Source organism: Seriola dumerili, unplaced genomic scaffold (genome assembly GCF_002260705.1).
Source record: "Seriola dumerili isolate Sdu_G_001 unplaced genomic scaffold, Sdu_1.0 BDQW01000161.1, whole genome shotgun sequence".
NCBI classification, from domain to species: Eukaryota; Metazoa; Chordata; class Actinopteri; order Carangiformes; family Carangidae; genus Seriola; species Seriola dumerili.
This window is the reverse complement of record NW_019174416.1, coordinates 1,832,170-2,105,849: the sequence shown is the minus strand read 5'-3', so window position 1 is coordinate 2,105,849 and position 273,680 is coordinate 1,832,170. Positions and strand designations below refer to the sequence as shown.

The window sequence follows — 273,680 nt, the reverse complement described above, 5'->3', positions numbered from 1 at the left end:
TTTAATCGGTGCACAGCAACGACACACCAATCAACAAACAAACAATAGTGATGTCACACCTGTTCAATATGACTCCATGTTTATGTTCATACAAAATAAACTTCTACCCAAACCGCCTCTTTACAACTTCCTCTTTTGAAATGGCCACTGGAATGCAATGCTTAGCTATTCAGTTTATTGTCATGATCCTTTATTGTCACAACCTGGATAACGATTTCAAGACGCACCTTAGAAACACACAGTAATCTGTATAAACCTCCTGGCACACCTACTACAACATCGTTTCCAGACAAGCACACGTGCTTCCACACACCTTGGATCAGCTCCAAAAAAGCTGCTTGACTGAGTAATTTAACTTTTCAGAATATGACCCAACTTCTCTGCTCATGTCTGATGTTCTGTGGTGGGTTTTAGATAATCCAGCAAACCCGCTTCTTCAGCCTCCATTTGCAAAGAGAGCATGTGACGGTGATAATAGGTTGACTTACCTGTGTCATAACAAGTGTTTTTGATTGAAATTAACATCAATTTAACTTTAATAATGTAGCTTCTTCTTAATAATCATTAATCAACATTTTCCAGACACATCCTCCCCATGGTGTGTGACTACAGTGAATTCCAATCGTACATACACACAAAACAGACATCATGACATCATTAGGAGAGCTCAGGGCTCTTTCCAGCGTGTCTGTTATTGTTATGGTTCTGTGACCACTTTTCTAACCCACAATGTGACCACACACAAACACACACACACACACTGTAGGAGTCCCATCATCCCTGCCGCACCCAGGAGTGAGTGGGTGAGCCACATTTGATGTGGACCCACTGGAGTGCTGATTGGTCACTGGAAAAGTTCTCTCTACATTGTCTTTCTGGTATCAGGAATATAGAGAGGAGTGGGTGGCATGGGCCAGGCAGCCAGATAACAAGCAGAGTGATAAGTATGTTTGGAATAAAATGTGCTTCCCAACATTTTCCATGTGAGTGCTCTCTGATTGTGGGACCAGAGATTAGATGTCAATTGTTTATAAAAGTGAAATTGTAACTAATGGTGACTGTATCGCTGACTCAAGCAGCTAACCTTAAACATAAGTAGCACTTTGTGTGTCAGTCAGTCTGTCCACAATTGTCTGTGTGTATGTCTGATGTATCGATGAATGGGAGGAAATCAGATCATGAGGTGAATGTCTGGTCCCCGTCAGACTTTGATATTAGTAACCTCTGTCTGGCTGGAAACCTTTATTGTGGACACAGTGTCCTGAGAGAGGTCAATCTTAGCAAAGAAAGGCTACCAGCAATGATAAGTCCACATTGTCGGTTTGTAACCTGTGAACCTGTCATTTAAAAAGATGTTAGGAACCAGAAAAGATAAAAACTTTCCAGTATTTCACAATAATAATTAGGCCGAATGAATATAAATTATGTGATAGAACATTTTTCATCACCCACTGAGCATCTTGCAGCCCCTCACATTTAACTTGTGACCCACTGGAGGGGGCTTGACCCCCAGGTTACTGCTATACACTGCTGTGTGCAACCAAATGATCAGTGACTTTTATGCTGAACAAGACAAGATGTGCCAAAACACTGATCTGTTCATCTGAGTTATGAGCTCACTGCTTTCTTCTCCTTTGTATTGGGAACCTTTATTGCCTGATACTTTCATGTCACCGAGACAAACTTCGTCTTTACTGACTATGACAGAGGTCTGAGAGGAGTGAGTTTTCTTCACTCTTCAAAGAAAGAGTGAAGAAAACTTACCCCATCTTAAGGGCTGCTTTACCTGTAAGTTCAAGTTTATGCCCAAAGAAGGCTTTCCTCCAGGAGGAAGTGGGCGGGGTTACAGGCAGTGTGAGTGTGTTTGTGTGTGTGTGTGTGTGTGTGTGTGTGTGTGTGTGTGTGTGTGTGTGTGTGTGTGTGTGTGTGTGTGTGTGTGTGTGTGTGTGTGTGCTGATTGTGACAGCTGGTGAGTGAAGCAACAGGAGGGCAGATAAGGGAAAGGGCTACGTGAAACACCTGAATCCGTGTCTTCCGGCATTCACCTTGTTGCTAGCAACCACAGAGCATAATAATGACTCTGTGCGGCAAGTCGTGCACTTGCGTGTGTGCCGCTGTGTGTCACACAGACCTCCCTCTATCCACCAGGTGGTGTGCCTACCTGTCTGACTGAGCAATCGTCATCTCCTGTGATTGCTTCAAACTCCTGTAACAATATTCATCAGATAGAAACGATCAAGCTTCACGTGGCTCATCTGTACACTAACCACATTTGTTTCTAATTATTGGTATTGGCCAAGTGCTTAATGACACAGAGAGGCTCTACACTCAGATTACTGTTATATGAAGTGCTATGTTATAATGGACTAAAAAAAGACCTCTGAAGAGAGATGTTTTCATTTATAGTGGAAATCATTAGTCTAGACTAGTCTAGTCCCTTTAGTGTTCCAGGACCCCTCATGTCTAGGAAGGAAGTATGAGTCTGTCGCTGTCTCCAAGACTCGGACACACATGCACACACACCTACACACACACACATCATACACATAAACACACTCGCATTATCCAGTGTTGAGGTAGCCAAAAAATGATGTCATGGCCTGATCACTTTACCCGTCCTCCTCTTCGTCTTCTTTCTCCTCCCGTGGCCTGGATTGCAGATCAATGAGGAATGGAGAGAATGAGAAGAGAGAGAGAGAGACTGTGTGTGTGTGTGTGTGTGTGTGTGTGTGTGTGTGTGTGTGTGTGTGTGTAAGTGGCTGGTGAGAGAGACAGGGATGAGTTATTGACAGGAGCAAGCTCTTTGCTGCCTCCATCCTGAATCACTCAGAGCTGATGACACGTCTAAATTCTTATTGATACCATGCCATGTCGGCTATTTGCTACACTGCTTCTTGAAGCTCTTCATATTGAGTTAGACAGTGATGTTAACACACATGGGTTGCAGCCAACTGCAGTGAGGTCTGGCAGATTTTAATGTGGGGGAATCTCCTGGGAATCAGCCTTTGGTCTCGTTCAGTGGCCAGGTTTGTTACGGGGTGGTGTGTATGGGTCACTGGATTCCTCCAGCATGAGGTAAAAGTAATGAGTCATGCAAGAGTGGCCTCACAGACCGTCGACATTTAATAATACAGTTATTAGACATTAGAGCAGAAGCCAGTAACAGGAATGCACCAGTCTCCCAATTTTTGGAGGAAACAATAATATTTATGTTTCCTTCATGTCACTTAAGAATCTCTGTCACTGGCTTTATCATCAAGTAGAGTGTGTGGAATCTCAAACATGGTCCAGACAATCCACAGCATACCGGAGAGGACTTAAGAACCTGCAGCAAAACAATACACAGGCAACTATGCAGCCTTAAACCAGGTCAACGCCAGGGCCATGGCTGCAGTTTGTACTGTTCATCAAGGTTATTACTCAATGATTAAGTGAGTCAAAGTTAACAGTACTTCATAAATCCCATATAGTGAAATGTTTCAGTTCCAAAAATAAACAGGACAAACACAAGTATAACTGAAGAGGTCAGGAACAAATTCATAATCATGATCCTTAAAGCTTTACCAGAGAAATGTTAGAGGTCTGGCCTTTAAGCTACTAGATGCTGCCATTTGGTGCTGTGCAGGAAGTGTAAAGTATTACAGCTTTTTCGCTGAAAACAGCTGCCTAGAAGACTGAACAAGAACAGTAAAGTTTCAGGGTGTAAAAACCAAAATAATGAGCTGAAAGACGCAAAAACTCTACATACAGCTTACAGAGTGATAATTGTCTCTGAGTTTGATCCGTTTGATCCATTGTTATTAATAATAGCAGCTTTAAAGAAATAGAAAATTGATATAAAAAGACGAATGATACAAATTCTATTTGTGGTAACACGTGTGATATATCATTACCTTCATCTCAATCTCATAAATCTTATCATGATTTTCTACATTCCAATTTAAAGTGACTACTCCGCATAAATTACAGGAGTGAGCCCTGTAGATTAGATCTAATAACTGGTCTGATCCCGGTGATCACAGTAACCATGTAACCATGGCATTAACAAGACAAGACAAGCAGAAAGAGTGGCAGACAAACAATACGTGTAGGAAACTCAATTTAATAGTTTTGTTGACTGGGTAATTTGTCATGCAGGTCTTTGCCCCCGGATTGTTTGTGGTAACTTCCAGATAGGTGTTACTGTATGTGTGATTTTCCAAGTGTTTTTTTTTTTCCGTCCCTGAGCCAGGGTGATGTTTTTTCAGGCTGCAAACAACACATTAGCAGAGTGTTATGAAAACCAGAAACACAATTTGTTACAGTTTCTCACAGTTGGTTTGTTTTCATTCAAAGGAAATCACCCATAATCTCCCGTATAAAATTAAAGGTAATTTTCCCACAGAAATGGTCACACGCAGAATTCAAAACATCTCATATCAGGGTTTGAAGTCAGACTCCTCAGCTTGTTATTGTGCTGATGGGTGGAGGTACAGTGTGATAACAGATTAATGAGCCTACTGTCATACCTTCTCTTAGGAAGGACTCAGCGGCACTGTCGAGGCTTAGCATTTTTGTGGTATGACAGAGACAGGACATCCAGTACCAACCAAGGAAAAATAAACAACATCAGAAGTCAAAAAGGTATGTTTTGGAAAATGTTATGCCGTTTGGTCTGAATCCCAGTATAGGACTAAATATAGCGTGATGGCTTGGTGATAAACAATAGATCTTTATCACAGACAACATGTAACAGAAGGAAAAACAAAATGTGTGTAAAAGTATGATGACTTCCATTTCATTGAGTCATCCTTGTGTCATGACTTACTGGGATGCTTGGATACAATAGAGCCATCATTGAAAAACTGTTGTCTATTTGTGGAGTGTGTGTTTTTTCCCCCTTGGTTATATGGAGTTCCTCCTATGGGTCAGACATACATGTGGTGAATAAGCTCCTCACTGAACTATTTTGTCAATAGTAAATGAATCTATGTTTTGACCTGGCAGGAAGGATACTTACTGTGCACTAATGAAAGTCAATTTTGCTGCCAAATTATCCAGAGGTAATTTCAGGATTCATTGGGTATTTTTGTTGTTGTTTTGAGCAGTCGTCATATTCCTGAAAAGCTCCGTTTCTGTTGCACATTGCACAGCAGAGACCATCAAAAACCACTCTGAAACATTAGGTGGCAGTAGTGTACGTTTTGAAAATTTAGAGAATACTTAAAGCTACCCTATGGAGTTTTTGACCACAAGTAGTGCTGTGGAGCAATGTTTTTATGAGTGGGTCCCTGTTTTGTTTGTATCATGCTCACCTGGGTGATTGTGTGACACCTTGCACTTTCCTCCTGCCAGTTTCTATTACACTGATTGACAGTTGGCAGCAGTGACGCATTTAGAAATGCAGCAATGTGCCAACAGAAAAAGAAAATGACTACCAAGCAAGTAAATACTGAGGTAAACACTGTAAGATTTCAGATGGGCACCTTTAAAATACCAACTTTTCAGTGTGCCATGCTCAAAGCATGGATAGAATTATGATGAGCAATTGGGACACAAGAGAATGACTGCAGCCAGGTGAGGTCAGGTGTGCATACAATCAGTGTTTAAGACAAGCTAATATGAGTTTTGTAAATGCTGGAATGTCCAAACTTTCTCATGCATTTGTCACAATAGGTGATAAGTCAAAACATCAGCATAGGGGAAGAAGCGGAGACATGTTTGGGTGACTGTCGATGTGCGAGTCAGCAGGGTGGAAGCAGGCAGAGAAGGCCTTCTATTGTTGTGTAGAGAATGGAAACTCTCACAGAGCCAGATTCCATCCTACCAGCGCGGTCACGGTGGCAGCACTCTGATAAGCTTCTTCTGAACCAATTTCAAAGAGTCTGTTGTCCCTTTCTGCCAGATTAAAATTATTTCCCCCTTTTGAATACCTCCATGGCCTATTTTCAGACAACAGCTCACTGATCTGATGGTGGCACAGTGTTTCAGGCTTTGTGAATGTGTACATTGATGGCTGTCTGATCTGATAAAGCATCTGTGTTGACAGGTCACTTGTGGGAAGTGCCATTGTTCTTCTGCCTGTACCAGCAGCGTGAAGCAGGTGTGGTTGTTTAAGGCTCTGTAGTACATTCACATCTGAATGAACTCTTGAGTACCACTCTAACATCATAGCCTCTCTACTTGCGTCACTGGCTGTGGTCACCGCTGGCTGGCTGTCTCCCTTTCTCCACCCACAGCATCCATTCCACAGTATCAGTGCATTTGAAACAAAATCTGAGTTTGGATGGAAACCATGGCAATGACTTGTTACCACAGCAGTGACTTGCCACCACAGGCACCACAGCACTGGGCAAATCTTCTGTAGACAGTTGCAGAACCACAGTGTTTTCCTCCACTGGTCTCTAAAAAATGTATCACTCTATGGTTTCTACGCTTTTTGGTTCTGCAAAGTTTAAACCACGCTCTTTGCTTCATTACAAAATGGCTTTCTAACTCTTTTTCTCTGCGAGATTTATGCTACAGCCTGTCTAAACAACAGTTGAGAATTGAATCTGGAAGTATTTATTTTGGATATATATTTAGCTTATGACCACCAGCCTGGATCATGCCAACCATGCTAACTAGCTGGGGCAGGGCTATATTTACAGAGGGCTGGGCATCCATCATCACAGCGCAAAAGCACAGACAGCCAGAGAGCGAGGAAGGGAAAGTGTGGCCCATCAGTCACCACAGAGCAATCTCAGAGCTTGCCTATTTAAAACACCTCACAATTTGACCACAACAGTGCCACTGGTCACGCTGTACTACTGGACCTACAGCACAGCATCAAACATCTGCATCCATATACTTTGCCACCTAATGTGCACGTGTGCATACCTGTACTCATGCTCACACTGCATGTTTTTTAGAATGCATACGTGCATGCATCACCAGAAAGCCCAGACTGAAAGGTGTCTGGTGACAGAAGAAAGGGCAGGGAGAAAAAAAAAGCTGGTGAGACCTGGCACAGTGCACCTTAATGACATCACTCAGACACACAGACAAAATAACACATCAACTGTCAAATACAAACGGGATAGACTGTCTGATACTGCAAATAGACAACCAGACACATAAGCAGGCACACAGCCTGCAATGACAGATAGTGTTAAAGCAGACAGACAGACAGACGGACAAGGTCAGAGAATGGCTGACAGACAGACATGCAGTGTCACTGCTCGAGACACACCACTACTTACACCAACTCTCCTGCATTATGTTGTTGTGTTTGACTGATTCTGTGGCGCAGGTGTAACTATGTGGAGAAATTCCAAGGGTGCATGACTGTGTGATAACGTGCGGAAAATGTGTTCTTGCAGACAAACATTGCCACTATTTGTTATTTGAATGCATGTTGCGACAAGGATAGAACATGACACTTGAGCATGTAAAATGCGTGTTCCCACTAAAAAAGAAGAAACATAATTTTTTTTTAAATATGAAAAAAGGAAGAGGAGTATAAAGACACAACTGAGGCAAATTTTACATTATTCAACTCAAGTGTAGTTTTTGTGCCTATATTTTTGTTGCTGGTGTGGTTGTTTTGTCTTTATTTAGTTGAGGAAAGCTGACTGTGCATTCATGCTCTTTGTTTAAGTTCATTTGTGGAAGCTGCCAAGTGCGACCACAGTCTTCTGCTCTGACCACTGAACAGTCCCAGCGGAGCAGATCCATGTTTACCAACAATAACAATAACCATCGCTGAGGTAGATGCCCATCCATCCCACACAGATTTTCCCAGGCTTCTTGGGAGATTTAAATCACTTTCAAAGCAAATTTGTGACCCTCCAGTCACAAGATTGCTTCGTTTGCAGCAGCGTCCAGTTTGCATCCAACTTCTGTTCTGAACAACTGCTGCCCTGTGTGTGGACGTGCATGCGTGCTTGCTCAGGCAGCAGATCGTATAGGTTGCACCAATGCCCTGCAGGCTGGGGTCTGATGGGTTGGCATCTTCTGTGCGCGGGCCAAGTCGTTAGCACTTTGGAGTGGAGAAGAAACCCGCCATGTAGGGACATTTGTCTGTGAGATCAGAAACACTGAAACCCAAGAAGCCTCTCAAATCCCCCAACTGAGTGCCTCAGGGGTATTAATAACACACATACACACTCCTATCCACCTTCTTATTAACAATGACCCCAAGTGAAGTGTTTATTTTTATTTGTTATTCAGACAATCCAAAAGTGATGATAAAAAATTGTAAAAAAAAAAAAAAAAAAGTGTCGTTCCCCAAAACGCTGGATCGTGAAAATCAGAAAAGCACTTTCTTACCTTTTCCCAGCTGCAGACATACTTCTAGGTAAAAAGACACTTTGGATGCGGAGCATGGGGTTCATAGTGATGTTGGGGTCAAGTCTGGGCTGTGACAAGGGTGTGTGTATGTGTCCAGTTAATGACATCATGTTAACTTGTAAATGAACACCCTCAGCTACCCGCCGTCCCCTGACCATGTGAATGCACAAGCCTCCTGGATGGTGAGGTCATGATGGTCTGTAGATCCTTGTCATAGAGGGGGGGTCAGCTGCTAAATACAGAGTAAGGGTGGGGGGAATGCTGGCTATGTGCACCCAGTATACTCTAAACTAAGATTGGTTCCCCCACCTTCACCTTTTTACTCGGTGCACCCGTTTACAACGTCTACAGTGCTTGCATTATTCATAAGCTGTTGGTTGCTAAACTGCATGTTGTGTATTTTTTAGATGCACTGGGGTAAAAAATGTGAATGTAATATAAAAAGCCAAGATTGTCTTGGCATTAAACTTGAGCCACAGCTGCTCCAGTCTGTGATTGCTGTTTTATGGCCTCTGGGCTATGAACAGAGACTACACATACGGTGGCTCAGATACAGCGGTGCTATAAATCTTGCCTGTGTTGATAGCCGTAATCTGTGATGGGCGTGTTTGCGTGGAAGTGGTGGTGTCACAGGCTCAAGAAACAAGAAAATGAAACACAAGAGGCGAAGAGTAAAAGTTGAAGAAACAGAAGAGTAAAAGTGAATGTTGTTCTCACTGAGCAAAGTGTTGCATAAAAAGTTTATTGTTATTATTCCTTTTGTGCTGTTTTGGAAAAGTACTCCAGATGTGCTTTGGAAAAGTACCACAGACATGCTCCTGGAAGACGGGGAAGCCTGCGCCGCATTCCTGAGTCGTGAGTGGGGTAATCACTCAGTGTGATGTCATAACAGGTTCATAGGTTGTGCTCACATACAGGTCGAGACATAACACCGATGTCAACACCTCACCACACACCTTTACCGGGCAGGAGCTCTTTATTTCCTCTACATGAGTGGTCTGACAAGACCATTGTTTCTCAATGCATGACAGCAACAGATGTGATGAATTAAGATAAATTACTATATTACTACTGCATTGTTTCTGTCGGTCAGTGACACTAACTCACATGATTTGACCACAGTAGTTTTTCAGTCACATTAACATAAGATATTCTGATTCTCCGGAGGATAAACCCGACTGATTCTGAAGGTCTCCTGACTTTTCCAGTGGCGACACTGTGAGGTTAAGGTTTGTGGTTTAGAGTTAAATATTTTGACAGCTATTGGCTGGATTGCCATTAAACCTGGCACAGATACTCATGTTCCCCTCAGGATGAATTATAATAACTGGTGATTTCGCCTATTTCCAGCCACTTGCTTTTATGTATATTTCCAATTTGCACATAAAAAATTCCATGAGTTTGAAAGAATTTTAAACATTGAGATGTGTAAAAAATGTTTTTACACTTGATTGAGGTGGAAAAGTTGGTGATGATGTCAAACATACCTGCTACACGTCATCATGTTGTCCACGTGAGCATGTTAGCATCATGACATTAGCATTTAGCTCAGAGCGCAGTGCACAACAGCCTCACATTGTTGCCGGGTTTGCTGTGGTCTTGTTAAAACCAGTTTGGCTGGAGAGCTGCTGGTCTATATAGAGAGCTGCTGCAGGTGTCATCAAATGTGTAAAACTGGCTGTGATGAGTGTGGACTTGTAATAACACGGTGACAAGTGCACAGTATAATATTGCTATGGTGAATCAAAACAGTATCCCAACATCTAAAATGTCAAACTCATAAAGTTTACACTCGTGTCTGGAGTGACAAATGCAAACGCAGCTATTGTCTGTGTAATGCGGGTGAACTCACCTTCGTTCATCACAGTGGTCAGCTCCTGTGTGTCAGCGAAGTCATCAGACTGTCTGTCTGCTTGGATTGGTTTTATTTCCAGTATCATTCACGTCAAACAGAATATGTCTGTCTCCCACACATCCTCTGCATATTTCACATAATCCATGAGGCGCAGATGAGACTGTCTGCATATTCCCTCCCTGCAGGATGTGAGTGTGGTCCACGCTAGAAAAATAAACAGGGCTTTTCATCATGGGAGGCATCACTCAGTCAAAGAAACCCAGGCAGACAGACTTGTCTTACTCGTGACAAATGGTTTTTCTCTCCCTTTTTTTTTTTGTCCAAATCAACACACTTCTGTTCCATGTATCCATTTTATGCTGGCTTGTGAAACAGTAAAAGAAACCACATTGTCCAAAAAAGAGTCTGTAGACCCTGGAAAGCTCGCTTGTGTTGGCAAAATGCACCATTTAATTGCTGGGCTTGTAAAGAACACTATTTGTCTCAGGGATTCCCCCTCTCATACTATGTACACCACACACACACAGACACACATACAGACACACGCACACACTGACACACACAGTAACTGCCTAGCTTGTGTGGAGAGACATTTAGTCTTTCAAAAGCAGCATTGTGTGAAGGTCAGGAGAGTCTGTGGAATGGAGATCTATCGTTGTGACATTCTCCATTCTGTGAGAAAGGCCGGACAGCCAGCTCCTGTTACATAGGCACCAGAGGAGAGCTGGATAAAAGGCAAGGAGTGTATCAGTGTTGTTGCATGTGTTGGTGCATTTGTGTGTGTGTGCATGCTTGAGCCAGAGAGCATTAGATAGACGGTAACTACTGAGATACTGATCTTATTATGACTGTTTTCCTTTCAGACACATCAGAGATGAGTGAGTAAGACACCGGGGTATCAGTAATTTATTCACAAAAAAACAAAAAAAAACACACATTCACACAAACTCTATCAACACACACTAGTATCTATCCTGACACTAGTTCTGATAAATATTAACTGAATGTGGGGCAGGTTACTGTTTCTCTGTCTTGTAACTGAACCTTCAGGTGCAGAAACTTCCGTATGAGCTAATCCTGATGATGCCATCAGTTCTGTGAATTTATACAACACAGCATCAGATTGCTGCAAGGTCATAAGTCCAGTCCCGAGACTGTTGCCAAGACACAATGTTACATAGGTCAGTGTTTGAGATATGTTTGTGGTTGCTAGGTTTATTTTATAATGAGTGGACTTACCTTTAACAAGGTAAGGGGGGGGGGGGGGGGGGGGGTGTACATGAGAAAATGGGTAATTTGGGTAAAAAAAAAAATCTCCCAGTGTTTATGGGTGAGAGAAAGGTGTTTCATCCCTTTTCAAGAAATGAAACCACAGGGAGGGCAATGCCTTGCAAATATGCTGTAAATCAATACAAAAGAGAACCACGGTTTCTTTTCCCTGTACTCTATATTTCCTGGCTGGCAGAGGAAGAACTGTTCATATTTGCAGAGGACTGCCTCAGGAGCGAGTTACAGGAATGGCATGCATAAGAAAAACCTTACAAGCAACAGTATCGATCTATGTCACTTGGCTGCAGTTACACTTTCTTTTTCAGTGTGACCACTGAGATCTGTTATCACCATTAGTACACCATTACATATTTTCAGTTGAATGAGAAAAGACTGATATTTATCACACCACAGACAACAGAATTTTGAAGCTGATGTTCAATATCCTATTTAAAACAGCCATAAGAGCCGTGAGGAGTTTGGAGTTGGAGTTTTGCAACCCAGGAATACTGTTGGTGACACAGACAGGGCCAGATGTGCTTCCTGTAGGTGTGTCTGAATCCATTCAAACTACCTGAATCACTGGGTCATCCTGCTCTGCTTAACCCAACCCTAAACTGTCTGAGTGTGGAGAGAAGACAATTTATCTGCTCATCCACCGACCGTTAGAGCCCGGACCAGTTTTGTAGTAGTCCATTCACATTTTTGTCGAAATGTGTAATACAGCTACACATGTACCAGATTATGTTGGATTTTTTCTTTCATTTGGCCTCCACTCACTCAAGGCAACAAAAAGGCTAGGAATCAGCAGTGTCTTAACATTCATCAGGCTTCTGCAGGAAAAGCCTGGCACATTGTTGAGTGATTGGTAATTGGAGCATTTACAAACCATTCATGAAACTCTCCCTGCTGAATCATCATTACAAAAGATGAGGAACTGCATTGCAAAATGTCTTTTTTTTTATTATTTGGTAAAAACGTGTATATAAAAATGTAGAAATCGACTAAGAGTGCTGCAACTTTCTCTTAAGAAAGATCCAAGCTTAAAATGACCTTAAATACTGCTGTTGTTTGCCTTATATGACAAATGGAAGTTTTCAATTATTCCTTAGATTAAGCTTTTAAAAACCTGTTTTAGAGTTTAAATCAGTTATTATGGGTTCATCTTAAAAAAACACAGTAACTGTTGTATAGTGTCTTGACCCCAATGGCAACAATGAACTGTTCTCAATTTGCTTTTATGACTTTTATGTTTCTATGTTGAGGAACACTGATGATATCATTTTAAATAAACTTTTAAAATGGAGATTTACACTCATAAAAATACTACCGAAACCAGCAGCCTTTGCTGGTCCTCTATACATGCAACAAGCCCAACCTCACAAGCAACAGACCAGCATTTATTAGTGTTCTCCTCATCGTGCCACGTAGAAGTGGGTGAAAGGCAAAAACATAGATGGGAGTGAAAACAGGAACATCCTGAGTGTTTGTACTACCAGTTACCTTTGAATATTATATGCACATCTTTCTTAGTTTCTTTGCCATACTTCTTACCCTTTACTGATCTCTGCTTCTATCTACGTATATCTTTACACATCCGGTGTAATATCTCTATGTTTGAACTGTGTCATGTCACTTTCTCAAGTGTCACTGCGTTGCATCACATCCTTCTCCTGATGTGATGCAATGACAGTGAGTCACTAGCTGTTTTTCAGCGCCACCCTGGTCCCTGGTCCACGTTTACCAGGTGGCCCATCATAGCTTCAGTGATGTGGTTGTTGCAAATCTCAAACATACCTGACATACATTTGCAAGGCCTGACTCAAACAAGGTATAGAAACAATTTAGACAATCCATGGACTGTATTCAGAGGAATGCTGCACAGCCTCAAAAATATTCCACGCTCTTGAAAGACATTCACGAGTAGTGCTCTGCTCTTTGTCATAGTAAACACATTGAAACATCGTGCTCATGCTTCATTGTTCTTTGCCAGGTGCCTCAGTGTGAGATCAAACTTCAATAAAGCTTTACATGACCACCACAGGTTCTTCACCTGGTCTTTGCCTGCTGGAGAGTCAGAGGGTGTGCTAACAGTGATCAAAGGATTCACCGCCGAGTCTCTTTCATGTTAAACAAAAGCGACCAAACACGGCCTCTGACTGAAAGATGCCACGAATGAAACGCGATATGTTTGTTGGGCGAGGAGCTTTGAAGTTACCCGGGTGCTAACTCGTCACTCGTTTACTCGGGTCACTGCAGCTGGATCAGAAGGTCTGCATGTACAAGAGACAGGCAGAGGATAAGAAAGCATCTGTGTGAAACAGTGTAATCTCTGTGAGTCAGGCCTTCTTGTGTAAATCACGTTCCATTTAGGTCTTACCAGTGCAGAGGTAGAAGAAGGACGCCTCAGGCTACACTTAGCACACTTCCCCTCCTGCCCCTCCTTCCACCTCTAGCCTCCACGCCTCGTTTATTGCATTCTTGTGTTTTCCTGTCACAGCCTGCATTTGAGCTGAAACACTGTGTCGGCGTGTGTGTGTGTGTGTCCCAAAGGTGAGCTATCATTCCTCTGTAAATATAAACCATTGCCTATAAATCTTTGGACTATTTCAAAACTATTTGACTAAACCATATTTTATTACAACCTGGGTTTTATTTTTCTGGCTCTGATTGTCAGTTCTATGACTTGTAATGACATTGCACTCACCAAATTAATTGCTTATATTTCAGAACTTTGCACATTGATAAAAAGTAAATCTGATGGGGTAAGAGACACAGGCATTCAGATGATCAGACTGGTTGTATTTGGAAGAGAAAACTAAGGCAAACAGTAAAGTTATTACCCGAACTGTTTGTTGTAAACATCCATCACTTTACAGACAGATTCTCTCGTGTGCAATGATGGTTTATTACTGGCATTACAGGTGTGCACACTTTCAAGGAAACCTAAAATAAAGCGGTTTAGATAATTTGGCAAAAATGTCAGTTTTCTTTACAAGCTGTGTGATTGTCTGGGCACGTGTTTGTTTTCTTTGTTGAATCCACAATATTTTAGCAATGTTGCCACTTACATACAGGAGGTCTCTGCAATTTCTTTGGGAAGCAGAATGTTAACTGAAAGAGGACAAAAACAAAACCCAATTTGTCAACCAGTGCCTAATCCCAACCTTAAAGCGGTCAAGATCATCTTCATCCGTACACTCAACTGTAAGACCAAATATGAGTGAAGTTCCAAAACCACTGGATTCTACATAATATGTCAATTATATCCCTCCCTGATACCCTCATTCATAACACAGGTTTTCTGTTACAATTTGCAGTCGCCAAACCCAAGCACAGATAACCCTGACATCACGAGGGTTGTTTTCATCAGGGTTATTTTTCTGAAACGTCTCGGACAAAGTTCGTCCACAAATATTTTCATTTATGTTTCTTTAAACCTTAATGAAACCTTAACCTTTACAGTATCTTTGACAGTGTGCAGAAGATGACATGAATCACATAAAGTTTGATCAGCTAAAAAGCAGAGTTTGTTCACTCTCTCTTATAAACTGTTGAGTGTCAGCAGTGAACTATAAAAAGAGTCATTAACTGAAGTCGTGAAACAATAAGCAACATGATTTCAGTACTGACTGTGTGTAATGGGCTCTATAGGGTTTTTTTCCACTCGTCGGTCTGTGAGATGATCTTATCTCCAGCATGTAAATGCACAACACATTTACCATTACTGCATAATATATCCAGGTTTAAAAGCCCTGGTGCCTGGCCGTCTCCTAACATAACAATGTTTCATAGTAATATTGCGTAGTAATGTTTGGCATGTCGGCAGTGTGATGGCTTAAGTGGGAGCATACTTTATCTTCACAGGATTTTACACACATTCCATGGAAACAAAGCAAAAACCCATAAAGCAAAGTCTTGAGCGAGAAGCTCGGCTCTTGAACCCTTTCTATGTAAGATGCCTTTCTGCTTCAGGGGGCCAAGAATGCCAGAAAACAACGGGCAAGCGTGTTTTTGACTTTCTACAGTACAGTATGTGTAAAAATACTGACATAAAACTGAAATAGCAACTTCCCATTGGCTGTGCCCATACCCAAGGGGATTATGGGAAAGTGCTGCCAATGGCTTCCCATTGTGGCATTGTGTGTATGTCTGTGTGTATTTTGCCTGCCTTCAAATACCCAGGCAGCACTTATTTTTTCCATTTATTTATTTGAAGGTCAGAAGCACTGCAGTAAAACACACAAAGATTTCTTCGATGAGGGCCGCAGACAAAAAGCTGGTTGAAAACCCCCCACCCTCTAATCCTCACAACAATCACACTTCCTCACTTCAAACACTTTGTTATTTCAGCTTCTCTGTGTTTGTAGACTGAACATCTACTGCTGTATGGGGAGCTAATGAGGCCATATCCTCCTCTTAAATTGTACTGTGCTCTTAGCTCAAACAATGTTCAGACCATGTTATGTTTATAAGTTTTTAGCTCAAAATTATTGTGCAGCGCCTGTGTCGAGGCCACCAGCATTTCCATGGCATCACAGGAGCAGTGATCTCACTGGGCCACCCTCTCTTGACGTCTCTCTGTTTGTCATCGCTGCCAGTTCGGGCCCTCCGCTCTCTTCTTCTTCCTTTCCTTCCCCCGTGTCGGTACTGTTTTGAGGCGGCACAGGAATTGGTCAGGGAGGCACAGCGGCATGACACAGCCGGAGCACCCACACGGACACAACAGAGTTAGAAAGAGAAAGAGGGGGAGAGAACAACAAAAAAGGTGTTGTGGAGGGAGACGTGTCAATGATGCTTGGATTTTATGACTAATGCATTTTAGTGTATTAAGCAGGAAACCACACAAGCGGTGGGTGCTGTTATTGTACTAAGGAAGTAAAGACGTTAATGTAACCGCAGTGGTTCAAATAAAGTAAGGAAGTGGTTTGTGTGTGGCCTCCTACATTTTCAGCTGTCATTTTTCTGAAGAATAACAAGTCAGTCTGTGACACATTCAATCAATGAACTATGGAGACTTTTCATTGCCTTTTATGCAGGTGTGTGAGCATGCGTGTTTGTGCTGTTGTTTTGTATCTTTACAGTGACTCACAATCCCTTTTCTGGTTTGAGGGTGGATGAAGTGACCGAAAAGAGAAACAATTAGTGTGAGATTTGTTACTGTGTGTGTGATTGATTTTGCTTCTGTTTTTTTCCCGCAGGTTCAAATTGGTGCACAGGAGCGGTGATGTCCCGTGTATGTGTGATACAGCGACTGGTCATGCGGTAAGAATGTACTGACTGTACTGACCACCACGTGTCTTTCAGTTCATCATCTCATCACACCAGGATGCATAATCCGTGGATGTCTGAATATTTACAAAGTGAATTTTGGTCACATTGGGATCTTATGACCCTGAGGGGGAAATATGTAAAAGCGGTACATCAGGACGACACTGGACCTTCTGCCGTTTCTGTGAACTAGGCGAAACCATAAACTGCAACACATCAAATGCTTTTAAATGCCATTACTAGCAAATGATTAACCAGAAGCCAGCAATAATGACCTTTCCTCTACATCTACTTTGTCTAGGGGGCATGGAAACCAACAACAACAGCAATAAATGGTTGAACCAATCACTTTTTCCCAGTCTCCAACCACACTATAAGCCTGTGTCCCACCTGCCATCTCCTCTGCGGCTGTGTGTGCACTGATATTGTGCACATACACTACAGGAGTGGTACTCCTGTCTGAGCGGGAGTTGCCATTGATCTCTGAGCTGCAGTAGGTGCTGAGGACACATCTACAGTAAGCAGTAGAAAGTCTTTGTTGAAACTTTAGCAGCAGCTCAATAAATATAGGGGGTTGTTTGACTGGCAGTCAAACATGTGTTTTTGAAGGAGGCGGAAAAGGAGGTGATTGAGTCAGGGGGTTTATGATTGGACCAATGAGCCAATCATCATTAACAGGGAGCCACACACAGTTAGCGCAGCCACAGACCACAATGTTTCAGATTTTCAGAGGCACGTACCAGCCCCGATTACGTAATGGCTGAGGTTTGTGGGTGAGCGTGTGCGAAGAAGCATGTAACAGGCCCTGCTGGCAGTGTGTATGAGAGATCATTCATCTTTAAACTTTGGGACAAACTAAATGTTTAACAACACCAAAAGTGTTCAAAAGCCAGGCCAAACATTATCCCGCTTGAAGTGGGAATTAATTAACAATTAAGATTTTGTGCTTTGGAGCCCAAAATGGTAGAAGTGAAAACCTAGACACAGGTTCGTACAACAATGCAGAGATGAATGTAAAAAACAGACTGCGCTGACTTTCATCATAATTGTGTCATTCTTTTAAAAAGAAAAACATACGGTGTCAGAATGATTTGGAAGATGCTGCAACCGCATCCAGCACGTTCTCGTTTTAAAGTAAGTCCTTATTGATTGAATGAGTTCTTGTCATGTAAACATTAATGTGTTGGACAATGATGAAGAGCCTTGCAATTACTGCAGTTCAAGTTTTTCAACAACAATCAGAAGTAATGGTGCGATGTGACGCAAGTGATTCAGATCAAGGGGATCTGAAAGCAGCTGAATCAGCAAGACATCAGCAAACTTATTTACTGTCGATCAACCCTTAACAGCAGTGACGACACTGACTGCCAGAGAAAAGTGACAGATTATAATAAAAAGTTAAATGAGCACCAACACAACTAAACAACGTAAACTCACTCCAGATATAATCAGTTTTTATTCTTTTGTAAATTCACCAACAAACAGCTACTAACTTACCAACTTGTATGCAGCATTTAGCCATTCATAGCATATTGTGTGTGTCTGTGTGTATGCGCATGTGTGTCTCTGCACATAGAGTGTAAGGGCAGATGACAGCTGTGACACTGAGCATTAACACAAAAGTTTCTGTGCCTCCAGATCCTCTTCTTCCCTCTTTTGTTTATTTTTAGGTCATTTTAAATTTTGTATTTTTAGTGTGTTCGCCGTTACTTTAGGCTACAATCACCCACTTCCAAAGAAAGCCTCTGAAAATAGTACTACTGACAGACATATGGAAGAAAACTTAGCTATGTTGGTAAGGCTCAGAGCACTGGAAAAAAAAAGGAAAACAAAGAACAATCTTCGTGTTTATGCAAGACGGGCCTTTTTTTGGGTGTGTGGGGTCAGCAGTGTGTCGTCAGTGTGCGTGTGTGTGTCTGTGTGTGTGTGTGTGTGTGTGTGTGTGTGTGTGGGTGTGTGTGTGTGTGTGTGTGTGTGTGAGTGTGTGTATGTGTTTGGTGGATGTGTGCCCATGTGCCTGTCTGTGTTTCCGTTTGTGGTACTTATGACTGTGCAGTAATCAGCCAGGAGGAAGAGCCTGTCCAAGTGCAGACAGCGTATCTCCTCTAGCTGGAGGATCCACCCGTTTTCACACGCAATAAACACGCACACATGCACACAAACATACACACACACACACATGCATGGCTCTATTTGACAGACTACAGACAACAATGTGTAGGGGTTTAGATTACAAAAGCCTACAAAAACTACCAGGAAGAAGCCATTTTTAAGCAAAAGGACTGGGCAAGTGACACAACAGTGTGGCACTGTTTACTAAGGCATAAATAGACACAATGCTCCTGACAGATGGGTTATTTTTACCCGCTGCGATGAAACTCGATATCGAGATAAGAGAATGGAAAACTGTGTCTGAGAGGACAAAATGGAGAAATGTGCAGGGCGAGTGTTAGGGAGGGGTGAGGTAAATGTCAGCAAAACAAAAACCCAAATGACATTCCTGCTTAGGGTTTAATGCCAAGTTGTGTCAAGGGTTGTGTGTTGAAAATAATTCCTTGGTGTTTTCTGTAAAAAAAAAAAAAACAAAAAAAACAAACACACCATATATAAACCACATATATTTTCTATGTATGCTCAATTTAATAAATAATGAATTAGCGTTATAGATTGCTGCCGTGATTTACAAACATGATTGGTTTTAACAAATGTATTTAGTTTTATCGTTGTCTAGTACTAATCCTTATCTGCATTTGTCAATCAGTTGTAAAGAAAAAGCAGACCCCAACCCTGTGTTTTGAGTTTTGGGAACTCCTCGTTTCTTTACTTTTGGATCATGAATATTACCTTCAAGACATCAAGAAAAATATGGTTAAAATCTGGTGCTGCCATTTACAGAAAATGACAACTTAAAGCTGCATTCATCAGTCACTTGAAGTGAGAACATGTTTGACATATTTTTGCTGTTTGAAGTTGATATGGAACGTGTTAGTAAACAATCGCACCTCACGCACCGGAGTATTCTAGTCCATTGGATGACGACTGACCCATTGTTCATATAAAGATAATTGATTAGTGGTGCTTTATATACACTGCTGCTCAGTACATTTTTACTCCGACATTGACTCATACACAGTGATCATGACAAAGCCAAATGATGACTGCAAAAAGAGGAGGACAAAGAAAAGATTATCTTCTAACTTCTAACAAATAGAGAGTGATAAGAGACAGACACTTTTGGAAATAGGGTGTGGGAGCTCCTCTAGATGACTGACTAACCTAGACCCGGAAAACTGTAACCTCATCTTCACTGTCTGCTGTAATCCTACGGTGACACACAGGCACAAAACATTTCTTTCAGTCTCACAAAGAGAGAAACATCTGCAATCACTTACTCCCACCCACCCAGCTATAGAATCCAATAATGACTGTAAAACGCAACAGCAATTTTCTTTTATGGTGTTGTTTTCCCTGCTTGGCATTGCTCTCAGTTACTATAGAGATGGACGGCAAAGGCTGGCACTGACTCTACAGACTGATGTTTGATTTAGTGGTCATAGTAGGAGTAAAAAAAAAAAAAAAAAACTAAATCCACGGGATGTACTACGGTTGGATTACCCTCCCTGTTTTCTCTATATAAGGTACTATAATGAGGTCCTACACACACTCACACACACAGGAGTGACAGGAATGTCAATCCTGGACAGTGGCCAGTACCTACTCACTCTGCAGAAACCTCTCTTCAGACCTGGGACCCAGCATGGTTTGAAGTGAGTCCATGGTGAATCAAGCCTCTTAAACAAAGACTTGTGATGTGGTGATGTCACTTCCTGGCAGGCTGTAACTCTGTTTGATGTGGGATCTTTGTTGGTGGATGAGGGGGTGAGGCGATACCCCACCGGGATGGACGTAGGCTGGAGGAGAGCAGAGAGGAAGAGGAGTGTTGTTAATGAGCACAGGAGCAGGAGGATGTTGTGGTCGGTCACAGCGCGGCTGCGTGGTTCAGCAGACTCATTTCCTTCTCTGGCTTCTGTGGAGCTGAGATGTGATCTCTCTGCAGCTCCTGGCCTGAAAACATAGCTGCAGTACAGAGATATGGAAGGAGTGTTTGAGGAATTCAGTGACAATAAAGATGTCATTGAAGAGTCTGTAACCAGTGTGAGGGAACTCCCAGAGTTTCAAACACACCTGCAGTCTCAAACAATCACACCACTGTCTTAGAAAAGAGAACTGAAGCCTTATGGAGAGGCAGCTTGTGTGTGCACGGGTGTGTGTGTGTGTGTGTGTGTGTGTGTGTGTTTGCGAGAGTGAGAGAGAGAGAGGTAAAGAGAAAATGAAAACAGGTGGTAAAGAACTGTGATTGAATTCCAGAGGTGACAGTTCTGAAAATTAGATACAAAAATAGCATTAACCCCCCCCCCACACACACACACACACACACACATACACACACACACACACACACATACACACACACACACACACACACACACACACACACATATACACACACACACACACACACACACACACATATACACACTCAATCTGTGTGGTTTCAAGGGCAACCTGAAAGTCCAGCTCTGTTTTTAGTAATCTCAATCAGCCCTGTAGACACTAATTACAGTGTTTGTAAAGGAACTAAGTGCAGTTCACAGACCCTCAACCTTGTTGATCCACTGACACGTCATCCAAGTTTACAATGAGGTTTCAAGGGTTAAATTTCACTTAGAGCCCTGACACATAATCCAGCCTCAAAGTCATAATACAACAAAAGGTTGACCTATCAAATGCTTTGTGTTGCCCTCTTTCGCTCATATTTTTGATTTAAAAAAAAGAAGCCTTGTTTTATGCTTGGAAAACCTGTCTAATAAAAATGTCTGATAAAAAAGTTGTAGCTGGTATTGCTTTGTATTGGTGTCGGACAGTGCTCTTTTAGTAGAAGCGCTAGAGGCGAAAAATAAAGACAAACTGTATTAAATGGGTGAAATCACTAATCTGCCAGAGTGAAGACTCAAATAAAGATTCCACAAAACCCCCTTTTTCACTTCCTGCTTTATGCTGTGAGTGTTTCGACACATCTACAGTAAGTGTTACCATGTTCTGTGAAAAACTCTCTCCAACAATATGTGACTTTGTGACAAGCAGCATTTAATTTTTGGTCAGACAACGGTTGTAAAAAAGAGTAATCCCACAAACTAATGATCTCTATCTCTACAGAACTTTTTTAAAAGCTGGTAAAGACAAAACTACCTGACCAACCAGCTATTATTCACCTTTTCTTTATTTTTTTGGTATTGTTTTTTTTTTTTTTTTTTCTCACTGCTGTGAAATTGCTAAACTTTTAAAAAATTCAATCCTTCCCTTTTTCTTGGATCACAGGCCACAATTCCCTCAGTCACATTGCAAGTCATGTACCATAGAAAATGATCACCGTGGCTCCTGAATCCTCACCTGGAGAGCTCTGTCAGCCACCTGTACCGCCAATTAATTATGCTTACTCGGGTAAGCAGGTATGGAAGCCAATAATAGGTTACTGAACAGTGATAGACACAATGGAAAACTGTGGGCGATGGTCAGCCACAGAGTCTCAACAACTGCCGAACATCGCCTGATAGTCAGCTGTTAGCTTGATGTTTGAGGGCTGTTAGATTTCTGACACTGGTGTCAAAGGTAGTGCTCAGTGATACTGTAGTCAAAGTTCACCTAGTCTGTGACAGTTGGGTTGTAATAGCAACTCCAATTACTCCAGGTCATAAGGAGGGGATCCGAGGAAAAAACCAACAAGGAAAAACAACAAGTGGTCCCACAGGGGATGTGTCACATTCGGATGGGGGGCCCTATTGTCCCCCGACAAAGCTTTGGTGGTATGTCACATTCCCGCAATCCACGCCGGGGAAGGGGGCTCGGGGAAGGAGAGATATTTTTCACACCGAGGCACAAAGCCACAGCGTGTCAGTCTCTGTGACTCACACGTGGGGAGGAAAAGAGGCTGAGTAATCATAATAATAACCACCATCATCCTGCCGTCTCGACAGTTGCTACTAACCTGGAACTCTCACCCAATCAGAACACTAATACAGAGTCAGATCACTCCTCAAGATGAGCCAATATTGCTGTTGAATCAGCTGTGTCGGTGCATATGTGTGTGCTGAGCACTCTAATTGTAGTGTGTTACTAATCACTTCCATCTCTCAGCTAGTAATGGGGCAGATTTTAGCAGGGCTTTTCACATGGCTGGGCCAACTAAAGTGGCCCACTGGGGCTTGACTTTACTGGCTTGTGCAAAGCTTGCTGTCGTGTGTGGTGTGTTGATAACGAAAGAGCAATCTGGACTGGGAGATTAGCTCTGGTGTAATGGGTAGAGATGAAAACTGGTTGTCATATCACTGCCAACCATGAAGTGCTTCCACAGGCTCAGCCCTTTCTCCCTCTGAGTGTGTGTGTGTGTGTGTGTGTGTGTGTGTGTGTGTGTGTGTGTGCTGGCAGAGGGAGGTCAGGGGCGCGTCTGCCACGAGCTCAGCTCTCGCTCTGAGAGAAGCCATCATCCATGACCTCATCCAAGGAAAAATCCCCCTCTCCTGCCTTCCTCTCCTCCCTCTTCTCTCCTCAAGCAGCTGAGCTGTGAGCGCTCCCTCTGCATTCCTGCTCTCTGAACAGCTCCCACACTGTCTCGAGGCTGCGGCAGGAGAGAGGGAACACACAGAGTGACAGTGGGTGGACAGATAGACGGAGAGCAGCAGCGGGGAAAGTCTTGCTGAGGTCACGGACCCCACTAATAGCCTGTGGGCTGCTTAGGCGGCCTCACAGGGGAGAATGTAAATTTGTTGGGGAGACTGAGAGATGAATACAGATGAATGAAGAAATTCAAAAGATGGAAAATCATTCCTTCTTTTGCTTTAATTTTCCAGGTCTTGGTAATGGGTGTTCCATCATACATTGAGCAGAAGGCAAAGTAAAACCCTCGACACCTTGCCACTCTATCAAAGTGCTATAGATATAGACAGTCCAGGACATTCGAGGGTGGCTCAGTTAGTTGACTGGTCCAACACTTTGGTCTAGACTGAAATATCTCAAACAACTACTGAATGGATTGACATACATTTTGGTTCAGACAGTCATGGTTCCCAGTCCTGATGACCTTGGTGATTCTTGACTACACACTTTTTCTACACTACAAGCAGGTTGTTATTTGAGGTTTTTAGCTATCTGTCCCAACAACTATTGGATGGGTTTGCTATGACATTTGGTACAGACATTTATGCCACCCTCAAGGCAAATTGTAATTGTAATTGTAATTGTATTTTTGGTGATCCCCTTTTCATCTAGCACCGCCAGCAGGTCAAAATAAAAAGATTTCCAATACTTTACGACTTGTGACATTCCCGTCAGCATCATCTGTATTTTCTTTTTTAGTGCTAATTGACAAATGTTAAACCAAGTTAACTTAACTAAGACGGTGAAAATGATGCTAATGTTAGCATTTAGCTTAAAATATTGCTTAGCCTATAAGTACAGCCTCTCAGAGCTGTCAGCATTGCTCTAGACTCTTAGGGTTTTTTTTTTTTTTTTGCTTTTTTTAAATATCTATTAGCTGGCCTTAGCTTCATGTCTTTGAACCATAAAATGAAACTGAAGCAGCCAGTGGTAACCCATACACAGGGACAACCACACTCCACTCAGAAAGCACAAGGGTCAGATATCAGACGGTTGTGATAACCACTAAGCTCCTGTCACCATTACAAAGTCTGCCTACTGTATAACAGCATTCTTGATTTGTCTGCTTGTCTGGGATTGTATCATTGAACGGTCAAATCAGACTTCAGTGATCATAGTTACCACACCGCATGAGCAATAGAGAGGACCATTTTTCTCTTTTAATGATTCTTAGTCGTGACAGGCAGATTCCTCCCCTGCCTGTGTCAAACACAAATATTTTAGGTATGAAGTATTTCTCCTCGAGGGGAATCCCTTCACTCTTTCCAAGTAATCCTGTTAAGATCAAACTGGAACAATAAAGATTGCTTAAAATGTTTGCCTTGCGGGATGAGGGTGCGTGGTGCGTTTTGGTGAGGGTGGGCGGTGGGGGGGGGGGTTGCTGAGGTGTTTTTTTAAGTTTCAACAGCAGCCAACCACAAAGTGAAACACAGTGAAGAAGAATGCCTTGAGCCCACTCCTTGCAGTAACCAGAGCCTGCTGCCGTCTGCTCTGACATCCGTCCGCCTCTGCTTTGTCATAAGCTCAACTGGCCAGCACGCGTTGGGCTGATCCTCTAAAACCACCATTAGGCTCCTGCTTCTGCACATACACACACACACACACACACACACACACACACACACACACACACACACACACATGCACACTCACACATGTTGGGTTTTTTTTTTTTCTCCAGATCCGCAGGGCATACTGTAAGGGGCAGAGAAAACAAATGAGTCAAGCATGGAGTCATCCAGTCTTCCTGTCTGTTTGCCGGCATGCTGTTGTCTGTGTGAGTTATTTTGTTGTTCAATGTGTGTGTGTGTGTGTGTGTGTGTGTGTGTGTGTGTGTATGTGTGGTAGTGATTAGGGGAATGGTCAATTACATCCAGTTTCTTCCCCTTGCTTTCTCTTCACTCCCCTCTTCTCCACTTCCTTCCTTTCTTCCTGACTTCTTCCCTCGTCCCCCCTTAACCCAGCCCCTCTCCCTCTCTGTCTCTCCCTCTCTCTTCTCCTCTTACCCAGTAAGTAATGCGATGCCACCATCAGCCTCCTTGGGGTCTAAATAGACCTCAGTGAGAATTTAATAGTGTGACCATGATACATAACAAGTGTCTGTCCAGCAGGGTGACATCAGCAGAGGGGAATCTACTGGTATCCCTGCCCAACTCCTGCTGGCATCAAGAGCAAGTGGAGAGGGGCAGGACTCAGCTGAGCTGCTTTTTCAACACTACCAACATGGACAGCACCAGTGTCGAGCAGGGGCAGACTTGGTCATTTGGGGGTCTTGAGCAAACTGTGAACCAGACCATTTTCAATCTACTTTACTTTGAAGATATAATCCTTAAGCCTTTATAAGCCTTTTTTTTCAGCAGCAGCTACTGGATGTATTTACATTCTGTAATGCAAATGTAATTCTTGTTACTAGTGGAGTCCGCCTTTCCCGCACAGGATTCATACTGTGCACCAACACAAAAGACAATTTTGGAGACATTCAGTCTGACTGTTCACAGTCAGGTGTAACCACAGTGGTAGCCACCACTGAAATCTTATAATAAATATGTTTGTTTCCTGTTTTGCTTTTTTGAGTTGCAATGATCAATAACACTCTATCAATCGGCAACCAATTAGTTTAGCTTAGCATAAAGACTGGAAACATTACGACAAAGCTAGCCTAGGTCATTCTGAAGTTATACAAACAACATATAACATGTCGTATAAGCTTTAGAAGTGTTTCTAAGGGCATATATTGGAGTGAGCAAAATTATTACGCTACACTAAACTAACTGACTGCCGGCTCTAGCTCCATAGTTAATGCACAATCATGAGTGTGGTATCATTCTTTTCATGAAAGTCTTGTTAAATAAGAATATATTTCCTAAAACATCAAGCTATTATTTTTATATTGCTCATCAAAGTCATGGTATAGAAGTAAAGTCTGACTGATGAAAACACTGCAGCTAATGTCCTTGACTGAGAAAAGTTTAATACTCATGCAGTATGGTGTTGCATACATACAAAAGCAGTGGTGATTTTGTTAGGGACAACATTTTCTTATTTCTCTTGTAGCTGTTGGTACAGTGGTAAGAAAAATATGTTTGCGGTTAAGAGAAGTAGTTGAGCTAGATGAAGTAGTGGAGCGAGTAGGCATGAGTCACGAGAGACCAGCTTTTCATCTAACAAATGAGGGGTGTTGGTCAGGGAGTAAATATTCTCTAAATTAATGAAAAATTAGCTTTCCTTACTAAGTATTTCTGATTTTGTGGGCTGCTCTGGCTGCAGGGCATTGAGGCAGTCGTGTGCCTTTGCCACATGGTAAGACTACCTCTGAGCACATGTGTCCATTTATAAGTCAAAGGAAAAGGAAGAAAAAGGACAAGAAAAGGATGAGGAAATGGAGGAGGGGATAAGGATGTCCGAGGGACAGGAATATAGAATAAACACGCTAGCTCACAGGAACTTAAGGGCAAATCAAAGTAAAAGGCCAGAGAGGGAAGAGTGAGAGCTATGATAGGCAGTGACAGAGTGATGCCGCTCCTCTAACGCCATAATCTGTTTTATCCACACACAGGCGAAGACAGGTCAGCACCCTCCTAAGTAGAACTTCTCACCTTGACCCATTGTCCATCCTCTCTTCATCTCTCTCTCCCCCTCTCATGTTACCGTGTCGACCTTATCTCGCACTCCTCTTCATTCCTGTCATCCTCCTCCCCCTCCTCCTCTTTGACTGTCCACACCGTGTAAACAGGGCAACACAGGCCGTGTACAACTCACTGATCCATCGCAGCCTCTTTTTGTCATGCGACAATGGCTGCGTCGCTGTCATCACCTCATCAATCAGGCCTGAGTGGCACACTGAGTCTCTGCTTGCGCTCCATTTCAACTTACAAGGGGCAGTTGGGGACATTAACTTTGACCTGGCCTCATGCAAACACACGCATGCATACACATTTTATTTTGACGGAACAGCAAAATGTACATTTTAACAACTAAAGCAGACCCTGACTTACACAACCTCATTAATTTCAGGTAATAATGTGTTCCTGTTGATGATATCCGGTCAGAGAATGATTATATTACCAACTGTTGGCGTGCGCACTTCCATGTCAGTGTGGAAACTACCCATTGTTGCTCCTCAGCAGGGCAGGAAGCACCTTTCACAACAAACTCACCTTCCTCACACTGATTCAATCTAATGTAACCGCTAGACCATTTGATTACTCAAGTCTATTAGGCAATGTATTAAGACAGAGTGGTTTACTTTGCTAATGGATTTAGATCTTTACATAGAGGCTTTAGAGAATAATATTAAATGGTTAAACTATGCACCGGTGCACCCATATGCTGCACAGATACTGTATCTGTAATCAATAAAGTATGTTATTCTACGGTATAGACTTTATCTAGTGATCAACATGAGGCAAAAACCCTTCAAAATATGGTGGGTTCCTGAAAATTATATCTTTAAAATATCACCACTATAGATTAAAATAAAACTGACCTTATAAATGTACCACAAAATAAAAGTCTGTTATGTAACAAAGACACCTAAAATTAATTTATGTGAGCACACCCTAACATCAACAACCGTTGACAAAAAAAAGTCTCAAAAACAATAGTAATGTTGGTACACTGGCAATTCTCACGACAGTGCAGCACACAATGAATTCTGCTACTTCCAAATCATTTTGGCCAACTTGCAAGGAAATTCCTTGTGAGGTGTGGAAATATCCTTTTTGAGTCTCTCCAGGAAACACTCAAGAAAACTCAGAAGGGGAGGACGAGAGACATCTAGAGATACTGTGGAGCCGTTACTGTGACCCTACAAGGTAAATTCAGGAGTAGTGCAACACTGGTGCCTGATGATGGGCCACCATACCGGACATTATGTCCTGGCTGTGGTCCACCAGGCCACTGAGAAACAGAACGTAGCGAACTCCCTTCTCTCTCAGCATTCTGGCTCTTTGGTGGCCATCAGCCCCGGGAATAGCAGCTATGTGAGCATGACTGCACAGCACTATTTCTGTGTGCTCTGCTACTTGACATTGAGAGGCCAGGATTAGGTGGCTCCACTACTGTAAATGACTAACCCCTGTCACACACACAAACACACGCATGTGTGTGCTTTTGAAAATACACATACATGTTTGTATGTGTTGCATATTAAAGAGGGAAACTAGCTACATTTATTTGTAATTGAGAAACTATAGTCATCAGCGTATTGTCGCTGTTCCCTGAGCGCCATATATCCCCAAAGCAAAAACGGGTGAACAGGTTTGCGTTCAGCTTTGTGACAATGTATTTTTCAGATAACCCAATGGATTTTTTAATGGCTAATATAGCTCAAAGGGGAACTGGGACAATTTCACGCATCAAAGTCTGCTCACAGGTAGGGAGTACTGCTGTTCAGTATATGGACTTAATTTGCTTGAAGTGACGCAACATGAGTCAGAGTCAATTGGGGCTGAAGGCTGTAAGTTTGAAAATTAAAAAATCTGGACAGTGAAATCTGAAGCCTCTGCTTTGAAGCTACCTTCTCGAAGTTACATTAGCTACTGCTACCATAATACACCGAAAACTCCTGGTGCGTTCCATTTGAACTGGGAACTCGAAATTTCTGATTTCCCAGTCAAACAGTAGTAAAACCACCTTTTTGGAGTTGGAATTTTGACTCAAAAAGTCAGCGCAACCTCATCAAGATGGTGACTCTGTGTATCAACAGAAGTGAGAGCTGCAGTAATACTAACTGTGTCACAATTCAGGGACTGCACTCTTCAAAGTCTGCATTTGAAGACCAATTGCTGTCCCATTTTGAGGGCTCCTTCAAATGCAGCCAAGAAATGCATCCTTCGTTTCCTGGGCAAAAAAGGATCTAACGTGGCTCCTTTATGGCCCAACCTATTCCATGATTCATATCATGATGACTCACTTTTCAAAAAAAGATAAGGCTGACTCCAAAAAAGTTAAACAGCAGGTGAGGATAAATCTACGAATAACAGACTGTCTAGTTTTGGTTCGGCCTTTGTCCCCAGATGCCACACCTTTGTGGATTGCATCCCCCGAGGGATGGACATGATGTCCCTAAATTGGGACACACTGTCTGTTTATTAGAAATTATGCAACAATAAATAAGTTGTACACACAGTACTATCCAACTTCTATCTGTGGACATGTTGCTACTGTTTTTGTACGCACATAATACAACATAATGCATTGTTATGAGCTGGTATTACTACCAGCACTGCACTTGAAGGTGGTTAACTTGTTTGAGACGTCATTCTCAGCTCCGACTTCCAACATAAATGGAACATAGCCTTAAATTGCCTGAAGTGACGTATGTGAGTCAGCGTGGTTGAGGCTGAAGACTAGTTAAAAAAAATCAGGGAGGGTGGATTTAGAAAGAAGTGATGTAATCAAACCTCTGTAACCCTCTCCTCTGCTCCTCATCTCAGTTTGAAGCTAACTTCTAAAGGTTACATTAGCCAGCAAAATACACCCAAACCCTGTTTGAACTGCCAGTGGTCAAGTTATGTTGTGGGTAATGTAGGTGGCAGGTTTCAACAAGGAAGAAAAAAAAAAACAGCCTGACAGAGGTGTCATGTTATAAAGGTACAATTCAAGTACCATTTTAAGAAGAATGAAAAGTTCATTAATCCTTCAGCTCATCTGAGAAAATTCAAAATCACCAAATTGTGAGATATATAGTTTATATATTCTATAATATTCTGTATTTTTAGAATGTGTTCAAGCATGTGATTAGATTCATTGTAGTTTTGTGTTTTTATGTTTTCAAACCTGCTTTCCTCACATGGCCCCTTGATAGACAAAGTAATGTAATTTGAATTTCATTGAACATGTCTGCCAGAGAAAGATTGATCCACTAAAAGTACAAACTGAGCAAATACAAATATGTGTGTGTATGCGCATTGATTGCTCTTTCCTGAGAAAAATTAAATGCGCCACTACAATTTTTCAGTTACTCAACATATGGTATGAGTCCTGAATCAGGTACCACACCCTTATGGTTCAGCTGAACATCTGTCTTTAACTACCATCCCCCAGTGTGAACATATGAGTCTGACAGTATCTTGTTTATTCAGTATATACAGAAATATGGGAATGCAACCCACAAACAGTGTTGAAAAGGATCACATAGCAAACATGCAAACACTACTGTTTTGCTGTGGAGTTTTGCTTGTAATGGTTCGGTTAACCCCTTTAACCCACACAGACACAGCACCAAGGCATTACATTCCCACTCACACACACACACACACACACAGTGCTGGTGTAACAACATCCGTGTAGGAGGTGACTTCAAGGGGTGACTAACATTTGGCTGGGTCTCAGCCTGCCTTTGAGCCCAGCTGGGTCTTTTGACTATCCATATCCCTATTAAACCTGCGTGCGGCATACATGACAGCATTGTTGCATCCTGCTAGTATTTGCCGTATGTGGTCTCTCTGAACTCTGCGGCATTCAGGGCTGGTCGAGGGCTCAGATGTTAGAGTTGGTGGTGTGTCTTTGAACATGACATCTGTTGGCTGTGTGAGTAATGGTGTGTGGTGCGGTGGCATGATGTGTTGTGGCTGAACATCAGGTGTTCTCTTACCTATACACCGCACATCTGTTCCCTCTGGTTCAGTGCGTACACACAGCAGTAAGAAAGTCCTGACCACACTCAGTATGATTGATCTGTCAGTGACACCAATGATACTGTTGTCAACACATGGAACTGATAATGACTTTGTTTATGAGAAATGAGAAATGCCCCGGAGAAACATTAATTTAGCAAGAACGTTTGTTAAACTATATAATGAGAAAAAAAATTGTCATTAAATGCTGTTATTAAGATCACAGAGCCTGTGCAGATAACTAGATTTAAACATAACAACTAGGAAAGCTTTCTCCCTCCATATCTACGCAACACTGACTAAAAATATTTGCCTTTTGAGCACTGACCATAACAGCAACGATGGCCAGGATACAGGTGCTTTGGTTAAAAGTGGTTGCTCTCATGTCAGAGACAGGAAATAAAAATATTATGTTAACTATAATTGGCCAAAAGAACACATGGGTGTTATCATTATCCAGACTGGCCACTTTAAAATAACACATTAATGTGTGGTGTGAATCAGGAAGTGAACCAAAGAGCGAAAATAAACCTGACCTTACTTAACTGATCTACCAGTACAAGATCTGAGACTCCTATTAATGCCAAGAACAGGGTGTGATAATCAAGTATTCATTTCAAGAGAGAGATGTAATGAAGCATATGAGTCAAAAAAAATTCAGATTATCTTTTTTTTTATTTTGCTCTGAAAAAAAATCACATAAATAAAAATCACTTCAAAACTGCAGGACAGGATTTGAAAGGGTGGAACACTTTAATTCACATTTTTTTTTTGCTTGACAGCTTAACTCTGATCTGAGGGAGTTTCTCCTCTAATGATGGTAAGACAACATGACAGTACAACATATTTATACCAGATTCTTGCTACAGTGCATTTTATATTTGACTCCCTTTTAAAAGTTTCTTAGCAATGCAGACACTGAGTGCATAGTTTTTATGTTGCCTATAATCAATACATCGCCAGTGAACTGTATCATAATGTCATTACTACACTGACTCATAACACTAAGCCTAACACGGCCTTAAGATACCCGAACCTGCAGGGTAAACTTGGGTGGGGAAAGTGAAAGAGCAGGGCTCGCCCTTCACTCGCCACCATCACTAATGTGCCTTTGAACAAGGCACTGAACCCCCCACCTGCTGCAGTGGAGCTGCATAGAGGCTGACAGAGCCAACTGGTTGTACTGGGCAGTTTCCAGGTGTGAATGTGTCTAACTGTGTAAGTGTGAGCAGGGCGTTCCTGAAAAGTATTGCTTTCATTGAAACCACCCTGGACAATAATAATAGTACTAATAATAAAAAAATCATCTCTATTCAATGATCAATTTTATTAATCACAGTGCAATTGATCATCTACTGAGTGACAAAATTAAAGCCAAAAATCAGATATTAATGCGTCATATCTCTTCTTATGAAATACTTAATATCTTAAGGAGCTTCTGCATTGTTTGTTTTCTTTTTCATAAATAAATATCGTCCAATAAGAAATATAAAAACAAATGTAACATCATTATTTTAAAAACTGCTGAAGGTGGTTAAAAATCTCTATAAATACAGTTAGCTTAAATAAATAAATTAGAATTATAAATATACCGTTTACTGTACACAAAAAAAAAAAAAAATGGACTTGTGCAGGAAAAAAAACCCAGGTTGAGCTCTTTTTTTTTTTAAAAAAAAAAAAAAAAACTTTTCTTGTTCAGTTCAGTCTGAGACGACTTTTCTTTTCACACAGTCAAGAAGCAGCACAGAGTCTAGACTTGTCCCTTCTTCTTCTCGTTCCTTCGTGTTCATCACCTCATGCTCGTCATGTCTCCACTCCATCACCTGGGCCATTTAGTATTCCAGTATCAGACGGCCCCTTTACTTCTGAGGTCCGCAGGAGTACGTTCATCTGAACGTCCAGCAGAGGATCACGCAGACAACACCCTCTGTTCCTTTCTTCATGTACGTTCCTTTTTCCTGTAGGACCTCCTTTCCTGGTTCACTTCTCTTTTTCTATTTTGAGGTAGAATTTCTGCATCTTTGCCTAACATAAAAAAGAAACAGAGACAATGAGTAAAAAACCCCATTTCATTCAAGCAATAAGAAGAAATAAAAATGCTTGTGAGTGTTTGTTTGTAGCCCTGTCTCCTCTCTACTCACCCCTCTTTGTCTCTTCAGTGGTTGGACGCTAACCCTAGTTTGACCTTCTCTTCATTCTCTACATCATACGCTCCCCGCTTGTGAAACCTGTAATAAACAAAAGAAAAGGAGCTTGTTGAGACTGTGTCTACCTTATTATTAACCAAGTCTCTAGAAAAGCCCTTTATCTGTATGTGTATTGCGAGGGTGTGTTTGTGTGTGTCTTACTCACCTGAGCATTAATAAAAGGCCTATGATGGTGAGGCAGACGGACGACAGCACCACCGCCACCACGGCCAGAGCTGTGGTCCGGTTGTAGCCCTCGGGGGACTGCACAGGCAGGGTGATGAACTCACACCTCTCACCAGAGTAGTTTGGGTGGCACCTGCACACAGCACAGAGAGGGAATCGGATGAGAGGTTAATAATTCAAGGGATAGTTAGATTCTTGAATAGAGGGAGTGGTGCAGGGCTAATACTTACACACAGGAAGGGGCGCGGATGTCCCTCAGGTACTGGCAGGTGCCGTGAATGCAGAAATTCTTATACTTCTTCAGGCATGGATTCCTCTTCTTTCCCTTGCCCTTTGCCCTCTTTCTTCCCTTTCCTCTCCTCCTCTTTCCTTCAGTGCTTTCAGTCTCCAGGATGGCAGAAGGGTCTTTGGGTTTACTTGACATAGCAACTAAAACCAAAAACAGAGCACAAAAGACTTACATTTCCATTTTCTTTGTTAAGGAAGTGTGTAAAAACTGAACTACAACAGTGGTTCGAAATTTGAGGAAATAACACAAGTGATGCCTCACCTCGTGGCTGTTCCATTTCATAGTCTCCAGACATGCCATCTTCATACTCGTCCTCATAGTAGTATTCATCATCGTACTCCTCTTCCTCGCCTTCCTGACCATACTCCACTGTTGTGGCGTCCACGCTTCTGCTCTCATCATCTGCCCTCCTGTCTTTGGTTGTGTCCAAAAAGTTGATAACGGCCGTGTGCCGCTGCCTGTCGCTCTCATACCTGTCAACTGCAGCACCACTGGCCGGCCTGGACACCACTGGAAGCAAGAGAGAATGAAATTGTTTAAAATGTTATAATTTGCATGTATGTTTGGTTTGATGCAATCTTTAGCAGAGTAGACCACGAGAACACCTCAGAGACTCTTCCTCTAGGGGATACTCAGTGAACACAGGTTAGTGTGCCAAGGTGGGCGGACCTCAACGGGCAAGTTGAAACATGTTGTGCACAAGAAAGCTCCAGGCAGATTTTTGGCTTTTTTGTGTAATCCCACTGATCTCTGTAAAGGACTGCTCAGGCGTCACAGATTGCACACCGTGGTCTTTAGGGTATGGTATGGTTAGTAGGCATTTACTGGATTCCTCAGGAGCACTTCAGTAAAGTGGAAACTTGCCAGCAGGTCCTCCCTCAGTGGGACAGTTTAGATTAGTAGAAATGGTAGTGGGGGGGGGCAAATAAAAGTTGGCATATACCCTCTCTGTCTCATACACACACACAAAATGCATGGACAGACAGTTAGCTAATGTCAGGCAAGAATATGAGTTAAAAATAAATGTATCCAGTTACATAAAGCATGCTCTAAAATAGAGAGATGACCCCGTTAGCTCCTGAATAGCCTGGCATCATGAAAACCGTTGCCTTAAAGGTTATGAAGTTTACAAGACATGTTATAGCTCCATCGCTCATGCTTGAGGGGTTTACAATAACAGCCGAGAGGAGACAGAGTCACACAGGTATTCACTGAAAGCAAATATCACACATAATAATCCGACTCAACAAAGAAACACACGTTTTCTTACATGAGCGCACATGAAACTTACCCAAGGCGTGAACCAGCAGGAGCACAACACTGAAAATCCTCATGATGTCAAAACTTCCAGTGACTTTTACTTTTTTTTTTTGTTTAAATCAATTGAAAAAAATATGATCTAAAAGTCGTATTCCTTCCACTTGTTCCGGTTCTAAATATTCCTTCTTTTTTTTCGCTTCTTTTTTTCGATGTGTTTGTATGAATGAATTCCGCCTGTTTGCGACCTCAGAGAGCGGGTGCGTCTCTGATGTTCGAGCCTGAGAGGAGCGGAGGAAAAGAGCGTCCGGACAGAGGCACCGCGGTATTTATGGCCCCTTCACTTCACCACGCCTACAGCCTGCTCAGTGCTGAATTGCTGCGTGGTAAGATGTGAGAGGGGATACCTACTTGTAGCCTACATATATAAAGTTGTAAAGATATTGGTACATTACAGACACTCATTACGACATTAATTGTTGGATTTTCCATTATCACTGATTGGAGCTTAAGTCAGGGGCAATTTGAAATGAATCAAAACACTGATGGTTATGACAGTGGTAGCCTAGGTGTCACTGAGATACTGATAATGTAGGATGATTGATTTTTCCGGTTATCAAATATGCTGTTGTTTATATAGTCGTTTGTATTGACTTATCATATTGTACAGCCTAGTACAATCAATGTGGAAGTTGTTGGTTGTTGATCTGTTATCCTATGTCATCCTATTGTTTAAGCTTTGACCCAAACACTGGTTCTCATTATTTGCTTCCATATCATATTAGTGGTCCTATTTAATTTATGAGGATTTAAGAGAGTTTTAAAAGCATTTAATTGTCAGTAACATACTGACTTTCTATAGACAGACAGACAGACATATAGACATATAGACATATAGATAGATAGATAGATGGATGGATAGAACACTTAATTGATCCCAATGGAAAATTGTTATGTGTGTTACAGCTCCCAAGTCACAAAAAACAGATAACATAGTTAAGAATCAAAATACAATAAGATAACGAATAATATACAACAAAAAATAGAATAAATAAATTTGTTCCCAGAATTTTGAAATGTGTGCATTTTTCCCTTTATTTGATTTCTACTATTAACAAATAATTGTTTTTTTTTTTTGTTGTTGCTTTTTTGTTTGTTTTTTTTTTACATTCAGCCATGCTGGCAGACTAGCAGACTCTGGCTAGCAGGTAACAGACTCCATAGATAGTGTATATGGCTCTATGGAGTCTGTATTGTTTAAACCGGATCTATACATCTATACACGCACATAGAGCATGCCAGTGCAATGGTTCTGGTAGCCCTCACACAATTTAAAGTAACCATTTAAAACTGAAAAATGGTTGGCTAACTCAACTCAGAAAAATAAGTCTAAACTGGATTGATGAATGTTTTTAAGCCTATATGATGAAAGCACCTTGTGAGTGGTTTGACAGGTGAAAATCATGCAAAGCTTGTCTGCGCCACCATGTGGTGAAAGTGGGAACTACAATCACAGGTGGATTCCTATAGTCACCAGGCTCATGGCAGACAATGAGAAACTGCCAAAGTCAGATTTTGAAAGACTGAATTTAAATTATTAAAATGATACCAAATTTAACAATGACCATATTATTTATATCAAACAATCAGACTATTTGAACAAATCCAACTAATAAAGCGTTATTGAAAGAGCCTACTATCATTACCCTAATTGAATAGCACATGTACTTTAACTTGACTCTGGCCTGTTCAGACCTGGTAATAACATACGTCTCAAGTTATCCGATCACAAGCGGACAGCTCAAAGTTCAGGTTTGAACACACACAAGACGCATTTGAGATACAATCACTTGGACCACATTCAGAGGTGGTCTGGGCCACATGTGGCAATATGTGGCCACATTCTTTAGTAGGTCTGAACAGGGTCTGTGATATACTGATGTTCTTAATATGTGTAGTTAAATAATAAAATAATATAAATCCTAATTGAATCTTAAATCACATCACATAAAATAATGGTTCTGGTTTTTGGACATTATGGTTTAATGTCTGAACAGTCTGCTCTTCACACTGAGGCCTACAGGAGAAACTGAGCTGCTGTGACCTGCATAGAGAGGAGTGCAAAGTTATATCGACCCACACTTTGTGAATATGGTATTCATTTTTACAAGTGATTCAAGGATTCAGAGTCTGAACGTAGAGATACTTCAGTTTTCATCCCTCAGTGTAATGTAGCTGTTACAAAGACATTTACTGTATCAGTATGTGTTAATTATTGGCAGCACGTCTTTTTTAGTAGGAGGCATGAATGGCTCTCTTCCATTCAAGTGTCCCAGCACACTGTGACAGTAAGCCAGCATGCACAATACCTGAACCCTGAAATTGAAGAAGCAAAAAGACATTCAGTCTTCATTAATTGTATTATTTACACCTGTAGATTTCTACTGTCAAAATGTCATCTGTGAAAAAAACCTTTATTACTGGATTTAGAGTGGCTGAGGGAGAACAATAAAGATAGTGTAGTATTGGCTCTGATAGTGTGTCAACAGGGTTGGATTCACCCACTTGTGGGCCTTGGGATATAAACTGAGCAGTGGGCACAAGTAAGGTAAAGATGCAGGATTTGCATGCTCTTTCCATTTCAGTTTATATCAATCAGTTTATCAGTCAAACGTATTGCTCACAGTGAACCTGGGGCCCGAGGTGGCCCTGAGGGTCTGGGGCGTTGAGCAGCTCCTGGCTTTGCATAATAATTCAGTCTTCACCATCAAGTACCATTTCCAGAAAATAGTCATGTAGAAAAGACATCCCATTAGACATCTGCATTGTAAGGGTTTGAAAAAAGTGTGTTGTTAAGAAATAGAAGAAAGGGCAACATCCACATTATCTGTCTGAGGTGAGGACATATAGGGTTAAATTAAAAAAATGGACTATACACAGGTATCATAGAGATTGAGCATGTGCAACCAGATGAAAAGAAACCGAGGAGACTAAAAGAAACAAAACATAAAACTAGAACATGCAGACTTCTGCCAAGACCAATGTGAAACAATATACACCAGACTTCAGAGAAAAAAATTCAAATCCATTGTAAATGATTCGCATCTGCCTCAAATTCTAATGGGTTCTTCCATGGCCCATACCCCATCCCTCCACCAATTTCGGTCCAAATCGATTGTGTTTATTTATGCTGACAAATAAACAGGCACGGACATAAACCATTGACTATATATAGGTGACGACATAACCTCACTGGCGGAGGAGCTCGGTAGGTGGCGGTAAGGCACTTATAAACTAAGTTACTAAAAGCCAAAGAAGAAGAATAAAGTTCTCATTGCTCTGGTCTGGTCACGTGAACACACGGGGCGAGGGGAGGGGGGACAAAAATGGCCGACGAGGTGGGGGAAGTAAACACAGCTGTTGGAGATAGTGAAGCAAAACAACAGCTAGATGAGTACGAAGTGTCAGGAGCCGAGACGGACGGCGAGTCCGGCGACAGCGACGGGCAGGGCCGGACAGAGAAGCGGGTCCCGGCAGCGGCAGAGAACAGCTGGTCGGCTCCCATCATGTCTCTGGCTCGGAAGGCCACTGAGACGATTAGCAGCGGGGTGAGCTACGCCGCTGCCCCGAGAAAGACCACACAGGGATCGGTTGCGAGCTCCCCAACGGAGAAGGAGCCCGAAAATGATCTCAGTAGCTCTTCTAAAAAGCTTCCAGGTATGCTGTCACTGTCATTAAGCGTTGACACTCAAACTAACACTTTCCTTTTAATCAAAGTAAAGTTAAAACACTGCAGACAGGGTCCATCCCTGTGACTTCCTCTTCGACTTAGGTTAGCTGTCAGCTGTCAGGACACATGACTTCATGGGCAAAGCCTTGATTTTATGGGATGCTGACCGTGCAGAAAGTCACGCTGTTCTTGTGTTTACCACCATATATGGTTTTAATTCTGCACTCTGTGAACATGCTTCTTTTTGACTGATCCCAATTTGAGTGCTTTTTCCTTACATGCTTTACAGTTGTGCTCCCCAAAGACCCCATGGCAATAGAAAGGTCCAACCTCCTCAGTATGATGAAGCTGAGCATCAAAGTATTAATTCAGTCCTCCTTGAGTCTGGGCAGGACGCTGGACTCGGAGTACCCTCCTCTGCAGCAGTTCTTTGTTGTCCTGGAGCATTGCCTCAAACATGGCCTGAAAGGTGAGACAGTCCATGAGGCTGACCTTGTTAATGTAATTCATTTTTATTGAAAGTGGTGTCACAATAAGAGCATACAGAAATTAAGTTTTCATTTTTTTTCAGCCAAGAAATCCTTCATTGGTCAGAACAAATCTATATGGGGACCTCTGGAACTGGTTGAGAAGTTGTGTCCAGAGTCCATTAACATTGCCACAAGTGCCAGAGACCTGCCGAGCATCAAGTATGCTACCGCTCACCATTTTCCAGTAAACTTACAATGTGAGGTATGCCTAACACCTTCCTGATTATTGACTGTTTTATTTTTCTTTTATTCTTTGTCAGGACCGGTTTGGGTAGAGCGAGGGCTTGGCTGCATTTGGCGCTCATGCAGAAGAAAGTAGCCGACTATATGAAAGCTTTGCTGGACCGCAAGGACCTCCTGAGGTTAGTTTGACTGATCAGTAATGTGGGTTCAGCACCAGGCATTTTATACTGCAACATGTTTACATGTCAGGCAACTGCTTATTTACCACATTTAACAGTTTATTCTGTCTCCTTCCACATTTTCTTTTCAATCTCCTAGTGAGTTTTATGACTCTGGAGCATTGATGATGGAGGAGGAGGGGGCAGTGATGGGGGGACTGTTGGTGGGCCTCAACGTAATTGATGCAAACCTCTGTATTAAAGGGGAGGATCTTGATTCTCAGGTGAGTACTGGCAGGATTTGCTACATATTCCAGCAGTCACACACCTCAGCCTTCGATAACAAAAGTTGATCAGGATACACAGTGATCAGTTTGTCTTTCTTGTTTAGGTAGGAGTCATTGACTTCTCCCTTTACCTGAAAGATCCTGTGAACAGCGAGACTCCAAAAGAGTGAGTGTCTCACCTACACTGCTTTTCTTTATGTTTGGAACTTATTTTAGTTTTAGCCCCTGGCATGATTGTCATTCAATTCCAAACTAACCTCATGCTCACTCAGCCCCTCAACTGATTTATTCTTATTCTTAGTGATGCCAAGATGACAGCCATATTAGATCAGAAGCACTACATTGAGGAGTTAAACCGTCACCTCAGTGGCACCGTCACTGACCTTCAGGCCAAGATGGACTCTCTAGAGAAGACCAACAGCAAACTTGTGGAGGAGGTCAGAAGAACCGTGCGTGAACCCTTGTGTGATTGTTGTAAATACACCTCACTGACGAATGCGTGTTTTTCTTTTCCTCAGCTGACGGCAGCGACAGACAGAATCAACTCTCTGCGGGAAGAACAGGAACAGCTAAGAAAAGAGAATGAGTCAATCTTGCAGTCCAACCAGAAAAAGGAAGAGGTCAGAAAAGTAACTGCAACTAAACCACTCCACAGCCGCAAAATACACAAACTGCAGGGTGTGTGTTGTTTTTTCAGGCAGCCCTTCAGGACAGCCAGGTGGAGTTGGAGACGTACAAACAGACTCGACAGGGCCTGGATGAGATGTACAATGTGGTGTGGAAGCAGTACAAGGAGGAAAAGCACATTCGCCAGGTCAGCTATCAACAAGCTAGAGGACTGGAGTATAACAAGCATGTGGCAGCAAAAGGTGACTCAGCTGGTCTGTGTTGTTTCTTGGGAGGATGTGGTAAAGGCTGAAGGTCTTTGTTGGGTGTGAGGCATTGTCTGGGCTGAAGTACAAATTAGTCTTCATGCTCTATTGTCAGTGCATAATTAGACAGAAGGCAGCCAGTGTGAGTTCTGGGTGAATGTTGATCAGTCACTCAGCTTCTTGTTACCCAGAGGCTTCATCATGTCTAGTGTCTGATGTACTGACTCGGCTCTAGAACTGAATTTGACTCCTGTCTTCTGTGATGTTAGGAGCTGGAACGTGAGTTGGAGCTGCAGATGGGGTTAAAGCAGGAGATGGAGGTGGCCATGAAGTTGCTGGAGAAGGACACGCATGAGAAACAGGACACACTGGCAGCCCTGCGGCTCCAGCTCGACCAAGTCAAGACTCTTAACCTGCAAATGTTCCACAAAGCTCAGGTAGACATACTTGAGTACACCTTTTTCTTTCTCTTGCACGCCCACGCAGACAGAATGCTATATTTATACAGCTTATGTGGCTCTTAAGGACTCAGAACGAGAGGCAGAAAAGAAGCAGGCGGAGGCTTTGCAGCTTGAGCAGAAGATGGATGAAATGGAGAAAGCTATGATGGAACTAGAGCAGAGGTATGTGTGATGCATGCATGAGTTTCTGCATGTTTAAAAATTATAAAACTATATTTTCTGTATTTTTGTGTGTTTATAACAATGTAAAACTGGGTGAAAAGTCCTGTCTTGAATGTATGTTATGTATAGACAACCCAATAAAGATACAAAAAAAGATATTTTCTTAAGTTGATATTCTTCTGTTTGGTCTTTTGTGTGTCACAGACTACAGAACTCGGAGCGGGAGCGCAAACAGAGCGACCAGTCAGACAAAGACATGAGGGTGGAGCTGGAAGGGAAAGTGGATGCTTTGCAGAAACAACTGACTGATCTGGATACACTAAGGTTAAGAACACAGTGAAATGACTATAAATATGTACTGTACATGGAATAAAAGGCAAAATTAAAAGAACACAGAAAAGCCAGTCCATGAAAGTAAGGCTCAAGAAAAGGTTTTAAACATTGTACTATTTTTGGCCAGCGTGAGATAATGTCAGACTGAGAAGCAAGCAGTTCTTCTTGGAAGTATCTGAGCTCACACTGGGGTTGATCTAAAGATCGGTTAGTCTAAAATAAATGTGTTTTTCACATCAAGCACGTTCAAATCATTGTGCCCCCATCTCTGATTTTTATAAACCGTGCTTATTTTGTTAAAGCCTTTCAATTTGTAGTCCTCCAGGCCTACAGACGTATGAACTATGTGCTTTTCTGTGCACAGACTGGGTTTGGAGAATGAGCTGCGCACTGAGAGGGAACACAGACAAAGTCTGCAAAAAGCTCTCCAGAGGGAACAGGACAACAGCATTGAGCTACGCACACAGCTACAGCAACTCCAGGGCCTGCACACGGTCAGCGTGACACACACACACACACACACAGACACACAGACACACAGACACACACAACACCAACACAAACAACACACACACACACACACACACACACACACACACACACACACACACACACACACACACACACACACACACACACACACACACACACAGCAGAGTTAGTCAGTTAACTCTGGAAGTGTATTCTCTTGAAATGATGAAAAACATGTTGCACTGTAGTAACCAGCAGGTTCAAGTTCAAATTCAGCTAAATTATATCCCTAAATTATTCCCAAATATTAATACAAAATAGCTGCTTAAAAAAAGATGAGATTGTTTCCTGTGAATTGGTGGTGCAGGAGCTGCAGGATTTGAAGGAGGAGAAGCAGCAGCTGCAGCAGACGTGCGAGCAGCAGGAACAGGCTCTACAGGAGATGGGACAGCATCTAAGCCAGTCAGTACTTTTGATTTTTTCATTTGGTTTGTTATTTGTCAATAGCATTTCATATCATGAGGTTTTTCTTATGTTGCATTTAAAGGTCTAAACTCAAGATGGAGGACTTCAAGGAGGTTAACAAAGCCCTGAAGGTAAGACATTAAGGAGTTCAGAATGGTTTACGTCTATTATTAATGCTGTAAAAATGGAAAACATGAGAAACCTCATCTTGTATGTCCATTGCTCCTATTAGGGCCACGCTTGGCTGAAAGACGATGAAGCTACTCAATGCAAGCAATGCCAGAAGGAGTTCTCCATCTCACGCAGAAAGGTAGGCTTCTTTTTCATCCTGTGTCGTTTAGACATATTCTGTAATACTGATCACCACAGTCATTTAAATGAGTGCTGTATTTCTGTGTTCGCAGCACCACTGCAGAAACTGTGGCGACATCTACTGCAATAGCTGCTCCAGCAATGAGCTGGCCTTACCTTCCTACCCTCGGCCTGTGCGGGTGTGCGACATGTGCCACTCGCTCCTGCTGCAGAGAAGCTCCTCCACAGCCTCCTGACAAAACACCTACAAGCTTTATGCATCTACAAGAGCTTTCTACTAAACACACTGCACATGCTCATCCACTATGATTTTTTAACTACGTATGTTTAAAAATTGTCATCAAATCTTAGGGAAATGTGATTTGGTGTCCCATTTCCACTGTTACCTGAAATTCAGGAACATTAGTCTGTATCTGTATTAAATGAGGGGCCACCTTTTAACACTGATGGGATGAGCTAATGTAATTTATGCAGACTATATGTTAAAGAGACTTGATTCTGCTCAGAGGATGATATAGTTTTTGGATATTTATGTGATTCATGTTTCTTTGGGCTGGAATAACATCAGTTTGACAATTTGGTACTCACTTGATAAACTGACCATTTTAATGTGTGTAGTCTTTCAAACAGTGGATTTGGCTTATGTTGAGTTCTCATCAAGGTTACCGTTGGTTTTCAGCTTTTGTTGGGAATCATTTGTGTAGCCAGTTTAGAGAACATGTGTACTTCACTTTGATATTGTTCAACTTGTCATGCAGCGTCTAACAATTTTTACAGCTATAGCCCCAATGCTGGATACATGCAAAATTGTGTAAATGACTTTAGAATGTTAACAAAAATTTAACTTTTAGAATGTACTATCACAACAGGGTTTTGTGGATTGTGCCGACCGCTACAAAGCCATTTTCTTAATTAATTTGGGAATGGCGACCAAAAGTTTTCTATCTAGGTATTTGATAAACAAATAAAGCCTCCTGTTTTGCAACACTTGTTTCAATTCGATATTCCAGACTAGTTTATTCACTTTGTGCACAGGAAATACAAATAGCATTTGAAGCAGTAGAAACCTTCATGTAAGCAGATTTGAAATTCACTTGCCGTTGATATAGCCCACATCCAGAAAAACTGCTCTATCAACAGTCGCACCTTAAGAAAACAAAACATGCTCTGACCATGTGAAGTCTCGAATTCAGATTAACATTTTAACTGGAAATAAAAAAAAAGGCTGAACACATGTAGAAGATGAAACAAGGTCTAAACATCAGAAGATACCAGACACTTTCTGATTTTTTTGTTCATGCACTCAGACATTGAAAATTATGTTAAAGCCACCAGCAAAAGAAGAGTTAATCTTGAGGAACAGCCAGGTGTTTGGAGAATAACACAAAAATGGCACACTTCCTGTATCAAAAACTTAAAGCACATTTTCTGTGATGTGTGAAATCTGTGAGGAATGGGGAAGACAAACAAACAGAGCTTCTGACACACTTCTTGTGATACCAAGTGATCTCATTTCTTTCTGAAGATCATCCACTTAAAAAAAAAATACAAACCCTACCACTCAGTATTTTCAAAACAACCTCACCTGACCCTAACCTATGTTTAATAGGTGAGACTTACGTTTCCAGTCCTTCCAGCAAAATGCTGAATTTAAAAAAACATCAAATTAAGGGGGAAAAAAAAATCTACATTCCCCATCCCCCACCCAGTCCATTCATAGAGCCTCTGCTTCCTCCTCCGCCGCCGCCGCCGTAGTAACTGCTTCCCATTCCGCCCTGGTTACCTAACAAGAGAGAGAGAATACACACTATAGGACCGGGGAGTTCATCCAGGAGTCATACACAGAAAAACAACCATGCTGCATTTCTGCCCTTCAAGATAAAAACCTGTATAAGTTTTGTTGAAAAACTACAAAATGATCCTGGTGTGGAGCACAGCTGTGTTGCATATTAATACTTCTGTGCATCAATCAAGAGTCTAGGGAGGAGGGAAGGTTGAAGTTTAGGGTAGATGTTGAAGAAACCTATTACAACAGAGCTGACACTCACTATAGTCACTGTAGCCGCCCATGTTTCCTTGGCTGCTGTATCCACCAGAGTACCCTGAGCTCAACTGGCCACCGCTGTAAGACGACTGGTTCCCTGTAGAGAGGACAAATCACATCAGGTGTAAGGGGACATTAAGGTAGCATCAAATTTACTTATGATCTTATATTCTGTTGTGTGCTGCTGCTCTTTTTTTCCCCCCAGCCCTTGATTGTCTGAGCAAATGCCCACGCACCAACAACACAAGCATTTTGTGTTTGTTGCTGCAAGCATTTTCATCCGAACAACAGAGGCCACTTGTCCTCATTTACCAATACTCACCCATGCCACCCATCATCTGGCTGCCATAGGCTCCATTACTGCCACCTGCTGTTGAGTTCAAAAACAGCTCCACATAGCGGTGCTCTGAGGGACGGTAGCGAAATCGAGAGAGAGACCATGATCATCATTATGAACGTGTCTGTGCAGTGTGAAAGAGGTTAAGTCACTTATTTTAAACTCACGCATGTTTGCTTTGTCTTTGGACATGGCTGCCACGGCGTCCTCATGCGTTGCAAACTCTACATCTGCCTCCCCAGTTACCCTCCCATCTGGGCCGATCTCAATATGGACCCGCACTGGATTCAATGGTGAGAAGAACTAAGAAATACAAAGGACAGATTAACTCATGCCACAACATCATGTATACCTCTGCAATATGCACAAGTAAAATGGTATTCAGCAGTTCAGCTGTTTTGCTGCGATTCCTGTCTTACATTGTAGATGTCTGTCTCTGTGGCTCTGTATGGCAGGCCCCTCATGTGGACACAGTGGCCTGTTGTGCTCTGGAAGGAAGAGCCGCCATCTCCATACCGTCCATCCGATACTCCTGAATATACATAATGAAGATTAACACATGGTCTTATGGGGACTTTACATCCTAATCTTATTTCTGTTGTGCAGTGTTAGCATGAAGGGGCATAAGGCAAGTGATTATCTAAAACTGCACAGGTTAATATCACCAAATCTGATTTCAGTTCTTCCGTCTACGTCACACCCACCTCCTCCATAGCCTCCGCGACGCATTCTGTCATACGATCCCCCACGGCCCATCATGTTGTAGCCACGACCACCAGAGGGCCGGTCATAGGGGCCAGGTCTCTGCATGCCCATTGGCTTCCGCTGGGGTTCATAATGGGTCCGCACCTCAGCGCGGCTACTCTTGAAGATCTCAATGTACCTAAGAGCATAGAGATACCACAGTGAGGGCATAGGGAATGGATCAAGACTGCATTTGCTCAATACTGATGAAACTGGGCTATGCAGATGCTGTCATGGTGTAGTCCATAGGTAGTAATATCTTTTGAGTACTTAATGCTAGTTGTTAATGAAACAGATTCAAAGAGCAACGTATTAACTGAGTTGAAAAAAGGAAGCTGTCCAAATTCATTAGGGCCTTAATGACTTTTACACTTTTCTTATGGTTACCTGAGGTCATTTACAGATCTGATTCAGTGTGTTGTAATAGAGCGTCCTGTGTCCTTGCCATGACAGCCATTGTCCTGATTTTAGGAGGGACAGAGAGGGCTCCAGCCCTTCTGCAACCCATGCTAAGCATTACCTGTGACAGTGGGCTCCAGATCCTTGTGTACAGTGGCCCTCTGATTTTACCACCAGGGAGACTCCTTACCATTTATCAGCCTGGACTCGTGTTTAGTGCTGAGACATCATTTATTCTCAAAATTAAGCATGTGCTCCAATTCATGATGCGTCTCTTATTTTTGAAAGGTGCCCAAGCACTAATCTTCCCATTGAACATTGTGAATGTGTGGCATTGTTGGATCTAATATGACAATTGATGTAAGTGTTTGTGATAAATATAACAAATATATGTGAACAGGCCAAGATTTATGCTGTATCAGTTTTGTATTTGGTTCAGATGTTGAGGGTGCACACCATAAGAAAAGCAACTTATCCAGCCAACCAACCAACCATCCCCACCTGTGCCCTATTCTTTCCTTGTGTTTCTTTAGAGCCTTTTCAGCTATATCCTGTGAAGCAAACTGCACGAAGGCCTCCCCCGTACTCCTCCCCTGGATGTCCACCGGCAATGTTATCCCATTTGGCACGATTTCCAACCCTTCAACCCAAGGACAGATAACCCCAGCAGGGGACATATTAAATCACATGCCCAATCACAGAGATAACTTTCTCTAAAGAGAGAGATAGAAAACTTATGGAAAACTCTATACATCATCACACATACCAGTTCAATTTTAACCAGTGACTGGCCAGTTGAACGACTTACATTTACTGTGTTTGGGGGATAAAATAGAAATGAGAGGATAGAGGAAGAATATGGAAAAGGGCACTGTGTGGGACATCAGGCTAGTATTGGTGTGTTGATGAAGAGAGAACAAGATCCTGGTGAGTGACATGAGTTAAATTACTGCTCGCCCATTAGGTACCTAACATTTGGCATTTACTCTATATAAAGAAAAATGTATTAAAAAGACAAGAGTGTGAGAAAATGAGAAAAAGAAACAATGACACTGGGGTAAGAGACTTTCATATCAGTGATGAGTGGGACCCATTCCATCATTAGTAAATCATCATTAGGCATAAACAACTTAAAAATGTAACAAAGCTGTTTTAGAACATCACACCCAATTTAAGAAAAAAAAAAGTGATGAAACGTGGGCTCAAGATGGATATAATGGGCAAAGGTAGGAAAGGGTGTTTGCATAACAGATTCCTGCCCTTGAACAAAACAAGTATTCAAATAACTTCTCCATTTAAATTTTAACTGGCTTCCTTTTCCAGCGTCATTTCCTAACTGATCACCAATCCCAGAACATAAATCATTTTATTCCTCTATTCCGTAGAAATACACAGTAGGTAACAAATTGACTTCTCTGTAAATCAGATGCAAGAATTAGTCAGTGTCCATAAGAGAAAGGAAACAACAAAAGGAAGATGAAAAAAACAAAAAAAAAAAAACAAAAAACAAACAAACAAACAAAAAAAAAGTTTAAATTACCAACATTACTTCAAGGAGGTTTACAAGTAACCGCTAAACGAGACCTATTCTTACCTGAGAAAAACTGTACTATCTCCTCTTTGCTGCAGCCAAAGGGAAGGCCTCGGAGCCGGACGAGCCCATCTCCTGCTGTTTCTGGACAGTTTGGACCGGTGTGCTTCATGACCCAGTCCATCTCGACGTTGTTTGATTTAAAAACTACATCACAGGAAACAACACAATCAGTTATCACAGCTTAAAGCTGAGAAAATTATATATATTCTCACAAAGGTGTTTTTATCTGGAAGCAGTGGTACACACCCTCCACATATCTGTGACCCATAGTTTCTCTGTCTTTCTTCACTGCAATCTTCAGGTCCTCCTCCGTCTCCAACTCCACAAATGCCTCTCCGCTGGGACGCCCCTCTCTTGTGTAGGTGAAGTGGATGCCGCCTCCATTGTTGACAATTTTGCAATCTGCATTTGAAAGGTATTGTTATGAAATATTTTCTGATTGCTTCAGTTGCTTAAGTATTCCCTTAAAGACTTAAACTTATAAATATAGATATTGTTTTCACACCTACCTGAGAAAAACCTTTGTACTTCATCCACTGAACAGGACCAAGGGAGACCCCTGATGCGTACTACATATCCCTCATCGGCCATGACTGGTCACAATCCCTGAGGGAAAACACAACACCATCATCATTTAGTCTTTACATTTAAGAAATTAACACATACTACTATATAGATCATGCATTCAAATAAGAGATGATTAATATCATTAGGGATGGGCAAAACGGGTATAACCTCTTGTTATGGTATTTATTCCAATATTATTATTCCAAAACAAGTTTAGGCAGTTTATTTAGTCTTCAAACATTCATCTCTCTACCATTTCACAAGCACTCTCTGTGTGCCATTGAAGGCCTGTGCAGCTTTACATGGATAGTCACAAGTAAATTCTGATATACAGGATCATCATCCAAGTGTCTCCCATCCAAGTGCAAGTAAATCCCAAAAACACTAACATTCATCACTAATCACTAACCTACATTTGAGGAATTTACTGATGCTTTAGTTCTCTCCTGCACAGCTGCGGCTGAGCCCCAAGGGTGAATTTGGCTGATTGTATTCTAAAATACTGATTCATCCCTACAGTATAAGATAAACTTGTATTTTAGACGCCACTTTAATTGCTATTTGCTTTCTACAAGGTAGAAATAGGTCAGATGTCTTTGGTGTCTGTAGCATGGCTAAAACGTTAGGCGAATAGTTAGCAGCGCCACCATGAGGCCGTTTAATAGTGCCAACCGGTAAGTGCCTAATCAAAGATCTCGTTGTTGTGGCTAGTCTCTGCAACAAAGAAAGTTGTTGTCTGAAAACATGAATCGCAAGTAATTGTCCCAACTAACTTATTCCCAGTTCTTCCCAACAAAAGTCTAAGGCGACCACTTCACAAAAAGCGCGAACCGGGAGTCGTCCCAAGCTAGCGACACAACAATGTGGAGCGTAAACGATTCCTACTTTCATTCGACATTTCTGGTTCTGAGGCGTTTCGGTAAATTTTTAAGAGTTCGCATAAGAGACATTATGAATTAGTAACGAATTGCCTCGTTTATTTTAAACAGGGTGGGTGGCCTCCAGCGCGCTAACTACCGCACCCAGACACAAGAACAAAAGCGGCCCTCTCAGCCTGCGCCATGTTATTAGCTGTTAGCTCTTAAGCTAGCATTTACAAAGTAACGGCTACGTTAATATGATAGAATCGGATATACATACCGGTAGCTATATTATGCTATTAGTCTGAGTAGATTTTGCGTTGTGTTTTGGCTATACTGGCTAAACGACAGCTGCGATTCTCAATTTACCTGATTCGAGCGTAGATACAACACGCCGGAGTATGTATGACCAGACCTGCGTGATGCAGCTGAAACCTTGCGTCGAGTTGCCAGCACCCCCTAACCATCCCCCTTTCAGGAACAACATAATGACGCACTGAATAATACTCTCTGTCGTGAAGCTGTTACACAATCACGTTTTTCAACACGGCTAGACAGTTTGATTCAAATACATTTGTAACTACTATTTCTTGTTGTGTTTTTAATTGTATCGAAATCCAAACATTTCAAGTTTGCTAAATCTCCTGCAATATCTTACAATTGACAGAAAGTGTGGGTTTTTGAACACACCTGGCAATCCCGGTTGAATGGCCAAGCGCCTCCGGCAGGTCTGCGTCCCAGTCCCAGCCCAAAGATGATGACGTTGCTGCCCGAGGCCCAGGGCGGCCCGGCGGCATCTCCTGGCCTACAAACCTAAGTAACCGTGTTTACTGTGGTCAGTAACTTGTAAAGCTTTTCAGCTTCTCCTGAGGTAGAGTAGGCTACATGTACTTCATAGGACACGTTTCATGAGCAGACTAAACAAAGCTCATGTTTATCAAAGCAAACTAAAAACATCACGACAAACACTATTTGACATTAAAGCCCATTTAATAAGATACATCCACCATCCTGTCGTGATGGCGGTGTTTAACAGTCACCTAGTTGCTATAAACTTATTTAGGTATATCGTTAAAACCAGAGTGATCCACAAACCCCGGTTGCTGGTTTTGATGACTACTGTGGCTGAAAGATAAATGAACAAAAAACATTTTCCAACCAGCTAATCCAAGATGTTGTTTTTTTCGCAGCCCAAAAGTAAAAGAACGCAAGATACAGGCCACTTGTTGAAATCGGTGAACCCTCCGTATGGATTTGGGCAGAAAAAGTCCTTCAGCAACTTCACACATGCCCTTTAGCAAGACACTTCATATCACCCTGCTTCAATGAAGCTGTTAAGTAGCCAATAGCAGGACACTATAAATAATGACCAGGTCCAGGAATTAATTTGTGTATCTCTAAGAGGCAGAGAATAACAAATCACATGAACACAGGTAATGTAATTAAGTATACATTTGAAGTGCTGGTACTTTACATGATTTTTTATTTTGTGCTTCTTACATATACTCCTAAACACATACATTTTGTGGGAAACATAACACGTTTTACTCTGCCACCATTTTCTGATGGCTTCAAGATTCAAGATTCAATTTAAATCATCATGCAACACAAGATTGTATAACGAAATTACAGATAGCCCTTCTATGCTACTCACAAAAAACAAAAGTTATATAAATGAATGATCATAATAATAAGTAAATAATTACAATTACTTTTTATTCTAAGATACATTTTAGGTAATGCATGTGTACTTTCATATGAAAAAACTTTTAAGTGCAGGAGTTCTAATTGAATATTTTTATTCTTAGGTTATCCAAATTAATCTTCCAATACTGGTGCATGTGTGAATATGAATATGAAGCACACAGTGATGAAAAAAAGAACACGGATGGTCACACACATCATAATTACAAAGATAGCCAAACTGTGGATCAGTTTGCTATACATTTGAATGCAAAAAAAACAGGAGCCATCTTTTTTGTGTAGTTATCTTGTGTTTTAATTCTCACTGAATTAAGTTGGCAATTATCTTATTAAATACCCAATTTATGAAATACACCTGCATCAAGAAATACACCTCTTTTAACACAGATATTCTTTCCTTGCCTGATAAATAGATATAAGCAGTAATGATATGTGAAGAGTAAAGGCATTCTAGGAACTTTGTTGAATGAGGCAGTTTTTACTCAGGACCAATTTGTTATCTTGGTTCATGGTGGACAGGTGCCTGAAGTTAGTAGTGATTCAGCAAAGTTCAAACCTAAGATTCACTGGGCTCCAGTTAAAGTCCTGTTATAAAAAAAAATGTTTTTGTATCACAGGGCCACTTCAAGTAAGTGTGTATGCTTCATTGGTGTGAAAATTAAGTTTTGGATTTTTGTGGGTGAAGTCACTGGTGTGTGAAATCATGTGTGTTTTGTCTCACTACCTAAATTGCCTTAGCACACAAAATGGGTGAAGGATGTCATGGGATTTTGTGTTATCTATTTGCAATAAAAGTCTATGTATATATGAAAGCAGTTAATTTTAAATGAGAAGTATTATAATAATCTCGTGATCATCTTTTTATTGTTTTTCTCTCTCTTTTTCTGTTTTGTCTTATGTCACTGAGTCTATAAAACATTATCTTCCTTTATTTCTTCTAATTCTAATATAATTTATGCTCCCTGACACATTAAAACAATAATAACATATTAAAGCAATAAGTTGTAGCATATGTAATTTGTAAGGTTCAGTTATCATTGTCATTTAAAATCATATTAAATGAGTGATTAACATGCACAGCAGGTACCAATAGACTCTAACTCTAGTCCTTCTGACTGTGTGATCTCACAGTAAGAGTTTACATGAACTAGTAGAGCTAGCTACCAGTTAAGTTGGCCTACCATGTCATGTCTTGACGTTCGTTCTACAGCCTCGTGATATTGGTAAACCTAACATGACGTTGCGGTCTCATATTTGACAAGCATTAACGTTGGCCAATTGAAAACAGAGCTTTTACCCGCTACACCAATAGGATTATCAAAATTCCTCACATGGGCGGTCTTTCTGAGAAACAGTGCGTATCGGGTTAGGTTGTTAGAAAGTTAATGGCTGGGGGAAAGAGATCCTCCTCAACCCTCGCTTCGGGAGAGTTTCTGGATTCCCTGAAGTAAAATCACGCAAATATCCTAAAAGAAAGAGCCTGGACGGACGTTTAAGTCAACAGCTAGCTCGTTAACACACGTATCGTGAACATAAGTATGCAGGATGCAGTAGCCGGGACGGCAATGCTGACGGACGGCTTCGAGGACGAGATTGACTCGGTGACTCCTCGCTCCCCAGTGGCAGGGATGGGGGTAGGAGCGACACCAGGAGGAGTCGGACTAGGGGGCATTGGAATTGGTGTAGGTGGAAAGAAAGTACGTTTGTACGGCGAACCAGGCGGGCCTGCTGCAGAAAGACTGGATTTCAAACTAGCGGCCGCGGCCGTCCTCTCCTCGGGTCCAGGATCCGGCAGCGACGAAGACGAGGTTTCAGAGGTAGCTACGCTAAGCTAAGCTAGTTAGCGAAGCCTAACCAGAGAGCTAGGCAACATTCCTCTCCTAGCGCGAGCTGGCTGCTAGCTAGCGAATTAGCTCGCAGTTGGCAACCACCCCCTCCCAGGCCGCTGAAATTACGTAAAATAAACCAGCACTTTAATGGAATAACGCCTCTTGTCAGCTCAGGTGCTCATGGGGCGTTTGATGTCGATAATGTTTGGTGAGACACAAGCAGTTGTTGACGCTAACCGGCTGAAATGTTTTATTTATGCAGCGCAGGCTGTGACCACGGCCTAGTTCGGGTGGAAGCGACGACGGCCTCGTTCGGTGCTGTCGTCTCGCAACACCCATCACAAGTTTGCAGCTCTCCCAACAGCTTTCTAGCCACAGCAAATGGAAGATGCCCGTAAACCCACGGACGTACACGACCGGCTAACTATCTGCCATTTCGTAGTTATGGTGCAATTACGTCACTTTTCCAAATCATGTAAATTAACTCCGATCGTCCCTCAGCTAACTTTTCTATACATGCAGATTATGCTTTTCCTCGCGGAACTACTCGAATTTTCGACAGTCTGTGTTGACAAATAACCCAGTTGTGTTTTTTTCATCTTTCGCCTCTGTCGGTTAGATAGCCACACCACTGTGTCAACTTGATTTGCGTTGTCAGAATTGAAAGCAGCTAGAGTTCATGTTGAGAGGTGTCCAACTTTCCATGTGCTGGCAGTCACACACGGGGACAGGTGTGATGGCATCAGCTGAACATACTGTAGACATGTTTTATATCGGCTCCGATGGATACACAGATTAAACCAATTATTTGTCTCCACAGCACAAATTTTACAGGCCACCTTCTTAGATGACTGTGTGACAGAACCACCTCTTGGGAGATTTTGTCAAAATAGTCTAAAGGTTACTAATCAGACTCACGAAATGCCATGAGTCCAACCAAACCATCTTTACTGCACATCTTGTCTAATGTGAGCTGTCAGTTAAAAGATGTTAAGATTTGTAAGCCATACTATTGTCATGTAATTGAGTTTACACCATCATATGACGGCAGCAGGCACAGAAATTGAACTTCTCAGACTGCTGGATGGCAAATATTTGATTTGCACACATCTGTCAAAGGTGTCAGTTCAATGGCGTTTTCATGGCAGGTAATGTTATTTATCATCCCAAAGGTGATGCAGGATTTAGTCTTAGAAACACTGTTATCAATGAGTTATGGGTGTGGAAAGCAATGCACATTACCTGTTGAGCCATCTCTGTTATACTTCACTAATATCTGACTTAAGAGGTATTTGTATGCTACATACTACCTACATGACAGCTAGACAAGTAATGATGCCAGTTGATACTAATGTCAATATAGCTTTGCAATTTCTGTCTAGGCATCAGCTGTGTAGTAGTAGAAGAAGAAAATTATCAAGTTTGACAATTACATCTCGGGCAGTTTAATTGAGTCGTGTTTCAAGTATATGACCTCGTGTCATGTTTCTTCACTCACCCAGCCTACTAAATAAGTCTGAAAGGGAGCATTTGTTGTGGTGTTTTACTCCAGTGGAGAACTCGCTGCTCTGGGCAGTAGCTAAAATCTGAGCCCCAGGATTAAGCAGATGCCATTCTAGGCCTTTCCAGCTCTCTGGATACCAACACTCTGGGAACTGTAGTTCATTAATAGTGAAGACTGATGTCCGTTGTTGATTATAAAAGCCTTCATAGAACTACATCCCCCATGGGTTGTTGTGCTCTGTGTTACTATCATATAGCTGAATTCCTCCACATTGCTGAATGCTGACTCTCTCTCAACATTTGCTCTCTCTAGGCCAGGCCCTAAAAACCTGCTGCAGCTTATGGATGGACATACACAAAGATTGTTACTTTATCAGTTTCGATCAGTGCGTGTTTTGCAAACTGTTGACACTGCTTACATTAACTTGTAATTTATTCTAAATCATGCCATTATTTAAAAGTTTCACCTTCCAGGTAGGCTGTTGCCCGAGTTAAATATATTGTATGTCTAATTTGTCATACTCAGTACGGTAAATGAATATACCTGGTCTACTCAACATGATAAATGATATACGTAGAAATTTGTTAAGACAGTACATAGTGGGGTACAATTTAATCAAGCTACTCGCTTGGAATTGTGTAAATTGATATTTGGTTTATGTAATTATCTTTTTTTCCCTCATCAACACTGTAAATAGATGTCGGATGCACTCAGGTGCCAGTAGGACTGGCCTCTAGATGAAAACCAAAACACTTCACCTATAACAAAATTTTATTTGAGGACAGGGGAGTTAAAACTGTCACTAGTTTACTGACAATTGATAGAATGTGCAATTCAAATATAAACAAGTCCCACTCCTAAAATTTGAAACAAAATAGGTTGAACCAGCTGTTACTCTGAAATAGATTAATGTAAACAAGTCGTGTGTGTTTGTTGACATTTATAATTTTGTTTTCTGTACTCATATTGTTTACATGGGTAATGTGTATAAAGAGCAGAGTAAAATGGGCCTCTATTATGTGTAATTAGACGAAAACACATAATTCTTATGTTTCATGTGTAAGTTCCCGTCTTCATTTACATGTAAATATAGCTTTAATATGGTTAACAATATTGATTGGGGCTTTAGTAACATTTACAAAAATATTAATTGACCAGCTGCACTTAGAACTAAATAAAACATTGTTTGTTGTGCCAGTAAAGTTTATATTTATTATGTTGACTCATTTGGAAGAATAAAATGTTTGTAATACAGACCGTAATACATGATAGCCAACAGGAGAAAAGCACAGGTATGAGGCTGTGGTGCTGTACTTGGGCAGCTGACTCTCAGCTGAATCTCTCCATGTGTGCAGGGGTTGTAATTCCTGGCCGTGGTACTTCCTGTGCTTTGACTCTTATCCCTGTGCTCCTTTTTGCTTCCCTTCTGTTGAAAGAAACTGTAAATAAACAAAGGCAGCATGCCTGGTCTTTTTATAGGTGGTGTATTTGTGTGTGGGGCCACTTCTATACAGAGTAATAGAAATAATATGTGATGTATTAAGCCGCACAATTCTAATGTTTTCACTCTGTTTCACACTTTCTCATGAGTTATTCTATTTTGTAAGTACAGGCCAATGTCAAGACTTTACATAAATTACAGTTGTTGATCAGAAACTAACATGAAAATAGCTGTCAAAGGGCTAATGATTTTTATTTTACCCTCCTCCCTCTATCTATCTCAGGTGGAGTCATTCATTTTGGACCAGGAAGACCTGGATAACCCCATCATGAAGACAGCGTCAGAGTTGCTTTTGTCCAGCGCCACAGATGGAGTAGATTTAAGGACTGTTGATCCAGAGACACAGGCTCGACTTGAAGCTCTACTGGAAGCTGCAGGTATGACTGCTTTGTCTGAACTTACTTTAGCTTTACAAGACTTGACACGTTAATTCGTAATTGACCAGTACGTCACTGGCCACACCTATTTTTCTCCAACTAATCTTAATTTATAGCCTTTAACATACAGTAATTTTGAATAAATAAAACCACATCTTTCTGCCTCAGCTCTTTCTGCCCTATCCCTTTTCCACTCCTAACAACAGTTGTAAAGGTCTTGATTTGTATAAAGCCTAAAGCTCAAATATCAATAGAGAGAACCTGCAGGTTCTGCAAGTGTCATATCAGCACATAGTTTGAAAGTGATTTGGGTAAATTAGTTTGATTAGAAATTGTAATCTAGGTGTAAGAAGGCCTGTGTAGATTAATCCATTAGGGCTGGGTGTCCTGGCCTCGTTTGGGCTTATGAACATTACCGGGCAGATTAACGCTGCAACACGCTTGAGCCTCCCCAGCTTGCAGAGAGCCTGTGTTGAACGGCTAATGGCTAATCTCATTCTATTCCCCTTTCTCCCTGAGTAGTCAGAACAGAAGAGGTGGAACCGTACATTATTGGTTTGTTTAAGGTCTTCAGACTGCATAATAATAATAACAACAGTAATGATGGTGATAATGATGATAATAATCATAATAACTTTAATGTTTTCTTATATTGATTTGTGAGGTGTCCTGTAGTGCTGTAAAATATCAGCAGAGAGAGAGAGAGGAGTATCTGTCTATAACAATTGTGGCAGGAAGATTTGGACAGCCGCTGTTCATTCTCAGCATGACCAAAGTAGCCAAATACCAGGCCTGTCAAGACATCACCGGGGAAGATGAAAGCGTCCGGTGATGTCTGTTGGTTGTACACTTCAGGCAGTTGTTTCAAACCACCAAAAGAAGTTTAAAATGATGATGATGTGTCAGATTATTTTTAATTTTTCCAATACATTCTAGGTACCTAAATGTGGGAGACTATGCATGGGAGAGGGTTACAGTTCTCACAGTGTTTATTTGTTGAGGATATAAACACCTGCAAATTAAAGAAGAAGAATGTCTCTTTAACTTCATAGTTTTTGTGTCCTTGTTTCATTTCCAGTCCATTGTACTGGAGTGCAGAGCCAAAAGAACAAAAATGTGACTCTGCCCTGCTACTTACGGTTGTTGAACCTTGAGCATTTTGTTCATGTGGGGGATGAAGAGAGGCTGTCCAAACCCTCTGGCACAAAAAATTATAGACACCCTTCAAAGATGTATTAGAACATTCTGTAACAGGTCACTATATTAACTACGGTTTTGGGAAGGATGTGATTATATTTTTTGATTATTACCCGTCAGACATAAGGTGCATTTTAACCGCAGGAACTCTACTCCTGGAACTAGGAACCTTTGGAGGAACTACGTGTGTTTCCACTGCAAGGACCAGGGTCGAAATTACGTTCCCGGGATTTTTTTTTTACCCCCCAAAAAAGTCCCTGCTCCTCGGGTAGTACTTTCTGAAAGTATAGGAACCTCCGGGGTGGGGCTTGCAGCGCTGAACATAGTCGCATGAATACCGCTCCTCTCTTTTGCAGCTTTGACTCAACAATCCCGTTTCCAAAGCAGTAATTCCTGATCAATAGCAGCATAATTTGAATCTCCTCTATGTTTTCTGTTTTTGCAGTATCGCACAAATGCTGCCTGTCTCTCGCTTTATATGGCGCCATCGTTGTTGTATAGTGTTTTGCATTATCGCCACCTGCTGTGCTGGAGTGTAACAGCCTGTCATAACTGTCATACGTCTGCAGGCCAATTTGCCTAATCTTCCTGGGTTTTCAGAACGCAGTGGAAACACAGGCAATCAAAAACCTGTAGGAACCGTTTTAGTTAATTGAAAAACGATATATTTAATCTGAACTGACTTTAGTTTTAATATAAGCCTTGTAAGTGTGGATGACGCAGCTCTATAACTTATATAGGAAAATATCATATCGTATACAATAAATATCAGATCAGTCTTTGTGATCAGGTTGTGAATTGTATTTAGGTAAAAAATCTTGGTAGCAACCTGGTCTGTCTCACCCAATTTTTGTAACTCGTCCAGTGCTCATGTTGCTTTCTGCAGCGATTAAGCAGGTGGGCATTTATGTGATGGGCCGTTTTTTTCTCTGAAATCCTCACAGTCCTACTTCCATCACTGTCTCTGTTCTCTGCTGAACTCCACCATTCACTGCACAGTGATGACTATCTTTTTGCCCCTTCTTTAAAGACACTTTTTATTATAGATGTGTTATACATTACAACTCCCTGTGAAGACTTTGAACTAGTGGTACTGTAGAGCAATGTTGTTATTCACATGTCCCTAAATTGTTGGTGTATATAGTGCTCTACCAGCACTTGCATAAGGATGCACATAGAACACGCCACAAGCATACGGGTGACATGTTACACATTTCTGCTGACTGTAGAAAGCATTAGAACATATCAACAGTTGTTGTTTGTGCCGTAAAAGGTAGTAGGGTGTCTGTGAAAAGGGGCCATGAAAAACAATCCAGGTTTGAAAACATTACAATGAAGAAATACAAAAGTTAAAAAATAGATTGGAAATGTTTGTTAGGCCTTAAGGGTACTAACAGTGTGCTTTAGGGAGAATCATTGAATGTAAACAAAACAGTTTACAGTGATTACTCCACAGTATACTTTTAGAGCAGAAACCCTCACATTTTCTGTTTGGAGATCCCTTGTTGCTCTGTACTGTGTACGTGTGTGCATGTTGTCACGATGCAGCCACTAGTAGAAAGGCCAGTTTATTACAATATCAGCCTAAGATGAATAAGATGTATATTCCTACCTGTTCTCATCTAGCCAGTTGCAGTGTTTGTCTATTGCAAATATTGCTCCTCTGTCAAACCAGAATTTTGCACACTAATCTAGCTTAGATGAATTCTCTCCAAACACTGTCAAACTTCGGTATTAAATGGCTCTCCTCAGGCTACATTGACCAGACACCTTGCAGCAGAGACACTTGACTTTACAAGGCAAGGCAGGTTTATTTGTATAGCACCATGCAAACTCAGACAATTACTGTATTACTGTACTTAATGTATACAAATGCTTAAACAATATTTAAAAAGAAAGAACCATTAAATGGTAAAGCAAATATAGTAAAAAAAACAACATGAAATGTATTAAGTAAGGCATTTAAAAGTGTATAAAGGGAAGAAAAACTAAACGGTTTAGTTTTTATTGTATTTAGTCTTTGTTGCAAAGGGAGACCAGGTTAATACAGCAGTACAAACATTTGAAAGAGGGCACATAAAGTACAAAGCAACCAGACACACAAAAAATCTTGAAAAAGATTCAGTGCAGTTATCATCTCAAAATTAATTAACAAGAAAAGTCAAATACACAAAAATGGTAAATCAAAAGCAAAGGAAGATTAGAGCTCTCATGTAGATGAATGCACATTTCATATGACGCTGGCTAGTATTTTTTAGAATTTGTGGCTCTGAACTGTAGTTGAACCGTAAACTGTACTGTACGTTATTTGGCTGTCAACATTCATCAGCTGATATGTTAATTTCAACAGTAAAGCAGTTGAGAGGCATTTCTCATCTTTAATGAAGCTTTTAGGCTAATTCCTGTTAACATGTTATACATCATTTTTAAAAAACAGTCTGATGTTTATTATAATCTGCTGAATATAATAAACATCAGAAACTCCAGTAACTCATTAGCTAAGGCTGACCAACTTTAACATTACTGCATCTTACCCAGAATGCAACAACTTTTCCCTGAAATTATGTTTTTAGACAATTACACTGGAGCATGTGAACACATTGTATGCGACCTGTGATACCAGCCAATGTTAGAAGTTTACATACGGCTCTTTATCTCAAAGTTAAAGATTTAGGTTGGAAATAGAATCATCTAGGTCAAGGAGCAACCAAGTGAGGATTGCTCTGATTTTAGAAGCTCTCAGGTAAATTAATGAAAAGGTTTCTGACACATAACAAAGTTAATATATTAGAGTAATCATAACCCACTTTACAGGTGTGAGTTTACCTTTGAATTATTTCGGTATGTGTCTGAGTCTGCTTTAATTAACTGTTTTAATGTTGCACATATATCAGAAAAGTCATGGTGCGATTTCGATCCAATGTGGCGTTTGTATATACAAACAGCAGCTAGATGCTACATAAAAGGCAACAAACACACATACACACACCCACCCCCCATTTTATGTCTTTTGTGGATAATACAATGTTTCCTTTAGGCTACTTCACATGCTGAACATTAACCTCAACATAAAGCAAATAATTTTACTCCATTAGATGTCAAGTTAATGTGACTCAGGTCAACACAACTGCTGCTTTGATGTAGTTGTTATTGCAGTACAAGATGCATATAAATGTCCTAGTGTCAGTGCTGCCATGTTAGTGGGAATGCCAGTTGTGTGTTCTAAATAAGCATTTGTTGTTTGTGCGTGTATGTATATACTGTTCATGCAATGACAGATTTTATTTGATAAAAGATTATGTTGTTTGTATAAACATGTCAAACAGAGTATTCGTGGAGCTCTGCTGAAGCAGGTGCTTATGGGTAAACACACTGTATATCCCTTTCATCCTGGATCTAAATACCTTGTATCTATACACCTTTGTGGTTTACTGTAATTGGCTAAGGCAGGTCTCAACCAGGAGCTAAGGACACTGGCCATTTGAAAAGGATATCATCAAAACCTGGTGGTAGTCTGCCATTGAGAATTTGATTTTAAAAAAAAAAAAAAAAAAAAAAAAAAAAAAAAAAAAGATGCAAGTCATCTTTATTTCTACATAGTGAATGAATGATTTAATGTTGAATAATTGATTATGTTAAAGTGTTAAAATAACAAATGAAAGTCAATGAGCTTTAACTTTGACATGCTTGCAGTTTTGCGTTGGCTGAAATTTAAATTAGCAACTTGGATAAAAATGTTTATTCAGATTGCATAGTGTGTTGGTGGTACAGTGGGTGTAGGCAGCTTAGTGGCTAGCCAGTAACTAGTCTCAGTTGAAATACTATAAAAACATCTACTTGTATTTTAATGCAGTCTTGACCTCAATAACACTTAGAGTCAAACCTAAATAGGTGAAGGTCAGTTATTTTTGTTTAAAGTGTGATTCAAAGTTGTAGAGACAAGTTATTGTCTCATAAATTTACAAATAGGTTAGAAAAAAATATCACCGTCATTTATAGCCCTTCACCCCCCATATTCAGTCTGTTTTGGTTCAGTGAACTTCTCTGAGATAAACATGATACAGTAAAACATTAATGATCAACTTCCTCAACCTCTTGTTTCCCTCTGCCTTGGGGACCATTGCGAAATCCCCGTCTGAGAGCCGTACTAAGTTTAGCTCTAGTCGCAGGCCTAGTGGTGAAAACACAGGAGGACCACAAGGACTGGAGCTCACTTCTGCCTGGCTAATGGATGGGTTGAGGCTGAGGCCGAAAAGTTCAAAGCCAACACTTTTTTTCTTCTCTCTTGGCTCTTCTCACTTTATTTTTCCACACACATGCTCTTAAAACGAAAGCACACACACACACACACACACACACACACACACACACACACACACACACACACAAACACTTGAATGGTTTCATTGGTTGGGAAATGGTCCTTGTTCTGTCGTCTGAAAGAGATCTTTCACTGTAGGTCATTAGCGAAAGTTGTTGTTTTTTCCTCTTGCTTGCTCTTCACTCTTGTTCTCCTCTTTGCCGTTCTCTTTTCTTCCAAATACATACACAAACATGTTTTTTCCTCATAAAGCATTTTGTTTTCTTCCCAGTTGTGCTTTTCTCCCTTGCTTCTATAATTCACACAGGATGAGAACCTTTTCTTCTCTAACATTAACAGCCTGAACCTCTGTCTACTAGTACATACAACTAACATTACCTCCCTCACTGTATTCATTCTAGTTCTGGTCACAGATCTGATCTTACCTGGACAGTCCCAGAGTAGCCCAGTGGATATTGTTTTGTATCTTACCATTTGACCCAGTCACTGGCAAAATATTATGAATCATAGATGGTGTATTCAAAGTAGTGAAAAAAAGATATTAAGCCATATTAACAAATGCTTGTGTGTGTTTTCTGTGTCTGTGTGTGACTTTTTTTTTCTTTTTCCTCTTTGTGTATGCTACTACTAACCCTGGACTGGATTGGCTGGACTGGACTTGCTTCTTCATCTGGTCTGGTGTGGTTGTGCTCCCCTGTGGTTTGCCTTGCCCTATGCACCTCTTCCCTTTTGGTGTTCGGCAGGCATCGGTAAACTGTCCACTGCCGATGGTAAAGCTTTTGCAGACCCCGAGGTGCTACGGCGACTGACGTCATCTGTGAGCTGTGCCCTGGATGAGGCTGCAGCAGCCCTGACACGTATGAGAGCTGAAAACACACTCAACGCCGGCCAAGCCGACAAGTATGTATCTCGCCCATACTGACACTGGCATATGCCAGTTTATCTTGTACACAGGTTAATAGACCGATACAGTTGCTCTTAATAGACTGATAGAATTGCATATACAGTATGTCTGTGTGTTTGCTCCTTTAAAGTGATTGCGTAATTGTGAGGCGTATGTGTGTTCACCTGTCACAGTGGCAGTAATTGTAGCAGTCTGGTTATTTTCAGCCGTAGTTTAGCAGAGGCGTGCTCAGATGGGGATGTCAACGCTGTGCGCAAATTGTTGGATGAGGGACGGAGCGTCAACGAACACACAGAGGAAGGGGAGAGCCTGCTGTGCCTCGCCTGCTCAGCTGGCTACTATGAACTTGCACAGGTATGTGAAGGGAGGGTGGGAGCGGGATGTAATTTTAGCATAATTGTGATTTACATGCATGCAATGTGTATTATCTGTACACTGAAGCAACCTGTATGCAAAGCAAAGATAAAATCATGATGATATCACTGGCTTATTGTTATGGGGAAATTTGCCATTGGTGACAAGCCCCATGGATGCTCCTTAATCTTATCATTTCATCTTTCATCTTTAGGTTTTGTTGGCCATGCATGCCAATGTAGAGGACAGGGGCATCAAGGGGGATATAACGCCACTCATGGCTGCTGCCAGTGGAGGTTATGTGGACATTGTAAAACTACTCCTGGTCCACGGGGCAGATGTTAATGCACAGTCCTCTACAGGTGAAAGCCCTTTTCATTTCTCTATAATTAGGATTATGTCCTTTACTCTGTTTTGCAGTCAGATTAATGTCTCTGCTTTCTTCCAGGCAACACAGCTCTGACGTACGCATGTGCTGGTGGCTTTGTGGATGTGGTGAAGGTGCTGCTGAAAGAGGGTGCTAACATTGAGGACCACAACGAGAACGGACACACACCTCTTATGGAGGCGGCCAGCGCTGGCCACGTGGAGGTGGCCAGGGTACTCTTGGAGTATGGCGCCGGCATCAACACACACTCCAATGAGTTCAAGGAGAGTGCTCTCACACTCGCCTGCTATAAAGGTCTGAATGCGAATATAGTGTCTGTCCTTTTGATTACCTCGATTAGTTTCTCTGACTTTTACATGTTCTTTACTAATACTCTATTAAGATTGATAAAAGTTTTAGAAAATGGATTTTTGTTTGTCTGTTGCAGGTCACTTGGATATGGTGCGTTTTCTGTTGGAGGCTGGAGCAGACCAGGAACATAAGACAGATGAAATGCACACAGCACTGATGGAGGCTTGCATGGTGAGCATCTGACCCAAACCAAATGATTACCTAAATATTCACTTGCTTCAAAGTTGTATTGATTGTATTTGCTTGTACTTTTGTTTCAGACAAATAATCCATTACTTTTGTGGCGAATGTAGATGACGGACAACAATTTCTCCCCAGAATTTTATTCTTTCCCCATGACTCAGTCTTTGTCATCAACATGGTCAAAATTGTCATATTTTTAAATTCAAATTGTGTATCTATAGATTACCTTTTGTATCACTGTCAGGTTACAGATCCAAAATTAACACCATTTTAAAATAAGAGTGTCTGTAGGTTTGTACGCCGTCAGTATCCACACTCTGAAGCATTTTGACAGAGCTCTCAGCACAGTACACACTCATATTTGGCCATCTGAGTGGGAAAGTAGACTTGATTCAGTAAATATGTTAAGCACGAGCTGTTAACACCTGTGTGTACCATGATCATCTTGATATTGATTTCAACTGCCTCACCCAGCGCTAGTTAGAGTTTCATGCTGTGCTCAGCCTCATGTAGTGTGATTGTATTTAAGCTTAGCTGAAAATTGATCCCATGTAATGTATTCAGGTGCTTATCTCTACATTCTTTGTGTCTCGCTGTCCCAGGACGGCCATGTGGAGGTAGCACGGCTGCTGTTGGACAGCGGTGCTCAGGTCAACATGCCAGCTGATTCCTTCGAGTCGCCCCTTACTCTTGCAGCCTGTGGAGGACATGTGGAGCTGGCAGCCTTGCTAATAGAGAGAGGAGCCAACTTGGAGGAGGTGTGTAAAGAGACAGACAGCAGACCATAAAATACAGGAGGGGATGAAATTCCCTGTTGTCTTTCCAAAGCTGTATCTATAAATAAATAGATTATGTAGCCGTCGACCAAGAATAGCCTTCAACTTTTTGACATTCATACTGCCCTGCTACTATTGGGGTGCATTGTGTTGAGTACTATACTAGCCAGAGTTTAGACGAGAGTTTAAGTTTTTCTAAAATTGAAAATGGGAATTTCATTTGTTATTGACATTTAAATGACATTTATGAAGCCAACTGCATGGGTAATCTTTAAAAAAGAAAAGAAAATAAGAGAGCAATAGAGCAAGCACGAAAAACTGAAAATTATTCAGGAATTTTTCATTGCCGTTATTTAAAGGTTAATAAAGAAAAAACACACTTAGCTGGTAGTGAGTTCACAAAATGCCGAATGAAATAACATAGCTTCGGGTTTTAGTGGGCTGTTTTTCATCCACTTCACATTTTATGTAAAGATATCCTCTTGGATGCCAGCATCAAACGACAAGCCAGGTGAAAATTTCCATCCTCAGTGAGAGAACACAGACACAAAAGATGAGGGCAGAGTTCTACACCACAGAGTAATCTTGCAGTGAGTCATACTCACCCATATGCTTTCTTATCTGCTGACGCTTTGGTTTGTGTCCAGGTTAATGATGAGGGCTACACCCCCCTGATGGAGGCAGCTAGAGAAGGCCATGAAGAGATGGTAGCACTGCTGCTGGCTCAAGGTAAACAAGCTTTGCTCCTACATCTGGGAAATGGAAACTTGATTTCAAATGCCATTCCAGTAAATAGTTTACTCTTGGTTTGGATTTGTTTGCCTGTGATCAGTTTTCTCTTAGTATTTTTCTGCCTAAGAATCAAGACATCTCTAAATAATGATGATTTACCCTTTTTGGAACCAAACCAGTCACCAATCACTAACTGTTCTTGCTGTGTTGTCCAGGTGCTAACATCAACGCCCAGACAGAAGAGACCCAGGAGACGGCTTTGACTCTAGCATGCTGTGGAGGCTTCTTGGAAGTGGCCGACTTCCTCATCAAGGCAGGGGCTGACATTGAGTTGGGCTGCTCTACTCCTCTAATGGAGGCTGCACAGGAGGGCCATCTGGAGTTGGTCAAATACCTACTGGCTGCAGGTGAGCTAGAAAAATAGAGGCAAGGAGCTGCAGATCAGGGACAACAAAGAGACAAAGAGTGTGCTTAGCTATAATTAAAAATGTTTTAGTCTTGCCTCTGTGCTTATAATCCTAAGCTTTTGGTTTTCTCATTCAGGGGCAAACGTTCATGCCACCACGGCAACAGGTGACACGGCGTTGACGTATGCATGTGAGAATGGACACACTGATGTCGCAGATGTGCTGCTGCAGGCTGGAGCCAACTTGGTATGCTATACTCTTAAATCCTCTTGGTCACTCCTGATTTGTTTGCCTTTTGTTTTACATATTTTAGATAGCACCAGAATCAGAACAGATGTAATAGCATCTGGATCTTCACTGTGGAAATTTGAATTGATTGAACTGAACACAGTCTGTTGTGAGAAGCCAGCCTTATAGATTGCAGAACTACAACAGCTGTTTTCTGTTTTTTGGATGAATTTAACTCATAACTCTTGTTTAACTTCTGGTCTCACCTAAGCTTTTACTAACCCATCATCACCTTTGTCATCAAGGAACACGAGTCTGAAGGGGGGCGGACGCCCTTAATGAAGGCAGCAAGGGCGGGACATCTCTGTACAGTGCAGTTCCTTATCAGCAAAGGTGCGTTATTGATTAGCTGTTCAGCAGAACCAATTTAAATGTACTTTTTCTGGGAATCAGTGGTTTTAACCTAAATCCTCTTAAGAGTTACTTGAGTGTCTTTTTTGAAAAGTCGAGCTGTGGTCATTTAAGCAGATTTCTGACTTCAGTTCAGGGAATTTTAATATGTACAAGACTACTGTAACTAGATCATACTTTGTAAATATTGGTTACTACATTATCTGTCTCTACTTTGATGACTAAAACCCAAACCTGGATTTCAGGGAGATCTGGACTTAGTCTTTGTGTTTTTATACAGAGTAGCTGCTTCATCAGATTTCTTTGGTTGTCTTTGTTGTACTTTCAGTGCAGCTGTTCTTTGTGTCTTGGTCACTGCAATTTCTAGTTAACCTTGATTATATTATTTCTGTTTTCCATTGTGCGGGGATAATATTTGAAGCAGGTCTCAAATTCAGGGACATAATAGGTAATTTAGTACAAGTACATAAGTAATGGTGGCATAATCATATAATGAGTTCAAAAAAATCAACAACCCACTCATGGGTGGATCAATATGAAAATGCAAAAAAAAAAATTAGGGAAAGAGGATTTTGCACTGATGCACTTACCTCTGTGATAAGACAACAGCAATAAATTAATTAGTAATTGTTACTTAGTGCAGTACTTGAATTGGTGAATTTACTTACTTAAATTTTCTTAGAAAATATTTATATTGACTCTGTATATATAATTACCACTAATTAATTTGGGTTATAGGCCTAAGCAGTTTGCCTTTGTGAATAGAATAATTAGTGATATCTCATACACAGTGAGTTAATTTGTTTACCTTCCTCCTTCTCCTGTCCAGGTGCTAATGTGAACAGAGCTACTGCCAATAATGATCACACAGTTGTGTCTCTGGCCTGTGCTGGAGGACATCTGGCTGTGGTGGAGTTGCTGCTGGCGCATGGGGCGGATCCTACACACAGACTCAAAGTAATGCACACACACTGGATATACATCAGACCAGATAGAATATTTAAGCTTTTCCATTTGTGTGTAACAATAACACATTGAAATGATTTATGTTTGCTCTTTATAGGATGGTTCGACCATGTTGATAGAAGCTGCTAAGGGTGGCCACACCAATGTGGTGTCCTACTTGTTGGACTACCCCAACAACATCTTGTCTGTCCCAGCCCCTGACCTCTCCCAGCTCACTCCCCCCTCGCAAGATGCCTCTCAGGTAAACACAGAAAATAATTTGACTTTTTTTGATGTTCTTCTGGGAAATCCATCGTTTTTTAGCAAGAGAAAAGTCTAATATTTGTTTTTGATTGCTTTAACGTAACACATCCTCTGCCATAACAGGTTCCTCGTGTCCCAATCCAAGCTCTTGCCATGGTAGTGCCCCCCCAGGAGCCTGACCGAGCCCCATCAAACATCGCCACACCCCCACCCATCTCCAGTAAAGGTAAACAGTGCTACAAGTCCTCTAACCCTGGTCATTGCACTCAAGAAATAAAGTCGCAGACTTCACTAAGCTATTTAGCTGTTGTCTCGCTAGCTTTAATGCATTTTATTGTTAACCCAGCCTAATCCTCAACCTCTTCGATCTCTTTTGTTCAAATCCAGGCGTGTCCAAACAGAGACAGGCAGCCCTTCAGCCCGGTGTCCCCACCTCAGTTGGCCGGGGGCCTGAAGCAGAACCTCTGCCACCCTTCCACTTATGCCAACCTCTAGAGTGCATTGTGGAGGAGACGGAGGGCAAACTGAACGAGCTGGGCCAGAGAATCAGCGCTATTGAGAAGGCCCAGCTTCAGTCACTAGAGCTCATTCAGGGGGAGCCGCTCACCAAAGACAAGATTGAGGAGCTGAAGAAGAGCCGGGAGGAGCAGGTATGATCCATCATCCACTTAAGCACTACTCTCGTTTTGAATCGTCTTTTAAGTGTTTTAAGTAAGATGGATGGATATAAATTTACAAGAAAATTCACACTTAATGTTATTGTGCATGTAGAACAGAGTATCAGAAATTAAGTTGGTCAAACAACGATGTGGCTGTTGCCTATTTAGGTGCAGAAGAAGAAGAAAATCTTGAAGGAGTTGCAGAAGGTGGAGCGCCAGCTGCAGCTGAAAACACAGCAACAGTTCACCAAAGAGTACATGGAGGCGAAGGGCTTAAAAGAGGAGCAGGAGGCTGGACTGAGCCAGGGCCCGGGGCCTGGAAGTACGACGTCTGCTCCGGGGCCCCTTCCCACCTCACCAGGTGCCCAGGTACACACCAGCTCCGACACGGATGAAGAGGCCAACAAAGATGGGGAGCAAGAGGAGCAGCCAGGAGAGGAAGGGGAAGAGGTGAAACTCTTGTAATTCTTTTTTTTTAATGTATTTATTTTTATAATGTTAGTGCTGACTTTGTTAACTCTTTTGGTGTTTGTGTGTTTTCAGGATGAGGAAGACGACGACGAAGAGGAGGGTTCGGAGGAAGAGGCAGATGGCGAAGAGGAAGACTACCCTAAGCTTCCTCAGGTGGGTACAATCCTCTACAGGGATGGGCCACAGCTACCACAGCAGCCTCCTCTGCCCCCTTCGCCACAAGCTCAACCCCAGCCTCCTCCGCCGCCTCCTCAGGCTGCCTTCGTCCCTATTCAGCCCCTGCCAGACTACAACCCTACAGACTACCCGGGAAGTACCAGCCCAGAGCTGCAGAGGGTACTGGTGGGACAGCAGATGCTGGGCCAACAGCAGCAGGGCCAGGGTCAGCAGTTGGCTGGGTTAGGCCCGGGAATGATACCTCAGCAGGCCCCAGATGGGCTCATGGTAGCTACACCTGCACAGACGCTCACAGACACGCTGGATGACATCATGGCAGGTAAGTGCACTTCTTTTTGCTGTCCATTTGAGATTGTTGAATCTCATTAGATGTAAGTGCCTGCTAAATCCTTAACCTGTATGTGTATGTGTATGTGTATGTGTATGTATGTATAACTGTTTTCATTTTTTTTCCCCCTATTGCAGCTGTGAGCAACCGCGTACCCATGCTGAACACTACAACCTCACCCACACCCTTGTCCCAGCCACCCACACAGACGCCCGCAAACATCGCCTCGCCCCCTTCAGTCCTGCCCCTCTATCCCTCTGTTGACATAGATGCACATGTAAGACACATTACCATTTTTACACAACAGAGATCTTAAAATTGACAATACACTTAAGGACATGTATGCACAAAGTCCTCTACCCTGCTGAGAGATGTTGCTTTCCCCACAGACGGAGAGTAACCATGACACAGCGCTGACGCTGGCATGCGCAGGAGGACACGAGGAGCTCGTGTCTGTCCTCATTGCACGGGGAGCCAACATTGAGCACCGGGACAAAAAAGGTAATAAAGTGCGATAATAAAAGACTATCAATGGTATCATGAACAACAGTGTGGTGTGAAACAGAATTGATATATAGTAGGTGATTTTATAATTTAGCTGATCAATTTTCTCTGCTTTCCACAGGTTTTACTCCTCTGATCCTGGCTGCCACTGCTGGCCATGTAGGAGTGGTGGAGGTGCTCCTGGACAAAGGGGGTGACATTGAGGCTCAGTCAGAGAGAACCAAAGACACACCCCTCTCCCTTGCTTGCTCTGGGGGACGCCAGGAGGTAAACACATTGTCTTCGTTTACTTTCACAATAGTGACAATAATAGAGTCACGATAGTCCTGTTTGTTTTCCTGGCTTGAAATATGTTGTGTAACTGTGTTGGACAGGTTGTTGAGTTGCTGCTGCTTCGGGGAGCCAATAAGGAACACCGCAACGTTTCAGACTACACGCCTCTTAGCTTGGCTGCTTCTGGGGGTTACGTCAACATCATCAAGATACTCCTCAATGCTGGAGCTGAGATTAACTCCAGGTCAGTGACAAGAACCTTGGTATTCTTTTTGAACCCTTGGTATGATGAAACGTCTCCATCCATATGAAGTTCATTAACTGGATAATCTGAATGTGATGATATTGTTTCAGTTCCTGAAAGTGAATGAGGTTGGACTTTGGATTTCTTCTTTAGACACATAAGGTTTTTAAATCACATGGTGCCAAACAAATACAACATCTCTGTGAAATGTGCCTTTGGGTTTCAGCCACACCCTAAAGTAATTGCATAGTGATGACCTGTTATAAATGAGGAGTGAGGAAACAGTAAGGCAATAACTCCAAAACAAAGGTTTTATAGCAGCTGCTACTTTGATAAATACTGCTCTGCAGAAGTTAAAGTACATGTTAAGTAGCTACATTGCAGTAAAATGGTATTGTTTACTGAAACCAAGACAAATACTCAATGATCAGTCTCATCAGCATAAGTGCACATTAAAGAGTTAAGTGTTTTAGTTAGATTTTGGTCACTTAACAGTTTATTTGTTTACTTTCTTACCAGGACTGGCAGTAAGCTGGGAATCTCTCCTTTGATGCTGGCAGCTATGAACGGTCATGTACCAGCAGTGAAGCTGTTGCTAGATATGGGCTCGGACATCAATGCCCAGATTGAGACCAACAGAAACACAGCTCTGACCCTAGCCTGCTTCCAGGGACGGGCTGAGGTCGTCAGTCTGCTGCTAGATCGCAAGGCCAACGTAGAGCATCGTGCTAAAGTGAGGACACTCCCACTTAACCAGAATTAACCTTAAATGTGCTCTCTGCCACATAATACATGCAATTAATGTTTTGGTCCCTTTTTTTGGTTTGGCTTGGTTTGGTTTTTTGGTTCTGCACCTGCTGGCCATCTTGCTAATTGATTCCTCACTTCATGCAGACCGGTCTTACTCCTCTGATGGAGGCAGCCTCAGGAGGTTATGCAGAGGTGGGCCGAGTGCTGCTGGATAAAGGCGCTGATGTCAATGCTCCCCCTGTTCCCTCATCCCGAGACACTGCCCTCACCATTGCTGCCGACAAGGGCCACTACAAGTTTTGTGAGCTGCTCATCAACAGGTGAGTCCTCTTTATAGGTGGTGTTTCTGTGCAAAACTGTATTCTAGTTTTTTTTTCCATAATGGGATGATCCTCAGTTGCTTCTGATGTTGAGTGAATCAGATTTTAGAATTGGCAAAGACCTTGTGTTACTGGCTTTATTGCAGCTACTGATTGCACACAAATTGTCTTTTTTTCCGTTCACATTATGTTCGACATCTTGAATAGAGCTGAAGCAGATATATAAAAGCACTCTTACTTTGGTGATTTTAATCAGACGTTGGCCTGTCCCCACCCTGTCAGCTGCATTCCTAAAGTCAACCCTTCTTCCTGTCTTTGCAGGGGTGCCCATATCGACGTACGAAACAAGAAAGGGAACACTCCTCTATGGCTGGCGGCAAACGGCGGCCATTTTGACGTGGTCCAGCTCTTGGTGCATGCCAGTGCTGATGTGGATGCAGCTGACAACCGCAAGATTACCCCTCTCATGGCTGCTTTTCGCAAGGTGCAGTGTTTACTAAAACCATGGTTGTCACTGTGTCATGCTACAATTTGACAAGCCTCCGGTCACTAAACATTTAACTTAACATTTCAGGGTCATGTGAAGGTGGTGCAGTATCTTGTAAAGGAAGTCAACCAATTCCCATCAGATATCGAGTGCATGAGATATATCGCCACGATCGCTGACAAGGTAGGCATTGATTTCCTTTTCCGTCATTAGTGTGCTACATCTATTGGAATTGACAAATGTGATCAAGATGCTCTAACGCCATCTGTTCCCTTTTTTGTTGCAGGAGCTGTTGAAGAAGTGCCACCAGTGCATGGAAACCATCGTCAAAGCCAAAGACCAGCAAGCAGCCGAGGCCAACAAGAACGCTAGCATTCTCCTCAAGGAGCTAGACTTGGAGAAGGTAATGTCCGATACTATGGCTGTACTTTTGGAGGTCAAAACATTCTGAATACACTGCAAGGATGAGTAGAACCATGTTTTTTTTTAGTTTTTTTTTTTTTTTTTTTTTTTTACACTGACTCTGTTTTGTGTGCGTCAGTCCCGAGAGGAGAGCAAGAAGCAGGCTCTGGCTGCCAAGCGAGAGAAGCGTAAGGAGAAACGCAAGAAGAAGAAGGAGGAGCAGAAGAGGAAGCAGGAGGAAGAGGAGGGGCAGAAAGTCAAGGAAGAGTCCTCTGAGATGCAGGAGCAGAAGGAGGATTCAGCTGAAGGTATGTTTTTATGGATTTTTTTCTAGAGAAAGCGAGAGAGACTGAGAGAGAGACTGCAGAATTTGAGCTTTCTAATACCTGCAGTTATGTTGCACTAGAATTAAGTGGTTTGTAACCTTTCCTGTCTCCATTTCCCCCCCCTTTAGAAACGGAGGTTCCCATCGAGCCTCCCAGTGCAACCACCACCACCACCATTGGTATATCTGCCACCTCCACCACTTTCACTACAGCTTTTGGTAAGAAGCGAGCTAGTGTGGCCACTACCCCAAGCACCAATCGCAAGAACAAAAAGAACAAGACAAAGGACTCTTCGCCCAATGAACCCATCATATTACAGGATCCGCAGGTGAGCACTACAACTATGCGTGTGCCTGTTGCTGAATCATTCTTTGTAGATTTGATGATCCTGATTTTATGTATTAGGCTAGAGTACCGTGATGAACAAAAAAGAACATAACAATGACATCTTTGCTTTTTCTTTTTAGGTTGCACTAGCACAGCACAAGGCTGACAAGAACAAGATCCACGGTGAGCCACGGGGTGGGGGTGGGGGAGTGACGGGTGGCAACAGCGATTCTGACCCCTTGGATAGCACCGACTGTGCCAGTGAGAGCAGCAGCAGCGGGGGCAAGAGTCAGGAGCTCAACTACCTCCCTGACCTCACCTCCTCCGCCTCCTCCTCCTCCTCTTCCTCCTCCTCCTCCTCCTCCTCAGCCCCATCCTCAGGAGCAGCCCAGGCCCTCCTGCCTGGCCCAGAGAAGAGACACTGTCCTCAGCCGCAGACTGACGGCAAGGTGGACAACAAGGTCACAGTCTCCATCTCAAAACCAACGCAAAAGTGAGTCCCTGATGGAGCAGAGCAGATTTATCATCTGTCATAGAGTGTGTGTGTGGCTGTGTGTGGCTGTGTGTGGCTGTGTGTGGCTGTGTGTGGCTGTTCATCTAGGGAGAAGAAGCTGAGCTTTAAAGTGCTATTTTTGTGTGTGAAGTTTTGTTAAATTGCAGACATTCTCAATTTATCTTCTATCCTATTATAACAGAGTATACCTTTATTATTATCTTCAAACTCAACCTGATCTTTGCATGTTTTGTCACAGAGCTCCAGACATGAGCGATTCCACCTCCAACTCCCTGCCCTCTCCATTCAAGACCATGGCTCTTCCCATCACCTCACCCAACAGTAAGCTCAGCCTCACAAGCCCCAAGAGAGGCCAGAAGAGAGAAGAAGGTTGGAAGGAGGTGGTCAGAAGGTCAGTTTATTTAAATATAACCTTTTACATTGTACACATTTCCTTGCTTCTAGTACTCAAGTTTTACTCCATGTGCACACATTTGTAAGGGAGATTATTTTTTGGTGTATTATATCATTCCAAGCATATACATTACTGACATGGAGATAATAAATTTGCATTTATCTTTTTATGAGTTTTGTATATGTAAATGTAAATTACAATCATCGGAGTTACTATAGGCCAGTACACACAAATGCATAAAAGACTGACCTTTGACTGCTTTTTTTTTGAAGATCAAAGAAGCTGTCTGTGCCGGCCTCCGTTGTGTCTCGGATCATGGGTCGAGGGGGCTGCAACATCACCGCCATCCAGGACGTGACAGGAGCTCACATTGACGTGGACAAGCAGAAGGACAAGAATGGGGAGAGGATGATAACCATAAGGTAAGAATAATGCCCTCTGGTGGACTGTAAACACCACTGCATGTGAAGTATAACAGTTGGTTAGATGCATAAAGCACGCAAAGCTATTAGATGATGTCATTCATTTGTAGTGGCCAGACCTACAATGCAGCAGTCCAGCACTTGTTTTAAAATGTGTGGGGACACTGCATTTAATGTAAGTAGGCTTCAGGGAAATTTAATTGCTATCCTATTTCATCTCAATATTATGAGGTACTGTAACTCTACTGTCCTCACCATATCAGTGCCATAAACACTAACTGCTGAAGGCAAGCACTGCATAGACACAATATAACCAAATTGCCTGCATGCATACCATGTTCAGCACACTTACGTCTGCAAGGTCTTGTACACATTTTCACTACAAAGGTGTTAGGGGAGGTCCCACTGCTGCGGCCAAGGAAAATGTTTAGGGTAGATGTGGTGCCTGCATGTTGGTAATTTTTATGATGAGAACAGTAAACAAATACCGTTGCTACTGCTATTACATAGCAATAGTAAGTAGTTTACTTTGCTCCAAGACACTAGAGTTAGATAAGAAGGCTGATTACATGATAACAATGAGGCAGCAGCAATAGTACACACCAGCAGTCAATTTAATAACTGCATGTGCTGCACCCACTGGAGAAACTCAACACTGAATAGCAATTTCAAATATCAACCATGAGGCTCTGAGGGGCGGCTTAGTCTGTCACAAGACTTTATCAGACTTAATTATATCATCACTTTAGATTTGTTACTAGGGATGGGTACCAAAACCCAGTATTAAATGGGCCCATGGGCTAAAGTTTTAAAACCGTAGTATTGATAAGCTCTGACATTATCAGTTCTGCTCTGGGTACTGGAGATATTAAGAAAATAGATCTCCTATTTATTATTGCTACATAAAAGTTATCTTGCAAATTTTATCTCACCATAGCTATTTCTAAATATGACATTTGTCTATGATGCATATTCGTTACTCTTAACTCAGAGGAGAGATCTCTGTCTCTGTGACTGTGTGCAAGAGCGGGGGCAGCGCTCTGTCTCACGCTGCAGCACCACGCAGCACACACACAAACACACAGAGACCCTGCTACTAGTGACAAAGTTGAAAAAACTATACGTTCGAAAGTGTGGTTACATTTCAGTTGGGTCGGTGCTGACGATGCTCGTTGCCACAAGTGCAAGTCTGTTTTGCATGCAAGGGCAGAAGCATCTACTGAAAGTCCATCACATACAAGCAGAGAAATGCACAGTTTTTGACTCCCCAGCACGTATTCATCTGTTGTTGCCCCAGTTATTTTAAGAATGCTAGCAGCCTGGAGCCCACACACAGAGTTACATTATGTGAGCATGGGTAATGATGAAAACTAAACATTAGCCAGCAGATTGTTTTGGGTGCATTCATAAATTCAGTCTGAAATGGACAGAGCATCATCTGAACTGTTGTACTGCACAGTAAAAATATGTCAAAGAAAAGGTCCTGGTTCTAAGTAATTGTTTATTACATTTGTTTTAAATTACAAAATACATCATCACAAAATTGAGTAATACTGTATTCATTGTTCAGAACATTGCTGTTTCTTATGCTGTAAAAAATTGTTTATTTTTTTACATTTCAATAATCACTTTATAGTCTATAGTAGTGATTTATTCAAAACAATGCTGTTGTAGTTTGCTGCCGTACGTATGAGAAAATAAACCAGAATAAATTCTGTTCTTAAATCGTTCCTTTTTTTCTCTTAAAAAAATAACAAAAATAACCGATGAGAGTACAGTTAAAACACTGTATCAATAAGCAATATCGGTAAAAGTAGTTCTACTATAAAAATCTTAACAATAACCATCCTTATTTGTTACACATTTCAACAGAAAAACATAGTCTGAATAAAGCCTGCTTTTTTGTTTCAGAGGAGGGACGGAGTCTACAAGGTATGCAGTCCAGCTGATCAATGCTCTAATCCAAGACCCAGCCAAAGAGCTTGAGGATCTTATCCCGAGGAATCACATCAGAGCCCCAGGCTCTAAAACGACCTCCGCTTCCTTCCCCAGTACCACAGGGGCTACCAGCGGTTCAACCACTGGACCAAAGGCCCTGAGCTCGTTAGTGACCTCAACAGGCGTGTCGTTCCAGCCCTCCTCATCCTCATCTTCATCCTCCTCTCAGGCCGGGGGAAAGATTGGGAAGGGGCTGTCATCAAATGTCAGACAGCCTTTCCCTGTGTCTTTGCCCTTGGCGTACGCCCACCCTCAGCTGGCTCTACTGGCTGCTCAGACCATGCACCAGATCAGACACCCTCGTCTACCCATGGCCCAGTTTGGTGGTACCTTCTCGCCCGCCGCCAGCACCTGGGGACCCTTCCCCGTGCGTCCTGTAAGTCCAGGCAGTGCTAACAGCTCCCCCAAGCACAATGGAGGAACCAACAGCACTGGAGGCCAGGCCAGACCCAACTCAACTCACAGTGAGCACAGCAACACAGCCAGCTCAGGAGCCCCAGTCACGACCACCAACACCACCACCACCAGTGCTCCTAACACATCTACAGCTGCAGCCTCACCTCACACCCCTAATCCTACCCCATACAATCCCCAGCCGAGCATCCCCACCCCTTCTTCTGTCAGAAAACAGCTCTTCGCCCCCGACCCAAAGCCTGCTGGTGTCACCCCTGTGTCTGCTGCTGCCACTGCAACTAGTGGCACTAATGCAGTACGAGGCACAGGTTCTCCTGCACATCATAGTTCCACTACAACTACCGCTAACACCCCTCAGCCAGTCGGACCTATCTCGCAGCCCCCTATCCAGCCAACTAAAACAGAGCCCAGTGCTGTTGTGCCTCCTGGAAAAGACAAGCCCTCTCTACCTGTAGAGAACCAGCTTGTTTCTGTCAGTGAGAGCATTAACTCTGTGGGTTTCACTGCACCTGCCATGGCTTTACCTCCCAAGCCAGAGCCTCGACAGCAGTTACCTCCCCCTCCCTCCTCTGTACCGTCCACAGAGGCTCCACCACCCCTCCTCAACCCACAGCCCAGCTCCCACCTCCCCTCAGCACCTCCTCCTGTCCTGTCGCACAATGTTGCACACCCCAACAACACTGTACCCCATTTCTCAGCCCCCGCGCCCAGAGTCTCCCATCGTATGCAGCCACCAGGGCCTTACTATTCCCTTCCTGAACAGCAGCAGCAGCAACAACAGCAGCAGACACAACAACAACAGCAGCAGCAACAACAATCTGTGTTCGTGCCCTTCAACGCTCAGCAAGAACTCCCGAAACAGAGCCAAAACCAGACGTCCCAGCCCACGAGTTTGCCTCCACAGGCTCAGACCCAAGCTCAAGCCCAGGCTCAAGGCTCCCTTCAGGTCTCTGCTAACCTGGGCATGATGAACGGTTCACAGATGCAGCATGTGGCCAGTGCAGGCAAGCCTCAGCAGATACCTCCCAACTTTGGTCCTGCAGGCCTCTTCAACTTCAGCAGCATCTTTGATAACAACAGCCAGGTAAGTTAAAGTAACATTTATATAATAAACATTAGCCATCCAGCTTGTTATGACTTTTGGCTGTTCGTATGCAATCACTTAAAATGACACAGAACGAGGTTAAATAGTTATTTAAAATTTAAATTGAAAAAGTAAACGGTACATGGTTCTCTTTTTTTTTGCTGTTACATAAGATCAATCAGGCACTCAGTGATTATAATGCTGTTATAATCAATTGTGTGTGCCGTGCAGGTTGGAAACAATCAGGTGTGGGGTGCATGCCATCTGCCTGCTCGCTCACCTCCAGAGCAGTCGTACTCAGCCCCACCAGCCTACATGAGCATGGGCCAAATGGAGAACATGATGCCCCCACCGCCTCCAGACAGCTCCAAAGCCCCCGGCTACCGCTCTGCCTCCCAGAGGATGGTCAACAGCCCCATCGGTATGACCGTTTTTTCTTTTACTTCATGCATGATCGTTTTGTTGATATTTATTTATCTGTGACTCCCTTTGAGTTTTTAAGAGGAAGGTAACTAAAATAACTGCACCAAAATGGGACCAGCAAGAGAATATAATTATTACTGAATATAATTAAATCATATACATGTGAGAAAAAGTGAAAAGGTAGAAACATCTGTTCACAAGTATTTATTAATATGGTGACTTTTTGAGGTAGTTTTTACTCTATATTGAGCTGTCTCTTTAATTGTCTGCACACACAGCTTTGACCAGCTATGCTACCAGTATCTCTGGCAGCCCTGTGTATCTGCACGGTCATACAGCAGTTGGCACGCCCTCCTTCAGCAGACAGCACTTTTCCCCCCACCCATGGAGTGCATCCACATCAGGTACTAGGCTCACGCTCTTCTTTTATCATTTTCTTATAACTGTTCAGCCTCAAATGATCTATTTGCACATTTAGAAAAAACGTTTTATAACTGAGCTTTTTATAAATGACATTTTATCGGCTTATTTTCTCTTTACTTTGTAAAGTAGTACACATTTATCTTTTATCAATACTTTCAAATATGTAAATGTGACCTGCTCCTTACTATTTCTTCTTACACTGTCTCTTCTCCACCAGGTGAATCCCCTGTCCCACCTCCCTCTACGGTGTCATCCTCTGCCCTTTCCACCTCAGCCGTGGCGCCTCCTCCCCAGCCTAAGCCAGGCAGCTCCTCGCAGCAGGACCGGAAGGTTCCCCCACCCATTGGCACAGAGCGGCTGGCCAGGATCAGGCAGACGGGTTCAGTCAACCCACCTCTCCTCACCACCAGCTACACGGCATCTGTAGGACAGGGAGGCATTTGGTCGTTTGGGGTTGGCAGTGCTTCAGGTAAGAGCAAATTTAGGTGTTTAATGTTCCTTTTTTCTGTCTTATTGCAAGACCATGGGGGAAATGGTGAATAAATTAAGTGTAGATGAGTGACTTAAAAACAACCAAACCACATAACTTTAACTGTGTTCATTAATTAAGTGATTAACCCCTTGTGTGTCTTGTTACAGAGGCTATGTCCGGATGGTCCCAGCCTCTGATGAGCAGCCACATGATGCATCCTCAGCTTCAGGCAGAACAGTCAGCCTTCTCTCAGCACCAGCCCATGGAGCAGGACGACACAGGCATCGCAAACCCTGCTAACAACTACCACCAGCCTCAGCATTTGCCCAACAGTTACATGGACTTCCCAAAGGTAACACAAAGCCATGGCTCTGTAGATGATTTAACCTCTGTTCCTCTTATGTACACATGTTTTACCAGTGACCTGTTATTGTCTGTTCAGGGAATGCCTATGTCAATGTATGGAGGAACCATGCTGCCTCCTCATCCTCCTATGGCAGAGGGGCCAGGGGGACCGATGTACAATGGTTTGCACGCTGGCGACCCCGCATGGAGCCCCATCATCAAAGTGGTCCCAAACAATGCAGATAACTCTGACCCACAACAGCAGGTAACACACCCATGCTGTCTAATCAGGTTTAACTGGCTTACAGGCTTGTATTTCTGCCTTCAGTCAGATATAATATTTGACTACTTTCATTCTAACATGTTCCCTTTATTGATCCTTTTCTACTTTAGGTGTGGCCTGGTACCTGGGCACCTCACGTGGGCAATGTGCACCTGAACCACGTCAACTAGACGGCGTCCACAGCAATCAAAACGCACACAGCATGACCCACAACGCAAACATGAAATACCAACTGACGAATATGACCGAATGAGACTACAAAGAAAAAAAAAAAAACGTACAACATTGTTAACTTTAGTAGACCTGAGAGTGCAGAGCAGAGGTTGAAGAATTGGAAGTTCTCTTGACGCCATTCTTTGATGTGCCTATCTCAGACAATGAAAGAGGAAACTGGGCGAGAGCTGTTATCAGTGTCCCGATGATGCAAACAAACATGCGCGATCACCTGTTCAACAGGATCCATTCTCTGCGTAGTTTAGCGATTTTGACTTAAACCCACATACACCGTTCTTGGGCTGCAGGGGGCTCAACATGAAGTAGCTATTTAAACTTGGCCCAGAACTAGATGATGATTACCTAAAGAGAAAGAGAAATCAGAACCTTTTAGAGTGGTAAATACATGTATAATTGTTTACATACTAAAAAGGGTTAAAATGAGAGTAAATTTCATGTCGTATAGTGGCTCTACTTTATGTAGCCTGTATTAATGTGAAATATTTACCTTAATATTCAATAAAAAGATTGAAAAGTAATTGTGTGCTGTTTTATGAAACATTGTCTTTATTTTCATGTTTTGATTAAACATTTAACTCCTGGGTGTTCAACAGACAACAAAACTTGGAACTTGGACATTTCATCTAATGAAAATATGTAATTTTGGCTCCTTTTTCTGCCTCATCTCTTTGTCTGTCCTCCTTACAGTTGGAGTCCTTGTGTAATCTTGAGACCTATTTTTATGGTCACAGATTGGCCTTTAAGTACAATCAGGTCTTTATTAGATAAGTATTTATGTTTCTAGATTAAAATATCTATATGTATCTATCTACCTAGGTTAGCTTTCGATGTTGGAATCTCACCTTGGAACAAATTGAAAAGCTAGTATAGTCTTTTCTCGTGCCATTGGAGGCAAGGCTTTATTTTGAATCAAAAATATATACGACATCACTTTTTATCTTTCTGAAGTTCAATAATGGTAGGAACACATAATTTTGCACAATACTGCCACTCAGTGGGAAGAGTGGGGATCGCTGGGGAAACATTTTCACCAGTAATACCACTACAATACTATCTTGTCTTCCTACTTAGCAAATATTCCATGATCAAATTAAATGTGGTCCTAGAATAGGGTAGAATGCAGTGCTATAGACTGATGAATTTCTTACATTTTTTTTTAGATTTAATTTGTAAAGTTGTACAGGGCTTAGCTGAGCTTGTAGCCCCCATTATATTCTAAATTTTACTACTACTTTCACTGAGGGTACCAAAAAGTAAATGCCAGTTGGAGAGACGATAGTAGAACTGTGTTCTATTCATTCTGATATTTGGAACAATTACTACAAAAGCATAAGCACAATGTCTTACACTATTTTTAAGTCTTTATATTTTAGGTTTCTTGTGTGGAGCCATATTGTTTGTTTATAGAGCAGTGCACTTTAATGCCTTGCACTAAAACATTTAATTTCTCTTTTTCAAGCTTTGAGCAGAGTTTGATATCATTGTCTGTTGTGTGCACAACACATACATAGCAGGCAGCAGATGCCAGAAGGAGATTCGCACTACTGCCAAGGACACTCCTTGGTGCAGTTTAAATTATCAGGACTTTTATTGTGAAATGTAAGCGGAAGTGTCGCATTTCGGTTCCTCCGGTCAGTGTGTTTGCAATTAGAAGTACTAAGCATGGCGGCAGCTACAACACCAGCGGTCCCAGAACAAGCACCTAAAACACCGTTGTCAGAAATTCCAAATGGGCCTCCGATTATAGAAGGCTTCAACGTTTACCCGAAGTTTCAAGATGAGACCTTCAAAGAAAAGCTGATGAGAAAAACCAAGCAGAACCCCTTCGTCCCAATAGGTGAGTTATACAAGCTACAGAGCAGAGTGTTGTTATACAAGCGCAGCACCGAGGTACAGTTTGCCCTTCACTTTGGTCAAATCAAAGATATCTCAATCTACGTTAGCATTGTAAGATTTACCACACTCAGCTGAGGTTGGCAACTTGTTAGCTAACAGCAGAGGAGAAGCAGCCAACCTGCTGTGTATTTATCAGGTTGTGTACGTCTCGGCCAATGACAGTATGTTGTTATATAATGACTTGCTTTAATTTTAGTTTAGTTAGTTTTAGACGAGTCAACACTATGTCGATGACCCTGTCTTAACTTGAAACACCGAGGAATAGCGATGCCCTCGGTTAAATATTTTAAAACTAAAAAGTTGTCAATCCAAATATCAAAAAAAGATTTGCTTACAACCTTTGATTTATTATTCACTTGCCGTTTCAAATTAGGGGACCTTCAGATATATCTCTGAAAGTTGTGCTGCAACCCACTATAGAGTGGAGGTGGAATTTGCCTCTATGCTGTGATGTAAAGATTCAAAACTGTGGATTGACACATTGTTTTTTATTTTTTCCGTCTGATTTGTACGAAATTACCCTTAAATATTAATACTCGACTGCTAATGCTACAATCTTAGTGGTGTCTTTCATTTTAATAAGTGTGACCCTGATACATAAGTATTTGACTAGACCTTTGTTGGACAATGCAGTAGGACTGACCTATTAGACCTTCATCTCCCCATTGTATGTGCTCATCACTTTTACCTTTTGTGGTCGCATTTGACCTGTCCAGTATCTGAGCATTGTTCTGTCAGATCCTGTCGATAAGATGTGATTTGCTGTTTGTTCTCCAGGTTGTTTGGCAACAGCTGGAGCGCTGATATATGGTCTCCGTGCCTTCCAACAAGGGAAAACCCATCAGTCCCAGCTGTTGATGAGGGGACGTATTGCTGCTCAAGGCTTCACTATAGTTGCCCTACTTGTTGGTGTCTTTGCCACAGCTCTGAAACCCAAGGAATGAAGATGTGACCAATCCCACACCTCTGCTGTTATCCAGTTAAATTACCACCATACCACTTGGAAGCAGACCAGAGCCAAATATTAACTGGACTGATCTTACTATCCGAATGATTGAGTAACGTTTTCAACATTGTCCAGATACCTGGGGGTTAAGGCCAACGCTATTTATTATTGTTTGAAAACTGGGAATTGCTCATGGTGGTGAAATATTTTACTTCAGGCTGGCACCAAGGAACAACAAAGTATAATCTGCTTGTTACCATACCAAGAGGGCAACCTGGATTTTTCTTTACTTGTGCTAAAATAGTACTGAGGCAAAAAGCTGATAAATATGAATCATGTGTCTTGCTCTTCCGTGTTAGAGTTCGAATGTTCCACATATTGCCACTGAAATTATCTATATAACACCTCACTATGTCTGGTGATATAAATTTTAATTTGAACCTGGTGTCCTGTGTGTATTTGAGATAAAACATCACACTCACAACGGTATTCAGGGGACATCTATTTCTTATACAACCTTTATTAAACAAGTTATTTAAAAAAATCACCGGGGAAGTTTATTGTGAACACACTTTGTATATTAATGGCTGGGGTGAGTAGATTGAAATGGGAGGAGGATTTTAGACAAAGACTGACCCAGTCTCAATGTCCACCTTAAGCTCTGACTTTTATGTCACCTCAAAATCATTGAGTAGGGAGGGCTTCCAATGTTGGTTTAGGATTGGAACAGCACTTTGTGAAACCACTTTGCCTATGCAGAGGCATTTTGTTGGCCCATTGAGGGTGACACTTGTAAAACAACAAATCCGAATTGTGCATTCATAGAATAAGAAGTAGACACTATTTGCTACTGTGTACCTGCAAACATATTCTTCATGGACTTCCAATGTCATCTGTTTTTTTAACATTTGAATGATAAAAATTGTGGGCAAGATCCTCTAACAGTAGCATTAAAAGTGTGCAATGATGGATGCTGGCACTGGGTCAGACATAATTTTAGCTCCTCATACATCAGCTGGACAAACTGGGATTCAAGTGATTATCTCCAGAGTATTTTGATGGCAACAGTCTTACCTGGTAAATATTTAAGGACAAATTAATTTAGGTGATCATACTCCATTGTTTTTATTTTCCAGTTCCCTTTTAACATTCACTTTTGCAGTATTCGTAATGTCCAAATAGGCAACATGTGAAACAATGTGCAGACATTAATGCTGAAACTGACACCTTATTGATTGCCATTTTAAAAATATAAAACACATTTAGTGTGACACAAAATGGTGCATAAAACATTTGCTGAGAGAACCAGTGAAATGAGAAATCGCACAAGCCGTTAATCATATGAACTCAGAAAATTTAGATGATAGCAGAAATCTTTGGTTGTGATTTTCTTTTTGTTGTTGCTGAAATCATGCCTAATTGAAGAGGAAATCCATCTGGCTAAATACTCAAAGTGGAGTAAGAGCGAGATTAACAAGGCCACAAGCTTATGTGCGCGAAAGAGAAAAATATGCTAGCTACCTTAAATACGGTCATTAGGGATATAATACAACAAATGTGAACAAAGAATTTGTGTTTAGAATTTTACATTGAGAGGCATAAGTGGTTACAATCTAATCCTTAACAGTGCTCATAACATATGTGAAGTGTTTGACATTGACCAAAATGCTAATTTATAAAACAACTAAAAATTGTGCATCCAAAATATTGGCAGAGGCATGCAATAAAGTTGACCAAATAACAATTTATAAGTTAAGGGGGAAGGAAAATGTTTAACTTACAGTAACAATATTTTCTTATGTATAGCAGTCAGTTTGACCAGCTAAAGGATGTCGTAACAATAGAGCAGTCCTTCATCTTCTCACAAGAAAGTGAGGTTAAGTGTATTATTTAATTGTAACAGGCATCAAGAAAGGCGGGAAGTTTTCAAAGGTTATGAACATACCAGGAATATTATGGAAAAGGGCATACAAACTCATCTGATGTGACGTGAGGTTAAAACTGAAAAGGCAATGTTTCTAGAACAAGAATTCTCCCTGCGACCTCCTTTAGCGGACTAGAGGCGTCTGTTTGAGAGAGATGAGGACAGAACGCATTCGAGAAACATCCTTTGCCTGTTTGTTGGTTTTGGGATTGAAGTCACACAGACGGGCAACTCTCTCCCATTCAGATCCTGGGCTGTCGCCATCACTCTCTGCCAGGAAAGCCTCCTCTGATGCTCTACAGGTGGGAGGGAAGACCAGGAAAAGACATGAATGAGATGCAGTTTTACAGGAACTTCGGAACAATTTCCACAACAGCAAACCCTGTCTGAGCCAAACATGGTGCTCAACACAAAGTTCAATCACACGAATAGCACCTGTACAAAAGATCCACAATAACTTCATGCATTTGTTCATACCAATCATATACTTTGTTGCAGACATGTTAAATATTTATCATAACCTCTGGCCTATGTGACAATCAAATAAAAATGCAAGAAATACCAAATTAGGCCTTCAAGGACAGACTGGAAATTTTAGTTTTAGGGCATGCATAAGGTGAAAATCAACTAATTGTAATTCATTGGGTAGCGCATACAACAAAAAGCATAAGAATTCTAAACCTACACAAAGCCTATAACATCAGAGTTGGGCTGTTTGTAGAAAGCCTTGTCAGCAATCCTAGTACGCAGGCAAAGCCAAGAAAGCAGGAAAAAGAAAGAGAAAGGAAAACAGGTTCAGTGTCAAACAACAGGCAGAGATAAGTTAGGATCTGCATTAAAAGAATTATGTAAGCGACTGAGAAACAGTTCCAATGAGGTGGAAATGAAAATGGTACGAGTTCAAACTGGTTTAAGACTAATTACAATTCAGTTTGTACAACTGTAATACACTGTTGCTAGTAAACAAGCTTGGAATTGAGGAGCATTTCAGTCACATACTTTGGTTCTAGCGTGGATGAGAACTGTAACATTCGCTTACTGCTGTTTGCATTCCTTCTAACTAGCAAACTTCCTGTTTTGTTTTCCAGCCATTTTAACTGGACACAGAGTTCTAGACTAATATCTCATCAGAGGATTGTCTCTCGGTGCTTTCATAGACACAGAGGAAGAAACTAGCCAAAACTAGAGTCATAGATGCAGAGTGATACCGTGCCAGACTTGGACAGAGTCTGTTGGAAAGTGTGAGAGAAGAATGGGTTAGCTTGGTCAAGAAAAGGAAAAGGCTGCAATATTTTTGTGAGAATAATGTACAACATTAACTGCAACCACAGTAAAATAACATGCTTTAAGTAGAGGACAGACTGTCTCTAAAAAATAAATACATTTCATCAGCAGTTCTTTCAATGCTTATAAATAGGAAGTAGTTACAATAAACAAATAACTCTGACATTTGATCCCTTGGTGCAGTAGGTCCAAGACAGGTGCTTCAATTGTCCACATCACTCTTTAGATATTCAGTTTACAAAATATCTACAAGTCCACCTAATACAGAGTATAGTGTTTCTGTAGCCGCACAGTACATCTGACTTGACAAGTACAGTAAAAACAAAAGTTTGAATGATTTCTACTGTGTAAAATTACAATGTATCAATACAACGCTGGAGCTATTAAGCTGAATAGAATTTGTCCGTGTAGCGATTACAGCCTCACCACATCATAATGATAAACCAACTGTTACTTCTCTGCGTGTTAACAGGAGACATGTCAGACACTAACCTGTTGTTGGCCTTGTTCTTTTCCATCTGCTCATTCTGGTGCACATGCCAGTCCTCCAGCTCCTTTTTGGCTTTCTCTCTCCACTCTGCCTCTGCCGCCTTGGATGCCGAATCTTGTTAGGGTGCAAGAGCAGAGAACAGCACTGTCAGAAAGTCCTCAATAGAGGAAAAAATTAGGAAAAGAACTGACATATTATTAGATTTAAGTGTGACATAATTAGATATGCTGCATCATTGGTCTTAAAAGGTAAACTAAAAAAAGATACTAAACAACAAAATCAGTGACTCATTCCAGCTGCAAAGTAGGAAGTGCATTATATGCTACGAATAATGCGTCAATGAGAACATCTTCGCTCACCTAATGCTTCAAGGCGTGCCTTCTGCTCCTCCCTCCACTTGCGTAAACTCTCTGGCTCTTGTCTCTGAATATCCACCTGGGCTATGGCTGCATAGTTGTCTGTTGGGCCATTGGACTCCTTTAGGAGAACATGAAACATTAACTTCATTATAAATACATTTTGAAAAAATACAAGGGAGATTGTAAATCCATCACATCATAAAATACAAGGAGAAAGTAAGTGAAATGATTTGATGGAGCTCAAAATAGAACTGAACCTCACACACCCCTCTCACACACATGCACACACATCCTTGTTTTATTCTAATGCATTTCCTAGCCCCTTACCATGATCTTGACCATCACAACCATAACAACTAACTTTAAAAGCAAGTCTTAACCCTCAGCCATTTAAACTCTTAGGGTCCAGCATTTTGGTCCTTATTCTTTTCACTCACACTCACTTATTTAAAAGACTGGTTACAGATATGTGTTAAGCTCACCTGAAACATATCCCCATTCACTGTGGCAGACTCGTCCTCGAAACCATCTAACATTGTGACAACAGAAAAAAAAACAAGTTTATTGTTAAGTTGGACTTCTTGAGGTTTTCCAGTTAGCCACCTTTCCTTATCTTCTGGCCAACTTACTCCTAACACTAACCTTTATTTGTGTCGCTTTATCTCTGAGAAATGTAGCTACACCTGTTTGGGCACTGATGTTGTCTGTGTAGATGTCAGTTCACAAGACAGGATTTTCCGGAAAAGTGTAAACAGCTATCTTATATTATTTAGTTTAGCTCAGTTACAACTATCGTTGTAGTCATTGTTGTTAAGATAGTGGTAACAATGTTTAATATCTCGAAGGTTACAACGTCAGGATGATGTGCTTTACTAACGTTTACTAACGTACGCTGTCGGTGTGCAAACAAACGCACTGCCGTCCGTTCCGCTAGCTAAGCCAAGCCAGGCTAACGCTGCATTAGTTTAACTGTAAATGAGTTATTAGACAATGTGAACTGACTGGACTACCTGCCTATATCAACTACTGATGTTGTTCTAAACATATAGGGATGGGGACATTGTTCGCTAACTGCTACTAGTCCAGTTAAAGTACCGGTAGGCATATTAGCCAGCTCTAGTTAGCTTGTTTGCTTGATAGCCGAAGCTGACGCTAGCTCAGTCACAAACTTGCCATAGTTGGCCGACTGCGGTTGAGCCGGCTGTTGGCCGTCCGCTCCTTCCAGCGCCCCAAATCCTTCGCCGTCGTTCTCTATCCCTGCTATCTCACTCTCTTGTTGAGCCAGGAAAGCTGCAGCTGGATCCTCTTCAGCCGGGTGTGCTCCGTTGTCAGCCATCTTTCACAAAAGTGTTAACAAGTTTAACTGAGCTTGGTAGGTTTAGCTAGCTAATGTCAAAGCCCAAGAAAAAGGCCAACAGCTTTGCAACGTTAATTCAAACAACTTAAATATTTTACTACAATATAGCTATTCCAAGGAAATTACTGTGGGCAACAACACTAACAATTCAATCGTCTGTTATAAACAATCTAAGCTTCGACTTAAGGCCCTCACTGATGATTCATGATTTCTTCACTTGTTCAGCCACCGTGGTGATGATGAAGCAGGGCAGCACCCCGAGGGTACCATTTCCCTTTTGTTGCAGTGTGTCTCCATCTGCTGGTCTTCTGCTGCATATCTTTTGTCAGGAGGCCTTGAGCTGTGTTTGATCAGAAGTCAAACTACAGCTGCATCTCAAAGTGATGTATTAAACTTTACCTTGTACTTAGCTCTACTGCTACTACTACTAATATAATCTATGTAGCACATTTCATTCGTGTAATACAGCTCACTAAACAATTTAAGAACTGGTATGTTCTGGTAATATGTTTTAAAGATCATAAATACTTGCCTAAAATAAATAAATAAATAAATAAATAAATAAATAAATAAATAAATATTGTTGTGCTATTTTCCTGAGAGAAGAAAGTAAGAATCGGTTTTACTTGTTAGAATACCACATATTGTATATCAACACCATAAGGTTTTCTTCCTAACTCCTACTCATTTTAGGATTACTATATTAGGATTGGGCATGTTGTTGTCTCTGGTCCAACATAATGTGTGCCAATTTTGTCAGTGACATTAGGGTATAGTTCCAATATGATAGAGACATAGAGAAGGGCAGAACATCAGTATCTATAACCTATATACCAACAGTACTCAGACCTTTAGACCTTTATCTAAAGGTAAAGTAGCAATAAGACACAGTAAAAATACCCAAGTACAAATAAAAGTCTTGCAGATAGGCAGGGGTCTACCACAGCAGACCCAAGGTGAAGGCCAAGATGCTCCTGGGAGCACACTGAGTGGTTGAGATAGTGTACAGCAATATGCTGCTGGAGCCCTATTGTTTTGCCTTTGCTCTCATTACCATATTGGATTGTTTACCCCTAGTGTACAGGTAAAGTTAGAAAATGTGTCTTATCTCTGATTTCCCTGATCACTCGCCTAACACACACCTGTGTCCACTTAATAATCAGTATTAGGACATGAGTTATCTTAAAAAGCCCATTTATTGTTGTACAATATTTATTATTTTATTTTGTGCCGTTGTGTGTTGCCGACTTGTTCAAAAGTAAGAAAACATCATTTTTTGTTGTTGCTATTTGTTTTTAAACGGCATTAGAGTAATTTTGACTGACACGGATGAACACTAGAGCTCGGCCTCCTCTGGTTTACAGCCGGAGTATGAAATGAAGCAGCGGCCCATGTGACTTCTGACGTTTCAGCCGAGTCCTGCTAAAAAGAATGTGAGGGAATGATCCCGCTGCTCACCAAGGGGATCCACGGTGGCTTCCTGACGTTCACTTTAAGGAAGTCCGAAAGTTAGCCTGCTTACCGAGTGACTTTTTTATCCGGTAGACTGACTCGTGATGTCTGGCGAAAACATGGAGGAACAAGAGGTAAGCTAATTCATCCGTTCAAACATCTGAATGCACTCCTTTGTGTGTGGTGTAACTTTTTTTTTTTTTTTTTTTTTTTTAAAGCCGACTTCTTTTCCACAGTGTGAGTTATTGAATGGGCTGTGTTGTGCTCCAAACTGTGCAGATTATGGTTTTGGCTGGCTGCTCTGAACCACTATCGGTCTGAAGCGTTGCAAACTACTTTGTTAAAGCCGAGAGTTTCTTTTCTTGTCCCATTCTGCTGCTTCCTCCTCTATTGTGAGTGTAAAAAATTTCAAGGTCTGCGCTGCAGTGGTATTACCAGTCTTAAGTGTTCACAGTGCAGCCTTTAATTACTTGTTGCAAATTATTGTCTTGGTCTCATTGAAATTATTTAAAACTAAGCTATATAAACTCATAATCGTGTGGCCAGTTTGCCAAAAAAAACAAACAAGCATGTAATTCCGTGCATTTTAGGATAGTATTCAGCACTCACAAGTTTCTATAGAAACACTTTAGTGACACCAGATGAGATTATAAATAGCAAGACCATAAACAGGGGTAACGTCACTTGAACGAGTACAAACATAACTATCATATTTGTTGGCTTAATCTAATGGTTTCCCCGCCGAGGTAATTTAGATGGTGGTATTTTTAATTAACTGAAATGCGTCCAGATTCATGCTGTTACTTCCACTGTCTTATTATAATCTGTTTAAAACAACTAATATTACCACGAAGTATTATCACAAGTGAAATCTAACCTAATCCATTACCTGTTGCTTCTATGGGTTTTTCCATTTACTGTCTCAGCCAGTCTGTCTAATAATTGATTTTCTTGTCTCCTGGGCTTCTCTACAGGAGGTATAATGCCAGAAAAGTGACAGTAAATTAAAGTTTGGGTAATTAAGACTGTTGTTTATATAATCAAGAAAGTATGACAAAAGTGCATTGACAATACAAAATGAAAAGAAGTGAATATATTTTGACAGAATTCCATTAAATGATCAGATTTGCAGGTTTTATGGATGAGAATAATTGGGTTGCTGGGCAGGTTGCTTTATAGCATTTTAGACAAGAACCATTGTGGTATTAAAATATATATATAGTTATAACTACACCCCTGTTTCACTTTACATTTTCCCTGTAAGTGAGCGCCTCTGTTGCTCTGAGGACTTGATGTTAATATAATATAATTGCTGGTTTGGTTGTCCTATGTTTCATGCCCTCCAAAAGGAATGTAGAGTTCCATAAGCTTTACTTAAGTTGTGGCTGTCTGCTGCTTCTCAAGTGCCCTTTTTAAAAAAAAAAAAAAAAAAAAAAAATCCATTGACTTTTACGTAGAAGGCTTTTGCCAGAATATAGGGGTAGTTGATATTACCTCTCCGTTCTCCTCAAACCCCCCCCCCCCCCCCTTCTCTCTCTCTGTGACTCATGTGGGTGTTGGGCTGAAATAGTTTGGTGTAGTTTTACATTCCTTATATAGCCTCTGAGGAGTGAGGAGAGGCTAGGGCTTGCCTGTGTCGCAGACAGCGTTGAGGGGGAGGGGGGTGGGTGGGGGGGGGAGTAGGGTTTGCCAACAGAGAGAGAATCTGCTTGCCCTAGCTTACTGACTCTCTAGCTTTCTCCCAGGTTTGGGCTAGAGGCTGGCCCTTGAGGACAAGGTAGGTTTGCGTGGTGGCATCCTCGATAGCTAGCTGTGTGTCATGAAGAGCAAAGACACCTGGTAGGGTTGAGGGGGGAGGAGCGAGGGCCAGAACTAGAGGTGCAGGTACAGAGGTCAGTGGTACAGCTGTAACTCGCAAGTAAGAGCAACATAGCCCTGTGTCTCAAATTGCCTTTGGTTCTTAAAATTACCCGGTCATTTAGTGCCATGTCTTCACGGTCAATAAGAAGTTCTGATGAAATTGTATCACACTGTTTTCGTGGTTTGACAGCTGCAGTAATTATGTAAAATATTAAAAAATATCGAGGCAAGTTTGTATGTTGTTGGAAAGTGGGCCTGTGTTTGATTATAATTCAGTTTAATGATTTAATTATGAATTGAATACAATAAATTGCTTACTCCCACTCACTGAAGGAGAGAAGATCATTTCTGAAAGCCCCTGCTGTTCTTATCCTCCTGGTGATTTATGTTGCTGATGTTTTCAGTGGTCCTCATTTGCATGGTAGTATACTTTGGTAAACTCTGAACTCGGTCTCTGTATAGATACTCTCCTCAGCGTATGATGCAAGGGATGACAACCTATTAGTTTGTGTGTTGATAAATGCTGGAACGTTGTGTCCCACTGGTATTTTATTGTCTTGAAAGTTATGCAATTTAAAGAGTGCAATTGGTTAATTGTAACAAAAACACATTTGATGTATTCCTATTAACAGAATTGTTTCAAGATTTAATCCATACAGAAACTGAACGTGTGTGTTTGTGCTGGAGACAGATGCAGACATCCGGCAGCTAGGGTGCTGGGATGAAAAAATGATGTTTGCCCTCAGAAACCTTTTCCAGGCTTTTTGCCCAATTAATACTTTGTTTCCTCCTTTCTCTTCCTCAAGGCTATGAACATATACTCTGTAACCCTCAGTGGCCCAGCGCCTTGGGGCTTCAGGCTGCAGGGTGGCAAAGACTTCAGCATGCCCCTCACCGTGTCAAGGGTAAGAAACTGTTTGTTATTGGGCTCGACTTTTGTACTTCTCTGCTTCTGTGATCACTGTGGTTTTTGCACTCTTATTATAGATTTCCATTAAAGATCACTCTGTAACATCATTTATGTCCTTACAAGCTTCAATATAAAAGCCTTGGTTTATTCACAAGAGGCTGTGTTCAGTAAAAGCTTGGTCACCACATAATGGCCCTACCTGAGCATGTGTGTGTCATCATTTGTTAGGCATGCATAGTAAAGGATTTTGTCTGCACACTGTGGTGTTCATTTTCATATCACTCACATTTCATGGTGTATATACCAACCCGTATCCAGTCAGTCTTTACATGCAGCACCTTTGCATTAATTGTATTCAACGATCACAAGGACTTGCTGTCGTTTGTTTCGTAGTGCTGTGTACTCTCCATGTTAGGTCATTACCTCTTTACTGATTGAATTTTGAAATACTCTATAAACTAATGTTGCTGTTGAAGAGCTGCTCTCTTCAACAGCAACATTAGTTTATATAACCATTTTCCAGGCCTTATAAGTGCAATGCTGCTTTGCCTGACAAACACACGTTCTCACACTTGCAGTCACACACGCATGCGCTCACATAAAATCATTCCAACATTGCTGCCAGCTATTGCGCACACAGATCTGGCATTTTATTATGCACTCATTCTCCGTTGGCATTGTTATATAGCTACCTTAGAGGCTGGTGTGATCTATAAATGTTAGACTGATTTACATTTATTAATTCATCAATTCTGTTCAATATTTTCAGTTTCCTATTTCAGAGATAATTGGGTATTAAAAGGTAATTTATATATGGGTCAATCTTGGTTTTAGCCCCAGAAGATTACTCCACATAGTCTCAATCATTCAAAACACTTGATTAGCACTGCATTATTAGCCTTGTGCTTTACATGCTTTATTATTCTTTGTTTCTTAGTTGTTACCAAAAAGTCACATAGTTATATTAGAAGATTAAGATGAAAAGCAGCAAACAAATTATGCACTATTATACGTTGCTTTGGTTAGTTTGGTTCTCAGCGTCTTTAGTGTGTTGTAAGTAGCATCGCACTGAGGTGTGTGTGTGTAATCCTGTGGTGAGGGCAGCAGTTATCACTAGCCTTGTCAGTACATGTCTTGTATCTGCTCTACTCTCCTGCAGGAACCACAGTCAGAAACACAATGTTCCCCTTGGATTCATGACAAGAAACGTTTTCTTCAACCCATAAAAAAAAAAAAAACAAACAGATGTTAAAACCTCATTGGACGCTCGGCCCAAAAGAAAAAAGGGATTTTTGGTGGGATATAGTGTAGGTGTTGACTTACAGGAATTTCAGTCTAGATGGGCAAGGCGTGCTGTAGGTTGAAAGTCAGTGGGTGAGTCAGTAGTTGTAGTTGAATTGTCTTGGCTAATCAACCAGTGCAGGAGGCCAGTTTTTCTGCAATCCAGGTACATTACGTACGCTGATTATTTTCCTCACTGAGAGAAATATGGCTTACATATGCTGCAGTGCAAAGCCTTTCTCCACCCGCCTCTGTATAAATTTTGTTAGACCCAGGTTAGTCCAAGCAGTTTGGTGTAAGATTAATAATTTATCCCAATCTGAAAAAAACAAAACAACAATTTGGTTATGATTGGAGCCTTAACAACTGGTCAGTGACTAATATGTTTGTGGCTTGTTCCCACAGTCTGTGGAACAGGAGTTATAAAGATGTGTCAGGTTTTCTCTTTTTACCTTTCAGGGACTGTTGGCTCTCCTCGCAATTGTCATAAAAGACTGGGCAGTGAATCACACAGTCACAGAGGATGAAAACAGCCCAACAAGGGGATGTAAACCTCAAAGATATACAGTATCCCTTAGTAACAGGGAGAAAAGTCAGGCCTGCACTCACTGGCCTTCCGTTGGATGAATTTAGTGGGCAGTCTTTCTTTACTGGCTTGTAGCTGATGAGATAAGTATCTCAACCCAGACAGTCAGCTAAAAGCAATTACACAATCAAGAACATGTGGAGTGACAGGACAAAAGCCTCAGTAAAACGCTGTAAGGCAGAGAGATTGCAAGTGATAACTCCTGAAAGATCAATGCATTTAAGTGTTTTTGTAAAGATTAGATGACAATTAGTGCTGTTTGAGACTGGATCTACTTAATGCTCATTGTTATTTAGTTAATTTGAGTTTGGTTTTACTGTGGCTGATTGTGACATCATCAATAACTTCATATTTAATCATTTACCTTGTATTTGATATACTGTAAATGGGGACTGATATTGATTTGGAAAGTTGTGGGTCTATGACTTGTTACCTCCTGTGTGTGTGTGTGTGTGTGTGTGTGTGTGTGTGTGTGTGTGTGTGTGTGTGTGTGTGTGTGTGTGTGTGTGTGTGCGCATGTTAGTAAATGGGTTTCCATGGTCTATGAATGCTCATGTTTCCTTCCTCCTCTGTCTGTGAGCCTGGAAAGCTATGCTTTCTCAGCATTCCTGAGATTTTTCTTGTATCCACCCTGTCGCTGCCAACAGACAATCCTCTTGTCTCCTTTCAGTGTCTAATATGTCTTCCACACTCACTTTTCTCATCCATATGATGGACTCCCCCAGTCTCACTGGAATACTTTTCCAGTGAGATCAGAGGAACAGAGTCCATGCCAAGACAAACTGTTAAGTCACTGTGAAAGGAAAAATAACTTTTTGACCTAGCATAACATGGATACACCCATTTATCAACTGAAAAAATATGTTGATAACTTTTATTTGACACTTTTTTGTATCAATATCCCACTCCTTGGGAAACAGCTAATTCTTTTAGATGTTAGTGCACTTGACCCTTCACCATAAAAAGAAAAAGTAAAGAAAAAGCAGAACCTTTCTCTGTTTAACTTGGATGTCATTTTACCCTTGTCAAACTGAGACAGTGATACAGGTCATAGCCAAGCATGTCAATAGACTTTGGTTCCTAAGCACTATCTCTATCTCATTTGAATAGCCTATGGGTTGGATGCTGCTTTGCTTTGGTGAACAGATATTTCTATCAGGATTATTAGTTTATTGTTATTGGCATTTAAATTGTATTTAAAGGGGTACTCCTGCAGCTCAGCATTGCACTTCCATAAAGTTGCAGAGTTTGCAAGATAAAAGGAGAAAAAAAGGTAAGAATTAAAACAGCAAAGGCTGAGATATCCTCACTTTTAGCCCCTAGTAAATGTTGAGCTCTAAAACACTAGATCCCTGGAAAATAACCCCCGATGACATCATCAAGGTTATTTTCTCAGAGTTGACAAAGCTCCTCAAAAGTAACATTATACAAATGTTTTTGTAGACTGAGTAGGACTAACCATGACTAGTAAACAGATCTTCATGTGTAAAAATACCAAAAAAAACAAAAAAGTAATTGAATAGGAGTAGTTGTAGTTTAGAGACTTGCAGTGTCTGTGAGAGGATCATCCTCTGAAAAGCCATCTCACTTGAGTGGGTCAAACACACGTTAAACACGCTTCTAGTAAGCCCTCGTCATATGACCATCTCCTCTTCTGAAAACTGACCTTTGAAAATCCTGAGGCAGCCAGTTGAGTTGATGTGAGTTTGATCCCTTTCTAACTCGTCTTTGTACCAACTTTTTGTCTTGCTTTTATTTTTTGAGAGGATGAAGGTTTTCTTAAGTAAAATGATATCTCTCTCCACATGTTTGCACCAAGATCCTGTTTCAACAGGAAAGGCATAACATTTAGGAAGCAAGATGTTGTCATGAGGCTGTTTCCTTGCTGTTTCAGTTGAGTGTGCCACAGTCTGGGGTAGACCTACAACTCTTCAGAGGAATTTCTGCAAATATCTGCCCCAGATCTCATGCCACTGCGATTCCATAAACATTATGATACTATAACTGAGCCTCCTGAGCACCATCTGGTTTCTATCGACAAACACATGCCACGCCACTGAAATCAAATGTTCGGAGGAAATTACAGATGATGTCATGTCAATAAGCGAGTGAGGACATTTTTGAACGTCTCTCCACCAGCATAGCTGGATGTGTCATCATGTCTTGTATTTGTGTACGTGTACTTTGTCTGACTCGAAGGCCATCTGCTGCTTTACCACTGGTATACTCTTAAACATTCCCTCTCTCACTCAAACGAACTCTGGGAAGAGAGGCCTTCTTAGAGGGGTGAATTAATAATTCAGGACTTTACTGATAGATTGGCCGCAGGGGGCATTTCTTCTGTGTCTAGTTTGATGTGAATGTCTTATGTTGTGATCAGTGCAGCAGTGTTTTAAGGTGAGTTAGTGCTAGGTGTTTCACTGCAGTCATTCCCGGGCAACCACATACTTGCAGGTTTGGTTTTCCATTTCTCAGAGGGATATTTATGGCTTTGCATCAGCTGTGCTGCGTGAGTGATGTAAGGACAGACTGTCTCTCGGCCCCCAAATAGCCATGGAAAGAATAAAAGTGAGCTGGTGCAGAGTTACATGGCCAGTATATCTACAGCTGTAGATAAACTTTAGTGCACTATTAGTTTAACCAAACTCAAGAGTAGCCAGCTGAGAGCAAGTGTGAGGCCCCAGCTCACCTGTAGGGTCAGTCAAGGGGAGCACTTCAAAAGTGAATTCAAGATGCTGCATTTTGAAAGGTTGGCTAATTCTTTGAAATACGATAGCTTACCAGAACAGCTCTCTGACTGCGCTCTGCCAAAAAGACTTGAAACAGGCAGCGAAGCTAATCACGTAGTTGTGAATACCTTCAGCTGTACAAACGTCATGCCATTGGTGTGAGGGGAGCTCTGATCACATTTGCACAAAATAATTTATGAGAGAATGAGCCTGCTTCTCGTTAGGTACGTGCATCAGAGGAGCTGACCGTATCAAGAAGTCATCTTTGTGGTATCGCTGCTACATGATGTTATCATACATCACGACTGCACCATCATGTCAGAACCCTGGTTGTTGTGAGTGTACGGTGCAGTGCGTTGCATTCAAGAACATGTTTTCCACTGTCCTTTGCCGTATTGACAAACTGCTGGGGGGGTGTAGGGTTTCCGTCTGCCCCCTTCCAACCAAAGGTCTGAGCACAGCAACTTTAACTGCTGCCTTCTCAAGTGAGGGAGCAGCTGCACTCTGAACCTGAGCCAGGAGCACAGGTGTCTGTGTCCATCAGTGGCTCAACTCACACAGACACACATGTACGTACATATACAATCTACGGTCTTTATGGCTTCTTAACCTCTCTTCTTTTCTCTTTTTCTCACCTTACATTCACCTGACAGGTAAAAACATTTACAGGTGTTCAATGGGTTTAGATATGATGACTGCATACAAACTGATTTTCAGCATTTTCATAGTCAGGAAACTATTCAGTGCCCTCTTGTACTCTGTATGGAAACCTTTATATCACTTTTCTCCCATTCATTTATTTATATTTTTCCTTTAATTCTTATTATCAAAAATAGAATAACAAAGTCAACCCCTGCCACTTCAAGATTAGTTTGCACCAGCTTTTACTTCTAATTGTAAATCTCATAAATGGCTTCTTTAATAATTCTCTCTTCAGTTTTTTTCTGCCCACATTCTATGTTGCATTTCTATCTATTACTTTACTGGCTAGAAGTATTTGATCTCCTTAGTTTTTACAGAAATTAAAGACCATTTATTGTGTTAGCATTTAACAACTACAGCTCTCTTGAGGCTTTTGCAGTGCTTCTGTGGCTAAAAGGGATATGTTGTTGTTTAAAGCTAACAAAATAATTGTTGTATTTTCGTAAAATGACGAGGTGCTCAAGTTTTATTAGCCAATCTAGTAGTAAAAATGGGGGCAGGACTGCAGCTCTCTGTAGTGAAGCTCAGTGACATTATTCCGGGCTGTACCCCTTTTCAGAATATGTCACATGTGTCCATGTCATAGTTGTTTTTTTCCAGTGTAAGCTGTTAAAACTCTTTTGAAGTTCTTTCGAAACTGGAGAAATTATTTCTTTCTTAACCCCTCTAATTGCTTCCAGTGAGCACAAATCAAAGGCAATTAAAGTGATGTTTGAACTTGGCTGTAAAATAAGTGTAGCCTGGATTGCCTCTGAGGAATGCATTTCCTCCTATTTTTAGCTTTGCCATGTTTTGAATCAAGGCAGGCTCTAACTTTGTTGTCTTTGTGGGGTGCCGAGCAGTTTTTCAGCCTGAACTGTCATCATTTTACAGAGCATATTACCTCCCTGCTCGCACAAGTGTTTATGTTTAATGTGCAGAATCAAAGCGGCAAGTGTGATAGTTTAGCTGAACATGGCAGAAAACTATTGATTGAACCGCTGAGTCCTCTGAGCTTTTGATGAGCTAACATTTGCAGGGATCCATGACATCAGAGAGTAATCCTAATAGGTTTTTTGCCAGAAATCCTGGCACTCACTCCCTTATCTGATGCTGAACACTTTGTACTCCAGTTATCTTAGAATTTGACACGAGTCTCAAGTTTCATTAAGCCACATGGACAAGCTGACTAAGCCCTTACTAAACACGATTTGGCATCGGCACAGGGTATATTAGTGGTTTTAGAGGACATGGACAAGCAGCGCAGTATATGCTCATGTACAAAACCATTACTACCCTTACAGACTATGGCAAGTTCTTCCTGTTTGTAACAAGACTCCAGCCTCCTTTGCTCTGACTCAATATGTCTGCAGTCTGCGTGTCACCACGAGAGGATGATGTCATGCTTTTATCAGTGAAACCGGTCAATGACTTACCTGTCTGGATGGAGGAAAAGTGTATTGGTTGTTCCAGTAAATGATATGACTATTTGTAACATATGGTCCCTGTCTGCAGCTTTCAGGAGTTCCTCTCATAGTCTTAAGTCACATCTGCAGTAAATTATATGTTGATGACTGATGACATCATGGTGACCTATAATGCCTGTTCCTGGTAGTGTTGAGTGAAATATCTGGACTGGCTCATCAGACCCAGACACACAGACTCCCTGAGTTGATTATTAGGTGCTGTCAACAGACAGTGCAGAAAAGTCAAGCGAACAAGACATTTTGTGTGTTTTGCTTTGAACTACTGACATGTGTGAGATAAAGGTAATGGTAGAGTCATTTTTAAGCTCTTGTTTTGAAAATATTTTCTTTTTGAAACATGACATCGAACCACCCCTGAGAGACGAAGATACTAGATGACTACAAATACTGCAGCATTGTTGTGTTCAGAATATTTATGTATTAAACCAATTAAATGATCATCAGCTGTGTGAGTTTTATAGTTATTGAAGTTGCACTTTGGCCCTCAAAGCTGCCCCCTTTACAAGACCTTTTCTTCCACTGTGTTCACTGTTGTCTCCTATGAAAACCTCTCCACGTACTCCTCTAACTTCTGTCTGGTCTCTGTCCCTGTGTTTTTTTTTCCTCCAGCTGACCCCGGGCGGGAAGGCAGCTCAGGCTGGTGTCGGGGTGGGAGACTGGGTGGTGTCTATTGGTGACACCAATGCAGAGGACATGACCCATGTGGAAGCACAAAACAAGATCAGAGCAGCAACAGACTCCCTCACCCTCACCCTCAGCAAGTAAGTCCCCTGGCAGTGCGTGATGCAACAAACTGCTCCGTGATCACTCACCCTACATTTTTATCTTGCTCAGCAGCATAAATCACCATGAAACATATATCCTCCTTTATTCTTACTGAAAAATGAGATAGCAAAATGTCCTTGAGTTTTGTCTCAGTATGACAGATGGTTGCAAAATAAATTTAAGTTATCATCACATACACAAGAATTATTTTACCTCCCTGAGGCTTGAATTAGTTTTAGATTTGGACCTGGCTGAAATTTAATTTTACTAATTTTAAGTCACCACCCCACTAGCAAATGCTGTCAAAAAAGTAATAATTTCTGGCGGGGAGGATATTTTTTTGAACCTGTTTGCCTCTTTGTCGAATACAGTAGTTTGCAGGGTGTTTCAAAAAGTACTGAACAGATTTTAGTGGAATCTGGAGTTAGTCCATGAGCCAAAAAAGAATTAATTAGGTTTTGGTACAGATAGTGCTGCCATATGGTCATTTATAAAGAAAAAATCTTTCTTGGATTCTTGGTCTGATCTTGCCCAAAGTTCTTGCACAGTTTCTCCCATGTAGATTTCAATTTTTTACAAACTGCATTTTTTTTATTTCTCCTTATACAAATTTGATCCAGTCTTCACTGAGTTGTTGAAGTGCAAAACATATTTAGGTCTATTTTTTTTTTTTTTAGGTTTTTCTATTTATAACATGCTGTTTTTGCACAAGTGTTTGCCAGGGTCTTGCTGGCAGTGTCGAGCTGAAACAAACTGCAGTGCATTTTGCAATTGGAACCACATTCATGAGACAGGTGCACATATCAACCCAGAGTGATCCTGAAAAATATGATGGCAATTTTTAATGAGTTAAATGCCTAAAACCGGGTGGTCATGAGTCTGACCCACATGAAATTTTGCCCAATTAAACCTTGTACAAAGGTATTCTCCAAAATTCAGCATTATCCTCTATCATTATGTATTTTGATGCCAGTTCAAATATAGAAGCAGGTTAAAAGCCTCTCTTTAAAACATTATTGTTTATTAAAGTAAAAAGAGGATTGTGAGGTATTGGCAGAGCTACATGTTCTCTGAATTCTTTCTAGATTAGTATTACTGTAATATTATGTCCTTTTCATCCTCAAGAAGCAAAGAGCAGCAGTGAATAGTCTGCAAGCCAACTACTGTCAGGTAGATACACTGGCCATTGTTCAGATGAAATACCATTTTCATAGCAGCCTTATATTATGCCTCAGCTTTATAATGACATTAGAGAAATGCTTTCTTTAGATTAAAACATTTCCTTGTTAGGTGTGAGCCAGGAAATCTATTTTTCTTAGTTTAATTTGCACTGGATAACCTTCATACAGGTGGCACTGATACCTGCTCACGCATTTGCTGCCAGAAATTCCTGACTGGTAAAGTATCTCTGTAGACTATAAGCCAAAATGTTTCACCAGGAGCCTAATTATGGAAAAAGATTTCCCTCCCAGAGAAAGATGGAATGTCATCATTCAAGAGTCTAAAGCCTTCAGAAAATGAGACGGTATTGACTTGCTAAGTAATAGAGGTGAAGCCTTCTGCTGTTGTGGGACTCATTTTGATTCTGTGATACTCATAAGTGTAGAGGTTGTGATCACAGCTGTAGCACAGCTATTGTCACATCTAGTTCATTTTGTTGTTGCCTGCCGAGATATTCAGCTGTGAAGTTCTGACAAATCTCCTTTGTTCACTCGAGTCAGAACAGCCGCAGGTCATTTATATTAATTTCCTGATCAAAACAGAGCTAGAGCTTAAATGTAATAGTCTTAGATTTGAGAGATCTGGTTGGATGTTTGCTGCATATTGTTCATGATACACCAGTCTCCTCCATCATTCACTCAGCATGGACCTCTCTGCTCGCATCACTAAATCCAGCGGGTCTATCAGTTCATGTTTTCCTTTTTTAAAATATTTTTATTGGATATGAGACAGGATGTCCACAAGGTTATAACTCAATAATAGTTTTAGTCATATTTGAAGAAAAAAAAAAAACCCACCAAACATTAGCCGGCTGCTCAAATGTGAGCAGTGGATGATTTTCTTTCTCATACATGAAAATAAACTGAATATCTTTGAGGTTTGGACTGTTAGTTTGACAAAACACAACCTTTGGCTTTCTGGCAGTTAAAATGATTAATCAATTAATCGACAAAAAAGGATTGGCAGATAACTCTCTAATAAAAATATTTATTATTATTATATTATTTACAGCTCTAACATTAAATCAATGTTGAAGACGACAGATAGTTATTGGTATAGACATCAATATTGAGACATAATGTGTTCCGCTGAAGGAGTAATGATTAAGCTACTTTATTAGTTTTGTTTGAGTTAAATAGCTTGAGAAAGGTGAGAATAGAGAGAGAACAATGGAGGAAAGATGAGTAAGAATAGAGGGAAGGGTGGGTGGAGTACAGAGAATATTGAACTTAGCAGGATAAACAGCTTTGTAAAGTAGAACTTCCTCTATAATCTTGTGTGTAATATATAGTTTAATGTTACTAAATATTGCAGCAGGTTATTATAACACGAGTTACTGGATCTGGTTGAGATATTGTAAAATGATCCGTCTCTCTTTGCTAGCAAAGAGCAGCAATTCCTTTTTTCCATACAAGACACACTGCTAATATTGCGTTTATTTTTTTCCCCTGCAGATAGGGCACGTACTATATTTTGACTTACTAAATGCCTTAAAAGGAGTGTGAGGGAGAGAGAGCAGTCGACTCATGGGTCGGAGAGTGAGAGTGAGGAGGAAAAGGAAAGGAGAAGAATTAAAAAGGAGACAGTGAGAGTCTTGTTGGCTTTGTGGTGAACGGATAAAGATCAAGCAAGGTGACGTCATGCAGAGGGAAAGATGAGGGTTAGTCAGTTGTCACACATGATCCAGATGTGTCCTCTGTCTGTCCGGCAGGGTCTGTTCAGGAGAATGGCAGAAATTATTGTTACTGTGCATTTAAAAAACATAAGTCATGACTGTTTTTAATGAAAGAATGGTTTTCTACTTTCACCATTAACCCGTAGGGAGTGGTGTAATACTTTGATAGACCGGTAATAAGCCAGCGTGTTTACTTAACAGCAGCCATACTTTTCCTGCTCTCTGCGGTTTGCCTCCTCTTTTTCTCATCTCCTTGTGGAGTCCAGCTATGGTAAACATTTCACATTCTTCCACTCTGTTTTTACCCATGACTCCCTTCCCATGAGTCCCCAGTCTCCTCTCTTCATCTCTCCCTCTCCTATTGTTATTATATTGTAAGACAAGCAAATATTGTTTTCCAGAAACACTTCTCAGAGAGGAGGTATTGTCAGTTTTATTTATTCGTATCTTGGCTGCCATCCACAGTTTCTTTCATGTCAAGAGAGGGGGACAGCTGCACAGTGATGAGATATGGCCTATTGTTTGGTTTAGTGCCTCATTTTGTTCAACACCAATGATCATCTCGTGTCTTCTTATGTGGAAGATTTTGGGTTCATTCAGAGCCTTTTATAAGGAGTGGAATCAGAAAGAGACGAGCAGTAGATTTTCAGCTTCAAAGAAAGAAGATAATGTAGCATCTACAGGGACACACTAGGTCCATATTTCAGTGTTTCGCTGCCAGTGACTTGCCTGGAGGCTTGTGGTTGGAGAATGTTGGAGATGTGTGCAAGTTTGATAACGGTATCATGGGAGTTTTCTTTTTTTCTGTGGTGAAACTTCACATTTTATCTGACATTAGCTTGAAAGCCAAGCATGCATCATCGAGCATAAGTGACCCATGAAACGAGGCAGGAAATGATCTCATACAGCTTGCATATTCAGTTTCAGCACAGGTCAATCTCAGCCCAAGCAACTTATTCCATGAAGCAGTGACTTAATCATTTCCATATTTGTTCATGTAAACTCAGTTTGCCAGAAGAAATACAGTAACAGAACAGCCGTCATACTCACTCCTTATGTCCCTGATTTCAAGTGTGACTCATCAAATTGTGGGTTAAGGCGAGCTGAAGCATTGTGAACGTCACATTGATTTGTCTTCCCAGAAATGTGACACGCACAGACATGTCAGTATGCCTTGCCCTCGCTCCTCTCTCTCTGTATCTCTTCAGCCATGTTGTCATCCTGTCTTTAACATAGCTCTGTGAGTGGGTGACAAGGCGGTGGCATGAGCAGTTATTCATTTCTCATTGACACAGGAAGCAGTCCATTGTTTTGTGCGTGATTGTACTCTGAAACAATAGGGGTGACTGCAGGGTTGGTTCATTCTTCCTTAACCTCATTGTGGCTTTGTGTAGCATGCAAACAGTGGTTAGGGGATGGTAGGGGTTTATGTTTAGCTGCCTTAGCGTTCGCTGGCATTGTAAATCCATGTTTAATGTGTGAAGATATTTTCATGAACTATCTGCTGTGTTGCTCAAGTCAGTGAAGGCACCACAATAACATGAATCCTGGGATTAGAGTTAAGAAGTGTACAACACTGTGCCACTCTTAGCTGGGGGGTGAATCTGGGGACAGTATAAGACTGTGGAAAGTAGTGAGGTTTTTGGGTGTCACTGCCAACAACCAACAACCTCGTTCTTTCCTCCTTTTATCTCTGTCGCTTGTACCATCTTGCTGATTAGCTTAATTGCTGAGATGTGAGCAGGCAGGGACTTTGCTTGAGACAGTGGAGTCCATGTGGCATTAAAATACAAGCAGTTTCAGTAGACATGCCCAGCTTAACCCTATTATCTTAACCACATGTTTGGATATGAAAACAAAGGTGAAATTATGACCCAAATGTCAGTAAAGATCAGTCCAACAGTACATTTTGCAGGGCTACTTCTTGGTCGTACATGAGTCGTAGTTATGCAGTTTTATGATGCGATTAATGATTATAATGGACATTTTCAGTGCATTTTCTTCCATTCTGGCATCTGAGTGGTTTAGATAAGTGGGTTAAACTGGACTTGTTTAAAACCCATCTGATCACTTGTTTACAACACCCCTCATAAAACTGTCTCTAACAAAGTTCCTGTCTCTGTCCCTGTAATTAAATTATGTAAGTAGAATGTTGTTTTAACCAATGGGAAAAAACTACAACAATAAGACCTATATTATTCATGTGAGGTCTAACTGAAGTCACTCTATTATTTAGTCTTTGTGAAATATGAGGCTGATATTTCACCTTGAGTAACATTAATATCAGTATCAGTGTATCACACTTGTTTATGATAGATTTTGTCATTGTAATTTAAATTGAGTAGAATGCATAATACAAGCAAAACATTATTGTTTAAAATTATTTCAGGAATCGTATTGCAGTATTATACATAATAAATTGTAACAAAAAAATAATATACTCAAAACAACTTTTAACTGAAACATTGCAAACGTTTGTGATTTGGAAATTGGAAATATTCACACTGTCATGCACACTGATTTTGATGAAACAATGTTTTAATTACTGTCCCCATCTTTTGTTTCCACAGAGCTTTCAAAACAGGTGGAGACCAGAAGGTAAGACTTTATTTGTCTGAAACACTGAGCTCACGTCTGTATGAACACTTGGATGCTTTGGCATGGTCTGCTAATGGATTACAGTGACATTAATTGAATCTGAAACTCCCTTTTATCATTGTTCACAAATGGCCTGAACAGTGTGTTATGTCACTTTGTGTTTAAATTCATCTGATTCACCTGAGTCACCTGTCAAGCTCTCACCGAGTCCTTGCACTGTGCATTAGCAAAGCATCAGTGAGCTGCTAAATGAGATGTTTGCTGGATGAGTGTGGCGAATCTTCCTTTGAAATTCCTTGTAGTCTGTTTTTGTAATGCCTTGCACAATCCCTGATGCCAGAAAAATACTGATACATTTGCTTTCATTGTGAAGCCCCTCGAGAGCTACTTGCCCAGCTGATTACAGTGTGAATAGCACAGTGGTGTCATGAACTGCTTTGTGCTGCACGCTGTTTTAGGGAAGCAGCTGGAACATAATACTCACACAGAGTCAATGTTCCATTTTAGTAGGTGTTCTTTTGCAGTCCATGCATAATGCTTAGTGAGGAATCTCATTAGTGAGACATGTCAGTCAAATATGACAATTTCTCACTTTGAGCATTTTCATTTTAGCGACAGTAGCAGATTACTTTGGCCAGTCCTTGGCTGACTGCCAACACAAATAAAATGGCTGTGTTCACACTTCTTAAGCACTTCTTCCGTGCGCAGAGAAAAGCCCGGAGGCTTTGACAGAGCTGCTCCTGCAGCATTGAGTAATCATTTGCTATGAGAAAATATTGGGCTGCACGGGAAGCTTTCTTCACACAAAGCTTGGGATTGTGCAACAGCAGAAGGAACTTTTACTGTGTGTCAGAAATTTCTAAATGCATGTTGTGCACTGTGCTGCATTTTCTCCCTCTTCCACACCCTCATAGGACTCACTTGCTCCGGCTTCTGTTCAGCCAAAGTACTCCTTTGCCCCCAGCACAACCATTAACAAGATGGCGAGGCCATTTACAGCAGGTGGTGGTAGTGCCAACTCAGGACCTGCTATAAAACCTGTTGCCTACTCGCCTAAACTTAACACTCCGCGCTCACAGGGCCGTGCCAGTATGCAGCAGCCACAGAATGGGTAGGTGGATAAATAAACACGATTACCTTTGGTACCACAATGTGACTGATGTGGTTTTAATGGTATTTTTGACGTTTCATTATTCTGGGTTTACACTTCAGAGAAAAAAACTCCTTTGGGATTTCTAGACTGCATTACTTCAATCACTACTGCAGTATGTTGTCATTGTAACTATGTCACCGGTTTTAAGAAACATTACAGAAAAGAATAAAGAATAAACATCATAAATGTTTGCTGACTCACTGCTGAGATCAACTTAATGATTCCACTGTCTGACAGTAATTTAATACACAAGATGGCAAGAATATGATGACTTTTGTATAAACGTATGCTATTGTTAAACACACCAGCAGTAATAGTAACCTGCCATTATGGATGGTGTGATGATAGACTCATGGCCATAGAATAGTTTAGACAAGAAGGAGGAGGTTGTCAAACCTTTTGGAATAACAGACCCAAATGATCTTGTTGACCTTCATCACATTTTGGCTCAGACAGGTGAAAGCAAACACTTTGTTAGGAGAAGAGCGAATATTTAGCTGACATATGCAATTCACGCTGGCTTCCTCCAGCTGAGAGACGTCTACAGTGGAATTTATCGGATGAAAAACAGTTTTTACAGAGATTAGTGAGGGATGTGTCAATAATCACTCACAGTTTTATGGTCTTGTAAAATCCATTTTATTTTTTCACTGGGTGTGTTGGGGTTTTTTGTTTTGACCGCTGCAGATGTTATGATTTATTTTAGTAAATATAGATTTATTTTACGTGTGTGTGTGTGTGTGTGTGTGTGTGAGAGAGAGAGACAGAGAAACAAACTAAAAAGTAGAACAGTCTTTATCATTTCCTGCAAAACAGTCCACCTTTTTTATAAGTGACTTGCTGTTTCAACAGATTTGTTACTTACAGGTTGTGATTATTCGTTGTATCTTGTATAAATGGCAGAATTTTCAAATCCATTAAAATACCTTCAAACTCTCTGCACCAAACTTTGGACTAAAAGTATTCTCAGCTTTCAAAGACTGTGTTGCTTGTCATGGAGCTCACGTTGTGACTTGAGTTTTTCTTTATATAAAGCATCACTACATAAGTCAAGTCAGACCTCCAATAATGCATTTAATTATATCTCTCTTTTTACATTATGCTTAAAAATAATTAACCTCAATGATGATCTCACTAGAAACAAATTTATTTTAGAATTGAACTGTTTTAGACTGATGCCATGAATCTGTCGGCAGTTACCGCTGCAGAAATTACAGGGCTGCGCAGATAGTTACAGACTAATAATGATGGAAAAGCTTGATCATGGTTCATATTTTTACTGTTTAACCAGGGTAGGAACTAAATCATCAATTAAATAGATTTTATGAGCCAAAAGGTGAAATTATGTTTTACCAGCTCTAAGAGATAGAGCCCTTCTCATGTGTAGTCCCTCAAGTAAATATTTGATCTGTTGTGTTGGAAAAGTGAATCTCTGATGCAGTTGCTAAAAGTTATTCTTTAAAACTAAAAATTTGGATTCTCACCTTTGGTTGTAAATTATTAAAAAACAGTAACTTGGTGTCAAAGCTGATTGTTTTGCCTCAGCACCAGCGACAGCTGTGGCCTGAGGCATTATGTTTTTGGTTAGTCCGTCTGTCTGTCCATCCCATTCTTGTGGACGTGATATGTGAGAAATGCCTTCAGGAAACTTCTTCAAATATGGTTCAAAATCACTTGGACTCGAAGATGAACTTATTCGATTTTATTTGGTCAAAGGTCACTGTAACCGCACAAGACACATTTCTGGCCATAACCACAAACATGCAGGTAAACTGGACTGGTTGGCGGTGGCAGTTTTAAAGCTTTAATCATTTCTGCTGTGTATTAAAATGAAGTTAATGTTCCCATGACCTCTTGCAGCTATAATTACAAAAAAGATAAATGGCAGTATTCTCCCGTTTTTATTTTTCCACTAGGTTTTCAAATTTTACAAGGACTCCAGGAACGGATCCAGATATAATTTAAGTGATCCTGAAATTGACAGTATGGCATGAAATGGTCTTGAAGGATAGGCCAGTCTGGGTCCTGTAATTTGGGTCATGGCAGTGGTCTGACTGCAGCCATTGGTGAGATGCGGTCTGTTGCTGTATTTAGCCTCACTCATAAATTCTGCTGACTTCTCACACACCCTTTACTGCCCTGGTGCTGGATTATTTAAGCAGCCTTACTTGCTTACTCCAGAGAGGCTTCACATGCTTGAGAAGTTTCTCTGCCAACAGCCCAAACTCATTCGTCCGGCCATTTTTGAAAAGAATAGAGCCTAATTAAAGTGTGAGCCCAGTTTGATGAAGACATTGTTGGATTTCTTCAGACAGTAAATGGTTTTGATGCAAACAACGTATGTGTAATGTGTCCAGGCCTGTTGTCTTGAAACAGGTTTTGTGTGATGTTGTTTTTACAGAGCTTACACTGACATCATAATAGGTCACTGCTGTGGCATTTGTGGTTGTAGGCGGTGTATGAGAGTACAATGAAAAATTAGACTAACTGCAGGGACCCAGAAATTAGACAAGGCTGTTTTTTTTGGCAAATGCGCAGGCATTTACATAATACTGAAAAGCATTTGTGCACATGGGTGAGAGGAGCGGAACGGCAAAGGTTTTGTGCCAAATCTAGGGAGTCATTTTAGGTCAGGGTGACAATAGATGATTTGACAAGCAAACAATGCCATCTTTCTCTCACAGAGCCTGTTGACAATAACAGCATGTCTCGTGCCACCTCTTGCATGTTTTTTGCATCCTGCAGTATTTTTGGTTTTCCGTTGTATAAAACCTCTGTCATACATTGACATGTTCTGTCTCTCCTTTAACCCAAAGCTGAACTCTGACTTCTTCCTCTCTCTTTTGTTTTCCTCTTTTGTTTTAACTCCGCAGATGGAAACTCTTGACAAGTTAGTATATTTCTTTTTTTTTCCATTTACAATCCAGTACAATATAATAATTGCTTGTTTGCCTTTTAAGTTGTTATTTACACTCACATACAATAATTCCCATCCTTTAACAGTGTTTCACAACTTTTTTGTCTTGTGACCTCTTCAAACAAAGCAGCGTGTAGCTTTGTTGCAGAGCTTTGTGGGCCGACCCTCGGGTTGGGAACCACTGCTCTGTTAGAATCCATTAAATCACCAGTTAGCATCTCGTTATATAGGACAGGTTTAATTGACACATAGGCCAGAATTACACATAAATTAGTATTATGTCTAATAAAATCTCTCCCTAATTATTTAGTCCCCCTCTATCCTTTGTCTTTGTCTTTCCTCTGTTAACTTCATAAATCTGTCTTTGTTGATCTTTGGTCTGTTCTACAGGGGTGAAGCTACTTACTATGATGATATGTACCTAGAGGCCAAGTAAGGGGCAGCTGCATGCAGGCTGGTTTGTTGGCTTATAGGTTATAAGGGTTATTATGGCCAGGCTAATAATGATGAGAGAAAAGTGCTGATGGTCTCGTGTAGATTCAGATTGGGTTTACAGAACAAAGATGCCAGGTCATTAATAACCATTCATCTTTCATCCTCTACTCGCTTTTTGATGAATGCATGCTGTGTTGAAAAAAACGATGTTTGAATGAAAAGCATTTTTTTGTGCTGCTTCTTGAGTTGTGTAGCAGAATCAAAGCTTGTTGTAAAATTCTTCTACAAACAAGGCTGGGCTCTGTAGTCTGACAGCTTTTCTCCTGTTGATTCTAATGACAGTTATAAATACAATTTCTAATGTGGTAATGTCCATTTATGAGTCTGCAGTGTGCCCATGAGAAATCTCAGTAATGGGTACCTATTAGCTCGCTTAGTGCGTGACTGTGATACTGATCATTCCTCCTAAGTATTGCATGATCTGTTCAGGATGTTCTTTATTTTTAAGGTCACCTGATTAGCTGGGTTGGTGTTAGTAGGTAGTCCCTTGATGGGATTGTGTTAACTGTGCCTGCTGTGTGCTGCTGCTGGGTGTGTGTGCGTGCAGGCACGGCCTCAGGGTGGAGAACGTGCCCTGTTTTATCCCCAACGACCGCAGCAAGAAGAGGCTGATCCAGGACACTGAGGACTGGCAGCCCCGCACCGGCACCACACAGTCCCGCTCCTTCCGCATCCTGGCCCAGCTCACAGGCACCGACTTCAGTAAGTCAGGACTCAGGCCTGAAGAGTGAGACAATAGAGAGGGTGGTGTAGGAGGACTGAACAGTTGATCTGATGTGATCATAGTGACTATCAGTGAGAATGACAGCAGAGTGAGTGACACAGGGAAGGTGGATGACAAGGGTGTCCATTTTTCAGCTGTGGTGAGTCGGGAACTGTCAGGTGGCTGCTGTCTTCAGTGACAGCGATGCATTTTTTTTTTTACATGACTGTAACCAGTCTGACAAATCAACTGCACATCTACAATATAATGTATATTATTACTTATGATGCCGGGGTCGGCATGTGCTCAACTGGCTATTTGTCTGTCAAAAGGCAACAGTAGGTGTGTGTCAACTCTATCAGTCAGGCATGCTGATTTGTGTGTGTCTCTCCTGGATCTCTCAGTGCAGGACCCAGATGATGAAAACATGAAGAGGGCCAGGTAAAAACCTGAGTGTCGTTGGTTTGAACACAAGTGTTTGTGTTTGTGCACTTGTGTGTGAAGGCTTCAGTTTGGCAATCATTTTGAATAATATCTCGACTTCTAAATCTGTCTTTGATATTTTGCTATTGACATTTTTGCTTGTTCAGACACTGGCATTTGTTGTGTGATTTGTACATGCTTTGTATCATTAGTACAAGGATCTGCTCCATGGTATAATTTACTAATTGCTTTCAACTGAAATTTGACATTTTTGCTCATTGGCTTTCTTGCATATTAGCTTAGCATTACGACATAAAACAGGGGGAAACAGCTAGCCTGGCTCTGTCTATAACAAAATCCACTGACCTGCATCTGTCTGAGTCACACTTCTTGGCTGAGCACATTAAATTCCTGGAAAGGACTGTGCACCCCCCACCAAGAAATAATCTGGCATTTAATCCCCTGTAAAACCACATTGTGTCATTTTTACACTGGTTTTTCTACGGATTAAACAAACAAGATATAATGTGTTAATTAGTTTAATTTAAGAGGTGCTGGTAGGTGGATTTGTTACCTTTGGACAGAGCCAGGCTAGCTGTTTCCAGTCTTTGTTAAACATGAAGCTACAGCAACAGCTACCTAGTTGATCTTAGTGCAAACAGATATGTGAATCAATCTTCTCATGTAACTCTTGGCAAGAAAGTGGATAAGTGTATCTCACAAACTGTCAAACTATTCCTTAAATTCAGTTTCTAATTTACCTTCCAAACCTGTCATGTCTTTTTTCTGTCTATGCTGTTTCACCTGTTTTATTCCTCTGCTACTTATTCACCTTTTTCTGCACTTTGCTCCACTTTCTGCTCTCTCACGCTCTTTCTTTTAATTTATTCTCTCCCCAACAATCTATTTCCTTCCTGTTTATCTCTGTCTCATATCTCTGTTGCCTGTGGTCAGGGAAAAGTTCCTCACTGAGATTCAGAGTCCCCGCTATGCCCGTCTGAGGGATTGGCACCACGACAGGTCTGCTCGCGCTCTCAATATCAAATCCTGAGCGACATCCCAGACGCCATGGGATGCAGAGCCCAGCCAGAGCCTGCTAGCGATAGCCACACCGCAACGACTACGTGACACAGACGACGAAGATAGCCGACCGTCCAATGGCAGTTAACAAATTCACCTCTCAGATACAGATGGGGTGAAAAAGGGGAAATAAAGAAAAGCAAAAATAGAAGAAACGTAGCCTAGATGACAAAGCCCAAAGTGGAACCTTGCATACTGAGCCTAAGTGTAAGATCTCCCTCTGAATTTTTGACTTGATGATTGTTGACAACACTGTGGACCACTGTGTCTGTAGCCCTATTTTCCATTTCACACTGCGTTACTTGGAGTAAACGAGTGGGAAGGTGGGAAGGGGGGTCTCAGCAGTGGGAAGCGCCTTTCTGTTCGTTATTCTTCTTTGATTGTGAAGTTCAGACCCTCCTTTTGATCTGTCTGTCTTTCTCTCACTCTCTGTCTCTGCCTGCTTCCATTTATTGAGTTCCTCATCCTTTAGAGTTTTCATTTCAGACCCCCTCATCTAGTAGGCTTCTCCAACCATTAAGAAAGAAAAGGAAGATAAATCTGTACTTTTTTCTGCTGTCATCAAAAATATAAAACATCTGAAAAAAAGCAATTCTTGCTTCTCTGTCCTTTTCTTCTGTGTGTTTCTTCTCTTCTTGTTTTTTCACTGTTGAAGCTTAAAATTATCCATCTCTTAATATCTAACTCTCATTACTTCTTTCTTTAGCTGAGTCACAACAATTTCTTTATTTACTTGTTGTACTGCAAAAAAATGATTATGTAGAAGCAGAGTTTTCCTCAGTATTTATATAGTTCTGAATTAATGGGGTGTCTCCTCGAAGATCAGGGTTCAAGGTTTCCTTTTATTGCCTCACAGAGAAAATTGTTGGGTAGTCAGGCATAAAAACAACAAATGAGCACACACATAAAGTAATGCACATTCATAAAGTGCAGAGGTCCGCAGTGAGGAAATGCGGCCTTTAGTCTGTTGCAATTGCCTCAAATAAAAATATTCAAGAATATTTAAAAGCTAATGAAAAGACCAACATGATGAGATTTAAGCGTTCAGCTGAGGACTTTCTGCTCTTTACCAGAGAGAAAAGACCTAAGCTGAGATCAATAGTTTTGATGGTCGGGTATTAACCTGATTTAAATGTACAAACAGAAATAACTTTTTTAGGGGAAAAGTCAGGTGCACACTATTCAGAAAGCTGGTCTGTGGACAAGGTACAAAATGTTATTTTGCCTTTAGCTGGCCAGAAGAAAACCTTGTAACAAGGTGATATTTCCTAATGGTTTGTGATAGAAACATGTGAACAGAAACTTGGCAGGTGAAACCGGAAACCAACCGAAACAATGTGAGCCATGGGAGTGACTGAGAAATGCACTGCCTAACAACGTTTGAAGAAATAATGAATTTTCTAAACTGGAGTAGCTTCTGTTTTTAAGAAATAAGTAAATTACATTAGAAAATGTAAATGAAGGTTAGGTCATAATGTGGTCATTGGTAACTAAAAGATAATTGGTAATGTTGCCAAATAAATGCCTCAATAGGCAAAACTAGTTGAAATCAGTTCTGTAGCAATAAGTGTTCACAACCATGTGGAGAAATTTCAGCAGTAGCAGTAACAGGAAACAAAGAATGTGTAATAGTTCATTTAAAAAGTGAAAAGATATTCCTTTTAACATTATACATGTAACAAAGAAAAAATTACAGCCTCTATCAATTATTTGCAAATTTCCTTTAGTTTTCTTTGTGCCTTGTAAATAATGAGGAACGACAGGAAGAGCTTGTTAATTAAAAATGTAGAGCAATATGTAGAAATGCACTCTCTGCTCTCTAAGACGTGCCCCCACTGTTTGACATTTTGCCAAATGACACATTCAGGCTCTTGTAGAGCTGCATCACCTCTGCCTTGTCACTATGGAAGTTTGACATGTGTCAGTGGCTTCTCACTCCATCTGAAATCAAATCCTGGTCCTAACTCTGTCGGGTGTTGAGCTGCCAACAAACTCCTCATTGCTCAGTACGATGCATCCAACAGGAAAGGAAGCCAAAAAAAAAAACAAACAAAAAAAAACAAACAATAAACATAGGTGAATCTGAAATCTGAGGTGTACAGAGTGAACAGGAAATGTCAAGGAACCATTCCATGGGGTGCTGCTCTGCAGCATGTCCAAAACCGGCAGAAAACCCCTCCTGTCTGCACTGTCTTTGATTCAGGAATTGTGCACCTGCAGCACACTGAGCCTCTCGCTGAGCAGACGGGGGGGAGGAGGATGTTGAAAGCAGTGGAAATGTCAAGGAAACATGACCCAGGCTGCTCCAGGAGGGAATAAGCTGCTGTAGAGGATGTACTCCAATTTGCACCTGCAACCTCCACCAGAGTGAGGTGCAGCCAAACAAACGTCTCAAAGGTGTGTGAGAAGTCAGCGCCACTTGCCTGTTGTCATGACGGGCAGCGTGCCAAGGGTGTGTAGCTGGGGCCGCAGCGTTGACCAGGATGTTGTTTTGTGAGTTGTTAGGTGGGGTTCCAGAGATTAGGCTTGCCAGCGTGGGGGTAGAGGGCAGCTGACCCAGGGCCTGTGAGTCAAAGAGACTGAAAGAGGTTTGTTCTGTCCTTTGTTTGACCCGGCTGCCAGAGATCCTTCTTTTCCAGACTCCATTCTTCCTTCACTCTGTTTTTTTGTAGTTTCTTACCAAAAATCTCCTGGCAGGGGTTTTTACCCTCCTTAATTTAGAAAGATTTAACTTCCTCTCTCTGTCACCAGCCCTGCAAGCCATCTTATTGCTATTGCAAAGGGATTTAATGTCCTTTATTATTCAGAGTATGCTGTTTGGAAAATAGCAGACTGATTTTCTTCTTCTTCTTGCTACATAGCTCCCAGCTGCATTTCTATAACTTCTCCTGCCTCTGTAACTTCCTGTGTTTAGTTGTATGAATACATAAGGAGTATAATTGATAGGCAGACTCAACCTGATACAGGCGATGCTATAGAACAAGGCTGTTGCAGGGTAATTCATTTCACATCTTCCTCTTTTTTTATTTGCAAATGAGAAATGATTTCATCATCTTTCATTAGTTTATTGTAGATGGCACAGTTGATGATGTAAACATGATAGATGCCTAAGGCAGTGTTATATTTTTCCCCAGATAAGATGTCTCCAGAGCTCACTGTCTTGGCTCAGAAGTTGTTTTTCCGTCTCAGTCATGGTTTGAAGATTTTCTGAATATAGTGACGCTTGCTGCGGGTAACAGAACTTTGAAATGTAGAAACAACTCTTTATTTCAACACTTCTGCACATGCAGTCTTGAAGTGAAGCCCTTCTGCATCCAAGTCTGACAGTACAACACATCTGATGAGTTTCTCCGTTTTCTAACTTTGCCTGTGAGTGACATCAGTCAATCCAAGGAGACGTTGCTTATCGCTCACATTACAGTAGCAGCTCTTGAACCGTTTCAATGCAGAGCTGAAATAACTTGTTGTTCAAAATGAATTATTTTAATTACATGACTGATTTTTGTAAAGCGAACAGACAAATATTTCAACTCCTCTGGAGAAAATTCCATTTTACCATTCCATGTATTTTCTTTAACATGCAGCTGAATTTACCACACTAGGTAAATTCTCACAACAGGTGAGAACACCAAGCTACCCTGTTGATACTGTTTAATATTAATGATGATGATGCTAATGATCATTCACACAGAAGGTAATCTGTGGCACAATTTAATTGAGACAGCCACTGCCGCTGATATCCAACATGAAGTTCATTCATTGAACAGTAACCATGGTTACTGTTCAATAGAGAGAGAGAGAGAGAGATGGAGAGCAAGAAGAGAGAGAGAGAGAGAGAGAGAGAGAGAGAGAGAGAGAGAGAGAGAGAGATGTACCTTTACTAATTAGTCATTTTCTCCCCACAGCCTTGAGCCAACTCCCTCACCTGCCAAGGCCCAGGCAGCAGATAAACCAGATGGTGAGTTTCTGCTCCTGCTGATGCGTAAAAAGAACCGCAGCAGCATCCAGTAGAGGTTGTGCTAATAGATTCTTATTAAGTGTCAATACGTGAGCATCAGCAGAAACAACATGACACAAACCTGTCACAACAGACATCTGGAGGGAGCATGTATATTACATTAAAGTGTCCCCAGTTTGTGACATGATTAAGTCGTAAATTATGTCATGGCCAAAAAGTGCTGTAATTTTTAAACAGATCACCTCGGTTTCTGTGGCTCAGGCTCCAAGACTGGCGCCGCAGCAGCGGGCAGCTCGGGTACTTCCTCTCGACCACCTTGGGTCACTGACCCTAATTTCGCCGACCGCTTTCGCCCAGACAAGACCAGCACCGTCGTAACCCAGCACCAGCAGCCAGTCCAGCCGACACCCATGCAGAACCGCAGCTCCATCCTGCAGGCAGCGCAGCAGGCACCTGAAGACAGCGGGAGGACCCCAGTATGCGGCGCCTGCAACAAAATCATCAGGTGACACTGCGCAGCCCTGTCCACACTGACAGTTTGATTGATTCATTTTACCAGAATAAAATAGTCCCAATGTTTGCTCCCTTCAAAGCCCTGTTAGAAAAATGACACATCATTAAAGACAGTTAATAGACACAACGATACTGACTGAATGTCTGCAGCAAATGAAGTCAGTCAGCATAATTAACAGAGTTTGGAGACATCATGTTATCACTGGAGACAAGAGTTATGCTGACTTTGAAATAATTTAAATCTCGTTTCACACATTTCGCAGATAACAGAGAAATCTTAGTCATTATTCTGGTCACTGTTGTGAGCAAAGACTTGAAGATTTGTTTTCCAACAAATGACGGTACAAATTCGCCAGTGGAACTAAACAGGTGTTTCCAATTTCTGGAATCTGGATCGTATCTGGAGATTTTTTGATACGACATCTTACAATGCTGTGATCGGGGGGTCCAGTCCAGATTTATATATATATATGGGTCATAGTTTGAAATATCTGGGCAAGTACATCTCGCATCTGTTTGTTTTTCCTTCGTTTAAAGTAGAAACTATTTCGCAGACTTTGATAATGCCTCTGTGTTCTTAATGTTTGTGTATGTGTGTGTTGTCCAGGGGTCGGTACCTGGTAGCGCTGGGCCGTTCTTGGCACCCGGAGGAGTTTACGTGTTCACAGTGTAAGGCGGTCCTGGACGAGGGGGGCTTCTTCGAGGAGAGAGGGTCTGTCTACTGCACCAAGTGCCACGATAACCGATACGCTCCTAACTGTGCCAAGTGCAAAAAGAAGATTACAGGGGTGAGAGCTGCTTCATCGTGTCCGGCAAAGTCAGAACATAAACTTAGAAACATGAGAGACATTTTACACTTGAATAGAGTAACAGAGTTGATCGTACCTCCACTGTGCTTCAGCAACACTGGCTAAACTGAAATAAAAAAATTACAACCTTTTCTCACCTTGTCAGGAAATCATGCATGCCCTGAAGATGACCTACCATGTTCAGTGTTTCAAGTGTGCTGCCTGCAAGACTGCCATCAGGAACCAAGCTTTTTACATGGAGGAGGGCGAACCCTACTGTGAGAGAGGTGAGAAACTGAACTGTTGACATACACTGCACCTGAGCAGTCTAAATAATTCATTACTTACAAAAATGATAGAAAACTGCAGTAGAAGTTTTAGAGTGTGTGTGTGTGTGTGTGTGCGTGCGCGCGCGTGTGCGTGCACTTTTTTGGTGGACTGTACAGAGTAGTTTAGCAGTGTCTTATATTAAGGACACAAAAACATAAATTATTTGCACCCACTACTCCACCAGTGATACACTGTAAGATGTGCTTTATAGTCAGTCTGTTTTCAGTCTGCTCAAACGCAGTAAGAACCTGGCAAATGCAACAATACAACAACAACAGTAATAACAATAATGTAAAGACGTGAGGATATTTTCTAATTAGTGTTATTGAAATAAACAATAACTTTGTTTCTGTCCTCTCTGAGTGAAAACACATTCAAACTAAACACTCATTCTCTCATTCATACTTAATAATACGACGCTTCCTGTCCCACATTCCTGAGGCTTCATAAAAGAGATGAAGGAATCACCATGGTGAAAAATCCGCTGCTGGGAATAAAAGAAAAAATCATATATATGTGATTTCTGGAAGAAGAATTGAAGAAAAACTTGGTGGTTGGCAGCAGCAGCAGCAGCAGCAGCAGCAGCAGCACCACCACCAGCACCAGCACTAGCCACCACAGAGACGCCCACAGAAACCGTAGTTTTAATAGGAAATTGATTATTAAACCTGAATTACAGGCGGGCGATATTTAAAGGTAATGCTGTAGCAGAAAATGTGAAACATTAGCGAAGGAAAGCGTTCTCAGATCTCAGTGTGAAGATTGATTAGTTCCACTGCCAGCTGTGAACATATCCATTCATGTAAGACCCCCTGTAATTCTACACATGGATCACATGGATCCAGCTTTATGTATTTATCATACATCTGCACTGGGCCTTAAGTACATGAATGAACAGAGGGGGGACTGACATCCTGCCACACAGCATTAAGTTTGTGATTGAGCTTGTTTGATGAAAGATGTCATATCTTTGCACTTTAAATGGATGCATAGCTAAGTACAGTGCAGTGCGGGCTACATAACAGACGCTGGAGTACAAACACAGAGAAAATGCAGCCACTGGGTGATTTAGAGGTTTTGCAGAGTGCATTTTGTGATCAAGTTATTTCTTTTGAAAAAAGAACCCCTCAGTACAGCCTCCCTCAAGTTTAGCTAGAGTCATTTTCATTTTTTTTTAATCAAACTATTTGTAAAACAAACGGCATTGGTGTATTATTGCTGTGGGGTTTGGCATGGGCCTACATCATGAATCTCTTGGCGCGCACCACAGTCAATCATAAAGTGTGATGTTTTCATCTGCTGTAATCTATTTAGCCCCAGTTTACTTCATACATTTCTCTATTGGATTTTATGAATGGTGTGTGCTCTTCTATTATGCTGTAAATGATTTAGCAGGGCAGCGTGCTTCTCGCTCACTACTGAGGCTCTGACGTGGATCGCTGCTTTATCAGAGGCAAAGCCAGAACCTGAGTACTCATACTCTGACTAATGCCTTTAGCTCTGATAAACATTCTGCTGCCTCAGCATCTTGCAGGGATTGTGCAGCTCTCACCCACTCACTCTCAAGAAGCAGCATTATAACCTGACACTTTACCCAGAGTCCCTGTGATGAAAGAGACTGGCAAATCCAGTTAAGTATCTGGAGCAATTTCCGCTCATCCTAATCCTACCCTTACAACTCTGGAAAGGCACCGCAGTACAGTAGGCAGACAAAATAACGTAAACAGCAAAGTTATCAAATGAGGAGAAGAGCCAACGTTTGACTTCAAAACGGCTTCATCCATCGTTATTGCCGTCATTCGAGTCCTTAAGTCTATGTGTGTGTGTGTGTGTGGGGGGTTGTGTGGACAAATTTTGGTTTGAAACCATTGTTATGAGGAACTTGATACTTGCCGGTCCTCACAACTTTAAAAAGCTGTTTGAGAGTTAATGCTTGGTTTTAGGATCCAGGTTAGAATTAGGAGTTGGGCATTTATCTGTAATGGTTAGGGTAAGGGGCTAGACAATGCATTATGTCAGAGTGTCCTCATAACTAACGTAAGGCAAGTGTCTGTGTGTGTGTGTGTGTGTGTGTGGGTGTGTGTGGGGTGGGATATTGCTCATCTTCAAGAGGAGACGCCTCCAGTTCTCTTTAAAAGATCAAAGAGGTGAAAACCTATTTCACACTCGGTGCTCCAGAACATCCTGTAAGTGTTAAGTGATGTTTACATATGGTGATTGTGGAGGCCGTGGATGATGCTCGACCTGATCATAAGGATGATAAAAGCTCTTTTGAATTCATTATTTTAGTCTGATTGTTATTTCAAATACAGTATCTCTGCCGCTCACCACCTCTGCTCCTATTATCGCTCTCTCTCCTCAGACTACGAGAAGATGTTTGGCACCAAATGCCATGGCTGTGACTTTAAGATTGATGCCGGGGATCGGTTTCTGGAGGCCTTGGGCTACAGCTGGCACGATACGTGCTTTGTCTGTGCTGTAAGTCATTTTGATTGATATGGCTCCCTGTGGTGCTCTCTCTTTGCCCCATCTCTTCTGGCTGTCCCAGCACAATGCCACCTGAAAAATCTGCCTCCATCTCTGGACCCCGAGCTCTGCCCTCTGTCTCTCTCTTCTAACCTGTCACACGTAGTCTATCTCCATCGCTCTCTCTCATTTTGTGAAGAAAGCTGAGAGTAAATGCTGTCAAGTAAATAATATTATCTGGCCAGGAGAAAACTCTGTAAATTCAGACTGGCAATGTTGAGGACTGATATCTCCTCTGCCCTGGTTTCTAAATCTGTCTGTCTCTGTCTGTCTGTCTCCTTTCATCTTTAAAGCTCTGCCAAATCAACCTGGAGGGGAAGACGTTCTACTCGAAGAAGGATAAGCCCCTGTGCAAAGGCCATGCTTTTGCTCCAGTGTGAGAGATCAAGCTTCATCTTCAGAGGAAGAGACACATCTCTCTCTCCCTCCTCTTTACCCCTCTCCACCCTCTGGCACACTCGCACACACTCTACATCTCCTCTTTGCCAACCACACACCTAGTTAAACGTAGTCTATTTTTCTGTTGTGCAGCTTCAAATACTTTACTGTGCTATTAAGACAATTCAAATGTTACTGTCTTTAATACCAAATGCTGAGTTGTGTAACTGGAAGTAGTCAAGGAATTATTTCATATCATGTCACCTACTTGTTGACTTTTAAGTAATGTATAGATTGGAAATTAAAACGCAGCTGCGGTTAATCTAGATTTGATGATAGTTAGAGAAAGATTCTCACGGCTCTACTAATCTCACCCTTGTTCAGTCTGAAGTAACATCAAGTCCGTATCTTCCAAGTTGGAGGAGCCATTGAGCCTCTAATGGTGTCACATCGCGGTAATGATCCATTACTGCTCCTGCAGTAAGTGATGAGAAGTGGTGGCCCCATTCAGGACCCTGGCCCACTCACTGACTCTCACTGCAGTGCCTGTTAGCATAATGGGGGTCCAGTCAAGCAGAAAAGGGGGGCATCCCATTCCTGCTTGACTGGACCTCTCCACAGAAGCACTAACTGCTTAACTTATCACTTTAGCAAATCAGAGCACATACTGTGGGTAATAGCTGTAATTTTCAGTTATGTAATAATTGATCCAGTTTTAATAGTCACACATGTGGGTGTTGGAGGAAGTGGTATTGTTTTGAAATCTTTCACACTGCTACGGTAAGAATATTTGTCAAAGCTTTGAAGTGGTTATCATTTATTGGACATTTTTTATGTAAAGGGGAAAAAAAAGTCCTAAAGTGTTTGTGTCCCTTGTGTTACTATGATATTGTGATTATTCCTTCGAGTACTTTCAAGCCATTGTTGAATATGTATTTATATTGCTTCAGAATGGGCCTGTAAGTGTTGTTTTTTTAGTTGCTGGACGTTTCAAATAAAATAATTTAGTATTGCCATGTGCTGGGGCCGAACACTGTGGGCTGAAGTGTTTCTAAGAGGGGAAACCCATCTGTAAGATTTTGTGTCGTCTGAGGTTCTGGCTGTCTTTGTGCTTACTAACAGCTGCACCTCAACAACAGGACAATAGACTTTCTAACGTGTTTTGCTCTTATTTGCGTGTTGTGTTTTTAAAATTCAAGCTTTACACAAACAGCTTTTTGACCTCTAAGACCCCGAGACCCTTGTGAACTTGAATGAATGAAAACATCCTGTAGATGTAGAAGGAAACAATTAATTGAACTTGTAGACATGAGTGTATCACTACTGTAGCCATTTAATCACTAAAGTCTGATGTAAGTGCTCTTTTACTTATTTGCTTTCTTACCAAGAGTGGTTCCCAGTCTGGGGATTGGGACCCCCCAAGGCATCAAGGGAAAAAAAAAAATCTGAAAGGTTAACAAAATTATCTAATTCACTAGATGGTTTTATCTCAGCCCATTAAGACTATGAAAATAAAATTATGTGAGAAGGAAACAGATTTTTTTTTGAGCATGGAGATTCGTTCTTTACCTTCTGAAGACATTTTTGTGATAAAATATTTTAAACTCACAATCACTCAGTAGCCTTTTTTCACAGCTTTCTGCGCTGACCACATGTCCATATTTTGGTCAGGTAAACTACTGATCGAGTTCCTTTATGCATTTTATCACAGGTCACCGTCGCAACTCAACATTTGTAACCTGTGAAGAAAAGGTTGGGAAACTGCTCTAGCTCTGTACTTGATGCAGACACGAGCAGCATCCATCTTTTCATCTGACTAAGTGTATTTCCTAAAATGTCAAATGTTCCTATTCTCCTCGGAGCGATGGTGAGTATTTGATGGCATATCTTACATTTAGTACTAAAGCTATGAAAATTAATTGTTAAGCAACAATTACATTTTTTCAAGCAAAAGATCTAGTCCTTGATTTAACAATATATAATTTATTTACAACAATTTCAGGTTGAATTACTATACATACCTTTCTGAAATGTCATAGATAGATATATATATATACATAAGGCCAAGTAAATACTTGAAAGCACTTAGAAACGAATTTCCAAAATTCTACCCACAAATCCATATCATTGTCCAAAAAGTACAGAAAATCTCCCTTAGCAGAAGTTTTTCCATTGCCACAAAAGTTTTGACAACAATTTACATTGACGATAAGGAACACAAAAGGTTAAAAAACAAACAAAGAAAAACAATAAAAGGATTATACAATTGCATAAGCGCTGTGGCATGTAATAAATACAGCATTTTTGACTTGCAGAAAGGCAAGGAACATTGAATCAAGGAACTAAATAGAAAAACCATTCACAAGTACAGAAGTCTATTGTTCTTAGTTCAAAAAGAAAACAGTTCAGTCAGAGCGACGGGGAGGTATGCACACACCTGGTCTCACTCTCACACACATACACACTCACAAACACACGCTTGTCCTTGACACTGACTAGTAATGAGTGACACAAAAAGTACAGTTGGGAGATGTAACGGTTCTCCCCCATAGAAACGGGTGAAATGATAAACCCTTGAACAAAGCATGTATGTTACTGACACGAGTCTTACACAGAACTATCAGGCCCAGATTTCATCATGAAGGGAACTGTATTCATCACACACACACACAGTAACTGCAGATTTGTTAGATTTGCTGGACAAGTTAGATGTGAAGATAGATGCTGAACATCCTGGCGGCTGGTGAATTACATTACTGAAATGTGCTTAGACAACACATCCAAGACAATGACAGGGGTGATAAAATTTCACACACAGTCTGACTGTACAACTGCCATGGCTCATCTAAACATGCTGTGTCAACACTGGCTTGTCAGTGTCCAAGAACTGATGTCCTCCTTCTCCAATTAGCCTCCACACAGTCCCGGTGTAGTGATTCACTAAGCACTGGTGACTGTTTCCACCTTGTATATAAATGCTTACAGTTGGAGAAATAATCAGATAGACGAATGCAATGTAAGGACAAACAAAATATGTATAGAAACTCCTGTAAAACAGTCTCTAAACCCTTAACACTGCAAAAAGTCTTCACTGCTAGATCGCCAAAGAACAGTATATAGGCAAACACGTCACGGTTTAGACTTGACAAATGCTGCGCCAGTTAAGTGTCTTTTTTTGGCTTTATATTAAAATATAATTTACATTTCTTTACAAAGTGATAAAATTAACCGACACATATTACTGCTTGAACAAACAGCATTAATTTGCCTCAAAAACAAACGTGAGGAAATGAATAATAAAGTAATGACTTGGACTTTACAGTCCGCAGAGTAGAAGAGACAGCAACTCTGACTTGTTCTATACTAGCTGCAAGTAAAACAATGCTGAAACAACATGAGGATGTAGTGGCCTCAAATGATATTCATAAAACTTTGGTTACCAATTCTGCTGATATACAGTATGCAAAGTGACAGCACACGGCTGGTAATAGAAAAAGTATTTACATATTACATGTGACGATGATCCATTTCAACATGAAAAGATTCATTTAAGGTGGTATCACCGTTTTATCTGAAAGGGGCTCAAGGTTTTTTTTTTTTTAAATATTAATTTAAAAAAAGGGAAACATTTTATTTCATGGCATCTCTACATCAAATAATAGAGCGATTTGTAAAAAGCATTGTTGGTTGAGAGGAGGCGTGTTGAATGTGATGGCAGAGAAGCTTAAGGAGTTAACAGGTGCTCAGATGCCTTATAAAAAACAAAGGACAAAAGAAAGACATACTTTCCTCCCACTACAAGGAAACATAAATGTACATTCCAAATATCTGACAATCATAAAAGAGGCTCCAGTCAGTGTTAAAGGTTGAAGCCACAGGAGCTGGTAGGATGGGGCTGTGCTAGCTGTTGGGAGTGAGAGGGGATTCAATGAGAGGGGCTCTCTTTAAACTTTGAACAGACAACTTCACATGCAACCCTGAGGCAGACGGAGAAGAGAACTATGGCTAGTCTGGGATTGCTGACACCTTTTACAAAGTATAATTACTGAATCAGTGGACTTCAACGATACTCTGTGTTTATGTTGCCTGACTTGACAGATCCATTAATAAAAAAAAAGGAAAAAAAAAAGTAATAACTGTGTAAATTAATGCAAATAAGCGAAATATAAAAATAAGCAAATGCGTAGTTGCAGTTTATGGTTTGTTGCATGAATCTACTGGATCGTTTTTTGCCATGCTGGCTAGAAATGACAAAAAACAAAACAAAACAAAAAACAAAACCCTTTCAAAGCATCTTTTGTGAGCAGAGGCGTGACAATATGAATAAGCCACTCTTAACTTTCTGTGAGAGACAAGCATTTCTCTGATGTGGAAATGCTATTTACCACACAGCAAATATAGAATTCCCACCACCATTCATTCATGAATTATAAAAACAAAGCTGCACAATTACCCTCTCCACGTGAGTAACCTGGTAAAGATCTTGAAGTATTTGCCGTCAGATTTTCTGTGGGAAAGTGCTCTGCATTATTCATATGGGGTAATAACCCTTTTGGCCACCTTTTTATGTTTAACATCTCCTCTGCCACAGAATTAATGTAATCAAGGGGAAAATGTCATTTTAGAAATGAGTTTTGACGACATTCAGTGTTCACATATATGCAGCTGGAATGCCTTTCGGCCCTATGGCTCCTTCATTAGCGGTGGAATTTGAAACAGAAAAATGCCACAATGAACGACTGGAGAAGACTTGAAATAAATTGGACAGATCAAAATCACAGGCTTTAAATAGACATGGCTTCTGCAGTATGACTTTAGTGAAGATATTACTCACTCCTCCCTTTAAAAAAAAAAAAAGTTCAAACAACCCCAAACCCCACATATATCGATTTAGAAGCAGGAAAGCTGCGAAGCGTCTTGCTGAATCAAGATGTTACATTCACAGTAGTGATACCGGCTGGACTAAAAAACACACAAACAAGATGAGACGGGGCTTTTTGGGGGCTCTGACATACAATCTGTTTGAAACCTGTAAGTCCAGGGTGTGCTACAAGCCGCCTGTGTGAGTGTGTGTGTTTAAAGAAACAGATAATGACACACAGGAGACATCCATCTATACACTGTGACTGGGGGTTCGGGGAGTGGATGGGGAGGGGGGCGTTCACAGACCCTGATGACCTTGTTGAAAATGTGTTCAGTGAGAGATGTCATATATAACGAACCTGCCAATTGCATATGTCGCCTGTTCTCTTGAACCTGAAGTGACTGGCACCTTTTGTCACATCCCTTTTATCTAATATTTAATACATAACTCAAGTTCAAAAATTATTCATTGAATTTGCAATATTGGCCATTAGTAATAGCATTATGTTTGCATATTGCTCCTTGTTAGCCGTAAATGGCTTATTTGTATAAAAGGCATGAAGTTAATTTAAGGTGATCTTTAAAGTAGAACCAGGGTGTGGACTAATTTAACTTCAATCTCTGATGGAAAATAAAGGCTATTTTCATTGACTGAGTTCATGAATACATTTCCCCACACACCTAAACTCTACCTTCTCCCTCATTTGGTCTGTCGTTTAAAGATTTTTACTGTGATCAAAGGGAAAACGGGACTCAATCCTAAACAAACCCTTTACTATCTTCTAAAGTGAAGACGAGGGACATTGGGACAGCTCTGCTCTTCGATTCCTGCTGCGGTTATTGTTGTTTGGGTTTTTTGTTTTTTTTTGTGTGTGTTGTGGTGGTTTTTGTTGTTGTTGTTGTTGTTGTGTTGTGTACTTTTCCTCTACACCAGTCTCTCCCCTTTTTCTGGGTTAGCACTCGCCATCAGAGACCAGGAAAATCATGGCTTCCTGTTTGCCAATGTCAGCCATGACCGTGGCCAGCTGGTTGATGTTGCCGCTGTGGAAATGTTGTGCCTCCCACAGGTCCAGGATCACAGAGGTTGGGCTCGCTTTGGATGCAAAGAAACTCATGTGTCTGCAGAGAGGAGGAGAGAGGAGAACACAAAAAATAACAGTGAGGGAACAATGAGACATTTTTATTAAATCAAGCAATGTGCACACATCAAGACGGACAGTCTCTCATTTTCTTTCCGCCGAAACAGTCTTAGGAAAACCTTTTCAGCCAGTATTTTATTGTGCTGCTGCTTCTTGTAACTCTGTCAATGTCAAGTTTTATTGTGTTATATTGCTACATCCTGATATGCCGTTGGAGCACTAAGTAAAAAAATGATGAAAGGTATAAAGAACACAGTTGAGCTCTTCAAACTGCCATCAAATACAGAATCTCTGGCAATTTTCATTTGAGGCTTAACAGCATAAGCCTCATTCCTCTTTATTTGATGTTGAAATTGGCCCTAAATCCCATATAGTAAATCCTATATGGACTTTCACAGTTAAGTCGGAAGTGACCTTTTCCATTTTAGGAGCAGGAACCTTTACGATCAAACCCAATCAATGACAACAAAGCAGTGGCCCCAGCCAGCTGTATATTTGATGTTGAGTGGGACCTGATCTCCACGGTACCCGAAGATGCTTGTTTGATTTAATGGCCTTTTTCTGTTCTTCAAATGTCTGGGGTCTTAACTGTTACATAGACCATGTGACATTAAAAAAAAAAAAGCAAGAGAGAGTACAGCGTTAACTCTTGGCACAAAGAGGGACTGTGATGCTGGGTGAGTGTTTTTGCCGCATGGGAGGGGGTGAGACAGGAAGCCCAAAACGCCACCAAGTCCTTTTCACCTTGACAAAGGTCAGACTGAGTCCATTACTTCCTCACATCTTCTGTTTGCCTAGTGAAGCATCCTGTGATGGTTATAAACATGTGGCTGCTTTGGCAGTACACAAGCAGAAAACACAGTGTCACTCTGCTATTTTGAGTCAATTGGATTTTATAGCGCACACAGCCTTCCCTCTGCGTCGGGAGAGCACAACAAAGAGAAGTGTTGGTCAAAAAAATTGTCTGGGAATGAACCTCAGTGTCATTATTCAGATAAAAAAGACAGAGCTTAGTGTCCGACGTGTCAACCCTGCTTATTCACCTCGCTGTGTGAAACACGAGCTTATCTTGTATGGCTCAGACACAGCCGTTTGCACAGTCTTGGGAGGAAAAGATCAAATAAAAGGTTCTTGGCATTTTTAAGTTTTATAGATTGGTCCCGTTCCGCTCGGTCAGAACACTTTATCCACACAGAAACAAACACAGAAATCCAGCACGACAGAATGCCAAGGAGCTGCTGCCTTTTCAGGAAAACATGTTGTTAAGGACAGATCAAACAACAGAGCAGTTGTTCCTTTCTGAGGCCTAAATAGGAATTGATTATGTTGAGCAAAACATTGCTAATTAAACCTGTAGTGCATCAATTCAATTTGTGATTAATTGGGGTAAATAAAGTTGATTAGACAAATTAAGTGTACCTATTTGATTTCATTACAAAGTAGAAATTAAATTGGGAGGATAAGGGATCAATGCCTAGCTCCGTTCTGTTAAAGGTACTTCAGTGATAAAGAACAGTCACTGTTAGAACCAATTGGTCTGATGTCGGCACAGATCCAAACCTATTCCATCTTTTTTTTTTTTTTTTTTTTTTGCCTCTGATGGGCAGCTAGCTCGCTACCTTTCCAATTACAGCTGTTAAGCAGAATGTAGCACGTACAAGTTTAGCTGCAGACTTTAAGCTGCTTACCTGTTCCTGAGGAGAGAGGAGGGGGAGGGTCATGTTTTCTTACAGAAATGATAGCTGTATCCATCAAGTCCACATTAATCCTGTAATGTTAGCTCTGTCAAAGGATTAGTTTGCAAAGGCAGAACCTTGTTTACCTGAACTTCAGGAGAAACACTCGACCGTTGGCGATGCACTTCACGTTGATTGTTTAAAATTGCTGAAATTTCATAAGTTTCCTGTTAACCCCTGCGGTACTAAGACCCTTCACAATCAGTGTGATTGTATGTTCATTATTTAACATACGCTGTGAAAAGTACATGCAATGTAAATGTACTCTATTCTCAAGGGGGGTTTGGATAAATGAGGCTCTGCTGCATTTCTTGAGAGGTTTTTGTATAAGCTGTCTGTCCCGCGTGCTCCAACACTCACTGATGAGATAAGGCGGTATGGTATTCTACAGCTGGTATTTACCTCTCAAGTTTAAGTCTTTGTGCTAGCATTCTCCAGTCGGCTCCGTTGGGACAAGGGGCATCCAGGCTGCTGCAGATCTTCTGCCTGATGAGGTAAGGGATCTGAAAGGCGCTGGGCCCGGCCAGAGCTGTGGCGTTACTGTCCATTAACAGGAACTCAGAGTCCACGGCTCGGGTGTCCTGGTAGGAATGACAAAAAGAAAACAAACTTTTCCCTCAGCACAGCATAAAAAAATCAATTCCTTTCCTCCTTTAAGTAGTAGTAGTTAGCTGTATGTTACCTTGGCAATGTTAAAGTCGAGGCTAAAGCTCTGCCCCTCCCCCTCCACCTGCCACACACACAGCTGGCAGGTGAGCTCACAGGTGCTGAGGCTGAGCCGCTCCAGAGTGAACGTGCAGTGCAGGTACCGCTGGGAACCATTCCAGATGTGGTAGAACGGGATCTCCTGCAGAAAAGAAAAAAAAAAACTCACACAAACGGCACCACAGCGGCACAGTCAGTACTGCATGTCTGAAGCACGCCATAACAGGACCGCCTGCCTCGAATACACCGAGATCATCATTAATTACACTGACGTGAGCTGCCATCGTTAGGTGCAAATGGCTAAATATATCTGAGGCAGCAGACTGACAACACTGACAGTGTTTCTGTGAAGGAAGTTAAGCGCTGTCTGACTATCTCTGGCACGGGGAACATTTTTTAGTCATTACTGTGCAGTTGATTCGGCCTCTCTCTGCAGGTAGGTGGTGCATTTCTGGGCAGGGCTACAAATCATTCTGATAGTGTACAAGCTGAAACATCACACCTTTTATTATATATGTATGCATAACAGGTTTGAGTACTACCACTGTACAGCACTAACATCTGTCTAGCAAATGGCTACCAGAGGTGTTTGCTAGACTTTACTCAAGGCTGACAATTCCTACATCTTTCTCTCTGTTGCCCTATACTCATGTCTTATTTGCATATCCCAGGAGAAGCAGACAGGCAACTCTGAAAAAGAACAAAAAAGAAAACAAAGCTCGCTAACTCCTCACTTCACCTTTGGCTCAACAGCTGACAAGAACTCAGTAGTTCGTAAAGCTGCAGTTCATCCCGCTAACCAAACGGGGGCACTGTTACCCAGGCAGACATGGGACGTAGGGAGCTGGGTGAAACACACAAAAGTCTTCATGGGGCCCCAGGGAGACTAAAGGCCTTTTTTGACCGCACTGCTGAGAGGGGAATAACACTTCCAAATGAACAGGCACAGTCCAGAGTAATAAGCCTCTGTTCTGGGTGCATTGTTGCTGCCGCTGCTTGCTTGGCACAGCCCGTGTGTTCTCTTTGGGGACCTGGTGCTCAGTGCTTACATAGTTACAGCCAGAAACATTTTCTAGTCCCCTTTGAACAGCCCCGTTGTCTCTGTCGCCGGGCTGCAGTGCAGTGGACCACGCAGGTGTACGGAGTGCAGTAGGGGTGGAGAGGTTCCAAGATTCAGGGTTGTGAAGTTCCAGATATTTACATAGTGCTCTATATTTCATCTGTGCTCCCTTTGAGAGAGCAGGCAGCTAGGATAATCAATCAGCTTGCAGCTCTGGGTTAGTGCACACACCCCGGCTACAATATGCACACATATACACCTCGTGCACAGGAACAACCGCACAAACACATGCACACTCTATCCACAGGATAGCGCACACACCCAAACGGTTCCCTCGACTACAACAAATGACTTGAAGTTGCACACAGTGCCAAAAACTGAGAAGTTATTGGACAGAGGAGTCCTGCACTGAAAAATTCCCCTTTGTGTTAATCTTTAAAGTGATCAACTGAAGCCAAATCAAAACATGCTTAATTAAAACTCTGAACCAACTAAAATTAAAACAAGTTTCCAGGGAGACGACTAGACCATGAACCCTCATTAACAATAAAAAGTTGCCCCTGAAGAACTTTTGATTACTCAGTAACATTACTTTTGCCAACACCTGCTCCATTCTTCTTCAATTCATCAGGATGGCCAATTTAAAATAACTCGAGACAACACGGATACTGAATTGAGTATAGAAAGGAACACACTAGAAAGTGCTATACCGGCTGATACACAAATTTGACAGATTCAGCAAGGCACTTGTATTACATCTCTGTGCTCCCGCTCTGATCTGGAGTGACTCCCTGCCCCTGCAGCCCCCCCACGGCCGCCCAACACACCTGGTAGCCGGCTAGCAGCTTGCTCCTCCAGTGCGCCTGGGGCATGTCATGGATGGACAGGCGCAGGTTGTGGTAGCTGTCTTTGAAAAGCAGGACGTGAGGCTCGTCAATCAGCCGACCCCCGAGCTGCCGTTCCATCTGCATCACCTCCTGATGAAAGAGAGACAGCGGCAGGGAGAGGAGAGGAGAGGAGAGGAGAGGAGAGGAGTCACGGCTCAGAGGAAACGCATTTACCATCACGGTCACAGAGGTAAGTGGAAATGTGCAAAACAATCCATAACTGTGTAGATTTCCTGTTTTCACTTTTTATGGTGCATCACTCACACAAAACTGTACAGTTTCAAACAGGAATTTGTCTGTACATGCACACAGGCGCATCAAGAAATGAATGGTGGCCGGAACATACAAAGAATTTGACTCAAGCTGATAAACCTACACACACACACACACACACACACACACACACACACACATGCTGACAGACACACAGCATGAGCATGAGGCAGGGGTACAGTACATCTTAGGACATGAAGATAGTGTCCCTGCATGTGGCCGCAGCGGGCTGGACCGACTTGTCCTCACAGCGCTTTAATGTCACCACAAGGTTGATCCCCTGCCTCAGTGTGTGCGCGCCCAGCTTTCAGCATCTGCATTAGCATGCAAATACTGCTGCCATTTCGGCCTACTGGCTACCTGGGCTGTGATGAAGTCAGTGAACGAGCCATTAGTCAACTGCTCATTGTTCTCGCATGGCGAATCTCCTTAATTTCATTTTTGTTTTTGTGCCAGGAGAGATTTGTAAAAGCATGCTTAATATTTTAATCTCTGTGGGACTTGCTCAGTGGACCATTTGTTGCCATCCAAATGACCATCTGGAACAGGATGATAATATCCGCCGCATTTTCCTCTGATCTATCACTTGGTTTTGAGCTGGATGCTTTGTGCTGAGCGAGTGCTTAAGAACCCAGTGCTTTGGAAAGGTGCTCACATGTGCTACCACACACACTGATTAGAGAAGCATATTACAACAGAGAAAAACAGACCTCTGAAATTAGTAGTGTGAAAAGACCTCAGAAATAAGATATGTTCTTTTCATCTGTCTGGGGAGGGAGACAAGATGGCAGCCAAGGGAAAACAGGCAGCCAGAACATACCTTGTAGTCTAGGAGACATATCACAAAGACAACGGAGGGAGATGTGTGTATAGATACCGGACATATGTTGAGCGCTGCATGCCGGCGCGGTTGCCCATGGTACGATTTCAGCAAAGACATCCAATTAAGGTGGAGAATGGCAGTAATTTCTATCTGCACAACACTGATTCAATTTTCTGCCCTCTTTCCCAGGAATGGGCTAGACTGATTCCAATTATAATGGAGAGAGAGCTGTTAATTATCCATTTGGAATCTCTACCTGCTTTTGTTAGTTGATGTGCTCTCCCCTTTACTGAATGAGCACTTTTCGGTTCAGCTCGAGAATTGAATTTCCATGTTTGTTCATTGCAATGCTAATTTCCATGTTTGCTTAGCGCTTATCTTCTTGTTAACATGAATATTATGCCCCCCCCCCACCCCACCAGGATCATCTATCCCGATTCCTGCATTTACATTGGTTTATTCTTTGTGACCAAATGCCAAAAAGCATTAAAGAGGCACAATGATCTGACAGTGTGTGGCTACCTGGAATCATCTCCCTACTGTACTGCCATGCTGGAGCCTTGTGATGTTACCCAGCCCACTTACTCAGAGAGGGAAGGTCAGACAATGGCTCTGAATCAAAGCGTTGGGGTCTAATGAGTTAATAACAGGGGGCAGTGCATTCTCCACAGAATTAAAATCCCTCTGCTATTATGTCTCTTATGCAGACAAAAGGCCCATTATGAGGGCTTCCAGGGAGGTTCATTTAACACAGTTCTTAACCACAATTATTTGTTGGGGGCTATTAGCATTGCAAATTGGGTCTGGTGGACTTTGATCGGGTCTTTGACCTATAGCAGCAGATCTATGGGCCTGCTAGCAAGAGAATGAGTGCAGAATGCCAATTATCTGATTATCAACATCTAGCTACTAGAATGAATACTAACTCGCCTGTCTAGCAGTTTGTCAGGTTCAAGGCTGACACGGCAGGATTACAATCAAACAGGGTCTAGGACAAGGCACTCCTGCTACTTGACAGGGACCCTGAGCTTACTGAGGGGAAACTACAAGAGCATGGGGATGATGCACTTGCTCCTTTACAGTGTGCACATATCCTCACTTTCAAACGACACTGTCCTGCTTGCGTGTGTGTGCGTATCAGAGTGTGTGTTCTTGCGCAGGATTTCAGCATATGTTCTGAACTGAGAGAATAATGGCCCTCTTTACGCCCCATTATCCTGTTAACAAATGACAGTGTGAGCAGGCTAATAGATGAGAAGCTAAATGTGACCATATTATTTACACTTTCTGGGGGAAAACAATGCAAGGTTTGGAATTAGTTTATCAAATCACATATTTATCATCAACTGGGAGCTAAAATAGTGTTTCCATTCCAGTAAAGATAAGAAGAGCAGTTTCTCTTGGACACCGTGACCCTGTACAACTGTGAAAACATTAAGATGCATGAGATGGGCAAGAAGTTCAAGTACTGCAGGAGAAAAACCCCTTTTGTTCTGACGGAATTCGAGATAGCCTGTGGTGTGTGTGAAGACTGTGAATTTAGAGTCAGGCAGAGCCAAGACCACCCCCTGACATTCAATGAGGCAGGCTAAAGAGAGTGAGATAGAGCAGGATGGAGTGAAAAGAGCAGGAGCAAGAGAGAAGAGAGACAGAGGCAGCTTAACATTTGTGTCTCCGGGTCACTAGAGTGGCCAGCTTTAGCAGGAGAGATAACAGGATTACTGCAATCATGGCCACAGTTTTCTATGACTTCAACCCCCTTCCCACCCTCACTCATCTCTCCCACCCCTCTCCTCACCCATCCCCTCATCCTCTCGGGTCGGACCACAGCTGGGACTGTGATGGACTGGGGACGGGCTCCACCGGGAAACAAGAGACACTCACACAGCTAATCTCTCCGGGCTGGTGCTGACAGAAAGAGGTTAGTGGCTGCACCAAACAAAAACAGCCAGCCAACGAACGCAGGAGAGAAACACAGTCTAAAAAAAGTATTAGCAGGGAGCTACATATACATATATTATATATATATATATATATATAAAACTTGACTGGCTCAAAGCTTCAGACTAAAATATTCTACACTCCTCACAGCAAGGTCAAGCTCTTACATGTGGTCTTTTATTGTCCTGGCGTGGTGTGTAATAAACTGATTAACTTAACGGGCTCTGACGGGGATTATAACTAGCGTTTGATCAGTTAATTAGTCAAGCTACACGTCATCTGAAACATAGAGCGATATACAGGCTTTAATATTCTCATAAACTTGTCCTCACCCCTCTACTCTTAGCAATGTTGTGTCCTCATGTGTTTAAAAATGTGCATTCATAGCGATGATCCATTTTCAGAGCTGCTCTTTTCAGGCAAATGCATTTGTTTATAGAGAGTAGCCTGGCTATGTGGGCTCCATAAATCTGTGTATTTGTCAGCAGGATGTGACAGGCTTTTCCTCTCTGACTGAGAGTCTATCAGTCTGAGCTCCAGTGGCCGTGCCTGCTACAGTCAACTCTGATTAATAACTACAAATAGAAGGGACTTGTCTGCTCAGTTATAAATGGGGACTGTGTTTGCTAGGGAAAAGATGCACATTCTGCCTGATAAATCACAGAGCCGTACAGGAGAAAACAGCACACAGGAACAGAGAAATATAATATGGAAACAATTTCTCAGCTGGGCACAGTGATAAAGCTGACTGTCTCGTTTAACTTAATGCCAGCAATTACTGGGCTGTGCTCTTCTGTTTTTTCCTGGAATTCCTTGCCAGTAACTATTCTGATGGAGGGATCACAAAAGCTGTTTGTGTTACACTATGTACATGCTGGTCTCCTCTGACACATAAAAGCAGTAAGTTTCCGCTCAAATGTAGCTCGCTGCTCAGGAGCTAGCAAGCAAACGTCATAGTGGGAGCACATAAACAGTTTATGACTCCTTTTAAACGCAAATAAGAATAATAGCTTGAGGTCAAACGCTGTGCAAGAGAATCCAGGAGCCACGATTTAACCACCAAGGCATCAATTAAACAGCCATTTAACAATGGAGCATACATTTTTACAATCAAGAGACAAAAAGCTGAACTTGTCGGCCTCGTTACATTAACGAAAGGGTAAATTCTGTCGTCTAAAATACAATGCTTAGAGTACAAAGGGAGTTAGCTCAAACTTGGAAATTTCACGGCCATTAAATGTCAATTGAAACTCACTGGAAAAATGATTTAACAAGACTAAGAGTCTACAGCCATGCTAGCAGGTCTGTGAGGCTGTAGGCTACTGATGTTACACAGGTGTAATGTTTACCATGTTCACTGCTGTAGATTCACAGGTAGCATGCTAACCTTTGCTAATCAGTAGCTGAGGTTGATGGGAATGTCATTAGTTTTGCAGGTATTTAGTCAAACCAATGTATTAGACACATTAAAGCTGTGGCCTGATGATGGCACTAGAGAGGAGGTCAGAGGATCACCAAAGTTATTACAATTCATCCTGTGAGCAACATGGATAACTACAAAAAAACATGGCAGCTCAGCCAACAGTCTGGGTAGATAACTCTGGACCAAAGTGGCGGACCCATCGACAGACTGATGCCGTGGTTAAAAGAATTCCCACACAGCACACATTTTTATTACAATATATATAGTGTCTCAAAAAGTCTACTGCTCAAGACAGAAAAACTGACTTGTGCTTCAACCTCTGTAAAAAAAATAAATCTGACAGAAAGTGGGTGGTTTAAAAATCATTCTACGTGTTTTTTTTTAGTTTTTTTTTTAACAACACTACTCTTACAAAACACAGACACGTGGGTGTGAAGGAAGAACATTTAGTTAGACTATCAATAAACAGCAAAATATTTTGTTGTTGTTCCACTATTCAAAATTGGATTATGCTCAGCTGAAAACATGTTTTTTATTTATTTTATCCTTTACACCCAAAGCTGACAGATTCTGAATATCACAACTAAACATGAAAAAAGTATCTGCACCATATTCCTTTTTGTAAAAAGACACCTTTGTCGGCAGCCTTCCAGTTTAATTCAATGTTGATGTTAGGTCTATCTCTGCACTGACTCAGAGGCTGGGTTCGCTGCAGGTGTTTCAATCAGTAGTGGGATGGCAGAACATCAGTGATGCTAACCCACAGGTCTAGCAGGGAACAACCGAGTGCACGGTGAGGGCACTACCAAACGCTGATCATGTCTCGTCTGCTGCTGTGCCAGCCTTGGCTGGGCCCATCAAGAGTGGGACACACATTAAATATTAACTTAATTGGTCCCAGCAGAGCCCTGCTAACATACGGCAAGCATCAGACGGAAATGTCACTGTTTCCCCAGAGCCCCCGCACACTTAGGATCAAAGACAATAACATTGGTTCTAATCTGCTGTAATTGGGAGATAAGAGATTGCATGGTACAGCATGCATGCTAGTGCGCCTGTGTTTGTGAGTGTGTGTATCTGTCAGTCTCACTGATGGAGGCTTGTCAGAACAGACTGACAGCCAGTGATGGGACTGGAGAGAAAACCTCCAGTTCTTCCTGCCACTGAACAGCAAACAGAAAAGGCACAGAAATGCCTGCTCGGAAACTTCTGTTCTCTTTTTTTCATCTCCCATCAAAAGTACACCCTGTTTAATGCATGGAAAGTTGACTTCTTGTCTGGAAAAAAGAGCTGCACTGCCTTAGCAGGCTGCGAGAGCTGTCATAAAATTCACATGTGCTGAAGGGGTACTGTACATCTACACAAACATAACTATGCTATTCTGCTATACCACCTACTGCTACTCCTCCACTGTTACACACTACAATTAACTCTAATGGTAGCTATGGTGAAACTCTAATCATAAATAGTGCATTTTAAAGATAGTGATTAGTGATTAGACTGAACCTCTCCAGGGAAGTTTAATCTCCACTCAAAGTGGTTAATGTACTTGCAAAATGAACTGCTCCCTCCATAATAGCTCTAAGAGCAGTGTGAAGTCGAGATTACTAAACAGTGTGGGCCCCCGATCTAAATCACTCACTAAAAACTACAAAACCCTGGAGACGCCGCGGCTTACCACAGGACCAGGTTGTGTGAAAGACGGGGAGCTAATGCACTCAAGGGCGTCGAGGGAGCCGCAGAGTATGGCAGCACAAGTGCTGGAGTCAACAAGCTCAGATGTCCTTTTCCTGGCTAGGAGAGCGGGAGGATAGCAGAACAAGAGCTAGCCAGAGGGAGAGACGGAGAGAGAGCAAGAGTTTTTGTGCACCGGCAGCCTTCCTGCATCCAACACAGGACACACAAGGTCATTTCAACAATCACACTGCAGCAAAACATCACTGGGTCACCTGATGATCTGAATATATATAGAGAAGGGACCTATTGTTAGAACTGCTTTGATAGGAGGTAAACAAAAAAAAAACACCCGTTGTACAGCCTTTACCCTCATGTGTGCTGTAATTTACATTCATTCCTACATTACAACACAGCTGAATGTCAGCCAGTAGTTTCCTGAGTTCTCCTACTCTCACGCAATAGCTGTCAGAAACAGAGAACGATAGCAGCAGGGGCAGAATTGAGCCACAAAAAGACAGATGTAAGCTGCTGTTTTGGTAATTCCCATCCCACAGCTAGAGTCTATGCACAGTTCTCATTTCATCTTCAGCTCCCTGAATGTGAGTGCTAATTTCAGCCCGAGCCCCTACTCGGCCCATTGTTTGTGTCCCACAGCCATCCATAGATTGTGCCTGCTGGCGAACTTGTGCACAAGGAGGTCAGCCATTACAGCCGGCAGAAGTGGACTCGAGTGGGAAGTGGCACTTGTGGCTGTGGGTGGTGTCAGACGAAAGAGGAACAGCTTGGAGAGAGAAAGAGAGGTGTGGAGAGAAAGAGAGCGAGCACGGGGGTTGCTGGGAAAAGATTGGGACGGGCTCTCCTTTTAATTTACTAATTAACCATGCAAATGAAATCTTAACAGGCTACTCAGAGGCAGTCCTCGGGGGAGGGAAGAAGGCATTAGTGCTTGATTATACTCTGTCCATGTGGAGAGCAAAAAAAGAAGCGAAATATGCTGTTGAACAAAGTGATGGGAAACTTCTTGGCCCACGGCAGCCAAGCAGAACCACGGACTGCATGAAAGGCATGAGACATCTTTGTAGACATGCACACAGAAATACACAGAGATCGTACAGTATACCATGATTAACCTGGACATATGCATTGTTTCAGTAGGGTGGGGGGGAGGGGGGGGGGGGGCGCCGGGGGGGGCGGACGACATCCGCTTCACAAATCACACATTCTTGAACTGCACATGGTGTAATCAAGCCTACAATATTGTTCAATTTACCATGGCTCTGCCTAACTCCTACATGTCTGCACTGATTCCCACTAACCTTCCAATGTGACAGACAATGCTGTTACACATAATAGTCTACCTATCACGAAGCTGATGTGAAACCACCCAGTCCATGCAATCTCAGGCCTGAGACACCGCCAGCCGAACACAATGACAGGCAACGCCACATTTGTCACAATTTACCTTGAAGACGTCCTGCGTGTCGTCCATGCAGTACACCCTGATGTTGTACTCGAGTGTGGAGCAGTACGCGTCGGAGAAGAGCACCAGCCTCAGGCGCTTGGCAGCGCCCATGTGCAGGGACTCACCCACCAGGGCGAAGGTGCCGAGCTGCTCTGAGAACAGCCGACACGTCTCGGCCTCAAGCTGGCAGTAATAGGGCTCTGACACCAGCTCCTCCCCCATCAGCAGGACGTCCTGGAGGAGGCAAGGGAGACAAGAAAAACAAGGTTTGGATGGAAGGTCAAGCACCCAATTTATGTAGGAGGGAAGGGTAATGTGTTTGCCTGGGTGCCTGATGTGTTGTATGTGTGGGTGTGTGTTTGTGAAAGGGTTGTTAGGGAAGTAGTTTGGTGCAGTAGTAAGGCCCCACGCTCTATTCTTCCTGCTGTGTGACAAAGTAACATCCAAGCTAAAGGTCTTTAAGGTAATGCCTTGGTAACAATTCAGATCAGGGGGAAAAAGGGAAATACTTTGCGCTTGCTTCAAATTCCCTTTTCACCACAGTGCGCTTACTCCATACTGACATAAAGACACACATTTCCTCATACAAAGACACACATCCTATAGAACACCATCAATTTACTTAATAATGCATGAACGAGGTACTCAATTGACATGAAAGGAGACTCAAATAGATTCCTGGCAAGGACGGATGGTTCTGGAGAAAGAAAAGACTGTGGAGGCGCTGTAAGTATCGGATTATTGGGATTTCTGGAATTTCCTTCAGCCTTTGAGATTTGTTAAGAAAGGTGAAAACAACTTGCCAAATTATCTGCCAACCAACATTGTTGTCTGATGGTGAGACGTGTTAAAAAACACAAACAAACAAACAAAACATGCCAAAAGGCAGCACTAAGAATTAATTGGTGCTGTAATTTGCCAAGGATAAAAAAAAAAAAAAGGACAAATTTAAACGTGAAGTGAAGTGACATCTCGTGTCCTTCTTGCTTTGTTACTCTACTAAGAAATTACAAACTGGCAAAAATATCCCATCCCATCACAGTATGAGATGGCTTCATGAGATAATTCCACTGCTCTCTGGGCTAATTTGATGGGGATAAATTGTACCCAAGGTGACAACATTTTCTCTAAAATCCCATCATGCCAGTTGACTGACTCCTCCCATTAGCCAATCAAGCTGAAGAGGAGCATTCTGCCTGCCAAATGCCCAGCGAGCCCCTCTAGGATCGATTCAACCAGACACCACCTACATCAATAGAATTAGTATTGACACAATTCATTTGCTATGCAACCACAATGGAGTCTCACTTTTTCATCATCTTAATATTTCTTCCAAGTGCAGCAGAGAGTGAGCTGGCTCAATTACACCACTGAGCTCTCGCTCTACCAGCAGTTCATTTCTCTTACTTCTCCTGCTTCTGCATGCCCATTTTCACCATCTCTGTAAGTCTTCCTTCCTGAGCCATATTTCCCATCTCCAACTATTTCAAATGATTCCTCCACTTCTACATTACCTGCTTGTTCACTTTACCTTTCTCTCTTTGTCTGCTTTCTTTCATTTTTCTTCTCTTCACACTCTCTGTGGTTGTTTCCACTTCCATTCTCTTGCCCACCCGCCACTTCTTCCTTTGGTGGCCACACAGTCAGGCCGTTGGGCTATATTTGGTCCAGCTGATGATTAAAAGTGCTGGTCTAACCTCTGCCTCAGACAGGCCAATCCATCGCACAGACACCCCACCGCTGCCACACACGGGAAGGATGAATAATTTATGCACAATATCGAACATGAAAGAAGACCTACTAACACTAAAGCCAACCAGCACCCTTTCCAATCTCTGTGGATTGCTGAGATGGGTTTACTGCCTCAAACCGTGTTTGTTTGTGTGTGTGTGTGTGTGTGTGTGTGTGTGTGTGTGTGTGTGTGTGTGTGTGTGTGTGTGTGTGTGTGTGTGTGTGTGTGTGTGTGTGTGTGTGTAGACACCAAAGGATCTTTCCAACTCTATCATATTGGAGTCCGGCAGTCCTGGTTACTTTCAAATTTCATGGGCAGAAAATGGGGAGGGAACTCTGTAATTGGAAGCAGTGGTCAAAACTGGTCAAGGAGCACTCAGAGTACTTTGAGGATCAGTAATTTGCTTAGAGAATTTCTGTTTTGAGAAAAATGTTGCCTAGCAACTCTTGAGCCGGAGAGAGAACCAGTGCTCTCAGGCTTTTGTTCCAGCCCAATGAGAAAACACCTGATGGTCAAAATAATTTAAACCCTATGGAGTGGTTGAGTGCCGGGCCTGAACTACCTCTTCTATACAGCACTCAGTACTTTCCAGCGCAAGTGTCAAGTCACTGCTGAGCAAGTTTGTACTTTTCCAAGGAAAGCTCTCAGTAAGTTCAGTAAGACTTTGTCTTTCTACAGAGGATTTGTGCTGGAGTTATAGTGCTGTCTCACCTCCCAAGCGCCCTCGTAGTTCTGCTTCTTGAGGCGGACGGCCCAGTTATCGAGGCATGCGTCAGAGCAGTGGTCCATGCTGAGGATAACTGGACGGCTCAGGACCACCCCTGGAGGGCCACAACTCACAACGGGGCTGAGCAGGGTCTGGCAGCCGGCCAGGGGTAACCTACACCAGGGAGAGAAGAGGGAGGGAGGGGAATGAATTGAGATGAAGAGCTTTTACTCATCCAGTTATTAGTGATAACTCATTTACTTGCCTGTTGTAAGCAGGATATGATACTGTCACCTCTGTAAATCTAACAGCTGTAACAGAGAATATTGAAATCCCACTGGACTCACTGACTAGCTGGACCAAGTTGTGATGACTGAATATAAGGCTTTCACAGCGTGCTTCAGTCACTGTGCCTTCAGAGACTGAATGCAGCAAGCCAGATAAACAGTGTTTTCCAAACAATTCATTTAACTTAAATAGTGCACATCCTGGTAAAAGGCTATGTTATTTATTTACATCCCTCCTCCACAGTATTGGCACAGACTCTTAAGCCTTTCCTAATGGAACAGTAGAGCATCAAAACAAACAGCCTAGTGGCATCCAGGGAAGACTGCCAGTTAGGCAGTGTTAAAGAGACCCACCTTAAATCTTCCTTCCTCTGAACAGTGAGATAAATCTCATAGATCTTTCCTCTGGGGATGGCCTCAGGAGGGATGAGCAGACTGATTCCTAATGCAAATAACAACAAAGGGAGAGAGGGGGGGTAAGGAGGAGAGGGGGGGACAGGCTCATTTGTTCTGACTGAACAACACTTTTGTCATCTCACAAAGGAAGCCGGCCCACTCGACAAAACTGTATGGCTGCAAAAACAAAAAACAAATCTATTCTGAAGGTCAGAGGCAGCCTCCGTCAGGTGCAGTAGATGCAAATCTCTGCACTGGCAGCCGAGGCGGCACACGTCCCCACGGTCAACAATTAGCTGAGACAAAAGCGCACACTGCATCGCAGTTTAAATGTCCTCCGTCTGCCACCAAGTAGATAATTGAGACCACGGAACAGACAACTCCAGGAAAATTGCACTTCCCCAAGAGGGAATGTACCTTGGAGGATAGAGAGAGCTATTGAGGTAGTTTGAGTGTTGTGGTATTTATGTTGTGATTCTCATGCCCAATAAGCCACTTACAATCCTATTTAAAATGTAGCACAAACAGTAACTATGTGACACAATCTTAACAGTCTGTGGATTGCAAACTGGGTGCTGTTCACCATAAAAACATCTGTTTGAATAAGGCGAAGGTGCCTGAACGCTCACTGCCTTGTCTGAATCTATAAACCATGTCTTCCTTGTGCCTGCTCTGAAACTGTGCTAAATGACAGTATAGCTCCTCTAAGTGGATGCATGCAAGTACTGAGTTTTTTTTTTCATTCTTTTTCTGTGTGTCCCAATGAGAAGATGGGTGCCAATGCGTGGTATAGGCTTTGAGGTAATCTATGCATAAAATATCTGTAAGAGAGAAGAAGAGAGACAAAGAAAAGAGACAGAAAGAAAGAGAGAGAGAGAGAGTATGTGATGGAAAATAAAGCAGGGAAAAAAAAAATAATAAAAAAACCTTTTCTCCCACAAGATGCTGGCATACTGGCACTGTCATCGGCTAATCTGGACAGTCTACAATGAGCCAAGTGAAAACACTGTCCTCCATTATAATTATATAAACTCTGTGCTCAGCTAATGTGAAGAGGGGAAGGAAAATAATGACGGTGGGCTTCTTATATCTTTTATAAAGACTAATCTTTAATGGACTACTTTTATTCCTCTGTCTATGCTCTTAGCACACAACTGACACTGGTGGACATCGGCTACAAATTCAACCAGCTCCGTCATAAGCGAGGGGCCTAATTGGAACAATTTGTCCTAGGTTTTATTCCAGGAATCGTTCAGAGTGGAACATATTTGGCACATACTCATAATTTTATAGTTAGTCTTCATGCGGTGCAGTATAGATGTAGGTTATTGACAACCCATTTTACTCGACCATGCATTTTAGATACTTGCTTTTTTGTTTGATTTAAGTTTTGCATTAGTCCCTTTAGAGGTAAACAAGTGAGCCTGTCGCACATAATCCACCTTAATCACAAGCTCTTCGTACATTTCCGGTGTCTCATCTTGTTCCTTATAACGGTTATAAACTCATTTGTAACACAGACACAAACGCAGCCTGTGCCCTAAGCTGTTTTGTGTTTAACGCTGAAACACTTTAATGTGTGTTATCCTGGTGCAAACCTATTAAGAAACCCACATGCACCAGATTTAAAGGCTGAATGGTCCAGGTCGGTTTCAACAAGACAGTGAGACGTTTATGGGACTCAGCTGTTACTGATAAACTGTCCTTGTTAATGTCCAGTCAGGGGCATTAAAGCATGTCATAAATATTCTGCAAATGTTCTTTTTTATGTAATCGCAATGACAATGTATATGCCATTTGCAATACGAATAAAACTGACTTGTTCCCACAGTATTTCTCAATTTAGCAGCAGATGTTAAACTGTTTATGTGAAGTATAGCGACAAACAGAATATCCTAAAGAGGACTGCTGAAATCTCCTTGTCCTTAAACAACACAGATTTCTGCTGACTGATGCCGTGTCTACTGAAACAGTACCTGAATAAAACTGTTGTATTTTAACTGTCCAACTTTAAAAATCCTTCTCATCTTCTCAACTCAAGAGCTGTCATATATCACATTTACCAGTTATAGTCAGAAGCAAGAAACTGGTCCAGACCTCAAAAAAATTGAGAAAAATAAATGTTAATAAAATAATATACTTTTTACAAATTAACCAAGAGCTGTGAACAGAAAGAATCATGGTCTGGCAGGTAACTCATCGACTGAACAGTTTGCGGGACTGTCATCTACCAGTATCATTAGCGCTACACGGACTGACACCAGTTCAAGCTGCACTCTTAACTGCACCTTATGCATTTTTTTCCCCTTCATTAATTTTTGTCTTCTCTGGTGCAACAAAGAGCTAAAAAAAAAAAAGATATACCTCATATGTCACATAATATCGGACAGAAGAGTCTTGTTCTGTAATATTTTACTGTATAATGTTGTTGTGGGGGTAGTTACAGTGTGGCCCCTCTAATGTGCTAATGAGCATACATGTTGCCATGGTTACCGAATGATCCTGCATAAATTGAGTCACCTGAGAGAGAGAGCGTCTCTCCTGTCTGTCCTTACATAACGCACTACTGCACGAGCATCACGGCCGTCAAATGTGTCGACTACAATTTCCGACCCTATTTCCTGAAACTCCTCCTTTGCGTCCCAACGATGAACCCTCTTTCAGAGCCACTCAGACCTTTTCCTCCTCTTGCCGTCTTGATACAAAATCAGAATCAACTGGACCTGGTCAGCATTTCTATACATTCCACACAGAATCACTGAATGTTAATTGCGTGAAGCTGGAGTGCAGGACTTTTACATATAAACGAACGTCAGTTACATTTAAGCCCTTGCCGAACGAGTTCATATAATGCTGACTGTACCTATCAGCGCCAGGTATATCTATGTATTTTGCAGTATACTGTACATAAAGTTTTAAATCTCTGTGGAGACATTCCTGCACCGGCCCACACATAGCAATGTGTTTTTTACGCCAACCAGCAGCGACTGGTTCGCTGGAGCTGAAGACGGGAACAACCGCAGCGACAGAGACGGGGTAGGCTACAGCAAGTAAGAGTATTGCGGAACCTATGGTGGAAAAAACCAAGAAAGCATCTAAGAAAAGTTTCTGATGCTCCTGATAAAAAAGAAACTTTGGAGGACAGACATGATCACCATTGGCGTGGCTTTTCTTCCGTGGACAGTGCTGTTTGTGTGATTACTCCCACTGCCAGAGGGGGGAGACAAAAGTTTCTGCACTGCAGGTTTAATTGTACCATGCAATGCAGCTGGGTAGAATCCACATTCGTTATATTTCTCCTCTCAATTATTCAGGTTTTTCTTTTAATTTATCACCCGTCTGTATGTTGCCTCTACAGATTGCTTCGCTGTCAGCTCCGATGGTCAGCAGATTGATTTAATGTTTGTTTCAGAGTTTGCCTGAACTATATCAAAGAGGTGTAGCTATAGACAGGACCAAGCACCCTCTGTGTGCTTTCACACTTTACCTACAAGATACTTTGTAGTCTTCTAGCTCTGATCTGGTTCATAGTCGCACTGGCTGTTCACAAATGAACCATGAGCTGTGAGCTTGAAGTGATGTGATGTGTGAAAGCAAAGCACATGATTTTCTGTATAAAACCAATGTATAGCTGATATTTAAACAACATCATTTGGTCATCATAAAGTGCGTGAGGGGATTTTTCCTGATATGTCAGAGTAAAAAGGAGTTAAAACAGAGATGTTGGACTTATGTCCTACGTTACATTTTAGTTCCTCGTTAAAAATAAGTGAAACATGGCAACTACAGAGCAACTATCTAAAATATTATGGCAGAAAATAATTCCTGTTTTGTCAATAATTTTCTATTATTCTTCATGAGCTCTTTGTGACCACCATGGAAAGACGTTTACAAAGAGCTCAGACACATAAGCTGCAGTAATGTGCAGCAGGACTTGCTGTCATGGTTCCATTATGCTGCAGGAAACTGTCACTGAATTACCTGTCAGTCCATATGACTTTGTGTTTGCAGCTAATGGTTTGTTTATAAGAACAATGAAGTTGAAAACTAAAAGGCAGCATTATATCTTTTATTCTTGGTTAAAACCAACTGAACTGAACTACAGGTCTCAAAGACAGAAAACTAAATGCACCTAAATGAGGAACCCACCTGTGCTGGGGATCGTCAGCCTCCCTCCCAGGAAGTTAAAGGTCCCATACGAGGTGTTAGCCACATCGCGGGGCAGCGTTTTGAAGTAGGTCTGAGTGGACAGCCTGCTCACAAACTCAGCAGGGTCTGAGTTAAGCTTGCCATTGTGCAGAGTGTGCGAGCCGTTGGGGAGCGGGTCCAGCAGAGGCCCGTTGGTCATAGAAAACTTCCCAGTGGCATCGTGGCGAGAGCGCAGGGTGCCTTGGTAACTGGTGGTGGTGGTGGTTAGATCAGGCTGGATGGTGAGCAAATGGGAATTCTCTGTTTAAATAATAAAAAAAAGGGAAACAGACAATAGCAAATGTGTGAATCTCCATGAGTGGCATGTGGAAGGGGGGTGGGCGGGGGCTTGGGGGGTATTCATACATCACAGAGACAGACCTCACACTCACTAAAGCTGTCGCAACACACACAGAAAACTGAAACAAACACAGGAAAAGACACATGGTGCTGAGAACAGAACACTCACACGCACAGACTCTTGACAATACACAAACACAAATTCCACCCAAAGCCAGTCAATTCCCCTCCCCTCGCTCTCTCCCTATCTCTGTCTGTCTCTTTAGCAACCACACAATCAATTCCAAACAGAACTCAGATACAGCTTAGCACCCAGAATGTATAAAGGCTTTTTTCACGGTGAATCACAGGCACTGCAACCCAGTTCCCCATCTCCATCCAACTCAGACAGTTGTATTTCTATTACTCGCTGGTAAACCTCAGAGGCTCCACACAGACAGTAAACAGAGTGGGTACATTTCCTGACAATGAGGTGGTGGCGAAACATAATGTGTCAGGCAAATAAACAGCACATGCGCCACACACACGCACACGCACGCACGCACACACACACACACACACACACACACACAACATAATACATCTTGCTTAGACTACAAACCACTGCAAACACATTCACACCACCTCCACAGCCACAAACAAACACAGGATCAGTGGTACATGTAGATGAGTGCTGCACGGTCACGGTGGGCAGACGCACAGACCGACGGACGCACAGACGAGGGTAGAACAAAGAACAGTGTCCTACTGCTGTGGGGGGGAGGCCTGCGTGGCCGCGGTGCCCACACACCTGGCTTGCTGGGCTTGATGCCCATGGGCTGGAAGCCAGTGGTGAGGATGGAGGAGTCCGCCACATCGGCATCCAGGCCCTCCTTCTTGCGCCGGTAAACCAGGATCACCACGATGAGCAGCAGTGTCAGACACAGGGCCACCGCCACCATGCCGACGTAGAGCGCCACGTCCTCTGCCCCGCTCACAGCTACAACAGGGGGACAAAGAATGAGAAAAAGAAATTCCCTCAGGTGAATGGTAATACATGTCGGTGGTGCCGCAACATCTTTCATTATCGTCTGTGCAAAGGTGTCACATGAGGATCTACTTGACAGCATGAAATCAGCTCCACATTCCTTGCTTGCCACCTAATGCTGCTTGGCTTTGTCCCTGACTCTTTGATGCAGAGTTAAGAGAGCCAGCATTAGCAAATGATAGAGACTGTCTTGATTTGAGTCTAAAAACTTCATTGTCAACGTGTGGACAATTGAAAAGGAGAAAAAAACTGTTTCAGTCGGAGATTTTTTAACATTACATACCTTCATTTCTGCACTGGATAAATATATCTTATACCAGCATGTTCTCTCTGTCTCCTCTGTCCTTTTCTCCTTCTCTAAGCACACAACACCCCCAAGAGAGACTGTGGAAAAATGAAGGTTTTGCTTATGAAATTCTACCACCTCTTTGTGAATGTCTCTCTCTCTCTCTCTCTTTCTCTCTCTCAAAAGCATAGCAGCATCTTTCTCCCAAAAGTAGTACAGTATAAAGATGACAGCTAAGCTCAGACAAACATCAATGTGTGCGTGCATTTGTGTGTATGCATTTTGTGCGTGTGCGCGTGTGTGTGTGTGTGTGTGTGTGTGTGTGTGTGTGTGTGTGTGTTTTGCAGGAGAATGGGATTTGCTACGGCTGTCTCTCTGGGCTGGGGGAATTTGGTGGCGGAGGTGGAGGATGCTCCTGGGGCCTTTGTGGAGGGCCATTGTGCCGGGGAGCCACGGGGGCGTAGTGCTGTCAACTGAACACAGTCAAGGAGGGGACGCATTGAGCAGTGCAGCTTTGAGGGATGGAGAACAACAGCAAAGGTTAAAGTGCTGCAGGCTGGCGTGTGGTGAGTTGACAACAAAAGGAGGAGGACAGAAGCAGGGAGAGAAGAGCAAACATACAAGAATGAAAATCAGAATTAAAGAAGGACAAAAAAAAAAAAAAAACAAAATTAAAAAAAAAAAAAAAAAAAAAAAAAAAAAAAGACTAGTAGGGAGACAGCATGTGCCTATGACTGACAGCATGCATGATTTGCATTTCAGCAATGAGCAGCAATAACACGTCCAAAAGGTTTGTGTCAGAATCAGCCTGATTATCATTAGACACGACATATTTTGATGAATATCTCCAGACTGTGGTGGTTTTTTTCCACCACTGTGTGATCCTACCACTTGACAGGAACCACTTGGCTCAACCCTGGAAACACAGATTTGACAAGTTTTAATTGGTGTTAGTAAATCTGTGACATGAGGATGGCACAAGCGTGCTAACAGTCACCTTTGAATAAAAGAGAAAAGGGTCAAAAAAGTTTCTTTCTTTCCTGCTCTCTGCGTCTCATTTATCACTATTCATCCATTTGTCCTCGTTTTCTCCTTTTGCCTTGAAAAATCAATTTTTCTGGACAAAGCCACCTGACATACCCAAGTCTTTAAGAGAAATGCCAGAATCTATTTCATGGGTGATTATCTCAGTACAATCTGATACCTTAAGTAGCGGGATTATATGCAGCCAAGCTCAATGGCGGCCCTTCGTAATGCCGGGGATCTCTTGACATGTAATCAATTGTGAAAGACCGGCTGAAGATAAACACGCGGTCGCCTGTTTGGTTCCTGACATTACATAGCACATCTGTACAGCACATACGTGAAGAGCGTTATGCGATACACACACCCGTCCTCCACCACCTCTCAACTTCTCCATTAACCTGCCTGTGCCTCTCTCCTCTGACTCCCCTCTCTGTGTCTCTCTCCTCAGGGAAGCATAGAGGTGCTTAAAAGTAAGCAGCCTGGCTAAACCTTACACCTTTTACAATGAGCTGCAAAAAAGGGGGAGAGACTACGGCTGAAACTCTCATTAAAGTTCCCAAATCCAATTGTCTTGGTGAGTCAAAGGCCAGACGAAGCTGTGGCATTTGGGCTTCTAGCGCTGCAGTCTACTGCGGGATGTGCAGTCTGACTAAAGACAAAACAACACCCGTCAGCAAGGAGACAGACCAAGTGGGTTCTGCTGATTGGATAAACATAGCCTTAGATTGGCCAGTTGCTGTTTACTTTCTAAGGGCAAACCAAAGGCACCTCGCTAACCTCCGATGCAAAGATCCAGTATCTTGACTTCCTTTTCCTCGGCACACACCATTCTTGCACCCAGACAATAAAGTCGGTCAATCAGACAACTCTCTCTCTCTCTCTTTCTCCCCCTCTCTCTGTATCTCTCTCTACCTCTATTCTGTCTGTAATCTCTGGTGGTTTATCGCAGCATCACTGAGTGAAGTTTTATCTGACCCACCAGGTGTCACAGTGAAACGATCCCGACGCTCACTGCAAACCTGACCAGCAACTGCTCTCAGCTCATCCTGTCCCCCCCCAACTCATTGATTTTCATGATGCCAGCCAATAATTGAAAGGACATCCATCACACTTTAATTGACATAGCTAATCAGGTTTTATAATTGGATGGGCTTTACTTTAGTCCCCCTCTAACGCGTCCTTTCTCTCTCTCTCTCTCTCTCTCTCACGCACACTACCAATTTACCTCTCTTCCTCCCTCTGTCAGCCATCACTCCATCGTTCATTTCCACTTGACGTAATTGCTGGCTAAGAACTTTTGATTCTCTTTGTGTGTGACCTCTCTGCATGATTGACACACCGCCTGCGGTTAATCTATGGATGTCAGAGTTGACCCCAGGCCAATCTCTGTTTGTTCCCTTCTCTCCCTGAGTTTTCAGTTCTGCTCCTCAGACTCGCTCCAGGGCTGGCTGGTTAGGGATCAGTTTTCTGACTTGAGATGGTCCGCTGTGGACTTATAATTCATCTCCTCTGAGGCGATGTACCTGGCTCCTGTTGAAGTTTGGACTCTTTGCTGCATTGGCAGTCAGCACATTGTCTGCACCTGATAGTACTCAACTCACCTGCTCCTTTCTCTCTCCAGCATTGATAAATAAAAGCTTTGCAGCCTCCTGCACCACTTCCCCAGGCATTTATCAAGAGACCTGAGAATATATTTTATCCCATGGCCAATCCTAGTCACTCGCCTGAAGATGAATAACAGTGGAGTTCTTAAGGTCAGGGAAATATGGCTACTAAAACTCTCAAAGTGAACGTGACCATTACTATCTCCACAATACAGTCGTCCCATCCCTCAGCCAGCCCTGATGAAAAATGGCCCGAAATAAATGTTGGGCCATTTTTCACGCAGCCTGTGACCCCACTCTGACAAAACAAACCCATGACGAAAACATCAGCCGCCTCGCCACCTAACCCCCCCCCCCCCCCCCAATTCAAAAACAGATTAAGACAGATTTATAGTTTTATAGGCTTTGCACAATCATTTGCGACACCCCCAAAACACGATTCGGCTGCAAATTAAGTTCATTACCTTCATTACACACATTAAGCCAAATAATTGTTTTTATGTTATCCTAATTTCCTGTGCCTGAGAATACTTGCACCATTATTTTTCCCACTATCCTTTTTGTGCCCTCTAACACCTGTCTGCCATTTTGGCTCTGGCATGCTGCCAGCATATTTATGATTTCCCTGCACAGATTTTGTGTTGCTTCATCTTGGGCTTTGCTTGTTTGCTTTATGAAAATGATCCTGCCTGGGTCAGATCTGTTTATTTTCGAGCTGTAACACAAAGCTCGCTGCCGCACATTGATTCTCATGCATACAATACCCAAAACAATAACCTCATCTAACGTATGCCATTTCTGTCCTAATGAGGGAGATTAGAGATGTTTGTGAGGTCCTCAGACAGAGGACGTTTTGTTGCAGGGTAACTACGGCTTACTCTGCAGTTGCATTGTTCGATTACACTCGAAGCGAAGGGTGCCTTTTGTTTCACAGGGAAGTTTTCCATCTCAGCTAATAGCCTGCAGACGTGGTTGAAGTATGGGAGCTGCTGACAAGCCAAAACCATCTTGCTATTTTGCTTATTATAATACTTCACACAGCAATTGTCTATGGAAACACATCTGCTGGGAACAGATTGGGACAGGCATTCTTCAGAGGCCAGTGCTCCGCTCTGCGCTGTCAGTGTAAATACTGAATGACTCTGTGTGTGTGTGTGTGTGTGTGTGTGTGTGTGTGTGTGTGTGTGTGTGTGTGTGTGTGTGTGTGTGTGCGCGTACATATGAGGAACAATGACTGGCATCTTTGTGTATATATCTTGCCTCTCTGGAGAGGAGCTGCTGACCTTTGATGATGGGCCGACTGAGCTCCCTGGTTCACTGCACCAGCCAAACTCAGCTATTGATGCGCGCACACACAGACGCACACTCGCACAAAGTGCAAACACATACACACAATGCATCATTCACATACAATGGCTCGTAGCCCGCTGCATTGGTCTATCTGATCATGTCAATCAGTGTAAAATACATAATTCAGTTTATTAATTCACTGGCCCATGTCAACTGAATCCCCATTAAAACTCAGTGTTTACCATGCAGCTCAGCCAAAGAGTGAACTATTTATAACATTTTCTCTATGAGACGCCACCCTGAGACTCATCATCTTTGGATGGGAAGCTGCAATAGCTTTCTGTCTTTGATATCTGTGGGGAGCGACAGAGCTTTCCCTTCATGTCCATCTGGTCGGCAGTGGACCCTGTGGTGCCGCTTTCCACTCAGCTGCCGGCTCGGGCAGTACGAGCTTTGCGGTTTTTAATCCTGACGGTACGCACATGCCCTATTAATGACACATGGGGAGCTGCAAACACAGCACTGGTTGATTTACACCAAGAAGGAATACACACTGGTCATGCTGCTACCTATACATGTACACCAAATAAAAACAAATACACGTTGAGAACAATCACAGCACACTCGCACGCCGGCCATGTGCGCTTTCACGGCTGATTGGACCCGCGACACTTTATCTGGCAGGTGGTGTTTTAATCAGAAGAGAGATGGTTTAATTCTCAGCTCTATTAATAGGTCAGAGAGCATCACAAAGCGGACACAGGTGAAAAGATTGTACATTATCTTAGCAGCAAGTGCCCTACCAGTGTTAATTAGAACTGATTGTCTAAAAAGGTCACGCAGGTTGGAACGAGGCAGCAGCGGCCTGCCTTCGATTCTCCTGTCGGTACAAGTGTCTTATGAGATGGACATCTTTCCTTTATGAACATTTTGTAAGATGCACTCAACATCTATCACAACAAGCTGACACCATAAGGAGACATAAAAGGTTTATTTGATCTGGTAAAAAGCGGAGGAGGACAGTCTTACTCCTCCTGCCAAAGTGTAAAATGTAATCAAAAATATGAAGGGAAGAGAAAAGCCTTTTTCTTTCCCTTCCTCTCTACCTGCCTCTGTTCAGTGGCTAATTGATGCTAATCCAGTACACTCATTTTGCATGTACTGTTTATGATCTACTTGCTGTTGCCTCTGATGAAAGTTGCAGGACTGAACCATCATGCTTTTTATTCCTGAATACATTTTCTACCTTGGCCTTAAGAGTGTCACGCTTCTTTTTATTATTAGATCAGTGGTGTATTTTCTGGCTAAAGCTCTCAAAAGTTGTTTTGGGCACATTTATTGATTTTAGGATGTTGCTTTGCAAATCATCACCTCAGTTATATACGAAAAAAATACATAATTTAACTCCTGTCTACTGATTCTGTTGCAGAAAAGTGGTTAAAAAAATACTATGTGATACTGTATCTTTTTTATTGCTCCACTGAGTTAAGCTGTGAAAGTGTGGTTTACAGTATGTGGGTGGTAGTTCACTCACTCTGTGGGCACTGCTCGCTGGTACAGTTGAGAGACTGGAGGTCGAGCCCCTGGCAGTCTTTGCCCCCGGTGCCAGGTGAGGGCTGGGTGCACTCCCTGCTCCTCCACATTGAACAGTCTGCGCCGCACGCCGACCACTTGCTCCACTCGCTCCAGCCTCCATCGACTGCAAAGACACATAATATAAAACCATGAGTGAGCACGAGCACAAACACACACACACACACACACACACACACACACACACACACACACACACAGAGCAGCAAAAAGTCAAACTGATTCACTTCAAACACTTTCAAACATCTTAGTTCACAGGGAAAAACTATTGATCGGAAACCATGCTGAACAGTTTCAATATAACAAGCTATAACTTCTTTGTACAAGCAGTTATACAAGACATATATATATATATATATATATATATATACACAACAAGTTATATATGTTAAAACTTTACACAGTGAAGTTCAGATGCAACGGTGGTGTATTTGCGTGCGAGATGAAAACAACTGGTAGAATACTCTGTTGCCATCCTGTGCAAATTCACTCGCTCTAAAATGGAAACCTGGTTGGGAAAGCATTATAAAGACATGCAAATCCACTTGCACACACTCAAATCCAGCAGATGCACAGGGAAACCAAAGCGTGTAAAACTGCTGAGGAGAGCCATACTGTCTCTATTCTGCTCTCTTTGTTTATTTTCAACATGGAAATCAGATGCAACTAAGCTAAACCCCACTGGTACAAGGGTGCTGTGGCCTGGTAGACCCAGCTGTCAACAAAATAAATCTGAACAGGGAGAAGAATTTGACCCCTGGGAAATTGGCCCTCTGGTCTTCTGTTAAACACTCTGTAAGCACATACAAATATCTCTATTTAAATATTCCCATAAAAAATGAGCATCTGTGAGAGCAAACAAATCTGCCTTGGTTTGATTTGTTGGTCAGAAAAAAATAAACAAGCTATTACTGTAGCAACATGAGCATTACCTGTAGTGTATCTGAATGCAAGACACAATACAGGTGGTATTACTCTGAACAGAGATGAATGTACATTGCACCTGCAGCCTCACCATAACTTCAAACACACCATCAGCACGGGCAAAATGAAACAAATGGAAATGGGCCAGTAATAGTTCTGAGCACGCCCCGCTGTAAGAAATATCTGCAGCTTTACCACACACAGAGAAGGAGGCCATTTTGCAAAGGTGGGGGTAATTTGACATTGTGGCCAGGGGGGTGGGGGGGGTGATATTGAGAGTGACTAGGCCTAGGCAATAGGCCTGGGGAAGGTTGCCATAGGGCTAAGGGGAAAAAGAGCAGTAATGAGCTCTCATGGGGGAAAAACGCCACTATCTGGCTCTTTCTCTCTCCCAAATGTAAGGGTGAATGGACTCACACACTCTCTCACTCTCACACACACACACACACACACACACACACACACACACACACACACACACACACACACACACACACACACACACACGCACACAGAGTAGATGCACACCTCTATGACAGCAGCAACGTCCTCCTGACTGACCTAAGGGCAAGGAAACCTTAGTGCTCATTAATCCTTGCAATAAAGAGTGCAGGGGGCATGACCCCCAGAGAGGAGATGTGACCTGCTGCAGGTCTGAGGCTTTGGTTAATAAAACATAAGAGAGATGGTGACATGTAATTCAGGGTGAGATACCTACTGTAATATTGCATAACTGTGCGAAGTAATGATTTCATTTGGTTTTGGAGCAAGTCCCCAATTAGAAAACCAACTAAAAAGCCGCTGTGAGCATTTCAGACCACAGGCACAGGTGTGTGAATTAGACCCTGCTCCCACACTAGTCTACATGTTTGTCCATGTGTGTCCTAAAATGATTGGGAGAGAATGTAAGAGGTTTTTGTGTTTGTGTGTGTGTGTGGGGTGCAATGCTGACACAGCTCGGGCCTTTTTCAGTCAGATCCATTTGGCAGAGAGAGCAGAACCAATCAGATAATTGTCCTTGTTTGGCATTGAGTGGACCCATCCGTGGGCCAGTGGGCTGATTATCCAGGCTGGGAATGAGAATGATTGAATAGCGAATTACATCCTAATGAATATATTATGTCACCCCTCAGTTTATCCACACCACTGTGAAATAAAGAGACGAGATCAACATCTGCCCTGATGAGGTGATGAAATCGTACTTCTCTTTTCCACCACAAAGCAAGACTAATGGCCATGCAAATAACATTTTCAAACAAGGAGATTGGAGTGGAAACGGGGTGCTGCTCATGAGACACAAGCACTGCGACAACGAGGCTGAAGGAAAATCAAAGAAAAATGAAGATGCATAAACAGTCCTTGATGGCCTGTCTGACTCGAGACATATGTTGTAAGTATTTCAGAAACAGAAGAGGCTTTTCACAGGAGCAGAGACTAAAGAAATGTTTGGACAGCATAAAAGGAAGTGGAGAGATAGCAAGTGGTTTCAATAAATGCGGTGAAGCGAGAAAATTGACAGTTTCCTTGATATCCTTTGTTTCAAATTTGAAGCTGAAATCAGAAACAAACCTCATCCTTTTACTTTTTCAGAATCCGCATAAGAAAATTGTTATCCACAGCCACAGTTTTCCTTATCAAATCCTCAGAGAGAGATTGTTAGTGCTGCTGCAAAAGGCACCATAGCTGATTTTCAATCTTACAGCACCGCAGGTTTTAGGTCAGGCAGGTCTCTGAGGAGGGACAGTAATACAATAGCCAAGTGGCAAGCCCCCATTTGGACATGTTGTCAAGGTGAGAAGCAAAAGGAACCCGACCATTCTTTACAGGTCGGTAGGAGGGCCTGTTTGAGGCTCTGCTGTTCAAAATGACAATGGCTGCTGACAGACACAGTCTGAGATCATCGGACACCCATGGTTTCTGTGTCCTTGAGGGAAGCATGAGGAGGTAGACAAGTAGCCTACCACTGAGACTAGCAGGCCGCCCCTCTGCTCCCACTGTCCTGTCAACACACATGTGTGCACAGTAACCACCCCTAATCCTGGTGTTCAAAGGCTGATGGGGGAAAAAAAAAAAAAAAAGTCACAGACCCATGAAGGGAGCTGATAGCTTTGCCACAGAAGTGGGTGATGCAACAGAGATAAATCACTGAATATTATTCTGTAATTCTGATACATTTTTTATATGTTTAAAGATCTATTTTTTTTTTTTTTTAAATCTCCCTGGTTGTGGTATAGCATGTAACTGATAAGTGAATAAAGCAGTCAACTCCCTTATGTTAACTAAACCACTAGAACAAGCAACATGAGACAGAATGAGAGATGAAGAGGGTGAGCCAAAACAAATGGCACCAAATGATTAAAAACAGCACTGATGCAAGGCTGTCACCAGATGGCCACCGTCTTTTCACAGTGAACTAATGTGTTTTTCTGTCACATTTATTAGCCATCGCCTTTATTTATTCCTTGGATAAAATATGTGGTCTCCAGAACAATCTCTGATAATATCCAGAGACACACAAATGCTTACTTCCAAAGCAGAATTAGACATTTGCCTGAAGTGCAGACAGCAGACATATGGGTACTAACTAGCATGTGTACAACACATACATGCACAGGCACACACTTGCAAGTACATGTGCACAAATACACCAGCCCCGAGTCTGTTTATTTTCCATCTAGCAGAATCCTCACGACTCCTCTGGCAAGCCTGAGGGATCAATGCAATATTCAAATCATTCACACAAAGTTAGAAATTAGAAATCTCTTCAGATTGTTTGCTGTTCCCCAAACACGTCAGGCAACAGTTCAATTCGTTTGTGTGTGGGGCAGGTGTCATCGTGCCGCTTCCAGAACTGGGGACTAACTATTTGTTGTTGGCCCAGTTTGAGTGTCTTTGTTGGAAATGTTGGCATGATTTGACATTTTGCCATGACTGTTGGCTCTGACCACAAGTCAGCGCAGGGGCAGAGTCGATGGAAGGGTGAGGGATGGACTGCAGAATTATGTGGGATACTTCAGCGAGGGATGCAATGAGATGGAGACAAAGGCAAAGAAGAAGGCAGAGAGAGGAAGGAGAAATAGAGATTAAGCTCTTGCATAGTTTGGCTACTTGCTGTCTCAAACGTTGATCTGCTCTACTCTGAGCCTCAGGCTTTAGCCTCAGCCTCCTCCTCCTCCTCCTCCTCCTCCTCCTCCACAGCTCCCTGCGTCTCTCCCAACATGTAGCCCATCTGATCTGCCACAGAGGCCTCCGCCAACTCTCATTAAACACTTTGGAGACTTAGACAAAAATACAGATGAGCCTCTCTAGCTTCACACTTTCCTGATGAGAGGTGGGAGCTCACATTTAGATACAAGAGTCATCGTGAATAGACATGTGGAGAGTTCTGTTACTGAGCAGGCTGGTGTAGATGGTGCAAGTCCGTGGAAGCTCGTATGAAGTACGTGCATGAAAAATATGCCTCTGTGGCTGTAGCTAAGCACTGCTCTGAAGGAATCATGCTACTATTTAAATTTAGAACGACACATGGCCATCGGCACTTCGACAATAAATATATATAGACTTAGTTGGGCGATGCAGAGAGAAATTATAGCCTTTGCATGATGTTAGTTCCAAATTTAAACTGATATGATTCTAGCAAATATTCATTCAGTTGACAGCATCTTTTTTCCCCCCAAAGGAGGAGTACAGCAAATCCATCAGTGTGTTTTAGACAAAACAGAAACAGACTGCAACTGCAAATTACACAGAATAAGCAGCAAAAAAATAAATAAAAAAAAATCTTTAAATATTTTTCTGTAACCCATTTCAAAGATCTAATGCTGTAAGTTAAATACACTAGAGAGCTAATAATCAACAAAGAATCTTATTCTAGATAATTAATAAACTCTTGAAACAAGACCAGCATTAAATCATGCAATTTTTATAACGCAGCTCAAAAACAAAGGCACTGTGGAGAAAAGAATGCCTCTCAAGGCCGACTTAAAAAAATAAAGAACACTACTTTTGAATCCAAATGTCAGCCGTGTCTAAATAAATAACATGATGTCTATCTGCAGCATTAAACCCCCCCATGTAATTCATTCTTCTCAAGTCTCTTTCTTCTGAAATGGGCTGAAAACACCATGTACTGTGCATCCAGTGGATTAGACCTGTGAAGGCTATAAGCACAGTGATAATTAAAGTTGCTATCCAGTATGTAAGGATGCTCTCTGTTAGCTGGTCTCATCTGTTACCCCTCGCTGACCGCGCGTGACTCTTATATGAGAGCTTCTCTTCAGGCTGATGACTCATACATGTGTTAATCATGTATTTGATGAATCAAAGTGAGGATTCAGATGTATTTAGGGGTTGTCGTTGCTGGGCTGTGTGTATGGCTGGGTGACAAATGATAGGAGGAGTCAGTTCATCTTCGGGGACTTCAGAGGCATGTCTGTGAGTACACAACAGAGCTGCAGTGCCACTCCTGATTGGAAACAACAGCCCATCATCCCCAGGCTCTGGCGTGGTGGACTTTGGCCTTGAAGGGAACCCTCTCTGGGTGCCGACAGCTGGGGCTGTCTGTGCCACTGATGTTCTGTCTGAGACAGGTAACGAGTGAGAAAAGGAGGCAGAGACTCCCCTCTGTTGCCAAACAACAGGGCCGATAGAGGTGTGAGCGGGGTCATGCCGCTGCGGTGTCTCTAATCAAGAGAAAAAAAGAGGAGCTCTTTCTCTCCCAAAGTCTCTGTAAACTGTGTTCACAGGGCACAATGAAATTTCTGTCACTGCACCCTAAGGGTTGAAATTACACACTTTCTCCTTGCGGGGCAAGAGAAAGATAGAGGAGGGTGGGGTCTGGTCTAACAATAGCAGCTTGGACTGACATTAATCTCTTTAAGCTCATGGAGGTCAGTATCCTGCTTTGCTATGGGGGAATATCAAGCATCCCTGGACACCCCTCTAATTCCATTACTCGTTGCTCCAGCGCTAATAATTCCAAATCCATCCAGATAGCGCCCTGCGTTTCCTTTGTCTTCCTCCTCCTGCTGTATTCCAGCGGGCCATGTTACTTACATACACGCTTGACATCTAGTGATGTCTTTACATGGGAGATGTGTAACACAACACCGTGATTCACTGAGGAAGATAACCTTTGTTTTAGACAGGGAGAAGCTGCCACTGCCAGGGGTGTTCGATTTCCCTTTCTGCTATTTACCGAGCGTGGGAGCTTTCTCATGTGGTCAGCATGGCTGCAGTGCCCCAGCTATATGTCCACAGACAGATCTGCTGGCAGCCAACAGCCAGCTCTTGTACACACTCAGGCTTCCTCGGCTTCTTTCTCAGTTTTCCTCTTCTCTCTCTCACTCTGGGCTTTGTTCCTGCCTTCCTTACACTGTATCTGATTCCATCTGTTTCTATCCCTGCTTCCACCTTACACCTCCTTTTTCCTATGCTGCTTTCTCCCTGTCGCTCTCTCTCCCCCTGTCAGGGGGCTAATGTGGGACTGCAAATGAAGCAGCTTGACTTGCATCTCAGGCTACCAGGGATCGATATGTGTTGCTCAGTATCAGGCAGGACACTCTGCCTCTCTGACGCTCTCACAAGGGAGAACGGGCAGGCAAATGAAACGCCCTCAACTCCTCACAAGTAAACATGGCACACAGGCTGCCATAATTCACCTTTTTATGGCCTATATTTACTACATAGCTTGAGCAGCAAACAATAACAAATGTACTAGCTGGTCAGACACAACACCATGGCTGGGACCATGTCTCTTAAAGCAGACAGGTCTCCAAAATAAAAACAGGGTCTGCGTACAGCGCAGAAGATAAAGGGATATGTGAACAAAGTGTGATAATAATAAATCACTCTCAGGATGAAGCCTTACTGTGAAGACTAATAGGCTCTGACATTGCTGTGTAAGCGGTCTAATTGCAGGAAAGAACAGAAGCACTGACATCTAAGAAAAGACCTGGAGGTGCTGGTAGAAAAGGGCAGCCAACATAAAGATGAATTGATGACTTCTAGATGCAAAAAAATGCAAAAAGGAAGCCACAGGAAGCCAAGCGCCACAGGACAAACGGGGTTGCCTGGGAGTTACCTGGACAGGTGGCCACGCAGGCACTTTTCTGGACGTTCTGCCCCTCACAGGATGTGCCTCCATTCAGTGGCGTGGGGTTGGTGCAGCTCCGACTCCTCTTCTGCCAGCCACGCCCACACACAGCACTGCAGGACGACCAGGTGGTCCACGTGGACCAGCCGCCGTTGACTGTCAGACCAGCGCAGGGGTGGGGTGGGGGATGGAGGGGTGAGGAAGGGAGGAGGTTGGAGGGAGGGGTGGATGGATGAAGGGACAGAGCAGCCAGGATTACCCGACATGCACTAAGGAAAAGAGGAGTGTTGCGCTAGAATAATTGTGACTGCTGTTACACTCTTTGGTTCAGCACTGCAAGGTGAACTAATGGAAGACCAAGAGCAAAGGATGGCTGCTTCCTGTGTCTAAGTTGGAATTACAGCCAACTGCAGAGGAAACAAAATGGTCTCAACAGGGAGCAGAAAATAACATGACAGCTTGCCATCTCTGACTTCAGACACAGCTGCTGCAAAGTAACTAGTGGACATGTTAAATATCCCTCCAAATTTCACCAAGGTAATGGCGGGACATCATCCAAAACTCTCATAATACAGTCAGGATATAATCACTGTAAAGAAATGCCATTTAAATCCCGATGCTTACAGTCATAAATACTCCATATAAATGCCATCACCCTACTCAGGAAAAAAATATATATAATGGTTTGTTCCTGTACTTCACATTGTGTCCTTCACACATCCAACACTGATTTCACACCATTACAAGACATTCTTCAAATTGTAGAGAACAATGCTGTATAATTTATTCCTTTTTTATATTTGAGACTGAAAGTTCAGACAGTTCAAAAAGTCTGCGGGCTGAATTCCTATTATTTGCTGAACCTGAGCCCATGTTCTAAACCTTAACCATATACTGGCACATAATTGGTGGTGTATTGCTCGATCATGGCAGGTGATTACATCAAATCACACTGATTTAATTCAAACCAGCTTCCTGTATCTACTGTGTTTGCCTCAGCTTACCAGATAGCAAGATTCCTGATTTATTGACTTGAACAGCACTGTCGTTTCTTCTCTGTACATACTCCCTTCCTAATTTCCCCCTAACTCTCTCCTGTGCTTGTCGTGGCTGAATCATTTCCTTGCCCTCTCTATGCGATTGATTGCTCGCCACAGCGGGGTAAATTGCCAGGCAACTCAGCCTCTGATTACCTCTTAGCACAGAGTGCAGTCACACCAGCCAGGCCTTGTTAAAATGCATCTCTGGCCCCCTGTTGAACCCCCCTTTGAAAAGTAGCGGTTATTATGACTTGCTACAGCTAGCTACATCAGCTAGCATGCTGGACTGTGATGTTCTCAGCTAACTGAATTTTTCTTTTTTAGCTATTTAGGGAACATAAGTGAAACATAAGTGAAAAGTAGTAACAGGTCCTCTTTTGGAATAAGACTTCTTCTGTTATGATTAACCTCAATTAAGACTGCAATCGTGATACAATTGTCATTTTGTAAAACACAAAGTGTAATGAGAAGAAAAAAAAATTGCCCATGCAAGCACCCCAGCAATTTGTTCTGAATATCTTGGGTCTAAGAGTGAAAATGGATGTTTGATAATACAAAAAAAAAAAAAAAAAAAAAGGGGCAAACAATAGGAGTGTGAATGCTCTTGCCTCCACAGTCACTCCAACTCTAGATTTAGAAGTCTTTCAACAACAAGCTAATCAATTATAATCAACACTAACAATAATTGTTCTGCTTTATTTTAATGGTGGAGGCTTGGAGAAGTGTATGATAATGTGCGTCTTTGACTGCATGCTCCAAATTAACACATTTCATTTGAAACCGTTCACCATGAAAGTGCACATGCCTCAATTTTCAACTACAGTCATACACTGCTATTTCAACATTTGGACCCCCTTCAGGGTTTGCACAGTTTGCTGAACTACAAAATTACCCTTAAACGAAAAGACTTTCAGGGTTTTTTGGAAGATCTTAAACACAATGATCTCTTTTACTGTCTGTTTCCTTTTTTTACTGTTGAGTATTTAGCACCTTAATGAAATGAAGTAAAAACAGAAATACAAATCAACTCAAAGAGTAAATGCATGCTGTTGATTTCTCGCTGTAATCCGCTGTGTGCAGTAGAGAAGACCTCTCCTATAAAATATCACCCACATGTTTTTGCGTATAGTAAAGGGAACAGGAAAATGTTTTCTTTACAACCAATCCGAAAACCCCTCCATACAAGACCCTCACATTCCACATTCGTTCATTTTTTCTGAATCTGAATTCATCTTACACCCTAAACTCCACTGAGATTCCACTGAGAGCTTTTGTTGGCTGAAAAGGCAGCGTAACTGCAATCTTAAGTGGTAATTAATATTCGAGTAGCTGCTACCTCAACATGAGAACTGCATAACATATTGAATTTTAATCAAATAATTCCCACTGACACACTGATTCCACAAGGGATGAAAATTCTTACAGTGCATACCCTGTTTCTCATGTATTTCCAATATATTAATGTGACAAAAATGACCAGTTACATTTTTAGAGTAGATAAAGTTGTATATATTGTATACAACTAAAACAAAAACCTTTCGATCAATTTCATTTTTAAATCATTTTGATAGCAGGACAAATTGTGTAAAAGCTGAGGAGGTAGACGTCTACACAGCGCTGTAGATTTGTGGCATATGGTGTGTTTTCTCTACTGACATGATAAACAAGAAATGCTGTTCTGACTTTACAGCACATCGTAATTTCGTCTTTTTCTGGCAGCCTCAACAGAAACAGACCATGTGTGAGACACTCTGCCAGATTATAAATTTCTTACATGCACAAAGTTGCTTTCAAGATGCACTCCCATGTGATTTCCATTTCCTGATTGCATGTTTCTGCACATTAAGACAGGCTGTAATGTATGCAAAACTTTAGTAGTGCCAATACCCAAGGAACCCTCTGTGATAAAAAAAAAAAAAAAAATGCTGTTTCTCTGCATTTTAACAAAGGTCAGTCTGCTTATCAAGCTAAGTCATTATTTACAGTTTGCTGTTAATTCAATTTTTCTTCTCACATTGGATCCACTACAGAGGAGGAGGAAGATGGCAGCCCCGACATCAGAGACTGCCAGCTTCAGGAGAATGGCTGCCAGTAACATTTAAGTTGTGCTAATTAATGTGCAGATACGCTACTATCTATGTTGTTATTTATGATTATGTAATACACTGCTTGATGAAAAATGGAGATAGCTTATGCAGGTTGCCACCATATGTCTGGTACGCGTAACACTGCATATCATTATTACAACTGCAACGTAGGATCTAAATATAATATTACAATTTCCTGATTGAAGAAGTGCTCCCAGGTATCTCCCATGCGAGAAAACATGCAGAGGTTAATGCGGAAATGTAGGAAAACAGAAGCAACATGCAAGCAAAACAGGATTCATTTGAGCTGATTTTATGTTTGCATATTTTGAAGTCCAGACCTCTCAATATCCTCTGCGTACAGAGCTTTGACATCTGCTGAAAGAAGTGATCACCTACCATAGACTAGGACCGTGGCAGAGGTGCTTTTGCGGCGAGCGACGATGTTTTTGGCCACACACGTGTAGTTGCCCGTGTCCGCCAGGCGGGCTTTTTTGATGACGAGATTATGGTCAGCCGTGATGAAAAAATTGGGGTCGCTCGCTGGGTCGATCACATCTTCGTTTCTCTGCCACTCCACCTGAAAATATGTTTCAGTGGTCAAAACTTTACTGCATCTCAATAGAAACCGTTTTCCCCCTCCCCTGCAGCTCTACAGTGACCACACATGCTGCAGATGAGAGATTTTTATATGAACAAAAAAAAAAAAAAAAAGAAAAGAAAGAAAAAGCAGTGCAGGTACCTCCTTTTTGATGCAATCAAACATACAAAAAGAGAAGCAAATGTAGCTTGGTATGATACTGATACTGAGATGGACTCAGATAATTTATAAACGGTACTGATTTCAATATTTACTCTCTTTGTGTGAAGGAAATGCAGCTTTTATTTTGGAGCAGCTGCATATCTCTGCGGCTATTGGTGGTCTGTGAGCGTAACCCATCATGCTTTGTGTACTTTCTGTGCCCTCTTGCAGAAGCCAAAACTGATGTTATTCCTTTTTTGGTGTACTCTCAGATTGGCTTGCTTGTTTTCTTGCTCTCACTTGACCTGATGCCGTCTCGAGAGTGGCTACCGTACGGCAGCATTGTTGTTACTGCCAGTTGCGATGCCGCATATAATTGGGCTTTCTTTCTCTTGTGTGCTATCCCTGTTTTCTGCCGTGGTGACTTCTGCTCTGATGTTCTTTTCTGCTGAACTGCGGCGGGCACCGTCCTTCCCATTTCCTCTGCAAACTGTCCCTTCACTGTACAGCTGTGATTGGCTAGTCTGCTGCTCCTGGTAGACCGGACTGTTTGAGTGGCTGGCCTAACCACCTCATGTTGTTATTAGAGCAGTTAGTGCCTATCTGGGACCGGGATGATGCTGCAGATGAGGTGAAACAGCTGGGCCCAGTCTGGTCCTCTAAACACAGACACACACCACAGAGACGTGGAGAGAAAGAGAGACTTGAGCAGAACAAGAGTGTATGAGAGATATAGTACATGGAGAGACGGCAAAGAGACAGAATAGGATAGGAAGAGAGTGAGGCAAATAGACCCATTAATTATGGATAGGCCTTTAGAGATGCCAAACGGGGAGTGAAGCCTCCAAGCCTATCCTGAGTGATGTGACGAGCCGATGTGATATACGGCTTCTCAGAGATGTAAGAGAGATAATAAATCAATAACAGGGAATAATTAGAGGTGTAATTTATCCGTACAGGGTTGTCTGTTCCCTGGTGGAGCAGCAAGAGATGCCGGGGAGCTGATCCCGAACCACTTTTTGCTCTTTGTCCTTTTGGTGAGGAAAGGGTAAATGCATGCTAAATGTGGGCCTATAAATATCCTCTGTATCCGTGTCTCACCTCAGCTTGTGGCACTCCCTCAGGGGGATGGCAGCGCAGTAACACCTCCTGGTCCAATGCCACCTCCTTACCCTGCGGCTCCTCCTCAAAGTTCTTTCTCAGGTCTGGTGGAAGAAACACAACCAATTAGGATATTTGTAAGAGCTTGTGAGGCTTGAGTGAGATATTTTATCCACAAAACTTGGCCTGGTGATGTTTCTAAATTTTCCACTCTTGAAACGTCCACCCATGGCCTCGCTGAGCATGTCGCACTCCAGTTGGCCCCTAAGCCACACGGGGATCGGTGGCACCAACCATGTTGCTTATTACAGGCTGCCTGGCTGGTTCAGAGATGCTTGTCTGCTGCCAGAGGGGCCCGGCATCAAGCAAAAGCAATTGCATTACCCCTCACTCCTCCCCTCCCACCCATTCTCCTCTCTCCAGCATCCGCCAGCCTCCAGCTTCCATCTGTATGAGAGCTTGGAGCAGCCGCATGAAAACAAAGCCCCGAGGCGCCTGGACAAGAGCTCCTGCAAGCCTGGCTGCCTGCATGGGGCTACATTGCGTCTCATTGAATACTCTTGCTGTGGTACCAAGTTCTGCTATATATTTGTCCATAAGCCCTGGCTGTGAATTACACAGGTAAAACTGGCAAAGCTTATTTCTTGTGGGGGAAATAAATGCAGGTCTATTTGTATCTGATGAGCTAGACAGGCTGCCGATAGCTGGCGGGGCCTGGCGCAAATTTGATGTGTTCACCTCAGGTTTTGACTCAGAGCGAAGAGATGTGTTAATATGTTGCGAGGGGCTGAGGGTGCGGCTGTGAGCCACCGGTGAATTCCTTTAAACAGATGTTGAGCCTGTCCTGACCAATCATAGTGAAAGAAACATTAAGACAAGCAGAGAGTTTCACGACATTCAATTTAATTAAAGCTGATACAATGGGACTGGAGGAGCCTTGAGATGTAACAGTCCTGGAAGGATGGAAACTATGCAAATGTGTGAGTGCGTGCACGTGAATATTGTGCGTCTGACCCGGTGCGAGTGCATCGTTATTGAAGCATGTGTGCGTGTCCTTATCTTACATCTAACTGACTTTGTTGAGCTCTCAAACAAGCTTGGATAATGAATGTGTGATTTCAACACATCGGGCGGTTTGGAGACAGCGCTGTGTTCAGCTCTGTCTGGAATAATGCATATTTATGTGAGAATTAATAGACAGAATGCTTTAAAATACTCAAATGTAAAATGGCTTCTTCTAATAAAGCTTTCGAGGCTGCAACGAGGGATGTGTCTGGTGTTCCCCAGACAGATTTATGATTGCTGCACAGCAATAAATTTCAAATCTGTTTTTATTCCTGTTACTTTCATAGGGATCATTGCGATCTACTGTATCCAGTGAAAAATATGCTCATGAATACTCAAATTTAGTGTTCAGACTGCCATCAAGCAGATGCATTGCTCTCTGTTTCTCCCTGCCAGCACCCAATATTTTCTTATTATAAGTAGAATCACAGGGAGAAGATTTAACTAAATTGTAATCACAGTAATACACTGTGGTGCATCAGATCATAATGGCCTCTGGGCTATTTGTTAGAATCAAACTTAGTCCCGTGATAACCACCCAAAGTGAAAAAAAAAAAAAAGAAAAAAAAAAATCACCCTTCTAATATCCTCTTATTACATACTGACATGCAATATGCAAGCACCTAGTTAGGCAGCGTTTGCCTTAGTAATGACACAGTGCTCATTTTAACATGCACTCACAAGCAATCCTGATGTACGCCTTTTGGCTCTTCTGGGTTCCGGTGGTGCTCCAGGCGACACACTGACACCAGTACTCGTCGAGACCGAAGATCTTCTCCACCTGCTGTCTGGTAATGTCAATTGTCACCTGCATGACTGGCAGCGCTGCAAAAAGCAAACACAGGAATAACCGTCAAACTGGCGAACGGGGGAGCCGAACGAGCGCGGGTTTCTCCCCTTCAGCTCATTTGACAGCAGCGAAGAATGAAATGACCGTAAATATTTCTCGACGGAAAGAAAACAAATGAGCTCAACTGAATCCTTTAGTGGATTTTGTACCTTGAACTAAACCAGCAAAGTAATTTAAAAAAGCCAGGCAGAATAAACAGGCAGAGAACCATAATCATATATAAACAGAGTGCTTGTTAACTGAGGAAAATGGGAAGAGAGCCTCACAGCTATCCTTGGTATAATTTGGAGGGCGTTAAACCAGCAACAGTTGGGAAGGAACAAGGAAGCACTACACAAACCCTCTACAAACAAAAATACTCAGTGCGACCTGCTTTCCTATTATTAAATCCAGGAGGGGGAAAGAGTTTACAATCCATGGAGCATTTCCACAACATTGTTGATATAAGTGATGCTGCTGTAGCACAGGGCAAAAATAGCTTTATCGCTTTTCATGAAGAAAGCGAACACAACCCTTCTCCACACAACAGTATAGTGTTGTCAGAGTGTCGTCTTTTTGATATTTGAGAGGCAATCTTTCATTTCATTTTCCTTTGACCTTTCATGTGGGACCTGTTATCCAGAGGTATTTTTATATATTGAGCCACGACCTTGGTCCCTACCATGTGTCCTACTTTCTTTTCACTGATGATGATGAGTTTGCCATGTTTTCCTTCCAGCTCTCTCCCTCTGTCTAATCTTTTTTTCTCAGGGGCCTTTTTGGAGAGAGGGGTGTTGAACCTTTCATACGAACACAGAGCTTTTTACAGTCACAGAGGACACATCCCCAAGACTGACGAGCAGCATATACAGTGCTGTATATTTAAGTCTCAATGGAGAGCCGCTCTTCAACTGCAATTTACATAAAAGCACTTTGTGACTCTCTTACACTCCCCTCATACACTTGATCTGTCTGCAATGATCATTTCCAGTCCCAGACTGAAGCTGACTGAAGCTTGACTAAGTGGCACCTATCAGGCCATCAAACCTATACAGCAATTACATAAAGCACTTGCGCTGGTACAGAGTATTCATCAAACCAAAAATGGGGGAAGTTTTCATAAACAATTTGAGGCAAACTGTGTGTGGATTTGCAGAGGACTGTGTGAGTGCGAGCTGGCCCAGCGGTGACATGAGCTGTCGGGGAGGAAAGCGAAGTGGCTCCATCGCCGGCAGCCATACGGTGATAAGTAGCTCTGAGGGCCACTGGCGGCCACCCCCCCGCCCCCCACTTGTATTAGCGTCTAAATGCGGTAGATCTCAATATATGTGGTCACAGTAAATGTGAGTACACGTTCAGTGAATCCAGCCCTGAAGCGCCACTCTGAGCATCAACAACACCCTGTGCTGTGAGATTTAACCAGCATGCTCTCATGTGTGCTTCACTCACAGCTCATTCAAAAAGAAGAAAAAGTGATATTTGTATGTTTATATTATAATATAATTATTCTGACAAAACTGACAACAAAAGGTTTGATTCACTTTGAAATACAGGGATCCAGCCTTTGAGGAATTCAACCTCATTTAGTCTTGTTCTTTCTCTCTGTCAAGTCCAGCTCTTCTATTAGATGTGTGTGTGTGTCTGCACGGAGAGTGTGTGGCACAGGCTGAGAGAGCACCTAAAAGCTAAAACAAATGGCTAAAGTAACAAAATGGGCACTACCGAGAATGAACAAATGGAGCAGAAGAAACCCTCCTTCCCCTCAAATCAGCAGCATGGCAGCATTCGTCTCTCCCCATAAAACATAAGATGTAAAAAACATGTACATGCACCTTATACAACAGGAACAACACTCGTATTGCCTACCTCCGCAATCCATAGCCCACAGTTAACAGTCACAGTTTCCTCACAGTTACATTTTGTACAATCTGGATAGAAAGTCAGCCACAGCATCGACAGATAATGAAGTTAAGTCTAAGGCAGCAGGAGAGTAGGAGTTTTCCTTGGTTAAATATACACTTTTATTGACAGAGCATGCAGCTCTGTGCAGTTTATATCTTGTACAGTAGGAAAGGATCTGGAAGGGGGAATTGTTATATTTGCTTTTCGTTGGTGTATCTGTGCATGTTTGTTATTATGTGTTAGTCATTAATAAAATCTTTAAAAAAAAAAAAAAAAGGAAATATATTCTATGCATGAGTACAATGACTGTAATAATAATGCTACAGTTTCAGGGTGCATAGTGAAAAACCAGAACAAAAATCAGTCTGCATTCTGAAAGTTAAGTGAAACCAAATTCTTTAAGGCTTGGATGTAAAGAGCAATGACATAAATATGCAAGTAACATATGCAAAATCATTTGCAAAACATTTTTGAATACATACATTTTAATATTCAGCAAAAAGCCATGTTTAGTGTACTCAGTATAGCTCTACTTACAGTAGAGATCCATTTGATTAATGCAAACCTTCCCTTTTCTTTTAGCTAGAGGGTAAAGGGAATAAAGATCAGTATGGAGATGCAAAGCATGAACAATAGCAACCTGAGGTGAGAAATCCTAAGAAGAGCAATTTGAAGCTCTGCTTGCCAGGGTAATTGCATTCTGTTTCCTTATCTCTTCCTGTCTCCATAATTACCTGCTTTCTGTGTCTGACACCTTCCAGTAACACTGCTGTGAGTCACTCTGTCCAATTTCACTCCAATTAATAAGTAGGACAAAATAATCTCATCACTTTGTGAAAAAAAATGGACTGTAATTTTATAGCAGTTAATAATAATTGGACAGGCTGCTATTTACTGTTGTTTTCCAAAGTCAATTCCATTGGGATGGCTTTAAGTAAAACAAAACTTTATGCGCATCACTCAAGGATGAGTGATACAAGTGCACTATCGATTCATAGAAAGCTGTCTCTTTCTAGAAATGGGGCACTGGCACACTTATGACTCAATTATATTAATATCGATTTCTAATAGCAGGCTCAACTGCCTCCAAGATGTTAGGAGCTAAAAAAGAAATTTACACTTCCTTTCCTGCAAGATACTGAGCGTGCACTTAACATTCCTGTTAAACGATAATTAAAACATGACACGAATCCCTCAGCCTTCGGTTTGATCTGCAGCCCATTTATAAATGAGCTCATATCCCAAACCTCGGCAAAATTACTGTGAAATTTTTAAAAGAGCGATTATGCGATTGACACTATATGAATCCTGGGCTCACAGCTGGAACCCTGGTGAGTTTATTTTTATTGGAGTACAACGGGGAAATTTACACAGCTGTACTTACCCTTAATATTATGAAAGTACACATCTTTGAACCTTGTATCATCGCATGGAAATGATGAGGGACCGACAGATAGACAAAAGTATGCTTTCTTGCGCACACACACACACACACACACACACACACCTGGGTCTGCAGCTGCAGGTCTGGACACACACATCACTGCCAAACCACAGAATTGCACCTGTCCTTGTGTAAATATTTCCTCTGCAATATATTTACTTTATATTTAAAGTGGCCACTGCAGTGTTTACATTGGATATTGAAAAGAAAGTGTTAGGGAAGTTTTTTTTTTTGTAATTTTGAAGTGCTCCTTTGCTATGACAGGGTACTCAGCAACTCAAGTTCTACCTTCATGTTCAAGTATCTCTGAAACTATAACCTTTGACCACCAAATTCTAATACATCCTTGAGTCCAACAAGACTGTTTGTGCCACTTAGAAGAAATTCCTTCAAGGCATTACTGAGATATCATGGTCACCAGAAGAGGACGGACATACATATGGATGGACAGCCCAAAAACATAATGCGTTTGGCCCTGGCTGTGGCCAGCACAGAGGCATAAAAAAAAATCTCTGTTCACTCTTTCATAATGAGGTAAAGCTATGGTCAGGAGCGCAGGTGCGAGTCCAGGTTTGGATGAGCCTCACTTACCAATTCCAACTGATGGAAAACACAGGTTTCTCCAGTTACTGCTTTAGTTGGTTTGATTTCAGCGGTGGGATGGACTCCCTGAAGTCCTTCAAACAATTAAAAATGAGAAAAGTAAACTGCTGTTTTTAGGTAACGTAAACTAAGTTATGCTGTGTTACCTGTAACCTGCATTATTAATACACTTACCTAGTTCTTTAATCAACTTTGTTCCCTGTGGAAAAATGCCACAAAAAGCTCCCTGCATTGCTTCCTCTTCTTGGCAACATATTGAGACTTCCTAAATTAAGTTCAATTGGTCCAGCTCGTCGGTCACAGTTCTGTCGGGTCATTTTGGTTCTTCATGTTTAGTTTCCTTAACAGAGAGTTGATACTCGATGATTAATAATGTAGTATTTCCATAGGGGCACGCTCCTTTACTGTCTCGCACTTGATTGATGAGCAAATCAAGCATGTGTTTAGAAGAATATTAACAGCAATTAAAAACAGATTAGATAATTTTTTAACCTGAATTTCATGCATGAGAGATGGTAGTCCTTTTCAGCCCTTTTCAGTTTTTTTTCAGCCTGCAGACGGTTCCAACAACCTCCAGCAAATAGATAAGGGCACTGTTATGCTGCCTGAGAGACGAAACCCAGGACATGAAAGAAAAGAAAAAAAAAAAAAAAAAAAAAAAAAAAAAAAAAAGACTACAAATCACCAAATGCTGCATGTAAGTGGACAATGTTTAAAGACAGTTTTAGTGAGTAAGTCAAACTGAAGCTGAAATCGGGAACAAATATGATTTTGAAAATCGAGTTAATCAAAAAATCTGTGCAAAACAAACAGTGCATACAGAGCCTGTATCTAAAAAGGAACATCTATAAAAGCATCCAATCTGTGGACTCTGGGACTCACACTGAGAGACACTAAAGCAAACACACTGTTCTGCCTCAAGACTTCCTGAGTTTTAACAAATGAAAAGGAAGGAATCACAAAGACTGGAAGAGATGCAGAGTGGCTGAGATCATGAATTAACTGACCTTACTATTGTATGATGGAGCTTATTGCAAAGTCTCCAGGCAATGGAGTACAATACAAGCTATTACTGGATCCACCGGCACAAGCAGGCACACAAAAGGACCCACCAACATTTACTGTACTGTGTTTTATTCTAATCTGTAGTGAAACTAGATTATTTACACAAGCTCTCCACTCAAACAGTGACACTTAACAATAGGAAAGAAGTCACACTGTGACAAAAGACAAGAGCACAAGATGTCTTTCTCTGTATGAGATTGTGTGTGTGTGTGTGTGTGTGTGTTTGGGGGTGGGGGTTAGGATGAATCTTCGCCCGAACCATCAGGGGCTCAACACACACAGGGTAAACAACATTGGACTCAATCCCGGGTGAGTCGATATTGGGCTTGTCTGAGTGCGGGACTTTATTTTTCTCTCCCTCGCTCTTGTTTTCGCAGGCTGTGACCTCAATTCCGTAGGGGTCATTTGCTTATCAAAGGCAAGGACTGGAACTTGCAGGTCTTGACTGTGTGTTCATTGTGACCAAGGAAATTCAATTAGGCGGCATCCCTACTGTGTGTGTGGCTGGGATTCATCAGTGGATATAGGAGGATTAGGGTTGGGTGACTCTACATCAGGGAAATGCACCGTTTCAAGGGAGAGAGTTCACAATGGTTGAGGGGAGACATCACAGATGAGCGCTTTTAAGAATGCACTGTCTGCACATCCTGGCAACCAGTCAAAAGCAGGCTCTAAGTGTTTCATTTCCTCCTGTGGTTCTTCTTTGTGTTGGGTGGCATCAGTGTCATCATCAGCACCACCGGTGTCCAGAGCCTCTTTTCAAGAGACCAACAATGCACTCTTCCTCAGACCAATTATTTTACCTCTCCTACATGAAAGAAATCCTGACACCAAGCCAGGTTGTCAAAAAACAACTTTTGAACTAAACAGCTTTCTGAATTCAGTCTGAAAACAGGTACGTAACAACTTGTACCGCATTTCCATGTTTAAATAATCCAAAGTTAACCCTAGGTCACGAAACCAAGGGCATAACTGCTTCATCATCAAGTCTTCAGACTTCAATTACCATGTAAAGCAGCGTGGTGATGGGTGGCCCACGCTACCTGAAGTGGAGAACTGAGAATGGCAGGTGGAGCCATAAGAGTCTGTCTCCCAACAAGGATAAGGTGGCCTTCTGAGTGAAGCATGGCTCTATTAAAACAGCAAAAGAGACGGGAAGAGGGGAGGGAGTGGGGGGAGGCAAAAAGAAGCCCCGAGTTCACAGCAGTCGGGCCTCCCATTCAGGGATGTTGGTGAGGTTGCGACTCAAGTCAGTGGGACAGCGTTCTGGGTCAAGGCTCTGCCTCTGGTTATGACCAGCTTTTCAAGAGCTTCTTTTGATTGAGCTGTCCATTTTCCACAATGAATGCACGCTGCAAGGCCCCTGCTGATGCTCTGAATGTCGTTACAGATTATTCATGGCTGACAAACAGGCGAGCAGGTAGCGCTCCAATCAATCCGGCTAGGTTCAGTCCAATGCCACTCCAAGGAGACTGAGGTGGAGTCCCGACAGTGGAGTGAGAAGAGTAAATGGTGCAGGACAGAAGAAATGCTAATGAAAGTCATGGGGCAACATGCCTGTTTTGAATTTCTGCTTCTTTTACAAAAAAGAGATAGGAAGCACAGGTCCCTTCAACAGTCAGTTTATTCAGACCTCAGATCTGCACAGCGATACTTGAGGGGATGAGATTCTGAGTGAAGCTCAGCAGTAATAAGGAATAATGACGTACACACTTTGAATGCCCCAGGAGAGTGAGATCTTCACTCGGGAAGAAATTTCACTGCCATATTTGTCGGCGAAACAACACCTTGCTAAGTGCACACAGGATCTCACAACAATGCGCTGTGCAGTATACATAAATGACGCTCAAATTGTGTTTTTACTTGCACAGGTGTTCACAGGTTTGGAACGTGATAATGAATTGATGCACAAAATTTCAGAATAGCTTAACCGTGTCACTGAGCGCAGATATCACATGTCAGACGATCACATTTCCATTTTATATATTTCACATTTATAACTGTGCCAGTCACCAGACAAAAGCCACAACTGTTCGCATCAAATAGGTATTAATTTAAAGCAATGGATTTTTCTATTTACACTGTCCCTCAATAATTAGTTTGCCTAACCTTTCCTTAATAGCACACATACACATATACACACACACACGCACACACACACACACACACACACACACACGGAGAGGCAGTGCTGTGATTTACCACTGTGCCCTTATCAAAGTGCCCTCGTTGTAATTACTCTCCATCCAATATCCTGACCCTGGTGATTGGCAAGAGCAGAATGTTCTAGATGCCACAGCATTCGTGCTGGGAGTGACTGGGACCTGCTCCTTTATCTCTCACACACACCTTGTCCTACCTCGAATGAGAACACATCAGAGGTGAAGGCCTTGAGCACTTTGCTTCTGCTTCCATTACATTCTGCAGAGTGGGAGGATCTGATAGAACGTTAGCCACATGAAAGCCGTGATAATTTGCTCGGGCTAACATGTTTCTCTCCCCCTTGTCTGACATGGCCTTGGGCGCTGAAGTAAATAAGGAAAGCTGCTTCAGGTAAGTCAGCCTGGCCCCCATCTGGTTGCCGAGTGCTCCGCGCCATACAAATTGCATTAGGGTTTTCCCCTCCCTCCTCACGATCGGTTGGTTCCTCTTGGGCCTTTGGCCAGCAGAGTTGTCTGAGTTAGGAAGCAGAGGTTTTTAATAATCCAATGAAGGTGTGTGGGCGAATGTAAATATTCAGCACAACAACAAACAGCATTCAGTAAACAGCCTGGGGGAAACACTCAGGCTACGAAAGTCTTTCTACAGAACTCAACCAAAATTTTTCCACATTTTTGAAATACTTTGACATGCTAAAATTCATATTTGTTCTTATAACAACAGTGTTTGTGGATAATGACTCATATTGTAACTTATACTAACTAAACAATGTTTGTATGTGAGTGAATTGTTTTAATTTGCACCAATGGTTCTATCACCATTTATAATTAAAATACACTAAAGCCGGGCTCCATCTTTAACGATCTTTAACCGTCTTTTTCTGTTTGTAACTATTTTAATATCAAATGATAATATCCTGCACTAGCAGTGATTAGATGAAGAAAAAAAATATTATTAGAAAAAAGGGTGACAGCACACAGCAGAAGTGAGTCTTTCAGAGAGACGGAATATTTTAACAGGTACCTATCGGTTACACTTCAAACTCAAGTTTTTCCTCTTGCTAAAAAATTTATATAGTTTAGCACTTAACCACTGTGCAGCCTTCCTGGTTTTCAAGTAATGAGCCGCTTTACCTTTTTAGTAAATGATGATATGTTAACAATTTGTAATGTCATGGCTGAGTGGGCATGAAAAACAATGTTTTTCAGCGTCATGAGAATCCTCTGTATACTCAGTGTCAACACTGTGCTGTGGATACAGAACGGTTGTGTGTCTCTAAATCAATCATTCCTGAAGATGTGTGGGACAAAGTCATACCCTCAAGTCTCACCTACCACCCTCGCACCACGACACACAAGAGGTTCTCCAGCAGACAGCAGCGGCTGAAATGCGGCATACTGGGTAACCTCACGTATCGGTGAAAAAATAAACAATAAATAAAAGTTTCACAATATAGAAGATTATGATTTAAAACCTACGCTTTATTTCCTGGAATGAAAAAAAAAAAAGTCTTAGTATTTGTTACATGTGTAGTATAAGAAATGGAAACTACACTTTAAAAGAATAACGCCTGTAAAATGTTCCCAGCATCCGTCTGTAACCTGTTTAAATAGTGGTCACATGATGTTGAGTCTACATGGTTCTCGCTGTAAAGGTGGACCATGTTGTTGTGTCCAGAGTCAACTACAATGTGACGCATGAGGGGATGAAGTGCTGCAGACCGAACACGGATTGAGCCTTTAAATATTCATTTCTTTGTTCAAATGTGACTGTATTAATTATTAATGGTGTGGATGCAAGACAGAGAATTGTGGACTTTATAAATAACCTGACGCTGAAAACTGGGGAAAATGCAGTCAGTGCAGAGTGGACCCCTGAGCTCGGTTTGATATCGCAAGCAGCAGCTGTGAGAAGGTGGTGTCGGAATTATATGCACAGATGCAGCAGAGATGATACAAATGCTTAAAAGGAGAAAAATATGAAGCAGCGATTTAAAAATTATGATTATAAAGAGACATGACGTTTGCAAAAAATCACAAGGAGGGCTGCAACTAATAACCTGACAACTCTTTCTTGATTAAACAGTTAATGATTTAGTCTATAAAATGTGAGTAAATGGTGAAACATGCCTCAAAGCCAAAAGTGCAAATTTACATTGCTTCTTTTGTCAAACCAAAACCCAAAGCGACACAAAGTGTCTACTGTCATAGAAAAGCAGAACATCATCGCATTTGAGAAGCTGGGATCGATGAATATTTGGATTTTTTTTTTCCCATTGAAGTGACTCCATTAAATTTTCAACACAAACTAGCTTCAGGGAGAGCCGACTGTAACAAGAGGAAAGGACACAGCTGACACTTAACACACCCCAATACACAACTTTTTTACTAAATCTTTAAATATGTACTTGGAAATGTCCTGGGATTTAACTTGAATACCGAAAATCTCTGCCCTTTGTCTGCCCTTTATATATACACATGTTGCTCTGAGATCTCTTGAAAGACAGAAGAAAAAAAAAAAAACAAACATCTTGAGAAAACAAACACATGGTCTTAAACAACGCCAATGAATGAATTATTAATTTGAATTGCACACAATCCTCCTGATGGCTCCCAGACCAGAACTGCTGCTCTTGTTGTTGCGAACATGCCTCATTGAACACCCCCTCCGATGAAAAGGTTTCCTCAAACACGTACGCCGTTGCATCTGAATTCTCCTCTTTGTGTGTTAGTGGTCTACACATGGGCCACACAATGCTGACTCCAGAAGTGTTGGCATGTGGGCAGGAACATGCTGATGATTGACTCGGGCTTTTATTCATCGAAACATGAGGCAGAACACATTTGCCTGGCTGTTTTTCACTCTGTCACCCGCTTGACCCAAAGTACACCGGCCTGCAAATACACCGTCCATCAATTGTAAGGTTGACTTGAGACTGTGCAGCAAATTCTGGGAGTAAAATACAGACCACACAGGTTTAGATACCACTGGTTATAGAAGCTGCACCCAACCTGCATGTAACCTCTTATTTGTGTCACTTCCACAGCAGATTTTCTGTTTTCCCCTTTTCATATTTTACACAGCACTTCGTGAGAAGATTGAAGCTATTCTTCCCCTCGCTGCATAAAATAGTCCTTTCACTTCACCACCACTATCCCATACCCAGGACGCCCCGCAGCTTCTAGTTTAAAAGGAGGAGAATGGCGAGTTGATGTTTGTTGGAGGAGTGTGTAAAATACCTATACTGAGAGTCTCCTTGGGGCTAAACACACAAAGCATTAACTGTCAGCCACTGAGTTGCTCTGCCTATCAAAAATCTCCATGGACTATTTATCTGTCAGCTCCCTCACGACACCTCCCTGCTCCACTATTTTTAAACGAATCTGAGCAGAGCAGGTGTTGATTGACACCACAAACTCCCACTCTGTCTCCCTCTGTCAGCATAACACTCATGTCTTTCATTTCCAAGGGATGTGGAGGTAAGCTGAAAGATAAAATTACATTACCGTAAAAAATGTAAAATGAGAAAAATATCAAAACTTCATTGCCGACAATCAAAAATAACAAGGCAGGGAGGAAATTCTGCGGCTCCTCTCTGCTCCATTCTGAGTCCCACCGTGTTAAAACGGAACATTTTGAGGCACATTGTGGAATCCAAGCACATTTGCAACTTTGGCCTCTATTTGCTCAGCACAAGGGCAGTACAAGTGGCCTGAGAAATGCATGTGCTGCATTTCATTGCAGCATACAGACCTCATTTTATTCAGATGTCACGGTTAGGGCACAGAAAGCTTAGAACTACGGTTAGACACATCTAAGCAAATGCTTCCATGTAGCTCTGAGGACCAAGCTGCTTTCCAGAAAGGTACACACTACTGTGTGGCTTTGGAGATGTCCTCTAAAATGCACTTAGAAAATTCTTATCATTCTTACTGCAAAGTAAACATACTGTACATTATGTAGAAGAAAAACTAGCGATCCATTATCATTTAAAAATGATGAATCACCATGATCACACAGATTTGTAAACGCTTCTGCTGCACATACCACTGAATGCACTGCACTGCACAAACTGCAAATACATGCTTGAGGGACTGTACTGATGACATGTCTGTCTTTATGGTAAATAAATAACTTTTTCACTGTTGTGAAAGAAAGATGCACTAAGACTGCTGAATGTATTCCAACCAGCAAGGGCAAAGCTTTTGTGAGACTGACAAATATGAAAATTACTTTAGAGAAAGCAAAGCGTGAGGCTGACGCAGGATACGTTTTGGTGGGAGGACAAAGGCTGTGCGTGTGGGAGATTGGAACGGCAGTGCTGTTGTTTGACAAATGGTAATTATCTTTTTTTTTCACTTTTGTTCCACTAATTGCAGTTAATTTTGAAGTTCATTATTCCTGCATGTCAAGACCAACTTAAAAGGAAAAGACTTTATGTACTCCACATTCCCAAATAAAAATAGGACTTACACAAAGTTGGAGACACCTAGAGGTGCCGCCTTCATATGAGTCTATCGGTGAGATCAATCAGCACAGCTGGTCGGTGTTTAATTCTGCCTGCTTCACTTTTGTCTCGCTGCTCCAAAACACACTTGCAGTTGTCTCAAGGCCAGACAAACACAGGCTTCAATTAAATTCACTTTGACTCCCTTCTCACTCTGAGGTGTGTTGCTTTGCTTTCAGAAAGGTCTGCCTCCACACACACACACACACACACACACACACACGCACTGATGCAGACACCGGGCTGACCTGCCTGTGAAGCCTAATAGAACACGTTGGCAGATGTGTCACGGGAACAATTCACCTTGCCATCTGTTTTTCGGTGCTTCATGGCCAAATCCTTCCCCCTCAGTCCTGCAATCAAGGACAGGATGAAATACAAGTCCCATTATGGGGTAGCAGCTAATAATGCATTATCAATTAGTCCCCTTGGCTACTGATCGATGCTTAGCAGGTGGTACAAGGCCATTTCGTTCATTTAGGACTATATTGTCCTCTTCCCCGCCGATTCTCTTATTTCCTTCTGTTCATTAGACCCTGGCTGGCAGACCTATCAGGTTTTGCTTAAATTGCAGCAGAACCGTTCCTTCAATATTCGATTAAAGATCATGTTTAATCACTGTTGTGTGGCCCCGAAACTATTAGGAAGACTATCCGGAATTAACCTGAATTTTGACAACAACAAAATGACGGCGAGCTTGCCGCTGCTTTCACATTTCACTAAATGTCATTCAGGTAACAGGACCTCCTGTGAGTCTCTTGCAAAGGTAAAGGTGTATATCCACATTCATATGCAGTTGACCTATACGGGGCCGAGAGAAAGGGAGGAAAAAAATGTATATGACAGGGACAGAGAGAGAGAGGAGAGTGGGTGGAAGCTGGTTTGAGAGAGGTGATTGGCTGCTATAATACCATGGATAAGTATTGAGGTATTAAAATAAAGGTTACAGATCATTTCAGCTAAGCCTAGCTTATCTCCCCCTTAGATCAGAAATTAAATATGTCATCACATTACAATCCAGGATCTAGTCAATCAGAAAATACATATTTTATACAAATGAATCCTCGCTGGTTTGCAGACGTAGGGGTTAGCCCTGTGGTGCCATAACACATTATTAGTTCTATTCAGAAGTGATAGATGGTTTTAAAAGATTTACTGACTACGTCATACGCGGTATTTAGACCTCAAAGGATTGACAGAGGACAGGAGCTGGCGCTGATAAACCGAGGGGTAAAAGCAAGAGGTTATATTCCTTTATAGCAGGTTGAAATGATGCTTGGGGTTGTTGGAAAAGGAATATTAAAAAGTGTATTAATATTGCATGTGTGATTCCACTGTCAACTCTGAAAAATTTACTTTCATTAAGTACAAGGCACATGTGTAGCATTTGATTATTTTCTCCATCATCTTCTGTTTTCATTGTAGAGACCCTGTCAACATCCGCTTCAATCAACAAAGAAAATATAATCTCCACCCATCTTTATAAAGCAGTTGGCGAGGTTTATTGAAATAGGAATGTGAAATGCATGTATTTTCCACCTGAGAGGGTTTTGCTGCACCGGTGACAATGCGACGCGTGGATCAAAATCGTTTCCATCAATGCTGGCAGATGAAATGCAAACAAAATCAAATCAGTCTGGCCCATACAACAGTCCTCCGCTCAAATGCCAATCTCCCTTCTCCTCATCATGTGTCTGATGAGAAATCATAGTGTGCGAGAATCTCCTAATCTATGCAAACACACTGTCAGCATTGATTTGTTCAGAGGGGATATGTCTTTATTAGGACTCGCCAGACGTCTCAGATTCTCCTGCTCTATAAAGGATGACCCGAGAAAGACACAGAGCCGGCTGGGGCTTTGGAAGCAGTCACAGCCATAGCAATTGAGATAAGTTACTGAGGACAGGTAATGAGAACCGATAGACTCGAGGTTGGATCAATATCGGACATTGATACGAGGAGAGGAAGGACAAATTGTGACATCTCTTTCCTTTTCCATGTTCAAAGGGGCTTTTGAGACAAGTGGCCCTGTCTGTGCGTGTGTGGAAGGGGTCCAAAGTGTTCACACAACACAAAGTGGTGTCAGTAAGTCTAACTGTATCCGTGCGCTGCAGCTCTTTTGTCTTTCTTGCACAGAATCAGTTTCAATAAACAGACCTGCGTGATGAGGGCAGAGGTCACATCTACTTTAGATGGTTATCCGCACGTCATGTCTTCTACTGCCTGAGCTTTGAATACGAGCAGTCTGACTGAAGCAAGTCTGCACTTCAGACCTGGGTCAGTTATTAATTTAAACCCTTCAAGTTACTTTGACGTTTGCCTGAGTCTGCCGGGAGTGAACATGGATGGCGTTTGCTGAATATTGCCTCTGCTGTGCAGGTCCAGACCAATTTATATCTGAAACATGTTTCCAAGTTCTTCCACATGAAGGTGAAAGGATTATTGATTACAGCTTGTGGTCTCTTTGATTGTTTTGTTTTCCCATTTGATATCCTTAAGTCATGAAAACATGCACAGAAGTCGCTGGGACTGTCGGAATCCCTCGATGTCCTCAGCGTGAATATCACAGCAGCTGACGAAAGGCTGCTTCAAGTGCGCTGGTTATCAAGTGTGCATTTGGAAACAGTCTAGTTTGACTTTCAACTTATGTTGCAGACAGAAGTCTGGAGTCTGTTTCTCAATGCTTTTCTAACACGCAGCAATTTATCCGATGTGCATTCTATAATCACTCAAGGAAGTAAAAAAGTATGGTGTGCTTTTCTTATCTTAACCTTGTGAATATGACTTTGTGGCTAGAAATTAGCAATATAGACACAACTGTCACATTATGTTATTTTACACTGTGGTATGAGTGTTTTGTCATACAATAATATTTTCTATAAAACAAAACAATTATATCTGTTTTTAGTTAATCCAGTGAATTGAGTAATGTTAATTAAAGGGCTTCTTTGCATTAAAGCAAAATTCACATAAAAGTCTCATAATGCCATAAAGCAGTGCTTACAAGTACTTAGAAGTGATGGGGATCAGGAACCATTTCCAGTGGACAACCTATTCCAAATTGTGTGAACCTTTATATTTGTATGCCTAAAGCTTATCAATTCCTTTTATCGATACCGGAATATATTTTTTATTTTTTTATATTTTTAGTTTAAAGGTGAGATTTAAATAGTTTTCAGGATGAATTCTTTTAAGAAACCGTTTTAGAAATGTTATTCATGTTATCAATTATTGCTTCTGCCTATCTTGGCCTGGAAACATTATTATTCCTAATGAGGCTTTACTGGTTAAATAAAGATTCCATAAAAAAAAAAGAAAAGAAAAAAAATGTAAATAAATCTCAACCCCCAATTTTACTTTGACATGTTTTAGTTGTTGGTTGTCACTAGTTTGATATAATCCTTGAGCTCCTGGGTTTGTGAAACCTTTTCAAAAGCAATTAGACAAACTCAGAAGTGCTTGTGGAGCTCACAGCAACACTGTTTTTCCTTGGCCTCTCGTGAATAATTAGCTCTCCTACATGCACTGACAAATCAAAAGCCTAATTCTAAAGAATGTTTACATTTTTGCAGGACTGCTAATTATACACCAATAATAATTACTCATACTTTTAGATTTAAGATGTCTTCCTCTTCACGCCTAATGAAACTGTATGTGTGCTTTATTGTTGATGAACCACTAATCCATCAAAGACCAAAAGAAGGATTATCATGTTGAACAAAGGACAGCAGAACAAATGTGTGCATCATCTCCAGCAGTGACTCTTGACTCTGATGTGTCTACATGGCATTTCCATTATTTTACTATTGGAATTAAGAGCATTAGCGCTATCCAAAGCTTGACTCTTCATTTACATAACAAAGGAACAAGGATCCTTGATGAGAATCCCAATCAGCTTGAACACGCCAGCCAATGACACTGGGGCTGATGTCTCAGAAGGTTTTTGACTGCTGTTGCCTGGTCCCATTGGCTCATAGTACTTACATCTCCGTCTTTGTTCTTGGAGAAAACAAGTGTGGATTCTGCTCGGTGCAAAGCATGGGCAGAGACAACAGCTCAGTCAGGTAGAAAATCTCTTGGAGAAATGGGCTATTTTTAGAAGGTGATCTTTCACTGTTACACCGAGTCTAAATTGTCAATCAATTTTTGTCAACTTGGGTACATCTCCCAACTCCTCACTCCTCCCTCCTTAAGGCATCGTGTTGATATCGGGTAGCTCCTTGTGTGACAGAAGTCCTGGTTGCTTGGCAACAGGTACGAGTCCAGCATGACTGTGACAACCAGGGTGAGAGGACAGGCCGACAAGTCTGTATTGCACACACATGCGCGCGCGCACACACACACACACACACACACACACACACACACACAGACACACACAGACACGGAGCTTGATGTGTGCACCTCACATGTTTTTTGCAGGAAGGGGGATTAGAGGGAGCCATCAGTAAACTCCTCGGGGCAGTGCTGACATTAAACAGCACAAATGTTTGAGAGATCGATGTGGGTACCTCGGAGCAGCCATACCTCTGGACAACCACGTGTCCTTCATAACTGCACAGCCCCACATATGACACATTCATCATCAAAGGCAGCGGGACCACAGAGTGATGTGGAGAGCTGCGAGGGGGCCTTGGAACTTCACAGGGTCTGTAAAGACGGAGCCCCTCGCTGCTGCAGGGGTCCGTGGCACCCGGCACGACAGATTTGTTTCATAGACAAATAAATGCTGACTATAACGGCTCATAACCACATGGCAAATGGTCCATCATCATTAAATGTTGGCAGAGCAACGGTGAATTGGTAATGTGATGTTCCCATAAACTCTGCAGTTTATGGGGCACATCGTGTTCTTGACAAAACTTGCTATTGACAAAACGCAATTCATATCCATCGTATCAAAGTTACACCAGTCGGCTCCACAATGTCACCAGTTTGCGAGCTGCATAAAATTCAGAGCCGCAAATAACATGTCGTACAATCAGTGCGCTTGCATGCACTTAAACAAGCAGGTTACTCCGAGAAAACGGGTTAAGCAGGCAATCAGAGAACGTGTTTACACGCACTTGTAATCTGGTCCTACAGCAAGCCCGATATCAGAGATTTCCCCAACCTCTAACCTCATTGTGGAAGCATGCTTTACTTAATTTTAACTGTATTAATTAGAAGACACTGTATAGACACAGGCAGACTGAGTGAAGCTTTCCCTCACAGTACCAGTGTGTCTTAGGTTTTAAAAAAATGACCAAACATTCAACAAACACATTTGTTTAAACTTCTAGGGACTTCTTTCTGATCCTTTCAATTTCAGTCGCACGTTTGATGGATTTATTTAAAAAAATGAGAACAAATCACTCCGTGTAACAGTGTCTTCTCTCATCCTGCCACTTTGTTGCTTTCCCTGTCCGCGGTCCATCCGTCACGTGTTTACATGTAGGAAGCTGTAAGAAACCTGGTTTCTCTTACACATGGCAGAGAAAATTGATGTTCTCCGGGACAAGTTTACCAGGGGAAACCAGAAATGTCTAATCTCCCGCCCTGATTCCAGAAACCAGATTTCTTCTTTTATGTGACATTTAAGAAAGAAGCAGTAACCCTCTTACTTCAGTGCAAGTTTGCTCACAGAGAAGTTATACATTAATTATATACTTTTACTGTGTGTCATGGCTCACCAAGGCATTACATCTATTTGTTGCTAGCAGATTTTGACCAGTTCTTTAAAAGACAGTTCACTAACCAAACACCCTTCTCTCCCTCAAAAGATTGTTAATATTGGCAACACTTTTAATTTGCATCCCTCCCCTCGACAACTATGAGAAACCGTGAGAGCAGAACTGTTAATGAAGCAACACAAGAAAGAAGATAGTGTTGGGAATTGATCAAATTTGACTCACTGACAATTTCTCCTTAATGATCCAAATCCACAAGCGTGCCCTTGAGTGTTTGTTTTCTATTCTCAAAACAGGAGCTACAATTAACTTTTCATACTCTTTTATTGCTGTTATTCACAAGAGCCTGACTTCAAGATGACTCCAGCATCCAAAAAAACTGTGCCTAATACACGAGGTAAAACAAATCAAACAACTGAAGGCAGTGTGTGAGTGACAGCGCGGTTGTGACATGACATGATGAGCTATAGTTAAGATGCAGGGTATATTCAGTTCTTCCTCCACTTGTAGTCAATATGCTCAAAGAATAGTGACACAAACTCGACTCAGTGGAAATACAGTCAAATTTGAGTCTCTTCTAACTTTCTGCAGTACAAGGAAACAGCTCCTGTACCGCAGAGAGCTGAAGCTTAAATCACTCACCATGCATCAAAGTCACTCACGCAGCAGAGAATTTTAAAAATCCTGTTTTTTGTTTTATTAGGAGGGGAAAAAAAGAAGAAGAAGAAAAAAAAAGAAAAAAGAACAGGAGCAGGAGAGTCAGCACACACACCAATCAAAGCCTCAAGAAGAAGAATATTTGTGTTCATCATAAACTACATCAGAAACCTTCACCTACAAAAGTGTCAGCTGGAATTGACACTTAGTTAATCCCATGACCTTTTTTTTCAGACAGTTTTTTGCCTACATGTGCTGAGCTGCTGCATGTTAGTGCCAAACCCTGTAGACCAGATGGATAAAATGTTAGGACTATGAGCTCTTTATCTGAAAACAAAGAGGCAAAATGTGTGTATCAATTGAAATATTTCCTGCTCAAATTAGCCTTCAGATTTTCCTGCTTTGAACACCTTCCATCCTTGTTCTTTTGTGTGTATGTGTGAAGGAGCTGCCGGCTGTGTCTGTCTTTTTGTGTTGTGCTCAGTTGTTGAGTCCAGTATAATTTTTTCTTATGTATATATATTGTTATGTATAGCAGCAAATCTGAGTGAGCATTTGCATGTACGTATGTATGTGTGTGTGTGTGTGTGTGTGTGTGTGTGTGTGTGTGTGTTCCTGCTGCCACTGAAAACCTGTCATTCCCACGTTTCTCCTTCCCGATCAGTTGTCAGGCTGTGAATGGGTGGTTTGAATTCACAGATCGCTTCTGAATCACACCACATCAGTGTCATACATGTTTATGACACTGATGGCGGAGGCGGGGGATTGCAGCACAACAGAGAGAAAAACAAACAGGTCTCCAAGGTGATTGAGAAGATTTCTGAGACTGAAACCAATGTGCTTATTATGAGACTGGCAGGCTAAATAGGCTGGAGGATGAGCCAAGAGCCTGATGGAGCACAGTAATCACTGGCAAATTGCAAACCTTAGTTTCAGCACGCAAACACTTCACATAATGTATCTATGGAGCAGCACATGTCGCACATCTGCAGCAAACATCCAAAAACAGCTGAAAGAATGCCCAGAAGAAGCCAAATTTGTGCCAAAATAAAATGGAAATGAATTATTCAGGAAACGGAGAGTTCGCTTCGTGTACCTGTGGCTGGGTCGACTGTCCGCTCAATCAAGTGGTCATCCTGGTGAACCCACTCGCCGTTGCACTTGAAGTAGATCTGCGTGGCCGGGGTGGAGCGGCAGGTCAGCGTCACCGGCTTGTTCTTCACAATGTACTCGTCCTCCGGCTCCACCAGGAAGTGAGGTAACAGGTCCGAGAAGGCGGCAGGGAGCGTTGCTGTGGCGGTGTGCTCGGAACCTACAGAGAATAAAAAGGAGCAGAGATTTTAGAGGGATGGCAAAATATAAAAAAAGCGTTCAGATTTTTCCAAGCTGACATGAGGCAGGAGTTGAACCTTCCCTGCTCCGCTGTTGTGACTGCTGGGGGACTGAGTGAAAACGCAGCTGACACCAAGTATCTAATGCAGACATTCAGTGTCCTTGGTGAAATGCAGCTCATACGTATGCACATGAAAGAGACAAAGATGGATGGACAGACACAGTGAAAGAGAGACAGAGCTGTGTGGGGGAGAGTTGACAGTGACAGAGCTTGTCCCTGTGTACTCTTGGCTGGGTCGGAGGGGTAGTGGAGTCCACGTCTTTACTCCAGCTCTTAATCACAGCCCTTTAACATCACTGCTGATGGACTGGCGGCCGTAAATCCCGTCTCGGCGACTAGGCCACTCCACACTGTATTTTATGGCTGTTCAACCAGGACTCTAACTTTACCCACATTAAGCAAGAAAGGGAGAGAGACAGATAGGTTAGAGAAGACTGACAGCTAGACAGCCAGTTAACTCAAACTCACATCTTAAATAGAGAAGATGTAATTTTTATTCTTTCAGAATCTCACATGACATATAGGAGACGTGAGAAGAGGAGAGGGAAGACACATATCTAATGTGTGGAGATACACAAGCTGTCCTTCAGGGGGACAATTCCACGATTTACAGCCAACTTTTACGCTCGCTGAAAAATGTTCGACACAAACGCTGAATGACACAATTGAGCCTACAGCACACACACCCTTCCTCCGCGAACACAGTTTTTCTCTCTCTAAACATATTAGCCTTGTGCAAGAGATAGTGAGAGGACAGAGAACGGAGTAGAAACAGGGAAATAACCTCTTTACACCACCGGCACTCAGGGGAGACCAGTAAATCCCAAAATAAAACCCCTTTAAAAGGAGAGTAATATTAATTTACTGCCCTGAATCCAATATGGCTGACAGACCAGGCATTAACAACCTTCTCCATCACTCCCTGTGCAGCAGGAGAGGACGGGAGTCCACATCTCTCATAATGAAACGGCAACACTCGTGCTGACCTTTCTTCTCCTCGCTTCCTCTCCTCCCTCACACAGCCTTCGTTCATCCTTGCAGCTTGTCGATGCCCAGGTCAGGGATAATATTACGTTGCGTCATAAACACCAGTCTTTGGATAAAGACATTATCTGTCAGTTCCTCCCCCACCACACATTATATTAATGTCTCTCTTTATTCTTTTTTTTTTTTTTCACCCCGTGTGCTGAGTTGCTAATTCATCAGGATGAGATACAGTGAAGCACGCCACTGCTGCTGCCGCTGAACCCCATTAATGTTTTGTGTACATGTTTAACTCTTAATGAAAACTAAATGTTCTGTGTCCAATGAACGACATACATCACTTGCTGACACTTTGCACTTTTTTCCCCCATTTTCCAAGCACACTTTATTATTGCAACACATTTGCTGAGAAGAAAATGTCATTAATACAGCAGCTCTCTATTCAGGACAACACGACTGCCTGTCATTATTTACTATGTATGTGAGTGCGTGTTTCTCATCTCGTGGTGTCGAGGAAAAGGCCACAGTTCATCATGAACGGTGAGTATAATTGCTCTAACTGAGAGCCAAAACTTTGCTAATAAACAGCGTGGGAACGTAGGTCAGGTTATTTGAAAGTGTGTTGGTCCTAATGACGGTGCCTCCTTCTAATGGGCCGGCTTCCAGCTTTGTGACCACGGCTATTAGCCGGCTGGGCTGACCCTCTGTACTTCCCGCAGACTGAAGACGACAGCTCAGTAAAACAGTGGGCGAGACTCACCTCACACCTGCCAGGTTAATCATCTCATAGAGAACAGATGATGTTGAAACAGAGAGCGAAACCAAAGCCACCTGAGACACCTGACGAGTTGTGAGAACGACTTGATGAACTCCTGATGTTGTTAACTCGCCGCTGGCTCCTCATTTGCAGGGGTCACATTCAACATGATCTCTCAACTTTTGATGATGTTTTCAATTTGTGTTTGTGTGTGTGCCTGTGTGTGTACTTGTGTGTGTCAAAAAGGGGTGGGGGTAAGTCTTCCATTTTAGTACATGCACTTTAGGTTAATGAGGTTAAACACGTAATTTCTTTAGAGAAATAAATTGTCATTTTATGGGAAGGGCATTCTAGTCACGCACTGCTTTATATCAAACCCATAATGGAGGACTGATGCGTAGTAAATTGGCTCAGATTATTGTCACGACACAATGTACTTCAAAGTCAACGTGCGCACACACACACACACACACACACGCACACACACACACAAACACACACACACACGCACGCACACACGGGGAGTATCGGCCACTTAACAGACTTCTTGCGGGTCAATGCACAAATCAAATAGACATACAGCAGCACTACGGGCACTGCATTAGGTTCCACTGAATGTGATTGGCTAAAGCTGCCATTAATTGTTAAATGCATCTGAGCCCGTTGCCAGATCATTCTGTACACACACAAACAACAAACACTGGACGCTAAATGCCTCCCTTGTTGATCATTCGGCCAATGAAGATGACTTAATTGATACAACATGCTGGATGTGTTGCTGGGGCCCAATAACCGTTACGCGAACCGTGCGGCTTCCTGCATTTACATGAAAAGAGTCAAGGAGAATAATTTCGATTCTTGTACTTTTCAAAATAAATGTATCAGGTTACGACCTGATATTTGTCTGCAGCTGCTATTCTCTCGAGAGACAATTCAACTGACCTAAAACACACACAAACACACACACACACACACACACGCACACACACGCACACACACGCACACACACGCACACACACGCGCAACAAGGGTGCACCAGCTGTCAGTGTGCTGGGCCATGATGTCCAGGGCAGAATTCCTGCAGCACACAGAACCACCCCCCCCCCATCCGCCCATGTCTCATCTGTCCAGCTGGCCACGTCCACTCCCAAGTCAGGGACTGAGTATATCCACAGGAGGAGGAGATGATGAAGTGGTTATGATGCAGTCAAACACTTGGAAATATATTTAAAAATCTGGAAAAAAAAAAAAAAGTTGTTCCTGTAACTGCTGTAACTCTATATGTCTTCACCACTGCATTTTAAAAAGCATGCAGGAATAGATTTGTGAAGTGTTGCAGCTTTGTAAATGTCTTTTGTTACCACCTATCTTCAATATTTCATAAAGATTTTTGCTTTAATGTCACTTACTGTATCATTTTCCAGGAGTAGGTGTCTTTTTTTTCTTTGTACACACACAAATCTCAGGTCTCCTCTTGAAATGGAATTCCTCACATGATTCCTCACTTCTCCTCTGCTAGTGTCAATGTGCCACGTACTGTCGACTTTTGTTATCGCCATTTGTAAAATAAGCATTTATTTTTTAATTTCACTCCTTATTATCTACTCAGGGAACAGAATTGCTGAATGCACCGCAGTATGAGGATGTCAGCGGGGAGAAAAACCATAGCTGGAGAGAAAATAACCCTCTTTTGTGTTTCTCCCTCATGGCACCAGCACGTTGTGTGCCCTTTGGAGCCAATTACAATTTTCTTTTTTCCTTTTTTTTTTTTTTTTAATATTTATATTTATTTATTTATTTATTTTTAACAACGTCATGTCCCCGAAGGAAAGCATCATTGAGCAATCACTGGGCATAATTTACATCACAGTGATGAACAGCAGCTATAACAAGTGTTTTATGACACCATCAGCGCCTTACAATGTCCTCTGAAATTAATTCAATTAAAATTACTATCCAGAATATTAAACCATTTCATGTTTAGCTGCCATTAACAACAAAGCCAAGATCAAATTTGTCACAACCACTTTGTTGGTTGATGTTTTCCTTCAGAGTGCTTGGGTTTGCTCAAGTGGTTTTCTGCATGCTTTTAATAATAAAACACTGAGTGTCTTTATTTAGTAATCACTCTAAATATAATGTACGTGCCTTAGGGTTCAGGGAACAGGAGCATTGTTTGTGTATAGTTAGGAATATTTTCAATAAGCCTCTGACAATATTAACCCTGGGAGTGATTAAACACAGGGAAAGAAGCAGAAATGGGATCTGTAAGAAAAAAAAAGAAGCTCCTTCCACTGTCATATATAATCTAGAGCATGGCTGACTGATGTATGTTTGTCCTCAGATGACAAATATTTACTCCTCCACATGTCTGCGATTCAGAATAAATTTTTCAATGAGACAACCACGCTTCAACAAGCACTCCTTCAACCACACACGCACTCATTCTCTGTCAAACACAGAAACACACACCTGTACTATCCTGTACACGTACACACACACACACACATTCATGGAGTAAAAATAACAAAACATGCACACGTATGCAAAATACAGACCACAAGCATGCAAAATAAATAAAGAAAGAAAAAATAAAGAGAAAAAGCCGTTCACTAACAGCTTCGTCTTTGTCTCAGTCAGTGAGAGATGCAGAATTATGCATGCAAACAAAAATGCATGTTAACACAGAAATGCTCATACACCAGCAGATTCAGATTCTATGCAACATCCCTGGTCATTAAGGTTGGTCTGGAAAGCAATCAATCACTGGCATTGAAAATACACAAAAGGCTCAGATGCATAAAATAAACATGTATGGAACCCATAGCAACCCAAACTTCATCACATCACGTTTCTATCAGTGGTGGAAGGATACAGAGAGGCTTAGAAAATATTACACATCAGGGAATGAAGGGCAGGAGGAGAGGAAGGGACTGTGAGGATGGGGGTGAGTATGTAAATTATTCTCACACATGCCACATGTGACGTTATTATAATCTTCTCCCATTTAAATGAATAGAAAATTGGCTGCTAAGCATGTACACTGATGCAGGGCTGTACATCTGCGTGCATATATTAATTCAGGATACTAATAACATGCTGCCAACTGCGTTCCCTGATGGGAACATTTCCACGATAGATGTGCTACTGAAGCTCAGGTCACATTGTCAACTTTAAGAATTGCAATCAAAAGCTGGCGACATAAATCATCATCGCTCAAACTGGCAGCACTTTGAATGATTAAATGCGTTTTTTTAGTTTATGTCGTTAAACAGTTTGTCAACAAAAGAAAAAAAGTTGGAGCCGTTAGTTGTGTAAATATGGTGCACAGCAGCAATGTTAATGAGCCTTACACCTTTGAACAGGAGCTTACAATCTGCTTATTCCAGTTTGTTGATTTTTTTATTTATTTATTAATTTTTCCTGTCATCTATTTGAAGCAACACCTCAGCAGGGGGGTCCAAGCAGGGAAGCAACTTAACGCAGTCTACCTTTGCCACCAGCGCTGATACTCCCCGACTCCTTCGCCTGAGCTTGCCTTTCAAGGCGATGCCGTCATGAAAGGCACAGTTGCCTTGAAACCTATGAGACCATTTTAAGTTCCTGTCAACGTAAAAAAAAAAGCTGACATTTTGAGAGTTGTAAGTGAGGGAAGCTGCATGTGTGCGAGTGTATTTGTCTGCGCAAACGTGCATGTTTTGCAAATGTGTGTGAATAAATGGCTGAAAGTGATATCTAACAGGATCAACAGCTGGGAGTCTGAATTTGTGTACATAACAGCAAGAGTGCTAACATGAGACAAATTTATCTTTTCAATTTAAATAGTTACATGGTTACACCTGTGATTCAGAAACTGTATTCCTATTCTTAGAGGCATCATTAAGACAAGACTGTGTGGACAGACTCTTCTGATTGAAAGAAATATCCATATTCATCACTCAAGTGCCACAGCTGATGCTCTGTCCCCAGTCACTTCCAGATGTTTCCTCAGACAATCCAGTTTCATGGCTGCATCAGCCTCTCAAACAATCAGTTGTCTCCATCAGCAGTGCAATCACTGGTTGTGACTCTGATAAAAGCATTGAATAATTCAGTAACAACATAAACTTGGGTATTTTCTCAAGTTACATATATGCCGCCCTGTGTAATTATAAATTGTAGGGCATTTGTAAGTTTAGTTTGAGAGCTTTGTGAAAAAAATACACTTTTGATCATGACCTCATATTAAATTGTGAATCCCAAGAGATGAAGGGCTTAGTTTTAGGTGAAAATGAATAATTCAAACCCAGATGGCAAAGATCAAGTTGCATTATTAGTAAGAGATGTGCTCCTCTGAGTGTTTGTGTCAAAGACACGTTTCTGGCCTTGAAAACAGCATATTAGGCAGAGGAAAAATCATTCAGAAACTTGCATAACATCTCAGCTTTGCTTTCAAAATGTAGCTATTTAATGTTTGATACTGTCAGCGTATAAGGTCACTTCAACTAAGCCAAATAATTAGCCAAATCTCACAGAAAAACTACAAAAATCCCTCTGCAGAAATTCAGAAAAATCAATTTATCTCAAGAGGCTACAGAATATTTTCACAAAGCACAGTATAAAAAAAAAAAAAAAAAAGAGCCCTGCAAAGTCTGCACAGACATGAGGAGAAACACTTGATAGATTTGGCTCATTTTAGAGGAAGATTCAAAATGCCTTGGTGTAGCAAATCTCAGGATGTAAATGCCTCTGATTCTTCAAAGCTGCACCTGTTTGGTGGTTCAGTGCATGATGTTTTTTTCAAAAGAGGCACAGAGATTTAAACACATTTTGACTTAATAACTACACGCTATCCTCAAAGGAACTGAAGATATCCTGAGCTGTCAGGAGGGGCAGACGCAGTCGCAGTCTTTGCCATCCAAAGCACGCACATGCTCATGGATTTGTCGTCCCCTTACGCTTAGCCGGAAACGAGGTTATCCAGAAGCAAGTTGATTACAGAGCTTGGCCCAGGCATGGGAAGAAACAGAAAGGCAGACGGAGAGGGAAAGCAGGCATTCTTAAATCTTTGAAATGGATGTTAGGAAATAATGGGAGGAAGGAGGAAGGAAAAGACAAGAGACAATTTAGATTACCAAGTTAATCCTTTAATTACCGGATATGCCTGCAGCAAAAATGAGAGGTTTCACACACTGCATTTTACAACTGTGGAGCAATTCAAACTGCAGAAAGTGAGGCAGACTGCCATAATGATCAGGAGCTATAAACCTTAAAATAATGGAATGTCAGTAACCTTAGCTGGCATCAAAATGTGATATGTTTCTCGATATCCTATCTGAGTAAGGAAAAATACATGTTAATTGGAAGCTGTAAAAGCGCGCAGAACATATTGCGAACTGATTGTGATGGCTCTGGCTTGAATTGTGATTCGATCTCAGGGAGGTGTAAATGAAATCTGCACAGTGTGACCACATTCTTAACAAGAAGAAAATCTGTTTAGCAAGACAAAAGGTCGCTTAACTCTCTCTTTAGCCTTTTTCTGCTAGCTTAGGCAAGCATCTGACCACAATACATGCAGAATTCAGATACCTAAGACGCTTATTAATACTAGGTGTAAACAAAAGGCCAGTAGACTGGATGTCAATATTCAGATAATTTATCCAAATGTAGAGTTGCCATGTCAATACCAGTTGTAAACCGGGCCAAAACTTTACCATAGTAACCATTTTATTTAGCATGCTGACATTTGCTAACTAGCATTAAAACAAAGTGCAGCTGAAAGTGATAGGAGGATGATTAGTTTTCCAAGTATTTCATCATAAACTAAAGCATTAAACCAATGAAACATTTCAACTGAATCAGAATTCAACCTCTGGGCAACATGAACATCTGTGTTTTCATGACAGTGCATCCAATAATTACTGAGATGTTTCTGACCAACAGAATGACATTGCCATGCTGCTAGCATGGCTACTAATTGTCTTTGCTCACGTTACAAGCCAAAACACGTATGTGAAGTCTTCCATATCCCAGAGACTTACATCAAATGCCAACTCCAGCCTCTATAATCCATGAATGTGACGGGAATAATGAATGTCGCAACGGTAAGAAGTGACATAAGGCAGCATTAGCCTATTATCAAACGACAAATGCTTTTACCACAATGTCACATGTTCATAAGTGGCAGAAACTCGGATCCAGGGGCTCCAGACCCGAAAAAGAAATATAACTAGGAATTATGTAGATAAGTGTGAACCTGTCTAGAAATGAAAGACAGAGCTGGTTATCTGATATGACTTTCCCTCCAGAGCAAACCAAAGCACATCTGAACTCTACGTGTGTTTAGGGTATCAGTCGAAGGCAGAAGCAGCGAGCAGAGGGGGAAACTCATTTCAACCCGAACAGCCCTCTGATTATCCTCTCCATTTTTATTTATTTATTCCCCCACCTCAGCTCCCTCCAGTCCTCCTGACATCACAACCAAACGCAAAGACACACTGGTGTCTGTGATTTAGCAATGCATGAATACAAATCGGTTTTGGAAGAAGCGCTGCTTGCAAACAAAACACCACCCCTCTCCATACCTGAAAAAATGAATTTGAGTTTTCATGGTCAATTAAAAAAAAAAGAAAAAAAAAAGAAAAATTATATATGAAACCCCAAACTTTGGTGAATAAATTAAGTCCTGAGTCCATGACAGCAGCCACATGTAAGATTCACACCAACTCAGGCAAAAACACGCTGATCCAGATAATGTCCTGTCAAAATCCCAGTGATGGCAGCTGGTTCAACAGCTCAGCCTCCTCACTTTAATGATTATTTTCCTCTTTCAGAATGAGTCATGTTACTTGACCTTTCTCTGCGCATTGGTAATCACTCCTGTAATCTGTACATGACTCCTTACCTAGACATGTACATTAAGAGTGATGAAGTTTAAATGGAACCCTTAAACCACACAACCCTGTACACTAATAGGTGCATATAATGATAATGTTGCAGGGCAGTGTGCAGTCACTGCAGACATCAGGTGAAAATGAAATACACTGCACACAAGGTTTAAAGAAAATCATAACGGGAGAAGAAGAGGACCAGCTGCTCACCAAGCGATCCAAATAAAATATCCTCCTCCTAAAATGGAGCTGATGTTCCTCCTGATTTTTTTTTTTTACCTGACAGTCTAATTTCTTTTGCTTTAACATCACTGAAGCTAAAAGAGGGAAAGGGAAGCGATGGCACCACACTTGAGCGCAGTGCTTGTTCTGCCTTAACCTAGCAGATCAGATGTAATGTTATAGGCTTTAAGCTACTTTAGTCTCAGACTGCTGATGCCTTCACAACGCAATTCCCCACACCTGTGACACACAACTACTTACACTTTGTCCTCGGAAAATAAATGTATTTTTTCGCCTTATCAATTTCCTTCAAAAGATACTAAATGGAGTGTTTAAGGATAAATAGTGTGTCAGTGAGTTTCTAATGTTTTAAAGCAGAAAATTTAGAGGGTAATTAAGGACAATGAAGAATTATGGAGGAACAATTCATTTTCGACAGTCACAGATATACTGTTTATTTTCCACTGGTGGAAGTACAGTATTTAATGGAATATCAGTAATGTGTTGTGTCCACCTCTTGTTACTTTCTAACTTCAATTTCCTGTGACACACTCAGCCCCAATCCCATTTGTTCCAAAGGAAGATGTAAATTTTTTAAAAACAAGTCACCGACATGTTTTCATTTTACTAAAGAAGCTTAAGAATGATCTAAAACATCTGGACACTGTAGTTTCAACATTATACAGACAGGAATAAATTGGGTACTTGTTGGGAACTATTTTCAGTTGTGGATTAATACACATTTGGTGCTCTTGTGAGTATCTAGCACCTGTCAAAAGTTTGGACACACTTTCCCAAATGGGAAAGCCCCAGAATATTGTATGTGGGATTTGCTCAAAACAAATTACAGAGCCCATGTTCATGGCAAAGAAAGAACATGTCACCCTGTCAACATTGTAGCTCACTGATGTGTTTTTAATAGTTTTCGGACAACAGTGGAGCTCCAGGAAACAGAGGAATAAGCTAAGTGTATAAGGTTTGGGACATAAATACAATATTTATTAGTAGGATCAGTTTTTTTGTTGGTTGATGTCTTTTCATGAGATTTGTTGACAATAAATGATAAAATATCACCAGACTTGTCCTTTCAAACTTTTACTTAAGTGAAATTAGCAGCATCATAATGCAAAAGTTTCCATTCTACATCAATATGTATTCTGATCCATGGACCCTCTCATGATCATGCAAGTAGCATTTTAATGTGGTAGCTGGTGCAGGTGATGTTCCCATTAATAACCTCATATACTGCTGGATTATATAAACTTGAGCACAGCATCTGCCTTTATGGTGTTTTCATATGTGTTTCTTGTAAAATGTTATAATGTGACGTAACTAGTGACTACACTAACAGAGCACAAAATAAAATTCTCTTAGAAAGGTAATGGAATAAAATTATAAATTCTCAGACAATAGAGAAACTCAGCAAAGTACCAGTGCATCAAAACCACACTATAGCACTTGAGTAAATGTACTTTCCTCCTCTCCCGAGGATAAGAGGTTGTGTGTGTCTGAACCAGATAAGCAGCACACAGGGATCTTCCTCCTGGGCCGTTACGGCAACTGATGATCTTCTGACAGATGATGTGATGAGGTGGGACAGCGCCGCTACGCTGCTAATAACACCTCACTGCAAATAAGGGCTGAAGACATGCACCGTCTGATAACGAGGGAGCCGCTCTCATTGTACAGAAGGTGATGGGAATTCTCCAAAAGTCTCCATCTTTCTTGTAACTTTCTATTTTGCATTCTTATCTCGTTTTATTTGATAATTTTGCTTAATGTTCATAAGGTGAACTGTGAGTAGTGGACATGTAAAAATGGCAAGTTACATGTGCTATTTATGCAGGTCTACCTTTTGTGACCCTGCTGCAGATGTCTAAAACTCAATTATTCAGCTCTGTAGTTAACTAAAATGACATTTGAGAAATTTATCATGCTGAACCTGTGCAGTGGCTGTTTATCTACATACTGAAATTGAAAATCATTTACTGTTCAGCGTGCTAAAAATGGCAGGATGTAATAACATCTCCAAAATTTAGTTAACTAGAAATAGACAAAACTGCAAATACAAGCAGGTGACTATGATGCCGCCCACACACATATCTGCTTTACAGGCTGCGTCCTCCTGCAACAGTCTGTAAAACCTAACAGTAGAATTACCATAAACATGTCTTTATATGGAGGAGTAGCAGTTCAGCACTCTTATATTGGTAGTAAATGTTTTGTTTTCAAGTCAATGTCAATACAATGAAGTCTTCAATGCAGCTGTAACACAGAGACCAAGCTCCAGCAGCCTCAACTGACGCTAAGGGAAAATGAACATGCCAACACAATGGTCAGCCTCCCCCCCCCCCACATCTGCAGAAAGATTACAGCCTCATTCAACAATACTCAAATACTAAAAAACACTATGAGGACAAATTCAGCATGTTTGCTTTGTTGTGGCAGCGTACATGTTGAGCACAGCAGACCCTGTTCCTGAGTTCCCTCAACAATGGCAACAATATCTGGTCTGGGTTTTTCCTCCTCCCCGCTTTCCCAAATCCATAAAGAGCCTTGATGGCTATGGTCCACATTACAGAGACAGAAATGGCTTCCATATCCAACCCTATAATGTGCATGAACAACAGCAAAGCATTAGGTGACTGGCAATAAATATCTGAAAAGAGGCACTTTGCTGCAAGAAAATATACCAACAGAATCCAAGCTATGAGTCTAGTGGAGACATCTTATCAGGGCTGTCGACCGATGCGTATATGAAAGTGTGAGAAATAGTGGGAAGTGCTTCAACAGCAAGAAAGATCATTATCTAAATTAATAAGAACACTTTTCATAAATCGAGTCAGCATGTCACCTTGTTCTTTCTTGTATAGGGTATAGAAAGGAGTCCAACTGACTAACTGCAATTAGGGCTTTTCTTGTTTGACTGTAAAAGTACCAGGAAAATGGGAGTCTCACACTATAGGCGCACTCTGAGAGCATTTGAATGTCATTTGGGTAATAGAGTGGTATTCAAGGTTTTTTTTTTTGGGAACTGCTTTGAAATGCAAGGCAGGTGATGACCCTGACAGGATGTGTACAGAGGAACCACCCAGTGAATTTGGTTTAAATGACAATTCAGAATTTGAAAAAGGGAAATGTTAGTCATACTGAGTTTAGCACGACAGGCCTTTTTTCACTTTAAGATACTCTCTGTCTAAATGTTGGGCCACTTCCTTCCTCTTATAGACCAGGACATAGTTTGGCTTCCAGGTAACCGCCTGCTACCCACACATTAGTCAAGTCTTTTTTCAGAAGAATGGATATGAGGACGAGGTTTACGACAGCTAGAAAAAAATAAAAAAATGATATACACACACACACACACACACACACACACATATATATACACACAAACACACGCACACACACATATGTGTGTGTATATTTTGTCAGTCAAATCATCAAAAGGCCATTTTTTTTCTCCCTTCTGCTACTGCCCAAAGAACAATGCAGCATAAAACTTAAGCAAAAGGTTTCAGAGGTTTAGTTTTGCAAATGGGCAAAATGTTAAAGTGCATTTTAAGCATCTTAAGGATCAGTCCTTGAATTTGCTAAATTTGCTTTTCCTTGTCCGTCAAGAGTTAGATCATGTTAATTTCATCTTTCCGCAACCAGTTAGACACATTAAAGATACTGTATGTTTAGCTTAGCTTAAAGACTGGAAGTATGGGCAAACTGCTAGCCTTTCTCTGCTAGTAAAGAAATATGCCTTCCGTCATTTACAAAGCATTCTTTTTTACATTTATCTTGTTAGCTACAATTACATTGATCTTTTTTCAGTTCAATAATTTATTGTCCCATATGGGAATTTGGTTTGCAACATGGCAAAAATACATTTAAAAACCAGACATATCTGACAAGGGACAGATTAAGAACTAGCAACAAATCAATAAAAAGTAACAATAAGCTAAAACAAGTATAAGCCTGTAAAAGCAACTGGGAAAAAACTACTGAAGGAAAATTTAACAGAAACAACAGCAAGCAGAGCCCTGCTTCCAAACTACAGTGAGTGCAAATGAATTGATTTTATTGTGCACCCTAAAAAGAAATGTTTCACTCCATTACACCTGGTGCTGAGGAGTCTATAACTGTGCAGAAAGAGAAGCAGATCGATCACCAGCTCTCATTCATGTTACTATGATGTAAAAATCAACATGCACAAGTTTATTTTAGACACGTCAATCGCAGTCAATATTTGTTTTTGTCAATTTTCCATCATTGTGTGGTCAATGCAGCTGAGACAACAAAAACAAAAAACATTAAAAAACACTCTGTTTGCATGGTGCATTTAAGTGCTTGTGTGAAAAAACAACAACATTTAATCCAAAAACCCATAGCCCTGATATGGTTTGATGTTATAAGCCTTATAGCCAACTGGAAGATGTACTGCAGTGTAGACATGGAGTGATATGTATTGTGCCAACACACTTCATTTACCCATAATTATTTTTATCCATGAAGCTGACTAATGTGATCATGACAAAATTCCTGCTTTTATCGTGCATACTGAATAAAACGCTCTTGATCCTGATATGATCTGCACTCAACTCATCTGACTCAAACAATGGCCCATTCTATGGATAAATATGAGCCACCACAGTTGTTTAATACAAAAGAAAAGGCAGAGTGGGGAAACAACAAAGTGCAAAATAAAGATATTTCAGACAGAATTATGTTTCACAGATGACGCTGTCATGTTATTTTCACTGTTTTTAAGATCATCTGCTCCAATGACTGAAATGTTAAAGCACTTGTCACCATGCTTCAGCAGATAAAAGCTGATTGTATCCGCTGCTCTCAGATTTAGTATCAGGAGCTGTTTTTTTTTTTGATGGAACCACACTGATAAGTAAAAAAAATAAAAAAATACTGTGGTATTATCTATTCAATACTTTGTTACTCTACTTCTGTAATTAAATCCACATTTATAATAAATGCACTGTAGTTATTATCCTTTCTGTGCTGCATAAATTTAGTTTGCAGGGTAAATGGCAAAAGGCGTTACAGCGTCCTGCACCAATACAATAGAAGTAGTACAAGCAAATACGGAGACTATTGTTATTATCATTATCGTAATAAGTATTGAACTATTCATTTTGAAGATATTAGTAATTTGTTGTCTCAAAAAATAACAACCTCAGAGGATGCAATCTGTTTAAACGCACTTCCATGAAATCTACATTGTAATGATACATTTTTTTTTTTTTTCCAGTCAGCCAGACTTGTAATTTACAGTATAATGGAGCTTTCAAAATACACACGTTAGCCTCAATGTGCAAAACAAAATTCCTCTTTGTTGCATTTTGATCAAATTATAGCCTGTCACTGTACATAATGATAGACAAGGTAAAGAAGAGTGGGTGCTTTAATTCTAAATGGAGACATGAAAACAGAGACAAACAAGCTTGAGGAATGAAACAGTTAAAATGTTTAGATTGTTACATAAAGTACAAAAAAGAACAAAAACATCTGTACCGTGAGGACTGATCATAAGTGACACATCCAGCCTGACACTGAGGCTGAACATCAGCCCAGCCGTCACCTGGCTGGTCCCTGCAGTCATTTGAGGGAAAGTGCTGCGAGGTTATGAATGTTTGTCACTGTGTAAAACAGCCCTTTTGTTCTTTGTTGTGAAGGATCAAAGTTCTGATGTCCGATGGCAACCCAACACCCCCGTCACCATACCTCTCCGGTGGAAAGACAGATTGCCTATTTTCCTATCACCTGTGCTGGGGCCCGGCCCATGACACCTGCTAGACGAGCACATTTCAGTGCTCTACCTGTCAGCTAACGTATGGGTCTATTGATGTGCTGTGACTGGGCCGGGCTGATCCTACCCAACACGCATTAGGGCCAGCTGTTGTGCCTCATCTGTCTCTGTGTGTGCCCTGATAGCCGCAAACAGACAGTAAACACGGGCCGCTCCAAACATAACGCCCCATCTACCTTCAACGTGCGTCCCGCTGCTCACAATACCATCATCTCCCTGGCCCCCGACTAAATGACTGTAGAAGTGCTGGCTTTAATTGAGTCCAAGAATGTGGCTGATGGGGAAAAAGTTGATTCACTGCAAGCACGGTAATTGCAGTCTTGATTACACCCGTCTGAGAAGCTAATTCTAGGACTTAAGATTCAGTGAGGCTTAATAGAATAGGCTGTACGAATGCAGGCTGAAGAGTCGACAATACAACGCAAATACTACAAATTGCATGCTGCCGTGAATGACACCGATGATTAAGGTTAAAGAATTCAATGATTACAGTAAATGCATGAAAACAAACAAAGGACTCTGACAGATACATGTGAAAACCAATCCAGACTCATCAAGTAATCAGCTGGAAAAAAACAAACACAAACAAAAGACCGCACATTTCCCATTATCAAGGTCTGATGTCGTGGATTTCTCTGCATTCACGACCAGATAAGTTGAACCAACAACATCAGAGACATGGAGAGGACTACCCACACTGTTGAGAAAGATAAGGGAGACGCCCTTTTCAAGGTTTTGAGCGCATGAACCCCTGAAAGGTCTGTTCATGCCCCTGCCGGCATGAATAATCACCCCCAGCTCCCCTGTAATGTGGTGCAGATGATATATTGGGCCACATTTATTACTGCTCCGCTTCCACCTGGCTAGGAGCAGGAAGTCCTCCATTAATAAAAAACCTCAGCCGGCAACAAGATTTCTGCACCGCCAAGGACTGCAGGCCTAGATCCACTGTTAAGACTGCATGACCTAATTGGTGAAAATTAGTGTCATGGACAGCTCCCATTTTGCCTATAACACAGCGTGATATAGAGTTCCCTTTGGTTCTAGTAGTAAGTCTATTCACAAGTTCAGGCCACTCGCGCTGCTAATCCTTGTTCACGTTCACGTCGCTGCTCGTCATATTGTAAGATTTCTGTCATCTCAGCAGGGAGGGGAAGCAACAGTTCAGATCAAGACACATCCGCGCTTTAGTAGACACGTATGCAGGACATGTTGGTTACGAATGAAGATTAGTCCTACAGGATAACATATTCTTATTTGAATGGTAATATGGGATTAAAACTGCCAGCACTTCGCAGTGATTGTGCAGGATTAAAGCACCATTACATGCAATCCTTAAACTGTCAAATTAATTGTGCAAATTTGCCCTTTAGACAAACATGTCAGATCGCTGACTTTAAAAAACAATGCCAAAGGTTTTTCACATCGGCTCATGACAGTGTTCAGATTAATACAGCAAAACAGCTGTCTGATATCAAAACAACAAGAATGGGTTTAACTTTTGGCAGTGTCTTTTGATAACGACTTTTACAGCTTCATTACGAGGGAGTTATGTGATATGATGTGAGGTCAAAAATCACAACATTTTGCGAACAGTAACGAGATTACTTTCCTACTGGGATGATTCATTTCAAGCAAAACAAAGCAGCACTGCAGAAAACTATTCCAACACCCCTGGCAGATTTACAGCAGCTTTTACATGGCCCACCTTCTCCTACAGTCTCTGAAGGTTGCTGCTGGTTTTCTTGCTGTTTTTCTCCAGCCTTTCTTTCCTCCCCCTCTGACGCTATAAGCTGCAAGAATTGCAAATGCAGGCCTGCAGCTGATAAAGGTCAACATTGTTAAGTGTCTGTATGTATGTGAGAATAGCCTTTAGTATTAGACCACCTTACTGCGCCGCCGAGAGCCTCAGAATTGCAATGTTTTGGATTAATATAACCAGAAGGGAAATTGTTGCTAGCAATTGCACCTGCAAGCACCGGTGAGTAAATTTGTGTGCACGTATGGTGTTTGTACATCTGTCTGAGAATGCATGTGTGCTGAGAGGTCGCAACGTGAATCAATTTAAATCCATCTTCTACACAGAAATTACTTATTTGTCCAATTTATTACAGTGTTCCATTCTATTGTGAAAGGCCTGAGAATTCAAACGCCTCTTGATTGAAATCATTGCCACTGGGAGCACCCAGCCAACACCCTCAGAGGAGCTGCTATTCTGAAAGTGAGTGAATCATTGATTTTCAGCAGGAAATCATCAAGGCGAATCTATGGCAAATGAGAGAGTGGAGATGGCAAATGGTCTAGTTCAGCAGGATATTCAGTTATCACTGTATTCTTTTATAGACAGGCCACGGTGTCCGGCTATTTTCAAGCTTGTGGTTAAGTGAAAACCAGTCACTCTCAGGGGGAGTTTGTTCCTGCACTTTGCTAAAGCGCAAATGGAGAGCACCCACGAATAAGCAAAAAAAAAAAAAAAAAAAAAAATTGAGTTTGAAAGAAATTGTAATCTTGCCAGAAATAAAAATGAGACAAGAAAGCAATAACATCCTGAACCAACACAGAAATCCTATTGTAGGTTCTACGCCAAGGGGTTGCTCTATGAAAATGAGCTGCTTTGATGTTTGATTAAAAAAATATCCTCCTTCTTTGAATCCCTGTAAGAATTGTTTGAAAATTAATAATGCTTGAATTAGATGATTTAATAAAGGACTAACAGCTACCAGCCAGTTCAGTAAAAATGTACAACATCGTATATTCTTTTCAACTGATGTGACATCTCCATTGCGAAATATACAGCCAGTGTATAAACAGCATCATCCACATTTCACTAACAATTATTCAAATACAATGACACTTTGTCTGGTGCAGCTTGGTCAAGTGGAAACATGTTTTAACTGCTGAACAACACATATAGTCTCAAGTTGCATGGGAATTTTCCAAATAGCAAAATAATTGTGTGTCAGTGACTCCAATTAATGAAAACATTTCTTTGTCAGATGTCAAATTCTAAACATTAGGGAGAAAAAAAAAAACAAAACAAAACACATTAAGCAGTGACAGAAGCTGGAGACTTGAGAGTTAGGTGTCTGGCTGTGGTGCTGCTGACAGGGAGAGATAAAGATTAAGGCAGAAAAACTTCCTTGTTCTGGGTGCGGATGCCCTTGGTATGGAAATGATTTTTGAGGCGAAAGCATCCGGGGTGATAACGGGTGTTAGGCCGCTTTTTCCCGTGAAATGTTCGGATGTCGGCTTCCGCTCTGTCACCGGGTCTGTTTTCATATATCTATGTTAAGCATAGTGAGGAGAAAGGTCAACTTGGAGCTATGATGTATGAAAACGTACGATTGGGTTTGCTTGGACAGAACACATGAAAACTGCATGCAGCACAATTCTCCTGCCTTTGATGATTATGTCTGAAATTCAGACGATATCTTAAAAATAAACTCGATAAAAGCTCTGTTGGTTCAAACTGTGAAACCATCAGTAATGGCTCAAGCTAACAGATAAAATGTTAGGACTGCCAGTGCATTTCAGGCTGCTTTACAGCTCGGTATAAAAACGTATTAAGCCTGAAGTTTCAGATGAGTCGTGACTCATCTGAAACATTCATCTGGCTGCGTCAGCCTTTAACATTTTAAGATTACACAACTGATTGACTTGGCTGTCCTACGGCTACTTGTTAGGAAGCTGCCATGGACCTGTGCCAGAACCTGACGAGAGGAGGCAAAAGATAACGTTTTGTTCAAATGTCCACATGCGGGAATGCATCGCTGAGTAAAACACTCGGTATCTTATATTTTCACGTGAAAGAAGCCATCAACAGGACAAAGGGCCAGGTGCTGCGCTGCACTGTGGTTTATTCCCTGCCTGGTATGAACAATAAAAAGGCTGGCACCGTGTTATGGGGTGTGTGTGGGTGTGTGTATACATCTGAGTGCATGTGTGACTGAATCTTCCGAGCAGCTTAAGTGAAAGTGATAAGCAGTAGAAACAGCGTTCTGCTTCTCACAGGCTGCTTCCAACGATCGCTGGGAATTCATTGCTCTTTCTAACTGTCAAGCAGGAAGAGAAGGGGGAAAGTGTATTTAAAGGATTTCACAGTCCTTAATGCTATTTATTACATCTCACCAGCTGCAGCGAGGAGTGGCTACATGTAATTGCGGCCATAGATCTTTTGGCCAAAAGACAACCAATCAAGATGGATTCCTTTTCCGTTGCTGGGATTGACCGTGACTGAATCCTGGTGACTTAGAGATGGGACATTATTTAACATGAACCCGGAGTGACGTTAAGGAGCATTAGGTTCTGGGGTTGTTAAAGCACTTGTCACACTCCAAAGGCATCCATCTGCACAACGCTGGCTTCAATCAATAGATAAGTTATCGGCTGCAATGAGAGCCAGCATGCGGTATTACTCACTGACTATGTCCTGAAACAGCCTCACCGCCCAGCGAGCTGAGCAGCACAGAGCATGCAGCTCCATCATGAAGGAACTTATCTTCAAGCTGAGCACAACGCTATCGACAGGCCAGAACTAAGAGCGTCTCTGTATTGGTACGATCACTCAGAGGGATTGTGCTTTCATGTTGCAATCTTTACCTGCTACAAAGTCAATGCCCCAAATAAAATGTGAAACAACTTGCCTTCGATGTGCTTCACACGAACCACTCCTGTGATACAATCTACAATGTGTAAATCATTTAAATGATGTACTGGTTTGATAAAAAAAAAAAAAAAGAAATCAAGTGACCGCAGTATTTAGTGACAGTAACAAAGGTATATCAGACGTGCCTCGGTTGCAGTGCAGTATGTGACATTGCCTCCTTGCTGTTTCGTTTTCTGTGAGAAGCTGTGAACTGTTGCACAGGAATTGATTGATGGATTGCACATGGCGTGGAGAAAGCCGCTGCATGGGAAGCGCGTCGAGGAAAAGCTGGAATGAGTGAATGTGCAAAGGTTGTGGAGAATTGTAGCACAGCAACTTAATATTTGACATCTATCATTGAAATTCATCACCTCTGACTATTGGTTCCTAGTTCTACTCTCGCATCAAGCATGAAGCCTGTGGGCCTGATTTATTGTGAATGCTCAATATGATTACTTTTTTTTTTTTTTTTTTTTTAATATGGCAAAATTTGTGCAAAAAGAATTTGATAATGCAGGTTGTAATCCTTCAATTTAAACCCTGTGTTTAAATATGACTAATCTACTTCAGTGTACTCCCACTGTATTTATAGACACATTCAAATAAGGCATACAAGATTATTCTTGGATGGAAACTCAAAGTAGGACAAAAGTAATTCCTTTCCTCTTTTGGGTAACCTATAAAAAAAGGTCAGTGAGAGAAAGTAAGATGAGTTTCAGGCTAATTCAATTGCACCTACTTTATATTTGTACTTTACATCACATAATACTTTATACTTGCTAATGATCTATAAAGAAGTCACAAATGGTTTGATAATGTTTGTTTTAGCCACAACTTAAGAACAAACAATCTGCTCTGCACACTATAGCTTATTAAGAACAATGACTGTGCAGTGTCAGAGAGAAAGATCATTAGTTCTTTAAAAGTCCAAAAGCCTGTTTCCTCTGCTCCACTTTAACTGTGCATTAAAACTGTGTATCATTAAAACACAAGAGAACTTTGAGCGTGACTTTTATGGAATAACACTGAAAAACAAGAAGTATTATTAAACTGCAGGAGTGCGCTTTAGCCGACGTATTATTGATAACTGCTCAAATGCAGATATGTACCAACCTTCTAACTTTTGTGGAGAATTTGGACAACATAAACATGTTGAAGAGTAATATCTCTAAAGATTAAACAACAACAGTGTTAGGCAACAGCAGAAGTACGAAAGCGAGACTGCATCTCTGTATGTAGACTGACAAACCAATAGATCCGCCCACAAGCGTCTGATGTAGGAGGCGGCAGTGGTGCATTGAGGCTTCACAGCTTCATATTCAGGCTTCAGCCAAAAGGAAAAAAAAGTCTTATTAGTAAAGAGTAAACGGCCTCAGCTTTGTGAAAAAACAAAACCCTGACAAGAATTTAACAATCAAAACAGGGATATGAACAGTTTCTGAGGGGAAGGCAAAGGTTGGCTAATGCGCTTCACTGCATAAGAATGCAATCAGTCTTCACAAGTTCTGCATACTAACCTTCTTCCCCACAGACGTGATTACTGCAGGCTACAGCGGTCATACCTGCTGTCCGCGGCATTATGAATACATAAAGTCTTTTGATGCTGTCTGATGATGTTAACGTGTGTGTAGTGTTTACAGAACACATTTCTAAATTGTACTAAAAGTGCTTATTCATCCAGAGTTGTTTTCAAAATTCAAAGTAAATTCATTTTTGTCTTTTTGTTGAGAAATACGACCCCCTCAAACAGTGCATTAGCATACACCATGCCATAAATCAAATTAGTACCATGATGCTGATGGGGTCTCCTGCTGTGATTTCTCTGAACAGACATGGACAACAACACAGCTGGGAGCTGATGCGCACACCAATTTACTTCCTGCACAACAAATATATGCAGGAGATTCTCTCAAAGCAAATGGAATATTTAATTTCTCATTTGAGTGGATTACCAAACCCCATGTAAAACTCCCCTTGATTATTCATGATGAGGGTAGCGTTACGATGACTACAGTTGCAAAACAAGGTTCAATCACTTTTGCCTCAAGTGTTTGTGTCAAAGACAACACTTACTTGATCTCTCGCTAATTGCTCTTTATTTGCGACAAAACAACTGTAATTAACTTAACCTGACATTAACTTAAATTAACAGTGTAACTTTTATGGATACAGTTGAGGATTTTGACACTTTGGATCAACTTTAAAAACAAGGCCGCGAACCCAAATCTCATGCAACCAGTCGGAAATTATTTGGCCAAACATATCAATGATATGGAAATTTGTTTTATTTGTGATGACACCTTTAGGAGTGTAGCATTATTATATTATATATTCAAATTTATAAACCATATTTGTAGAAAATTTACAGGACAACAAAAATCACCACCTCCCCTGCAATTTCAGCTGCACATAACTCAAGGTCTCCGTGTTAGGAAGTGGAATGCAAAAACCTTACACCAATCACATCGACTGGTCCTCTTAATGGAACAATTGGGCTCAAATCGTTATCTAGCCCTGCTCTATTTGGCATATTCAGTAAAGACGTGTCATTCTTCTTGTGACAGTGGGTATTGATTTTTAGGCCCGTCTGCTCTAAATATCGGCCCTGTACAATAGACTAGGCACAAAGGCTATTCTCTGGACAAGAGTGTTGCATTCAATAACTGCATGGAGGACTGCTCGAGAAATACGAAAGAATTTTTGGTGCGACTCTGAAAGCAATTCAACAAGCCCATTGTTGCTTGTGCAGTGGAATGCACGTCCAATGGAAGAGCTTCTCTTGTGCTGGAGACACTGTGAAAGGGAATTACGACGTGCTAATGTGAGGTCATGATTAACATAAGACAGAAGCTTCAAGGCCTTAAACCAGCTCTCTCCTCTACCAGAACACCCCCCTTTCCCACTCCCCTCCTCTTGTCATATACTCAGCTAATCAGTCCTACCTTAGCTCGTCTTTCCATACGTTGCAGAGATTTGATTACTTGCCATTTTCCAGCTCATTAATGAAGACTTATGCTGCATTTGTAATGAATGTGTCCTAGTTGAAACATGATCAAGTTTGTGGCCTCGCTGAGTGCTTTTCAGATGATTGCTTTCACCTCTGCGGTTGGTTTCACTGCTGTGGCAGGAGGAAGCCACTGTAGAAATGGAGAACAAAAGGGAATTTGAACATAGGAACCTAATTAGAAAAGGATTTTTTTTTTTTAAATGTTATACAGAAAACATACAAGACATGTAAAAGAGTAGGTTCTAGAAGTACTGAATACTTTCATGGATCGTTACATTTAAGAGCAAACAAAGGCATAACCAGACCGAGTACAAACACTTCAATAAATAAATGCCTTTAATGCCTATTTAAAAAGGTTCCATATTTTGTAACCACACCAGCTTGTACCAAAACTCCACCTTGTAAAATGGGCCCTGATTCTTTATCAGCCTGCAACAAGAGCCCTAAACAGCTGAAAAGCCAAATGTTCTGCGATGCCTTTCAGCCAAAATCTAGCTGTATTCAGACTCTGCAGATGTGACTGTTGATGCACATCAGTAGTATTCACTGGAGGCAGGATATCAACGCTGACATCCATTCGCAGCCATACTCCCACTGCCAATCATTCTGAGTTTATTGTCCCTCGTACATGTACAGTAATTACAGCTTATACCACTTGTGACTTTAGTGATCTGCATCTTTCTGAGTCTTCAGTTTTTGTGGAGCGAGTTTGGCTTTTAAAACCTTGAGTTATATGGGGGTTGGAGGTGAACCAAAATCTTTTCTAAATTTGAATTCTAATCCATTGCTGCAGTACATAAACTAATTGTTTGACATTTTGGGAAATACACTTCTTTGTTGCCCTGTCGAGAGTTAGATGAAAAGATTAGTACCACTCGCATGCTTGTATGTTGCATTTGGAGATGCAGCCAGATAAGCAATTAGCTAAGCATAACAACTGAAAACAGAAGGAGACAGCTAGCCTGGTTCTGCCCAAGTTTCTAAAAACCTGCCTACCAGCACCTCTAAAGCTAACACGCTCTATATGTGTATGTACACATTTCTTTTTTGTTTGTTTAATCCGTGCACCTCATTGTACATTATATATTTTGTATTATTTGTTAACTATATCCATCATAAACAAGGTCATTGCTCTGTGGAGAATAATCTGGCACTCCTCGTCTTTTGGAATTCAACCATATATTATGCAGAGTAGCTTAAAGTCTGAACGAGACATCCAGATCACTTAATACAGAGGCATTAATATAGGGTGAAATGATTATCTTGTTTCTGACACCCCGTTCTCTTGGTCTGTTCTTGGAGCGCTCATTTGCAACTTTAATTCCACAAATGGACTCCAAAGCTGTGTTTACACGGAGTGAGACAGCCTTAACTGTGACAGCTCAAAAGCAGTTTCCTCGTAATAAATGGACTAATGCTGCATAATCAAGGCACATGCACGCTGATGTCTGCTTGAAAGCTCTTTAAACATCCATGTTGTTGCAAAGTTGTATTAAAAATGTATCTTCTGTGGTTTGTTTTTTTTTTCATGCCTACATATACTGTATGTGTCATACACAAGGAAGCAGAGCGGTACACACAGTGAAATGAAAGCTTCATGGCTTCTAATGATAATAAGCTGTAGCAGAAAAAATGGGTCAAGAACTTACAATAGGGACTTCATTGCACATGTTATTAAGTTGCCCTAACATAGTGCCTCTGGTCTCTTTTACACACACACACACACACACACACACACACACGCACGCACACACACACACACACGCACACACACACATGCACACACACACACACGCACGCACGCACGCATGCACTCTCCATCATTCACTGAGAGCTCGCTGCTGGTGCCAGGGAGTCATTTATTCTTAAGCTTTTGAAAAGAGTGGTCAGCAAAGGAATTGCTCAGTGAACATCACTGTTAGTAAATATGTCAAATGCTTCGGTGGCAGGACCCAAAATAATACAGGGATGTTCTGTTATAACTGTCACGTATACCACCCTTGTTTTCTCACTGCTAAAAGCTTCGGGAGTGTGGGGTCGAGGCAGTGTGGAGAATTGTCCCTCATATGCATGTGAGCGTGTGCGGGTACGTGTGTGTTTGTGTGTGTGTGTGTGTGTGTGTGTGTCAAGGGAGGGGGTGATGATGCCAGAGTGAGGCACTGAAGAGGTGTTGGCATCCCACGCCGGAAAAGTGTGGAAATTTGCAGAGCGGAGAGAATTAGTGACTCCCTGCTGGGCCAAACGGATGGGTGCGGAGAAAAAGGGAGGGGAGGAGAAAACTCTGTGATGGAGTACAAAATGACCTCTGAGGGGAGAAGAGTGAACAAGTGGGGTGGGAGAGGATGGGGGGGCTCCACTGGGAGAAGCACGGAGGGATCCAAAGCCAGGTCACCTTCTCCAGAGAGAGCAGCTGTGAACACTCTGCCCCTGGGAGGAGGGTCACAGTCGAAAGCTCTGTATCTCATACACTAAAGCCTAGAATCTCTCTCGCTGCCTTCACCCTGCACAGGTCTGCAATAACAAAGCCAATTAAGAAGCCCAAGAGAGAAGCTAGCGCAGTCTCACAGTCGCCTCTCGCTGACTTGGCAACCAGAATTACAGCTCAAGAGAGTACCTTTCAACATCGAATACAGAGAATACCAGCAATTACCAGTTAATACCTCTATTCTCTAGCTCCATTTCACCAACTGATGTGGTGACTCATAAAGCCACTTTTAATTTATCCCATTTGCATGCTAACCCAACACACTGAAAATAATGGATGCAACTGCAGAACACCTTGTGTTTTAAGTATAAATGGCGCTAACCTCAGCGGAGTGTGTTCCATTTTGTAATGATTTCACTGCTGCGGGGTTGTGCTTATTTACTGTACGTGGCATTTCAAGGTGGTATTTGTTTCATCTGGGTGTCAGACTGCATGACATTAATTCAGATTCAGCAGCAAGAATCGATGTCACAGTATTGTTCGGGAAGACATGCAGTGAACTGACAAGTTGATCTCTGCTGCACGTCCTCTACTGTCCAGGAGCACGCAGAATAATGGTACACTTTCAGATGTGTGCAGGATGAGGCTGCCACACCTTTGTGATATAGTGTAAAAAAGCAAAAATCTTTGGCGTTGGTTACACAAACAGTAGTTCAGGTCACAAGGCTGGTTATCATTCCTCCCTATATTCCTTCTGTTCCAAACAATTGCTCTCAGATTGTCTTTCTGTATCGTAGCAGCGCCTGTATAAGAAAAGTGATTGTGAACAGTGGATGCAGGCCTAGATCCTTTTCATGGGTGGCCAGGCTTTAGCTGTGTGCTCCTCTGTAACTGTCATCTTGTAGATTTGAAATCCCTCCCCGATCGATTGTACTAAAAGCTCTAATCTGATTGTTAAAAGAGCTGATTTGACAAAGCTGTTATCAAACTGATTTAAGCACCAATCAATACTGCATTATGTGTGGATGTCTTTTTTTCTTTCAGGGTTAGGGCAACTTTTCCAAGGACAGGTCCAGGAATGTCTTTGACCTCTAAAACCGCACTGAAAACATACTTGAAACACACAGATCATATCTTCTAGTAATCAGAAACTCACACTCTTTCACAGGGGTATCATCGTATCCTTCTTGTCAGGAAAAGTAAAAAACTAATAACAATGCATAATTGCTCAAGTGTGGAAATGAAAAACATAATTTTTTTTGTTGATGTTTCAACATTAACTGGATGTCTATTGGAATAGGCCTCACTCTCTCCTCTGTGTTCATGTGTGATTGTGTATTTCAGGACAGTGTAATGGTCCATGAAGAGTTGTGTAGTCCCACTGAAAGGATCATTTCTCAGCGACAACAGGAATGCACATACACAGCAATTTCAACTCCCTTTCCCTTTTCCATCTTTCCACGTCTTTCAATATCCATTCCACACGCGTATTCAAAATTAGAGGGCAAATAAATTGATTGCCAGCAGCTGAAGACACTTATCTCCCAGCGAGTCAGCTTCGCACTGGAGACCCCAATACCAAAACCAGGAAGCACTTCATTACGTTGATGCTTAACAGTGAGAAAAAAGACCAAACGGCAGAACAACATCAGCAAATTGCGGTTACAAACACACCAAACACAGTAAGACCATGATGGAGTGCAACTGATCAAGATGATCAAGACCTCCGGGCTAAACTGTGTTCATTAGTGGCAGCAATGCAGAATGAATGGAGCTGCTTACTTATTCTGCAAGCATCTTAGTGAAAGTGAGCAGGCAGGAACAGGGCTAGCCTTAGCCTCATGCTTGCCTGCGTAGTGATGGCCAATTAAGCCGCTCTCTGATGAGCCATGCAGAGGCCCGGCAAGCAATTAGGAGGGCCAGGAGTCTCTGCTCATTACTGCTGCAGACTATTCAGCATTGTCCTGTGTAACACACACACGCAGCCACGATATTCCACAGATGCCTATTAGATGTTGGTTTATGTCATTCAGTCTGAATAAAAGATAGATTGTCCTGAATTTGCTGCTTTAATGACACAACGTTGCTGCAGTACCATCAACGCTTGACGAGGAACCTTCTCCATGAGTACGCCAGGAAGCTGTTTGTGAATAGAAAGCATCTTTGATTTGACATTTAGTATTATCTTTTCACATGTGATTTGTCAATATGACGCTGATAACCAGTGAAGTAGTTGACATACACTAATGCATCGGAAGTGATATTGTCTTTTTACTGACAGCGTGCTGCCTCCAGTATTGATTTAAATGTCCTGCGTGCAGGATTTAGGTGGATCTATTGGCAGAAATGGAATATATATTCATTATTATCTTTTAATGAGTGTAGAATCACCTGAAACTAAGAATTAGAATGAGCCCTTCATATCTAAGGAGATGTTGGAGTCTAGCCAGTGAAGCTATCTAGCCAAATTTAAAGATTTTGTAATTGTACTGAATTATACAAAAGCATGGACCACCTTCACATAGTCTCAAGTTTATGGACTTTTCAGAGACTAACTGCATTGGGGTTGTACTCCTCCGCCAACCACGTTGGAGTTACAGGAAAAATGTTGACAATCACACCTTCCTGAGTTACAGCAGTGAATAACGGTCAGAAGTCTTTTTGCTGAACGTTATGATGTCACAGTGAAGTTGACCTTTGACTATTTAGATATTAAATGTCATCACATCATCATTTTGTCCCATTAAGGCATTTGTGGTAAGTTGTGTCATTATTAGCGTATGAATTTGTGCAAGCCAAAACCATGTTTGGTTAGGTCACAGTGACCTTGAACTTTGACTTTTGATCACCAAAATCTAATCAGTTCATCCTTGAATGCAAGTGAATTTTTGTGCCAAATGTGAAATTCCCTCAATGCGTGACTGAGATATCACGTTCAAGAGAATGGGACAGACAACCTGAAAACATAATGCCTCCGGCTCTGGCTGTTGCCGGCGCAGAGGCATAAAAACACAATAAAACTGCTCTCACTTCTCCACTGTCAGTATGGCTGTTGTTATCACCTCCTGGTGATGACTGGGGTATTTATTCTGCGTGACCTTGTCCGGAATACTCAAGAAGGCGAGCTCTGAAGCTAACTAGCCAGCTAATTGAACCTAGCCTGAGTTAGCTGCAGTCAGCTACTGTTGTAAAATCTTGCATGTGTGATTCAAATAGTGACAGGGTCATCTACAGTAGCCTACAACGGACAAACTTAACACCTACTCTAAAGAGCCTTTTGCGTTTTGACATTACCTTAAGGCCACCGTAGGGTATTCAGATAGTTGCAATCTGCTCACAGCTAGATGCCACTAAATTCTACACACTGGTCCTTTAAATCACATTTTAGGATGTGACGCAGTTGCAGGGAGTCAAAATCCAGTTGTAATACAGTCAGAAAACGAGAGATACACTGTTATTGTAACGATAACTGAGTGTGATCATGAAAAAAGTGTAAAGTGTATAGAGGAGTCTTAAATGCAACGCAAAAATAAAAGTAGATATTCTTATACTCTGCAGCAGAAGTCACAGTGCATACAGAAAGCAAGATTTATCTTCATTAAAACAGGGACAAAAAACAGTGGGACCAATTATAGATATGAAAACTTATGCTTCTATACTGGAGCTTATCTGATTACATAATAAAAGCAGAGGAGAAACCTTTTTAATACATTTACTTCTGACCGCTGTTTTAAGATAAGAATCCAGTTGTGAATTTTTTTTTCCAAACAAGAAACAAAAATACACCTACTGTAAGTGAAAATTTCATATTCCAAGATGGGAGATGACTTTTATACCAGATGGCACTTTGGTAGAAATAATTGTATGCTGAGAAGCTGAAGTGCAAATAAGTATGATTCATTTTTAAGTGCTCTGTGTTTATACAGTACTTTAACAGTATTATAATTGTTTGCTTTTCATAGGGCTAGGGGCAAAGATGGAATAAATGAGAGCCAAAGGTACACTAAATAATAGTAGTGTGGAGCAGAAATACACAGAGGCACAGAAAATAACATAACCCTGCTAATGTTGCTGCAGACCTGAGTTACACCGCTGAAAGGCTTCCGTTCCAGCCCAAGCCCTCATGTGGTACCACATCTATTCTTACACAGCCAACCAGAGGAAGTCCATTAAGTCGGTTTGGAGACTTTGTGATTTCCTGCTCTCATGGCAGCCGAACCTGCCAATCCCTCTTTTCCCCCCCAGCATCATATTCCCCATCTCCCCTGCTTAGCACCAGAGGCAGGTGGCACTAAGTGCTAACCATATGGCTGCTGCCGTAAGAATAACAGTGAAGGATCAGCTCCAATGGGCACAGAGTTACACTGCAATGGAGATCAATGATAGGCATTTATCACCTGCGGATGGGCACTGTGTGGGTGTGTTTGTGATCTTTATGGACACCAGTTTATGACTAGTGAAGTATAGAGGGAATAAGCTCGATCTGATGGAAAAAAACAAAACAAAAAAAATACAGAATATCAGTGTGTGCTTCTGTGATCAAGTCCAGAAACAAACATTGGGAAGTTACTGGCCTGAATGTGCACACCTAGTTTGATTGGGCCACTGGGACTAATACATACACAAAAGCCATATGTGAACAGAGGAAAGTGGCTCTTTCCCCAAGAAATGAAATATTTTCCCTAACACCCAACCTGTGGCAGGGTGCACATATGTGAGCTTATTTGTACACACCCCCATACACACACAAGCAGGAGTGGAAGAGACAAATCACATTTACAAGCATTACGGTAACCGAGGAGCTTTTATGAGTAATTACACACAATACTTCATCACAAAACACACTACTTTTCTGCATTTCAAAGCACAACCAGGTTTGTTATCTCTCCAAAAACTGGCAAATCATAAATTGCATCTGTATTAAAGTTGTACAAAGACCAAGAGGAGGCATTCAGTGAAATAACTTGGAACACGAAACACTCAAATCATAATAGCTCAGCAATCAGCCAAAGAGCAATCCATTCAGCTCCAATACAACTCTATTACCCTGGCTGCTGTGACCAAGCAGCTAGAGAGACATCAAAGTAGGATGCTTGTGGAATAGTCAGCATTTTTCATTTGTTTTTGTTTTTTTTTAATATAGTAAAATAATGAAATGAATAAAAGAATCCTACTTTAAGAATATTTTACCATAATGTAAAAAAATATCAGAGATTTATGGAGAGTAAATGACAATCAAAGTGGTTAAGGCAGCAGTGGGACCAGACATTCAAGCTAGTTATCCATGGTTTTTCATGGCACAGTGAATAAACTGCCAGTTACACACTACAATTTCATTGGACCTCATTATCTTTTCTGAGTCTTCAGAATGCATTTTACATACCCTACTACACACATGCAATTAACTTTTCTAAAATTAGCCACTTGAGTGAAGACTGAGAGGTTCGGGCCTGGGAGTAAATAACACTATCACATACTGAAATTGGCTGATTCCATATATAAGTTTCAACACTGAGCATGAGTCTTGATACCTTTTAAAAGGACAGGCATGCACATCCTGCTGGGTGTTGTCACAGTCCCAATCGGCCCTGCTAAGTTTTGATGACTACTGAATGACATATGACTGCATAACAGCTCTGTGTCCAGGGGAGACCAGAGCCCAGTGCAATCGTGAACATATGGACATTAGCATAGGCTGTTGGGCAGCCTGCTGGCTTTCAGCGCATCGGGACAGGCCTACCTGACGCTGTGCCTGGTTCTGGTTGAACAACAAGCACAGTAGGCTGGCGTGGTTCCAGTTCTGACTGGACAACTAAGAAGCTGGATGTTGGCCAAGGTTGTTTGTGGACACTCCAGCTAATTGAGAGACAGCGCACTTATCTAACAGACTTAAGAGGGACAGCGTTCAGTCTAAAACATTACAGCTCCCATCAAAGCCTCAAAGCCTCAATAACAACAAAGTGTTTTTGCTGCTTATATGCTCCATATTCCTGAATGACCTCAAAACATTAAGGTACACTGTGAAGTTTTTGACCGGTGGAGGCACTGCAGGGCACTGTTTTGATGAGCGAGTCCCTGTATTGTTAGCCTCTCCTGCGCTACTAGCACAGGTGTGATGATGCAACGGCACATGTATGGGGTGATGTGAAATTAATTTCTGACTACTGATGATAAAAGAAAACAGAATGCATTACTGTCTGTACTCTCTCTCTCTCTTCACAACCCTGATCGACTCATTATGATAGCAATTACTCTGAGATGGTAAATCTGAGGCCAGTTCTTAGTGGGTGACTTTTTATATTTTACTCAACTTTTCTGCTTCACAGCTGTAAAGAGATTATTACCAGAGAAGATTCAAAATCTAATTTCAACTGGAATTACTCCCTCCGCCAACCAGTCAAGTTGCAGGAAATATGGTCACATCTCTCCTTCTGTTCCTGAGTTACAGCACTGAATAATGGGCAGAAGTGTTTTAGCCGAACATTATGATGTCAGTGAAGTTGACCTTTCACCATTTGGATACAAAATATCATCACTTCATCATTTTATCCTATTAGATATTTGTCTTAAATTGTGTCATAAGTAGTGAATGAATTGTTGAGTTCTAGGCAAAAAAAGGTCACAGTGACCTTTGACCCTCCACCAAATTCTAATCAGTTCATTCTTGAGTCCAAGTGAATGTTTGTGCCAGATGTAATGAAATTCCTCGGGGCATTCCTTATATGTTCACAAGAGCATGAGATCACCGTAACCTTAACCTTTGACCACCAAAACCTAATCAGTGCATTAAACATAATACCTCTGGTCGTGGCTGTCGCCGACGCAGAGGCATAAAAAGTCTCAAACCCAATAACAGCCTCTGTAGGCCTCTAAGTTTGATATAAACTGACTGAGCAGGGAGGGGAGCAATTAACTCCGATATCTTTTGAGCCCTAAACTCTCACTAATCATTAGTTCTTATAATTTGTTCTATGGAAGCTCTGGACAACAACAATTATCAATTAATAATCAATTACAACTTGTATGAAATCTTATGTACACAGAAGAACACACTTGACGGACATGTTATTTTTGACTGAGGTTTCATTTGAACAATATTGCCAAAGATAGGATAACTGTTGTCTTTTCTCAGCAACCAATGCCTGCTACTTATACACTGTCCTCATAACAGAAAGCAATGATGGATTGTGTGGTTGTGTGGAGGCATTTTTTCAAACAGTTTTTTTTTTTTTTTTTTTTGGATTTGTTGAAACCTTGTAAGTTATTCAGAAAGACAGAAAATGACATATTCAAGTCCAAATGGGTGGTTTTGTGAGATAAGCATACCAAACTGCTTTTTATTTTTTTATTGTAAATATTAGCACTCAGTCAAATAGCTAGGTGGAGATATAACAATCATTGCAGAGTGACTGATTTCTTGTTTGTCGTGTAGGTTCAAATGAAAAACAGTGATTTTACTCAAAATCATACTGTGAAGCCAATTCTAACATTGCCATACCTGTACAACAATGTACACACAGAACTACAGCAGTACTTAATCACATTTTCACTTTAAAATGTTGTAAAATCACAAAACCAAGTGCAGAGCTATGATTAATATTTATAGTTAATCTATAAAAAATTCATCTTTTAAGGAACAAGTGATCAGGATGCTAAATATAATATCACGTAGAAGTAATGTCAACAGCAGCTGAGCTTCATAATGTAATACTGTAAGTGAGGATGTACACACGGTGTAGTAGCTTACAGCAGAGTCCAACAGGAAAAATCCCACAAGACACGTGATGCTGGATAACAGTGTCTCTCCATCACTTCATTGAGGCTGAGATTTAGTCAGAACTAAAGATCTCCCATACAGCAAATATTCCTCTTCTAGAAACAGGACAAGTCGTGTCAGTGTGGTTGTGGAGATGCATAACGACTCCAGCATTCTTCTGACAGAAATGCCACTACGAAAACATTCTGTGCCGCCTACGTCTTAGGAATGCAGAGTTCTTGTCTAGAATGTAATATTTATCTTGTAAATGTCTTGCAGGCTCAGCTTCTGCCTCTTACCCCATTTGATATGTGTGCTTAGCTATGCAGCTAAGCACTCCATCCATGCCACATTAGGTGCTCTGTGCCACAGATACACCACCTTAAATGTAGACTTTTCAGAGTAGACATTTCAACATCAGAGAGGCATCCATTCTGTCCTGAACTCACTCCCTCCAATGCTGTGCTATCAGCATTGCAAGATAAACAGATACAACCCTGGGGTATTGAAGTGGGCAGGAATATTCAGTAGCACATGAAGGCTGAAGTCGGCAAAAGCCTCCTTGGGGCTGGTATGCCTGATCCACATCGAGCTGGCTTACTTCCACCTCTGGATCACTTGAAGCCTCCATACCAAAGGGAGGATAATTACATTTCACCTCCAGTACAATAACGAAGAACCCACAGTTTGGAGGGAGGTAGCACACCAAAGTAGCAAAAGGTGGTTTTGTTTTTTTCCATGCACCAGCTCACACAAGCTTTGACTGACCGCCGACTATGATCTCACATCCCTCTCGTTTCTTTGACTGTGATTGTTCATTTCTGCATGCAGATGATGCCCCCCCCCCCTTGTCCCTGGGGTGTCATCTGATGTGCACCTGCACTTAGCCACCATGCAAAGGGTGTGACTAAATGCAGGATGTGATCCCTGGGTCCTGGTGCCTTTTAGATTTACATTCCATTAGACGGCTTGATTGAATCCACCTGCCCTGTGCACCCATTCACCCGGGCAAACCTCTGCTCGAGCCATCTGTAGGGTGACAGATTGGGCCCATTGAGTGGAGCTAGATGTGATGAACAAAGCAAATATGCTCTCGCTCAGTGGTTCTTGCGCCACCCCTGACTTAATATTATGTGATGCATTTATTTTTACCCTTCTCCTCCATTGTGAATCAATGTCTTTAATCTGCCTGTGACAGAACTCTGCGGGATATTCATGTGGGAGGAACACAGTTCATAAATAGCATCTTAAAAGTTTGCTTTCTTTTAAACATTTGAAGCTGACCTCAGTACGAAGAGCTTTTTGGTTGGAGCCTAAACACTATTTTGTAAAGAGATGATGTGGACTTAAAAGAAATTGATGCTTATATCTGGAGAAAACTGAATCATAAAATGATATGATACATATAGTGTTGTGGATTACATAAACTGGATCATCTGATAGTAGCACATTTCTGACAAGCCTTTTTCTCACCTGGCACCTAACCTTGGCATTAATTAGCTATACACCACACTGACCACAATGCCATGTATTGGCATATATTTTTCTTGGTTGCAGCCTCCATGAAATCGTTTCATTTTGGGAGACCATATTTATCTCATTTTTAGTGTTTTTTTTCTTGCATATTGCTAGATTTAGATGAGGCAGTGGAGAAATAAAAAAGTATAGCAACAACAAAAACAGGGAGTCCCAATCAGGCGAGTTTTACTTTACTTTGCAACACCGCACTGTAAAATCCTTTCTTCTATAAACTCTTCTCTCTCAAGCTTCAACTACAGTAAACAGTAAATATGTGTAATGAACATCTTGCTGAATAAGACTATAATTCACTAGAGGAACATTGTGACAAATTCATCTCAAAGCACATCAAACCAGAAACAATTTTCTCTTCACTCCTCAGGAAACAGGTGTACACTGAGCAGCGTCATAACTGAGTCTTACGAGGGATTCTCTCTGCTTTCATGTTGTTTTCCCATCGCCTGCATTCCAACTACACAGCTATAGGATTGAACAGATGGTTATTTCGTAGGCTGACAATGGTTTTTTCTCCTCTGACTGCTCTTCCATGAAATCTACAGAAAAAAAAATCAAGTCAATCTCAGTTCCCTCGCTTTAACCTCTAGAAACTTTAACTTGTGAATTATAGAAATTACTTTTTTATTAATACAGAAAGGTCCCATGAGCTTTTCCCTCCTGGGCCAGACTCAATTTATTATGTTCATGCAGTATTTGATAAGATACTTGGAAGGTTGAAACTGTGCAACCAAGTTTAACCTTTTAAAGAACGATGTTGCTCTTTCTCTTGGGAATTCAAGATGTTCCACCGAGAGATCAGGACAGCATAAAGATTATTCAGCTGCTGACTTTGAAGGCATTTAAAGTCAGCTATATCATCAGCTTCAATAAAATCTAAGGCAATCATTATGGTTTCAGTCTTGTCCATGTCATTTGTCCTTTAGTCATCCAGTCAATCAGTCAATAGTGTCATTTATAAAAGCATTTTTAAAAGCAACATTTCTGAAATCAATCCATTTCAGTGTAACTGGTAGCTGCTAGTTACTAGAAACGATTAGTCGATAAATCCATTTGCAGATTGACACACAAATAATCAGTAACTATTCGATTATGAATTTATTATTAAAGGTGAAATTTCAAGTAAAAACGCCGAACATGCTCAGGTATCAGCTTCTCCAAAGTGCGTGTTTCTCTGTTTAACATTTGACTTTAGTTTGGAAAGAAAAGCAAGGACGTTTTGATGGACCTTTTTCACCATTTTAAACAATTAATTGAGAAAATAATTTTCAGATTAATGAATAAAAAATAAAAAATAAAAACACATTCCTCAATTCCATCTTTTCAGTTCTGAGCAATCACTGAACTGCTCGTCTTTGTGTGTGACGGTAAGTGTTGGTCAGACATCAAAAGTAATTCAATGACATCATTTTAGGCTTTAGGACATTGTGATGGTCATTTTTCTGTATTTTCTGACCTTTCACAGACGAAAACGATTAACTGATCAGTCAATAATTAGACTAATCAATAATGAAACCATTCATAGTTGCATTATATTATGAGGTAACATCTGTTTTATGTTTTCATCTCTCCGTCTGTGTGTTTATGAGCAGGATTAAGCCAAAAGTACTGAACTGATTCGCACCAAATTTGTCGGAGGGACGGTGTGTGGGTCAGGAAAGGACCCAATAAATTTTGGTGTAGATCTAGTTAAAGGGGTGGAATTCCTTTTATCACTTTCTTTAACATTGCGAGATAGGGCAATTTTCAACACATCTGCCAATTTGTCAGAAAATAATGTGTGGAATCCTCATGTAAAAAAAAAGAAAAGATGATATTTATGATGTTGAGATCTATGAGTTTGTACAGTTTGGTGCTGATAATAATCTGGATGTGACAGACTTGTGTAGGGTTGTTTGGCCTTGGTGGAGGGATGCGCTCTACTGAGTGTCATTCTAGTTCTGCATTTGTATGTTTTTCGTGTCATTGTGTCCACCCTCGTATATATTACATGAACGATCATCTTGAATATAAATGTCATTTCCTGCAAACCAGGGAAGCGGACCATTATCAGGAGCTGTAAATCCTGAAATGAATTCTACAAACAGGGTGATATGACTTCAGGAGGCAACATCCCTCAGGCAAAAGTGCAGCCATGAGAAGATTATGATGCACAGCATTTGCCTGAGCGCCTGAATATAAGATATATGTGGGCAATTTTGATTTATGATATTTTCTTTTACGCAGTTGACCTATGTGCATTAAGAGGCATTAGGAAACCATTCCTCAGTGCAGAAGAAAGGCTGTTGCTTGGTGTTTGCTGGTTCTTTCCATCTCTAAGAGATGTAAATTAATCATGGTGGCATCCTTCGGATGCTTGCTCGACGCTCAGAATGAATAGCAGCATTACACAGAGGTGGCTGAATGCTTTTAATATTGAGAAGCTTGTGATATTAAATCTGTTTTGTTTGGTTTTTTTTTTGTCTTCTTTGTTCTTGACCTGATGAATTGCTCTTGACATGTATCTCCTTCAACTCCGATGTAACTGCCTTCATTAAGAGGTTAATTAAAAGACTTGGCTTTATTCTGAAGCAATTAAATGTACTTCTGTTTTATGCCATTTGCTTTCTCAGTCTGACTGAGTGCAATTTGTCTAATTAAATAAAAAGCATTATAGGAGATGGTAAACATTATGAGTTGGTGGTACCAATAGATGCATACTGATTCAGTTAAAGAGTTAACATAATATTGAAAGTAGAATAGCCTTTGAGCCAGTTGAGAGGTGACAGCCTTAAAAACACTTTTTTTGGAAAGCTTGTAATATTCATAGCTTGAAATATTTTACAAAAACTAATAAATAATAAATCAATCACTGTTTACATTTTCTCCCATTAATATCAGCCTGCCTGATAATAACAACATTTCAGCTAAACACTGGGATTAGTGGGTAGGAGTGATCATTTGTGAGCCTATGTAAATTAAGTCCACAGAGCATACCTTGCTCCTAATAATAGCTTTAATCTCAAACCCTTGAACCAGTTCCAGCAGCTCAGAGCAGCCCCACCGAGGGTCCTGATCCCTGGTTTGTCTCTCTGGGACTGGAGCATCATGGTCCACAAGACCTGGGTAAATGTTTGTGCACGGAGGCTGAATTAGATCATATTCATGACCGTGGGAGGTTCTCTGATTTATGAGGCTGGATTTTACTACCTATTGAGTGCAATTACATACAGCACGAGGTATACAAACAAAGCCTCCGTCAGCAGCCATTTTGTGCTCTAGATAATATGATCTAACAGTGATAAACTGAGTAGGACAAGCAATATATGACTACTAAGCAGTGAAAGTGTTTTCTGTGTACATTAAGTTCAGAGTAAATTAAAAAAATGCACACTGAACCCATTAGTGTGACTATATAGTGTCTGTTAAATATTATCTCTGATTTGTCCTTTCAAGTACTTACATAACCAGAGGAGACGAAGCCGTGTAAAGATGCATCAACAAATCAATACATTTCTGCATTATATGAGGTGCTATTCTACAGATTTAATTCACATTCAAAGCATCAATAGTGCTTCATTGATGATGTATGCAGCTGATCATAACTAGTCAAGACTGAATAAAAATGATTAGGAATACCTGATCATGCCAACTTTATAGCTCTCGACTTCTCTCATGGTTGAAACAGGATGTGAACAATTTTTGATTTCTGACAAAGTGAAATATGGCTCTAAAAACCAAGAGCACATGTGAAGGTGTTCCTCTAATTCTAATTTATAGAGGTCATTAAAGGTAACCACACTGAAAAATTCTTCTTTGATGGGTGAAAAAGTGGCTTTGTGAACTTTCAGAAAAAGGAAATGTACCACACCATTTGCTTGATAATTTCCATTACCATCAAAAGCAGCAGGAGGAGGAGTGGGCCCCGCTGCTGATCCTTAAGCTGATTGAAATATGCTGCTCATTAGAGTCCATTCACAAAATTCATGAATCACAGTAAGACAGACGACAGTTGCCTCACCTGTAAAAAGGTCCCTCCTATTAACAGGCAGATAGCCTAACTATTGTACTAAGGAAAATGGCTCAATTTATTACCGCCTTCATATGAATGCAAATGAGTCGCAATCAATAAGTCCAATTTTTGACGTGTCATTAATAATAAGTGGCCGAAGAAAAAAACCAACATTAATATAATGCCAGCAACTATTAAGGATGTAAATGAACAAATCTCTATGAAATGGGCTTTTTTGTAAATAGATGATAATAATCACATACAGGGGATAGCAGTATTCTGAGAGAACTTAGTAATTTTAAAAAGGTGTCAAGAAAAATGACAACATAATGGCTCATGCAATTAATCGCCATTCTTTTATCAACATCTACACAAACAAAGAAACAGACAAATAAAATCACTAACCGCAATGAATTAAGAAAACACAAGTCAAACAAGATAAGAGAAAATATAGATCACTTTCCCCTCTCTCTCCTGAGCAGTCCTGTGGCCATCGAGATATCATCAACAAGAATGTGATTTTTTTTTAACAGTTAAAAAGTCAGACACATCCTTCTAACCGAACACTTCCGAAACCTCAATAGAAGAGAAAATGGAGACGATCCAACTGTAGCACATGAGAAGGAACGAGTGCATGCTGGGAGATTCAAGGTGGCTGCAGAAAAAAGGAGAAGTGAGAGATTTATGCTAAACGTGTGCTGACTGACAAAGCAACGTCTTCTCAAGGCTCTGCAGGAGATCGGCCTAAATCCTTCTCATAAATTTTATATTAATGCCAGAGGTAACCAAGGTTGTTTTTCCCAGTATTTCTCCAGGTCCATTAAACACACCTAATATATTTCAACATTCTCCCATTTCCCCCTCTAAGTAGCTCAGCTGAATTGCAAAACTTGTACATAAGAGAATGTTTATTCCACGCCGAGTCTGATGAGACTTCAGTGGCTGTGCTTCTCTGTTAAGGTTGACTGGTTTGAAGATAAAAAGCTAACACACTCACCTTCCTCTGCACCTGTAGGTACTATAACCTTGCCATTTCAGGAGATAATAAGACGAGCTGTCTAAGTGGGGTGGGAGGGTGGTGGTGGTGGTGGTGGTAGTGGGGGAGGTTAATCTGTCTCAGATCTCGCTTACCGCTCTGTTGTAGTTTATTCCTCAGGAATGAGAATTCAACTTGATAACAAGTAACAAAATCTTTTATTCCCAGTAATATGTGAGCGCTGTCTATCAACATTTCTGCTTTGAGTAAGAGAAAGAAAACGGTGCAATTTGTTTGAGTCTGAGCAACAGTCTGTGTGGGTAATACCAAGTTTTTCTGCTTTCACACCTTCCTTGACTGGCCTATTTTAAGATGTGGAGAGCTTTCCCTTCTTAATTCCCAATACAACATAGTAAATCCCAATGCGACAGACTGCAGCCACTGCCATCAAATATAGTGGCTACCATGGAAACTACACTGAACTTCAGTGTCTATATCCCACATAACTAGATGATAGTAAAAAAACACTAAAATAGTGTATATCCCTGGTACACAGAGTCATTAACATAATGTGCCACATGAAAAATAGGTCTACATACAAGTAATGAGTTCTTCATCCCTTAGTGAACAGATATACTGCGTTCCACTGTTGTTCACTGACAAACTATATTAGCGGATCACTTAGTCACTGTATTGGATGCATTTTAATATTTTCTGAAACCAAAAGAGGCACACAAGCTCAAGATGGTGAATGAAAGTAACTTAGAAAAGTACAACATGGATTTCGACATACAAGTCAAAATGGTGGCTCCCTCCCTTTCACACTCACGAGAGAGGAGAAAACATGTCTCCCAGCTAGACAGGAGCAACAGCAGTGGTTTGATCTCTGCTTGAGCTCCACTTTTCAATTGCAAGTCACAAAGATGTAAGAGCATATGTCTAGCATTTAACAGCCATGAAAATAGTCGTGGAAGAAACTGGGGAGGGAGTGAGACTGGGGGAGAGAGAGAGAGAGAGACGGCGACTTTATTGTGAAACATCACTGTCTCAGTTGTCAGAAACATGCTGATAGACAAAACATGCTAATAGGCACACGGGCCTGCGAGCACACACGCACGCACACACGCACACACAGACACACACACACGCAGACAATTAAAGAAGCTCTGGAGACAGCAGACTGATTGTTTATCTGCATCGTAGCATAGAGAATTGAAATCCACAGCCACAGATAAGACATCAATCTTCCTCAGTGGGCTGCGTAAATAAATCTGATTACGGACAGAATCATTTCCCCTTTAGAATTGTTTTATCTGCTCATTCCATGCCTCAGCACCAGATAACTCGGAAAGTGGTTGGCACAAGGTGGTGGCTCGCCTCGCACTCGTCTCACATCAGTGTCGTAGGCCTGTTGACAGTGGAATGATATTCGACTCAAACTTCTATTGACGAATAATGGCTGGAAACTAGGCCTGCGACTAATTAATTATTTTCATTATCAATTATTCTGCCATTATTTTTTCAGTTCAATTAATTATTTGGTAAGTAAAATGTCAAAAAAAAAAAAACTGTGAAAAGTAATGATTAAAATAAAAACCCATGCTGACATTGTCAAATTGCTTTTTTTTCCAATCAACAGTCTAAAGCCTGAAGAGATTCAATTTATTATCACTTAAGATAAAGAAAAACAGCAAATCCTAACAAATGAGAGGTAAACCAGCTAATGTCCAGCTTTTCTTAAAAGAGGAGTTTATAAATCAATTATTATGAATTAAGTTGTTTTTTCCTTGTTATAATTTTCTGTCGACTAATTAGGTGATTTTAGCTTTAGTGGAATTTATGGCATACATTTTGATGGAAACTTTCATGTTGAACAAACCAGATCAATTCACTTTTGATTAAAAATGTTTAAAATTTAAACTGGCTTATACATATTTGACATAATTCTATGAAAGACATTTTTATGGCGAAAGATCTGCAGTTGTTAAATTAAGGGAAATGCACCTCATGATCTAATTTAATCTGAAGTAAACTGATCACAACCCTGATAATGAGACATGGTGATGTCAAAATATATTCTGATTATGTGCATAATTGCTATGAAGTTCCCTATTTGTGTATCTAAGAGAATTTAAATTATATGTACTGTAAGTCATTCCTACTGAGCATCAGCCCATAATTTCAATACATTTCAGGCTTCTGAATATTTTATGCAGCCAAGGAAAAAACAAATTCCTTACAGATTTGGATAAATGAGATAATGTAATGCTGGAGCGTACTAAGCTTTTACACACTTCTCAACAAATCCCACTGTTTGTTTTCACATTGTAATGTGCTGGAATCTCTTTCAACCAAAACAGATTTGTTGCCGCTTCTCTGTTAGATCTGATAAAGCATTAAAGGCATTCAGACCGAGGTTAGTTCACTCGTGTGACCTGAATAAGCATTGACAGCCACTAAAATGAATTTGGACAAATCAGACAAGCCAGCAGCTGGGCACATCTACATTGTACGAGCCTGCATTCAGCAGACAGGCATGGTGACAAAGCATTCCCTTAAAACACACCAGATAAAAGACTAATTTGGTCCAATTTTGCTGGAGGGATGCTTATCTCAGAATTCAAATAAGGTCAAAAGAGAAAACAGTCACGAAGTCAGTGATAAGATCATGGTGGAAAAGCAAAATAAACCCTGTAACCCCTCGAGAATGAGTTATGCTCCGGATCCTTGTAGATGTGGTTATGCCTCTTATTGCCATTTACCTCCAGTGAGGACGACATGAGTCACCACAATAAAGGTAAATAAATAACTGATGAGGGCAATAAAAAGGAAATGCAGAAGTTAGGCTTATCAGAAAAAAATAACAGCCAAATTTCTACTCTAGAACGACGGTGATAAGAAAACCGGACTTCAATGGAAATAATAAACAGGAATCATAAATCATCATAGATTAAATGTTAGCAGACTGTACTTTGGTGTAATCTCTTTCGCAGCAGGCAATTGTTGCTTTCAGAATTTATCAGGAACACTGAGTGTGTTTGTGTTTGTAGCGGTAGGGTGAGGGAAACTGTATATTCATGGTAAGAAACCAAAAAAAAAAAAAAGAGTGCTCATCAAACTATTTGACAAATGATGTCAGGAAAAGGGCAAAAACAGAAAAACCTATAAACTAAGCAACGATTATAGAAGTTGGGTTCACATCCTACCAGCAATGAGCCGAGGCAGAGAAACTGTAACGTGAGGCAGTAATGAAAAAAAGTGCGTTTCCATCAGCTTAGCGCTTCACCTGTCTTTAGATGAAAGGAGAAATGACAGATTACTGCAACAGAACTGTCTATCACTTATGAACTACAACCCATTAGAGCAGGATACCATTCAGAAGACAATGGTGGATCACAACACTTTCTCAGCACTGTTCCTCCTTTCTGATCAATCACTGAGGATGAGAGCTGGTTGAGTTTTGACATGGGAAAATATGAGGTGGAAGGGGTAAGTGATTGCCTTTGAGGAACCACTTTTGTCTGGAAGGTAAAATGCAAAAAAATGTATCTTATGGGAAATTGTCCTATTTTTGTTACTATCCACTCCCGTCAACAACAAACAATTAAATGGCCCCACGGTCAAACAACGATCATTCAAGGATGCATACAAAACATTGCTGTATTCAGAGTTAATTTAAAACAATTACTTTAATTATTGTTTTTCAATTAATCAATTACTCGTTTCATCAATGAAGTATATGAAAATATCCATCATACTTACTGTAACATAAGCTGTGGAAATTCAACAAATCGACAAAATTGAGATGCTAGAACTACAGAACGTTTGCCTTTTTTTAAAAATGGAAAATAACTTAAACAATTTATTGATCAACTGACTAATCAATGTATTGACCTAACATTGCAGTTCTAGTCATGATAGCTTATCTCTGCAACCCAACTTGGTGGGAAAGAAACTCCACGATAACTTCTCTGTCAATGTAAATTTGTGTGGAATGCATCCTCACTTTTCCACAACTTTTTTTTTTTTTTTCCTCAGCATGACAGGTTGATGGATGAACATGACACAAGATCTCAAGTGAGAAATTGCAGCCAACAGCATAACAATGCTAACACGGATTACACCACATGTGAGTTCGTGCAAATGGTAAGAAATTATGTAGTCCTCCGTTCCAATAGCAATAATGGGCATGGTTGCTGGGAGACCTGTCTATATTCTGGGGTGTGTTTGCCTGTTTGGCAGTTCTCTGAGGTAATCACACTTGGCTGTGGTTGTTGTTGCTGCTACCTCAGCTCCACCCCAGTTGTGTCACCGCTTTTATCTAAATTTAGATCTTCTCGTTCCAAACAGCAAGATGATGCTGAGCAGTAAACTCAAAACTCCTGGTTTCAAAACTTTCAAAAAGGCCCTTTCCTTTGACCTTGCGAATGTGTCTTTTTATTTTCATGTTTACTTTTTTTTTTTTTTTTGTTTGATTGTGACTGCAAACAGCAACTGCATTTTTCTCCCCAAAATATTTGTTGACTAAATTTTTTCTACTCAGCTTGTTCTTAGGGTTCGGTATCATTTAGATATAATCAATTCAAATGCTGATTCCGTTTATCGATTGTTGATGATTGCGGGTCCAAACTTTACTTTCAAAAATCAATAAGAAGAAGGTCTTCCTGTTTTATACATTTGGAGCCAGCTCTCAATACTGAAACCCTCTATTTTCTCCACTTTCTTACATTGTTTAATGTAGAGATTTGCCCCTCTATTGTCATTATAGTCACTAAAATGATCAACTTACAGCCTTTAGTTGTAGCAAGGTGGACACTAATTCCACTAATATAATGGATCAGCAAAACTGACAAAAAATACATTTATGTAATGTTTACTGCTTCAGTGGTCAGTCATGTCTGCCTACACTTATTTGTGAAAATACAAACTAATTAGTCCACTTCAGTTTTTGTGTGCACAAGTCAGAGGCGTACAAGTTCAGAGCTTGATTGTTAATCACTAGCTAGTAAGCTGAACATGTACAGCTGTAGAAAAAAGTAATAATGAATTACAATTAAACCTAAAACACAAGTGGTGCACAGGTGTACAGCAGCCAGGAGCAGGAGGAGGAAGCAGCAAACTCTAAGCGGGACAATTTGTCACAGCTGCTGGTTGCTACAGCACTGACAGCAACGAAGCCAGTGTAGTGGTCTCTAAACTGAGATGTGAGATGTGAGAGTGCAATTTCCCCTTGTTTTGAGATGTGCATGCATCACACAGAAACCAAACACTTACCAATATATTAGGTGTCACACCAAGTGATAAATGATGATAATGTAAATGACTATATGCCAAGGGAGTGAATCGGTTACACCTGTAGGCCTGTGGTCATTGGTTTTGTGATTGCCCAGGGCATAATGAGCGATAGGCACCCAGTGTGGGTAAGCCTGATTTGTTTTGCCCTTTGTGTTGCATTATCTGGCTGACCTGTCACAGCTGTATCACAGGCAGGTTTATTGGATTTAGAGACCGGGCTGTCGCGGTTTACACCCACACATTTTGCCATCATGGGTGCTGATCAGCATTTCCTGTGTGATGTGTGTTTGTGAGTTACCATAGCATCGTCTCTAGTGTCTCTCAAACTGTGTGCTACTAATGTTCATGAGACAAAGAAGAATGAACTGAGGCTATCATGATAATATGAAAATAGAAAGAGACCTTATAGTACATTAGCTATATGGCCAAAAGTATTTGGACACCCACACATTTTAACTAAATGTAACTGTTTTATTCTGCTATAACAGCTCATGGGAGGCCGCTAAACAAGATTTTTGGAACCTGGCTGCAGGGATTTGCTCCCATTCAGCCACAAGAGCATTAGTGAGGTCAGCCACTGATGTTGGGTGATAAGGTCTGCCTGGCAGTCAGTGTTCCAGCTCATCCCAAAGGTGTACAGTGTGGTTAAGGTCTGGGCTTTGCACTGGAGGTCAGGATTTCACAAAGGGTTGTGACAAACAGAAATCTCAGGGGTTGTGAGAGTGTTGTGGAAAAAACACACATTTATTTTCAGACATTCTAAGTTTAGATTTTTGTTGTAAATTACAGGATGATTTTATTCCTTTTTGTTTTGAAAAATTATTAGAATATACAATATAACTGGGAGCAAAATTTTTTCTAATCATAACCCACCCTTCCCAAGCACTTTCCTGGCATTTATGCACTGCAGCACTACTTTTAAAATGCTGTTATTTTAGTTGATTTTATGTCTTCTGTCTTCTATTTTACCATTTCATTTATTTATTTATGTGAAGCACTTGGCACATGTAAATTCTTAGTTGTATAGCATTTTGCATGTTGAATTTCTTTTATGAAAGGTGCTATACAAAAACATTATTATTATTATTATTAATCATAATAATAATAATAATAATAATAATATCTACATAAAACTAATGAGGTGGTCACAAGTACACTTTTCTTTACTTTAAGGTGTGACAAGACAAAAATGATGGCAGGGTTTTCCCTTGTTTTCAGGGTTGATTTGGTCTGGGGGTCAGGGGGTGTTTCCCCAATAAAAATTGTTATTTGACTCAAAACTATGCATTTTCACATCATTGTGGACCATCATCATGACAATATTCATAACAAAGCAACAATACAGGTTGTGGTCCACAGCACACCCAGACAACAGCAAGAAAAGAGGAGGAAAAAGTGAAACAGAATTGCTCGATGATGGAGTAAGTATATCCTGAGGTAATCCATCACATTTTCGTGAGTGATCGCACTATGTGCTGTACAAAATAACATTGGTAAACCAAGAGCTTAGAGTGAATGGATTTTAACTATGATTTTCTATCTTCCCATAAGCATTAAACAATGTAACAGCGTTTGGCTATTCACCAAAATTCCTTTTTTAGTCAGTCATCTGTAGGTGGGTTACTTTCTCAGTGGGTATAGCCACTAAAGCCAACTGAGGCAATTTCTCTCACACTTTCATTCCCCTCTCAGAAGCCTTTTTTCTTACAGTTTTACAGCATTTTTCAGACTTTTGTCTTTTTGAGCTGTAATTCCTGCCGTTTTACAAATTTTCTCCCGGGTACTTTTCAAGACATCTGAGAGGCAATAAACTTGTTTTTGTCGCTTTATTTCGTCTGTGGCAGCAAAACACGTTATACCAGCCCTCAGAAGCTTCTGCAGGTTAAACAAAACACTTTTAGGGCCGTCTAAAAACTCACTATAGACGAACTTGAAAATGCTCACTAGCCTAGCAACAAGGCTACATCAAGCCATAATGCAACATACTGTAAAAGACCACAGTTACACATGCTGTCTCTGTTCGAGAGGAATATCTGATGTAATGAACATGTCATTTTCTCATCCTCAAATATAACATGGACCACTTTTTCAAACCTAATTTCCAGAAAAAAATATTGTCCTGTATTTGGGCCAGTATGGATATCTTCTCTCTCCAGAGTGTGTTCATTCAGTTTAGGTGCTGCATGAAAATGCTTTGGGTCTGTGCCCAAGTCTTTTAATGGAAGAGAAAACCCTGGTTGGGGACCAATGGTCTAAAGTATCACTGTATACTGTACAATTATGATTTAACTTAGGGGCTTGGCCAAACTCTGAATAACAGTCCCAGAAAAAAGTACACCAGCATATGTGGAAATGAGTGTCCACATTATTTTGGTCCTATAGTCGCTGTAGCTTACAAAGTGCATAATGAATATGAATACTTTTATTCTTAGTGGAGGCTATTTGATTTCTCACTGGACTACGAACACTGCAGTCATGTATTTTTCAGGGCCACAGGTAAGCTGCTTAACTCCACCTCTCGAAGTGGGACTAAAGAGAGAGGGATAATTCAATAAAATGCAGCTCTCACAAAGATCATGCCTTCTGGTATCCCCCCCCACCCCCACCCCCCCACCACTGAAAGCCACGACACCGCCTGAAATCTACAATGACAAAATGGACAGGCGTTGACTGGGGACGTGGCATTGAGGAGAATCAGGTCCCGGTGCACAAACTCATCGCGGCGCTCCCGCATCATCGCAGTGACAAGCCTCGGGAGCCGAGGACTGACACAGGAGGGAGAGGGAAACATTAATGTATCATTCATCTGAGCTCCACACCCTGCCTCTACTGCAGTATGAAAACATAACTGTAATGAAAATCCTATCGATCGGAGTCGCTTCCTTTTAGACAAATTGCACTGTTTTCTCTGCCTTTCCATTGCTTGGAAGGCAAATGTAAAGAGCAAAGATGAAAGCCCTCGAGACATCATCATCAATGCTCCATCATGACAGGCAGACCTTGTGCTACAGACGCAGCCTCCTGTAGACCGAGAACACCAAGGCATTAATCATAGAGACATTAATCAGCATTGAGAAAAAGCTAATTAATTAACATATTCAATGAGTAAACTGGCCACTGTTACTTTTATGCATTTTATCATTGCTTTTAACTGTTGGATGTTATATTATTTCTTGACAGTTATTAGGTTTATTTGTCCTACTTTGTGAAGAACTTTGTCGTTTTGAAAAGTGCTACATAAATGAAGTCATTATTCGTATTAGTAAGTTTATAATGTAGCATATAACTGACTCCCATTACAAAAATAACTGCTGTAATTTTCAAGGCCTGATAAGATAATGGGTATAGTGTGTGGCATTCCATTAAAAGAGGATTTCCAGCAGATGTCAAATAGGTTGTGAAACATCTTTTTTTCTGTAAACCTACGGCGTTTCAGTCTGTTCAAGTTAATGTTCACAGTCACCCCACCCCACCCCACCCCCACCCCCTTCCCTTAATCCACCTACATGTTTCTGGCGCCAGAGGAGGCCTCGTGGTTAGAGAGACCATCTCTGCTTTAATCTACCAACACCCCTGCAGAAGTGTCCTTGATCAAGACACAGCTACAGGGGAGCTACTCCTGGCTGCCCCTGTGTATTCACCCCTTTGCTTCAATGCAAACATGCAGCTCTCTGAGGAAAAAGCAAAAACACAAAAAAGAAAAGAAAAGCTCATTTCAAAACATCACTGCTCATGTCAGGGCGCCAAATTTTTCTTTTTTTTTTTTCACCATCCTTGAAGCTGTTCTCTTGGTTAGTTAGTCCTGCAATGTCTGGTCTCAGAGGCCTCAGAGGAATCATGACGGAAATTTTTGAAATTATCTCTGACACCATCACCCTTATCAGTGGTCATTAGGGAAAGGACAGACAAAGAAAACTATTTTAAAGTACTGCAACACATCCAGTTATGTGGTCCCTAAGGAGGCCTTTTGCAGAACTAACATGCATGAAGTGACAAGACAGACACTGAGTGCGGATAACCATCTTACCCGTGTGCAGTCCTCCTGAATTTCTAAATTAAAGATAGGAAGATAGCACAGCCACAATCTCTGCGTGGATCTTCATTCTCTGGTGAAGTAAAGGGAGACTGAGGAAATAGATCAACCCAGCATCTCAGGGGTCAAGGGTTTATTTAATGAAGTCATATCAATGATGCCTGCTCCTTCCGGTAATCATTGGGTGGTGTTTATATAGAGGGGCGGTTGTGAAGTTCAGGTAAATAACCACTGTACCGTTATAAATGCCACTCAAACCGTTTTTGTTACAATTATCTACTGAAGATCTTTTATGCNACCACTTTTTCAAACCTAATTTCCAGAAAAAAATATTGTCCTGTATTTGGGCCAGTATGGATATCTTCTCTCTCCAGAGTGTGTTCATTCAGTTTAGGTGCTGCATGAAAATGCTTTGGGTCTGTGCCCAAGTCTTTTAATGGAAGAGAAAACCCTGGTTGGGGACCAATGGTCTAAAGTATCACTGTATACTGTACAATTATGATTTAACTTAGGGGCTTGGCCAAACTCTGAATAACAGTCCCAGAAAAAAGTACACCAGCATATGTGGAAATGAGTGTCCACATTCTTTTGGTCCTATAGTCGCTGTAGCTTACAAAGTGCATAATGAATATGAATACTTTTATTCTTAGTGGAGGCTATTTGATTTCTCACTGGACTACGAACACTGCAGTCATGTATTTTTCAGGGCCACAGGTAAGCTGCTTAACTCCACCTCTCGAAGTGGGACTAAAGAGAGAGGGATAATTCAATAAAATGCAGCTCTCACAAAGATCATGCCTTCTGGTATCCCCCCCCACCCCCACCCCCCCACCACTGAAAGCCACGACACCGCCTGAAATCTACAATGACAAAATGGACAGGCGTTGACTGGGGACGTGGCATTGAGGAGAATCAGGTCCCGGTGCACAAACTCATCGCGGCGCTCCCGCATCATCGCAGTGACAAGCCTCGGGAGCCGAGGACTGACACAGGAGGGAGAGGGAAACATTAATGTATCATTCATCTGAGCTCCACACCCTGCCTCTACTGCAGTATGAAAACATAACTGTAATGAAAATCCTATCGATCGGAGTCGCTTCCTTTTAGACAAATTGCACTGTTTTCTCTGCCTTTCCATTGCTTGGAAGGCAAATGTAAAGAGCAAAGATGAAAGCCCTCGAGACATCATCATCAATGCTCCATCATGACAGGCAGACCTTGTGCTACAGACGCAGCCTCCTGTAGACCGAGAACACCAAGGCATTAATCATAGAGACATTAATCAGCATTGAGAAAAAGCTAATTAATTAACATATTCAATGAGTAAACTGGCCACTGTTACTTTTATGCATTTTATCATTGCTTTTAACTGTTGGATGTTATATTATTTCTTGACAGTTATTAGGTTTATTTGTCCTACTTTGTGAAGAACTTTGTCGTTTTGAAAAGTGCTACATAAATGAAGTCATTATTCGTATTAGTAAGTTTATAATGTAGCATATAACTGACTCCCATTACAAAAATAACTGCTGTAATTTTCAAGGCCTGATAAGATAATGGGTATAGTGTGTGGCATTCCATTAAAAGAGGATTTCCAGCAGATGTCAAATAGGTTGTGAAACATCTTTTTTTCTGTAAACCTACGGCGTTTCAGTCTGTTCAAGTTAATGTTCACAGTCACCCCACCCCACCCCACCCCCACCCCCTTCCCTTAATCCACCTACATGTTTCTGGCGCCAGAGGAGGCCTCGTGGTTAGAGAGACCATCTCTGCTTTAATCTACCAACACCCCTGCAGAAGTGTCCTTGATCAAGACACAGCTACAGGGGAGCTACTCCTGGCTGCCCCTGTGTATTCACCCCTTTGCTTCAATGCAAACATGCAGCTCTCTGAGGAAAAAGCAAAAACACAAAAAAGAAAAGAAAAGCTCATTTCAAAACATCACTGCTCATGTCAGGGCGCCAAATTTTTCTTTTTTTTTTTTCACCATCCTTGAAGCTGTTCTCTTGGTTAGTTAGTCCTGCAATGTCTGGTCTCAGAGGCCTCAGAGGAATCATGACGGAAATTTTTGAAATTATCTCTGACACCATCACCCTTATCAGTGGTCATTAGGGAAAGGACAGACAAAGAAAACTATTTTAAAGTACTGCAACACATCCAGTTATGTGGTCCCTAAGGAGGCCTTTTGCAGAACTAACATGCATGAAGTGACAAGACAGACACTGAGTGCGGATAACCATCTTACCCGTGTGCAGTCCTCCTGAATTTCTAAATTAAAGATAGGAAGATAGCACAGCCACAATCTCTGCGTGGATCTTCATTCTCTGGTGAAGTAAAGGGAGACTGAGGAAATAGATCAACCCAGCATCTCAGGGGTCAAGGGTTTATTTAATGAAGTCATATCAATGATGCCTGCTCCTTCCGGTAATCATTGGGTGGTGTTTATATAGAGGGGCGGTTGTGAAGTTCAGGTAAATAACCACTGTACCGTTATAAATGCCACTCAAACCGTTTTTGTTACAATTATCTACTGAAGATCTTTTATGCTGAGACAAAGCCCACATTACATTACTGTACCATTCATAAGAAGACACACAGCCTATTGTATGAACTGAGTATCTATCATACCTTTTAACCAATTAGTTATTAAAGAAACATTCAGCCACATTCTAAATTTCTTCAGTGTGAAGTACTTGTGTTAAAAGAGGAATTTCTGTTTTCACATTATAGAAATCAGAAGTGGGAGGTTAACTGAGCATCAGTTGCTATTTAAACCCAAAAACTCCATGACGAACTCTGCCAACTGGGGTGAAAATTTTTAACTGAGAAACCTCAGCTTCTACCGCTGCGCTACCAACTGTTCGTGGTGAATAACAAAATATGCATGTGTGTGTGGGTGGGGACAGTGTGAACAATCTTGTTTCTATAAACTTATCATGAACACAAACTTTGACAAATACAGAGGGAGAAACTTTTTGTTTCTTTCTTTTTCTTTACTGAAAGACTGAATGAATGATTTTCCAGGCTTTGTCATCCTGGAAGAGACCACTCCCAGCAGGACACAGATGTTTCATCAGAGGATAAAGGTGATCGCTCAGAACAACTTTGTATTGATTTGCAGCGACCCTTCCCTCAAAGGGGACAAGTGGACCCAAACAACCCCAGCAAAATATCCCCTCACAGCGTTACAGAGCCACTGGATCCCCTCACTGTAGGGGTCAAGTATTCAGGCCTGTACTATACTCTTGGTCTCACTACACATGCACTCTCCTTCTTGTGGAGGAAAATGGTGAAGGATGACTCATCTGACCACATTACTTTTCCCCCCACATCTCTGTAGACCAGTGCGTATGGTTTTTGCACCAATGAACTCCCAAGATGCGCATTCATCTTTGTAATGAGGGGGTTATGCACTGCGACCCTTCTATCATATCCCTTCTCTATGTAACCGTCGATGGACTGTTCTTGCTGACACAGTCTGATCACGTCCTACGTTGACATTCTCAGTCACCTGAAGAAGAGCTGTTCCTCTGTCTGTCCTTACATATCGCACTAATGCACGAGCATCACGGTCGTCAAATGTGCCGACCACAATTTCCGACCCTATTTGCTGACGTCTTTCCCGTAGATCTAAATGCAGATATCACTTTAGTCGCTGTTACTACTGAAACACGAGCCAGCTGAGCAGTCCTGACTGAAGCTCCTGCCATTTGTGCCTCAACAAAGAACCCTCTTTCAAAGTCACTTAGATCTTTTCTTCTCTCCATCCTGATACAAAGTCAGAATCAACTGGGCCTGCTCATTAATTTTTTATACATGCCACAGAGCATGGTGTTAATTGCTTAATTGTACCATGCAGTGCACCTGTGTCGAAGTATCTGCGTTTGATAAGTTTCTCCACTCATTTATTCAGGTTTTTTTCCTTAAATTTGTCACTTGTCCGTATATGTGTGTTTAAAAAAAATTATGAAAAACACACACCCACTCTCACTCTCATATGTGTATATCAGTTTGTGTGTATTGATGAATGGGGCATTCATGGTAACACAGAGCAATAAAGCCATCAGTAAAAATGAAAAAATAAGCCAGAATTGAGGATAAACTGACACAGGAGCTTTGACGGCAATCACCCAACATGCAGGGGAGTTAAGCAGGGTATTACAGCTGAACCTGCAGCTTCTGTAGGGAAACTTAGACACATGGACCCACATACATGCTGTAACCTAGGAACTAGAGAGGGTGAAGGGATAATGACACTCTGCCTTTGAAAACAAACAAAAAAAAAAACAAAAAAAACAAAACCGGTCAAATTTTATGATTGTAAATATTAAATATCTTAAATTATCAGATAATTCTGTTGAATACTTCTCGTTCTGTCAGAATCATTAGCAGCTACGGCACAGAAAGGGAACGATTTCTTGACACTGGGAGGGCTTGCATTTCCAGGCTCATGTTTTGACTCCAAGTGTCATGAAGACACAGATTTAGTGTGACAATGCTGATGCCAGCCGTTGTACTCCTGCAATGCTTTGCAGAAACATGGCACGTTCAACATTCTGACTTTGCGCACAATATTCCCCAAGACTCGAATTAACAATGTGGAAAAATAACATTTCTACTCAGAATAAAAAGGAACTGAGAGAGGGCATTTCACAAAGAGGAACTTCTCTAGAGAACATTTTTGTTTTATGAGTCAACCTTGGACAAAAACAGTGATGCTTTACCAAAGGGAGTAGAACGCTGAATTCAACTACATCCTGCAGACTGACAGCTAAAATGGAGCATAACTGTCAGTCACTTGTCTCCTCTTAGTCTGGGGGCTATATGTGCTGCTTAAAATAATGAGAATACACAGTAAAGAAACAATTTTGGTATGTGAGAGCTTGTCTTTTAATCCAATTAGTTTTGGAACAGCCAAACATTCTGTATACTAGGATTGCTTGCAAAAAGACAGAAGACCACCGAGATAACAAAAAGCTGGCTTTCAATACATGTTAGTTTATGGACTCATAAGTAGCAACTGTAATTTAAAAATATACTTAATGCTGCTATGCTTCATCACCATCTTAAAGTGTTTAGTGCCCACACCAGAAAAACACGGCACTCTGTGACAGCAACAGAGATTGAATGAAGATCAAGTCGCTACACTCCTGCTGTTTCACTCATATTTTACTATTGACAGTAACACAGCAAAAAATACCATTTTAGATTGATTACTGGCAGGATAATTCAAATTTGCATATAATAAAAATTAATTCAGAAGCAAGTGATTATCAGGGAAAATATTCAACTCAAAGTCAATTGAATTTATTCATTTCCATAGCCACAGGAAAATTACAAATTATTCTTCATAATATTTCATTTTGTTGTTATTCTGCATATGGTTTTGTTTTGTTAACATGCTCACCTTTTGAATTAACTTCATGAATAAAACAACACAAAAAAGGGGGAAGAATACAAAACCACAATTTGATTTTTCTCCCTATCGTTTCTTAGTTTTAATAGTTTTAACAGCTTTATATATTGAAATATTACATTTACATGCACATGAATGTATGTGTGTATGTGTGTCGGGACCAGTAGTCCTCATAGGGACAAAAGCCTGGTCTTAATGAGTCAAAACATCTTTTCTAAGGTCCTGGTTAAAGTTGGGGTTTGGGTTAGGCTGTCAGCAAACGGACAGAGTCAATGCAATGTCCTAACAAGGATAGCTGCACAAACTTGTCTGCGTGTTTATATTTGTGTACAGGCATGTATTTGCTGTACTATTCATTCGACACGTTTTCTCTTTCTTGGTGAAGGAACCAGCCAGCTTAGCTTCAAGCACATCACCCTATAATTGTTCCTTGGTTCATATCTGTCATGACACTTCTATAGGTCTGCAGCCGCTGTCACAAACCACAGCCTGCAGCTCTAATGGGGTCGCTCTATTTTTTCCTCAGTATCTCATACAACCAGCCTTTGTTCCTCATAGCACAATCTGGAGATGCCATTAGTGGGGAGGGAGACAGTGATGTTTAGTGACAGCCAACGACTCCTCTGGTCAAGAAAGTGCCCTAGAGTCACACACACACCCCTCCACTCTGACTGAATACAGCCTCAGCTCCCAGAGTTCACCTTTGTTCTAGCTATCTGAAAAGCAAAAAGCTAATTGTGTGACAGGGGTCGGGATGGGCAGCATCCACGACAGCCTGAGTTGTGCCACTGCGTAAAGCTGCCAGCCCTTCTTGTCAAACATACAGCAAGAAAATCCGACACAAAAATTAGGCGAGAAGGGGGAGGCTCTCATTTTGCTGCAAGTGGCAGTTTTTGTCTTTGTGTTCTGTTCATGACTATTGTCATCACATTTAGGGCTGAGCTCAAAAACATGCAGAAATTCTGCAAGCAGCTGGGTACGATGATAAGGGAGAAGCTACATGGCCTGTTTGGAGCTGATAACTCAGACTCAGCATAAATCAAACACCTTCTGGCGATTCAAATAATTTGTACAGTTGGGCATCATATGTTGAGAAGGGATAGAAGAATTCAGTTTAAGAAAGTATCATGCCTCAGTGCCCCAAAATGAAATGCTGCAGACTTGTCAAATTATATCTTCCAAGTGAAATGCTTATGCTGTGATTTACCAGCATCACTGTATAATATACAACTTTTCTTTTTTTCTTCCTTTTTTTTATTAATTAATTAATTAATTAATTTATTTATTTTTTACACAGAGTCTCCAACTTTTTCCAGCTACTTCCATCACAAATGTTAAATGATGTGAACAAATTTTATTTCCTCTACCATTAGTTACAAAATGAGTGAAGTCTTGTCTTGACTGTTCTGTGGTTATTCAATAAAGCCAAACACACAGGAAAATCAGCTTGTGGTTCATTTGTGGATAGAGTCATGTGGAGACAATACCACAGACCACTCTATAGGCAGTTAATGGGTTTACTTTGCTGCTACATGCTTGTGGGACCTCAAGCCCTACTGTTTGCTTTAGGCGCTGGCAATATCCACCAAGCTGTGGAGGCTCTGTGCGTCAGTGCTGGCTTAACACAAAATGGCAGCCTGTTACAGACGATGGGCACGAATAATGCCTGAGTTTATGTTGGGGGGGAGTCGACACATGAATATAAACCAAAGCGTGCTACTTATCTCAATGCTGGAAATGTGTTTTACTGACGAGTTGTACTTTTATGGTGATAATGCTGACATGGAAAAGTAGACAAAAATCATATTTCCAAATGATCCGTCAGCTTCTCAGCCTCCTCTAATGAGTGAGGAGAGCTAAGGCATGCCGTTGATTAATATAATGGAATCTGAAAGGTAAGACACATTTGATAAAAGGAAAGCTGAAGCCTGCCAAGGCAAGAGAAAAGCGCCTTTGTGAGTTCTTAGGAATGTTATCCAAGTAAAGAAGTCCTTTTTCATACATGGGGCCGGTTTGTTTCACAATTTCATCGTGAGCCTTTGAACACGAGTGGGACAAATCCTTTCTTACAAATCTGGACAAGGAATACTTCTGTAGCAGAGTGCACAAAGATAAAAGACTTTTTTTGTGTAGCAAACGATCTTCTTAAAATGATTACTCCTCTCCTGTGTGTAAAAGCTTAGGATTTCACAGTGTAATATTTCTGCAGGAAAACAGATAAAAAAATATTTAAAAAGGGAAAAAAGTTTAACAATGACATTTCCAACAACAATCTGACTCAACCACAAAAGTTATTATTTAATAATTACTTTAGTGAAAATGGCAGAGCAAAGCCATATGCAGTGTATGTTGCAGACCAAGAAATTAGAAAATAAGCCAAATTGCATTTGGCTTTGTGATGACTCAGGCTGAAACCAATCTGTCCAAGTTTTCAGTCGGGTAATTTTAAAACCAGAAATATCATTTTAAATAGCTAAGTATGGACTGTCCAATCTCGCAATTCTCACGGTGGCACTTCCATCACACATTACTGGGGTGATTCAGGAACATGGTATGAAGTCTGGCTCTGGGAACTTTAAAAAAATAGAAATAGATGATTCATAAGTGCACTTCAGATTTCAACTGAAAAACAGCAGCACCAATGGAAAAGGCTGCTCAGTCACAGACAGAGTCTAATATAGTAACATCAATTTCTTTTAGTGAAAAGCATGAGGTGACTTTGGACAAGTGCAAGCATGACAAGACACACGGTACACTTACTGTATCAGTGAAATATAGAGAACAGATATGGGTTGTACATACAGTACTGTACAAATGTTTTAGGCACTCTAGATGTTTAGATTCTTATCCATCACACCATACCATCAGGGAGGTATCTGATTGGTTCCAAATTCATTCAGCAGCATGAGCATACATACAGCACACAGCCATATAGCCAGAGTTATAATAAGGACTATCTTCAGAGACAACATGAACAAGGAGTACTGCAACAGATGGTATGGCCCCCACAGAGCCATGATCTCAACATTATGGAGTCAGTCTGGGATTACATGAAGAGACAGAAGACCCTGAGACAGCCTAAATCCACAGAAGAAGTGTGGCATGTTCTCCAATATGCTTGGAACAACCTACCTGCCAAGTACCTTCAAAAACTGTGCACAAGTGTATCGAGGAGAGCTGGTGCTGTTTAAAGGCAGAGGATGATCACAGCAAATATGGATTTGATTTAGGTTTACTTCACTTTGCACGAAGTTAACTGAGAAATAAAAACTCTTTCTGGAATTATTTTGGAGTCCCGAAACTGCACGTTAGGGGTTTAAGTATGTTAATGTAAGCAGTTAGAGGCAGGGAGCACAGTGTGTATGACAATCAGGCTGGCATACAGTCATGTCTAGTAATTACAAGTAAGAGTATGTGTTGTGTTTATGTGCCTATGCATGTTGATGTGTTCATATGCACAAAAATAAAAAAGGAGGTAAAGAGGTGAGGCTGGTGGTAAAAGAGGCCTTGCAACAGTTAGTCAGGTTGGCCTAAAAAAGTAAAAAATAAATTTTGCCTTTTTCTGTTCCCTTTTTAACCCTTTCCCTTGGCATGTGTATCTATTCATTTTCTCCTTTGTTTCCTCATTAGACACTTATAAAGAAAGCAGAAGAGGGATCACCTTCCTCAGACCCTCAGGTAGGGGCAGCCCAGTGCGAGTCAGACATTGCTTCCCACTCAAACAAAAAAAAAAAAAAGAAGGGGAAAAAAAAAGCCCCCAAACCCTCCAGAGGGAGCCTGCTCATTGTGGATTAATGTGCCTTTATGAAGTTGTCATGTCTGGTAGAGATTAAGGGGGCCCAGCCCCCCCTCCCTATACTGCACCACATCAGTCTGGCCCAGTGGAGCCCCCTGGTGCCATGAGGGCTAGACCAGAGGAACATGTCACACCAAAATCCTTGTCAGATCGGAGTCCAATGGTGACACTGGAAGCACTAAAAGACAATAAATATATTAATGATAATAGTGCAGACCGTATATTAAATAAACAGAGGAGAACACTGAGTTACTTTAATTCTAAAGGCTGATCATTTTCCACACCAAAGTCAATATCTGGTGCTTACTGAGGCCCAACTTGTTGTGCAAGAGTGTTAGTCTGATGGAAATACTCCAGTAAAGTTGAAGGATTTCTGTATTACTGGCTTGTGGTTTCTGGCCTTCTGACTATACAAATAAAGTAGATATTTTCCTATGTGATTACAGGACAGCTGGGGACACAATAGAAGAACACTGAAATTGAATCTGAGGAAGACCTGAAATCCAACTCTGAGTCACTTCAAAAATGTCCACACACTAGATTTCTACAACCGAGGTCAGAGTCATGCAGTTACGTGTGATAAAATGGAAAACCACTCGATGCTGCCTCTTGATATGTCAATGACATTGAGAGCGCAGATTTCACAGAACACCATCTAGACACTGATCAAAACAGCTGTAGATTGGCTATTGTCATCACAATTACATTTACAACATTTGGTGGGCACTCTTATCCAGAGTGACTTACAATGCTGCTCAGAGTTCATGATTAAAAACTCCATTGTCAGATCAAGTGAAGACAGACATTTGGCGACATTTGTGACCACTCTTGGGATGACTCTGTGATCCCCACACCCCACAGGATCTGTTCAGGGCATGTGCAGATGTCTAGACATTCTGCAAACATCAAAATGTCTGCAATTATAGCAAAGAGTTTATCAGGGTGTTTAAAACTGAATGTATGAGCCCCCGGATCCAACAAATGATGCAAAAATCTTTTAGTGTGCTTCATACCTAGCATATCCCAATTGACTTTTCAGCTCCAATTAGATTGTCAAATCTGGAATAACAGAGATGAATAATCCTCTATAGTGTCTTCATCTTATGAATGATGGGATGTTCTGCAGTGGGAGTAAAAATTTGCTACAGTGACTCAGAAATAAAGGATGGATGAAGTCATTAGAGGAGCTGTTAACAATATTGTATGAACTGAGCTCGGTCAGAGGCCGGCGTACATTCAATCACTGCTTGAAATTGGACACCAACTCACATTCATTAAATGCCAGACCCATCAAACAAATAACTCCTTAGATTCTTGTTTATTGGTCACCAGATGTCTGCCCGCCCCAACTGCATGTTAGGCAAATTAATTAAATGAGCAAATTGAACTGAGCTTTGTTGTTTTTTTACTGAAGGAGTTGAACAGTGCCAACTCCCAAAAGAAGCAATGGCAAAATTGTAATCAATAACCTGTAACAGCACTTTCAAGTCTATAAAAACAGCATACCCACAAATACGCATTAAGCAGTGTCCAATTAAGCTAAAGCAGCATCTGCTAGGCCAGAGTGGAAGTACTACAGCACATTGACATCATACTGTCTTTTGACAGAGGAGGCTTGAACACTAACAAGAGCTGCAATATATCTACTATCCACCCACACCAGAATTCATGCTGATGTCAGTTTATATCTGTCAATTGACTACGCCCAGCAGACTGAACCCAAGACCTGTTGTGGACTAATGAAAGGTACATCAACATAGTGTGTACAAGCCCGAAGCTTTTTAATTAAAAAGAAATGAGATCCAGGAGTGTGGATACTTTTTGCCTGTACGTGAGAATGTCTTTCCTAATGAGCAACGCTTTGTTTGAGCTATCACCAGAAGATTTGCCTGCATGCTGACAATTGCATGTTGGAATTTACACATACACACAGAAATATTCAACTTTCACATCCAGTGCCAAAGACTGCCACTGAGCAGTGTCGAGAGTTAAAAATCACCTAAATAAGGCAGAATCTAACAATGTGACAGAAATGATATATTTAGATCACCAAAAACAACTGAGACATTTCCATGACAACTGAGCAAATGCTATCTGCTGATTAAGTCCTTAATATGCAGTTGAAACTTATGGAAAAAGCTAATAAGTGGATTAGGTTTTTGTCAAAAAAAAAAAAAAAAAAAAAATCCATATGTTTACATTTGAACTCATAGGGGAAAATAAAGTTAATGTGCTAGGAGCATATACAGTGATAGATATTGTACAAAACAAATATACTGTATCCACTACAAGAGAGATGGGTGGGAATGGACGGACCTGTCCTGTCTACAGGTATAGCTTAATTTTAGTGATTTTATTCCACCATTTGTCTAATTTTCAGAGTTCTTTTTATCATCTCAAAATTAGAAATAGTGTTATTTAGTAATTCTAGTGTTGATTTATCAGACAATGTTGCTACATTGCTCCTGCATCACATAACCACAGGTAGCCACAGGGAAACTGAGGAGCACTTGCAGTTTACAGAGCAGCACTTAATTTCAACAAATTTTTAATTGCAGCAGTTGGTTCACAAGTTTCTCCCATAGGCTATATCAAACATTCACCGCTGTCCGTTTTTCAAATGCATTATGGTGAGTTGTTCTCTCCAAGACAAAGGTATATATTGGATCTAGTTGCCAGCCAACTTTAAACTGAGCAAATCTAATATGGGTATCTAATGATACAGTAAATAGTTCCTACAGTGGTTCAGTAGTTGAGCAAACGTAGCCCGCTGGAAACCATAAGGAGAAAGAGAACTTAAAATGTTTATGAGGGTTGTATGGTGTTAATATTTTTTAATAAACAGGTACAAACATGGAAACGCTGCTTTAGATGACTCTTGATGGGCCAGGAAATCAATGGTGGATTCTTCTCCAGCAACCTCTTAGTTTTCTGCTTTTTATGTCTTGATGACAAAGGTCTTGGTATAGCTACAAAAAATTGGAGAGTGCTCAGATTCACTGTGACAGTATGGCATCTAAATGATAACAACTTATTGAGGTTTACTATTGTAATCATTGATGTGTACTTATACTCACTGAACAGAAAGATTATGATTAACTGTTCAACTCTGGCTGTAAACCAGACTCAATGTTCTCCAATGCAGACCAAGACGCCCCAGGCCCTACAACATTTTATACTTGAAATCTGTGTCATTTCTGCTATAACTGGTTACTTCCCATCATAAGAGTCCATTTCTTTCATATCACTAAACCTTCAATATTAATTCTGCCTGAAATGCAGGATTGTAAATCAGCGGCTAATTAACTAAAACAATGCCAGAGCAGAGCTGTTCCCTACTCACCTTTTGAAATTCAAGCATTGGTGGTGACTGTAGGCATCAAAACACACTTTGATTTAACATGAATGCATTGTCAGTGGACATTTAAATCCATAGAAGTCATAATCAAGTGCAGGGGGTGCTGTACATGGGAGCAACTGGCCTCAATGGTAGCTGTGTTGTCATGATTAATTCTATTGGAGTAAGGACTTGAATGTGTTTTCCGTGAGCCTAGTGTTCCTGATGGCCTTGCCAAGAAAATCTGCTGCTTAGCTTTAAGCTTTGAATCTGTAATGTTCAGACCTCATTTCACATCGGGAAGTGGTTTGTTTGGGAAAAACAATAACGGAGGGACCTACATAGATCAGAGAGGCTGTTCTCTCACTGCTACACATTTAGGGTGGATGATAAATGGTTTATGTTTTGTGGGAATTAACGTGCACGGCGTAAGATCAGACTGATTTCTGGAGATGATTTCAGGTACAAGTGGAAAATGGAGGAAAACAAAACAATTTCTCTGTTTGTTCTTTCGCATATCTATAAGCAAAGACACAGAGCAAAAGGTGACACAAATGACATCAGTAATGTTGTATCAATACTGAATTATTAACAAGCTCGCTGCTAAACCCAGCATATTCTAACCTTACATCACACAACGTGCTGTCTGCACTTGAATGTGCTCTGAGAGTCAGCGCTCTGTTGACTCAGTTGAATTGCTTGCCTAAGGCGTCAGTGCCTGGACACATACACATAATTAGGAAAGGTCACTGTGCCTCCTGTCTTGTCAACAAAATCACTTCAAGATGACAAATTCTGGCTCAGACTGAGCCAGACCTCCCTCCGATACCCTTGCCAATCAAGCGCCAGCAGGGCTCTCCGAGTAGCCTTAGGTGATTTCTAATTATGTTTTTTACATGCCATACTAAACAGGGGTAAGCATAACAATGAGCCATACATTTGGTTGGAGGTATGTTCTCTCTTCACGGTTGAAGTGGCAGATAAAAGTTTAATTATCTTATAACTTTATACTTCAAGCTGCTTAAAAAACAGCCTTCATTCAAATGAGCGCACTTCTCCTCAATATTACAACAAAATATCGACATACAGATGCTTCCCACTCTTGGCAGGCAGGTGTATACAGTTAACCTACCTGCCACAAAAACACACGAGATTTTAATGAACAGAAAATGAGGATTAAACAAGATGACATTAGACTGAAGTGCCAAACAGCAGCTCACGTTAAATGACCTTCACGCCGTTTCGAAGTTCCTTTCCCACCACGTGCTCTGCAGACTTTCCATCCAGTCCACTGTATGATGAAGTGGAAGTGGCTTTCACATCGCTCCCTGGTGGCCTCACTAAGGAACTATTAATCTATGGCTCTCCATATTGCATTCAGACCCGCCTTCCCCAGCCACCACCTGGCCTGAAGTAAAGGCCAGAAGAGGGCCCAGAGGAATGGACAGTCTCTTATTATGAGCTACACCAAGACACCTCTGGGTTTCTAAGCACTTCCTCTGACAGTGACTGATGGCCAATTAACCATTTGAAGAAGAGTATTGATCATTTGGAGAACAGGAAGGAGCTGGAAAGTGGAAACATCTCCTAACATACCACTATTCTCACTGTACAAACTCAGCAGCTGGACAGCACATCATGGATACTATAGACAAACACAAGAAAGTATTTTCACATACCGTATCTAAGACTAGCACACACCAAATGTCCACCACCTTTATTTTCTAGTTGGCAAAATCATGGTCAAGAGATCCGGGGGAAGGAAACTACCGCTGAGTGTCTGTTGGCAGCATTAAGATTGTCCATTGTGACTAACTTCCAGACATTGCCCTCAACCTTCGCATGAGCCATTGTTGTGTGCTTAAGTGAATTTTTTTTTTTCCCCAGCAAGAAAACGCAGCATCCTAGTTTCAAGGTCGGTATTGCATGTTCTTCCTCACCACGGGAGTGTAAGAGAGAAAGGGATAACCCAGGGAAAAGAACATTTGATTAGACCCTCCAGGGAAAGACTCAAGAACAAGCTCATCCCGACTTCTCATTGGTGGCCTTTGGATATACGAGGCTGGTCGCTGGCATGGGATGGTTAGAAGCAGCAGACACAGAACAGCAGAGATTGAGGGCAATCTCCCAACTGCTGATACAATGTCAGATCCTGTGCCCTCCTATGAATTATGGTCCAGGTTCCCATTGAGACGTAGGGTAATCTCATCCCACATCAGAGGTGAAAGGTCGATTTTATGCTGCCTAGATAGAAAAGCACTGATAGGGACTATGGTGCACTGCATTTCAGGCAGGAAACAGCCCAACTTCAACCCCTAAGCGCTCTCACATAGAACTGAATCATAGAAATGGGGTAATTGAAACAAAAGGGCAGAGTTTGACAGAGATGTAGTGCCTTTGCAGGGCCTCTGCACAGACTGCAGAAAATAACACCTAACTCCTCCCCTCTGCGAGGTTCATCCTCCGTGTGTCCTCGGCCACGGCTGTGTCCTTCCTTTACTCCTCAAGATTGCCATTTGCAAATGATAAGCATAGGGACATAGCCTTCTGAAAGATAAGGCACCCGGGCATTTGTCACCAAATGGAGCGTGCTCCTCCATTGTTTAAAGCTGACCTGTGTTGACATCCACTGTTTACCTTTTATTCATTTATGCTGAACTATTATCTATGCCTCCATTAATCACACTGACTCTAACTGAAGAAACTACATTTGGCAAAACTTGGACAGGAAGCATATTCATTTAATTCATCTGTATTCTTTCGAGCAAACAAATTAACATGATGGAAAGAGTGAAAAAAAAAAGCAATATATTTGATCAGCTCTGTCCTGCAAAGAAGCAATTCGAACTCAATTTTTCATTGTGATATTGTCCAATTCAAATTCTGTAAGCAGCCTCCTTGAATGATATATACTGCAGTTGATCGCGCTAATTTACTGGGTGAGTATCAGCAGTTGAGAAAATAAATAATTTTATATAAAATTTCCCTCCCCCAGTGCACAACATTCTTCCCGTTGTCTGTGTCATTTGAATTCATCTCCCATGACTAGAGGGAACAAAAACTCTTTCTGGTAGTAAATTATCACTTGCCTGTAAAAGACTATATCCCTGCAAATACATGGCGATCATTTGCCATGCATTAGCTATGGGACAGAAACGAAGTGGTTTTAAATTCCTTTGACCAGAAGGCAATTTCCCCCAATAAATTATGTTAATTTCAGCTTTCGCTCTCCTTATCGCATTCTTTAGTGAGTCAATGAGACAAAACTGGGTGCAAGAAAGTCAACTCTGGGATGATTCATATTAGAATGATGAGAGACATCTGGCAAAAGAATCCCTTATATTACTGTAATAAGAAATGGGATGTCACAAATGACTGTATTATGCAACAGGTTTCTGCTTGTTGTCATTTAATGGCCATCTCCTTGCATCATCACAAGGTTTACACCCCGTGGAAATTGCTCTGAGGTGACTGTTCACACAAGTAGGAAGGTGCCTGATACCAAATCCCATGCTCCCTCACTGAACCAGACAACAATTGCTTGGCAACACTCTCACTGGGCAGAGGGAAAAACAAAGAAAAGTCAGGGATTTTTATTCCTTCTGCATTGATAGCTGCATTTTTGATTATCTTTTCTTGATGAGGTAACAACAGGGCTAACAACAGTCAACAGACTAACAGGCAAGTTTAAATAAATGGGAAACAAGAGGAGCAACAGGGTTGAATAATCTGCAGAAATACACCTAACACAGGCAGCAGAAACGCATGTATGCAAATTTGTGTTCTGCTTCGCCTGCGTGTGCAGGCACACAGTGCAGTACAGTTCTTAGTTCCTGAGGCTGAAAGCACACCTACCCCCTCTGTCCTGTCCAGTCCATCAGATCACTCACAACCCAGTGAAAGAGAAAGTGCTCAGCTAGCTCAAATCTAGATTGACAGGCCTACCTTTATTACTGACTGAGTTATGTTTCTCTGCAAAACAGACAAGTCGGCTTTTGATACCGATGAATGCAGAGTCAGCACCTTGCCTCTCTACACAGGATAACTTGACTGATCTCAGCTGAGACTGTCCCAGCCCTGATGTAGAAAGAATTGGCTACCAAATTACTTTCCAATCCATTTCTGGAACTCACTCTGTCCTATAAAAGTAGACTGTAAGCTGTGATGGGAGCTTATAAGGATGCTTATACTGACCTAATATATGACAGAATGTGACAGACTGAGACAAGGAGAAAGGGTCTGCCCAGAAATGTGATACAGAAGACAAAAAAGAATAAAACATGTTACCTACAACCCTGTATTCATCTATTCTCTGAACTGGCTTATTACTATTCAGGGTCACAGAAGGGCTGGGAGCATATCCCAGCATGCACTCTGTGAAAGGCAGGGAAACACCCTGGCCACATCGCCAGTCTATAACAGGGCAAACAAAGAAACACACACTGTATTACACCTATGGGAATTTAGAGCCTTAAAATCGACCTACAGCTGCGGGTGTTTGGACTGTGGGAGGAAACCAGAGCATTAAGAGGAAACCTAACGGACAAGGGAAGAACACGCAGCATCCACATACAACTGAAGCACCAAGTAACTTCTTGCTGTGAGGCAACATCACCCAACCACTGGAACACCACGCTATCCATATAACCCAGCAACCCAATCAAAATACATCAGTTTCAACATGCATCATAAAATGACTTGTAAATACCACCGCACTGCTACTTACTTAGCTTGATATATGAGGTCCCTGGAGCACGACTGTTTATTTAATCCTAATATATTCATAATTATACGCTAATTAATGCAAGAGAAAAGCCCTCTTAATTCATCATCTCAGTGTCCTGAAGCAAGAGACACAATTACACCAACTTTAACATGTTTGCCTTCTGTCCAAAGCAAGGTTAACAGTTTGGAAACAAGCACAAGGCAAATGATGTGTGAAATTCTCCTGTTCTGGATACTCACCAGCAGCTTCCAGCTGTGTGGCATTGTGGGGATGATATTTCGCATTAGGGAGAATGAGTGAATAAAGTGTTTTGAAAAGTAGTCTAAATGCTAAACTGTGAAATGGTGAGTAATGGACAACATGGAAACTGATTGCATTGATCAAATCATAGATTTGAATGTTAGATGACCTGCAGGACTGTGCATTGTACCGCCTGTAACATTAAGGGTCAATGACCAGCTCCTCTAATTATAGATATTAAAACATAATTTGCACCAGTATTATTATTAATAATAATATTACTTTGAGGATATTTGATGTTTGAAATGAAAAATCTAGCTGAGCAGAAAGGAAAATCTGAAACTGCATTACAGGCTATCTCACAAATGGCTTATTTGCTGCTACTGAGGGAAACTTATCTCTAGTCTGAGTACTTGCTCACCCCACTGTTGGTGATTGTTTTGTACATCAAAGCACATTTGCATGCAATCGGGAGTGTCTGGCCAAGAGGCTACATCATAAAATGTAACTCATCAGTGCGAGTAGGTCGTCTACCAACTCCGTAAAGCTGTCACCATACTGCAAATGCAGCAGGAACGAGTCCTGGCCAGAGAGAAACGTGGAGCTGAATGATCCTGTTTGCAGCCAGCAGAGCCCCCGATTAGATGGAGGGATACAGGCACGGAATACACGGTTTGTCCGGTCCTGCTCGTAGCTCCACATCTCAAAGATTAGCGAGGAGATACTCTGCTAATATTAGAATTAGTCTCGCAAAAAAAAATGAAGTGAAGGTTGTTTATGTGACTGCATAAAAAAGAAGCTTTATGTTACTGAGCATTGCCTTTTATTATCCACGGGCCCGTCTGTTAAAACACCTCTTATAGTGCAGGTTGGCGCTTACTCCTTCCAAGCAGGTGTAACTTCCCTCAGTCACGACAGTAGTACGGATAAAATACATGCTACAGACTTCATGGCGCTGCTTCAAATAAATACATGTAGCAACATTAGAAAGCTGGATAATAAGAGAGGCTGTTCAAGTTTTAACCTTGGTAGACATGTTAGAAGCTACACACTCTCCCGAGTAACCTTGAAGGTGCAGGCTAATTGACGAGTGTTAGTGCTAGCAAATTATAGAACAATAACCACTGCCAACAACGTGCTCCGTCACGCGGGGCTGCATTTCGTAAAAAAAATAAAATAAACCAAAAAAAAAAATAGAAGCAACATGGGCAAACAACTTGGCACGTGCAGCATTTTTTGTCTACTTACTGTGGTTTTTCCTCACACGAAAAACCTAAAATAAAATAATTAACCAAAAGCACAAAATGATAGTGTAACTCACCAGTGCAGGTGAAGCCAGCGAAGACGAGCCAGAGCACATGGAGCGTAGCGCTGAACCTACAGCGGACAAAGGGGCCCAGAAGTAAGGGCATCTTCGTGTTTTCTTTTCTTTCTTTCTTATCACCTAAGTTTGAAAATAAATCAAGGAGCAGAGAAGAAACACTGGCACACTGGGCTTGTTCAGGTCCGGAGAGAGTCCTCTGTAGCAGTAAACGCCTTTTTTTCACAACGCCCAAGTCTTTTCCTCAACACATATCCTCCTGCCGTACCGTGGCCATCAGTATCCCGGTCTTGCGTCTTCGTTGCTCAGAACAACGCATCACAGGTGTGGTAAATAAAGTGCTGCCTCGCTCTCCGCCGCGGGTTTCACTGTCGGCTTTACTGTATTTTTCCAAAGCCGCCGTCCGCTCACAACTCTCCCTCTCTCACTGAGCCGAGGAGTGAGGCAGTTTCTTGTCACTTTGGAGCCTTCGCGCGAAAGAATACCTTCTCCAAATGCGAAAATTGTAAGAATTGGCATCAGAGAAAGAACATCTGCTTGCACAGCAATGCTGGAGTGTTGAGAGTCAGGGAAGGTACGCCGCGATGAGCGGAGCAGCAAAACCAGGAGCGGATTCGACGTGCTCGCTGGGAATGGAGCGTCCTGAGCGCGCCCTACTGTTATATCTTTTTTTCTTAGGGAAACATTTACATATCTTGAATAAGCATAATTTACCACATATTGGCAATGCACGACAGAATGGAAATTATTTCATCCGTATCCTTGCCACTGTGCTTTTCATATCTCCTGCCTTTCATGAAAATGATGAATATGACATCCTGTCCTGTATGATGGGAATCAGATCGGTGCTTTGCATGCAAATCCACGCAGATCACATCTGCCTGTCATTGAGTTTCAGTTAAATGTGCCTCTGCTTTGTCTTGTGGTTTGTGTGTGTGTCATCTGCAGTGCATCTGTGACGGACAATCACAGATGAAGAAGCATGAAGATTAGCGCTCCCGTGAGGGTGTACACCTGTCAGCAAACTCAGACCAGGATGTGACTTATGTTCCAGATAGCTTTTCCTCACTTTCTGGGGGTGTCAGTGGAGTGATTATCAGCCTGTTCAGCCATGCCTTTTACAACTGCCAGAATCGACAGCAGATTATTAATACACTTCAGAGGGGGGTTTTGTGTCTCTGTTTATCCATTCCTCCACACCCACATACTAGTCAGCAGAATAATAAGTGGAAGCACAGAACGGGACCACTGTCTTACCAGCTAATTATGGGGCTCATGTAGATGGATGGTTCCTCAGATAGAGCTCAGCTATTATACAAACTCATTAAGCCTTCTCTCCATCCAGCATCCCTTGCTAAAGGTCAAAGTCACAGTCAGAATGACAGTACAAAGCGCAGACACATGCACACTCACGCATACATGCAGAAACGCACAACCCCACAGCGATATAGTTCATGATCAAATCCTGACGGGCACTATGAATGTGAGGGACTAAGGAAGGCAGACACACAGCCGCTAAATGGAAGAGAATGACTCAGCCGTGGTCACTTGTGAGGTTGCTCGTAATGATCTCTCTCATTCTGTTAATCTGTTCTGTGTCCTATCAGGCAGAGCAAGCTGGAGTGTGTCTCTTCCAGTCACAGTATGTGCCTTTTTTCTGAAAAAAGCACCCAAGCTTCATGCATTTCAAATGAGGATCAGAGAATACTGTACATATATATATATATATATATATATATATATATATACTCTTTCAGGGAGAGTGTTTAGCTTCAGCTGGTTTTTACAGAAATTATTTGAGTGTGTTTTCTTGCTGTGATGTGTGTTTGCTGAGTCAAGGCAGGGCAAAANGAGGATCAGAGAATTGTGTATATATATATATATATATATATATATATATATATACTCTTTCAGGGAGAGAGTTTAGCTTCAGCTGGTTTTTACAGAAATTATTTGAGTGTGTTTTCTTGCTGTGATGTGTGTTTGCTGAGTCAAGGCAGGGCAAAACCTTTTCTTCCACTGATTCTTCTGGGTCCAGCATCCTGGCCCCTGTGCTCCCTCAATGAGACTACAATAAACAATCACAGCTCTTTGGGGAGTTGGCACATTCAGTTGTTCATCGATTTGTGGTGTTGTAATTAATTTTCTCTCTGTCATTGCCTTGAGTTGGGCTACAATATCCTGAGACTTGAAACAGCTTGTTCTCCTGCAATCAATCACAAAACCAAGACGCAACCACCACTTCTCTTGTATCATCTTGAATTATTCAGAGCAACTGTAAGAGACCGGACTCAATGACCAATTAGTATTAAAGGTCCATATTTTACTCTTTTCTGGTATTTTATTTGAAGTGTTGATATCTATCAAAATATCTGTGGTTTTTACGTACCAAAAACCATCTCAATGTAGTTTTACATCTCCTCTCTCAGGCTTTTCTCTGGAGCTCTAGCAAGAACAGGTCATTTTGTGTCAGTCAACCAATCAGAAGGGAGGCTCTGAGCCTCCCTTCTGATTGGCTGGACTTTTTTTTCGAGTGACGCACAGCCAGGCCAACCACGGATAACAGATTGTAGCCTTCTACTGTAGCTTGGTAAAACTCCCCCCGGATCATCTGGTGGCATCAGGGTGACCGTCTGTGGTGTTGCAATGTCCCGGTCCAATGCAGGAGTGGCCCACTGCCCCTGCCTCCAACTCCCTCTTCCAGTACCCTCTAGGCGGACCAGTGCAGTGCCAGTGTGCGTCGAGGCCAGCCGGGGGAGCGTGTGTGGCTGCAGAATTAAAGATCATTAGGGACATCACAGAGGTGGGTGATCAGGCAACCGAGACAGCCAGAGTGAAAGACTGCATATATGAAATTGCTTTGCCTGGGCTGCAGCTACAGAGACAAAGCAGGTAAACAGCTTATCCCTTTTTCAGAGCTCTGATTCCAGGTGGTTGATATCATACTTTAACTATGAGTAAGCAAGTTTGCAATCCACACACACTGCCATAACAATAGTCTAGTTGTCTGTCCAAGTGTAACTAATAAAACAATGGGATTGATAGAGCAGGAAACTTAGAACAGTAAGATAAACGTAATCCATGACCAGTAGAAGAATAACATCAAAAGGATTAAAAGCTGAAAAGATCATTGGTTAATCCTTAATAGAGACTGCTCTAAAAGCAAAATAAGGCATAGATTGCAGGTAAACACTCTGAGAAACCAAAACCTGCAAGGTTGGTTGGTGGGGGCATGGCGGAGGGTGGTGACTGTATAGTTGTGACATCACAAAGTTATGGAAGTCTGAATGGCTCATTTTAAAAGTCTTATATGTAAGTTTTTCCTGCCACCGAAGGTGATTTCTTGCTGGGTGTGGCTGATAGTGGTGATAACAACGGTCACTTGCCAGGAGCCTCAGCCTTTATGTGTTTACAAGACAAGAGGTCAGAATACGCCCTCTGGTCACTCTACTTCAGCCTCTCATGCTGAACTGAGGGCAGAATGGACGCTACAGTGATTCAATATTGCAAAGTAGACAGGACGGGCTGGGGATAGTTGGTTACCATGCTAACTTCAGAAGAACAGGTGATAGAAATAGAAGCAAAACAAGAGTTAACCTTGGCGTTGCTTTCCACCACTGGAGACAGCTATTGGCGAGTTAAGGAATGAAGTTCGATGCTGAACTTGCAACGTTTCTTCAAGGCTGGTAAGTAAACAGCTGTTTATGCTAATATTGGCTATGTAGCAATGGCAAAGACTTACATATAGCACCTTTAAGGCACAGTTTCTGAATACGGGTTGTGTGCATTACTCCTTGGATTTTTTTAATAGTTTCACAATATTTATGTAGCATCTAGACCTGCTTTATAATCAATAAAGACATGTAAATCTCACTCTCACTACTATATGGGACCTTTAATAAAACATGAGCCTCATTTGTATGTTACAGATTGTTATTGTTTGTGTTCCTGGGTCTTTAAATTGCACAATTACACTCTCAACATATGTAACCTATAAAGACAACTGATTTGCTTGGTCGATAAGCATCGATCCACCATAGGTGTCCAGCATGAAATTAATATTATTTATTGTTTACAAACAACACAGAAGGTCCCTTGAGGAGGATGCAGTGCAGGCTCTGACCGTCTGCATTCCAGCACAGTCGTGTGGAGAGAGAGGGTGTATCAACTTCCATTATGACCACAGCTTCACAGCCTCTTGTTTTGTTTATATCAAATTAAACTGCAATGCTACTCCAGAGAGATATAATTGACCACAGTCTCAGATTAAATGACTGTAAAGATCTTAATAAGCCATCAGCGGATTGCATATTACATTGCAAACCACTTATGAGGATGCAGTCCAATGAGAATGAAATTGAGGTTCAGATTTGCATGCCACAGCATTTTAGCCATTAATTACCATGCAAAATGACTGTATGATGATCAATAGTGTATCAATTTAATTAAATATTATTGATATGGGGTTAGGAAAATTAATTAAGAGCAAACAAAGCTAAACAAATCCAAATCCCAGTGATGTTGGCCTTTATAATTTTATATAGGCCTATATACCCACACCCATACCCATATATAGGTGTAGGTATAGATACATATATATATATATTACAAAAGCCATCACCATCAGAACATTAGTAACACCAACACCTAGGTTTTTATATGGTCTCAATACACTAGTAAAAATGTTATGATTGGGATATGCTAAGCATAACTGTGACTTTGTTTAATTAAATTATTTCACACAAATGTAGATAAAATAGCCCCCGTGTGATCCCACCACATCTTGTGCAGCTGAGTGAAATGAGAGAGAGAGATGGAGAGTTTAAAAAACACAGAGGAAGAAAGTGAAGCAGAGGGGAGGGGGGTTGGAGATAGATGGGGGGATGAAGGAGCCTACTGAGGGTCTCTCATTTCAGCAGCACAGACTGCTGATGAAGCTGAACTTCCAATATCCCACTACTTCAGCTCTGATGATTTCTCAATTTTACAGATATGGCCTCAGAATGTGATTTGATGAAAATGTAAAATGGGATAACCACCACATCATATGAAATGGGCTGCACTTTATTCCTTGACTATAAATCAAAAGCAGACACTCCAAAAATTAAAGTTGATTTTGTGTTTTTGATTCAAAGTACAACTCTTCTGACTCGGAGGAAGAATGGGTGTCCTGTCGTACCCCTGAAAGAAGATTTTCTTTCATGCAGATTCTTTGTAAGTTCAACAGCTTGATGGTTGAAAGAAGCCCTGGCAATGTATGAGTGTAGTGCTCCAAGAGTTGTTTCGAACAGGAATTCAAACAATTTATTCATAGAATGTGTTCCCATCCCAAATAGATTCCCCTAATCTAAAACACTGTGTGAATGTTTGGAAATATATGATGATTTCATTTTCTTCCAGTCTCAGAATCATAAATAAATTTGCATTCTGTCAGCAAAATGGACTAACTGACTTGTAATTCATCAAACCCACTGCTTAGCACTGAAACAGTTCAACACATGGTAACCTGATTTTTTTCTTTTTTTTTACAGAATTGCCGCACAGCTGTGTGCTCTAATAGGTGAGAGGAAGAAAAAGCAGCACTTACATTTTAAAGACCTCATAAAACAATAGAATAAAGAAGAGAAATGAACTCAGAGAATGACTTATTTTCAAGCAGACTTTAATTCTGGAGTGATGCATTTGCATAAGGTATGCATTTTGCTTCCTGTTCTGAATACAAATGTAAAGAAAGCTCAAAAAAAGACAAATGCTTTAGGTACGTAATCGTGTCTAAACAAGATGTGATTTGGGTTTCAGTAAAGATTCAGTATAGTATCATTTTTCCTCTTAAAATGGTATCCTATTCATTTTAAAATCTTTTACCCTGACAAAGAATGATATTATGACTTTATTGGAACCAGCCTGGAAATGTGAATATGCCATTGTAAATGTGTTTGATATACCTCCTCACCAGACAATGGATGACTGTAAAAAAAAAAAAAAAAAATTCCTGTATTTTTCTGTTTTAATTTTATTCATTCCAAAAAAAAAAAAAAAAAAAAGAGTTTCCTGAAATATGCTTCCTGGACACCGACATTCTCTTGTTGTTTTGAATGTCACATTGTCTAAGCGTGCATGGGAGAGGAGACTTTGAATGATGTTGAATGTTTTATGACTCCCTGCTTTTGTGTCATTCCTTCCCAGTGCTGCTCTGAGACTGATAGGAGAACCTCATCTACTGCAGCTGGATCTGACAGCATAGGAGGAACACATAGGCCAGCCACACTTAACATTTGAGGAGCTTCATTTCAAAATGCCATGTTTCAACCCTGGGAAAATGTTACCTGAAATGTATTACTCAAGATCAAACTTTTTTTTTTTCTTTTTTAAAAAAAAAAAGAAAAAGGAAAGAAAGCGACAGAGGGAGAGCGAGAGCGAGAGAGAAGGGGAGAGAGAGAGAGAGAGAGAGAGAGAGAGACAGACAGAAAACAAAATCAAGGACTGGCCCTTTCAAAGTCCCATAATAGATTTTCTTGTCTACATTTCATAATATTCTTGACATTTTGCTAATATTCAATCAGCTGCAACCTGCACCCATAATATATTGATTATTACCAGTGAAGGAAAGTAACAAAGTACATTTACTCAACAACTGTAGTATGCAATTTCAAGGTGGTTTGTACTTTCATTTTATACTACTTAATACTTTCGCTACACTTTTCAGAGACAAATATTGAACCTTTTATTCCACTGAATTTATCTGACAAAGTGCTTGTTATTCGACAGATTAAGACTTTATATCCAAAATATGACATAATGTAATACGTTAGTGCTGTCATGTTTATTGTCCATTGATCCGATGACCATTTTCAATTCATCAATTTATCATTTGGTCAATTAAATTTAAGAAATTACATGTATTCTCATGTCCAAAACCCAAAGATACTCAGTTTACAATGAAAAATACAAAGAAAGAAAAGCAGCAAATATATTTGTTGAATATAGTTTGTATTGTCAATCTGAATCTGCAAAGGACCTAAAGTTATCAAATTAATGCAGTGCACTAAAAATTGGCCTAATATTTGCCTCTGAAATGTATGAGGTATAAGGTAGAAGTGGATAGCAGAAGAAAATGGAAATATTCAAATAAAGTGCAACTTCCTCAGAACTGTACTTTAATACAGTACTTGAGTAGTTGTACTTTTTGTGTTGTGTTTTTACCCTTTTTGCCAATAAGCTAATCATTCTCAGTTCTATTACAAAGATGATGTAGTGCTTTACATGAACCCAACTGTATGTAAGTAGTTACAATTGGTAAATGCAGTATATACATGGGGTTACATATGGGCTTTTACTGTAAGTTGAAACTATGTCAGTACTACAGAAACATTAAGATTGCTAATGTGTTCTCCTTTCACACCAGTGATCATTTTGTAACATTTTACACATTTTTAAAAATCCAGAGTGTCATTTTTTAATTCATTTTCAAATCCAATGAACTATTTAATTAACACCAGAGATGTACCAACACAACAGCCTTCACTTCACATCTTCCACCCACCAAAAAAATCTAGGGAGTCATTTACACAAGACATGATAGATTACACTTCTAAAAATAACACTTGTAAAAAAAAAAAAATAAAAAAAAAATGCGAACAGGTGTACTAAAAAATATCTAGAAGTTTTCTTCAAATTCATAAGTAACCTTCAATGACTGAGCCCCAGGGACTCACACTATCCATTTTACCCCTGTAAAAGTGTCATATAACAAGAATAAAAGAGACATGTATTTGTCAAATTTCAACTCAATACTCTCTTTGACATTTGACATGCAAATAGATACAGTTACTATGTTAATGGAATGAATGGATTTTTCTGTCACACAACCCACCCTGTTCAATGACACTTTAATTAACTAATTTTTTCTGAACGCCTAGGTATGAGCAAGCTCTCAGTTAGATTTATGCTGCAATTACAGTCCAGTGTAGTCCGGCAGAAAAGCATTTCTTGGTAACCCGGTTCAACATGTTTTGACATTGCCTTAATGTGATACATCTCTGCCTCTGTTTCAACATAAACAGGGACCAGTGTATGCCATGTACGTTATGTGTTTAAATCTTTATTTTGCCTCTCAGGATGTGTTTGTGAGACTTCCAATCTATTTGTCTGAATGCATTCTAGTCGGAGCAATGTCAGAATGGTATTGACAGAGACCAATCGGAAGGCGAGAGCACATATTGTTCACGCTGCACACATCCTGCTCATTCAATTCTGGGAAATTGCTCTGCCTCAAAAAGGGTTGTCATTATTTTGTCACTCAGCGTCCCAGGTGACATTTACAGCAAATAACCTCACCGGCTAAGAGAAACACCACAGAGAAAATATGAAGCCATGTTTTCAACTTGAGAAAAAAAAAAGTGTCTGCACAGAAGGAACCAAAATATTGTCCATAATATGATAAGTGTAGTGCAACTGAAACATTCAAATGAAAACCGAAAAGAGGCTCTGTAATGGAGAGAGTTTCACTTGTGTAAAGAAATTGACCTGAACTGTACTTTTAAATTTTAACTGAGGCATTTCTAAACTTTAAATAAACATTGAATTTCTATCAGTAGAGAATTAAATGTTTCATCTTGTAGGTAGCTTAGTTCTTTGTAGGGTGAAGATTAAAGTAATTTGATCTCTTTAATAAAATGATCTCTATCACTTCCTTTGTTCACACAAAACACATTTTCATGGCATTGCTGTGGCGTTTTAACAAAAGACAGACTTTAGGATGTTCTCAAGGCTGTGTGAGTATTTTTATCCCATGTGGCAAGTTTTACAGGTGCTGTTAACTCTGTATGGATGACGTCTTTTATAAAACAAGCACAGAGTCCTTTTGAGTGCTGCACTCATGAGTCCTGTGCTGTACCTGCCAGAATGACAGATGGCTCCGTTAGTAATCAAGCCAATTCAAAAGATGCAGCCTTGAATTTGATGCAGGACGGTGGTGAAGGGTAAGTTGCCTGACTTCTTCTTCTGTTATCTACACGCACACACACACGCACACACACGCACACACGCAATCAGAGTACCTATATTGTTTATATTATAAGGAAGCTATTTATACAGTTTGTACTCTCAGTTCCCAGATGTGTGTATATATATGCATGAATTAATTTACACTGAATATTATCACAGGGGATTAAATAGGGGATAAATAAAGTATCTATCTATCTATCTATCTATCTATCTATCTATCTATCTATCTATCTATCAACTGAATTCAGCACTCACAATTCTTAAACTGAAAACCTCATATTAGAATATTAATGGTAATTGGAAACACTGAACCCAGCATGAACAGCTTAATCACATGGTCCAGGTCAACAGGCACTGATGTTACAGCTCTCATTCATTAAAAGACATACTTGAGCCTCCTCTTGGGGCAAGTCTGTCCCGGTGTTGAACCCACGATTCCTGTGCATGTCACTGTAATAGATGGCGGCAGTACTGATTAAGCCATTTCAAAGGCACATGAGGGATAATACTTCTGCTCTTTTACATGCCCTCATATGTTGCTACATTAAGACAAAGTGGTCTAAATACAAAATTAAATTAAGATTGGAGATGAAATAAATCAAAATGTTTTTCTTTTGTTGTTTTGTAGAACACAATAAAAATGTGAATGTAAAACTGCAAAACCAGCAAAACGAACCCACTTGTGGTGCTCTTTAACTGCTCAAACAACAGCTCAAAAACATTAACAGTATTTATCACCTTTCCTAATTTTATGTGAACTGCTAAGCACAACAAAACATAATTTTGTACTGATGACATGCTTCAGAACTCTCCGCCAGAAAAGAAAGATGCATTACTTCTGTTTGTGGTTTCAGACCCCAGAGTTGTAAAACCTGCTTAATGGATTTTCCTTCACTCTATATGTGTCGACAGCATTACACAGCATTACTCCTCCCAAATAAGTCTAATTTTAAAAAATATGCCCTCACCCAGTGTGGAGTGTGGCATAAAAAATTAAATTCCAGGCATTCTGGTGGATGGTTAAAAATAAAAAGCCTGTAATAAATGGTCTAGCACATTATAAAGATACCAAATTAATCTTGCCACGTGGCCACTATAATAAAGGCATTTCAACTTTTGTGCCTTGATGTTTTTGGCAACTGTTTCCCATTTTTGTGGACATAATTAGTCTATTTGGATTACGTGATTGGAGCTAGACCTCTGGAGTATAATTGATACCAAAAATAAGTTATGATGGGCAACACACTGTACATGTCTTCGTCTATGAATGACTTCTAAGCATGTTTCATGCATAGCCCATATACCTTAAAGAACTTGCAACACTTTCTCATTTGGTGTAATAACAATGCTTTATATGGTTTCTGTAATTTATCACTTTCATCAAGTGTGCAGTTTGCAGCAAAGCGAAGGATTACAATCAACACATTTCTACAAATTCTAACTAAATTTCTAATTGAGGCTCTAACATGCACAAGTACAGGCTTGTTTCAGGCTCTGAAGAATGTATTTCATTTATGTTGCACAGGGATGTTTATTTCAAATAGTTATGAAATAATTTGAAAATAAAATAATGAAAAAGCTGGAAATTAGGTCTGCAGAAACAGAGGGATTATGGTTTAAAAAATGCCTGGGACATCAATCAGAACAAACAGTCTCAAACTCTATCTCATCACTGTATGGATGCATATTGCAAGTAAATGTTATATTGTTTAATTAAAATATAGATGAATCTCTAATGCAACACAAAATACATGTAATTTGTGTTATTCCAAAGGCAGGAAAACATCCCAAACAGTTCACCACATGAAATAAGTTTTTCACAACCTGCCTCATTAGTCCTCGTTACAATAAAAACTATTTTGTTTCAAAAACTGGAACCACATAAGATGAGTTTAGTATGTATTTGAGAATGGGTTCATGTGCTTTACAGCACAGAGTCAGAAAACTGTAGGACAACAAATCAAGCCTTTCAATTACCACACTGTACTACATCGACATCCAAAAGTAAAAAAGACGCAATTTTTGTAAGAGAGGTTGTCTTAGAAGAGTTGGACCTCCCAGCAATCATGGAAAATAAGGCAGTAAAAATAGTTCAAAGAGCCATAACAGCGGTTCTCAGAAAATCCCTTTCATCATTTATCTGCTGAACCTCTCCATCAGCAGAAAGTGCTTTACCGGTACTGTGCCATCATCACAAACAAAGACAGATTTAGCCTTAAAAAAAAAAGAAAAAAGAAAAAAAGTGTGCTTTTGCTGGTGCACTTATATTCTCACTAGCCAGGAACGGTAATGACAATTCTGCAAAGCTCAGATGTGATAGATGATGATTAAGTGCTGTCATGGTAACAATAGTATGTGATCAAGCTTTGCTTGGTGCCTCGAGCATTTCATGTTTTCAACACCTGAAGCGTTGGATTAGTAAAAGCCTTAAGAGTGGGCTGACTGAGAATGCCTGTATGACATATTGTTAAACGTCTGCCAGCTATTGAGCTTGTGGGGTATCATCTGTAGCCCGCAAACAGGGTTGAAATTGATGAATGATGCAGCTTGAAAGGACTTGTTTAGAGTTCAGTCAGACAAGCTGTCCCAAATAGATTCAGAAGATCACATGTCAGCAGGATACAGGGATATCCTTACTGGACCAAGGTTGTGTGTGTCAGAGAAATTTTATCCAGCTTCCTGATGGAGTTCATTTTTCTCCCTCATGCCTCTGCTCTGTACCCCCCCTTTACAGGACAGGGTAATTTATGAGAGGAGATGACATATCAGGAAAAAAGTTACAGGTATTTTATACTGCATATGAGCAAACACAGGCGAGACAAAGGTGTGTGTGTTTATGTGTGTGTATGTGTGTGTGTGTGTTTCAGGTCGACACTACAGTGCAGTGTTTTCAGCCACAATGTGAAGCTAATTAACAAAAATAATAAAAGGTGGCTGGCTATTGGGAGTATAAACATGTGCACAGACTGAATAAGAAGAAAAAACCTCCGCACACTGCAACACAATTCAAAAACAACAATCCTTGAATAATATTACTTTGTAAGAGAGCTGCACACAGTGTGTTGCTATGTGACATCTCAACTCTCTGTTTCCATCCCTGACATTTTTACATCTTTTACATTGTATATTGTAATGAGGATCTGTATTGTTTCAAAATAAGTGTTTCAAGAGGTTAATATCTGGATGCATGAGAAAATTTGTAATAAAAAACCAAAAAACTTGAAATTGATCTTGAACTTGGGATTGTTTGTAGTTGTAGTTGTAGCTTGTTGTGCTGGAATACACCGTATTGTACAATGTCTCAGTACCATTCTCTGATAACCTTTATAAATGCTTCGTAACTAATGGTTAATAAATTATTTACTATCACTTAGTATATCAGTAACACGCCTTTGAATGCCACTGGCTTCATAGAAAATAACATTCCCATATTCCCATTTTTCTATTGGTATGTAGCCATGGTATAAACATGATAACACATGCACAGTGTTCCACTATAGAAAATAAGAAGAATCTCACCCCTTCACCCTCACCAGATAAATAGATATGGCTGTTTTTATATATCATCCTTGACATCAGAGTAAAAAAGAAATAAAGGTCTTATTCATCCACAGTAATGTTGACGGTTGAGTGAAGCAACACCTGAGACCTGGAGCAGTAAAAAGCTCTAAATCAAAGGATTTGACCGTTAGAGACAATTCTCAGTCTATTAAAACCAATATATGCCACTTAGTGTCTAAGTTACAGCCCATCTGTGTGGCATTCCTGTTGCCTGCATTAACTTGGAATGTCATAAATCACATTTATACTGTTCAGACTTTAATGCAACCGACAAACTTTAGAGCTGATTCAATCTTTACTGTGCAGGCTGCAAATCACCACGACTCATGGAATTGACAGTGAGAACAGCACCTATGTGTTTGTCTGGATATTATGTTTAAAGATACTATACTGGATATGTATGAATTAAGTCATGGTTAATTGTTTGTTTTTTTCTTTTATATCTACACAAAGTTCAATGAAGCGTGACCGAATAATGTCTAATAATCAGGTGGTGAAAACCGAGACATATCATTTTCATTTTGCTATTTTAAGTTCACTAAATCTAAATATTCAGTGGCACTGAAAAGTAGCCTTTGTAAGGGTTAAGTTGTGGTAATACTTAAAAACTGGGTTTTCTACTTTTAACCATATGGATACATAATCAGTAAAAAAAACATCAGTGTGGCCTGTGATAGTTAAATGTCTAATTTCATGCATAATATTAATGTAAAATTCAAATGATGTTACTGTCTGTCAAACACTGACAATAGAAAACATAAAGAGACTGAGTAATATTCTTGACTCACAGTCTTAAAACATAATAATAATCTTTGTATTCATGTGGCCTCAGGTTCATCTAGCCTTTTAATTTCTGAATCATCTTTGAATGAGATCATTTATCACCTCAAAGGATGTGTGATTATAATTTTTGTAACTCTCTATGATTCCATATTTTCATATGTTATTAGAAATGCATTTTGTAGAAAAAGAATCTTATTGTTGCAATTGTTTTAATAGTTAATAGTTAATCGTTTTGTTAACCAGAAGCTAAATTCTGTCTTCAAAGCAGTGCACTACAAAACACACATACATTTTCAGGCTGGGCTGAGAATGAAATCAAACATACAGCCGACATCTACATATCATGAATGTCCAATTAAAACTGTATTTAGGAAGCAAGAAATCTTTGCTGTGAAGTCAAATTATTTTTACTGAACTCAAATGACTGTAATTACCTTTACACCAATATATCATGTAACACAATTTAATTAGAGTTCCTCATTTAAATGGGTAAGTAACATTGGACTGTCACATGCTTGATTAAAAAAAAAAAGTAAAGTTGATATTGTGTTATCAATTTGATCAGAAGTAAGTATGGTGTCCTTTGCGCTTTCATGTAACTTATAAAATGTCTGGATAGGCTCTAGTTACAGTTGTGTTGCAGCTCTATCCAGCTGCAACACAACTGTAACTATTTGCAGTTGGGGCATGCATAACCTCATAGAGCTTATCAAATATATTTATATTACTGTTGAAGTAAATATTCATGTACAGACCGCTGGGTACAAATTAGTACCTTAAAGCCTTAATTGTATTGGACATTTTCAGGGCATGTAGCTTTAACATTTTGTTTCAGAAAGATGTTTGAGTTAGGATAAAATATGAAGAGACTATTCAGAAATGTAAACCAGTGGGATGTCACTTGTGTGGGCAGAGATGTCATTTTATTTGATGGACAGGGTGCACCGGCGGCACGGTGCAAGAATGTTCTTGTGGTTAAAATTCATTGAGAACCACTAATAAATAAACTGTATTGTGTGAATTCTCACTTTGAAAGACACACACAACATAATGCTTTTCGTCAAGTAAGGATCGTGGCATAAAAAAAACAAACAAACAAACAAACAAACAAGAAATTGCAATTATATTTCTTTTTCCATATCAACCTGCCAAATCGAAGTGCAGTTTTCTTATAAACCATAGTGTTATCAGTGAGGGCGCCAGAGAGGTCAGTGTGAGTGTGGGCTGGGTGGGTGTAAGCTTTTCAAAAACCTTTTTATCTATCTCTTAACATTTGCATAGTGCAGGTCCAGTGCCTTACTTTCCCTTATCAGGTATTTCAAATTTCAGATACCGAATGAAGTTTGTAAGTGTCAGAGAGGAAGATATGATTGAAGTATCCTTGTGGTTGAAGAGATCGGATATTGAGTCTGAAATACCATGACAAGTGAGTGACATGTGCTGCACACACAGCAGGGCCGGCTGGAAACAACATCAACAATGCATGCATAATGACAGTGACAACACTGTAAGTCCTCGGTGTCTGACACATCATTTTATATTCCAGATTACACCATCTAGAGTTAACGATGCAGAGAAGAAAGCGTTAGTATACCGAGAGCACGAAATCAAGTTTCGAAAAATATACGTTTGGAATATTTCAAAAAAACTATAAGATTAAGGGCTTTGGACAGCATCATCTATTATCCAGAGAGAGGGAGTTAAGTGAACAGAAAAATAAGTGCTGTTTCAAGCCCGTCTGAGCCAAGCCCAAATTAACTACTAACAGTTTGACCTACTTCATACCCAGCGGGGCTGATTTTTTTTCATATTTGCTGATGAGGCCAAAGAAGAAAGTCGCATTAACTGCAGGGAAGAAGGCTAGTCTTTGAAAAACAAATAAGTGAAAAAAGTGAATAAACAGAGCAGGGCATGACTTGCTTTGCAGCCGCAGACACAAATAACCTCAAATGGCCTTCTGACCTCGGCCAATTTGGCTTTAACTGATTGGCCAAAACGCTCCAATATGACGCAACACATGATATGAAAATTGTATTATGTTGAATTACTTATTACACTTCGGGAATTATGTAGTGGTATATGTCTTGGTATTCATACCATTTATAGTAAGCACTGACAGTTGTGTCATTGAAATCATTACCTGAAATAAAAAGACTTGACACAAACCTTGTCTGTTAGCCACAGTGAGAATAATCTATTTTTCATGGAATGGAAGCCAACAGGGATTTAATTGTTATTACTGCCAGGCACCCGGTTTTTAGCATCAGATCTATGAAAAACTAATATAAACACAAATGTGCACACACACACACACACACACACACACACACACACACCACAAAGTAAACAATGTTTAGGAAAAACAAACACCACCACAAGCCCAGGAGAGGAAATCGAGGCTCAGAACTAAATTCTTGGATGTGGCGGGCGCTTTCCCTAACGGCAGCTCAATCTGCTGGAACCTATCCCTATGGAGGATTTCTCATGAGCCATGTGATCTCACAGACGAACACACACACACACACACACACACACACACACACACACACACACACACACACACACACATTCTATTACTGGATATGTATTCATCAGACCGTGGTGCCATTAGGACGAACTCAGGTTAGCTTTTTCAGGCCATCAGTAGAGGCAGGCATCCATCAGTTGGTTGTTATGTACACCTCACTGAAAGTTCCCAGGGGTAAACTGCTTTTTAGAATTCACATTAAAGGATTTGTTTTACCCATCACCAGAGTGATACATTTACAATAAATAACCCGATTAAGCTAAGATGTCAAACATGGTACTGGAAATCAGGTTGCAAAGCTGCATGGTCAGGTGAGTATTGCATGATCATTTCAGGTTTTCTCATTTTCTCAAACTCATTTTCCCTTCAGGACACAAGTCATCATGTCCTGCATTAACCCTCTTAACCCCAAAGCAGCCAGGAATAGCAGAGCCATACTGTGTGTATAATAGGATAGTTCTGTTTTAGCACCTGTCATACATCACATAACGGCTAATTTAAATATCACAGCGCTGACTGGAAGAGTTTGAGCATGACTTACAGCATATGTCACTTGGCAAACACCTTGTTTTTGCTCCTGCAGTATATATACTACATGTTACCATTTATTTTCATTGGACAACATGTCATCACGTTGAAATTTTTCCAGGACAACACATTAGCACTATTTTTACCTAATATACAAGCATATGTTTCAAACCTGGAACTAGACAGGATGTTTCACTTTTGACATTATCACTAGTTTATGATATAAAGCTAGAATAATTTGTTCGAACTACAACAATGGACAATCCCAATACTAATGAAGCATACAAAAAGAACATTTACACTTAATGCATAGTGAAAAGGCAACCAGATGAACTGATAAAGAAAAGATCTACATCTGCCATCATGTTATCATATGTGTATTATTAACAAGATTATCATGGTTGTTATCAGTGTGTGGGTATGTCACATCCCTGCAAGGTAGTTACTGCAGATTGGATATAATATGATTGAAGCTGGTGTGCATTTGTACCCAATGCAGACAGAGGACATCTACACTGATACTGTGGCTAAGGGTATTTGCCATTAAGTTGTGAGTGTTCTCTTAATCAGTTTTTCAATAACCTGTGACAATTATACTAACCACTTGATTATATCATGAGTTAGATAAATTGCAGGCATGAATTAGATAAATTTCAGGCAACTTCAGGTGAGCAGATTTAATCAATTAGCAGAGGGTAAGTGCATATTTCTATTTTATGTTATTCAAAATGCATATTTCTATTCTCCAAACAAACTCAAACTAACAAGTCAAAAACTGAAGTTCAGTTTCCATTGTAATGATATTTTAAGACTTATTACAGTCCTCCTTTATAATATAAGTATTATTCTAAGACTATTCTTGATATTCATTTATATTATGTTTCCTTTCAATAAGTCAGGATTTGCCAATGTCATTGTGGGGTCAACACACGCAGTGGAGACATACTTCTTTAGTCTGATTGAATATTCTTTGATTTAATTTGCAAATAAATGTGACTTATAAGACTGGTAGCTTGATTTTTTGAATATTTTCTTGATGTTGAAGTGTCTGTGGCCCTAGGTACTGCAGCTGCCCAGCTTAGATATATGTTCTGACAAATGTGGAAAGATCAGACATGATCCCCGTGATGGAATCATCAGGTCTAATGTTAAGCTTGGCTACAGTCATAGCCAGCATCTAAAAGTAAGATTTCACATCCCTCTGAAAACTGAAGAAGAATAATAAAAACTGGAATTTTAAAGAAGAAAGAACAGTAAAGTATGTTTGTCTTATACTTGTTTGCCAATGTGACATTGCTGCATTTTCTTTTCAACATAGATGTTGCTTATAAGTATAGTCTCGTCAGAGTCCTCTATATGGTGGAATAAGGCTGTTAAATTCAAACTGTGTCTGATATAAAGAGATCTGGTATAATATTATTTAATAAAGTGGTTATATTATTCATGTGCTATTCACTTGGCAGATTTAATAGACCTCTGTTCAGCACCAGGAGCTGTCCACAGTGTGACCTGTTAGACAGTCTGGTGAAGGATGCAGCTCAGGCTCAGTTTGCATGAATCTCTCCACAATGAAGATGATGATTAAATTCATTTTCATTGGAATTTACTTTGGCATTATAATCATATTGTTATCCAAAACACATTTATGTAAAATTCATTTTTGATTTACATCACATCACATCACTTTACACATTAAATAAGTTTGGTATTGTGCCAGACTTCGCCCACAATCCACAATTCTCTCTTAAGTACAAGAGACAACCGACAATTCGACAGCAGGATCTCAGAGAGCTCAAACATCTCTGGGAGTTTTCTCTGGGTCTAAGGCCTTTGACTCTTCCATTTCTTAGCCTTGGGCTAAGCTGAACCCTTGGCTTCAGAAAGCCCAGAGTTAACCCTTGTCTTACATTGAACTGAAGGTTAAGGATTTACACTTGAAAATTACAGCTCAGGGTTAACACTGTCAGGACTCTAACAACACATGACTCGTTGACATTTGTTTGATCAACAAATATTCATTCATTGCTTTTGTTTCAGTAGTAACATGTTTGACAAAAGAGATTTGTATCTTGGAGAGAACCATGACAAATCATAAATAACCCAGCTTTAGAGTTTGGTTCAATAAGCCTGAAGCTAAGATTTGAAGTTCAAAACCCTGGGTGAATAGAGGTCTTACAGCCATCAGTTTAGAGATCCATAGCTATTCGTCTTTATTATCAAACATTAGATAAAAATCCTGAGGTTTGATGTCTGAGAATTGAATGTCTCTATGTTTAAATTCACCGTATCTGAAATATTCCAGCCTGACATCATGTCATCCAGAGTTGGACTGTCCAACTGGACAATCTGGAGGATTCCTGAACATCATCTCTGGCCACTGCCTGGCTGATCTGGATGCACACAAGAAGCGGACAAACAGACACAGTGGACTGTGGCTCTGATAACTGGCTCAGGGGAGTGAACTTTTTGCCCAATGCGAATAATGAAATAACACATCGCTCATGATCACAAACTGTGCTGAGAGCATGATTCAACTTGTCGTGCTCAGATAAGTATAATCTCTGCTTTTTTTCATCTTGCTTATTGATACTGATAAAATTAATAAATTAGGATAGATTTAGACGGGTTGGTGTTTCTATTTTCAGTCCATCCCTGATATTATCCAGGCTTAGAATGAAAATGGTGCAGTATTTTTGGTGTAAAACATAAAATCCAAGTTTGCCTCCAGTTTGTTGGCAGAGCTGTTCTCCTACACACCCAGAGGTGCCAGCACAACCAACAGCTGAACACTACAAGCGCTGATGTGTTTTTTTTAACTCAGTAACTTCCACATTGCACATTGCTGGACACAGCTTGAAACATTTTACATTTCCTGTCCATAGCCAACCTCATTACAACCTATTTTAAAATCAGCCACACACTGTGGCACCTGGTTACATTAGAGTAAATAGTGGCCCAGTTGGCAAAAGTAGGAACATTAAGTCCGGGCTATAGCCAGAAGTATCCTGTCAGAAACTCAAACTCGGACAGTCCTGAGGCAACATATGTCATAAAATGATCTCTGAAAATACCTTCAGCTTATCGCTGTATAACTCCTGTCTTGGTAAATTTCCCTGGGCATGCATTATTTTGTGCAACCACAGACATTTCTATCAAAGGAATTTGAAAGAGAAGTAATGCAGCATAGACAGCTGCCAACATTTCACTGGAAAGCTCCTAAGTAACTGAGGTTTTATGGTTATGTGGTCATATATTTTTCAGTGTTTAATGTTACTGTCAATTTAGGTTGACAGAAACACCAAGTCATGGTCAATGAATAGTTTTCCCTGTTTTATTATTGGACTTTTTAATGAATGAGCCTGAATTTTGCCAGCAAACATGGAGGGTGGGGGCTGTCAAGAGAGCTTTCTAAGAGATTTTTGACCTTATTTCAGTCTTTTCTTATTTTTTTCATTTTGGAAGACTTCAGAGACGTTTTACTCCATGGAATTGTCTAATTTTCTCGCCAAATGATCCTTGCTCCCTCTTTCATACAAGTTGTATTCAGA

General features: G+C 41.2%; 8 protein-coding genes across 19 annotated transcripts; 4 read left to right on the top strand and 4 right to left on the bottom strand.

Annotated features, from left to right (window-relative positions):
- Window positions 1-32,702: 32,702 nt before the first annotated feature.
- Window positions 32,703-35,244, bottom strand: LOC111226747 (proheparin-binding EGF-like growth factor). 2 transcript variants are annotated; one of them, XM_022752058.1, is made up of 6 exons: window positions 34,991-35,244; window positions 33,961-34,209; window positions 33,641-33,839; window positions 33,391-33,543; window positions 33,180-33,266; window positions 32,703-33,063 (listed from the first exon to the last, which is right to left on the bottom strand). In XM_022752058.1, the coding sequence occupies exons 1-5, from the start codon at window positions 35,031-35,033 to the stop codon at window positions 33,194-33,196; spliced, it is 717 nt and encodes a 238-aa protein (XP_022607779.1). In that variant the 5' UTR covers window positions 35,034-35,244; the 3' UTR covers window positions 32,703-33,063; window positions 33,180-33,193. The 2 variants fall into 2 exon arrangements, with proteins under 2 accessions (XP_022607779.1, XP_022607780.1); XM_022752059.1 differs by lacking the exon at window positions 33,180-33,266.
- Window positions 35,245-38,343: 3,099 nt separating this feature from the next.
- Window positions 38,344-43,922, top strand: rufy1 (RUN and FYVE domain containing 1). The gene is made up of 17 exons (XM_022752046.1): window positions 38,344-38,673; window positions 38,976-39,155; window positions 39,258-39,375; window positions 39,477-39,578; window positions 39,718-39,841; window positions 39,949-40,010; window positions 40,146-40,281; window positions 40,363-40,464; window positions 40,542-40,658; window positions 40,986-41,153; window positions 41,242-41,339; window positions 41,544-41,663; window positions 42,037-42,166; window positions 42,511-42,605; window positions 42,691-42,739; window positions 42,841-42,918; window positions 43,013-43,922. The coding sequence occupies exons 1-17, from the start codon at window positions 38,523-38,525 to the stop codon at window positions 43,154-43,156; spliced, it is 1,974 nt and encodes a 657-aa protein (XP_022607767.1). The 5' UTR covers window positions 38,344-38,522; the 3' UTR covers window positions 43,157-43,922.
- On the bottom strand, window positions 43,918-50,201 carry hnrnph1 (heterogeneous nuclear ribonucleoprotein H1). Of its 4 annotated transcripts, none has more exons than XM_022752055.1 (11): window positions 50,156-50,201; window positions 48,548-48,644; window positions 48,285-48,440; window positions 48,039-48,182; window positions 46,946-47,084; window positions 46,006-46,184; window positions 45,721-45,833; window positions 45,469-45,604; window positions 45,287-45,370; window positions 44,969-45,061; window positions 43,918-44,703 (listed from the first exon to the last, which is right to left on the bottom strand). In XM_022752055.1, exons 2-11 carry the CDS (start codon window positions 48,627-48,629, stop codon window positions 44,606-44,608), a joined length of 1,224 nt encoding a protein of 407 aa, XP_022607776.1. In that variant the 5' UTR covers window positions 48,630-48,644; window positions 50,156-50,201; the 3' UTR covers window positions 43,918-44,605. The 4 variants fall into 4 exon arrangements, with proteins under 4 accessions (XP_022607776.1, XP_022607774.1, XP_022607775.1 ...); XM_022752053.1 differs by lacking the exon at window positions 50,156-50,201 and adding an exon at window positions 49,835-49,909; XM_022752054.1 differs by lacking the exon at window positions 50,156-50,201 and adding an exon at window positions 49,746-49,832.
- Window positions 50,202-52,567: 2,366 nt separating this feature from the next.
- LOC111226742 (ankyrin repeat and KH domain-containing protein 1-like) lies at window positions 52,568-80,159 on the top strand. Of its 2 annotated transcripts, none has more exons than XM_022752044.1 (39): window positions 52,568-52,986; window positions 56,227-56,380; window positions 62,642-62,798; window positions 63,009-63,156; window positions 63,371-63,518; window positions 63,605-63,838; window positions 63,972-64,066; window positions 64,681-64,836; window positions 65,502-65,583; window positions 65,802-65,993; window positions 66,130-66,239; window positions 66,527-66,614; window positions 67,462-67,589; window positions 67,696-67,839; window positions 67,965-68,067; window positions 68,229-68,491; window positions 68,669-68,950; window positions 69,044-69,467; window positions 69,614-69,753; window positions 69,866-69,977; window positions 70,102-70,247; window positions 70,355-70,497; window positions 71,017-71,230; window positions 71,392-71,567; window positions 71,889-72,051; window positions 72,142-72,237; window positions 72,341-72,457; window positions 72,596-72,764; window positions 72,911-73,110; window positions 73,250-73,602; window positions 73,862-74,014; window positions 74,290-74,439; window positions 76,351-77,935; window positions 78,167-78,356; window positions 78,637-78,762; window positions 78,999-79,250; window positions 79,421-79,605; window positions 79,696-79,863; window positions 79,992-80,159. In XM_022752044.1, exons 1-39 carry the CDS (start codon window positions 52,708-52,710, stop codon window positions 80,049-80,051), a joined length of 8,085 nt encoding a protein of 2,694 aa, XP_022607765.1. In that variant the 5' UTR covers window positions 52,568-52,707; the 3' UTR covers window positions 80,052-80,159. The 2 variants fall into 2 exon arrangements, with proteins under 2 accessions (XP_022607765.1, XP_022607764.1); XM_022752043.1 differs by having other exon boundaries at window positions 62,994-63,156.
- Window positions 80,160-81,742: 1,583 nt separating this feature from the next.
- higd2a (HIG1 hypoxia inducible domain family member 2A) lies at window positions 81,743-83,397 on the top strand. Its single transcript, XM_022752063.1, has 2 exons — window positions 81,743-81,952; window positions 82,789-83,397. Exons 1-2 carry the CDS (start codon window positions 81,778-81,780, stop codon window positions 82,953-82,955), a joined length of 342 nt encoding a protein of 113 aa, XP_022607784.1. The 5' UTR covers window positions 81,743-81,777; the 3' UTR covers window positions 82,956-83,397.
- An 85-nt stretch (window positions 83,398-83,482) lies between these two features.
- Window positions 83,483-88,638, bottom strand: cltb (clathrin light chain B). Of its 3 annotated transcripts, XM_022752060.1 has the most exons (7): window positions 88,188-88,638; window positions 87,497-87,543; window positions 87,015-87,132; window positions 86,658-86,769; window positions 86,090-86,110; window positions 85,567-85,620; window positions 83,483-85,177 (listed from the first exon to the last, which is right to left on the bottom strand). In XM_022752060.1, the coding sequence occupies exons 1-7, from the start codon at window positions 88,348-88,350 to the stop codon at window positions 85,006-85,008; spliced, it is 687 nt and encodes a 228-aa protein (XP_022607781.1). In that variant the 5' UTR covers window positions 88,351-88,638; the 3' UTR covers window positions 83,483-85,005. The 3 variants fall into 3 exon arrangements, with proteins under 3 accessions (XP_022607781.1, XP_022607782.1, XP_022607783.1); XM_022752061.1 differs by lacking the exon at window positions 86,090-86,110 and having other exon boundaries at window positions 83,485-85,177; XM_022752062.1 differs by lacking the exons at window positions 85,567-85,620; window positions 86,090-86,110 and having other exon boundaries at window positions 83,490-85,177; window positions 88,188-88,634.
- A 1,133-nt stretch (window positions 88,639-89,771) lies between these two features.
- On the top strand, window positions 89,772-122,418 carry pdlim7 (PDZ and LIM domain 7). 5 transcript variants are annotated; one of them, XM_022752052.1, is made up of 11 exons: window positions 89,772-89,957; window positions 92,490-92,588; window positions 99,967-100,118; window positions 105,589-105,616; window positions 109,643-109,659; window positions 116,293-116,345; window positions 116,607-116,850; window positions 117,466-117,646; window positions 117,813-117,933; window positions 120,339-120,454; window positions 120,796-122,418. In XM_022752052.1, exons 1-11 carry the CDS (start codon window positions 89,928-89,930, stop codon window positions 120,880-120,882), a joined length of 1,128 nt encoding a protein of 375 aa, XP_022607773.1. In that variant the 5' UTR covers window positions 89,772-89,927; the 3' UTR covers window positions 120,883-122,418. The 5 variants fall into 5 exon arrangements, with proteins under 5 accessions (XP_022607773.1, XP_022607772.1, XP_022607770.1 ...); XM_022752051.1 differs by having other exon boundaries at window positions 116,583-116,850; XM_022752049.1 differs by lacking the exon at window positions 109,643-109,659 and adding an exon at window positions 106,531-106,727.
- A 4,278-nt stretch (window positions 122,419-126,696) lies between these two features.
- unc5a (unc-5 netrin receptor A) lies at window positions 126,697-254,046 on the bottom strand. Its single transcript, XM_022752073.1, has 19 exons — window positions 253,996-254,046; window positions 253,728-253,783; window positions 235,756-235,874; window positions 186,290-186,505; window positions 167,039-167,182; window positions 165,293-165,396; window positions 163,849-164,029; window positions 160,311-160,478; window positions 153,246-153,410; window positions 147,244-147,457; window positions 146,560-146,569; window positions 146,140-146,437; window positions 141,949-142,036; window positions 141,313-141,481; window positions 138,870-139,103; window positions 131,211-131,360; window positions 129,301-129,465; window positions 129,021-129,199; window positions 126,697-126,862 (listed from the first exon to the last, which is right to left on the bottom strand). The coding sequence occupies exons 1-19, from the start codon at window positions 254,044-254,046 to the stop codon at window positions 126,697-126,699; spliced, it is 2,877 nt and encodes a 958-aa protein (XP_022607794.1).
- Between the last annotated feature and the right edge of the window lie 19,634 nt (window positions 254,047-273,680).

Coding starts and splice junctions, on each gene's coding strand:
- rufy1 (XM_022752046.1), top strand. CDS start 38,523: ATGTCTCTGGCTCGGAAGGCCACTGAGACGATTAGCAGCGGGGTGAGC. Junction 39,842..39,948: donor GGGAGGATCTTGATTCTCAG/GTGAGTACTGGC, acceptor TTTCTTGTTTAG/GTAGGAGTCATTGACTTCTC. Junction 42,167..42,510: donor AACTCCAGGGCCTGCACACG/GTCAGCGTGACA, acceptor TTGGTGGTGCAG/GAGCTGCAGGATTTGAAGGA.
- pdlim7 (XM_022752048.1), top strand. CDS start 89,928: ATGTCTGGCGAAAACATGGAGGAACAAGAG. Junction 105,617..106,530: donor AAACAGGTGGAGACCAGAAG/GTAAGACTTTAT, acceptor ACACCCTCATAG/GACTCACTTGCTCCGGCTTC. Junction 106,728..116,292: donor ATGCAGCAGCCACAGAATGG/GTAGGTGGATAA, acceptor TTCTCCCCACAG/CCTTGAGCCAACTCCCTCAC.
- hnrnph1 (XM_022752055.1), bottom strand. CDS start 48,629: ATGGCCGATGAGGGATATGTAGTACGCATCAGGGGTCTCCCTTGGTCC. Junction 48,441..48,547: donor AGTACAAAGGTTTTTCTCAG/GTAGGTGTGAAA, acceptor TTTCAAATGCAG/ATTGCAAAATTGTCAACAAT. Junction 45,062..45,286: donor CCAGATGATGGGTGGCATGG/GTGAGTATTGGT, acceptor TCCTCTCTACAG/GGAACCAGTCGTCTTACAGC.
- unc5a (XM_022752073.1), bottom strand. CDS start 254,046: ATGCGTTGTTCTGAGCAACGAAGACGCAAGACCGGGATACTGATGGCC. Junction 186,506..235,755: donor CGCCTGTCCATTTTGTCATT/GTAGATTTCAGG, acceptor TATTCTCTGTAG/GTTCCGAGCACACCGCCACA. Junction 165,397..167,038: donor GGCGTACATCAGGATTGCTT/GTGAGTGCATGT, acceptor TTCTTCCACCAG/ACCTGAGAAAGAACTTTGAG.
- cltb (XM_022752060.1), bottom strand. CDS start 88,350: ATGGCTGACAACGGAGCACACCCGGCTGAAGAGGATCCAGCTGCAGCT. Junction 87,544..88,187: donor ACCGCAGTCGGCCAACTATG/GCAAGTTTGTGA, acceptor TCACAATGTTAG/ATGGTTTCGAGGACGAGTCT. Junction 85,621..86,089: donor CTCTGTCCAAGTCTGGCACG/GTATCACTCTGC, acceptor CCTGCGTACTAG/GATTGCTGACAAGGCTTTCT.
- LOC111226742 (XM_022752043.1), top strand. CDS start 52,708: ATGCAGGATGCAGTAGCCGGGACGGCAATGCTGACGGACGGCTTCGAG. Junction 67,840..67,964: donor CCTCGCAAGATGCCTCTCAG/GTAAACACAGAA, acceptor CTGCCATAACAG/GTTCCTCGTGTCCCAATCCA. Junction 72,238..72,340: donor TCGCCACGATCGCTGACAAG/GTAGGCATTGAT, acceptor TTTTTGTTGCAG/GAGCTGTTGAAGAAGTGCCA.
- higd2a (XM_022752063.1), top strand. CDS start 81,778: ATGGCGGCAGCTACAACACCAGCGGTCCCAGAACAAGCACCTAAAACA. Junction 81,953..82,788: donor GAACCCCTTCGTCCCAATAG/GTGAGTTATACA, acceptor TTTGTTCTCCAG/GTTGTTTGGCAACAGCTGGA.
- LOC111226747 (XM_022752058.1), bottom strand. CDS start 35,033: ATGAGGATTTTCAGTGTTGTGCTCCTGCTGGTTCACGCCTTGG. Junction 33,544..33,640: donor ATCCGCGCCCCTTCCTGTGT/GTAAGTATTAGC, acceptor TGCTGTGTGCAG/GTGCCACCCAAACTACTCTG. Junction 33,267..33,390: donor GGCCTTTTATTAATGCTCAG/GTGAGTAAGACA, acceptor TGTTTATTACAG/GTTTCACAAGCGGGGAGCGT.